Below are 288358 nucleotides of genomic sequence, written 5' to 3' on the forward strand. Positions count from 1 at the left end.
TTAAGTATTTTTGGGATATATGTCCTTCCCTCTTTTTATCTCTTTGGAATATAAACCTAGTAAAGGCATTTATGTTTTGTGGCATGTAAGTTTTATAGTCTTTTGGGGAAGGATCCAAATTGCTTTTCAAGAATGATTGAATCAGTGCACAATTACTCTAACAATACATTCATTTCTCAATTTTCCCACATCCCCTCCAAGTTTTGTCAATTTCCTTTTCTGTCATAACAAATGTAATAGGTATGGGATGGGAACTCAGAGCTATTTATATTTTCATTTCTCTAAGTAATGGAGATTTAGAACACTTTTTTGTCTGAATATAGAGAACTTTAATCACTTTGTCTGAGAACTGCCTCTTTATGTCCTTTAACCATTTATCAATTGTGGAATGACTTGTGTTCTTACACATTCAATTCATTTCTCTATTTATTTGAGAAATAAGTCTTTTATTAGAGAGACATGTACGGTTTTTTTTTTCAATATTACAATTACTTTGTATTACTCACTATCCTATTTAATCCTGTTTAGTTTCTGATCACCATCGTCCACAATTTTTCCTTTTTTCTATTGACCCTACTCCCTTTTCTTATCCTGTTCCCCTCCTGCTTTCCAGTAAGAGAAGACAGATTTCTATAGCTATTGATCATGTATGTTCTTCCCTCACTGAAACAATTCTGATGAAGGTAAGGTTCACATTTTCCCATCTCCACCTCCCTATTTTTCTCTCCACTGTAAAAGCTCTTTCATTTGTCCAATAATTTACTGCATTCCTTTTTCTCATACCTTAATTTTATTTTTTAATATCGTCTCATCATATTAAGCTCACACCCTTGACTTCTATCTATGAATATTCCTTCTAACTATCCTAAACATAAAATTTTTAGAAATTATAAGAATCTTCTTCCCATATAGACATGTACACAATTTAACCTTATTTAATATCTTTTGATTTATCTTTCCTTATTATCCTTTTAGCTTCTCTTGAGTATTGTATTTGAGAGTCATATTTTCCATTTAGCTCTGGCCTTTTCATCAGGAAGGTCTGAAAGTTGTCTGTTTGACTGAATATCCATATTTCTGCTGAAAGAATATGCTCAGTTTTGCTGGGTAATTAATTCTTGGTTGAAGTCCTTGTTCCTTTGCCCAGTAGAATATCATATCCCAGGCACTCTGTTCCTTTAATGTGGAAGCTGTTAAATCTTTCGTTACCCTGACCATGTCTCTTCTTTTTGACTGCTTACAAAATTTTTCCTTGATCTGGGAGTTATAGGATTTTGCTATAATATTCCTGGGAGTTATTTTTTGGGATCTATTTTAGGGCATGATAAGAGGATTCTTTTCATCTATAATTTACCCTCTGGTTCTAGAATATCAGGGAAGTTTTCCTTGATAATTTATGTCTTTGGATCTATTTGGTTTCTTTTCTCCAAGGTCGTATGATGTAAGGCGAGGAGGGTTTAATTCTCTCCCAGCCTATTCTCTGGTCTTCAAGCAACCACAAGCACTCTTTTCAGCCTTGAAACTGTGACCAAGTTACCTTAAGCCCTGGGGACTCAATAATTATTGTGTGCTACTGCTCCTCCTCATCCTGAGAAAAAGAACCAGGACTGCTTTCTGGGTCTATGTATGGGCAATGCAACAGGATTTTTGCACCCCAAGTCAGCAATAGGACCCCTATAACCTCCTTATGAGCAATTGTTGCCAATCCCCTCCTTAATAGTCTCTGGTTGACACCTCTGGAAAAATTTGCTGCTGATTCAGCTGAGCCCAAGACATGTTGCCTAGGTGGGGCCTGCTGTGGCACACTGTGTTCCACTTCCAGCCTGGGGCATTAGATCTTTTGTGACAGCCTTCTAAGTTGTTTTCAGCTGAAAAATTATTTTATCTTGTCTTTGTGGATTATAGTTCTCCAACATTCATGTGATCATATTATAACATGGCTTTTAAAGGGTAATTTGGTAGGCATCAAGTGGGTTTGTGTACCTTCTCCACCAAGTTGGCTCTGTCCTGCACAACCTCCAATGAATTCTTAACAAGATGAGCACACGAAAGCATCCCTTTTCCAAATTTCCGCAGTGCTCTGAGTCAAAAGGATTGACGACAGTTAACTTATTACTAAGCTTCGGTGACTACTGAAGACATATTTCGGCGCTTTGATTCAGTCCTGGCCCAGAGCAACCACAGGGTGGGATATATGAGCCATTCTATTAAAAACAGCTGGAAAGCAGAGAGGTTTCTCTTCATTCCTCTCTCACTGGCTGTGGCGTTGAGCAAGAAAGTATTTCACCAATTAGGTGACAAGTACCTCATCCCCAAATAGGAAAGTTAGTTTAAAAGAATTTGAAGAATTGTTGAAGAAAGTGAGACAAAATCTGTACAGGTAGATATCAATACAGAGATAGACCTTCAAGGTCAGAAGCAGATTCATGGAGTAGAAACCCCTGGTCAGATGGAAGAAAACCAGCTATGGCCTCAAGAAATGTTCCCTTTAACATTTAGTAGTTAAACTACTTGAGGAACAAATTAGGAGAGAATAGTAGTAAAATTTTGGACTTGTGAGTTCCCAAAATGTATGCCTGACAAATTTAATTTTAAGACACACACAATGACCATAGATGGGAGAATTTATCAAAGGCATATGGAAGGAATTATTATTTTAGTTATTATTATTTCGTTAAGCTCTTACCTTCTGTCATAGAATTAATGCTATTTTTTGATGCTAGGGCAGAAGAGCAGTAAGGTATAGACCAGTGATGGGCAAACTACAATCTATGGGCCAGATGCAGCCCCCTGAAATGTTCTATCTTGCTGCAGGACATTATTCCAATCTGACGACTACAATGAGCAGGATACAATACAATGAAACTTCGAAAGAGTTGCGTTAGAAACAGACTGACAGATAAGCATTTCCTTTCCTTTGGCCCCTCTTTAAAAAGTTTGCCCATCACTGGTCTAGACAATGAGTATTAAATGGCTTGCCCTGGGCCATACAGCCAGGAAGTGTCTGAATCCAGATTTGAACCCAGGACCTCCCACCTCCAAGCCCTGACTCTCTTTCCATTGAAGCACTTAGCTTCCCCTTAGCTACTGTCCCTACTAAAGTGTATCAGAAAACGATTGCTTTGAAATAATTATGTCTTCTTATGATAATTAAGAGGAAATGCACCATTGGAACAGTTATAAGGTATATTTTCAGAAGTGCAGACTTAGGTGCTAAAACCCAGAACTTGAGAGTAGTAATGACCTTTTTGGGGAGTATAGCAAGCAAAAAGGTGGTCTGGCCAGATATATCATCATTTAGATATAGAGAGAGACAGACAGACAGACACAGAGAGAGAGAGAGACAGAGAGACAGAAAGACAGAGACAGAGACAGAGATAGAGAGAGAGACAGAGATAGAGAGAGTCAGAGACAGAGATTTCCTTTAAGGAAGATCAGCTTGAATAGAACTGATTCTTCATTTGCCTGGCTAAGACCCTGTTGCGCACTAATGGATGCCAGACCATAAGATATGACATCATCCTGTAACACCCACCATTGAGGTGCTGTAGGATAGAGTATTTTACTTCACACAGGAGTCATTCAGAAGGAGTGTTACACGAAAATGGGGCAATAGCAGAAAAATAGCACAATGTATACAAAAATATGCAAAAAAACACATAGACAAAATCTGTTAAATACGTGAAAACATGACACTCATTTGTTCTATAATTCACACAACATATAGGTATAGAATTATCTTTTTTCATATAATTAAAGCATCTTTTTAAAACCCAAATCAGTTCTCTTTAAATATTTGAGCATATGCTTTTTGTAGTCATGTTTTAAAAGTAAACAGAAAGTATATATTATGTATTACACATGTATGCAGAACTCACAAATTCAAAAATGTCACACAATAATTTAAATATCTTCTGCATGAACATTTGACAGAAAGGAAGATGAATTTAAAGTAATTCTTCATAAGCAGCAACAGTTCATAGGATCACAGATTTATAGCTGAAAGTGACTCTGTTGGTTATTACTCTCATGCTAACTCATTATGGTAGATCTGATGTAAATGAATCCATGAGTTTAAATAGCTTGCCTAAGACTATCAAACTCTTACTTTCTGATTTGAAATACAATGTTATTTCAACTATTTTCATGTTTACTATGTGGATACTACTGTTAGTGCCTTGCATTGTTTTGATTAAAGTAAGATTCAACCTACCTGGATTTTAAATTATGTTTAGGTTTTATAAATATTTTCCAATGCTTTATATTTTTCACATGGTTCTATCATTTTTGTTAAACTAATGATAACTCCCAAAATGTCAGACATGCATTTATTCCAATTTAAATTTGAATATTTAAATAGTACAATTTAAATGGCATCTAAATTATTGACTCATACTCAAGTGTACTTTTTTCTTTAAGTTGTACAGATTATTGACAAACAACTGTGAATCAGATGCCTTTTTAATCATTTTTTCACTTAAAAAGCTTTTTAAGTATATAATTCAGTTCCCAGTTAATAAAAATTATGATTGAGCTTCCACGTTCTGATAAAAAACAATATATAACTTAATTGATTTTTTTACTGAAGTCTAATTATTGAGCTATTTAGACATTTTCAAAAATGAAGTAGTTAATGAAGATTAATCTATTCTATCATCTATCTACCTATCTAACCATCTATTATCTTTCTATAGGTCTATTTGTCTTGGTATAATTAATAGATATCTGGCTTCAAAGGCTGGAAGATCTCATTTCAATTCCTGTCCATGAAACATAAGGAGTATGTTACTGTGGGAGATCCATTCATCCTTAGTTCACTTAGGGACAAACCTTCTTTGGTAGAGTGTTTTCTCATGGAAAAGCCCCCTATACCAATGGGAACAAAGATCTAGTTTTTTTTTGTTTCTCCCAATAACCTGACATAATAGAGCAATAATAGATGGATAGATGGATGATGGATAGATAGATAAATAGATAGATATAGGGGGTAAGGAATGGAACTAGATCTAAATATATAGGTGAATCTGAGTGATTTTCTAAACTAAGCATCTAGAAAATTCCTTATCTGAATACCCCCATCATGGCAGAACATTATTTTTAGTTTTCAAGGCTAGCAGTGGAATCTAAACTGTTAGGTTCTATCAGTCTAGGAATTTGTAGACTAAGGACCAGTCAAGCAAACCTCAAGAGGTTAATGTCCAGGCTGGCTTTTTAGCTTCAGGATTTTTTTTTTTATTTAGAAGAGATTTAGTTTGTAACAATGAAATGGCAGTGCCACCAATGAATCTTTGAATGAGGATACCAATATTATTGACAAAGATTGATAATTGAAAAAGTCCATAAACATGCCTGAATAAATGTATACAACAGAAAGATTTTTTTAAATCAAACAACAATTAAATACTTTATACATGACAGCATATTAGAAAATAAAGGACATACAAAGATGAGATGACAAGGTCCTTGACCTCATAGAAATCATAATCCAGGAAGGTGATATGATTTAATTGTGAGTAAATGCATTACAGTAAGGATCTTGGTATTGCAGGGAAAAGGAAGAAGAAAGAATATTGAATGTTGACTCTAGTTATAGGAACTATCCGATAGGAAATGATAATGGACACTTTAAATATCAAGCAGCTTTGTTTTTTTTTTTGAGGGATGAGAAAAAGAATATCATCAGTCAATGAACAGGCACCCATAAAATACAAATTATGTGCACAAAACAGTTCAAGGCACTCAAAAGGAATACAACTTTATATGTCTTAAATGCTTATGCACCTTATAGAATAATGAGGATATAGAACAGTATCATGGATAACTATAATACAACACATCACATGAAAAAGTACATTAGAAATATACAAAACTATATTAGGTTAGAAAGTGATGGCAAGGAAGCTAGGGAGGAATTAGGCTAACGGAAGATATTTCATGATATTTGTCAGCACTTATCAATTAAATGGCTACATGACATGGTTAGAAGAGAGGACCAAAGATAACCTTATATTTTCAATAGGGGAGATTAGGTGCATTGTGATCATATAGAAAAAATGATTATCATAAGAAATTTAATACCTTATAACTCCTTCCTAGATTAATACAATGGCCTCCTAGTTGGTCTTTTTGCCTCAAATCTCTTCCCTCTCCCATGTATCATCCAAGCTCTGGAGGCATAATTAATAAAAACAAAGAAATATTTTCCCACAAGAAGCTTACAATCTAAATAGGGAGATAGAACAAAATAAGGAGTCAGGAAAACAGGGGTTGGAGAGAGAAATCTGGTGGTACCCAGTGGGGGGGGGGTTGTGATCCATGGAATTGAAACCAAGCACGAAGTAGAGTAAGCCGAGTATCTTGTTCCTGCCCTCTAGAACACAAGACATTGGGAGAAATTTGGCACTCCATAATCTAATCAAAAGGGAAAAAAGACTGATGAAAATGGTGTCGATTAAGATTCAAGTCATCAGCATGTTCGTTAGATTGGAACTGATGAGCTCATCCTTGGAAAAGACTCTTGATCCATTGAGTGGAAAGCAGAAAAATTAGTATATGAAAACTGGAGATTTAATTGTGTCACTTCCCTACTGAATTGCCTCTAGAATAAAACATGAAGTCATTTGATTGGCTTTTGAAGCCTTTCACAACCTGGACCAAATGAATATTTCCAGCTGTATTAGATTTTATCACCCTTCATAGTACAGCCAGACTTGTCTTCTCTGTTTTTCGTATTGACACTCCATCTCTCTGTGCCTTTGTACTAACTTTTCTCTCATGTCCACAATATGATTCCTTTACATCTCCAACTAGGACCACTTTTTTGAAGAAGCCTTTCCTGATCACCCCAAATTATGGTAATTACCTGTCTTGTATGTCTAATTATATGTCTAATTATAATATGTCATAATTATATAATATTCAGTTTATAACAAAGTTTTATATTTGTACTAAATTTATAATATTTTATAATAATATAGTTATTAAGATTATTATCTACATAATTAAATACAAAGTAATTAATGAAGCAGCACACATATACATACAATCTCTAAGGATAAATTGAATTTCATCACAGAATGTCTACTCTTTGTAGATAGGAAATATTTCTTGTTTTGTCATTCTATTCTTCGAGACCACCTTAGTAGGTTCTTAATAAATTTGCATTACTTCATGAGAAAGAGATGATAAACTAATTCTAAGAATGAGGTACACATTTTTTGTCATGACCAATTATGGAATTTGTCTTTGTTTGATTGTGCATATTTGTTACAAAGGTTTTGTTTGGTTTATACTTTTTGTTTCCACAAAAAAAGAGGGAAGGAGGAAGGAGAGAAATTAAACACTCATTAATTGAAAAACTAAAATGTAATTAAAAAGAAATTCAAGTAAAAAGGCATTTTTAAGCACCTATTATATACCAGATACTATACAAAATACTGGAGAAATAAAGGTAAAAAACACAATTTCTGTTCTCAAGTAGCCTTTTTGTCTAATCTGGAAGAATAAGCAAATAGCAATTTCAAAAAAAAAGATATAGATTGTACATAAAAATTAAAATGTAGTACAATATAGCTTAGTTTGTTGAGTAATTGATTATATTCAGAGGCTCAGCCAGTTTGAATTCTGCTATAACATGCTTCTTAAGGGCAGGGATAGTGTTAAATTATCTGGTGTTACTAGACCTGTTATAGAAGGGAGTTATATTCAGTTTGACAACAGAGATAGGGAAATAATCAACTGTGGGAAAGAAATGAGATAAATGAGGGACGGAAAAATCATTTAGGCAGGGAAGCAGATTCCTTATGAGATGTCAAATGGGAGCTATTACACAATGGAGGTAGTTCAAGAAATTAGATAAGGTAAGAGAGGGAAAAAGGAAAATGACTGCTATGCTCAGGTTCAACAACTGAACAGAATTAAAGAACCTGCCTTTCAGAACTTCAGTTTCTTTTTCTTTCTTAATCTGCTTTCACCACGCTAATCTGGATTGCTGCTAGGATCTATTTCCAGAAACATGTATACCCTTTTTGGTAAAGGAAAAATAAAGGATAGATCATAACAGATTCAAATGTCATTTCCAAAATATGGTACCAATATTAGTCTTAAATATTTAAATTTTCCTTTCCTACTGATTATTTCATTTTTATTGTTTATACAAAGGAATTTAGTTCCAGTAAGTGGTGTAGTTTACATGCAGAATATGACAGTGAAAAATGAAAAGGAGTATTAGAAGACAGGACCAAAGTTGCCACCAGGCAGCTAATCTATGGTCTTGATGAGACATGGGTTCTAAATCTTTTGTTACAGAGCCTTTTGGGAGGTTAGTGAGGTCTAGAGAGCCAATTTCAGAATCATTTAAATTAAATATGTAATTATCAAAGAAAATAATCATTATTAAATGTAATTAGTAATATGAAAACAATAAGAATTTCAAAGATCCTTAGCTAAGAACCTCTAATTTAGTGTATCCTTATATTTGTTTTATCTGTTTACATTTTTATATTCTATTATTGCAACATCCTTTGAGAGAAGACAGAAAGTAGTGTATGTTATATAGAAGCTCTTCATCAGCAACTTTTGTGCTTTTCTCTCATCAGACTATATTTGGAGCATTGCTTTCAGTTATAGATATTGCAATTTTAGGAGCACATTGATAAAAATAGAGCACAGGAGTGAGCTGATAAACAACTATTCTCTAAAACAGAAGGCACTGTTAAGTTTATTGTGCATTACTAATATCTTCTCCATCATTTTGTCTAGATCATTAACAAAAAATACAACAAATAAGATCTTTCAGTGTTTATTGATTTCCAAGATCCAAATGTTCATTGTTATGGGAGAATTTGGAAAGGTGTTTGGTTAAAGGGGATTTTGGAAGGGAGGTTGTCAGGGACTTGCTAGGTAAATAATATAAGTTGCAGGTAGGATGGAATAGTGAGATTCAGGATATAATATGAGGCTGAAATCAGGGAGTATAACACTGAAGGTAACAAAGATCTTCAGGGAAAGGAGGAATTAATTTGTACAGGCAAAGAGCAGCAGGGCTTATAGACTAGGACTTAGACTAAAGACAAACTGAGGGAAATAGACTGATTGAAATTAACTACAGGCTTTAGTTAATTTCACAGGAAGGGACTTGTTTTGCAGTTACACCTTCCTTCAAGATGGATACCCGGCTTCCCTTCAAGTCCAGAGTATGTTGGTTCTTTCCCTCTTCTTCCCTTTCTTACTAATTAACTGACAAAGTAACTAACAGGTCTGTTTTAAACACAAAAGGAGTTTATTGTCTTCTCAGGTTAAATTGTCAGGTATACAGGATTAAAGGAAGCCCTAACAGTTGTTTAAAGAAACCTCAGGTGGGGAAGGGAAGCAGAGGTGGGGTTTGAGCAAGGTCCTGCCCTGACTCAACTCTCAAGGTGATCTTGAAATCAAAAGGGAATATGATGATGGCTACCTAACCTCTATAGATAAAGCACTGCAAGAGTATAGCTGAACCCTCACAGATTCGAAACTACTCTCTGATTCACTCTCCTTATTCACTCCTCACAGACATTTAGGTAAGGGAAGGAAGGTAGGAAATGAGGTAGAGTATGGAAATACAAAAGGTTTATCTAAATTAACAAATCTCAAATAAATACTCAAAAGCTAGGCTAAATTTTCAATCTTTACAAAGAAGAAGAAGCAGCTCGGCTGGCCCTGGCTCTCTCACAAGGTCCCAGGTCCAGCTGAAACTTTCTTCCAAGATTCTAAACTCCTAACTGACATTAGAACTCAGCCAAAGTCTGTAAAAACTGCTATGACCCCTCTCTCTCTGTACTACATCATACTAGTTCTGGGAGAACTCACTGGAGATGACTCCAGGAGATTACTGATATATCTTGAAAAGTACAAACAGGTGACTAAGAGGATTTGAAATATATGAGTCTTTGTTAAAAGAACTAGAATTATTTAAGCATGTTAAGGAAATTTGCTAAAATAAGGGAGTGACAAAATAATTATCTTCAAATATGTCCATGATTATAATTTTAAAAAAATGGTTTTGACTTCTGCTTGGTCTTTCGGCAAATACACAGAAGTCACAGGAAAGCACACATTTGCTCAAGGTAAAGGACAAGTTCATAAAAAAAAAAGAAAAACAGAGCTGCTTTAAAATTAATGCTATTGCCCAGAAGGCAAGAACACATAGGTGGCCATTCCTGGAATCAGGAAGATTCATCTTCCTAAGCTCAAACCTGGCCTTAAATACTTCTAAGCTATGGGGTCCTGGGTAAGTCACTTAACACTGTTTTTCCCCATTTCTTATCTGTAAAATGAGCTGGAGAAGAAAATGGTAAACTACTCTACTACTTTTGCCAAGAAAATCCCAAATGGTTTCATGAAGAGTTAGACATGCCCAAAATGACTGAACAACACAACCACCTTAGAAGGCAGGGCTAAATACATTTTTCTATCAGATCTATGGAGAAGGGAAAACTTATGACCAAACAAGGTATAAAGAACATTACAAGATGTAAAATGAATAATTTTGATCATATTAAATTAAAAAGTTTCATTTTTTGTTTTTACAAACAAAACCAATGCAACCAAGATTAGAAGGGAAACAAGTTGGGAGAAGTTTTCTATAACACATTTCTCTGATAAAGGTCCCATTTCTCAAATATATAAAGAACAACATCATATTTATAAAATTACAAATCACTCCCCAATTGACAAATGCTCAAAGGATATAAATAAGCAGTTTTCCAATGAAAAAAAATCAAACTATCAATAATCATATAAAAAATGTTTTAAATCACTCGATTAAAGAAATGCAAATTAAAATAATTCTGATGTCCACCTCACACCTATCATGTTGGCTGATGGGACAGTAAAGGAAAGTGTTAAATGTTAGGATGATGTGTCAAATTTGGGAAACTAATGCATTGCTGGTAGTTGTGAACTGATCTAACCATTTCAGAAGGCAATTTGGAGTTATACCCAAAGGGCTATAGAAGAATACATACCTTTTGATCCAGTAATACCACTACTATATCTGTAACCCAAAGAGATTAAAAAAAATATGGAAAAGACCTACTTGTAAAAAATGTCTATGGTTTCTATTTTTGTGATGGCAAAGAACTGGAAACTAAAGAGATATCCATCAATTAAGGAATGGTTGAACAAGATGTGGTATATGATGGTTATGGAATACTTTTGTGCTATAAGGAATAATAAACAGAAAAATCTCAGAAAGAGCCAGAAAGACCTACATGAACTGATGCAAAATGAAATCAGCAGAACCAAGAAAATACTGCAAAAAGTAACAGCAATATTGTGGCATGATCAGTTTTGACAAATCTAGCTATTATAGGCAATATAATGATCCAGAACAATTCTAAGGAACTTTTGACAAAGAGTTCTATCTATCTCCAAAGGAAGAACTGTTGGAGTTGGAATGCAATAGAAAGCTTATGATTTTTCTTTGTCTGGGTTTATGTTTTGGAGTTTTGATTTTATAAGATTACTCACAAAAATGAACAATATGGAAATATATTTTGCATGATAATACATGTATGACCCAGATCAAATTGCCTGCCAGAACTGGGATGAGGAAAGGAAGGGAGCGAGGGAGATAAATTTGATCATATAACTTAGGAAAACTTATGTGGAAATTTGTTATTACATGTAATTGGTAAAATATTAAAAATATAAAAAGAAGTCTTTGCTTGTTCCCCTAACTGCTATATCTTTCTCCTTTACCATTATCTTTTACCTTTACAAGACTGTTAAAGCTAGAGTCTGTAATTGTGGTGAAGGGAACTGTTACAACTCTTTGTTCCAGTTGAACTCTGGAGTCCCCTCTGGGGAACCTGTAAATTTTTATTTCTTCCAAGGTGGTACAATTTAAGAAGAGGTATGTTTAATGCTCTCCCAGCCTGTGCCCACATCTGTCAATAATCATAACCACACTTTCCTGTCTTGGAACTATTACCAGTGTCCCCTGTTCCCCTATGGCCACAAACACTGCTGTGTGCTAGTGCTCCTCCTCACTTTGAGACCATGGCTTAGCAGTAATATCTGGATCTAAGTATGGGCACTGAAACATTTGCCCACTGCATTCAGAATCAGTAGAGGGGCCTCTGGAATCTTCTTCTGAACTGTTGTTTGATTCCCCTTACAGTCTATGCCTGAAAGCCCCAGAAGCTTTTCCTGTTCATTCAGCTTTACCCAAGGTGTGTTGACATGGCAGAGCCTACCTTGGTGCTTCAATTTGCACTCTGATGAAACAGATTTTTTCATACTGGCTTTCTAAGTTATTTTGGGCTAAAAAATTATTTCCACCCAACTTTTTGTGGATTATGCTGCTTCAGAAGTCATTTTAGGGCCTTGTATCATGTTGTTAGGGGGCCAATTTGGTAAATATCAGGTGGGTCTGTGTACCTTCTCTGCTATCTTGCCTCCACCACGACCCCTCCCAGTGAAAAGTGTTTTGTAGATGTGAGCAGATAGTTCCTGGGTTTGTTTTGATGAGTAGATTACCACAAGATAAATTTTATTTACATTTTCATGCTACCTGCTAATAAATTGGTCAGTAATATGCCTCCATTAATATCAAAGATCCCAAGCAAAAAGGTCTTTGCTCTTTTATAGGTTTTTGAGGAATATAAGAATAATACATGGTAGATGACATCATGGGATTGAGTGCAAAACAATTCATTATAAAGCTGAGGTACAGAAAAACACAATTGGTTGAAAGTTTGGTAATAGGAACTTACAAGGACACCATTTCTTCTCTCTTGAGAATAAAGAGTACTCATTGTTAGAGCTCAGGAGCAAGATAATAGCTGAGATTTTTGGAGAACAAACCAGACATCTTTTTTTAAATATTTTTTTATTTTTTAGAAAAGTTATCATGGTTACATGATTCATATTCCTACTTTCCCCTCCCTCACTCCTCCTCCCCCCCCCCATTAGCTGATGCACATTTCCACTGGTTTTAACATGTGTCATTGATCAAGACTTATTTCCAAATTGTTGATAGTTGCATTGGTGTGGTAGTTTCAAGTCTACATCCCCAATCATGTCCGCCTCAACCTATGTGTTCAAGCAGTTGATTTTCTCTGTAGTTCTTCCTATGAATGTGGGTAGCATTCTTTTCCATAAGTCCCTCAGAATTATTATGGTTCATTGCATTGCTGATAGTATAGAAGTCCATTACATTCTATTTTACCACAGTGTATTGGTCTCTGTGTACAATGTTCTTCTGGCTCTGCTACTTTCACTCTGCATCAATTCCTGGAGGTCTTTCCAGTTTTTTTCCAGTCTTTCCACCTGGAACTCCTCCAGTTTATTATTCCTTTGAGCACAATAGTATTCCATCACCAGCATATACCACAATTTGTTCAGCCATTCCCCAATAGAAGGACATACCCTCATTTTCCAGTATTTTGCCACCACAAAAAGCATGGCTATAAATATTTTTATACAAGTCTGTTTATCTATGATCTCTTTGGGGTACAATCCCAACAATGGTATGGCTGGATCAAAGGACAGGCATTCTTTTATAGCCCTTTGAGCATAGTTCCAAATTGCTATCCAGAATGGTTGGATCAGTTCACAACTCCACCAGCAATGCATTAATGTCCCAATTTTGCCACATCCCCTCCAACATTCATTACTCTCCCCTTCTATCATTTTAGCCAATCTGCTAGGTGTGAAGTGATATCTAAAAGTTGTTTTGATTTGTATTTCTCTATTTAGAACACTTTCTCATGTGCTTATTGATAATTTTGATTTCTTTATTTGAAAATTGCCTATTCATATCCCTTGTCCATTTATCAATTGGGGAATGGCTTGATTTTTTATACAATTGATTTAACTCCTCGTATAGTTGAGTAATTAGACCCCTGTCAGAGTTTTTTGTTATAAAGATTTTTCCCACTTTGTTGCTTCCCTTTTGATTTTGGTTGCATTCTTTTTGTTTGTACAAAAGCTTTTTATTTTAGTATAATCAAAATCATTTATTTTACTTTTTGTAATTTTTTCTAACTCTTGCTTGGTTTTAAAATCTTTCCTTTCCCAGAGATCTGACAAGTATACTATTCTGTGTTCACTTAATTAATTTATAGTTTCCCTCTTTATGTTCAGGTCATTCACCCATTCTGAACTTATCTTGGTGTAGGGTGTGAGATGTTGATGCAAACCTAATCTCTCCCATATTGTTTTCCAATTTTCCCAGCAGTGTTTTATTAAATAGTGGATTTTTGTCCCAAAAGTTGGGCTCTTTGGGTTTTAGTACACTGTCTTGCTGATGTCACTTACCCCCTAGTCTATTCCACTGATCCTCCCTTCTGTCTCTTAGCCAGTACCATATTGTTTTGATGACCACTGCTTTATAGTATACTTTAATATCTGGTACTGCTAGGCCCCCTTCCTTCACATTTTTTTTTCATTATTTCCCTTGATATTCTTGATCTTTTGTTATTCCAAATAAACTTTGTTATAGTTTTTTTTCTAATTCAGTAAAGAAGTTTTTTGGTATTTTGATAAGTATGACTAAATAGATAAATTAATTTGGGTAGAATGGTCATTTTTATTATGTTAGCTCATCCTACCCATGAGCAATCAATGTTTCTCCAGTTGTTTATATCTAGTTTTAATTGTTTGGAAAGTGTTTTGTTGTTGTGTTCGTATAATTTCTGTGTTTGTTTTGGTAGATAGATTCCTAAGTATTTTACATTGTCTAGGGTGATTTTAAATGGTGTTTCTCTTTCTACCTCTTGATGTTGTGATGTGTTGGAGATATATAGAAATGCTGATGATTTATGTGCATTTATTTTTTGTATCCTGCAAATTTGCTAAAGTTGTTGATTATTTCTACTAGCTTCTTAGTTGATTCTCTAGGATTTTTTAAGTAGACCATCATATCATCTTCAAAGAGTGATAGCTTAGTCTACTCCTTGCCCATTTTAATGCCTTCAATTTCTTTTTCTTCTCTAATTGCTACTGCTAGTTTTTATAGTACAATGTTAAATAATAGAGTTGATAATGGGCATCCTTGTTTCACACCTGATCTTACTGGGAAGGCTTCTAATTAATCCCCATTGCATATGATGCTTGTTGATGGGTTTAGGTATATACTGTTTATTATTTTTAGGAAAGGTCCTTCCATTCCTATACTTTCTAGTGTTTTCAATAGGAATTGGTGTTGTATTTTGTCAAAGGCTTTTTCAGCATCTATTGAGATAATCATGTGATTTTTGTTTGTTAGCTTGTTGATATGGTCAATTATGTGGATGTTTTTCCTAATGTTGAACCATCCTTGCATTCCTGGTATAAATCCCACCTGATCTGATCACGGTGGATAATCCTCTTGATCACATACTATAGTCTTTTTGATAGTATTCTATTTAAGATTTTTGCATCTATGTTCATTAGGGAGATTTGTAGTTTTCTTTCTCTGTTTTTGTTCTACCTGGTTTTGGAATCAGTATCATATTCGTGTCATAACAAACCAAACAACTTGACATGGTAAAGATATTAAGCACAAACTCACTTGCATTCAAATGCATTGTCCAAGGTCAATAAAAATTTCTTGAAGCAAGAATAGATTAGTGATTAGTAAGAGAGCTAGATATCCAAATTTAATTTATTACTGATGAGATGAATTCTGAATTAAGTTCATATAAAATGGACTATGACAAAAGCAGTTGTCTGGAAAAGAAAACGTTTGTAAATAGGATCAACAAGATAACTATGCAGGATCAGTTTTAATCTGCTTGCTATTTGTAAATATCACCTTTGTCCATTTTTCAATTTGTCCTCCAAATGCAATTTTCAAACCTCCATTCTATATATCTTTGATATACATTAGGGAATTTATATCTATCAATTCCAAATTTCAATTTAAAGTTATTCATATCATGTAATGAAGTATCAGTTAATGTGTTTTTCAGAGGATCCATATGTGGTTTCAAGTTTCCATATACCTCAAGGGATTAGTAGAATATTTGGTCTTACTCCCTCTTTAATGTGGAAACCATACTTAATTCTGTTTAGGAGAAAGGATAATAGATTTAAATTTAGGCAGAACCATAATGAGCTTAAATTGAGTTTCTGAAAAATACCACACTTTTAATCAATTGTTCTTGACATTTGTTGGTGGCATATTTTATTTTATTTCATTTATTTTTATTTTATTTTAATAACAATTTTACACATAAGTTTCCCAAAGTTATATGATTTTCACATTGCCACTATCCCTTCTTCCCTCCCCACTCCTGGAAATGACAAGCAATTCTATCTGCATTTTACATGTATTATCATGCAAAATATTTCCACATTATTCATTCTTGTAAGTGAATAATATTATAAAACCCAAACCCACAATCATATACCCAAATAAGTAAGTCATAAATCATATGTTTTCATCTGTATTTCTACTCCAACAGTTCTTTCTCTAGAGATGGATAGCATTCTTTTCCATAAGTCATTCAGCATTGTTCTGGATCATTGTATTGTTGCTAGCAGCGAAGTCTATCACATTTGATTTAATCATCCCACAATATTTCAATTACTGTGTACAATGACCTCCTGATTCTGCTTATTTCATTCTGCATCAGTTCATGTAGGTCTTTCCATCTCCTTCTGAAATTGTCCTGTTTGTCCTGCTCTATAGAACAATAGTATTCCATCACCATCATATACAATAATTTGTTCAGTCTTTCCCCAACTGAGGGTCAACCTTTTAATTTCCAATTCTTTGTGGAGCATATTTTAAATAGATTTTCTGTGATCATTAAATATTGTAGGCTTCTAACACTACTTGGATATTATTTGTAGTACTTAAATAGGCTATGAGTGAGAAACCAAGCCAAACTCTTCATAATCAATAAAGACAAAATATAATATTTCAGGCAGATGGTTCAGTATTTACTGAATCAATATAAATTTATCTTTATATTTCCTAAACTATTCCTAGTCTCCTCCCTCTTCCCTATGGAAAATATACTCATATATATTACCTATTTTGTGTGAATTTTTCTATGATTCTTTTTCACCTGATCAGACCAGGAGTAATAGAAAGCCAGAGACAATAATTTAACAAAATTTTATATCATACCCAAAATTCTAAAATAACTTTTTTTTACATGTGTTATCTACTTTGAACCTCACACATAGCTTGGTTGTTGCTATATGCATTGTTATGCTCAACTTTCAGATCAGTCCTGAGGGAATCTTCAGAAGCAAATAGAATTTAAATGACTCATCTAGATTTAGTTAGACAATTTGTGACAGAAGAAGGATTTGAACCTAGGTTTTCCTCATTCCAAAACAAACTCTCAAACCAGCACACCAAACTGACTCTTGCATGTACTATCATGTACATGTCATATCCACCCCTCAAACTCCTGAATGTAATAAAATCTTGAAAGCAAGAATTATGTCATTTTGCTTATTTCCCTATAGCATAGCATTTTGAATAATTAAGCCTTGCAAAAGGAAACAGTTATACTTACTTATTTTTTAGATTGTAATAGCACATTGATTTGGTTTTAGTCGCCATTTTGTAATGCTGATAGAAATGACTCTGTGTGTGTGTGTGTGTGTGTGTGTGTGTGTGTGCGTGTGTGTGTGTGTGTGTGTGTGTGTGTGTGCATGCTATGTTCTAGTGAGATGAGTCAAGAAAAATGCCATTCTGCTGTGAGGAGTATGTAGTATACTATCCTCACTGCAGAGAAGCAAAATTCAAACTAGTAAAGAAATAGAGCATTATTCAGTATAAACTATGGGAAAACAAAACTTCTTGCCCAGGCAAAAGGTCTACAGAGTCAAGGAGATGCCCAATCTCATTTTGAAGGTAAAAAATGATACTCCCTTAAGCAGAATGATTACACTTTGGACAAAAACACTCAGTAAGTCAAGTTAAATAAATATATTTTAGGAGCTTTAAAACATGATGTCCTTTTAAGACAAATAAAAAGGAAGTTACTTGACAAGACTATCACACTTTCTACTACTCATTATATGCTTGGTTGCAATAGCTGTTAAGGTCAAAAGACAAATAATAATTACAAAAGGGCTTATTAGCCACCCCTTGTACTTTACAGATGCCAAAAAAAGACTATAATCACAGATGTTAAATGCTTTCCAATTGGCTGACTAAGAGAAATTTTCCAAGGAGAATTATAGGTGAAATATGAGCATACATTTCAAAAACTGCAACCTGCAACCCTCAAAAAGAAAAAAAAAACTAGTACAATAACAAAGTTTTTCACCAGCTGAATTCTGTATAAAAGAACCTTATACTTTGGAGTTGGAAAGCTCTTTCCTTGTCATTGATAAAAAGGGACAAGTATTTTTCCACACCACTTTCTGTTCTCAGATAAATAGAGTTTAATTTAGCAATTGTTAGAAATGAGAGTTTTAAGGGAGCAAGGAGCAGAAATGATACACCTGCAGAGGAATATAGAGAAGAATAATATCCTGTAAAGCCCAATTCAAATACCACACTCTCAATGAAACTAATTATTCCAGAAAGTTTTGTCCTGTCCCCTTTAGCATTATGCAGTACTCATTTCATTCTGTAAATCTCTAGCATACTTACTATGTATTGGTTTTTATTATAATTTTCAATGACTTTTCCCTCTAACAGAAGTAGAATCTAGCCTTGTTCAGTGAGTGAATATTGTCTAAAGTTCATATTCTTCTCAGTCTCTAGGTAACATGGCACAGAGGACACAGTGCTTGACTTAAATCAGGAAGATGTTGGTTCAAATCCCATTTCAGACATTTACTGGTCAAATGACTACAGCCTTATATCCTCACCTTATAAATGATGTGGTTAGATACCTTCTAAGATAGTTTCCTTTTCTAAATCTGTAATCTTTCATTAAATCTATAAATTATGCTTTACATAATGTAGGCTCTGGATGAATGATAAATGAAATTGGCACTAATGTTGTTTCAGGTAATTCACTCTCAGTACCACTTCTTTATTATGCATCTACTATCGCCAAAGTTCTAGGAAGGAAGACAGAAAGTTGATCTTGAAATCTGAAAGAATTAAGTATCATCCGTAACACAAATTGCCTGTGTGACTCTTGGAAAACCATTTAACTTTTCGGTGGCTCATGCAGAAGAACAAAGGCTGGTCTGCATTGTTAGAAATAATTTCCATTCTAGGAATTTGTTAAATCAACAAAGGCATAGATCTGGTGAAAAAAGGGGGGAAATGTCAAGTGATTGAGATGAGAGGACAAAAATGAAACATTCCTTGCCTTTGAAGATATTAACTTCTAGTTTAGATGAATAATATTGATGTATTTAAGCAGTTTTCCCCTCTATTTGGCAGTATGCAAACATAGAACAAATAACCATAGTGCCTTAGGACAAAATCAAGTACTCAGGTATCACAATATAGTATGCAAACAATAAAGGAAACCTCATTCTTTTCCTCTTCTTACATTCAACCCTTTCTTCTCACAGTGCTGCCATCTTAGTTCAGGTCTCTTCCCTAGATACTTGCAGTGGCATTCTAATTGGACTGCCTGCTTCAGTTCTCTCCCTCTTCCAATCTACCTTCTACAGAACTGCCTTAATATTTTCCTTAAGAGCAAATCTTACTTTGCAACTCTGTTACTCAATGAACTCTAATGGCTCCTTAGTGTCTCTAAGGAAAAAAATTGGAGGAACAAAACTTTGTAGAATCACTTATTCTCCTCTCCTAGAATACTTTAAGGAAAGGGAGAATAAAGACAAGGGCAAAAGGAGATCCAAACCCCTCACTGTATTACCTAATCACCATACCCTATCAATTTCAGGTTGTAGTTGTACTGGACATAAAATCTTATTCAATACAATTTGGTATATGTCGTTGCTGATTTCTCAATAGAAACTCAATAGAAATAGAGACCTGAACTAAGATAGCAGCACTGTGAGAAGAAAGGGTTGAATGTAAGAAGAGGAAAAGAATGAGTTTCCTTTATTGTTTGCATACTATATTGTGATACCTGAGTACTTGATTTTGCCCTAAGGCACTATGGTTATTTGTTCTATGCTCTTTTAGCAGTTCTCTCTGAATTTCCAATGGGCTTTTCTCTGACAGAGATGACACTTGTCTACTTTTGGGGAGGTCTTATAAATATGTACAAAGCATGCAAATTTCTACTAGATCTCTATGTCTATGCAAACCCAATCCATTTTTGATGGCTGTCTTTCCCCAGGGCACAATCAACGATTGTGACCAAGGCTACTTGATTAATGTTAAATCTCTCAAATTTCAATAATGCTAAGATCAGCCAGAGTTTAACCTTTAGCTATGATATATATTTGTAAATAGCTACACATCACATTTTTCGTGCTAATATCACCTGATATGAATACTAGCAAACATGTTGTTAGCACAATGGGAAGACAATTTAGTTGTATGATAGAAGCAAGATGAGGTTTTATTCTGGATTTTTACCAACATCAAGGGACACATTTCTGCCCTATAGTAATTTATTATCCCATACGCTATCTTGTGAACTTCTAGTGGTTTGCAGCTCTATTGTCCAGAGCACTCAAGAGGGAAAACCATCTCAAGTTCTAGTGAATCTGTCCTCATAGTATTTGATATCATTATTTTTTTCTGACCACAAATGAGATTAAATGAGATATTTGCAAAATGTTTAGCACAGTGGTGGACACATAGATGGTACCTTATAAATGCTTGTTTTCCTCCTCTGTCTACTCAACTGAAATGATCAAAGTGTAGTTGGATGAAGTGATATCTGTACTTAATAACTACAATGATGGTTACTTCTAAGGGAACATTTCACATGAGTCTTTTAAATTGGTTGGGCTTCAAATGCCAAGTGAGCATCACCTGATATGGAAATATTGGGGATGATTATTGATGTTGTTGAGGAGGATGCTGTAGTAAAATACTTTGTTGATGTTCACAAAAGTATCTTTCAGCTCTCCCCTCAGAAGGAAAACCAGGAGTGACTTCCCTTCACCAGGCCAGTATGTAACTTACTTGGAGATTATCTACTTATAAAAAAATCCATTTTTTATATTTAACAGATATAAGTATAAGGATTAGTAACAAGGAAAGCCTTAACATTAATAGGGAACTATATTCACCCACTTTCTACGTTTGCCTCACAGCGAAGTCTTTTGTGTCTTCAAGCTACTCTGAAACTGTCTAGCACTTACTAAGAAACCCCAAAATGTTATCTGAATACAACTTAACTATAATCCTTATTAACATTAACTTAATTTTATTAAAGGTGTCTCCAAGAAAACATCAAGTCAGTCAGCCTAATATGGCAGAGGCTGGCTGACCAGAGGATCACTCTGGAATGGTCCAGAGTCCAGACAAACAGACCTTCGAGCTTTCTTCTCTCAAAACTATTCTCCACCAAAGCAGGTATTATAGATTCTTCTCCACGATGATTTCTCATGGTAAAAAGGATAGGAAAATCTCTTCTGATGTTTTAGAGTTCTCTCTCCCCTGCAGACAGCAAAGAGGAAGGTCTTCGTTGTCTTTCTTCACCAGAAGCCAGAGAGAAAGAGAATTCTCCCAGAAGTCCTAACCAACTGTCAGAACCTTTCCAGTTTCCTTCCTTCCAAGTTCTGCTCTCATGAACAGCACTCTGCCTTGGCTACAACCTCAGAGACCCCCTTTTTAAAGTTCTGATCTTATCAATACATAATCAATGTATTTCTAATTTCCTTACTACAATACCAGGTAGGACATTCTCCCTAGAGTTAAAGAAAGCAGAGACCGAATTTGATAGTGACAGAGAGGCAGAGAGAAAGAAAAAGATAAAATGTGATAGACAGAGACAAAGAAAAGGGACAGAGACAGAGAAATAGCATTTTAATTCTCTTTTGTTTACAAGAGAAAAACCACTGCTATATATTGCTCTTCTGCTCAAGAAATGACCCCAAAAAAGTTAAGAGGAATAGAACTCTCAGAAGACATGTGTCTAATTCTAGTCTAAGAAGGGCAAGTTTAATTATTTTATTCTTGCTTGAAATTATGCCTGCTATTCAATATTCTCCATCTTGTGGTAATTGTCATATATACTTCAATTCTGAGTTTCCTAAAATATCTAAAAACTAGTAGAGAGTTCCCTCCCTCTTTCCAATCACAAATCACCTTTTTATTTAGGGAGTGCTGACCCAATAATAACAACCAAATTGACCTACTTCTTCAGTCAAAACTCAATAGCACCCATTTTCCCGATACTCATTTTTCTGGCGGAACCAAAGAACTGGAGCCCAGTTATTCTAATTCCCATTCTAAACAAGGAGAAGGTAACTCAAAGGAAGTGCACAATTGTTATGTTGCCAATGATGGCAAAGTAGATAGGTCTTTTTTAGGTTTCCACAAAAAAACATTCTTCAGAATGGATAGTTACATAGGAGTGAAAGGTTCAGATCAATATACAATTTGCATTTAGTTATTGGAAGGAAAATCATGTATTATACATTTGAATTTTATTTTAGCACTTTGTTTTCCTCCTGTACCATGAATTTATTTTAAAAGTTACAATTGTACATTATATTTTGTCTTTTTATATTATTTTCCTACCAGACTCTATGAAATGATAAGCTGTCGAATACTGACTCATCAATATTTCAAATATGTCAAATATTGATATATTCATAGCTATATTTTGTCAAATTAAATAAATTATATTTATTTGTACATTTTTAAATATTTCATTAACCACTATGGTTAACCACATTAACCATAAATAACTCATTTTTCTCATCTCATGTTAGTAAACTTTCTATTATCTTGAACTCATCATTCTCCATTGGTCCACATTTGCAATAGTTTGCTAAATTTGTCATTTCTACATTCACAAAGTTCTCTTATTTAATCCCTTTTTTATACTCACACAGCTGCCACCCTGGCTCAAACCTTCATCACTTCTTCCCTAGATAATTGAAATGATATTTTAATTAATCCCAGTGCCTTAATTCTCTACTTCCTCTAATTTGTCCTCTATATAGCTGCCATCATGTGTTCCTTAAGATCAGATCTTACTATACAACTCTGATACTCGAGAAATATTAATGGCTCCCTATTACCTGTACAGAAAAAAAATATGTCTCTGTGACAAAAGTTAATTTTACAAATTAACACTTGTGTGCTCACAAGTAATTTAACTTTCTTGCTAAAAAAATTTTTTTTAACTTTAAAATGGAAATAATACCACCCAAGATCGAAGAAAAAAATCAAATTAGATCACACAGGTAAAGCATTTGACAGATCTTAAATCACTATATAAATATTAATGGTCATCATTATCCAACCACTTTTTAAGTGCCTCATATATACCAAAGAAAATCAATAACACTTCATAATTTTAAGAAATTAAAAATTTTAAGTGGAAACAATATGGAAATTATAGAGGAAGAAATACATGTATACACATGTGTATATATGCATATATACATGCATATCCTCCCATATGTGTATATAAATATATATGTACAAATATGTATACACCTCGAAACTTCTGGGTATTTTTGCTTGTTTTTCATTCATTAAAATATCAACTAAACTTTTGTTGACATTGCTACTTAGGGGTGAAAAATTTGGCAATAATATTCTTAGGAAGAAATAGCATAGCAAGAAAATTAAGCTGTCATCAGCCCACGATTTAAATGTTTACCAACTTTGTCAAATTTGTAGTTGTCCAAGATCCATGATTATCTACTTATTTGCAAAGTTGCTATATTACAGTGTAAAATATAACTTTTTAGATTAGTGACACATTTTAGTAATATGATACCTATTTTGACAGTTAAAAAATTAATCATTCTGTTAATTATAGCATAACAATCTTTTAAAGAACTTTAATCAATGTGGCTATTTGTTATTCCAACAAGTCTTAATAAGCTTAAGGTTTAATTTTATAGATTTAATCACTATTCAGGGTAATGCTTATCTTCTTATCCTGAAAGGATAGTTGGGCCTGTATATGGGGAGATCATCATTTCCTAAAGCAAGGTAGTTATTACTATTAAGGTAGTGGATGTAATGTAGGCTTGAAGTAAAAAAGACATGAATTCAAATTTACTCTTAGACTTTTAAAAATTATGTGATGCTTGGTAAGTCCCTTAACCTCTGCCTGCTATAGTTTTCTTGAGTGTGAAATGGAGATTAACAATAAATAATTATTAAGTACCTATTATATGTCAGGCTTGGTGCTAAGTTCTGGAGATATGAAAAGATGCAAAAGACAGTCTTTGAACTCAAGAATCTCAGAATGTAGGGAGAAAAACCCTATAAGTTCAGAAAGAAATTTTATATATAAAGAGTTTGTGTGTGAATATATGTACATATAAATATATATTTAAAATATATGCATATATAATTTATATATATAATATATGTGTAACATAGAACAAAAATAATTTTAAAAGAGAAGGTATCAGACTTAAAATGGATTGGGAAAATCTTTTTGTAGAAGACAGTATTTTAGTTGGAACTTAGAGAAACTCAGTAAAACCATTAGGCAGAGATGAGGAGGAAAAGAATTCCAGGTTTGGGAGACAAGTAGAGAAAATTCCCTGAGGCAAAAGATTTAGTGTTTTGTTTGTGGTACTGCAAGGAGGTCATTGTTACTGGATTTAATATTACATGGCACAGAGTGAGTAATGAAAAGAATGGAAAGGTAGTAGGGGAATAGATTATTAAAGACATTGAATATTAAACAGGATTTTGTATTGGATTCCAAAAACAATTGTGAGCCATTGGAGATTATTAAGAGGGATGACATAAATTGGAGAGACTTAAAGAATGTAGATCTACCTACATCTAAGGAGTATAAGGATCAAATGAGATGATATTTATAAAGCTTCTTGCATAGAATTCCAGACAGAGTGGAATTTACTTACTTCCTTTCCTCTCCCCTCCATTCCTTTCTTTCTTCTTTCTATCTTTCCCTCCCTCCATTCCTCCTTCATTTGGAAAAATATGAATTTGCAACCAGAGTTCTTTTTTATTGTATTTTTCCCAATTCAATACAGAAATGGTCTTCAGCATTCATTTTCTCACATTTCCTCATCTAAATTCTCTCCCTCCCTTTCTCCTCCTCCCCTCCCATAAGCACAAGTAATACGATATGTTATGCATTAGTATATAATACATATTTCCACATTTGACATCTTACGAAAGAAGACATATATCACATATTCAAAAAAACTCATGAAGGAAATAAAGTGAAAAATGGCATTTTTCAACATACATTCAGACATTCAAAACTGCATTCAGTTCTTTCTATGGCCTTCTAGACTTTTTCATCATAAGTCACTTGGGGTTGTCTTGGATCCTCGCATTGCTTATTATAGTTAAGCCTTTCCCATCTAATCATCATACAATATTGATATTTTTTACAATGTTCTTCTGGTGCTGCTCAGTTCACTTTGCATAATTTCATGTCTTTCTAGATTTTTCTTAAATCATCTTGTTCATTATTTCTTATGGTACAATAGCTTTCCATTAAAATCATACACCACGACTTATTCAGCCATTCCCCAATTGTTGGACATCTCCTCAGTTTCCAATTCTTTGCCACTACAGAAATAGCTACTATAAATATTTTGGTACCTATAAGCCCTTTTATTTTTAATTTGATTTCTTTGGGATGCAGACCTAGTAGAAGTATTGTAAGGTCAAAAAGAATGTGCATTTTTATGGCCCTTTGGGCATGAATCTGACAAAATTATTTTATGGAACCCTAAATTCATCTTTGTGTAAAAAATGGACCAGTTAGCCATGATGCCTCGGCAGACTCCAAACCCCTGGCTGCAACACCTCTAGCAAGGGGGAGAGGGGTAAGTGGATGGAATTCTTCTCGACCCCCTCTCTTGGCAGTTGAAGCCTCTGGTAACTGTTAATAACAGAATCCTTCCCTGTCCAGAAATGGTAGCTCTCTGACTTAGCTTTCACAGAGCTAAATTGGCTGGCAAAAAGGGAATAATTCCACAGAAAATGGTACCTTCTGTAGTTTGAGGCTTATTCCAAAAACTCAAGATGGTTAATGTGCTCAGGATGTCTTCAAGGAGCTTTCTTGATCACTAAATCTCAATTACTTTTAAGATCTTCCAAGATGGAGATTTGACTTAGGTAAAGTATGAAATTGGCTTATATAGCTGGAATCACACACTTCCCTCACACCCTATCAACAAGAGGAGGGATTTATTAATTCAGGGAAACTGGGAAGGAGGGGAAAAAGTCTAGGTTTGAGGGTGAGGTAAAATCTATCTAAGATCTTCAAGGTACTATCAGAGTAGCTAACCCACCAGAGGGGAAAGCCTCTGAATTAAACTATTTCTCCCTAAACTCCCTTACAATCCAAACTACCTCCTAAAATCAAATAATAACAAATCCAAGATGATTTTGATTGTAGATCTGTAGTGGTTTAGGGTTGGCTGGGACTCTGCATGCAAGGTTTTGTCACAGTGCTCACAGCCTTGGGAAAACACTCTAGATAGAACTGTATGGAGTATATAATAACCATGATTCACCCTGATCTCTGGGTTAGAGATGAGCTAAGCTACAAAGAAGAAGTAACCCTACCCCTTCCAGCCACCCAGCTCCCTCTGTCCCCCAAAGAGTGAACTTGCCACGCTGGATGTCTTACTTTTATACCCATATTCTTAATTGCCCCAACTGCACCCTCTCCTGAAGTTCTGGGGGTAGTGTGGAGTTCTGTGAGGCAATTTACCCCATTTAAGCTTATACATGTTACATTTGTCCCATGGAAACTTGCCTTCAGGAAACTCCATGACCATTGTCCCAGATTGAGCATTAAATAGTTCATCTAGCACCCTGGTTAGAAGTGGTAGATATACAATGACACATGTAAAACCCAGTGGAATTGCTCCTTTGCTATAGGAGAAGTGGTGGGAGGAGGGGAGGGAAGGAATGTGAATCATGGAAAAGTATTTTAAATTAATTAATTAATTAGAGTTTTCGAGCTAGAAAATAAATAAATAAAAACTAAAAAATTTGATAAATATATGTCTTATTTGGTCATAATTTCTTCCTTATCAACAAGTCTGACAATTAAATTATTCTGTACAACTCTACTTGATATAGGGTATCACCCCTTATTTCTAAATCATGTGTCTATGTTGATTTTATTTTGGTATATGGTATGAGATGTTGGATATGGATAACTATGGATAACTTCTGCCATACTATTTTCCAATTTTCCCAGAAGTTTTTGTCCTATAGTGAGTTATCCCAAAAGCTTGGACATTTGCGTTTATAAAAAAATGAAATAATAAAAGAGAATATAAAACATCACAAAACAACTGATTTGGAAAAATAGATCAAGGAGAAACAATATACGAATTGGTGTAATACCAGAACATTATGTTTTTAAAAGAGTTTAGACACAATACTTCAAGAAATCTTTATGGAAAAATGTCTGGTAATTCATAAAATATAGGATAAAATAGACATTTAAAGAATCCACTAATCACTACTGCAAAGAGATCCAAGACAAAAATGCACAGGAGCTACTATTGCTAATTTCTATCACTTCCAGGTTAAGGAAAAAATACTACAAACAAAAAGGAAAAAAAATAAAACATGTAGTAATATTTTGAAGAACAAAGATTCTGAGTTTACAACTAAAAATATCATAATTACAGAAGGAAAAGAAATGGATATTTAATAAACTAAAGGAGTTTCAACTATCCTTAGGGAGAACATATATTCCATTTGGGAAAAATAAGTTAAGTTACAGTCTCTGGTTTGACTGAAACCTCACAGGCCATCAAATAAAGTTATCTGAACAGGAATTCCCCTCCCATTATCCAATGTCTACTTGAAGACTTCCAGTGAAGGAAAGAAAGCCCTTTGTCTCTTGAGGCAAGCCGTTTTATTTTTGGACAGCTATAATTTTGGGGAAGATTTTTTTTCTTAGATCAAATTGTTTTCTATAAGACCTTTACTAATTTTTCTTTGTTTTTCCCTTTGAGACCTAGCAGAGCAAATCAAATCTCTTTGTCATGTAAAACCTTCATATCCTTGAAGAAAACTACAAGGATTCTTTCAACATCATTTCCTTTGTAAAACTTCTTGTCATAGTTGTTCTTTAGTGTCTTAAAACCTTAATTATAATAATAAACTACAAGGCATATATTCTTATTATGTGTCAGGCACTGTGCTAAACACTTTATAATTATTTTCTCATTTGATGCTTACTACAACCAACCCTAAGAGATAAGTGCTTTTATTATGCTCATTTTAAAGATGAAGAAAAGAGTGGTTAAGTGACTTACACAGAGTCACAAAGCTAGTAAATGTGTGAGGTTAGATTTTAACTCACTTCTTACTAGCTCTGAGACCAGTGCTATGTTCACTGCATGGCAATGATGCCATCCCTATTTTTTATCTGTTAGCATTGCTGTGCAATTGGACCAGAAGGATGATAATTCTAATTTGTATCTCCCATTTTGAGCAATTTCAAGCTTTGCATCTTTAAAAAATCAGCAAAAATGGAGTGATCCTTAAAAAATGATAAATGGCATATATATAAAGCTATCAGTAATCATTTCTTTACTTGGGATAAGCTAAAAGCATTCCCAATATGATCAGGGGCTAAGCAAGGATACTCATTATAACCACTACTATTCAATACTGTACTAGAATATTTATGCAATAAGTGAAGAAAAAGAAATTGAAGGAATCAAATGAATGAGGGAACAGAACTCTCACTCTTTGCAACTGATGTGATGATATACTTAGAGAATACAACATCATTTCCTTTGTAAATATTCTTTCAGGGGAACTAATTCTACAAAGATGAGTATTTCTTAGAATTCAGAATTTATCTATCATAGTTAAACTCAATGTAAGTTTCACAGTCTAAATAAAAATGACTGACATTTATATTCTATGTAGCACAATTTGTTCAACCATTCCTCAATTGATGGACATCCTATCAGTTTCCAGTTCTTTGCCACCACAAAAAGAGCTACAATAAACATATTGGTTCAAATGGGTCTTTCCCCTATCTTTTAATCTCTTACAATTACAGACCTAGTAATGGTATTGCTGTGCCAAAGGGTATGGATAGCTTCATGGAACTTTGGTCATGGTTTCAGATTCTCTCCAGAATGGTCGCGTCAGTTTGCAGCTCCAGCAGTGGTGTATTATTGTCCCAATTTTTCTATATTCCCTATAGCAGTTATTGTTTTCCTGTTTTGTCATGTTAGCCAGTCTGATGAGTATAAAGTGGTATCTCAGAATTGTTTTAATTTGCATTTCTCTAATCAATAGTGATTTGGAACCTTTTTTCATATAACTAAAGATACTTTAAATTTCTTCATCTGAGAATTTCCCATTCATAGCCTTTGACCACTTGTCAATTGGAAATGTTTTGTCTTCTTATAGATTTGACTCCATTCCCTATATATTGGAAAAATAAAGCCTTTGTCAGAGACTTGTTATAATATTCCCCCCAGCTTTTGTTTGACTTTTAATCTTGGTTGCTACATTGCTTACGTTGGTGCAGAAACTTTTTAATTTAATGTGATCAAAGTTATCCATTTTACATCTCATAATGTTCGCATAGTCTTGTTTTGTCCTAAATTCTTTCCTTACTCATAAATCTGACAGGTAAACTATTTTGTGGCCCTCTAATTCTATGTTTAATTTCTACATTAATGTTTTCCAGTTTTCCCAGTGGTTTTTGTCAAATAGTGAGTTTTTCTTCCAGAAGCATGGATCTTTGAGAGATTACTAGAGTCATTTATCCTTATATGTGAATACTTAGTCTATTCCTGTGGTCCTCCACTTAATTCCTCTTTATTCTAATACCTTTTCTCTGTTGATTATTTCAATTTATTTTGTGTATGTTTGCTTTGAATGTATTTATTTGCATGCTCTTTTCCCCATTAGATAATGACTCCTTGAAGACATGGATTGCTTTTGCATATCCCAGCATTTAGCACAATGCCTGGTACAGAATAGACACTTGCAAATGTTTATGGTTTTAATGATTAATTTCCTTGGGTATCAGTTTCTTTGACTATACAATGAGAAGTTTGGAATACATAGCATCTAAAGTCTTTTTCAACTTTAAATTTATGATCCTGTGCTCTAAGGCTTTCCTGATCTCTTCACAGGAGGTCCTGTCCTCCAAATCTACTACTTAGCTACTCTGTAGACATTCACTTTTATTCACTTTATATTTATGTTCCTTATCTTTATACTTGTCTTCTTAAAGGTTGGAACCTTCATGGGGGCTGGGATGTCCTATGTCAGAATGATCTGTAAAGAAGACCAGGTCAAAAATGTTCTGACATGCCCATGACCTATAAGTCATTATTATTCATGTCAAGAATAAGTCTTCACCCCTATTCTGTGGGTTCCTCTTTTTGCCTTTAGAAACCTGTTAGTGTCAATGGTCCTGGACTTAAATTTTGGGTTTTGAACTGGGAGGAAACCTACAGACTTCTGGTACTGATTTCTCTGTCACAATAAAGCCAGATCTTTACCCAGAAAGGTTTCACAACATCTTATATTTATGATGATACACAATAACATGGATATTCATTTTGAATGTCTATTTATGCTTTGCCCATTTTGGGATGCTCTGTAGTTGTCTGTTGCTGTGGTTTCTAGGATGAGATTTTGGCCAGATTATTTTCTGCAACAATAACAGGACTGTAACGTGTAACCCTGCTTATCTCTTTCCTGTTTACTGATTCCAGATCTGATATAGAAATAGACCAGACAGGTTCAGCCTAATTAAGAACTCAGACATAGTCTGCCAGTAAGGGAGATGGGAATGACAAGGTAATGAGGAGCTTTATATAGACCCTTAGGTTAAAGGTGAGCAGGCAAGACTTGAGCAACTTTATTAGGTAGACAAACACAAAAGTCTAGTCATACTCATAGAAAAGGCCAGTCTGAGGCAAAAGTTGTGAAGTAAATAAAATTTTCTCTTAGACTTCTGGCCTCTGATTGTCATTTTTTCTTCCTTTATTGACAGCCACTTCCTGTATACTAGGGTCCCCCAATTTTTTCCTTTTCTTCCATTTTACCAATAAAATGAAAATAGAAAATGACTAGTGTCATATTCAAACTCTGGGAGTAGTGAGTCTCACCTTGATTGACAGGTGATGACAGGTGAAGACATAAGGATGTTCCCAGAGGCCATGAGGACAGGAGGAAAGGCAGTTGTCCAGAGGGTATAAATACCCTGACAGCCATCTGACAGAGACCCTGGGCCTTGGACCCTTTGGTTTTGGACCCCTTGGCCTGGAACCCTTGGCCTGGAACCCTTGGCCTTGAACATTGATCTGATCTTGGAGCACTGACCTGTGGATCCAACCATGGGTCCTCTGATTCTCTCTGAATTCCCCCTAGATATTTAGACTTCTGAACCATCACTAGATATTTAGATATCCGGGCCTGGGTGGGAACCGGGAAGAGGGAAGGAGAAGAAGCAGAGGGAGGTAAGGGAGTATTTCCTGACGGCTGTAGGACTGACATAACAACTGGAGATAAGAAGCTGAGAGGGATCATCGATATCTGTATCAACCAAGCAGATTGCTTTCTCTGGTTTGGCCATGGCCAAGCTGAGCCAGAGGAGGTGAAGAACAAGAGCTCCAGCATTACTGAAACAGCCTACAGTCCTGAGGGATTAGTGTCATAGCCATTAGTGAGGGGGTCTCCTATCCCTAATCCTTTCCTGATTATTCCTTTCTCTTATTAACATCTATAGATAAAGTTTATTAAGTACCTTCTTGAGTAGTTATTACATCACAACTCTTGGGGAGGGAGCAATGCAGTCAGATGAAAACGTTATCCAAGGCTAATAGAGCCCAATATTAGTAATCGATCCAACTCCAGGTGGGACCTGAAAGGGTTACCCATTCACTGGCCTTTAGGGATCCTGCCTGGGCACTGTTATTGAGAAGGGAAGTTATTATCATATCCAGTTGAGTGACAGAACTCGGGTGTCCCTGCACCAGCTATCAAGAGAATCCAAAGCACAGCTTCCCTGATTAATATACCCTATAATAACTAGAATTGTAGTAAAGATACCTTCTTTATAACACTAGTTATATATTTTAATACCTACAGGTTAATTTTAACCAGTGTCATCTCTGCCAAGCCTATTTGAATTTTAAACTTGTTTACAGTGTGGAATTAAATTCAATGAACATCTCAGGTAATGCCTTTGAAGTCCAAGCTTATTGGGTTTGCCCAATACTTTGGGCTTGGAATTAAACCAAAATGAGATACCCATAGACTATGCAACCATTAACAAAACACTTTTCTTTATCCTTAGCATGGAAAAAATATTACATTTATTCACCTTAACACAGCTTTCCTACCTTTGTTTTGGCATGATAAATGCAAAGGCAATACCTGAAGAAGAAAATATTTGACCTCCTTTTGGGTCAGCCTTTATATTAGGTCCCCAGGAAGCTATGACAATTACCCAGAGCTTATGCCTTTGAGCTAATTAATCATCGGATGCAGTTTTAATATATTTTACTAAAAAATGATAGTGTAATAGGATGGTATATATTTATCCTACCTCAATAGACTAGTGTGCTACTGGGCAATACCAGTACAGAGGCAAAAATAAATATTATAATTCCTGTCTTCAAGAAGCTTACATTCCATTGGAAATATACCACATGTGCCCAGAGAAGTTAATACAAGGTAACTGGGAAACGGAGAGATAAATTGGAATAGTGGAATAAGAGACAGATTACTAGAGGAAATAACAACACAATTAAGATTGAGATTCTGAGAACCTGAGAAGACATCTGCAAGCCTGAGGGGAAGAAGGAAGTGAAATCAAGGAGAGGCTTATTGAGGAAAGGAGTTTCATCTCAACAATTAACTTTGAAACAGGGTATTACATTTGAAGATGATGAGGTAAGGTTTACTAGGGATAGGATGACTGAAATTTGAATTGAATGGAGTCAAATACTCAGACTCTAATGATGACTATGCATGGACATAATACTAGAGATTGGCATCAACTTCTGAAGCTTGTCATTTGGAAAGTCAACATGGTGCAGCAGATTGATTCTAGATTTATAGTCAAGAAAATAAGGGGAAATATCCAATATTTGAAATTAAATCAATGGATATCTCTTTTAAGCTCTCTCAATCTCAGTTGCCTTATCCTTAAAATGGTGGTTATTATGATATTCTCTCTGGGATATATCATAAAACTTATTTTCACGTTTGGGGTTTTGGTCCCTGGCAGGATGATAACAGCATCCAATTTTATATTATTTTCTAAGTGTTCATTGAATTTAATATCATTCATGAATTCCCTCCCCATTAAGTCAATCGAAGACAATTATCTCTTTTTTAACTTTTATTTTATTTTTCAATTACAGGTAAGAATTTTTTTTTCAAAAGAATGTGTTTTTTTAATTTCAGTTCCAAATTATCTCCTTCCTTTCCTTCCCCCTCATTGGGAAAGCAAGCAATTTAATATAGATTATACATGTGAAGTCTTATAAAATATATTTCCATATGAGTAATAGTAATGTTGCAAAAAAAGGAGAATCCAAAAAATAAAATTAAACAAGAAAAATGAAATAAAAATATATCCTTTGATCTGATTTCAGAATCTATCTGTTCTTTTTTATTGGAGGTAAATTGTGTTTTTCACTACAAGTCCTTCAGAATTGTCTTGGATCATTGCATTGCTCAGAATAGCTGAGTCATTCATATTTTATTATTGTACATTATTGCTGCTCATTTCACTTTCTATTATTGCATATAAATTTTTCTTAATAAAGTTATTTGCTAAAATGGTATAGTAATATTAGTTGCTACAAAACATTCTCCTCTCCTCATACCCTAGACAAGAAGTTTTCTATTAATTCAAATGTAATTGTGTGAAAAGTGGTCACAAAATTAAAATGCAATGGAAATGATGCATAGATGAAAAGAACTCAAGATTCAAAAATTCTAAATTGAAAAGATGGCCTTCCACTTCTTTGTAGAATTTAGAAATCTCTCCAAACCTGGGAGAAACATTTCTTTTGGCCACCTTGCTCAGTTGGCCTCCCAGGATCTGTTCTCTACAGTTTTATTTTGAATCAGGAATTATCTAAAATTCCATTATTTCATTAAACATCCATTTTTTTCCTCTGGAGTATTAGATGGAATTTTTCTGAGTATATGATTTTTTAAGCTGTAATTCTGGGTATGTGAATTTTAGTTGTAGGCCATATCCTTTGCTTTGAAAAACATTATATTCTGTGCCTTCCAAGTAGAAGCTGCTAGGTCTGGGTAATCTTTATTGTGTTTCTACAAAAAATTTTTTTCTGGCTGTATGTAGTATTTTCTCCTTCACTTGAGATTTCTGGAATTTGGCTGAAATAGTCCTAGAAGAATTTCTTTCAGAACATGAAGGTGGATTTTTTTCAATTTCTATTTGGTCTTCTTGTTCAAAAACATCAGGGTAGTTTTCTCTGATAATATTTTAATATGATGTCCAGGACATATTTTATCATACTTTCAGACAATCCAGTGATTCTGAGATTATCTGTCCTGTATCTGTTTTATAGGCTAGTTATTTCTGCAGTGAGAGATGTCAAATTTTCTTCAAATTTTTTATTCTTTTGAATTTGTTTTATTATTTCCCGCTTTCTCATGAAGTCTTTAGTTTCTATTTGTCCAATTCTAGTTTTGAGACACCCGTTTTCCAATGTGAGGCTTTTTACTTCTTTTCTTAGGGAGTTATTTTCCTATTTGAGGCATTTTATTTCATTTTTTAAGAAACTTTTCTTCAGTAAATTTGTATTCTAAGCTGTTGATTTTTTCTCTCAATTTCTTTTCTGATTTTTCTTCCAAGATTCTTATTATTTGTTTTTCTGTCTTTTGTTGGAGCTCTTTTAGGGGTTCATTTTGGGTTTGACATTTGGGCTTTCCTTTTTTCCTTTGAGGAATCGTACATTTTCATTTTTGGATTATTGTCCTCTTCTGACCTTATATTTTGGTTATCTCTCTTTTTGAGATGTTTTTCTAGCAACAGGCTTTTTCTCTGTCTTTTGCTCATTCGGGAATTATTTTTCCCTTGATTTTGCCTTTGTACTGAAGCTTAGCTCTATTCTTGGGGTGATCATGCTTGTACTGTGCCAGCTCAGCAGTCTTGGTTTCAGTTTTTGAGCACTCTGCAAATGTGGTCTACTTGGCCTGCTGTGTGGAGGTTTATAGCTGTTCAATTCAACTGGTTTGAGTTGGGTTCTGCCAATTGGACCTTGTTGTGCTGAGTTCTTTTCATCCTTCCCTGTCCGGGGTCATAGCCAGCCTTTGTTCCAGTTGGATTATGGAGTGCCACTTGCCTCCAATTGCTGCTTGTTCTGTATTGTCTTGGTTTCTTCTCTTACCCTGCTGAGGTTGGACGGAGTCAGCTGTTCTCTCTCTCCTGCTTCTTGTACTGTATTGCATCCAAGTTCCACTGAGGCTTTTTCAGCACTCTCTTCATACCCAGGGAGATGAGTCCTCCTTTCACTCTCTTGAGTTTTTTCTAGATTAGAGCACTGCTTCATCCTTTCTTCTATTAGTTCTATTGCCTTCTTTGCATTTTAGTAAGTCCAGTACTCACCTCTAGATTTGTGTGAAAACAAGTGAGAAAATTCATAAAAATACTTTGCAAATGCTAACATTTTATGCCAATGTCATAAATTATTTTTATTTGAAACATCAAGGAGTAATAGATGGAGGCAATTGGTACACTACTGATTGCCGTTTGGGTCCATATCCCATGAATTAATTTAATAAATAATTCAAACTAATATCTTATCCCATTATGTCAGGAAATAAGACATAAGCTATTTGTCTACGGAGCATTCACTGTGCTACTGATATGTTTAACCTTTTCCTACCTTAGCAGCTAGATGATTCAGAAACTTACTAAGAGTGTGATCCTGGGAAAGTCACTTAATTGTTTTTGTTTTTTTAAACCCTTACCTTCTGTCTTAGAATCAATACTGTATATTGGTTCTACGGCAGAAGAGTGGTAAGGGCTAGGCAATGGGGGTCAAGGAAAGTCACTTAATTCTATTGCCTCAGTTTCCTCATTTATAAAACGATATGGAGAAGGGACTGAATGGCAAGTCACTGAAGTATCTTTGCAAAGAAAAACCCAAAAGGGGTCGCAAAGTGTCAGATATAACTGAAAATTCATTAAACAACAAGTGCATGAGATCTCATACCCTGAGAAGAAGCAGGCGACTTGAGAATGAAATGTTTTGACACCTATTCCTGAGAGTTTTGGGGAGATATATTTAGGATAGGTGGAAAGTTCCTCTGAAATCATGCTCTATAGCTACCTGGAGGGCCAGCCCTAAGCTTTAGTGAAGCATGGCAAAGTAATCAATTTTGAAATCTTCTGGGATTCACAAAATGCCTTAACCATTTTTAGAAAATGGCTGGAAGAAAAACAAAGGTAGTTTGTTCAGAAAAATGTGATACTATTTTTTTTATATTTTCCTGTGTGGTTTCAGTGTTAAGTTGCTATGCCCCACTTTTTCCCCTTCATAAAAAATTCCTGGTGCCTATTTCCATTTCCATTTCTCTATTTTCAAACCAAAGGGAGGAGACTTCAAATTTAATATAAATTCTTCAGACAGTAAAAAATATGTGACAAAGCAAACTAGTTTCTTTCAAAATCAGAATTAAAAAAAATTATTCTGTGCTTGTCCTCTCTTTCAACCATCAATAAATATTATTTTATTCTCTCCCCTTAGCTTGTATTTCTATGTGATTCCCATTTCCCATCTTAGATTATTTCTCTCTTTTTTTAACACTACAGTGTGCAATATGTTTATACATAGAGTCATAGGGTTATAGCTAGAAGAGACCTTAGGGAGTAGATTATCTAGTCCAATCTCATTATTTTACAAATACGTTATTTGAGGACCAGAGAAAATGGAACAATTTGGCCAAAATCATTCAAATAATGACTTGAAGAGACTCTATTTTAACCTGTATCTTTTGGACACAGATCCACTGCTCTTTATCCTATAGTAACACTACTTTTCAATTGCTATTATTTTGCTGTGGATTTTTCCTTTCTTATTAATCCAATGTGTAGAGTACAAATAGAATAAACAAATGTACACTCTTCACATTTCTTATATGGCTTCTATTCATGGAGGGAGCATTTTTAATTTTATTTTTGTTGTTGTTATATATTGTAAATAGATCACAAGACTTTAAGTGAGAATGAGAGCAGAGTTAAAAAAAAGTGTGTTTTTCTTTTCCAATTATCAACTCTTTGATCTTAGAATGAAATTTATAGAGATACAGAGTGCAATCTATAAACATTCCTTCACTTTATTCTTTTGAATGTGGAAATGAAAATGATAATGAGATGATTGAAAAGAATAAAATTACCAAACAGCTAAGCTTACCTCAAACTTGAATGAGTAAAAAACAAAATCTACTGTCTTTTCTTTCCACCTTTCTATATTGTTCTGTTTAACATGAGCCTCAGACCCTCAAAATAAGCCTTAGAGCCAGGTTATATTCTTATTTCCAGTTACAAATGAGAAATCTGGGAGAGACAGGGGTTAAATGACTTGCCAAGGATCACAAAGGTAATAAGAGGATGAGGCTGTAGTTGAATTTGGGTCTTTTTGAATACAAGTCCACCTCTTAATTCTGAATTTTTGGTGAATGTGAGAACTCAAATTTCTTGGAAAAACCCAATAAAATAGACTCCCTGGATTTAAAAGAAAAAGAAAAGAAGAAAGGGGATAGGGAAGGGGAGAGGAGAAGGGAGGAAAAAATAAGAGGGGCAAGAAGGGGAAGCAAAAAGGTAGAGTCAGAAAGTCTTGGCTTCAAGTTCAGCCATAAATGTGGTTGTGTGAACCCCCAAAATTCATTTACCATTTTAATATCCTGGACACATCTGTAAGGCTCTACATTACAAAATAGTTTCTGAACTTCATCAGTTGAAGAAGTTACTGCATCGGGAGTTCTATACACTGATAAAATTGCAGCTTCAGACCAAATATGTGTACACTGCAATTTCTTTGCATGTTTGTGTATATATGTGCTTGCATATATCTGTGTATTTATATACAGGTATTTTGGAACTGGTGGTAAAACAAACACTAGAAATAAATAATGCATATAAATCTTAATGGCTGTCTTTCCTTGTTTTTGTATCTTATTTCATATTTTTCAAAATATTTTAAATTTATTTGATTAGTGAATCTATCCAGTCTATTTGATAGAATCTCTATACATTTCTTTGTCAAAGTGCTAATGCAATTGAGAAAACAAAAGGAAAATGTATAGGAGACCAAGAAATGCCAGGAAGACTTGAAATGGGATGTTAACACTCCATGTAGGGAGACTAAGCAGTTTCTAGGGAAATTTTATGGGGAAGGCAGAGCAGTCCCATAAAACTTTATAGAGGAACAAGCAAGGAAGGGAATAAAATCTTCCTTGAACACCACTATTGATGTCTCGCTCATACATAGTGACAATTTTTCCTCAGAGCTAGTTTTCCTTCTATGGTGTGCCAAAAAGAAAGGGAAGGTAAATCTATTAAAAACATATTCAAATTACAAATGTGTTTATTTTCTATTAAGTAATACAACATAGCATTATATATTCATATATAATTCACATGTAGGTATGCATATGTATTTTACATGTGAATTTATTTATACTACTACCCTGTAGGTTTATATATGTGCATATGCATTAAAGGAGAGAAAGTCCTAAGTTCCATAATAAAAGAATGAGTTTTTCTTAATATTTTTATGCTGAAGATATCAGTATATAGAATAAAAATATACTAACTGAAAAACCTTGAGGAGATATTTTTTCTGCTCTTTCCAGAATAGATTTCCTTCCTTCTTAGAGATATTCTGGCTCTGAGGACTATTGTGATTTATTCCCTGAAAACAAGCTACTCAATATATTTTTGGGCAGTGAGGCTGTTATGTGATCAGAAACTACCTTTCCTTCTGGTCTAGAAATATGATCTGAATGTACTTGTGTAGTTTAAAAAGTAAAAGTTTGTGTGGTTTGAACAATAAGAATGGTTCCAAAAGAGAGACAGCAGAGTATAGAATGGGGGAAAATATTACAAGTGGAGACAGGAAGTCTGTCTGAAATCAGTTTCCTAAACTTACTTGTTGTATGACCTTAGTTAAATTTTAACTTCTCTGAGAATCAGTATTCTTAACTCTAAAAAGGTCTAACAATATTCTAACACCTGCCTATGAGGATTGTGAAACTCAGAGAAGATGACAGATGTAAAGAACTCTGCAACACTTAAAGTTCCACTAATCAGCTATTAGGAATCCATCAGGTAATAAAAAGTTTCCTGTAGAATCTCATACTCCAAAACTAGCAACATTTCATCTGAATCTTTTTTCCCCTATCCTATGGCATAGTGCTAAGAGAACTGACAAAGCCAGAAAAGCATAGGTTCGAGTCATGTCTCTGACACTGGTTGGTTGAACCCGGACCAAAATCACTTAACCATTTAATTTTCTGCATATCTCTCTAAATTACAAATTTCAAAAGGAAGCAAAAACCTTCATTAATAATAGGAGTAGGGGGCAGCTGGGTAGCTCAGTGGAGTGAGAGTCAGGCCTAGAGACAGGAGGTCCTAGGTTCAAACCCGACCTCAGCCACTTCCCAGCTGTGTGACCCTGGGCAAGTCACTTGACCCCCATTGCCCACCCTTACCACTCTTCCACCTATGAGACAATACACCAAAGTACAAGGGTTTAAAAAAAATAATAGGAGTATCCTAAGCCAAGAGTTTCTCATACCAATGAAATCTCAAGAAAATTTCATGAAGCAAATAGAGTGAAGAATGATACCTTTTAATCTGTATTCAGAATCAATTGCTTCTATGAGAGTGGATGATCTTTTTTATCATGAGTCCCTTGGAGCTATCCTATTTGCATTGCTGATAATAGTTAATTACTTCATGTTGATCATATATTAATATTGTTACTATAGACAACTTTCTCCTGGTTCTACTCATTTCACTTTGCATACTTCATATAAGTCTTTCTAGGTTGCTATTTTTTCTTTATTTTTTGTGATAATCTTATTTGTCATGTCTTATGGCATAATTGTGTTCTGTTACTATCACATACTACAACTTACTCAGACATTCTCCATTTGATGGACATCTCTTGAGGTTTCTTTTCTTTGCTATCACCAATAGAGTTGTAATAAATATTTTAGCACAAATAGGCAAATTTCCCTTATCTTTGCTGTCTTCAGGATACAGACCTAGAAGAGGTGTTGCTAGGTCAAATAGTATGTATAGTTTGATGGCCCCTTGAGTTCCAGATTTCCTTCAAGAATGGTTGTATATCAGTTCATAGTTCCACTAATGGACTATGTGTATCAGTTTTTCCATATCCCTTTCAAAATTTGGCATTTTTCTTTTTTTGTCATATTAGCCAGTCTGATATGTGAGATATTTTCCTAAGAGTTGTTTTAACTTGCATTTTTCTAATTAATCTTGATTTTTATATATTAAAATTAATATGTAAAATATTAAATATTATATTTATAATTTTACTAATAACAAACTAACATAAAAAGCTGCGTAAAAGGTATTAACCAGCCTGCTCCCAAGAGCAAAAGAAAGAGAGAGGGAGGAGCTACAAAACTTAAAAAACAATAACATGACTACAAAATGTGGAGGTACAGAGAGAGATTAAAGGGAACTTGAGGAAATGCTAAGGGACTTATGGAGGTTGGAGTTCAGGGTTCAAAATCTTCATTTATATAGACTCCAATGTGATCCTATTGGGAAACCAGTCTCCCCAAAAGGATTATGAAAATATAATCAATGTAAAAATTGCGATAATTTGTAGATAAAAAGGAAAAAAGAACAAAATCAATGCTTGCTACATTGACAAAAAAACAATTTGGGAGCAGTTCCCTTTTGCAGAAGAGTATATATTCAAAACAAATGCTTTCAACCCATCCAAAAGTTCAATTCTAGATCTTCTTGATGTAGTGTTTGGTCTCTCCAGGCATCTTCATGGCACCTTTTCCAAAAAGGTCCGTCTTCTGGATTCTGGGAGGTAGCAAGTTTCTTAGCCTAAAATTTCCTAAATTCAAATCAAAGTTCACAACAATAACAAAGCCTCCCCTGAAGAAAATAATGGCAAACAGGGAATACAGAGGGATACATGGCTGAGTTATAAGGTATATGAATCAATTGTAAAAGAAATTAAAAACATCAAAAAATCCACATAAAAGAGGAAAAATAACTTGTGTATGAAATATAAAATGTCAAATTCTTATATCTAAAAATATAAGCAAAGGAAAAATAAAACCATAACAGGTCCTTGAATCAGGACCTAAAATAAAACCATAACAGGTCCTTGAATCAAGACCTAATTAAAGTGATTTAAGCAATTGTGCACTTACCCAATAAGTAGCCAAGACTACAGAAAGTTTGCCACACTATGAAAGACAGAAAAGGAACTAGATGATAGAAGCAAGGATAGCAGCCAAAGTGAGATGCTTGATGTGGGTCAGAGAAGTCTGGCTTCTGACATATATCAGAACAGCTACAACCACAAACCCTAGACAAGTTCAAATCCTCTTATCTTGGCTCAAAATTACATAAATCCCAATAGGATAGGTCTCTTTGACCTTGTGCTTGATTGGCAATATGCAGGTTAGCTTTGTGCTTGTTTGGCACTGAGCAATGACTCTTTTTGTATTCTATCTTCTGGATTAAGACAGAATTATTAAGCAAATTCCCATAATTTTTTAAAACTATCAGTGGCATTAATTCTATAGTATAAAAGATTTTGGGGTATGCATTTACATTAAAACAAATGTATTTTAATTTTAAATTTGTTAAATTTATTTAATTTTTTTTTTAATTTTTTTTGAAAGGAGCCTCGGGCAGAGGAACAAGTAAGGGGACCACCAGGAGGCTTGACCCTGAGAAAAACTAAGACCTCAGGAGCCTAAAGAGTCCAGATAGACCCTGAGTGTGAGGATTAACCTGAGAGGGCACAGGGCTAAAAATGGCAAACCAGAGACAAGAACCCCAAAAGAGAAAGATCATCAAGAAGAAATCTATAAAAAAAATTAAATTTATTTAAATTAAATAAATAAATATTACTGCAAATTCAAAAAAAGAAAAGGATTAATATTGATTATATGTATTTCAAAGTACTCAAATACTATATTGCAAATACAAGAAAAAATAATAAATGTTTTTAAAAACTATATATATGTGTGTGTATATATATATATATATATGTATATGTATATGTAGATACATATATATCTTAGAATCAGTGACACATTGTGTCAGCCAAGGAGAGATAGAATACAAAGTTTCCTTATCAAAAAAGGAGACCCAACTTCCTGGTTAAGATGGCAGCAGAGTAAAATGCAGCTGCTTAACCTCTCCTAAAAGAAACATACAGGACTACTCAAGAAGACATAAAAAGAAACCCAGAGGAACAAAGGGACCCCACAACAGGGCACAGCATTGGAGGTATGTGGAATCGGGGCATTTCCATGCTATAAAGGGATGAAACAGCTCTCACTAAAAGACGACCTGAGCAACCCCCTCCCCAACCCACACCACCTACAGTGCCAAAGCCAGCACACAAGAGTTAGAGCAAGTTTGGGGCACAGATCAATTCCTTGGCAGCTTCCTGGGGTCACCAGGGCCTGCTGCTGAGAGCAGCAAGACTTAAGACCCCAAGAGGCTACAGAATGCAGAATTTTGCAATTGGAAAGTGAGGCTCAGAAATCAAATGAACTGATTAGCAAATTAAACACCAGAAATGACAAGATTGAAAAGGAAAACCAGTCCCTAAAGGCTAGAATTGAGCAATAAGAAGCTAATGATCTCTCAAGACAGCAAGAACAAATAAAACAAAGTCAAAAGGCTGATAAAACAGAAGGAAACATGAAATACCTCAATGAGAAAGTGACAGACCAAGAAAACAGGTCTAGAAGAGACAATCTGAGAATCATTGGTCTTCCTGAAAAAGGAGAAATTAATAAAAATTTGGACTTCATACTAAAAGAAATTATTCAGCAAAATTGCCCTGAAGTTCTACAAGAGGGCAATATAGACATTGAAAGGATCCATAGATCACCCTCTACACTAGACCCAGAAAAGATAAACCCCAGGAATATAATAGCCAAATTCAAGAGCTTCTAAGTAAAAGAAAAAATTTTACAAGAGGCCAGAAAGAGACAATTCAGATATCAAGGAGCACCAATCAGGATCACACAGGATCTGGCAGCCTCAACACTAAAAGACCGCAAGGTTTGGAATATGATATTCAGAAAGGCAAGAGAACTGGGTCTACAACCAAGGATCACCTACCCATCAAAACAAACCATATACTTCCAAGGCAAAGTTTGGGCATTCAACAAGATAGAAGATTTCCAAGTATTTGCACAAAACAGACTAGGACAAAATGGAAAGTTCAATATCCAACCACAAAAATCAAGAGAAACATGAAGAGGTAAATAAGAAGCAGAAGGGAAAGAAAACTTGTATTTTTTAATTTTGCCTCTTTAAGGGCTTCAATATGATCTAATTATTGGCATTCCTATGTGGAGAAATATTATGTATAATTCTCTTTAAGGAACTCTATTCACTATTATAGTATTCACTATTATAGTAATTAGAAGAATTATTCATAGGGAGAGGTTGGAATACTAAATGGTCTAAGTTGATATGGGGGTGGGAAACAGGGAGGTGAATAGTAGAGGTCATCAAGAGAAACTAGAATGAATAATAAAAATAGGATATTCTATTACACACAAAGAGGGCATGGGAAAGGTAAAGGATGAATATTATTATAAGAATGAGAGGAAGAGAGTATTAAGAAGTAATAGTTAAACCTTACTCTCAGTATAATTAACCCTGAGAGGGAAGAGTAGCTTTATCCAATGGGATATAAAACTCTATCCAAACCTACAGAGGAAGTCAGAAGAGAAAAACCAAGGGGACCAAGGGAGTAGGGAGGTCATAAAAGGGAGGGGAGAAGAAGGAGGAGGGAATTCATTAGGCCTTAAAAATAAATAGAGGGGAATAATAAGGGAGGGGATAGAAAGGGTAATAAATCAAGGAAGGGGACAAGGGTTACTGGCATAAAGTAAACCACTAGTTTAAAAGGAAATAGTATAAGAAGAAGGAGTAGAACTAGGAGAGGATACCAAAATGTTGGCAAATACACAACTGATAATTATAACTCTGAATGTGAATGGGATGAACTCTCCCATAAAAAGGAAGCAAATAGCAGAGTGGATTAGAAACCAAAATCCTACCATATCTTGTCTACAAGAATCACATATGAAGTGGGTGGACATACACAGGTTTAAGGTAAAAGGTTTGAGGAAAATCCTTTGGGCCTCAAATGAGAAAAAGAAGGCAGGAGTGGCAATTATGATTTCTGACATATCCAAAGTAAAAATAGATATGATTTAAAAAGAGAGGGAAGGTTATGGCATCCTGATTAAATGCAGTATAGACAATGAGGAAATAACATTGCTCAATATGTATGCAACAAATGGCATAGCAACCAGATTCATAAAGGAGAAATTGGCAGATCTCAAGAAGGAAATAGATAGTAAAACCATACTAGTGGGAGATCTAAATATCCCTCTTTCAGATCTAGATGAATCAAACCAAAAAATAAATAAGAAAGAGGAAAGAGAGGTGAATGAAGTCCTAGAAAAATTAAATTTAATAGATATGAGGAGAAAATAAATAGGGACAAAAAGGAATACACCTTCTTTTCAGCTGCACATGGTACATTCACAAAGATTGACAATGTTATAGGGCATAGAAACATTGCAAACAAATGCAAAAGTGTAGAAATAATAAATGTAACCTTCTCAGATCATCATGCAATAAAAATAATAATTATTAAGGGCACCTGAACAGGCAAATCAAAAACTAATTAGTAATTAAATAATATGATTCCCCAAAACCAGTTAGTCAAAGAAGAAATCATAGAAACAATCAACAATTTCATTGAAGAGAATGACAATGATGAGACATCCTACCAAACTCTGTGGGATGCAGCCAAGGCAGTACAGAGGGGGAAATTTATATCCTTGAGAGCATATATTAACAAATTAGGGAGGGCAGAGATTAATGAATTGGGCATGCAACTTAAAAAATTAGAAAGTGAGCAAAATAAAAATCCCCAGATGAAAATTAAATTAGAAATATTAAAAATCAAGGGAGAAATTAATAAAATAGAAAGGAAAAAAAAGTATCGAATTAATAAATAAGACAAGAAGCTGGAATTTTGAAAAAACAGATAAACCAGACAATGTACTGGTCAATCTAATAAAAAAAGAAGAAAACCAAACCTCTAAAGAAGGGGAAATTAAGACAATAATTAAAAACTATTTTACCCAATTATATGGCAATAAATATAGCAATCTAGGAGATATGGATGAATATTTACAAAAATACAAATTGACTAGATTAAGATCAAAAGAAATAGAATACCTAAATAATCCCATATCAGAAAAAGAAATGGAACAAGCCATCAAAGTTTATTTGGAATAACAAAAGATCAAGAATATTAAGAGAAATAATGAAAAAAATGTGAAGGAAGGGGGCCTAGAAGTACCAGATATTAAACTGTACTATAAAGTAGTAGTCATCAAAACGGTATGGTACTGGCTAAGAGACAGAAGGGAGGATCAGTGGAATAGACTTGGGGTAAGTGACATCTGCAAGACAGTGTATGATAAACAGAAAGAGCCCAACTTTTGGTACGAAAATCCACTATTTGACAAAAACTGCTGGCAAATTTGGAAAACAATATGTGAGAGAATAGCTTTAGATCAACATCTCACACCCTACACCAAGTTAAATTCAGAATGGGTAAATAACTTGAATATAAAGAGGTAAACTATAAATAAGTTAAGTGAACATAGAGTAGTTTACTTGTCAGATCTCTGGGAAAGGAAAGATTTTAAAACCAAGCAAGAGTTAGAGAAAATTACAAAATGTAAAATATATGATTTTGATTACATCAAAGTAAAAAGCTTTTGCACAAACAAACAAAAACAATGTAGCCAAAATCCGAAGGGAAACAACAAATTGGGAAAAAAATCTTTATAACAACAAAAAAAAAAAAACTCTGACAGGGGTCTAATTACTCAAATATACAAGGAATTAAACCAATTGTATAAAAAATCAATCCATTCCCCAATTGATAAATGGGCAAGAGACATGAGGCAATTTTCAGATAAAGAAACCAAAAGTATCAATAAGCACATGAGAAAGTGTTCTAAATCTCTAATAATTAGAGAAATGCAAATCAAAACAACTCTGAGGTATCACCTCACACCTAGCAGATTGGCTAAAATGAAAGAAGGGGAGAGTAATGAATGCTGGAGGGGAGGTGGCAAAACTGGGATATTAATGCATTGTTGGTGGAGTTATGAACTGATTCAACCATTCTGGTTGGCAATTTGGAACTATGCTCAAAGGGTTATAAAAGAATGCCTCCCCTTTGATCCAACCATACCATTGTTGGGTTTGTACCCCAAAGAGATCACAGATAAACAGACTTGTAAGAAAATATTTATAGCCATGCTTTTTTTGGTGGCAAAAAAACTGGAAAATGAGGGTATGCCCTTCAATTGGGGAATGGCTGAACAAAATAAAGTATATGCTGGTGTTTGAATACTATTGTGCTCAAAGGAATAATAAACTGGAGGAATTCCCATGTGAACTGGAAAGACCTCTAGGAATTGATGCAGAGCGAAAGTAGCAGAGCCAGAAGAACTTTGTACACAGAGACCAATACACTGTGTTAAAATAGAATGTAATGGACATCTGTATTAGCAGTAATGTAATGACCCAGGACAATTCTGAGAGATTTATGGTAAAGAACGCTACCCACATTCAGAGGAAGTACTACAGGAGTGGAAACAGAAGAAAAACAACTGCTTGAACACATGGGTTGAGGCGGACATGATTGGGGGATGTAGACTCGAAACTACCACACTAATGCAACTATCAATAATTTGTAAAAGGTTTTGATCAATGACACATGTTAAAACCAGTGGAAATACACATCTTCCATGGGGTGAGGGGGAATTCGGGGGGGGGGTGAAGGGGAAAGTAAGATCATGAATTATGTATCCATGTTAACTTTTCAAAAAAATAAGTATTAATAAATGTTTTAAAAAAAGGAGACCCATTTCATTTTTAAACTTGGCCGTGATCTACTATGTGAGTGCAAATCATTTTCAGAAAAATAGCAGATTTATAAAAACAAAACAGTAGTAGAGTAGATAATTCACATTCAAATAAAGTACCAAATTCCCAAAATTCACAATAGCCTAGTTATTGACAATAGCAAACAAACCCATTATTATATAGGATTTAGATGAATATATATATATATATATATATATATATATATATATATATATATATATATACAGAGAGAGAGAGAGAGAGAGAGAGAGCCACTTGCTGTGTGATATTTAAAAAACCTATGAGCTTATGTATACTTGTCACAAATTCTATAGGTATATCAAATATTTCAACCTTCATGACTGCTGATGAAAACCTATTTGGGTCTAAAACATCACCAAGAAATCTAGATTTTTCTTGTGGAAATGTAGAATAAGCTTAAGAGTTAAAATAATTAAATCATCCAAAAGCCACTTCCTACCTGGAGTATGCTCCCTCTGGGGAGCTTTCTAGGGGTACCACGCACATTTCCAGCTCCACTGGCATGAGACAGTTATGTCTCATCCATTTTATTTTATAAATGTGGAGTTGGGGATATATAATAATTACTTCTGCTACTAAATGGACCTTTTAAAAACAATTAATATATTTAGCTCATTAAATTCTACAAAGGTTGTATAAGCAACATGTGATCTTGATAGCTGAGATGACAAATACTGGATACATAAGACTTGTGGGTATTTTTACAATGATATGTTGTTCAGTAAAATCATAGGAAACAGTACAGATAAAATTAAAAAAAATTTAAACTTTATAGAACAAGGTACAGGCAGTGCAATCAGAAACCTTTTTATCAATCCCTGTAGTCTTGTTTACTAGAGTGGAGACAAAACTCAAAAGGTCAACATCAATAACTTCCAGATCTCTTTCCCATCCCCCATATAAATCAACCATTCAGGTTTTGTTTGTCAGAGCTCTGAATTTTGTCATAGGGAGAATTCTGCACGGAGCATAGTGTGGATGACGCCCATATGGGATGAGGTGCAGAGACCAAGCAGGTCAAAATGCCAAAAGGGTGTGAGGAGATGAATTTCTCCCCTGAATCTTAATCTTTTGTTCTTCCAAATAGACTTTGTTATAGTTTTTTCTAATGTAATAAAAAAGGTAAGATTAGTCAAGCACTCAACTGCAAGGTATTCAATCAGCACAAAAACCCCCAAGACCAGAAGGAAGAAGTCTGTAATGCTCTCCCAGAATGGGAGCTGTTTGAGATAGGCAGAGAAGGCCATGCTTTGATGCTTTGCAATAGCATTTTGTCCTCAAAAAGACACAGAATGGAGGTTTTTTTACAGAGTAAACACAAAGAAACAAAATTCCTAGAGGGAGAACAATTGGGTAATTACATATGAAAGAACTGGCTACCCCTGGGCTTTCTGAGTCAAGAGAGAGAAGGGGCTTATTCCCAAAACTTTGTCTTCAAATCTATTTATTTTTGGTCTATTTGTCCTCAAAAGAAAAGGTAGAGGTGTCCCCTTCTTGTGAATTTTAAGAATTTTGTCCCTTCAGGTCACCAAAAATGTACAGATTAATACTAATATGCAAAATACTAAATATTATATTTATAAATTTTATTAATAATAAACTAACATTAAAAGGTAACTAAAAAGGTACTAACCAGCCCGCTCCCAAGAGCAAAAGAAAGAGGGAAGAGCTACAGAACTCAAAAAACAATAACATGACCACACAAATGTGGAGGCACAAGAAAAATTAAAGTGAATTTTGGGAAATATGAAGGGAGGGGCAGCTGGGTAGCTCAGTGGAGTGAGAGTCAGGCCTAGAGACAGGAGGTCCTAGGTTCAAACCCGGCCTCAGCCACTTCCGAGCTGTGTGACCCTGGGCAAGTCACTTGACCCCCATTGCCCACCCTTACCAATTTTCCACCTATGAGACAATACACCGAAGTACAAGGGTTTTAAAAAAAAAAGAAATATGAAGGGACTTAAGAAGGATGCAGTCCAAGGTTCAAAATCTCCATTTATATGATTTGGAACAATTTTTTATGACTAAAAATAATTTTAATTTCTTCTTCTGGGAATTTCCTGCTCATATCCTTTGACCATTTGTAATTTGTGAAATGCTTTACATTCTTATAAATTTGACTCAGTTCTCTATGTATCGCAGAAATCAGCCCTTTATCAGAAACTTGTTACAATTTTCCCCTAAAAAAATTCACTGCTCACAATATATTTCCACCAGAGATCACATTTCTCTCCATTGAACTTTGGGCCATCTATAATCTCAGTCAGCCATTTAAAAACATCCAATTCACTCTCCATACCTCAAACTTAAAATTTTAGCTTTTTTTTTGGTTCACTATTTCAATGTTAATTACCACAGCAAACTATTGACTCAACCCATTTATTGTCATATGGGTTCTCTCAAGTCTTTAGTGACTTTTAATAGGTGAATTTTCCCAACTTTTCTGATATAAGCTAGGCTTAGGCACATTTAACCATTACTTAGTAGCTTTTAGCCAGTGCCTCAATGTAAACAGTAATTGCAGTTAGTTTTCTCCCAAGATCTTAAAAAAAAGATTCAATCTTTTATCTACTTCCTATTTTTTTTAATTTTCTCTTCTCCAGGTGGTCAGATTATAACTGTTTGCAAGGTAAATCTTAACTACACCAGTGTTTTCTCTATGTGAAAACCTGTATTAGAAGCAAATAAATGGTATTTTTATTTAATTTGAATTGAAAATTTTATAACCTTACATAATTTATAGAAAGCATTTAGTCTAGCACCTATTCCAAAGTTAGAGATAAGAAACTAAATATAAAAAACTGAAAATCCTGCCCAATATTCTATAGCTAATTAATTGAAGATCTGAAACAAACAACAAAAACAACATGAATGTATGGGAAAATAATAAATATAATAACAGTAAATGCAAATTAATAAATATTAAGTAAATACTATAATATTTAATATGTAATTTGATATAGTCTCTGTCCAAAGACCAGTTCCAAAAGAATATAATGTGATAGAGTTACTCAGTACCACAAACAAAGGTCTTGCCACTTCCCAGACCACGTTTCAATGTATCTGCTTCAATGTATCTGCTTAGCTAAGGTTTTCTGCTTTTCTATTCTTTGCTTTCTGTCCTTGTGAGGCTTCTGTGACTAGAGGGAGGATCTAACCCAAAATGGCTGCCGTCTGACTGCTTTTCAGTATTTTGGTCAATAAAATGACTTTTTTTGATTAAATCAGGTTCTTTGTTTGGTTTTGGCTCGCCACAAATGGGCAAAGACTGCCCCAAGGGTATTGTGATTTGGGAACAATATTTTGCCACATATTGAAAAGTGATCTAGAAAGTATAAAATTCCAAGTCAGCAAATTGCTCCATTATGTAGATGACATCTTGATTGCAAGCCCAAGTGCAAAACTCTGTCAGAGACTCGGTGACTCTTTTACTAGAGCTGTGCAAGAGAGGACATAAATTATCTAAGTCCAAACTGCAATGGGTATTGCCTAGAGTAGAATATTTGGGATTTATATTAGAGGAGGGCACAAGAAAGATATCTCAGAAAAGGGTGGGGGATATCCAAAAACTGAGTCTGCCAACCACCAAGAAACAACTCAATGCATTTTAGGAGTAATGGGGTTCTGTAGGCAATGGGTTCCTGGATACAGCCAAATATCCAGATGTCTCAGTGATCCAATCAGGAACTCAGTTTCAGAACCCTTTCGAAGGAACTTTCGAAGGAACGTCAAAATGCAAAAGCCAAACTTAAAAGTGCCATTTTCACAACCCTGATCCTGGGAATCCCAGATTACAACAAAGAATTTCACCCATTTGTCCATGAGGACAAGGGGCACAGCATCAGGTGTGCTTGGACAATACCTGGGACAAAATTTAAGACCCGTGGTATATTACAGCTCACAGCTCATTGTGACAGAAAAGGGCATGTCTTATTGCCTTTGAGCTATTGGAGCTGTGGTATTAATGATCAAAAAAGGATCTAATTTGGTATTGGGAAGCAAGCTAAATGTGTACTCCCCACAAAGTATAGAGAGCATGATTAAGAAGAGTAATTTACATGCATTTACTCCACAAAGACTTTCTCAATATGAGATAATACTCCTGAATAATGAGAACATAAGATTAAAATGCTGCCAATCACTGAATCCAGCACTCTGCTCCCACAATTAGCAATGTCAGGAGAGTCTTGCATGATTGCAAAGAAACCCTTGAGATGGTACAAGAAAACAAGAACAGCTTTGAAAGACATGCCAATTAAAGACTCAGAACTCGAAATTTTTACCAATGGCTCTGCATACATGCACATAGGGAAATTCGTAGGAGCAGCAGTAGTAATAGAGACAGAAACAGAGAAAAAAGTGATACACTTCCCTACCTAATAAAGGCAAAGCTCAAGGGGCAGAAATAATCAGTTTGTTAAAGGCTCTGCAGATAGGTAAGGACAGAAGGGTCAACATTTACACAGATAGTGCTTATACCTTTAATGTTCTCCATGCCATGGGAGAAATGTTGAAGCATAGGGGTTTTATAACTGTGGCAGGAAAAGCCATTGCCTACAGAGACCTTATTCTGCAACTTCTTGAGGTTGTACTTCTGCCTAGAGAAGCGGCAGTAATCCAATGCAAAGGTCATACAAGAGGGCTGGACAAAACATCATTGGGCAATCATAGGGCAGACATCATCGTGAAATTCAGAGCTAGATTTGGTCCAATCCATATTTTAACCTTTACCCTGATGGAGGAAGACATTCTAAAACAAGTCTATGATCCCAGGGAGGTTCAGAAATGGGAAAGTGATTTTGGGGCCAAAATTAGTAGACGGGATCTGGATTGCCCATCCTGCCACAAGCCTTGTATTTCACAGTGTGCAATGCCATACAAGAGAAGAAGCATTATGGCATCCAGTCAGTTATCGATTCGATCAAAAAAATTTTAGGTGGCCCTGAATATAACCCCTATTGCTAAGAAAATCTATCAGAAATATAATATCTGCATGAAATTTAATCAAGCAAGCTTTAGGAGCAAGGGCTTGGGGTGGGGAGCTGTTAGCTCATATGCCGTTTGAGACTCTGCAGATAGATTATATTCATATGCCAGGTGATAGATGATTCAAATACTGCCTGATCATCTTGGACCATCTGACTATATGGCCAGAGGCATACCCTGCTAAAAAGAAGTAGTCTTTGTTATAAAGGCCCTAATGAAAGAAATCATCCTGAGATATTCTATACCATCTCATATATATTCAGACAAAGGTTCACACATTACCCACCAAATACTTCAGGAAATTTACAAGAATTTGGGGGAAAAGGGGACTTTCCATGCAATTTACCATCTAGCCTCTGGGGGGGGGCAAGTGGAGAGACTTAACAAAGATATCAAGACACCTATATGGAAGGTTTGCTAGAAACACATTTGAAATGGACAGATGCCTTACCCATGGTGTAGTATTATTTAAGAACAAAGCCCAGTACTGATTTTCATAAATCTCCTTTTGAATCCTTGTATGGTTACACTGTGTGGGCAGGAAGACCATGCAAACTGGCATATGTATCTATCTTAACAGCAGATTGTAAACTATATGAGTACATAGCTGTATTGCAAAGCAGACTGACAGAATTGCACAAGCTAGGAATTTTTCAACAAAGACAGCCTATAGATTTTGACATCCATGATGTCAAGCCTGGAGACAGGGTGTACTTGAAAAATTTTGATAGAAAGTCACCACTAGATGTAAAATGGACCAGTCCACATCAGGTCCTATTAACTTTCCCGACTATGATAGGTTCATGACAGGCACTCCTGGTATCACGCAAGCCACGTAAAGAAGGAAAAACACTTTGATGAACATCCAAATCAAGCAGAACATGATCAAAGAACTCAAAATCAAGAATTAAACATACATAAATATATATGTATAACATACACATACAAACAAATGATAAACACCCCAGACAAAACATCACAATCCATATTGTTCTGGTATCTGGACCAGAGACCATGGGTGGACTGTCTACAACATGTGATGGAGACACAGAGAAGGGGAAAAGAATTAAGAGAAGAACAGGAAACCAGAAAAATTACCAAGGAAAAGTTGCAAGAAAAGAGGACTTTGAAAGACAATGGGAAAGATCAGAATCTTTGCAAGGAGAAGGACAAGGAACAGGAATTGTATGACTAGTGCTGTGGTAACACAAAAACACATTAACATCACACTACAGGGAAAATTGCATTCACAGAGAACCTACAGGCAACTTGAAAAGCTAGACAAAGGGAAATGAAGAATAGGTAAGTATGTGCATCCACACTACATAAAAAGGATGTGAAACCCAACACAAACTGATAACTAGCCAGCATCATGTGTAAATAAGCAAGTGTCAAAAGACTAGATTCTAAATATGTATATAAATGTATAAAAATGTGCATAAATGTGAATAGTTAGCAACCTAGGAAGGTCTTAGCCAAGTATGAAGCTAAAAAGCTTGGTATCTGGTTAACACTGGAATGCAGCTTGCAAAAAGGATGTACATAGTTTAAAAATCTTGTGAATAACTGTATTATAGATGGAAACCTTAGAGTAGGCTTTAAATACTTCCAAACCATGTAACTAATAAACATACTAATAGCAGTAGAAGTAATTAGGAAAATAGACATTAGTGACAGAGATAGGGAAAATTCAAAATTCAAGGAAGAAAGAATCAGGGAGAGAATAAGATCATATGATTAAGAATAGTTTAAAAGGCAGTAGCAATACTAATGCACTAACCTTTGTCCTTGATGTAAAATAGTATCGTATTTAAGATATAAATAGGCAAAATTTTTATAGCCAAAAAAGCTTATAGAAATATTATAGCTTATAGCTTATAAGAATATTATAGCCAAAAAGCTAAACTTATCAATTAAGCAGGGGATTTTTTGGATAAAGTCATGCCCGACTCAAGCAGGGCAGTTATTTCTCTGACTCACAGTCCCAGGGACAACTCCTGGCTGGAAGCCCCAGGGCCCCTAGATGAAACAGCCTTGAAGATTCCTAGACAGAACAGCCTTGAAGATTAAGAATCATATCCTGTGGCACCTGGAAGCATCCCTACTCCCTCTGTCTAGCTATTAGCTAACCCTAAGACAAAGGCACCTATATCCCAGAAACATATATATATATATATTTCTTATTCTGAATGCCCCCTGGGGACTCTCTTTGCTGAGTTTCCCCAGTGCGTACTGGCAATAAAGCTTTCTCCTGCTTTGATTGCATTGTCTTGTGTGTTCCTCTGGAGGCCACCCATTTTGAACCCTAACATATGGGGGCTCGTTCTGGGATGGTGTGCGACCCCCTGGGGACCACTGAGACAGAGAAAGCTCTCTCCTAGGTTTCATGATGACTTCCAGAGGTGAGCAATGAATGGTGTATGAATGGTGTGTGACTGTGTATTTGATGGGGAAACTGAGGACTCCTGATGGGCATATGGCTAAGTGGACGATACCTGCTTCGGGGTTATAGAAGCCGTCCTATCTGCTAAGCCCCAGGGCCCCCCCCCCGTTCTGGGGGGAGGGGAACCACCCCACCCCCCCACCCCCCTGCAGCTTCATGTCCGAATTTCAATCTGTTTCTAATTGTTGAACCGGTCCACGCCGCGGTTCCTATTCTCCTCTAGGAGGTAGGCCAGCAAAACTGGGAAGTGCTTTGGATAGAGGGCGGGGGAAGTTGTTGGAAACTGAGGAGACAGGAAAAAAAAAATCCTGATCGTAACTTTAAAGGGTTGGAGTCCCTTTAAGCTCCTCTCCTGGTGTGAGGGATGGGGAAGGTCAGGGCACTCCCTCAGGGAAGAGAGGGAGGGAAGTTGCTTGGTGTAGGGGTAGAGCGCAGGAAGTCACTGTTCTCGGGATAAGGGAGCGCGCAAGGAAGTCGCTCAGTGTAAGTGAGAGCACGTCACTCCCTCAGCAAGAGAGGAAGGGAAGGTCAGGGTTTGATTCCCTGGGGGAACAGTTCCAGGAAGCCTGGGGTATTCTGGTGGAACTTTCCCAGAGAAGTCCCACAATGGACACTTCTGGGCAGCAGCAGGATGCTGGGTTTTTTTGTTTTTTTTGGAAGGACACCGGGGAGAGAGGGATGGAGCCCCGAGTAGGCTCCATCCCCAACTCAAATTTTGTTTGGATCCACAAAGAGAATTTTTTGTTTTTCATTCTGTTTGTCTGTCTTTTGTATTGTCCTTTTCCTGTGTTTTGTTGATTGGTCAAAGATGGGCCAGAGTCACTCAACCCCCCTGAACTTGGTCCTAAGTCATTATTCAGATTTCAAAACCCGTGTATGTGCATTAGGCTTTTCAGTAAAAAAGGGGAAGTTGCAGACCTTTTGTAATTCTGAATGGCCTGCCTTTGGGGTTGGATGGCCCCATGGTGGGACTTGGCAACAGTCTGTTATTTCTACCATCCGCAGTCAGGTTTCACTCCGGGGTCGTGAGGGACACCCAGACCAAATGCCGTACATTTTAACCTGGCAGGATTTAATCTTGAATCCTCCACCCTGGCTTCTTAAGGTTGTGGAAGGGTCTTATCCCAGCAAGGGAACGCTTACACCCTTCCAGGTTTTGGTTACCCAGCCCCAAAAACCCAGCTCCAGATCAGAGGTCCCCTAATTCATCAGTACTGGCTGGGTCTGTGTCTTTGTTAATTCAGAGGGAAAACTGCAACCATTCCCTTCCCCCATCTCGGAGACCTGGAGGCAGATTTTAACATCTGAATGGGAGGGGATCTGTAAGTTCAAAGCTCTTTCCTTAAGAAATGTAGCCAGCCTAAGAACAGCTCACTTTCAACCCCAACTAGAAACAGAGAGCAATTGATTTAGGTGCTGCAAGAAGCATTTGTTACATCACAGCCAAAAAAAAAAGAGACAGGTAAGATCAATTGGAGTGTAAAGCACAGGGAAAGTTAGGGGGCAAGGAAGTCAGCTCAGCCAAACAGTTGGCTGATCACTGTACCTGAGTACCCTCAGTGAAAGGGACAGTGTGCTTTCTCACTGCAAATATTTCTTTTTAAGCATGGATCCTAAAGAACTGATTTTTCCTCATTCTTCCTTTGGATGGGCCCCCAAGGGAGTGAAAAAGAGAAAAATTCAGAGCAAAAAAGGGGGAGATCTTACTCCACAATTGAAAGCAGTTTCACTTAAGATTTGATTTTAAGGATTGATGATTGCTAATGATGATGATATGGTACAATGTAATTTTACTTATTGTGGTAACTATCAATCAAATGTGAAATATTACCCAGATTTTATTGAAAAAAAAAAGAAAAAAACAAAAAAAACCTTATGGTTAGAAGTTTGTTAAGCCTTGGTTTCAGTGAATTGAGAATTGTCTAAATGTGGTTAATAGCCAATCTGACACAAAGAGGGAATGTTTATTCTATGAGGTCAGAAATTGTGCTGGCTACTTTGTAAATGTGAAAGTCACTCAGAAAAAGCTATAATGGTAAACTTATTCTAGAATTTAAATTTGGGATTTTTCAAAATGAGATGTCTTTTAATATATGTGCTGTCAGAACTAACAAGTAATCATATGACACACAAGAAGTTAGATTTAATAATACAGGTACTAAAAGGTGGAATTTCTAAACAGTGTTATATTTGATTAGGGTTGTATGAACTGTTTTTAAAATGTGTACAATGTATAAGAGGGAACTTGTGATTTAGAAATTAACATGTATTTGGACTGGAGTTGCTAGAAAGTAATGATGAATGAATACAGAATATGTATGCAATTTGGGCTATAAAGAGAAGTAAGTTTTCCACCTGAAGACGTTAAGGTTGTATGATATGCAATCTGTATGAAAGTAACAAGAGAAAATTTGACCAACCTAAGGAGCTAATAGGATTTAATGCAATTAAATATAGTACCTTTCCTCCTTTTGCAATGATGGTGATAAAGGAGGAGAAGCCTGAAGAAATAAGAGTAATTGGTAAAGAAATAATAGGTGTAAATCAGAATAATATTGATGAAATTTAATATGCTTTGAGGTACAGGAAGCTAAACTGGAGGTTCTATTCTGTTTTGAACAGAGGTCTGAAAGGAATAAGAGTAAATAGCTTTGAAATTCAGTTGTTACATACTGAAAGGTTACTAAAGGACTTAAAGTTGTTTGGTAGTTGTGGAGTTCAAACTGAACTTTGTTAAAAATAATTTATTATGAAGGTTTGGTACATGCTAAATTTTAAATTTTAAAGTGATCTCACTTGGTTAAGGGAAAAATACTTTTAATTGTTCCACTTTGATACTTGGGAACTGATATAGCAACACAGTACATAAGTGGGATTTTAAAGAATTTAAAGCTAAACATATTTTAATTATATACTTCAGAGGGTTTAAGGAGATGTTCAAGCAAGTAAAAAAAATTGATAGAGAAGTCCTGGATATCTTGTAAAACGAGTTATTTTTGTTTAGCAGTGTAATTGTTATAGAGATGCAAATGGTGAGTCCCTGAGTTGGGGAGGGGGTTGGACTCCAGGCTTAGAAGTGTGAAAGATTTATTGCTAAAATGGGATCCCTGGCAAGTGGGATAGCATGGGCGGAGTGGCCCTGGGGGGTTGTCCTCCACAGCAAGGCCTGGCAGCACGAGTGAAGCAACTATCAGGGGTTGACCCCAGGCCACCTTTTCAAAAATGTGGACATGACTCCTTGTACTTGGGTGTTTGGTGAGTTGGGGGGGTCTGTCTGGGATCCTTGGGGTTTAGGTTATCACACTGTGGCCAGAGGTGTATCTCTCTTGTTACAGGGGAAAGGGAGTTTCCCTGCCCACAGCCTGCCTGAGTTAAGGGGTGCAGGGTCCCTGCCATCTCTGCATAATGCCTATGTTAATCTCAAGAAGACTGTTTTCCTCCTTATTTATCTTTCCATCATAAGAGGTTAAACAAAATATAATAGGTTTGAGTGTTTACATTGATCAAAAATGTCTTTTTTGGGGGGGTTTAAAATGATCATAAATGATTTTCATATCAGTGTATGATAAGCAGCCTGCTTGTCAAAAGGCTTGCTTTAAGGTTGTAGTGCTTAAAAGGTTTTAATTGGGAATAGACCCTGTAATACTACATGCTTTATGATGTTCCTTTAAATGTGACGTTTATGTAAATTCTTGCTAAAACATGTGCTTTAAGTGTTGGTATGTTTATTTTTTATGATGACAACAGAGAGTTAGAAAAAGTGATGAGTTGTGTTGTGTTTGAAAAAAAAAAGAGAGAGAAAAGAAAGCCTTGACCTAACACCTTGAGTATGCAGATTTGAGATGGGTAAATGAAAGTTGTGGTAAGCAGAGGGTTTTTGAGGGAAAAGAAGGAGAAATGGAAAAGAACAGATAGGGAAGTGAAAAAGAATAGATAGATGTTCTACTCTTATAATTGGATCCTTGACCTAGGGATAATTTCTAAACTTAGTGTATTGGGAAAATCATGAATAATTCTGGAATTCTCTTGAAAGTTACACTGAAGAGATTCCTGTGTGGCTCCTCTTAGTTTTTTAGATGACCCAGGTACAGGAGAAGATAACAGCCCTGATTTATATTTACTATGGAACTACTCAATCCAGCACTCCTGTTCCTTAATTCAGGTTTTGTGACTGGAGTGTGATATGTTAGTTATTGCCAGAATATGTAAGAATAACTAAGTTATCAGCCTGGTAGGGATGTGAAAGGCTTGTTTGAGGGTATGGAAATTGTTTCCAGACTGCTGCTTAGCAGAATTTCTCTGAGCTGTAATGGGAAAGACTTGTCTTTTAAGGAAGGAGAAGGCTTCAGAGATCCAGTGGTGATATAGCACTAAAGACAGAGAATGTTCTGTGATGCTTAGGAGAGGTAATTCTAGGGCTCAACCTGGACTGGATCTCTTCTGACCATCTAGGCTACTACTCCTTGAGTGACACAAGGATGGCATGAGCCAGTGACAGCTTTGGCCTGTACATGGAGCCCCTCACTATGCGTCCTTTGAGACGTGAGGGAATGTTTTTCCTACCTGCCTTCCCTTTTCGGAGCAAGTTCCCATAATCAGCACTTAATGCAAGTTGTGAATTAATGTTTCCATCTCCCCAAACAACCTATTAGGTTAATAATTGAAAATTATCAAATTGTTAGGGAACACACTTTGAGAAGTAGGTGAAGTTTAGTGATAGATGACTTGTAGCTTGCAGCCTTAATTTACCACAACTGAAGTGGGATTTTGAGCTTGGAAATATAACCCAAAACTTTCTGGATTTCCTCTAGAATCTGGGATAAAGAAATTTATCTGTAAAGTATTGTTATTCAAGTAGTTGTAGATGCCATATTAATGTGGGCTTTATGAAAGGATATTTTTTAGCAGAAACATCACATGCCAACTCTGCAAACAACTTAGGGATCAAAAATTCCTAAATAGTTCAATTTCTGTCAGAGGAAGATTTCTGGGGATAAAATCTGTTGGCTAACTGTTAATGTTTAATATCAGTTTCTATTGTGCAAATTTTCTCTCTGTGTCTCTGGTGTTCTAGTTTTTTGCCCCAGTCCTAGGTTCTAAGATGCTCCCCCTTGTGACCTGTCTGTCAGTCTGGGGAAACAGTCTCTGGTCTCCAAGCCTTCAGGACCCTGGCAGTCGATACAGAGGCGCCTGAAGACCCTGTGCCCGCAGCTCCTCCTCCTGTCCTCCCCTCTCAGAGACTCTACGCCCCTTTTCAGCTTGAAGAAGCTACAGAAGATTGAAACCATTGGCCCTCTTCCCTTAGACTTTTGGAGGAGGGGATGGAGACAGCATGAGACCTTGTGGGACGTTGTACCCCAGAGACAGCATAAAACATTGTATCCCCTTGGTGAAAAAGTTTTTTCAGGCAAACTAGAGGCTGGAAAATCCCTTTTGTTTCCACTATGTACCCTTCCCCTTATTCTTAACCAGCAGCTTTTGTAAAGGAATGAATTAACACCGTTCAGTTTATGGCCCTGTGTCAGTATTACCAGATAACCCCCACCCTTAATACAATGTGTGTTGACACTAATCTTTAAGGGACCACCTGAGGATGATTCCTTATGATCAAAAGGAAAAGTAGGGAATGTTGGACTTATTCTTTGGCCCTGAGGAAGATTCCTCAGTAAGCAAAACGAAAAAGGGAGGAATGTTATAGCCAAAAAAGCTTATAGAAATATTATAGCTTATAGCTTATAAGAATATTATAGCCAAAAAGCTAAACTTATCAATTAAGCAGGGGATTTTTTGGATAAAGTCATGCCCGACTCAAGCAGGGCAGTTATCTCTCTGACTCACAGTCCCAGGGACAACTCTTGGCTGGAAGCCCCAGGGCCCCTAGATGAAACAGCCTTGAAGATTCCTAGACAGAACAGCCTTGAAGATTAAGAATCATATCCTGTGGCACCTGGAAGCCTCCCTACTCCCTCTGTCTAGCTATTAGCTAACCCTAAGACAAAGGCACCTATATCCCAGAAACATATATATATTCCTTATTCTGAATGCCCCCTGGGGACTCTCTTTGCTGAGTTTCCCCAGTGCGTACTGGCAATAAAGCTTTCTCCTGCTTTGATTGCATTGTCTTGTGTGTTCCTCTGGAGGCCACCCATTTTGAACCCTAACATAATATAGGTAAAATAATAATTAAACATAAAAGAAGAGCATTGATTTTATTATTGTTGCATTAAAAATAGAGCAAATAGCTAAATAGAAATAAATTAAGGAGATTGTTTAATAAGCTTACACATAAAACTAGCTGAAATTGTTAAGAACAGGAATTGATATGTTGCAAAACTTTGATATTGTATTCATTTGGAAAAGTTCATTGATTGTTGCAAGATTGTTTCACGTGTTAGAAATATGTATTGGAACCTTGTACTCCCTTTCCTTACCAAATTTCCTAGCCCACCTTAGCAAAGTATATAAAGGATAGCATTCATATATATAGGATAAGATAGATGTGGGATTTGGGGAGGGGGGAGGAGGGAGGAAGAATTAAGAATAGAAAGGGAATAGATAAGTAGAACAGATGGAACATATGTGGACCCTCTGGTTGATGGTCCACAAGATAAAAATGGAGGAATCTGTAAGTGTGGATTTGGGGTAAATCAAGGATAACTAAGCACTCATCTTGGAAATGGACTGAAAGCCAACCCCATGGAACTCTGAAAGAATTCCGTTTGGGAGGGGCCAGCAGCAAGAGGAGTTTAGAAGAGGCTTCTCAACTGTCACTTCTCTCCTGACTGAAGGAGGAGCTGGGGAGTTGGTTTTTTGGTTGGGAGGTTTGGCTTGTGGGGTGAATCCTGAGTGAATTGGGTTCCTTTGTACTTTTATGTGTGACTATTGGGGAGATCACAAATACCAACAAAGAAAACATTGAATAGCAACTCTCCCATTTGGCAGGAGACTCTGAACTCCTGGGGGAGTGGGCTTGAAGGAAGTGGGGTCCCTTCCCTGATCCTGCCTGAATCCATTGATCCTACTACTTCCCTTTTATATATTATATAGGAATATTGAATAGGGGGCTGTAGGGGGAAGAGAGAGTTAGCTTCTGTGACCAAGCCACTGAAGAAGTCCAGAACTGCTCTCTTGGGGAGAAGACATAGTTGATAGAGTAGTTCATCTTTTCCCTCCTTCCTTGATTCCCCTGTACCTTTTTTCCCTGTACCCTGAATTTAATTTATCCTTTACTAAACCCCTAATAGTTTGATACTTAGAGTCTGGAACAATTACATGGCTGGGGGGGGGGGGGACGGGGATGACTGATCTGGTGGCTGAGGGAAAGACCATGACCTGACTCCATCTTGAGGGGTAAAGCTACTTCTACTTAGGGGTTGGGAGAAGCTTGTCTCAACAGGGCTGGCTCTTGGGGTGGGATCCCATCCATTAAGATCACAAATGAACCCCAACACCTTCCTTCAACATCCCCAATATAGTTTTGCCAGTTTGGGAAGCTCATTGAGTTTATTCCCACATAGGTCTTCCCAGGGGTGGGGGCGAATGAATAGCTAATCTGGCCCATTGAAAGCTAGCAAGGGGGGAGTCTAGATTCACACACCCCTGCCATCAATACTCACACACATACAGTAACAAACAACAAAAACAACATGAATGTATGGGAAAATAATAAATATAATAACAATAAATGTAAATTAATCACTATTAAGTAAATACTTTTTGTCAGGAGCTTTAAAATCTTTATTTCATTTTATGCTTATAACAACCCCATGATGTGTGCGTTATTTTTACCTCATTTTACATTTGAGGAAACTGAGATTAACAAAGGTTAAACGACTAGCCCAGCATCATATACATAGTGTCAGGGGCCATATTTGAAATGACCTTCCTAAGTCTAGGCATAACACTTTATCTATGGAGCCACTTAGCTGTGCTAACATCATCATTGACAATAACAATAAGGACACAACTAATAATAATGACTTACATTTATTAAATACATTAACATACAGTATTTTTATCACAACTACCACGTTTGTTATGTAGTATATATGTCAGAAACTGCAACCTCATTAAACCAACAAAACCAACGATCGCCTAGTCTGGAAGATTGCTCTCCAACAGAGTCCACGACCCATGCTGGCAAAAGCCAACAAACTCCAGGCCTACGTCAAATCTTGAACATCAGATGGCCTGAAAAGATCTCCAATACCAGACTCTGGGAAAGAACAATTCAGTATCCCATCAGTCAGGACGCTATGAAAATAAAATATGGAACCCACCAGGGAGGAGAAAAGTCGGAAGGCCAAAACAGACCTGGCAAAGATATGCCCAGTTGGTGGAAGTTGCCCAGAACAGAGTCCGTTGGCGTGAGATGGTTGCGGCCCTATGCTCCTCTGGGAGTCAATAGGAATAATAATAATAATAATAATAATAATAATAATAATAATAATAATAATAATAATAATAATATATGTCACAATCCTGATTTTTCAGATAAGGAAACAAAAATGCAGCTATAATTGAGTATTTTTAACATAAATAACTGAAAAAACCTATCTGTGAAAGGCAGATGATATTTAGTACTAAATTCAATTACCGAGAGATCATGATACCTTATTCCCACTAACAATGAGCAGCCCCACTTTCTTTATATCCATTTTTATTAAGCTACTTGGGATATGAAGGCACATATTCCCATACAGTATTAATTCAAAATGTAAAATATTCTTGTATTTAAATAGGAAACTGCAGTGGTTGATAAAGTGTTATCTGGTGATGGCAGGTTGAAAGAGGGAGCCCACAAGGGCTGGGGTTGCAGGGGATAATCGAGAAGTATCTTTTTGGATTTATGTAAATGAACAATGAAATATTTTTCTCTAAAAATAAGATCCTTTTAAATTGGCTGTTAGATGAATCTTCAAAGAGTGACCATCACTGTAATAGGAGAGGCTTGGCAGGCCTATATTCAACTCTATTCCCTGCAGTGACAAACAACAGACCCTGCACTTAGTACCTGCTTGTGTTGTCTAGATGAAATTTTTCATGTCACATCCTATACAACCCTTGATTTTGTTTATAGTGTGGAATAACTCTACTGAGTTTCTTTAGAATTGCAGTTACCTGCTATTCCCTGCTATCACAAACCACCAAATTACTCCTTTTTCTTTCTTTCTTTCTTTTTCTGGGGGGGCAATCATCCACTTCCAACAGTTCTTTTAAGATCTTGCAATGGTTGGTTTAGATTTGGAGTAATTTTCTTAAACTCCTACATCAACTTTGTCCTCAGCAAGACTATTTCCTTCATTGTTGCAAGAAATGCCATTACAAAGGCCAGTTATAAATGCTATCTTTTTTTACCTTTTTTTTAAAATAACTATTTTGTAGCTTTGTTGGTCCTCCATCTTAATCAGTTACTTCAAACAAGTATCTGATGATATGCTTTCTTCCTCTTCTTCGGAGGAGGATTTTGCCTTCACTCTTATTTGTTCAAGAAAAATCTATTGTAAGCATTTCATTGTTTGGGGCTTTAAGTCAACTGGCTGATCAACTGCTTCAGTCTATATATAAACCTCGTGTCTCTGATATACTCTCTTTGTGCTTTGAAGAGGAAAATATTTTTAAAGGCTGAATGGTCCACCATTTTTTCTTAAGATATTTTACTTTTTATATGAACTCAAACTTCATATATAGATTTGGAGTTTGATAGAAACTTAGAGATCCTCAAGTCCAGCTTCCTTATAAAGCTGAGGAAACTGAGGCAAACAAAGGTTTAGAGAACTGCACAAATCTAGTGAATGTGAAACTTGGAGTTTGAATCCCAGTCTTCTCAAATCAAGCTTAGTGCTATTTCCTGAACAACATTAGGTACATTTTAATAGGAGAAATGAAATCAATGTTTTATATAATATAGTTACAGATTAGTCTTCATTTTACTGAGAAAATAAAGACTATTTCCTGTGATATACCTTTTTTCACCTCTTCTTGTAATTTCTGAAATCATTTCTAATTCTCTTTTCATTTATTCCAGCATCAGATGAAATGGTCCTCTCAGTAAGGCTATCCAGACTCTATGTTCCCTTAATTCCACTCCCTCCTGTCTCCTCCAGCAGATTACCCTCACACTCTTCTGCTTCTAATTTCTTATCTTTTCTATCCTTGCCACCTGGTGAACATAAATACTTCTCCTTCAAACTATGGGGAGAAAAGCAAAAACGCAGACCAACAAACAAAAACTCTCATTAGACCATACCATCTCTTCAAATTATCAATCTATATTTCTCCTTTATTCTCTACCAAATTCCTAGAATGTCAATGAATTTGTTAAACAATGAACAAGTATTCATTAAATGACATTTTGTCAAGTATTGAGGAAAGAAATGCAATATTGAAACCATTCTCTATGTCTAAGAACTTTTTATTGTTTTATTGTTTCTTATTCAGTATTTTTTCAGTGGTGACTAACTCTTCACAACTACATTTGGAATTTCTTGACAAAGATACTAAAATGGTTTGAATTTCCTTGTCCAGCTTATTTTATGGATAAGGAAACTGAGGCAAACAGAGTTAAGTGACTTGCCCAAGGTCACACAGCTGGTAAATATCTAAGGCCAAATTTTAATTCAGGACTTTGTGATCACAGGCCCTGGGCTACTTATTTTTACTTCTTTACCCCTCACTCAATTCTTGATTTTTTAATAATCTGACTCCCTTTCCCATAATAAAATCTAGAGCAGTGATGGTGAACTTATGGCATGTATGCCAAAAAGGGCACAAAGAGCCATCTCTTTAGGCACTCCTGTAGTCACCCACCAGATTTTGTTACTAGAAAGCCAGAGGGACATGGGACAGAGTAGTTCACCTCCCCCTCTCCCTGTGCCTGAGAACATCATTCCTCATTTCACCCACTCTTCTGCCCAGCAGCCCATTTGGGGTAAAGTGAGGCAGCAGGGAGAAGGGGTCACAGTAGGCACTTAGTCTGGGAGGGTGGAGTGGGAGTGGGATTCAGGCACTCAGTCTCTAAAAGAGTCACCATCATTGACCTAGAATATATACTCCAGACAAGTCTATTAAAGTTCTTTGTTTTTACAATGAAGGTCCTGCCCCTGAGAATATCTGACTAAATAAAAGCACATTTCATTGAGGGTAAGAAGATCAGGAACAATGACAATAAGAATAGTAACAGATAATCTATTATCATTATGGATTATAAGAAGAATATGGAGAAGGCAATGTAGACTTATTAGGTTTGTAGACCCATAAGATTATAAGGAGTAAGGTGAAAAAGGGGGAGAATAACAGGAAATCGTCTTTATTTTCTCTGTAAAGTACATAGAATACTCTGCAAGACAAAGTATACCTCTTAGATTTGCATCTTCTTCATTATGAGCTATATAATGGCAGTAATGGGCACCATTTGTAATTTATCCTGAATATCTCTTATAGTTCTACACACACACACACACACACACACACACACACATGTTTTTTGGTTAGGACAATTTTTATTTGGACTTGCACCTCTATCATCTAGGGGATTTCTTGTGTGGAACTCACTTTAGTGCTCAAGAAAGGAAACTTGTTGCAAATCATAATATTAGGTTTGCTTTTAGTATTAAATCGTTAACTGCCTTTTCCAAGGTCACATAATAAGTATATTTCAGAAACAGGAGTCAAATTCAGGTATTCCTGATTCCAATATCTGTACACAGTAAGTGTTTTGTAAACATAATTGAATTTAATATCACAATAGAATAAAGTATATGCATTCCCACTCCCTGACCCATATTCTTTCTTTTCTCTCTGTCTCACTTTCCTCTTCCCCAAGTAGCTAAATATGACTTACCCTTGGATTGCATAATAAAAAGGATAAGTAGTTTCTAAATTAAAAATATGAAAGGAGATTAAAAAACAGAAATGGAATTATCTAGGCTCAAATATAGAAGATCACTATAATGCAAATCTGTGAAATCAGAGATTAAAATACTCTGTAAATTCGTGCCCACAGAATATAAATATGAAGAATGCACCATATTTCTTCACAGAAAAAATAAGAAATTTATAACTGAAAGGATGGTAAAAGTCAACAAAGTTAACCTCTTTTTATGAGGAGATTAAGTGACTTGCCTAGTTTCATAGTTAGCTCTCTTTAATGTTTCCTAATTTCTCAATATTTAAGTATTGTTAAAGACAAGAGGGGAAGAAGTTGATAGAGTGTAAAGATTGAAAGAGAGAGGAAGAAAAAAGCCTGGAGGTACATAAGAGAATGGGGGATGATATTTATCTATCATTATCCCTATATACCTTTATTTCAATATTTTTAAAGAGGTGCTATTTCATTGGTATGTGTACTCCCTCTACCAGTATTGCCAATTGTAATGATATGCTCCTCAGACCTAGATTAGCTTAATCTTAAACCAGTGTGGACGTAGCACTCCACATACTTTAAATTTATTCAGAATGGCAAATAACAAGTGATTGAAATTGGTTGACATAGACATTAAGAACACAGGATCATTTTCATATCAAGGTGAAATATTCTAATAGGACTGACTGGTGGAAGGCTACTCCAATAGTCTAAAATTTTGGAAACAAGATAATCAACCAAATGATGAATCTTGACAGGCAATTTAAAAAAGAAAAGGAGTGGGATAAAATAGAGTGTGGAGTATAGAAAGTAATTTCATGGTAAAGGACGTTAGGCTATTTGGGTCAAGGTGATAAGGTGGGGAAAAATATTAAAATCATTTTTCCTGAGCTATTATTCCATTATAATCTACATAGAGCTTCAAATTACAAGAACGATATGGAAAAACTATAGTGGGTTGAGAGATGAATAATAAAAAATGATTAAAAATAAAAATGGGCCCTATTAAACATTTAATAATTCAATCAACATTACCATTTTACTATTCACTAGGCAGAAAGATTCCTTGAGAGCAATATCTTTTACTTTCTTTACATTCCCACAGTGCCTGCTACACTTATCACTTGCTGTTAACTGACATGATGCTAAGTTCTGGTGAAAATAATAGGGAACATTTATATGACACCTATTATGTTCCATATATATGGCACCTACTAAATGCTTTATAAGACTTTGTAATTTAAAAAAATGACATTTAAAACGAAAAGTTGAGTTCCAAATTTTCTCCCTGCTTCTTTACCTTCTCTTCTCTTGAGAAGGCAAATAAAGACATAGATTATACATATGAAGTCATGCAAAATATTTCCATATTAGCCATGTTGAAAAAGAAAACAGAAAACAAAACAAGGAAAGTAAAAGGGTTGTTTGTATGTTTGTTTTTAAGTATCCTTTGCTAGCCATTTGGGCATAATTCAAGGGCATAATTTAGCTTTTCATAATGGTTGGATCAATTCACAACTCCATGAACAGTGAGTGCATTAGTGTCCCAATTTTCCCACATCACCTTTAACACTTGTCCTTGTCCTTTTCCTTTTCTATCATATTAGTCAATCTAATAGGTATAAGGTGGGGTACCTCAGTTGTTTTAATTTTCATTTCTCTAATTATAGTGATTTAGGACATTTTTTCATATAACTAAATCTATCTTCAGCTTCTTCTTCTGAAAACTGTCTGCCCATATGCTTTGACCATGTATAAATTGAAGAATGATTCTTATTCATATAAATTTGACTCAGTGCTCCATATATTTGATAAATGAAGGCTTTACCAAAGAAATTTGACGCAAAACTGTGTGGGATGAGGGGGGACAGGGTGTACCCACCAGGTGGGGGGGAGGGTAATGACACTTGGTATTTGGAGGGGGGTGGGCAAGGCACTCCATCTAGGGGGCAGGGTGGGGGCAGGTCTGACATTATATCCTTTAAAGGTTCATCATCACTGGTATATATTAACAGTAATATTATGGAATGATCAACTGTGATAGACTTAGCTATTATTGGCAATACAATGATCCTGAACAATTCTGGGGGACTTCTGAAAAGAATGCTATCCATCTCCAGAGAAAGAATTGCTGGAGTTGGAATACAAACAAAAACACATGATTTGTCTGGGTTTATGTTCTGGGGTTTTGATTTAATTAGATTACTCACAAAATTGAACAATAAGGAAATGTTTCCATGATAATACATGTATCATCCAGGAAAAAATTAAAAAATAAAGATATGCTTTACTTTTATTGACATTCAGTTAATCCCCAGAAACATCTACTATGCAAGGTAATAATACATTTTTTCACAAACCTATCAATATATGATTTTAGTAAGCATATGGCATGTTATGGTTAAAAAAAACAGTTTGTATACATTATTCATTCCTTACAACAAGCTTGTGAGGCAGGAAGTACCTCCATTTTACAGGTGAGGAAACTGAGGCTGAGAGATGTGAAATAACTTGTCCAGGTTCACACAATAACTTAAGTAACAGAGCTTGAATCTCAGTTCAAGTCGTCTGACTCATAGTCTGTTATCTAAGGGATAAAAGAGATTAGGACCAAGGTGAATGATGTCAAACAGGTCATTGACAGAATCTCCATTTGCACCTTTGGGGAGAGGGTGTCTTGAGAAATAGGAACAGAGTCAAAGTTCAGATATGAGCTGATATTGGTGCTCCTGACTCACCACTGACTATATATATCCCTCTTCAAGAGTGGGCCCTGGAGAGAAATTCTGAGCATCTACAGGAGGGAATTTCTTTTGTAGCTAGAATAGCTCAATCTTACAGTGATACATGAGACACTTGGCTGTCTCTGAAGATCTGATTGGCCCAGAAACAGCAGAGCAAAGAAATAACAATAGCAGAAAAAGAAGCCAGGTGTTCTTGGCAAGGTACAAAGAGAGGAAGAACTCTTCTTCTCTAGCTGAGAGGCAGAAACAGATCAGTCAACTTGTACATCAAGAGGAGTGTGTTCTACTAGCTAATATGAAATACTGCTTGTCACTTGCAACAGGAGGGGTAGTCAATAAGAATATCTGCAATTAGCCAATGTCTGCTCAGGAGACAGGTGCTTTGTCTGTGGATATACATGACAGGGAGCATCTCATCGTTCTTAAAGGGGCAAAGTCACCAGAGTTTCTTTGGGATCCATGTTGGAGGCTCACCATACTTCATCACCAAACCTCGGAAAGTGTTGGTATCTTCAAGGAGTGCTCCTGACAGTTCAAAGCTGGTGGATTTTTTTATTTTTAATTTAGTGAATTATTTTCTTTTATGGCTATATTCTTATTACTACTGACACTCATATTTTTCTTCTGGAAATACTCCTGTCTTTTCAAATTAAAAAAATTCTCTTTCTGCCTCTTGTTCCTGAAGGTTCTTGGTACACAGGTTCTGCCCCTCAATGGGCCTTTCACTAACGGTCATCCTCTGGTCGGAATAGTGTCTTTCCTCTCTATATTCCTGTTCTGATCCCACCTAGTATTTTATCTCTTTTCTTCCTCTGCAGGGATGGTTTTCTCCTTCCTGCACTGAGACTGTTTCTCTAAACGGGTAGATCTACTTTCCCGTTTTATCGGTCATCTGCGGTCCCGGAAGCACAGAGCTCACGTGACCTTGGCTTCTGGAGGAGCCAAGCCAGTCTGGAGCTGAGGCTTTGAAGGGTCCTGTGCAAATGTAATGGCTGCTCAACTCTTGCTTCAGTAGTAAAACCTGCCCTGTTGTACTCCATCACTTCCCCAGCTTTACCTTATTCCTCTTGAAGTCATTACTCCCGCTGCTGCTGGCTTCCATCCCACCTGAGTTTTACCTCCATTTCCCTGTCCAGAATCTGGGAGCTCTCCTGGGAATGCAGGGAAGAGCACCACCCACTTCCACTTCCCTGGCAGCTCTTTGAATATATAATTTTTAATTATTTATTTATTACATTAATATTTCCAAGTATTTCCTTCTCTCCTTCCCCTCCCCATACTAGAGAAGACATCATTTGTTTAAAAGATATATGTTGACTTCCCGGTTAAGATGAAGGCAGAGTAAAAAGCAGCACTTAACCTCTCCTAACCAAAACATACAGGATTCCTCAAGGGGACATAAAAACAAATTCAGACGAACTGAGGGACCCCACAACAGGGCGCAGCGTGGAAGGTACGTGGAATCGGGGCATTTCCATGCTATAAAGGGGTGAAACAGCTCTCACTAAATTGCGGGCGGAGCAACCCCCAACACCCCGCCCCCACACACCACCTACAACCCCAAAGCCAGCTCAAAAGAAATAGAGCAAGTTTGGGGCACCCACTGAGTCATTGGCAGCTCCAGGACCTGTTCCTGTGAGCAGGAAGACTTAGGACCCCAAAAGGCTAAAAAACACATACAGACTTTTAGTGAGGACACGGAGCACTCCATCTCTGCCTCCCTTCCCCCACCTGAGGTTTCTGAGACAACTGTTAGGGCTTCCTCAATCCACTTTTCTGACAAATCATCCTATAAAGATAATAAATCCTTTTGTGTTTCAATAGACCTCTAATATAATTTGTCAGTTAATTATTAAGAGAGGGAAGAAGAGGGAAAGAACTAACATACTCTGGGCTTGAAGGAAAGCTGGGGTATCCATTTTGAAGGAAGGTGAAACTTCAAAACAAGTCCCTTCCTGTGAAATTAACTAAAGACTGTAGTTAATTTAAGTTCAGTCTATTTCCCTCAGTTTGTGTTTCAGTCTGAGTCCTGGTCTATAAGCCCTGCTGTCTTTGCCTGTTTAGATTAATTCTTCCTCTCCCTGAAGATCTTGTTCCTTTCAGTTTTATACTCCTGACTTCAGCCCTATTATATCCTGAATCTCCTTATTCCAGCCTACCTGTAACCTAGATTACCCACCTAGCAAGTTCCTGACAACCTCCTTTCAAAATTCTCTTGTATCACACACCTTTCCTCAAATTATCCCCATTACACAAGAAAGTTGGAAAAGATTTGGCTAGAGAAATGGGAAATAACTCAAAAGGAAATCAGGCAAGAAAATAACAGTTTAAAAGGCAGAATTTTGCAATTGGAAAGTGAGGCTCACAAAGCAAATGAACTGATGAGCAAATTGAACACCAGAAATGACCAGATTGAAAAAGAAAACAAGTCCCTAAAGGCTAGAATTGAGCAATTAGAAGGTAATGATCTCTCAAGACAGCAAGAACAAATAAAACAAAGTCAAAAGACTGAAAAAATAGAAGGAAACATGAAATATCTCAATGAGAAAGTGACAGACCAAGAAAACAGGTCTAGAAGAGACAATTTGAAAATCATTGGTCTCCCTGAAAAAGCAGAAATTAATAGAAATTTCACTCCATTCTTAAAGAAATTATTCAGCAAAATTGCCCTGAAGTCCTACAACAAGAGGGCAATATAGACATTGAAAGGATCCATAAATCACCCTCTACAGTAGACCCAGAAAAGACAACCCCCCAGGAATATAACAGCCAAATTCAAGAGCTTCCAAGTAAAAGAAAAATCTTTCAAGAAGCCAGAAAGAGACAATACAAATATCAAGGAGCAACAATCAGGATCACACAGGATCTGGCAGCCTCCACGCTAAAAGACCACAAGGCTTGGAATATGATATTCAGAAAGGCAAGAGAGCTGGACCTTCAACCAAGGATCAATTACCCATCAAAATTGACTATATACTTCCAGGGGAAAGTATGGGCATTCAAGAAAATTGAAGATTTCCAAGTATTTACACAGAAAAGACCAGGACTAAATGGAAAGTTTGATATCCAACCACAAAAATCAAAAGAAATATGAAAAGGTAAATAAGAAACAGAGGGGAAAGAAAGAAAACTCATAATTTTTAAATTTGCCTTTTTAAGGGCCTCAGTAAGATCTAATTATCTGTATTCCTATGTGGAGAAATGCAATGTATAATTCTCTGTAGTGAACTCTATTCACTATTATATTATTCACTATTATAGTAATCAGAAGAATAATTCATAGGGAGAGGGTGTACTACTAAATGGTCTAAGATGATTTGGGGGTGGGAAAGAGTGGGGTGAATAGCAGGGGACACCAAGAGAAACTTGAGAGAATAAGAAAAATAGGATATTCTATTACACACAAAGAGGGCATGGGAAGGGGAGGGGACAAATACTATTATAAGAAGGAGAGGAAGAGAGCATTAAGAGGTAATATTTAAACCTTACTCTCAGTGTCATCAACCCAGAGAGGGAAGAGTACCTATATTATCCATAGGTATATAAAACTCTATCTAACCCTACTGAGAAAGTCAGAAGGGATAAAGCAAGGGGAGCAGGGGAGTGGGGAGGTCAAAAAAGGGAGGGGAAAAGAAGGGGGAGAGAATTTATTAGGCCTTTAAAAATAAAAAGAGGGGAATAATAAGGGAGGGGGTAGAAAGGGAAGTTAATCAAGGGAGGCGATAAAGGATACTGGCTTAAAGCAAACCACTAGTTGAAAAGGAAATAGTTTAAGAAGAAGGGGTAGAAATAGGGGAGGATACGAAAATGTCAGCAATTGCACAACTGATAATTATAACTCTGAATGTGAATGGGATGAACTCGCTCCTAAAATGGAAGCAAATAGCAGAGTGGGTTAGAAACCAAAATCCTACCATATGTTGTCTACAAGAAACGCATATGAGGCGGGTGGACATACACAAGTTTAAGGTTAAAGGCTTCAGGAAAATCTTTTGGGCGTCAAATGAGAAAAAGAAGACAGGAGTAGCAATTGTGATTTCTGACAATGCCAAAGTCAAAATATATATGATTAAAAAAGACAGAGAAGGTCATTATATTCTGATTAAAGGCAGTATAAACAATGAGGAAATAACAGTGCTCAATATGTATGCACCAAGTGTCATAGCATCCAAATTCATAAAGGAGAAACTGGCAGAGTTCAAGAAGGAAATAGATAGTAAAACCATACTAGTGGGAGATCTAAATATTCCTCTTTCAGATTTAGATGAATCAAACCAAAAAATAAATAAGAAAGAGGTAAGAGAGGTGAATGAAGTCCTAGAAAAATTAGATTTAATTGATATGTGGAGAAAAATAAATAGGGACAAAAAGGAATATACCTTCTTTTGAGCTGCACATGATACATTCACAAAGACTGACCATATAATAGGGCATAGAAGCATTACAAACAAATGCAAAAGAGCAGATATAATAAATGTAACCTTCTCAGATCATAATGCAATAAAAATAATAATTAGTAAGGGCACCTAGACAGGCAAATCAAAAACTAATTGGAAATTAAATAATATGATTCTCCAAAACCAATTAGTCAAAGAAGAAATCATAGAAACAATCAACAATTTCATTGAAGAGAATGACAATGATGAGACATCCTACAAACTCTGTGGGATGCAACTAAGGCAGTACTCAGGGGGAAATTTATATCCTTGAGTGCATATATTAACAAATTAAGGAGGGCAGAGATTAATGAATTGGGCATGCAACTTAAAAATTAGAAAGTGAGCAAATTAAAAATCCCCAGATGAAAACTAAATTAGAAATACTAAAAATGAAGGGAGAAATTAATAAAATTGAAAGTAAAAGAACTATTGAATTAATAAATAAGACTAGAAGCTGGTATTTTGAATAAAACAGATAAAATAGACAAAGTACTGGTCAATCTAATAAAAAAAGGAAAGAAGAAAACCAAATTGACAGTCTTAAAGATCAAAAGGAAGACCTCACCTCTAATGAAGGGGAAATTAAGGCAATCATTAAAAACTATTTCACCCAATTATATGGCAATAAATATAACAATTTAGGAGATATGGATGAATATTTACAAAAATATAAATTGCCTAGATTAACAGCAGAAGAAATAGAATACCTAAATAATCCCATATCAGAAAAAGAAATTAAACCACCCATCAAAGAACTCCCTAAAAAAAATCTCCAGGGCCTGATGGATTCACAAGTGAATTCTATCAGACATTCAAAGTGCAACTAATCCCAATACTATACAAAATATTTGATATGATAAGCTAAGAAGGAGTCCTACCAAATTCCTTTCATGACACAAATATGGTACTGATTCCAAAGCCAGGGAGAACAAAAACAGAGAAAGAAAACTTTAGACCAATCTCCCTAATGAACATAGATGCGAAAATCTTAAATAGAATACTAGCAAAGAGACTCCAGAAAGTAATTAAGAAGATCATCCACCATGATCAGGTTGGATTTATACCAGGAATGCAAGGATGGTTCAACATTAGGAAAACCATCCATATAATTGACCATATCGAAAGCTAACAAACAAAAATCATATGATTTTCTCAATAGATGCTGAAAAAGCCTTTGACAAAATACAGCATCCTTTCCTATTGAAAACACTGAAAAGTATAGGAATAGAAGGACCTTTCCTAAAAATAATAAACAGTATATAACTAAAACCATCAACAAGCATCATATGCAATGGGGATAAATTAGAAGCCTTCCCAATAAGATCAAGAGTGAGACAAGGATGCCCATTATCACCTCTATTTTTTATCATTGTACTAGAAACACTAGCATTAGCAATTAGAGAAGAAAAAGAAATTGAAGGTATCAAAACAGGCAATGAGGAGACTAAGCTATCACTCTTTGCAGATGATATGATGGTATACTTAAAAAATCCTAGAGAATCAACTAAGAAGCTGTTAGAAATAATCAACAACTTTAGCAAAGTTGCAGGATACAAAATAAAGGCACATAAATCATCAGCATTTCTATATATTTCCAACACATTAGAGGAGCAAGAGGAAGAAAGAGAAGCACCATTTTAAATCACCCTAGACAATATAAAATACTTGGTAATCTATCTACCAAAACAAACACAGCAATTATATGAAAACAACTACAAAACACTTTCCAAACAAATAAAACTGGTTCTCAACAATTGGAAAGCCATTGATTGCTCATGGGTAGGACAAGCTAACATAATAAAAACGCCCATTCTACCCAAATTAATTTACCTATTTAGCACCATACCTATCAAATTACTAAAAAACTTCTTTACTGAGTTAGAAAAAACTATAACAAATTTAATTTGGAATAACAAAAGATCAAGAATATCAAGGAAAATAATGAAGAAAAATGTGAAGGAAGGGGGCCTAGCAGTACCAGATATTAAACTATTCTATAAAGCAGCAGTCATCAAAACAATATGGTACTGGCTAAGAGATAGAGAGGAGGATCAGTGGAATAGACTTGGGGTAAATGACATCAGCAAGACAGTGTATGATAAAACCAAAGCGCCCAACTTTTGGGACATGAATCCACTATTTGACAAAATCTGCTTGGAAATTTGGAAAACAATATGGGAGAGATTAGGTCTAGATCAACATCTAACACCCTACATCAAGATAAATTCAGAATGGGTGAGTGACTTCAAGAGGGAAACTAAAAATAAGTTAAGTGAACACACAATAGTATACTTGTCAGATCTCTGGGAAAGGAAAGATTTTAAAACCAAGCAAGAGTTAGAGAAAATTATAAAATGTAAATTAAATGGTTTTGATTATGTTAAACTAAAAAGCTTTTGGACAAACAAAAACAATGTAGTCAAAATCAGAAGGGAAGCAACAAATTGAAAAAAATCTTTATAACAAAAAACTCTGACAGAGGTCTAATTACTCAAATATACAAGGAGTTAAATCAATTGTATAAAAAATCAAGCCTTTCCCCAATTGATAAATGGGCAAGAGACATGAATAGGCAATTTTCAGGTAAAGAAATCAAAAGTATCAATAAACACATGAGAAAGTGTTCTAAATCTCTAATAATTAGAGAAATGCAAATCAAAACAACTCTGAGGTATTACCTCACACCTAGCAGATTGGCTAAAATGAAAGAAGGGGAGAGTAATGAATGCTGGAGGGGATGTGGCAAAATTGGGACATTAATGCATTGCTGGTGGAGTTGTGAACTGATCCAACCATTCTGGTTGGCAATTTGGAATCATGCTCAAAGGGCTATAAAAGAATGCCTGCCCTTTGATCCAGCCATACCATTGCAGGGTTTGTACCCCAAAGAGATCATAGATAAACAGACTTGTATGAAAATATTTATAGCTGTGCTTTTTGTGGTGGCAAAAAACTGGAAAAGGAGGGTATGTCCTTCAATTGGGGAATGGCTGAACAAATTGTGGTATATGCTGGTGATGGAATACTATAGCGCTCAAAGGAATAATAAACTGGAGGAGTTCCAGGTGAACTGGAAAGACCTCCAGGAATTGAGGCAGAGCAAAAGGAGCAGAGCCAGAGGAACATTGTGGTAAAATAGAATGTAATGGACTTCTGTACCAGCAGCAATGCAATGACACAGGACAGCTCTGAGGGATTTATGGTGAAGAACGCTACCCACATTCAGAGAAAGGATTGCAGGAGAGGAAACATATAAGAACAACAACTGCTTGAATGCATGGGCTGAGGCGGACATGATTGGGGATGTAGACTCGAAACTACCACACCAATGCAACTATCAACAATTTGGAAATAAGTCTTGATCAATGACACATGATAAAACCAGTGGAAATGTGTGTTGGGCATGGGTGGGGGTGGTGCAGGGATTGAAGGGGAAAGTAGAAGCATGAATTATGAAACCATGTTAAAAATGAATATTAATAAATGTTTAAAAATATATGTTTATATCTATATATTATTTATCAGTTATTTATTTATTAATCCATTCTTTCTAAGGAGATGGTCATACACAATTATTCTTCGGAAAATATTTCTGTTGCCATACAGAATCTTATTTTGGTTTTGTGCATTTCAGTCTTCATAATTAAATGCAGATTTTTCCATAAAAAAATAATAACATTTTTTATTTATCAAGAGAAATGAACAGGTTAAACTAACGTGGGTGGATAAAAATAAATATATAATATAATTTATTATTATTATTATTATTATTATTATTATTATTATTTCTATTGACTCCCAGAGGAGCATAGGGCTGCAACCATCTCACGCCAACGGACTCTGTTCTGGTCAACTTCCCCCAACTGGGCATCTCACGCCAAGGGACTCTTTTCTTGGCAACTTCCACCAACTGGGCATATCTTTGCCAGGTCTGTTTTGTCCTTCCGATTTTTCTCCTCCCTGGTGGGTTCCATATTTTTTTTTCATAGCGTCCTGACTGATGGGATACTGAATTGTTCTTTCCCAGAGTCTGGTATTGGAGATCTTTTCAGGCCATCTGATGTTCAAGATTTGAAGTAGGCCTGGAGTTTGTTGGCTTTTGCCAGCATGGGTCGTGGACTCAGTTGGAGAGCAATCTTCCAGACTAGGCGATCGTTGGTTCTGTTGGTTTAATGAGGTTGCAGTTTCTATAGCAAGTGAGATTTTTACAGGGTGAGGTTGCTAGCCTCGCGCCCAACACTCCTCCTTTTTCAGCCAGGCTTGGGACCGTCCTTGGAGGAGTTAATATAATTTATAATTAATTTAAATTCTTCTTTCCATAGAGCATAGCTTATTGCTAGAATGCATGACTACAGTAAACTCCTTATCACTCGTCATTTTTAACAGGTTTCCTGATTTGTGATCGAAAAGAGCCATTTAAGATTTAAAAAAAGAGAATTATTGATTTATTAATATCTACCAAATGCTGTACATCTGCCAGGAGAAGCATAAAGGTTTTAGAAGAGGATAAAATGCATAAATTTTAGCACTGTGTAAGACACTGAGTGATAATCATGCAAACATATTTCAACTTTCAAAGGATAACAATAAACTTTTTTCAAGAACTTATCATGTTTACATGTTTTAAGAGAATTGCTCCCAGACAGTAGGTCACTAAAATTATAGAACAACTGGTTATATACATATATGCATAATATATATATATATATATATATATATATATATATTGCATAGAGTATATCTGTCCAAAAAGTCACAGGGATAGTAAACTGGAAGATTCAGATCAAGGTCCACTGCCTCCAAAATCGAGCTTTTTTTATGATGATTTTCATCCAATTGGCATTTCTTATGTGAAGTATGAGGTTTGTTCCTTTTGAGTGTTTCTAAACTTCCTTAAGAGGCTTTGAATTTTCTTATGGCTTGATACAATCAACACAATACAATTTATGAAAGGTAATGTCTGAAGGACATCATGGTCCTTCAGGCCTCATTCCAAACTCCATCCTTTGCAGGATATGTTTTGTAGTTGACTAAATGAAGTCACTTTGTGTCTAACATAAAATTGCCATTTTATTTTAGATATCTTGTATGTATCTAATCATTTGCATGTTCTCTACTCCATTACTATATGAGGTCCTTTGTGTCAGACTACATTTTCCCTTTATTCCAAGCTTAATGCTTATTGTAGTCGATGGGTCATACTAAGAGATGAATAAGTAATTGTTGACTGACTAATTTAGTTGTCATCACTAGGAATCCATCTTTAATTTAGATTCTAGGACACTGCCATTAACTATCTTCTGTGACAAAACACTCTGAAATCCATTTGTGAGTTTTCTCACAAATTGCACTTGTTTTTGAGTTGGCACTAAGTTATGCAAAATATTCAATTCCTAGCTTAATAGAAAGCCCTGTCCCTCTCTCCCTTCCTTAATAAACAGAACATTTGACAATTTGAAAATCAACAAACTAATTTGACCTATAACCTAGGCTCTAATACTAGTAACAAGATGTAAAGATGAAAAATTATGAAAGATATAAAAATTACGAAAAGCCAATTTTTTATTCCCTAAAGAAAGTTACTTTTATATATATACTACATTGTCTAAACCATATGATGCACATCTTTGATCTCAAAAAGGCTCTAAATGTTCACAAATTTATTGAATTATTAAAATATGTACCATGAGGAGCTGAAAAGGAGGATAAATGTTGACTGAATTATTCATTCCCTGTGGCCACAGTGTATTCAGTTTTAGTTCTATGACTCAGGCACTTTGAAGCATCAGAAAAAAGGGCAGCTCAGAACTTCAAAGATTAATCTTCCTCTTGCTAGCTGGTGGCAGAGAAGAGAAGAGAAGGAAGAATGGTGGCCAATATAAGAGTCAGTTGATTTATGTTTTTTCTGTAATTTTTGCCCCAAGTATCCATATTAATATTCCTTTACTCTAATTTTAAGAAACCTAGAGTGCAGAGAATCAGGGAAAGTTCTTTAGTCTACTTCAAAATGCATAATATTATTTTACGTAATATATGCACTACTTGCTACCAACTCATGTGGAGACATGGTAAGCTTTCTTCAGAAAAACATATTATGTAATTGAGGTAGGAAAGAAGGTCCCTTTCCCATCTCAAAAGATGATCATATATTATGTTTCCATTGGGTTTAATGTTTGATGATAAAAAAAGTATTTTAATTGCCCTCTGAGAAAGAATTGAAGATGCACAAAAACATTAAATAAACAAAAGGTGTATCTCTTTTCTGGTGGCAAGGGTGGAAAGAATTGCTTTAAGTCTTTGGGTAAGGAAGAAGGCATTAAAGGCCTTTCACCAATGAGTAAAGTGCTGTCTGCTCTCTGTCACCAGCTGCCTTACATCCATACTTGAGCTGTTGTCTATATTCTTTATTTGAAGTGAAAGAGTTGTGGGGATATATGAATCAGATTACAAACTTGTGATTTTCAGAAAGTCAGAAGAACCACCAGAGGTCCAACAATGGAATCCGTACTGTAAGAAGGGGGAGATGAAGGAGTGATGAGGTATGGTATGGTAACCCCCATGGTTGATGAATAAGGGCCAATACTTCTCCACAACCATCCCTCCTTACTAGGGAGACAAAATGGGGGTTTCTAGAAATTTGGGGCTATGTAGTTAGAGGAAAGGGTTCTCTATAAAGGGAAACAAGTGGGACCCCAACAAGTTGTTCATGCCAGGCAGTACCAACAAAAGACTCTCTGATCCCCAGCTAGATCCGGTTTCAAAATGGAAGACTGCTTTCCTTCTTCCCACAACCCACATGTTTTATCTCCCTGCCAATTCAATTACAGGGATCTGACTGAATGGCAACTCAAGAGAGTTTATCCAGGAACAAAACAGTTGAGGAATGAATGCTGCAGGGAAAGGGGGTGAAGGTGGTTCCCTAAAATCCCCTTTTTGTCCATCACTGGACAGGGTAGTAGCAAAGATTCTTCTGCAAATCCCCCCAAAAATCCATTTCTCTGCCCAATCCCCAAGTACTATTCTTACACCTAGAAATATTGCTAACTAATGAGTGAATATAGCAAGACAATGTTCAAGGCAAGATTTATGAGGCCCCAGGGGCTGGCTCCCCATAGAAGTCCAGACTCTGCCTGGCCAAAGGTAAAGAAATTGTTGTTCAGTGTTCTCCACTGGGTTCAGGAACTGATAGCAGTCCCAGGAAAACTCTTCAGATTAGCTTGGAAGGGGCTGCAGCCCCAAAATCCACTCCTCCCTTCTTTGCTGTACTCCAAGCTTAAAGACAAATCCATTGATTCTTCCCAGAAGTCCTTGCACTCTGGCCAACTGCGATTCTCTCTAGATCACTTCTGTCAGTTCCAAAATGTAGACTTGCTTAAACTCTTACAATATCTTGTCTAGACATTGCTGGGATTGTATCCCAAAGAGATCATAGATAAATAGACTTGTACAAAAATATTTATAGCTGCGCTCTTTGTGGTGGCAAAAAATTGGAAAGCAAAGGTATGCCCTTCAATTGGGAAATGGCTGAAGAAAATGTGGGATATGTTGGTGATGGAATACTATTGTGCTCAAAGGAATAATAAACTGGAGGAATTCCGTGTGAACTGGAAAGACCTCCAGGAATTGATGCAGAGTGAAAGGAGCAGAGCCAGAAGAACACTGTACACAGAGACTGATACACTGTGGTAAAATCGAATGTAATGGACCTCTGTACTAGCAACAATGCAATGACCCAAGACAATTCTGAGGATTTATGAAAAAGAACGATACCCACATTCAGAGGAAGAATTACAGGAGTGAAAAAAAAGAAGAAAAACAACTGTTTGAAAACTTGGGTTGATGAGGACATGATTGGGGATGTAGACCGGAAAGACCACACCAATGTAACTATCAATAATGTGTAAATAAGTCTAAATAAGTCTTGACTGACCACATATGTTAAAACCAGTAGAAATGGGAGTTAGTGTAGTATACAGAATTGGGGTGATATAGTTTTTTCTAGCTTTGGTTGAGTTCCAAAAGCTGTTAGGGGTTTGGAATCTTGAGGAAGGGGCAGTTGGCTGGATCTTCTGTGGAGGGAGGTTGTAAATGAGCCGAGCTGCTTTGATTACCTAGCTTTAATATTGAAATTTAGCCTAGCTTTGATATATTTACTTAAGAAATTATTATTTTAGATAAACCCTTTATATCTTCCTTCCCATTACCATTCCTGCCTTCCCTCCCTTACCTTATATGTCTGTGGAGTTAATAAGGAGAGTAATTATAGAGGAGTTAAATCTGTGAAGAGTTACCTAATTGACAGCATTAGTTATAGTTAGTCAGTCATCATTTATTCCCTTTAGATAGAAACAGCACTTTGTAAAGCTGAGTTTAAAGGCAGGTCCTTACTCAGACTCCATCTTTACTTCCCTTCCCCAGCTGAGGTTCCTGAGACAACTGATAGGGCTTTCCTTTGATCCACCTTCCTAACAAACATCCTTCAAACAAAATAAACCCTTTTGTGTTTCAACAGCCCTATTAGTGTAATTTGTCTGTTAGTTATTAAGAGGGAAGAAGAGGGAAAGAGACAACATACTCTGGGCTTAGAGGGTAGCCGGGTATCCATCTTGAAGGAAGGTGTTACTTCAAAACAGGTCCCTTCCTGTGAAATTAACTAAAGCCTGTTTGTTAATTTCAGTGTAGTCTATTTCCCTCAGCTTGTGTTTGAGTCTAAGTCCAAGTCTGTAAGCCTGCTGTGTTTGTCTGTTTAGTTTAATTTCTCTTCTCCCTGAAGATCTGTTTTCCTTCTGTGTTATACTCCTGACTTCAGTCCTATTAAACCCTGAATCTCCTTTAATTCCAGCCTATCTGTAACCAAGATTACCCACTTAGCAAGTCTCCAACATCCTCCAATTTCCCTTATACCACACCTTTCCTCAAAATTTCCATAACATTAGCTCCCGGGGGGGGGGGGGGGGGGGAAGTTGATGGGGTGAAGGGTAAAGTAAAAACACGAATTATGTAACCATGGAAAATTTTTCTAAAAATAAAAAATTTAAAAAAAATCTTGTCTAGCTTCTTACAATAGCAAAGCTAAGTCAGCTGACCCTAAGAGAAACATTAGACAACCCCAAACTCTCAGGTTTAGCCCTCATTGAACTTAGGCCAAATGTGTCGAAATAACTAAAGTCTTATCTGATATCAATATGTGATCATTCATCTTTTGTGTAAACTATTTAGGAGACTCAAATGGATTCCAAAATTTTTCGAAACCATTAGTGAAAAAAAGGTAACTTTCTTTTTTCAGGTTGTAATTATATATTTTTCATTTTAAATATAATTTTCCAACATTTTCCATATGTCAGACCAAGTAATCAAGGAAAACTTTTTTTTTGTAAGCATCCTTTGATTTTTTTATTATTTTTTTCTTTTTTCTTTTTTTAGAAAATTTTTCCATGGCTACATAATTCATGTTCTTTCCCTCCCCTCCACCACCCCATCCCCGTAGCCAACAAACATTTCCCCTGGGTTTTACATGTGTCATTGATCAAGACCTATTTCCATATTATTGACAGTTGCACTGGGGTGATAGTTTAGAGTCTACATTCCAAATCATATCCGCATCAACTCATGTGTTCAAGCAGTTGTTTTTCTTCTGTGTTTCTACTCCAACAGTTCTTCCTCTGAATGTGAGTAGTGTTCTTTCTCATAAGTCCTGCAGAACTATCCTGGATAACTGCATTGCTGCTAGTACAGAAATCCATTACATTTGATTTTAGCACAGTGTATCAGCCTCTGTATACAATTTCTCCTGGTCTGCTCCTTTCACTTTGCATCAGTTCCTGGAGGTCATTCCAGTTCACGTGGAATTCCTCCAGTTCTTTATTCCTTTTAGCACAATAGTATTCCAGCACCAACAGATATCGCAATTTGTTCAGCCATCCCCTAATTGAAGAGCATATCCTTGGTTTCCAATTTTTTGCCATTATAACGAGCCCAGCTATAAATATTTTTGTACAAGTCTTTTTCCTTATGATCTCTTTGGGGTATAGAGATAGGTATGGCTGGGTCAAAGGGCAGACAGTCTTTTAGCACCCTTTCAGCATAGTTCCAAATTGCCATCCAGAATGGTTGGATCAATTTACAACTCCACTAGCAATGCATTAGTGTCCCAATTTTGCCACATTCTCTCCAACATTTATTACTTTCCCTTGCTGTCATGTTAGCTAATCTGTAAGGTGTGAGTTGCTACCTCAAATTTGTTTTGATTTGCATTTCTCTAATTATAAGAGATTTATAACTTTTGTTTATTAAAATGCTTATGTATTTATAGCTATTATTTTTCTGTATCCCAGGTGAGTTCTATAGCTAAAATGAGAATTTTAACTTTTGTCAGTGTAAGATGCTTATGTCTAGCTCATAAATGTGTTTTTGTTTGTTTTTCTTTTGTGTTAGACTGCTTGTACTACTGTGAAATCTCTATCTACTGCCAGTCCAAAAAAGAAGTTTGCCTCATTGCCTAAAAACACCAACACAATTCTTTTTTTTTTTTTTTTAGTCTCAAAATTGCAGATATTCTGATCTTTTAAAGCTCCCAAAGTACTAACCTATTTTAATCTAAGGTTAGGCAAGAATAAGAAAACAAAGAAAAAGGAAACCACAGACAATGTGTTTAAAGTCACATGGAGACCACAATAAGAAGATTAAGGACCTGGTGATAGACCACAGAGAGCACACAATAGACTTCTGCCTATTTTGCCAACATTGCCTCATCCAAAAGCTTATAGCAGCTCTTCCATTTCTTACCACCAGGTAAGAACAATGACATCCGTCTTATTCAAGCTGTTGTTGATGGGTGTTTTTTCTATTGTGAAAATGAAAGGTACAGTATTCTTATCTTTTCTATCCCTTTCTATCCAAGGACTGTTGAAATAACTTGGAAAACAGAGGTGGCCATATCAGACACTGAAGAAGCCCAAGCTCAGGCTTGCGTGCCAGGGACACCCAGAGTCACCCTTTGTAGAAGCTCCTAGAACCTCCTGATAAGAGTCTGTTCTATGAACTTGCCCAGAGCCTGCAGCACCCCAACCCCTGATGGCCTTTCCTATATTGTCCCCTTCCTGCCAACTTGTTCAAATGACCCTCTCACTGTTATTCAGATGGCCCAATCCGCAATATCTGCACCACAATCCCCACCTTCTGCCATTGCCCCTTTTGTGAAAATTCCATTTCCAAGGACATCCCTGTTACCCCAGAATCACATAAAAGGCTACTCTGACCTCCCCTTGGAGAGCCAGTCAAGCAGTAGACTTTCTGTTCCCCTTGCAAGCTCCTTTAATCAAGAAAGGATCAATGACTGACTCTTGTGCCCCGCCCGCCCCCCCTTTTCATCCTTATCACTATTTTACATATATATTCACTTCTGGATCAGCAGCCAATTATAAGGCTTTTAGTCACGGCGCAGTAAGCCAGTAGGACGCATAACATACCTGCATGTGCTCTGAAGTGGAGAGGATAAAGGCTTCTTCATCGCGTCATGTATTTCTGGAAAACAAACAAAAAAACCTATCACTGGCTGCCTTATATACATACTGGAATCCATACTTGAGCTGCCAAGTGGCTATATGAATACTTTACATCATTATTCCTAATATGGGTTTTGAAGCTTTGTGGCAGGGAGAACTGCATCTCCCAGAGTGCCTCAGGGGACTCTTGTCCTTACTTCCTGGCATGGGATTGGCCTTGAATGGACCAATGGGGAGAGACCATGCCCTATTTCCTGCCGTTGGATTGGTCTTTGAATTGAACCCATCCGGTGATAGAAAAGGGCCTTTCACACACACCCCCATCCCCCCACCAATTTACCGGCCGGGATTGGTCTATATAAGGACCAATCCCATGCTAGGAAGGAGCCATGGCGTTTCCATCCCCTCCTCTCCCCCTCTCCCATACTTATGGGTGTGGGATTGTTCTACATAAGGACCAATCCCTCACCAAGGGGGGAACTTTGAATCTGAATTCATTTCTACTTGGTTTTGACTTTACTGCACCATGCTATACTGACTCTAATTTTAAGAAACTATCTTTCTTTTAATAACTTTCCATTAAATTCATACATAATTGTGTTCAAGTTCATCATATGTTTTCTAATGGTCAATATAAATGTCTTGAATTGTATTATACTCAGAGTAGAACCTTTATATGCCTCAAGGCATGAACAAGTCCAAAGGCTATAAGGTCTTGCCATAAACCATTTTTGAATTTTAAAAAATGCTATATTTTGTTATCTGTGCACTGAAATAAACAAGACATTTTGAAATGCACCATTGTTAATCACTCATGTCTCCTATGCCTTTATTGCTTCTAAAAATTCTTAAAATCTCGGTAACATGAAATTATCCATACTTTTTAATATGTGTATTATTATCACCCTTAAGAAATATTTTTCTATATATTATTGTATTTTTATAAGAATTCCATTAACAAAGAATTTCTACAATTCTGAAGAAAGTGTCTATTGTGATGAATTATTTTCATTAACAATGAGTTAAACCTTGACTTCTCATATGAGAGTACTTTTTTTAAAATTTAATAATTTTTATTTTTTAGAAAAGTTAACATGGTTACATGACTCATACTCTTACTTTCCCCTTCATCCCTGATCTCCCCCCCCCCCATAGCCAATGCATATTTCCACTGGTTTTAACATGTGTCATTGATCAAGACCTATTTCCAAATTGTTGATAGTTGCATTGGTGTGGTAGTTTCAAGTCTACATCCCCAATCACATCTGCCTCAACCCATGTGTTTAAGCAGGTTTTTTTCTGTGTTTCCACTCCTGCAATTCTTCTTCTGAATGTGGGTAGTGTTCTTTTCCATAAATCCCTCAGAATTGTCCTGGGTTATTGCATTTCTGCTAGTACAGAAGTCCATTACATTCGATTTTACCACAATGTATTGGTCTCTGTGTACGATGTTCTTCTGGCTCTGCTCCTTTTGCTCTACATCAATTCCTGGAGGTCTTTCCAGTTCACATGGAATTCCTCCAGTTTATTATTGAGAGTGCTTTTAAAGAATATTTAGAGTTTATAGATACTTAGCATTATTTCATTATTAGCCTTTATATCTTAATCTCAGGAAATAAGACTTCAAAAGGAAATATTTATGAGAAAATATACACTTAAAATAATGTAAATGTACTTATTATACAGTACATAATGATGCAGAATGTAATATTGTGTGCAAGAAAATTATATTGACAATAAATGCTAATTTAAATGGATAACATTAGGCATAAAAACAGACACAAAGGATACATTTAGAAGGTTGGATCATCACTGTTCCACTTCTTACTCAATAATTTCGGCACAAAGAAACTTTAAAGATAATTTATATAGTTTAATCTCTTCTTTGTTGAAACAATGATAACTGAATATCAAAGAAGTGAATTGATTTGTCCAATATTTCAAAGCTAGTTCATGGAAAATTCAGTGGATATTTCTGGATGAGATTCCAAGTTTCATGACATTGAATCTAATAGTATTTTCACAACAGCAAGTTTCCATAAGCTATGGAGTCCATTCCAATCCAATCCAATCTAATCTAATGCAATTAAACCCAGTCTAAAATATATTTCCTAATGACCTACAACATTAAACATATTGTGCTAATCATACTTGTAAAAAATAAAAGCAAACCAAAACATTTGCTGTCTTTAGAGCACTTTCTGTTGGGAAGATGAATCAAGTAAATGGGTAAAAATGTACACTAGACATTGAAGAGAAAATAGAGAGACCTCAGAACTGGTAGAATGTTAAAAGTTTTCTCATGAAAAAGAGACATGAGCCAATCCTTGACAGAGACATATCCAGGGAATTTGTGAAGAAAGTAGGTGGTGAAATTTTGAAGACTGAGAAAAATGATTCACTTACTTGGTAGTAATCTTCTGCACCCCAAATCTTTCTTCTTAGTGTTCTCTGTTCTCACGCTCAAGTGAAACACCAGAATCAATATTCAGGTTTGTTTTTCATCTTGAGCCTGGCACACAAAGGTCCTGACTGTATAAGCTGTGGAACTCTGAAGATAATATGATTCTTTATAATTTCAAGTAATAGGGTCCTTTATAATTTATTCAGAAATGTGATATTAAAACTTAGAGAGTTTGAAAATCCAAAAAGAATATGCCATTTTCCTTATTTTACAATTTTAAAATATGTTAATTTTACCAAAATATTATGAAAGTTGAAACTTGTTTTGGATTATAGATTTCTTGGTCAGTCTAGTGAAATTAATGGAAACCTAAATATAATGTTTTTAAATACATTAAATGATATTCTTAAACGCAGGTAAATATGCAAACAATATGTCATGACATGAAAGGCACTTTAAATTCCAGTAAATGAGACAGATAGTGGTGTCTGAAAGAGAAGCTGCAGCAAAGGCAGGAGAGGAAAGTCAAACAAATCAGTTAAAGTAGCCATCAAAAGCACACAAATAAGATGGTTCTGTGCAGTCAGGGGAACTAGCACAAACTTACCTAAGTCAGACAACATTCTTTTAAAAAAATGTTTTATATTTTCTCTAATTACATGCATAACAGATTCCAAAATTTAAAAAAAATTGGATTCTCAAATTCTCTCCCTTCTTCCTCCTCCCCTCACTGGTATGGTATAATTTGACGTAGATTTTACATGTGGAATTATGCAAAACATTTTTACATATAATTCCTTTTATAGAGGGAAACTCAGACAATAAAATAAAGAAGGTGAAAAAAGTTTGCTATGGTATGGATACAAACTCCTCCAGTTCTTTCTCTGGAAGCAGATGAATTTTTTACAGTAAAATAGCATTCCATTATAATATAACATAATACACCGGCAGCGTCAGTGTGGTTGAATGGGCACAGCCAGAGATTGAGATGGTATTCACAGAGGCTGCCCTAGTGCCATCTGCTGACTTCTTTATTTATACATTTTCTTTCTTAAGGTTACATAAAGGGTTGGCATGTATATTCCATAATCAACATGAGTTTTTTCTTGGAGATAGTGAACAAGTCATGCACCAACCTTGTTACCAACAAACTTGTTACTAACAGCTTTGTTACTAACATATTTTCAAGGTGTGTTTACTTGTCTCCTTGGCTATGGAGTGGAGAAATCAGTCCAGTCAGTGGAATGGGACGTACTGGCCTTTGAGGGCAATTTCTCCATTTATCATCCATTGTTAACTACAGAATCAGGGATCAGGGTAGGGGGAAACTTGGCATGTTTTTGCAGGCACCTGTGTATCTAAGTTAGGGTTCTTAAATCTTTAACATTAACTCACTATTTCCTGATTTGTTATAGGGAGATTCTAGGGGAATTTCTGTATCAGTACATATAAAGATGGGGTTTTCCTATAGATTTGTGGGGGTCGGTAAGGGTTTTAATAATAGCCTATAGTGTTCATCTGAATTATCCTAGGGCTTAGTGGGGATATTGATCACTAATTAGGGTGTGTTAATAAGAAAAGAGTCACACAGGGAGGCCCAGGTGGGCCTGTTAATCTTTCCTTGCAGAATTGAGGGTAGACGGGTAACCTTGTAATCCTACATGAACTCAATGGCCTATGTCAGCTCTAGTCTCTTTATCCAGAACATTTGAAAGTCTTTTATTTCAATGAATACTCATTTTTTTGCTGAAGGATTGTACTTAGTTTTGCTATATAAGTGATTCTTGGTGGGAGTCCTAGTCCCTTTGCCCTCTGGAATATCATATTCTAGTTCTTCATATTCTCTTCCGTAGATATTGCTAAATCTTTGGTTAGTCTCACTGTGACTCCATGATATTTTATTTTTTGCAGGGGATAGGGATGTTGTAATATTTTCTCCTTGATCTGGTAGTTCTGGAATTGGGCCATAATATTCCTGGGACTTATCCTTTTGGGATCACTTTCAGGAGATGATTGGTAGATTCTTTCAATTTTTATTTTATCTTCTGTTTCTAGAATATCAAGGCAGTTTTCCTTGATAATGTCTTGAAAATCATGGTTTTCAGGTAGACCATTAAGTCTTAGATTATCTCTTCTGGATTTATTTTCCAGGTCAGTTGTTTTTCCAATGAGATATTTCACATTTTCTTGTATTTTGCATTCTTTTGACTTCGCTAGTTTCTTGATGTCTCATGGAGTCATTAGCTTCCAATTGTCTGATTCTGTTTATTAAGGTATTCTTTTCTTTTCTTTTTTTTTAAACCCTTGTACTTTGGTGTATTGTCTCATAGGTGGAAGATTGGTAAGGGTGGGCAATGGGGGGTCAAGTGACTTGCCCAGGATCACACAGCTAGGAAGTGGCTGAGGCCGGGTTTGAACCTAGGACCTCCTGTCTCTAGGCCTGACTCTCACTCCACTGAGCTACCCAGCTGCCCCCTAAGGTATTATTTTCTTGAATTAGCTTTTGTACTTCCTTTTCCATTTCTTTTCTTCATTCAATTTTTTAATCTTTTTCCATGTGGCCAATCCTGTATTTTAAGAAGTTATTCTCTTCAGTGCATTTTTACATATATATTTTCCAATTGGCCAATTCTACTTTTTATGGAGTTATTATTTGTGGATTTCTTTGCTTTTTTTTTTACCAGTTAGCCTATTCTGTTTTTTAAAGTAATTTATTCAGCATATTTGTGTGTCCTTCACCATGGTCTTGATTTTCCTCTATCACTCATTTCTTTCCCCAATTTTTTTCTACCCTCTCTTATTTGATTTTTTAAAATCCTTTTTGAGGTCTTCCATTAGTTATTTTGGGGCATGAGACCAATTCATATTTTTTTGAAGGCTCTGGCTATATAGCAGCTTTGACTTTGTTTTCTTCTGAGGATTTTTTTTGGTCTTCTGTGCCAGAAAAATAACTTTCTACATTGAGTTCCTGTTTTTGTTGTTTGCTCATATTCCAGACTTCTTATTTTTCTTTTAACTAAAATAAAACAAAAAAAGAAAAAAAGAAAAAACCCTGTGACAATGATGAAGGGAGCACTGTTCCAAGATTTGTGCAACTGTCTTCTGAGCTAGCTCTAGGGATCTATGTCTTCAGTCCTTTTAAGGTGATATGATGTAAGAAGAGGTGTGTTTAATAATTTCCCAGCATGTGTTAAGGTCTGTGTGTAACTAGAAACACCCTTTTCTACCTTGTAACTATGACCAGGGTCAACTGCTTCCTTGTAGAAGTGCTGATCACTGTAAAACTACAGCCCAGGAGTGTGACATGGATCTATGTATGCAACAAGAGTCATGCACCAAGAGCCAACAAAGTGACTCCTGTAATTTCCTTTGGAATGGTTGTGTGACTCCCTCCTACCCAGACCCCCACCACCACTGCCACTTTCCTATTTATGGCTTAGAGCTCTGGAAGATTTTGCTGCTGATTCAGGCACCCCCAAAGACCTGTTGGTAGGATGGGCTCTACCTTGGCATGGTACTTTGAGCTCCACTTCCACACTGGTACAATAAGTCATAGTAGCCTTCTAAATTGTTTTGGGCTGATACATTATTTCTCCCCACTTTTGTGGGCTATACTACTCCAGAATTCATTTTGAGGCATTATATCATAGTTTTTGGAGGGCAATTTGGTGGAGATTAGATGAGTTTGTTTACCTTCTTTCCTATTTTGGCTCTACCTCATAGATAGCATTGATAATAAGGGGAATTATCAACGCTGTACTTATTGTTCAGTCATTTCTGTTCTGTCCCATTGTTTGTGACCCTATATCAGTTTTTCCTGGAAAATATACTGTAGTGGTTTGACATTTATTTCTTGAGTTCATTTTGTAGATAAAAAAAATTGGAGGCAAACAGAGTAAAGTGAATTGCCCAAGGTCACAAAGCTGGTAAATGTCTGAGGTCACATTTGAGTTCAGGTCTTACTGACTGCAGGCCCAGTTCTGTATCACTTCACCACCTAGTTAACCCATGTAGCCAAGCCACTTGTAGCCAGATCCTAAAAATAGCCTACCACAATAGGAGCAAGGATAGAATCACTATGGATCTAGCATAGGAGACAGAAGAGGCACACAAGAGATGGAGGCAACCAGTGCCTAATCACCACTGTCAGGAGGACTCTATAAGATGCTTGGGATAAGAATGATCTGGATAAATTCTATGACAACTCCAACAAGGGATAAAATCACAATTGTGGGTCAATAAAGGGAAGAATCAGTGTTTCTGGGATTAAAAAAACCTGTAAGAATTTCCATAAAGAGACTAGGAAAAAATTTGGTTGGTGCCCACTACTAAACAACATATCTGGAATAGCAGTGGCAGTAGTTTTCAAATTAGATAGTGTGTTGGTTAAAATCACCTGGGGTTCTATTTGGAAGGATTGAGCCTCAATATATGTATCAATATACTGTTTGACAAACTTCCTGTGGACATTTTAGGGGACTTTGGAAAACTACATTTCCCATGATTCCTCATGGCAGCAAGAAGTATGATGATGTAAGAGAGGGGATAAGACTCCTGGAGTCAGGAAGGGGGCTCTTTTTAGCTACCTGGGCTGGAGAAGATACAAAAGGTAAAAGGACTGAGGCAGCAGTTTGAATACTTACAGGCGTGTGGTCTAATGATTTATCTCTATCAGAATGGCTTTTATTAAAATACTATTCTCCCTTTTAATATCTGCCTTCATCATTTTTAATAACAACAATAGACAGATCTTAATGAAGTCTCCCAAAACTGTCCAAGAGTGCTGTAGAGAACTGGCTTAACCACAAAATCACCAGATAACAATTGAGGTTAAAAATATTAATAACAAGGGAAACAGTAGAAGAAAAGAGTACAACATATGATGGCTTAAGAGAATTGTAAGAAGTAGAAGCAGAATAAGGATGAATGAAAAACCCCAGGACTACTGTTAAGTAGAACCATATAGAAAAAAATGGTTGTTCTCAACATTTTATAGGTGTGCCTAGAAGTGAAATAAGAATTTAAATAATATATATTGAAAGAATATGAGATGATTAAAATAGAAGAAGAATAAATAGATTAGAATGGAATTTGAAAAGCATTAGATGCTCTAAAAACATAATGGAGAAATGAGACTCAATTAATTTATGAGAACAAAAGACTGTTACAAGATTTTTTTAATTGGAGGGGAGTTAGAAGTATGTGTTCTTAGAACTGATAACTGACAGGAAAAATAAAATAAAGAGAAATAGTATAAGAATCATTGGGTTGTCTGAAAAAAACTGAGATAAATATGGAAAACAAATTTCAACATGTGACCAAAAAAAATCTAATGTAATTTAAACCAGAGGGAATACAAAAATAGAAAGAATTCAATGACCATATTCTGAAAGAAGTCCGATCTGGAAATAGCCAAGCACATTACAACTAAAACCCAAATATTAGATTCCTATATAACGAAAGGATTCAGAAGAGGTGAAGAATTAAAGAATTCTGTTCAGGATCATGGGAGACTTGAAAGCACTAAAAATATAGAGATAATCTCTAGAAATACAATATTCCAAAAAAGCAGAATTAAGTAAAAGGTAAACAAAAATTAATTAACAAAGAATTAATTTAATTAAATGATTGCTTGATTAATAGAAAGATACACACATACATACATAAAAATGCATATATACATAGATTTATAGATGGATGGATAGTTTAAGAATTAGAACAATTCAATGCAAAACTCATTGTAACTTATAAAGGAAAATAAATTAAATCTTAAAATTAACATAGACATTTAAAGACTTCTTAATTAAAAGAATTTATGTCAATAGAAGTTTTCACAAAAAACACTGAAGCAAAAAGAACCCCACAAAGTTATATAATTCTAGTAGATTGTCTCATAAACCTTAGTGCAATTTTAACCTTTAAAACATTTGAATTATAAAATGTTTACAATTTGAAAAGAATTAGAAGATCTAATTAGTATTATTTCTTCTAACCTTAATACTGTGAATGTTGAATAATTAATTTTTAATAAGACAAGCATTCTGTATGGCAAGATAGCTACATAACTGTTCCATCACCCTTTACTTCTAAATCATGTGTCCATTTTAACTTTACCTTGGTAAATGGTATGAAATATTACTTTGTGCCTAGTTTCTGCCATACTGTTTTCTAGTTTTCCCAAGGAGGAGGCATTTCCCAAAAGGAGGCATATCCCAAATGGGTTGGACTAGTATTCTGGATCACATATAAATCTCAGAAGTGGGTAGGTTAGTTTCCTAATTGGGATTACAGATTGGGTGAGTGTCTAAATCCACAATTAGATTTCCCAGAAAAGGATATATGTATGTAGCCCTTGTTGGAGATGAGGGTAGCCTCATCCCATTAGGAACTATGAACTTTTACATGTTTGACAAGATCAGAATGACCTATGACAGTGAAAAAGCACAGCCTGTTTGTGACTTCTATCCTCCCATATATTTAATGCTTTTTATTTATATATTATTATTTAAATATATATATATATATAATTGTATTTACATAAACATAAGTCATTCAGTGGATAAGGTGCAAGGTCTATACATAATTACATATGTATATAATTATGTACAAATAATTATTTTACAGTAATACATTTGTAATAATAAATGACTGGAAAAATGAGTGTCTTTCAATTATGTAATATGATATAAATGGAATGGAAAACAATTTTAATATATAATTCGCCTTTGAATTCATTGTAATTTAAAATATGTAGGTGCTATGATTTAATGCAGATAGTTTAAAATATAGACTATAAAGGTCAATATTTAAGGTATACGAGATGATAGATTAGAGACAGTTAACCAGTTGAACTTTCCCAATAGTTTCCCTCCAAACGACTTTAAAATAAATGCCTCAGATCAAATCATCTTGACAAAAAGTCAAGGGGAGACATTTTTTCCTACCTAAGAACATTTAAGAGATTGGCAGAAGATGTCTCTGGCTGCAACAACAGTTGTAGCAACAGGAACTTCTGGAACTCCCAGCCCAGAGACAAGTAAGAGGGATGGACAACTAGTCAGAAAAAGTTTACAGGGGACCCTTTGCTAGCACTGAGTGTAGCTCTATTTGACTGGAGACTTTATTACCTGTTCTAAGTCCCAAGGTGAATTTCTGGGTACAAAAGAAGAAATGGTTGTTTGTTACTAGGAAACAGTAGCTGGTTTTAGTTGGAAGGCAAAAAGAGTGTTAGTGCTTGTGATGGCAGGAGAACCGGATTCTTTGCTGGATAAAAATAAATGTTCAGACAAGGATTGTGGTGATCACACCTCTCACAGCATTATACTAGTTTGAAAGCACCCCAAACCACCAGACTCCTAGAACTAACTTTAAAAACAGCAACAGACACAGACACAGACACACACACACACACACACACACATACACACACACACATGCAAAAAACAAAACAAAACAAAACAAAACAAAATAAAAACAAAAACAAAACAAACAAACTCTGAAGCTGGGGAAAATACATTCTCATCTCCAGGTGAGCAGAGTCCAACTTTAACATGAAGTTCAAACTCAAAAAATAGGCTAGAAAAATGAGTAAAACTATAAAAAATTAATTTGATCATAAAGAAAAAAAACTACAGTGGCAGGGAAGACCAAAAATTAAACTCAGAAGATGATAAGAACATTTGGTTACAATAACCCAAACCAGAAAAGCCTCAGAAAGTGTTGTTTGGACCCAAACCCAAAAATAATTTCTAGAAAAGTTAAAGAGATGAGTGGTAGAGGAAATATTAGGGGGGAAATAAGACTGATGGAAGAAATTTGTGAAAAGAGAATTAACAGCCTAGTAAAAAAAGGCATAAAAATGCTGAAGGAAATGACATCTTAAAAATAGAATTGGACCAAATGTTAAAAGAGAAATAAGAATTCACTGGAGAGAACTATTTTTTAAAAAGCAGAATAGGTCAAGTGGAAAATCAGTTACAAAAATTAACTGAGAAAGATTCCTTAAAAGTTAGAATCAGCTAAGTAGAAGCTAAGGACACCTTAAGAAAACAACAACTATAAAACAAAGACAAAAGAAAAAAATAGAGGAAAGTGTGGAATATCTCATCAGAAAAACAAAACAAAACAATTGCCCCTTCACATAGATTGCTGTGGAAATAATTTGAAAATTATTGTATTATATGAAAGTTATGATAAAAAAGCCAGACCTCATATTTCAAGAAACTATCAAATTCTAAAACTAAAAATTCCATGATATCTTAGATTAAGACAGTAAAATAGAAATTGAAAGAATTCACCCATCCTAAAATGAAAACTTTCTGGTATATTATAGCCAAATTTCTTCCAATATTTGTCATTAAGATATTATTAAGTTGTCATAGTAGCAAGTCTGATTGATATGAGGTAGTACTTCAGAGTTATTTCAATTTACATTTCTCTAATAATAGTGATTTGAAGCTTTTTTTCATATTATTAATGATAGTTTGAATTTCTTCATCTAAGAACTACCCGTTCATTTCATTTGACTATTTCTCAATTGGAAATAACTTGTATTATAAATTTGTTTCAGTTTTCTATATATCTGAGAAATGAGACTTTTGTCAGAGACATTTGCTACATTCTCCCCCCACCCACTAAGTTTTTTATTTGTTTATTTGTTTTTGCTGTCTATCTTGTTTGGTTGTTGTTTGGTTGGCAGGTTGATTGCTTTTGGTCATAAATTTTAGAGCATTCAATTCTTGATCATTATCACTACTTGACTTTTTTCCCCAGGTCACTTATTTTTTTATAGTATTTTCTCTCTTTTTCTCAATAAATTAAAGATTTTTTTGTATGTTAATTGTGTTTTTCTTTATGGAGTTTGTACTTTCCTTTTGGCCATTGTGCTTTTCAGGAAGGTTAAACCTTGTATAATTTTTACCACCACATATTCTAAGCTATTAATTCTAGTTGCCTTATTTATTTCTATCATTTTATTTCCACGGCATTTTGAATTTCTTATTTTATTTTTTCCAGATATTTCTGTCAACCTTGTGGCCATGAAAAATCTTTTCATTGAGGCCCTACTTGAATATGTGGAATTATTCTCTTTGGATTCAATATTGAGATTAATATTCAGTTTATTGTACTTCATTATCTTGTTTGGCATTTTCTTCTCATATATCTAGATTTTGTTTTTCGATTGGTGCTTTGTGCTGAAATATGGCTCTGATCCTTCTATACTACTAGATATTGTGGGAAGCCATAATTGGGTATGTCTGTAATGACTTTGTCTTGGGAAAAAATGATTAGCTTTTGCTTCAGCCACTTGGTGACTTAACTCAGATTTTGCTCTTTACTCATTCTCTGACTCCTTCTTCTTGTACGTCTTGTACAGAGAGTTGTCTCTGTTTCTTTGAGGTGATCCTAACCTTCTTCACCCAGATATTGTTGATGATACTGTTAGCTACCCTTCAGGAAGATATCAGTGCTTTGTTTCCAAGGATCTATCTTTGCCTTTTCTTTTAATATGGCTCCGAGTCTGAGCTGATTTGCTGTTTTGTCTTAGGTCAGTGATTCCCAAAGTGGGTGCCACCGCCCCCTGGTGGTTGCTGCAGCGATCCAGGGAAGCGATGATGACCACAGGTGCATTTATCTTTCCTATTAATTTCTATTAAAATTTTAAAAAATTAATTTCCAGGGGGCTAAGTAATATTTTTTCTGGAAAGGGGGCGGTAGGCCAAAAAAGTCTGGGAACCACTGTCTTAGGTGAAGCTGACTAAACTTGGCCATCTGTGGACTACATACCCACTACTTGGGTAATGGTTGGCCCTTTCCTCTGGTGTGCTTTTGAAAAAGTCTTCTTAAAACTGAGTTTCCCAAATGCTGGTCTGGCCTTTTATCCTGTTTGGTCTGTACTTTGCCTTCTGCCTGTTTTGGTTTGTATTCAATCGGTTTCCACAGATTCTTGACAGTTCTTTTGTTCAGACTTAGATTAAAAGGAGAATTTATGACACTTTTTCTGGCTATCTTCATTCTGGTCATTTTAAAAACTTCATTTGGGTGTTTGTGGAAGAGCTGGAGCATTATAAGTCGTAATCTATTTTGATTTTCCCACAGTGTCCATGCTCATGAACTCTCAGAAGACTCCCTATCAAAACTTTCTCTAATGACTAATTTTTTACTAATGTACTTTGAAACTAACATTTAAATTTTTATATTTCTATATTAATGTTATGATACATATCATAATTAATGATGATGATGATTACAATGTTAGCTGACATTTATAACAAATATTGACATTTTACATATGTTTATAAATGTTTATATATGTTTGTAAATTATATATATTTATAAATAGCAAACTATTTATAACTTCATATTTGATTCTTAAAACAATGCTGTTGTTATTTTTTATCCATACTTTACATTTGCGAAAACTGAGACACAAAGAGATTCAGTTGGTTTTTCATCATTTTACAACCAGTAACAGAGTTTGGACTTGAATCTAAGAGGTTAGACAGAACTCCTTTGCCCCTTCACATCAAACACTTCTTTTGCATATGTGGCTGAGTGAGGTTTAGTCTCTCTGAGTTTCAATTTCTTTATCTATAAAACAGGTAATATTGACACTGCCTACTCCCATCATGTTATCATAAGGAAAAAATATGTATAATATAAAGGACTACATAAATATGATTTATTATTATAACTAATAGCTGTTCCATAATTCACTTAACTTATCAATGTTAAGCATGCCAGTTCTAATGTACAGTGTAAAATTTAAGGTTCCTCAAAATTACTATACTCAATAACTTAATCATTACTTGTTTATTTTCAATAAGTTCATTGCAAAAATGAAATCCCACACAGGCTGCTCCTGAAATAGTTGACAATTAACATAAAGATTTAAAAATTACTGTAAAAAAGATAAACAGTTAATCAGCCCCATGTTCCATAATAATATATGCATGCCCTAATGCATTGCTTTCAGCAAGACAACAGCTGTTCCTTTATGCACTTTTTTTATAATTTCAAGTAATTCTTTCATGATGAATTATGACAGATTCAGCCCAACTTAAAAATGCAACCACCAGAATTGAGGCCTGGGTGGAGAATTAAGTAAAATCTCTGTGAAATAAAATTTGATTTGGGATCTGAAAATTTTGAAGGAAATTCACAAAGGATAAAAATCATACTTCTCAAATCTCTTCAATGGCTAGAGGTTAGAAGTCATTTTTTTTATCCAGGACAGGAGCAAAGATTGATTTCCTAAGGGAATAAATCAAAGTTACTATCTTTGAGAGGATGTCAGCAGAATGGAGGAAAGCAGGAGAATAATTACTGTGGAGGCAGAATAGCTCCAGTATTATTACTAGAAGTTGACCTATGCCTTTGTGACTTCAGAGAAATGTAAATAAGCAACTCACTGAAAGGATTATGAAATGTTGCTAGTGCTTCAGGAACCGCCATCATAATTTTAGAGGGAAGAGAGGGGAATTGGATGGGGTATATCATGAAGCATTCTCAGAATAGCTGTTCCTGTTGCCAGGTAGCCATAAGGAAGTTTAGGGGATGAAGTATAGGTGGTTGTGGTGGAAACTTCACTTCCTCCCTCTTGTGACTTATCAAGGCATGACTTTTAATAGTCATAAGACATACTTTAATTGGTTCTGGAACCAGAGGAGTTCCTTAGTCAGAGAATATAGAAAAGGAAATAATCTATCTCTGTCAGTTTCATTTACTACTATAAATCATGTAGAATTTTTTGGAGCTGTTTTCTAAAAAGCAAAGATAAATAGAGGGAAAGGAGTCCCTGGAGGTATAACAACCAGTTTCTCCCCACAGACTCAACAATAACAGAACCACCACCACATTTTCATCACAATATTTCAGGAAGAATACCGAGAAACTGAAAATATTTCAAAGGAGTGCAAATTGGAATTATGATGGTCCTCAAATTCGTACTACATTAAGATTAAGATAAGAAACTACAAATGGTTAACTCAGAGAAGAAAATATTGGGAGGGATATGATAATTATCTTCATATACTGAAAAACTATTAGAGAGTTATTGAACTTTTTTGTGCTTAGCACAAGGAATAAAGGATAGGTAGTTACTAAGAGATAAACTTGACTTCTTTTAAAGAAATACTGCCTAAGAATCTTCTGGGTTCCTTAAAACTGCATCCTTGGACCATCAAAGGGTCTTTGAATAGATTTCAGGGAATCATTTAACTTACATATAAAAAAAAAAGCTGCATCTTTGTTTTCAATGAGTTTTACCAGAATATACAGCTAGACCATGAAAAAAATTAAGAACTTCTCATTTAGAGCTTTCAAAAAGAAGAATGGAGGACTTCCAGGGTGGAGCCAAGATGGAGGAGTAACTAGAGCTACAGCTTTGATTCACCATCAAAATCCTCTCCAACCAAGTCAGAGAGAGGAGGATAAGAGTGGTAATGTGAAATGCTTAAACTTTACTCTCATTGTAATTGTCTCAGAGAAGGGAAAATGAGTGTACCCAGTGAGGTATAGAATTCTGTCACCCTACAGAAAAATAGAAGGGGAACAAGACATGGGAAGGGTGGGATAATTGAAGAGAAGGGGAATGGGGGAGAGTGACAAAAAGCAAAATACTGGTGAGGAGGAACACAATGAGAAGGAATAGAGCAGGATCTAAAAGGGATAAACCATGAAGAGCAATATATAGTTAGGAACCTAATGCTGAATATGAATGAGATGAACTCACCCATTAAACTGAAGCAGATATCAGAGTAGATTAAAACCAGGAATGCAATGATGGTTCAATATTAGGAAAACCATTCACATAATTGACCATATCAATAATCAAACTCACAGAGATCCTATGAATATCTCAATAGATGCAGAAAAAGCCTTTGACAAAATATAACACTCATTTCTATTGAAAACACTAATAAGCATAGAAATAGATGGGCCTTTCCTAAAAACAATAAACTGTACATATTTGTCTTATTTGTTTTTTATTTTATTTTTTAATTTTTATTTTCAATATTTTCCCCTAGTTACATGTTTCATTTTCTTTCCGTCTCCCCCAAATTACCCCTAACCCCCCTTAGCCAACACACAATTCCACTGGGTTTTACATGTATTATTGATCAAGACCTAATTCCATATTATTAAAAGTTGGACTAGAGTTATCATTTAGTGTCTACATCCCCAATAATATCCCCATCACTCCAAGTGTTCAAACAGTTGTTTTTCTTCTGTGTTTCTCCTCCTACAGTTCTTCCTCTGAATGTGGATAGTTTTCTTTCTCATAAATCCCTCAGCCTTGCTCTAGATCCTCTAGATCCTTGCATTGCTGCTAGTAGAGAAGTCCATTATGTGCTGTTGCACCACAGTGTATCAGTCTCTGTGCACAACATTTTCTTGAATCAGCTCCTTTCACTCTGCAACAATTTCTGGAGGTCATTCCAATTCTTTATTCCTTTGAGCACAATAGTGTTCCATCACCACAATTTGTTCAGCCTTTCCCAAATCAACGGACATTCTCTCATTTTCCAATTCTTTGCCACCACAAAGAGTATGGCTATAAATATTTTCATACAAGTCTTTTTCTTTATGATCTCTTTGGGTATAATCCAAGCAGTGATATGGCTGGATCAAAAAGCAGATAATCTTTTAAAGCCCTTTGAGCATAGTTCCAAATTGCCATCCAGAATGGTTGGATCAGTTCACAACTCCACCAGCAATACAATAATGTCCCAATTTTGTCACATCCCCTCCAACATTCATTACTCTCCCCTGTTGTCATTGTAGCCAATCTGTTAGGTGTGAGGTGATACCTCAGAGTTGTTTTGATTTGCATTTCTCTAATTATTAGAGATGTAGAACACATTCTCATGTGTTTATTGATAGTTTTGATTTCTTTATCTGAAAATTTCCTATTCAAGTCCCTTGCCAATTTATCGATTGGGAGATGGCTTGATTTTATTTTGTACAATTGACTTAGCTCATTGTATATGTGGGTAATTAAGCCTTTTCTGAGTTCTTTGTTATAAACATTTTTTCCCAATTTGTTGTTTCCCTTCTAATTTTTGGTAGCATTGGTTTTATCTGTATAAAACCTTTTAAGTTTAATGTAATCAAAATTATTCATCTTACATTTTGTGATTTTTTCTAACTCTTGCTTGGTTTTAAAATATTTCCCTTTCCATAGATCTGACAAGTATACTATTCTGTGCTCACCCAATTTACCTATAGTTTCCTTCTTTATATTCAAGTCATTCACCCATTTTGAGTTTATCTTGGAATAGGGTGTGAAATGTTGATTTAGGCCCAATCTCTCCCATGTTGTTTTCCAATTTTCCCAGCAGTTTTTGTCAAATTGTGGGTTTTTGTCCCAAAAGCTGGGTTGCTTGGGTTTATTGAAAACTGTCTTGCTAAGGTCCCTTACTCCTAATCTATTCAACTGATCCTCCCTTCTGTAACTTCACCAGTACCATATTGTTTTGATGACTACTGCTTTATAGTATAGTTTAAGATTTGGTACTGCTAGGCCACCTTTCTTCATATTTTTTTTCACTATTTCCCTTGATATTCTTGGTCTTTTGTTCTTCCAAATGAAGTTTGTTATAGTTTTTTCTAATTCAATAGAAAAAGTTTTTGGTAGTTTGATAGGTATAGGACTAAATAGGTAAATTAATTTGGGTAGAATGGTCATTTTTATTATGTTAGCTCATCCTACGCATAAGCAATCAATGGTTTTCAAATCATTTAGATCTAGTTTTAATTGTTTCAAAAGTGTTTTGTAGTTGTGTTCATATAATGCCTGTGTTTCTCTTGGCAGATAGATTCCTAAGTATTATATATTGTCTAGGGTGATTTTAAATGGAATTTCTCTTTCTAACTTTTGCTACAGTAATGTGTTGGAAATATATGGACATGCTGATGATTTACGTGCATTTATTTTGTATACTGCCACTTTGCTAATGTTGTTGATCATTTCCACTAACTTTTTAGTTGATTCTCTAGGATTTTTTTATTTTTTTAAACCCTTGTAGTTCGGTGTATTGTCTCATAGGTGGAAGATTGGTAAGGGTGGGCAATGGGGGTCAAGTGACTTGCCCAGGGTCACACAGCTGGGAAGTGGCTGAGGCCAGGTTTGAACCTAGGACCTCCCGTCTCTAGGCCTGACTCTCACTCCACTGAGCTACCCAGCTGCCCCTCTAGGATTTTTTAAGTAGACCATCATATCATCTGTAAAGAGTGATGGCTTGGTCTCCTCATTGCCTATTTTAGTACCTTCAATATATTTTCTTCTCTAATTGCTACTGCTAGTGTTTCTAGTACAATGTTAAATAATACAGATGACAATGGACATCCTTGTTTCACTCCTGATCTTATTGGGAATGTTTCTAATCTATTCCTGTTATAGATGATGTTTGTTGATGGTTTTAGATATATACCATTTATTACTTTTAGGAAAGGCCCTTCTATTCCTAAACTTTCTAGTGTTTTCAGTAGGAATGGGTGCTGTATTTTGTCAAAGGCTTTTACAGCATCTATTGAGATAATCATGTGGTTTTTATTGGTTTCCTTGTTGATATGGTCAATTATGTAAATGGTTTTCCTAATGCTGAATCATCCTTGCCTTCCTAGTGTAAATCCCACATGATCATAATGAATAGCCCTCGTGATCACTTACTGGAGTCTTTTTGCTAGTATTTTGTTAAAGATTTTTGCATCTGTCTTCATTAAGGAAATTGGTCTGTAGTCTTCTTTCTCTGCTTTTGACCTACCTGGCTTTGGGATCAGTATCATATTTGTGTCATAGGAGTTTGGTAGAACTCCTTCTTTGTTTACTGTGCCAAATAGTTTGTATAGTATTGGAATTAATTGTTCTTTGAATGTTTGATAGAATTCACTTGTGAATCCATATGATCCTGGGGATTTTTTCTAAGGAAGTTCTTTGATGGCTTGTTCAATTTCTTTTTCTGATATTGGATTATTTAAGTATTCTATTTCTTCTGCTGTTAATCTAGGCAATTTATATGTTTGTAAATATTCATCCATATCACCTAAGTTGCTATATTTATTGCCATATAATTAGGCCAAATAGTTTTTAATGATTGCCTTGATTTCCACTTCTTTAGAGGTGAGGTCTCCCTTTTCATCTTTGATACTGATGATTTGGTTTTCTTCTTTTGTTGTTTTTTTTAATTAGATTGACCAGTACTTTGTCAATTTTGTTTGTTCTTTCAAAGTAACAGCTTCTAGTCTTATTAATTAATTCAATAGTTCTTTTACTTTCAATTTTATTGATTTCTCCTTTAATTTTTATAATTGGTAATTTTATCTTTAGCTGGGGATTTTTAATTTGTTCCCTTTCTAATTTTTTTTAATTTGCATGCCACGTTCATTAATCTTTTTCTCTAATTTACTAATACATGCACTCAAGGATGCAAATTTCCCCCTCTGCATACCACAGAGTTTGGTAGGATGTCTCATCATTGTCATTCTCTTCAGTGAAATTATTGATTGTTTCTATGATTCCTTCTTTAACTGGTTTTGGATTTGAAGAATCATATTATTTAATTTCCAATTCATTTTTGATTTGCCTGTCCAGGTGCCCTTACTAATTATTATTTTATTGCATTATGATCTGAAAAGTTTACATTTATTATTTCTGCTTTTTTGCATTTGTTCTCAATATTTCTTTGCCATATTACATGGCCAGTCTTCGTGAATGTACCATGTGCAATTGAAAAGAAGGTCTATTCCTTTTTGTTCCTATTTATTTTTCTCCACATATCTATTAAAAATATTTTTTACGACTTCATTCACCTCTCTTATCTCTTTCTTATTTATTTTTTGGTTTGATTTATCTAGATCTGAAAGAGGAATATTTAGATCTTCCACTAGTATAGTTTTACTCTCTATTTCCTCCTTGAGCTCTGCCAGTTTCTCCTTTAGAAATCTGGATGCTATACCATTTGGTGCATACATGTTGAGTACTGTTATTTCCTCATTATCTATTCTGCTTTTTTATCAGGATGTAATTCCCTATCTCTTTTAATGAGATCAGTTTTTACTTTGGCTTTGTTAGAAATCTTGATTGCCACTCCTGCCTTCTTTTTCTCAGTTGAAGCCCAAAAGATTTTACTACAGCCATTGACCTTAACCCTGTGTATGTCCACCTGCCTCATATGTGTTTTTTTAAACAATATATCATAGGATTTTGGTTTCTCATCCACCCTGCTACTTACTTCTGTTTTATGAGTAAGTTCATCCCATTCATATTCAGGGTTGTAATTTTCAGCTATGTATTCCCTAACATTTTGGTATCCTCTCCTATTTCTATCCCTTCTTCTTTTAAATCAGTGGTTTGTTTTAAATCAGTCCCCCTTATCCCCTCCCTTGGTTTACTACCCTTTCCATCCCTTCCCGTCCCTTCTTATTATTTTAAGGGCTACTGATTTCCCTCCCTCCTCTCTTCCTCTCTCCTTATGAATTCCCACCTCATTTCCCCACTTGGTTTATCCCTTCTGACTTTATCCATAGGGTTAGATAGAATGTGATATCCCAACGGATCTAGCTACTCTTCCTTCTTAGGATTAATTCCACTGAAAGTAAGGTTTAAGTATTTTGTATTAACACTCTCTTCCTCTCCTTATAATCGTATTCATTCCCTCCCCCTTCCCATGCCCTCTTTGTGTTGTATAGATTATCCTATTTTTCTTATTCCTTAAAGTTACTCTTGGTGCCAATTTCTATTCCCCACACACACTTCCCCCCCCCCACATTATCTTAGACTATTTAGTTCTCCAACCTCTCCTTATTACTAATTCTTCTAATTACCATAATAGTAGACACACATTTTTAGAATGACACATAGTATTTCTCCATATAGAAATATAAATAATTTGATCTTATTGAAGCCCTTGAAGAAGGAAATTTAAAGATAAGAGTTTTCTTTCTTTCCCCTCTCTTTCTTATTTACCTTTACATGTTTCTCTTGGTTTTTGTGGTTGGACATCAAACTTTCCATTTAGTCCTGGTCTTTTCTGTGCAAATACTTGAAAATCTTCTATCTTGTTGAATGCCCATACTTTCCCCTGGAATTATATAGTCAGTTTTGAAGGGTATGTAATCTTTGGTTGTAGACCCAGGTCTCTTGCCTTTCTGAATATCAATATTCCAAGCTTTGTGGTCTTGTAGTGTGGAGGCTACTAGATCCTGTGTGATCCTGATTGATGCTCCTTGATATCTGAATTATCTCTTTCTGGCTTCTTATAGTATTTTCTCCTGAACTTGGAAGCTTTTGAATTTGTCTATTACATTCCTGGGGAATGTCTTCTGAGGATTTAGTGTAGAGGGTGATCTATGGATCCTTTGAATGTCTATTTCGCCCTCTTAGTCAGGGCAGTTTTGTTGGATAATTTCTTGTAGTAGGATATCTAGATTTCTATCTGCCTCTGATTTTTCCAGAAGACCAATAATTCTCAATTTGTCTCTTCTAGACATATTTTCTTGATCTATTATCTTCTCATTGAGATATTTCATGTTTCCTTCTATTTTGTCAGTCTTTGCCTTTGCATTATTAATTCTTGCTTTCTTGTGAGATCATTGGCTTCTACTTGCCCAATTCTAGCATTTAAAGACTTGGTTTTGGGGTATAATCTTTTGGTTTTCCTTTTCAATCTGGTCTATCTGGCTCTTCAAGTTTTCCTTCTGGTCTTCAATTTGCTTATCATTTTGTTTGATTTCTGAGCCTCACTTTCCAATTGAGAAATTCTGCCTTTTAAACTGTTATTTTCTTTTTGAACTATTTCCGACTTTTCTTGCCATATCTCTTCCATCTTTCTCATAATCTCATATTTGAACTCTTCAAGCACTTGTTAACAATTTTCACTTTTTTGGGAAGGTTTGGATGTCTTTAACTGTTTGTTCTCCTCTGTTTTCTGGTTTGTTTTTTTTTCTGTGCAGAAGTTATCAAGTATTAAAGATTTTCTCTTTGCCTTATTATTGTTTATTTCTTGGGCCTTGCTTGGCATCATTATGCTTTCTCAGCCAGAAGTCTGAGTAAGGCAAGCTGATTCTCTTTGTATGGAGTTAGGGAGCAGTTTTTGCCTCAGGTTACTTTGTGAGTCTCCTGGTTTCCACTCTCTGCTAGGTTTTTGTTGTCTGTGGCGCCACTCAGCCTCACTTCTGTGCCCAAGGTCTGTCCTCCCCAGCCTCCTGGGTTCTTTTGTCTAGCTGTTTTCAGGGTTATGCCCCTGTGGTCCTAGCCATCTGCCAAGGGCCTGGGAATTTACCCACACTTGCTCCTCCACCTCAGGTTTTCCCCTGAGTCTTGCATGCCACTGCTGAGTCTCTCAGCCCCACTACTATGTCCAAGGTCTGCTCTCTCCAGCCTCCTGGGGTCTCAGGGTCAATTTCCTAGTGGTGCCAGTTAACTGCCAAGTTTTTGCCCCTGCTTGCTCTAACTCTGGTGCTCAGCCTCTGCCTCTGGAACTGTGGGTGGGGTGGGGGAGGTTTGATCAGCTCCCTTTTTGATAGGAGGTATTTCCACTCCCTTATAGCACGAAAGTGCCCAAATCCCATGTACCTTCAATATGGCTCCTTATTGTGGGCTTCCTTCTTTCATCTGGATTTGATTTTTTGTCCTTTGGAGGTACACTTTATCGGTCTATAAGGAGAGAAAGTCGCCCTGCTTCTACTCTGTAGCCATCTTAACCAGAAAGTCAACAGTACGTATTTAAAACCAGCAGCAAGTATCATCTGCAATGGGAACAAGTTAGAAGCCCTGCCAATAAGATTAGGAGAGAAGCAAGGATGCCTGTTATCACCTCTCTTATTTAATATTGTTCTAGAAATGCTAGCAATATCAATTAGAGAAGAAAAAGAAATATAAGGGATTAAAGTAGGCAATCAGTTAACTAAACTATCACTCTTTGCAGATGATATGTTCGTATACTTAATGATTCCCAGAAAATCAACTAAAAGGCAAGTGGAAATAATTAATAACTTTAGCAAAGCTGCAGAATACAAGATAAACTCATATAAATCATCATAATTTTTATATATTTCTGAAAATGATTATTTAAAACTCCATTTAAAATCATTTTGACAATATAAAATATTTAGGAATCTATCTGCCAAGACAAACACAGGAATAATATGAACACATCTATAAAATACTTTTCAAACAATTAAAACTGGATCTAAATAATTAGAAAAAAACATTCACTTCTGGGCAAGACAAGCTAATATAATAAAAATGACAATCCTACCCAAATTAATTTACTTATTCAGTGCCATACCTATCAAACTACCAGAAAACTTATTATGGAATTAGAAAAAATTATAACAAATTTCATTTGGAAGGACAAAAGATCAAGAATATCAAGGGGAATTATGAAAAAAAGTGAAGGATGGGAGCCTAGCAATAACAGATTTTCAACTGTATTATAAAGCAGTGGTCATCCAAAAAATATGGTACTGGCTAAGAGACAGAAGGGTGGAACAATGGAATAGACTAAGGGTAAATGACCTTAGTAAGCTAGTGTTTGATAAACCCAAAGACCCCTGATTTTGGGACAACAACTCAATATTTGACAAAAACTGCTGAGTAAATTGAGAAACAGTATGGGGAAATCAGGTTTAGATCAACATCTTATACCTTATAACAAGATAAATTCAAAATGGGTAAGTGACTTGAGTATAAAGAGTGAAATCGTGAATAAATTAGATAAGTATTGAATAGTACATCTGTCAGAACTGTGAAAAAGGAAGCAATTTAAGACCAAGCAAGAGATAAAGAATATTACAAAATGTAAAATGAATGACTTTGATTATATCAAATTAAAAAGGTTTTGCAGAAACAAAACCAATGCAACCAAAATTAGAAGAAAAGCAACAAACTAGGAGAATATTTTTATAACAAAATTGTCTGACAGAAGGTTAATCAAGGTTTAATCTCCCAAATATCTAAGGAAGTCATTTGTAGAAAAAAAATCAAGCCATTCCCCAATTGATAAATGGGCAAGGTACATGAATAGGCAGTTTTCAAATAAAGAAAGCAAACCTTTCAATATGCCCTTAAAAAGTGTTCCAAATCTCTCATTATGAGAGAAATGAAAATCAAAATAATTCTGAGGTACCACTTCACACCTAACAGATTGGCCAATATGACTGTAAAGGAAAACAATGTTGGAGGGAATGTAGCAAAATTGGGACACTAATAAACTGCTGGTGAAGTTGTGAATTGATCCAACCATTCTGGAAAGCAATTTGGAATTATGCCAGAAGGGCTTTAAAAGATTGCCTGCCCTTCGATTCAGCCATAACACTGCTGGATACCCTAAAGAGATAATAGGGAAAAATACTTGCAACTTTGATTTTTAGAAAAAAAGTTAAAACCATTTAGTAAACTAACTTTGTATATCAATTATAATAATAGATTAACTATAGAATTAGAAAGGATATAGTTTGATGCATTAGACTATTATACCAACTAACTATAATAAGACCTTCTGTTGGAGGAATAAAAACTTCAGTTCTGTGTATTTACCTAGAAAAGATGAAACTCATGCATTCAGAAATATACTGAGCTCATTTGGAAGAATCAGTAGACAGTTGATCTCATAAGATCATTTGAAAACAACCTTGGCATGTTCAGGTGTTGTTTGATCCTTTGAAGATTTATGTCAACTACAAAGTGCACAGAAATAGTATGATGGTTCTGGAGGATTAATTATATTTTCTTATCTTAACCTTGTATTGGAAATATCCCAAACCCTTTTTACCAAACACTATAGCATATTTCTTTTTTTTTATTTTAAAATTTTATTTAATTAATTAATTTAGAGCATTTTTCCATGGTTATAGGATTCATGTTCTATCCCTCCCTTCTTCCCTGTGTGGTCTTCCTGTTACCTTTGAGATTTTTCTAATATAAGCGCCTACCCTGGCCCTCCAGTTCCTGAAAGTAAGGTATATTGCATTTTACTCCTCTACCAGAGTTCTTTGGTACCCTTAAGATTGGCAGTTACATGGTCTTTCTGTCATTGGCTCAATCCCTCCAACAGGTGTTCCTACAACTTTAATGGGTCTTAGATCAATAAGCACTTAACTAGATTAGCTTTTACAAAGTGACATTTAAAGGTATGACAAAGAACAAATATACAACATTCACTGACTAAATACCTCAGGGGACATAAAATCCCTTAAACTCTCCTAGTTTCTGGGAAAAGAAGGGGATTAGATTCCTAGTTTAGTTCAATTTTTATATAGCCCATCTCACCAAGCTCCAGTATCTTGCCTTCTCAGGGCTTTCCTGATGGCAGGGCATTATCTATACTAAATAAAACTTCTAGGTTGACATAAATTAAGAATCCAGATCTGGAGATGTTAACACCTGGTCTTAGAATTGAAAAGGGCAAACAAAACAGATTCAGAGACAGATATACAGAAAGAGAGATATATAGTGAAAAAAGAAATATGGGAATATGGGAAAAACTGGGTGCCAGACAAACTGGGGATCCTCCAACACCTCACAAGGGGACAGACAACCAGTTAAACACAGAATAACCAAATAGGGATGTGAGGGTTGGGGAATGGCAGTTTGTCAGTTAAACTGACAACCTATCAGCCAGGGAATGCCAATCTTTATGACTTAGAACAGTGATTCCCAAAGTGGGAGCTACCACCCCCTGGTGGGTGCTGCAATGATCCAGGGGAGCAGTGATGGCCACAGGTGAATTTATCTTTCCTATTAATTGCTATTAAAATTAAAAAAAATAATTTCCAGGGGGCTAAGTAATATTTTTTTCTGGAAAGGGGGTGGTATGCCAAAATAGTTGGGGAACCACTGGCATAGAGGAATCAGGAAGTACAAATAAAATTGGTTAATTGATGGTAAAAAAAAGGGAAGAGAATGAGAAAGATTTATTAACACTAGAAATGGCCCAAATGCCTCTACGAAACTAAGGACAGCTCTAACTAAAAATTGGAGAGGGCTGGAGAAGTGGGATTCTTATTACACTTGTCCACAGTGCTCCAGGGTGTCACAGGAAACAGGATCAAGTTCTTATACAGCCAGCTAATCCACAAAAACTCTAGGGAGTAAAGGCAGATAAACCTGCTATCCACCAGCAGATGACCAGGACCTTTCCTCTACCTAGACCAAGATAATTGCTAGATGGCATCTTATTCTCAGTGAAATCCCATTCTTCTTGCTCCTTGGATACTTGGCAAAGCTGGACCACACAGCCACAACCTTCTTCCTTCAGCTTGGCCAAAACCACTCTCCTCTTTCAAAATTTGGCTTCATTCCATGATGGAATGTCCATGCAGTTCAAGATTTCTTCAAGCTATCCTCTATTCTGTCTTATCTTAAGTCTTATACCTATACTATAATTTCCCCATAACAATAGGGACACAGAAAGAAATGAACACAGAAATGCAGAAAAAATCTCGCAATTTTACCTATTCAGACTATTCTGTTATGCAGGCAATAGAAAAGGCTGCTTCCCCCAATATGGTAGAGTACAGAGAATGCTTTCTCCCAGAAACAGGTCCCCAGAACCTGCCATTTTCATGCCATGTGTGAGATGATTCAGGTATGCATAAAAGTCCTATTGCACTAATAATTAGAAGAGTTAAGGCACCAATACTTCTTTTCAGCTGATATATAGGCATTTCTCAAAATAGTCTTACATGGTAGGTAGTGGAAATAATCCTACTCATATATTACAGAGGAGGACCCTGTGGCTCACAAAATGTAAAAAAAAAACCCTTCCAGAATCACACAGCTAGTGTTTTATTTTGGATTCACTTGAAATGTTTTTTTTTTTGCCCAAAACCTCAATTTATTTTTCTGACATTTACATTTCCCCTAAGCAAGTATTTAATCTTTTTTATAAATATGGCCAGTCTTAATACCTACCAAATAATTTTGCAGGTTAATTTGGAGATAGAACTTGTCATATAGTGGAGTCAGAGCAAAATCAAATATGGACAATAGAAAAATAGGAAGATTATCAAATTGATGGAACTATGCTTGCATGGCGGGAAAATCACACATGGAATACCCAGCAGAAATCAGGCATATTCATACAAAATTAGAGATCCTTGATATGAAATCTACATAATTCTAAAGTATTCAGTGTTTCATCCTAACACCCCAATTTAAATTTAAAGTTGTTTCAGTAGATAGTTTACTAGTTCACATACTCAGCAATTTTGAAGAATAAGTACATATTCCAGATATCTGTAACTTGTGTCTTCAGTGTCTTAATTGAGACTGTTCACAGGAAGATCAAACATTGAAGCTCAAGATTAACTACCTTGACACCAAAATGAGAAGAAGAATTCATTGGAAAAGGCTCTGATGTTTAGAAAGATTGAAGGCAAAAGGAAAAGAGAACAAGAGAAAATGAAATAATTTCACAGTAGGTATAAGCATGAGCCTAGACAGACTTTGGGAGATTCTTGATGACAAAAGAGCTTTTCCTGCTATGATTCATAAGGTCACAGAGAGTCAGGTATGACTGTACAATTAAAAAATATGGTCAAATTTTTATATAGTCAAAAGATTTGAATTGAAAATTCTCAGATGAAGAAATTAAAACCATTTTCAATCATATGAAAAATATTCCAAATAATTATTAATGAAAGAAATTCAGATTAAAAGAACACTGAGGTGATACCTTGCACCTATCAGATTGGTTAAGATAACAAAATGAAGATGTTGACTGTTGAAGACAATGTGGATAAATTGAGACACTCGTATACACTGTTGATAAAGCTGTAAACTAATAAAATTTGGAACCATGCACAAAGGACCATCAAACTGTGCATACTCTTTGACCCTGAAGTATAACTACTAGATTTTTATTCTAAAAAGATAAAAGATAGGGGAAAAGGCCATATTTGTACAAAATATTTTATCAGCTCTTTTTGTAGTGACAAGCAGAAAATGAAGGGATGTCAATCAATAAGGAAATGGATAATAAGTTGCAGTATATTAGAGTATTAAATACTTTTGTGCAATAAAAGTGACTAAAAGGAGGATCACAAAAGAAACCTGGAAAGTTTTAAATGAAGTAATGCAAATTGAAGTGAACAGAATCAGGAGAATGTTGTAAACAGTCACAGTTATAATGTATGATGATTAGCTAAGAATTACTTTATTATCAGCAATGTAAAGAAAAACCCTAAAAGACTCATGACATGAAGGGCTATTCACTGCCATGGATGATGGAGTCTGTAGATTTAAGCATATCATTCGTCTCTTACTTCCTCCATGATTTTTTCTCTAATATAAATGTCATGTTTCTTCTTTCAAAACTTGATGAATGTGGATATGTGTATTGTATGATGACCATACATATGGTGACATACAATAGAGATCATTATCTGCTATCTCAGGAAGGATGAAGGGGTGAAGAGAGGAAGAAAACATGGATTGCAAAATGTCAGAAAATAAGTATTATAAATTATACTAAGACAGCAGCTAGGTAGCTCAATGGATTTAAAAACAGGTCCAGAGACAGGAGGTCCTGGGTTCAGATCTGACCTCAGATACATCCTAGCTATGTGACGCTGGTCAAGTCACTCAAGCACCATTGCCCACCTCTTACTATTCTTCTGCTTTAGAACCAAAATACAGTATTGATTATGAGATATAAAGTAAGTATTTTTTAAAAGAAGAAAATTTCATCAATATGGTATCTGGAAAAAAAATTAACAAATAAAAAAGGTGGTTTGTTTAGGGTTATAATCACTTATTAATAAAATGAGACAGAGAGAGAGAGAGAGAGAGAGAGAGGAGAGAGAGGAGAGAGAGAGAGAGAAGAAGAAGAAGAAGAAGAAGAAGAAGAAGAAGAAGAAGAAGAAGAAGAAGAAGAAGAAGAAGAAGAAGAAGAAGAAGAAGAAGAAGAAGAAGAAAAGAGGAGGAGGGAAGAGGAGGAGGAGGAGGAGGAGGAGGAGGAGGAGGAGGAGGAGGAGGAGGAGGGAGAGGGAGAGAATTTTTAAAGGTATCAGCCTGAACAAAACTGATTCTTCATTTGACTGGGAAATGCCCTGTCCCAGTGGAAGTCGAGACCTCTCTCCTTCCAGAGCTTGCCTCTTAAACTCCACTAGATTCTACCTCTGTGGTGACATAACACATTGATGCTCATGCTGACCATAGGGGACATCAGGACATTAGATGTAATGTTACTCTGTAACACTCACTGGTGGAGTGCAGCAGATTGGAGGTATTTTACTTCACACAACCCCCATTCCGATTCTTTTTTTGTGTGTCTGTTTTTTTTGTTTGTTTTTTTAAAACATTTATTAATATTTATTTTTTAGAAAAGTTAACATGGCTACATAATTCATGCCCTTCACCCCCCAAACTCCACCCCCTCCCCATGGCTGTGCGTTTTTTCACTGGTTTTAAAATGTGTCATTGATCAAGACCTATTTCCAAATTGTTGATAGTGGCATTGGTGTGGTAGTTTCGAGTCTACATCCCCAATCATGTCCGCCTCAACCCATGTGTTCAAGCAGTTGTTTTTCTACTGTTTCCACTCCTGTAGTTCTTCCTCTGAATGTGGGTAGCGTTCTTTACCATAAATCCCTCAGAATTGTCCTGGGTTGTTGCACTAGTCCATTACATTCGATTTTACCACAGTGTATCAGTCTCTGTGTACAATGTTCTTCTGGCTCTGCTCCTTTCGCTCTGCACCAATTTCTGGAGATATTTTCAGTAAACATGGAATTCCTCCAGTTTATTATTCCTTTGAGCACAATAATATTCCATCACAAGCATATACAACAATTTGTTCAGCCATTCCCCAATTAAAGGACATATCTTCGTTTTCCAGTTTTTTGCCACCACAAAAAGCACAGCTATAAATATTTTCATACAAGTCTGTTTATCTACGATCTCTTTGGGGTACAAACCTAACAATGGTATAGCTGGATCAAAGGGCAGGCATTCTTTTATAGCCCTTTGAGCATAGTTCCAGATTGCCATCCAGAATGGTTGGATCAGTTCACAAGTCCACCAGCAATGCATTAATGTCTAAGTTTTGCAACATTGCCTCCAGCATTCATTACTCTCCCCTTCTTTCATTTTAGCCAATCTGCTAGGTGTGAGGTGATACCTTAGAGTTGTTTTGATTTGAATTTCTCTAATTATTAGAGATTTAGAACACTTTCTCATGTGCTTATTGATACTATTAATTTCTTTATCTGAAAATTGCCTATTCATGTCACTTGCCCATTTTTCAATTGGAGAATGGCTTGATTTTTTATACAATTAGTTTAACTCCTTTTATATTTGAATAATTAGGCCCCTTTCAGAGTTATTTTTTATAAAGATTTTTTCCTAATTTGTTGTTTCCCTTCTGATTTTAGCTACATTGTTTTTGTTTGTACAAAAGCTTTTTAGTTTGATGTAATCAAAATCATTTATTTTACATTTTTTAGTTTTCTCTAACACTTGCTTCATTTTAAAATCTTTCCTATCCCAGAGATCTGACAAGTAAACTATTCTTTGTTCACTTAACTTATTTATAGTTTCCCTCTTTATATTGAAGTCATTCACCCATTCTGAATTTATCTTAGTGTAGGATGTGAGATGTTGATCTAAACCTAATCTCCCATATTGATTTCCAAATTTGCCAGCAGTTTTTGTCAAATAGTGGATTCATGTCCCAAAAGTTGGGCACTTTGGATTTATCATACACTGTCTTGCTGATGTCATTTACCCCAAGTCTATTCCACTGATCCTCCCTTCTGTCTCTTAGCCAGTACCATATTGTTTTGATGACTGCTGCTTTATAGAATAGTTTAATATCTCGTACTGCTAGGCCCCCTTCCTTCATATTTTCTTCATTATTTCCCTTGATATTCTTGATCTTTTGTTATCCCAGATGAACTTTGTTATAGTTTTTCCTAATTAAGTAAAAAAGTTTTTTGGTAGTTTGATAGGTATGGCACAAAATAGGTAAATTAATTTGGGTAGAATGGTCATTTTTGTCATGTTAGCTCGTCCTACCCTTGAGCAATCAATGTTTTTCCAATTGTTTAGATCTAGTTTTAATTGTTTGGAAAGTGTTTTGTAGTTGTTTTCATATAATTGCTGTATTTGTTTTGGTAGATAGATTCCTAAGTATTTAATATTGTCTAGGGTGATTTTAAATGGTGTGTCTCTTTCTACCTCTTGCTGTTGTGATGTGCTGGAAATATATAGAAATACTGATGATTTATGTGCCTTTATTTCGTATCCTGCAACTTGCTAAAGTTGTTGATTATTTCTACAATCTTCTTAGTTGATTCTCTCGGATTTTTAAGTATACCATCATATCATCTGCAAAGAGTAATAGCTTAGTCTCCTCATTGCCTGATTTGATATCTTCAATTTCTTTTTCTTCTCTAATTACTACTGCTAGTGTTTCTAGTACAATGATAAATAATAGAGGTGATAATGGGCATCCTTGTTTCACTCTTGACCTTATTGGGAAGGCTACTAATTTATCCCCACTGCATATGACGCTTATTGATGGTTTTAGTTATATACGGTTCATTATTTTTAGGAAAGGTTCTTCTATTCCTATACTTTCCAGGGTTTTCAATAGGAATAGGTGCTGTATTTTGTCAAAGGTTTTTTCAGCATTTATTGAGATAATCATGTGATTTTTGTTTGTTAGACTGTTGATGTGATCAATTATGTGGATGGTTTTCCTAATGTTGAACCATCCTTGCATTCCTGGTATAAATCCCACCTGATCATGGTGGATCATCCTTTTAATGAATTGCTGTAGTCTCTTTGCTAATATTCTATTAAAAATTTCTGCATCTATGTTCATGAGGGAGATTGGACTGTAGTTTTCTTGCTCTGTTTTTGATCTACCTGGCTTTGGAATCAGTACCATATTTGTGTCATAAAAGGAATTTGGCAGGACCCCTTCTTTGCTTGTTATATCAAATAATTTGTATAGTATTGGGATTAGTTGCTCTTTGAATGTCTGATAGCATTCACTTGTGAATCCATCAGGTCCTGGTGATTATTTCTTAGGCAATTCATTGATGGCTTGTTCAATTTCTATTTCTGATATGGGATTATTTAGGTATTCTATTTCTTTTGCTATTAATCTAGGCAGTTTATATTTTTGAAAAATTCATCCATATCTCCTAAATTGTTATATTTTGTTGCCATATAATTGGGCGAAATTGTTTTTAATAATCGCCTTAATTTCACCTTCATTAGAGGTGAGGTCTCCCTTTTCATCTTTGATACTGTCAATTTGGTTTTCTTCTTTCCTTTTTTTTTGATTAGATTGACGAGTATTTTGTCTATTTTATCTGTTTTTTCAAAGTACCAGCTTCTAGTCTTATTTATTAATTCAATAGTTCTTTTACTTTCAATTTTATTGATTTATCCCTTGATTGTTAGTATTTCTAATTTAGTTTTCATCTGGGGATTTTTAATTTGCTTGCTTTCTAGTTTTTTGAGTTGCATGCCCAATTCATTAATCTATGCCCTCCATAATTTGTTAATATATGCACTCAAGGATATAAATTTCCCCCTGAATACTGTCTTGGCGGCATCCCACAGAGTTTGGTAGGATGTCTCATCATTGTCATTCTCTTCAATGAAATTGTTGATTGTTTCTATGATTTAACTAATTGTTTTGGAGAATCATATTATTTAATTTCCAATTGGTTTTTGATTTGCCTGTCCAGGTGCCCTTACTAATTATTGTTTTTATTGCATTATGATCTGAGAAGGTTACATTTATTATATCTGCTCTTTTGCATTTGTTTGCAATGTTTCTATGCCCTATTACATGGTCAATCTTTGTGAATGTACCATGTATAGCTGAAAAGAAGGTGTATTCTTTTTGTCCCTATTTATTTTTCTCCACATATCAATTAAATGTAATTTTTCTAGGACTTCATTCACCTCTCTTACCTCTTTCTTATTTATTTTTTGGTTTGATTTATCTAGATCTGAAAGAGGAGTATTTAGATCTCCCACTATTATAGTTTTACTATCTATTTCCTTCTTGTGCTCTGCCAGTTTCTCCTTTATGAATTTGGATGCTATACCACTTGGTGCATACATATTGAGCACTGTTATTTCCTCATTGTTTATACTGCCTTTAATCAGTTTGTAATGACCTTCCCTGTCTTTTTTAATCATATCTATTTTTACTTTTTCTTTGTCAGAATTCATAATAGCCACTCCTGCCTTCTTTTTCTCATTTGATGCCCAAAAGATTTTGCTCAAGCCCTTAACCTTAAACTTGTGTATGTCTACCCCCCTCTTATGTGTTTCTTGTAGACAACATTTGTTTGGATTTTGCTTTCTAATCCACTCTGCTATTTGCTTCCATTTTATAAGTGAGTTCATCACATTCAATTCAGAGTTATAATTATCATTTGTGCATTCACTGATATTTTTGTATCCTCCCCTAGTCCCACCCCTTCTTCTTACACTATTTTCTTTTAAACCAGTGGTGTGCTTTGAGCCAGTATCCCTTATCCCCTCCTTTGATTAACTTCCCCTTCTACTCCCTCCCTTGTTATTCCCCTCTTTTTATTTTTAAAGGTCTAATGAATTCTCTCCCCCTTCTTCTCCCCTCCCTTTTTTGACCTCCCCACTCCCCTGCTCCCCTTGCTTTATCCCTTCTGACTTTCTCAGTAGGGTTAGATAGAGTTTTTTTTATCCCAATGGATAATGTAGCTATTCTTCCCTCTCCGGGTTGATTATCCTTGAGAGTAAGGTTTAAATATTACCTCTTAATGCTCTCTTCCTCTCCTTCTTATACTAGGATTTGCCCCCTCCCCTTCCCATGCCCTCTTTGTGTATGATAGAATATCCTATTTTTCTTATTCACTCATGTTTCTTTTGGTGTCCCCTACTATTCAACCCCTTCTTTCCCACCCCACATGTCATCTTAGACCATTTAGTATTCTACTCTCTCGCTATGAATTATTCTTCTGATTGCTATAATAGTGAATACTATAATAGTGAATAAAGTTCACTAAAGAGAATTATACATCGCATTTCTCCACATAGGAATACAGATAATTAGGTCTTATTGAAGCCCTTAAAGAAGAAAATTTTAAAAAATATGTGTTTTCTTTCTTTCCCCTCTGTTTCTTATTAATCTTTTCATGTTTCTCTTGATTTTTGTGGTTGGATATCAAACTTTCCATTTAGTCCTGGTCACTTCTTTGCCAATACTTGGAAATCTTCTATTTTGTTGAATGCCCATACTTTCTCCTCAAAGTATATAGTCAGTTTTGATGGGTAGTTGATCCGTGGTTGAAGGCCAAGCTCTCTTGCCTTTCTGAATATCATATTCCAAGCCTTGTGGTCTTTTAGTGTGGAGGCTGCCAGATCCTGTGTGATCCTGATTGGTGCTCCTTGATATTTGAATTATCTCTTTCTGGCTACTTGTAAGATTTTTTCTTTTACTTGTAAGCTCTTGAATTTGGCTATTATATTCCTGGGTGTTGTCCTTTCTGGGTCTAGTGTAGAGGGTGATCTATGGATCCTTTCAATGTCTATATTGCCCTCTTGTTATAGAACTTCAGGGCCATTTTGCTGAATAATTTCTTTTAGTATGGAGTCCAAGTTTCTATTAATTTCTGCTTTTTCTGGAAGATTCTCAAATTGTCTCTTCTAGACCTGTTTTCTTGGTCTGTCACTTTCTCATTGAGATATTTCATGTTTCCTTCAATTTTTTTTTAAACCCTTAACTTTGGTGTATTGTCTCGTAGGTGGAAGAGTGGTAAGGGTGGGCAATGGGGGTCAAGTGACTTGCCCAGGTTCACACAGCTGGGAAGTGGCTGAGGCCAGGTTTGAACCTAGGACCCCCTGTTTCTAGGCCTGACTCTCACTCCACTGAGCTACCCAGCTGCCCCTCCTTCTATTTTATCAGTCTTTTGGCTTTGTTTTATTTGTTCTTGCTGTCTTGAGAGATCATTGGCTTCTAATTGCTCAATTCTAGCCTTTAGGGACTGGTTTTCCTTTTCAATCTAGTCATTTCTAGTGTTCAATTTGCTTATCAGTTCATTTGATTTCTGAGCCTCACTTTCCAATTGTGAAATTCTGCCTTTTAAATTGTTATTTTCTTGCCAGATCTCTTCCATCTTTCTCATCATCTCAGATTTGAACTCTTCAATAGCTTGTGACCAGTTTTCATTGTTCTGGGAAGGTTTGGATATGATTGCTTGTTTGTTCTCCTTGGTTGTCTGGATTTTCTCTGTGTAAAAGTTGTCCAGTGTTACAGAGTTCTTCTTGATAATCTTTCTCTTCTCGGCTTCTCGATTTTGGCTTGCCACTGTTGTTAGCCCAGCGCCTTCTCAGCTTTGTCCTCATACTCAGGGTCCGTCTGGGCTTTCTAGGCTCCCAAGGTCTCAGGTCTCATTGTTCATGTGGTCGAGTGTCTTGGTCGTCCCCTGTCTGCCCCTCTGCCCCAGGCTCTTTCAGCATTCTCAGGGGCTGCTTCCACAGCTGTGTTCCCATCTGCACAGGGTCCCCACTCGAGGTCCAAGCCTGTGCTCGAGATCCTTGTCCTTGCCTGGGGCAATGCCTTCCCCTGCACAGGCACTCAGGAAAGTCCGTGCGCATTCTTTAGCCTCTTGGTGTCCTGAGTCTTGCTGCTCTCAGAAACAAGCCCTGGAGCTGCCAGTGACTTAATGGGTGCCCCAAATCTGCTTTAACTCATGTGGGCTTGCCTTGGCCCTGTGCGTGGTGTGGGGGGTGTGGGAGGGGTTTCTTCCTCTCACTTTCCTTTTTTTTTTAAACCCTTGTTATTCCGTGTATTGTCTCATAGGTGGAAGAGTGGTAAGGGTGGGCAATGGGGGTCAAGTGACTTGCCCAGGGTCACACAGCTGGGAAGTGGCTGAGGCCAGGTTTAAACCTAGGACCTCCTGTCTCTAGGCCTGACTCTTACTCCACTGAGCTACCCAGCTGCCCCTCTTCCTCTCACTTTTTAGTGAGAGCTGTTTCACCCCTTTATAGCATGGAAATGCCCCGATTCCTCTTACCTTCAATGCTGAGCCCTGTTGTGGGGACCCTTTGTTTGTCTGGATTCATTTTTATGTCCCCTTGAGGAGTCCTGTATGCTTTGGTTAGGAGAGATTGAGAAGCTGCTCCTTACTCTGCCCCACGCCATCTTAACCAGAAGTCTTCTCTTTGTCATAATCTTAAATTTGAACTCTTCCAGAGCTTGTTATCAGTTTTAATTTTTTTTGGGAAGGTTTGGATATGATTACTTTTTTTTTTCTTTTCTGCTCTTTGCTCTGTTGTCTGGATTTTTTTGGTATAAAAGTTGTTGAGTGTTAAAGATTTCTTCTTTATCTTCTTCTTCTGGGGTCCTTGTGTCTGGCTTGCCATTGTTAGCCCAGCACCCTCTCAGCTTTATCCTCACATTCAGGGTCTGTCTATGCTCTTTAGGCTCCTGAGGTCTCAGGTCTAGTTGTTCTCAGGGTCAAGCCTCCTGGTTGCTCCCTTTCTTGTTCCTCTGCCCAAAGCTCCTTTAACAGTCTCAGGGTGCTGCTTCCATATTCATGCATCCCTCTGTACTGGGTCCCCACCCAGGGTCCGTGACTGTGCATCCATGCCTGCACCTCCATCAGAGCCTGCACTCAAGGTCTGTATTCAAAGTTCTCTCATTGCTTAGCATCTTGGGGTAGTAAGTCTTGCTCCTCTCAGGAGCAGGCCCTGGTTATCCCAGGTAGCTGCCAAGGACTTTATGGATGCCCCAAACTTGCTCTAACTCTTGTGTGCTGGCTTTGGCCTTGTAGGTGGTGGTGGGGCAGGGAGGCGGTTGCTCAGCTAGCATTCTAGTGAGAGATATTTCACCCCCTTATAGCATGGAAATGTCCCAATCCCATGTACCTTCAATGCTGCACCCTGTTGTGGGGCCCCTTCGTTCATCAGGATTTGTTTTTATGTCCTTTTGAGGAGTCCTATATGTGTGTGTTAGGAGAGGTTTTGCAGCTGCTTTTTACTCTGCTGCCATCTTAACCCTCCTTGCATCATTTTCCTTTCTCTTCACTACTTTTCCTTTGCCTCTCCTAATTGCTTTTTGAAGTCTTTTTTTAGCTCTTTCAAAATTTGAGTCAAATCCATCTTTTTCTTTTGGACATTGAATGTGTTTCCTTTTATTTAATTTTCCCCTTCAGTGTCTTTACCTTGCTCTTTGTCTCCATAAAAATTCTTTACAAGAGGTGCTTTTTTTGTTGTTTGCTCATTTTCCCTATCCAATTATAGATAGGCTCTGTTTTTTTGGAAGTTATGGTACCCTCTTAAGCTTCGGTCCTTTCTTGACATTATTCTCAGCTGATTTTCTGGAACTGAGGGCTGAGAGCTTTGGTAGCCCCCTACCCTTACTGATTCAATTAACCTTTGAGATACTGATGGTTTAAGGACTTGCCTCAGGCTTGGTATTAGCTTTAGTTCTCACTCTGACCTTGATCAAGTCAGGGTCTGATCAAATTCTAACCCCAAATTTAGGCTCAAATTTTTGGTCTCCTGGGAATTTGATCCAATCAAGCACATTCTTGATTGTCCTATCTTTGTGTCCTGCCCTAAGTTTTAGACAAAAAGATCAGTTCTTAGTACTATCAGACACCCCAACTATGTACTATGTCCTTTTCCCAAGCCCAGACTGGAAATTCTGGCTTTGCTCTCAATCCACATGGATCAGTCCACTTCATTGTAGACTTCTGTGGTCTAGGACTCTGGACTTATCCACGGGTTTGAAATTTCAGGGGGTGTGAATTGCCTTGTACCATTATTTGCCTAGCTAGGATCTCAAGATCTGAATGTTGGTTTGGACTTAGGTTTCAAACTTAGGTGAGCAGAAGTGGGGTGGGGATGGGTGGGGGTGGCTTGCTCTTCCATTCTTGCTATAACCTTTTACTGGCTCTGCTTTCCTCTCACCACAGTTCCCCAGATGATGTCTACCTGCCTTTCTCTTTTCTTAAAGGTTGTTTCACTCTGTCTCCTTGTTGGTTCTTTCACTCCTGTATTCATTTTGTGGCAATATTTCAATCTTGGTCAGAGAGGATTTTCATGTTGACATGGAGCTTCTATATTTTACTTCTCCATCTAGGCTCCTGCATTTGCTTTTTAGTGTTTTGTCTCCTGTCAATACTCTATTGTTTAATATAGAGCAATTATATTGCAGAGAAGATATATCATTGGGTCTACCTTCCATCATGAAGAATATTGAAATCCAGCCTCAGACACAATATATGCTACCCTTAAAAATTAGTTAATTTCAATCTGCCTCAATTTCCTCATCTGTAAAATGGGAATGATAATAATACCTACCTCTCAAGATTGTTAAGGGGATGAACTGAAATTATATATAACATACTTTGTAAACATTTAATTTGTTTGAATAGATGCTTTTTAATTATCACAATAATCTTTGTTATCATCATAATTAGTTAATATTCTTAGAGAATTATGGAATCTCAGATCTGGGAAGTACTTAATAGTTCATTTAGTCTTTCTCAAATCTGGTTAAAAATCCTTCTACCTCATCAGTAAAAGGTTTTCTATTCAGTCTCTGCTAAAAAAACTGCAAATTATGGTAAATTCTGTAACTCTGTAGGTAGAAGCTCATGTCACTTTTTATATCTCTAGTCATAAGGAAGTGTTCCATTATGTGGAAAGGAAATCTTTCTCCTTGCAACTTTCAGCTACAGCTTCATTCTGGGTGTTCATTCTGGGGCCAAGCAGAACAAGTCTAAATCATTGTCAAAATGATAGGTTATCAAATTCTTGAAGACATTTGACTCATTCCCCTTAAGTCTCTTCTTCTCCAGACTCCACATCCCTACTTCCTTCAGCCAAATTTCATCTGGCAGATTCTCTTCTCTTTATATTATCTTGTTCCCTCTCTTCTGTTCATTCTTCATATTGATTGCAATATTCCTAAACTTACAATTTTATAGAACTCAGCATAGTTGCCCATTGAAAGAATTAAAAGAACCAGCAATAAATGTTATGATAGAGGGGAGATAGAGAGAGTCTTTGAGATAAGACTCTTCTAGCTCTCCCCTTCTTGCCATTTTACACTGGGAGACTTCAAGGGGGTGTCACCCCCAAACTGGGTGACCTGGATGGTCCTGCCAGGAGTTGGGGGCAAGGCTTCCCTTTAAGATGAGGTATAGGGGACCCCAGTCCGATTCTCAATGAGGGTGGGATTCATGCAACCCTCCCCCAAGGTCAGTCAACTTCATGGAGGATGGTCTGGCTTCAAGATGGAGGCAACTAGAACAAGTTGTGATTCCCCTCCCCCTTGTTTCTCAGGCACTCTGGAACGGTATCTGACTAATGAATATCTTTTATTAATATCAATATAGGGATTGGGGAAAGGGGTGAAGGGCAGAGGGATTTGGGGTGCCCTCTTCTCTATTTCTATAGGTCCGTCACTCAGGTGGGAACCTTTGGGGTTCCCACTGCTAAGCGTCTCTCACCCCTTCTCTTTCTCTTTCTATTTCTACTTCCTACTTCTATCCTTTTCTATAATTGCAAGTCAAACAGGAAAGGGTCTCTCAGCAAGGTTGGGTAATATGGGATGGAGCCTAAGAGATCACTCCCAAAATGGAGTCCAAACACTTAGATGACTCGTTTCTTGAAGTCTTGCTGGGTGAGATGAGATGGGATACCTTTGGCCAAGGAATCAGGGTTTCAGTGTTCAAAGAAAGATCCTTAGGAAGCCTTCAGGACTGGATCTGAGCCGAGATGTTCTCCTCCTCCCTCTCTCAGTCTTCTCTGGAAGCTCCTCCTTTTCCTTCCTCCTACGGAGAATTAGCCAGAATTCCCTCTGCTCTCAACTGTCACCAACTGCCTTCTTCTGGCTTTTTTTGTCCCATGCCCCATCCTTACACCATTCATATTCAGACTATAGTAAAGGCAACCATTCTATTTCTCTTTCTTAAGTACTCTGTCTCTTCAATGTACTCTTATACTCTGCTCTCAAATTCTAATCTTCTTCTACATCCAAGATGTGAAACTAGCTAACAACAAGTTTTAAATGCAATTTAAAGGAAAAGGTACAAGACATAAAGTGTTAGGGTTCCCATGACTTCTAATTCTTGCACAATGGCTTTTTGCAATTACTTCTTATTTAGCAGTTATGATCCAGAGGGTTGAAGTTTGTGAAAATTTGTGCTCCAGATAAATTGGGGGATTATATTTTCTAATACAAAATTGTTTCAAATTTAAGTATTTTTCAGAATCACTTTTTCTCCTTTTCAAAAAGTAATTAGTCTCCCTGACCTTCTTTTGACAGATTTTTTTCTCATTTTAGAGTCCCTAAAGTAACAGTACTAATTCACTCTTAATATCCCAAGATCCACACCTTGAAAGATCATAAAGCTCTTTTATGTGAATCCACATAAATCAAATAATAAAAGTAATAGAAAGTCATTTTGATTTCATTAATTAAAAGATATATTTAACCCTCAATTTTCATCTATTAAAGAAACCACTAAGTTAATATCATTTTTTATACTTCTGGATAAATAGTATGAAGTAGATAAACAGATACATAGTAGATAGATAACAATAACAAGAAAAATAATAGTACGCTGGAGCAGCAGGTCACTTGGTAGATGCCATACTGGACCTAGAATGAAGAATACCTTAGTTTATATCTATCTTCTGACATAGTAGCTGTATTAACCTCAGTAACTCACTTAACTCTGATTGGGAATCTAGGTGGTGTAGTGGATGAAGTATTGAGCCTGAAGTCAGGAAGACTTATCCTGATGAATTCAAATCAACTCTCAGATACCCACTAGCTATGTGACCTTGAGCAATTCACTGAACCCTTTTTGTTTCAATTCCTTATCTGTAAAATGAGCTTGAGAAGGAAATGTCAAACCATTGAAGTATTTTTCCTAAGAAAACTCCAAATGTAATAATAAAGCATTGGACACAACTAAAATGCCTAAACAACAATAAGAATAGCAAGTTTATTCCTGATTTGTTGTAAGGTTGTAAGGATAAGGTAACATTTGGATTTAAGTGAAATAGTATTGTGTAAACCTTTAGCCTCACTCTCTCTTTCAGTCATCTAAGTGCAGTGGACAAAAGTCAAGATGACTGTAGATTACCTGAGATGCAGTGATAAATAAATGTAATGTCTGATGTCTGACCAAGCTCTAAGCACTCCACAGAGTCTACTTCAGCTGCTTTCATGGTTGTTGGAATAAATTCCTCTCTTCCTTCTAGGAGGGAGTTTTTGTAGGCTTGGAGTAGACATCTGCTCTAAGAGTTTGAGTCCTATTGGTTACTTTCAAGCTGGTTTAGCTTGCCTGCTGAGACTATTTTACCAAAATGTTTCCATTGCACATACTATATAGCTTCTATAAATCACAAGTGAAAGTTGGGTGAAAGATAAATAACCAGAGGGGATGAGCAGCCCTGAAAAGTGCTTAGTAAGCCTTTGCACCAGAGGTGCTAGTTCTCCCTGAACACCCCTTATATCCCAATACATGAATTCTATACAATCCAAAGCAAATTACTTTGAAAACAGAATGAACAGAGGAATTGAAAAAAAAAAGTTTCCCAAAGAAATATGAATTTAAAAAATATCAAATGTAAAAATTTAGGAAGTAACAAAAATTTGCCTTGTATTTCTGAATACAAAAAATAAAGCATTGATTGAGAGAATTTGTGGTGCCACATAAACAACATCCTGTTCTTTAAAGCCCAAGACAAATTGTACAAAGACAAAAAAACATTCAATACATATCATTATACTAAATACAATTTCTAACATGTGAAATAAAAAGTTTACAAAATAAATTAAGCATAAGAAATCAAAATTATATAAATATGAGATATATATAATACATATATATAATTATATAGGAAATATAATGAGATATATATCATTTACATAATCCTATATACTTCTAGAGTTTTACTGAAGGTGGTTTCAATAAATGCATTTTTTCTACCTATGATATACTCTTTGGAATACCGTATAAAAAGTACAATAGCAAGATAGTATATTGTCTGTAGTTCCTTTTGTAGAAAAACATAAAAAGGAAATTTATAATAAAATTAATAATAACTATATAATAATGATGACTCTAAAGAAGAGGATACTATATCCCAATACTTTAATTCAATAACATGAAAGAATAATCACAGCATAGAGACTTATTTGCATAATTTTTCTTATATGTACTCCAATTAACTTAATGAGATGAGTTTGAGGACATGTTTACCCTAATCATGCGAAGACTTCACCTCTCCCTGCTCCCTCCATAGAATGAATAGATGAGAACAATATGTTACAATGACCATGAAAGCGATCCAAAGGTGTTTTGGGATGTTTAGAGTTTGGTCAGATATTGAAAAAAATCTAGGCTGTGAAAGAGAATTCTTGGTTCTCTGTGAGTTCACATCTTACTTGATGCTAGGTGAGAACAAGCCAGAAACTTAAGAGTTCACACACTCAGAAAGGTGTGATTCCAAAGGTGAGAAATCAGACAATTTGGAAACTGTGATTGGCCTCCATGAAAAGGGGCAGGGAAAGGAAACCACTAAAAAAGCCATGAAAATCCCTGAGGAGGGAGGCTGGTGAAGGAATCTGATGAAGGAGGCTAGTAGAGAGTGAACTCTAAGAAGAGAGTCACTCCAAGAAGGAGAGAGTGAACTCCAAGAAGGAAGTTGGCTTCAAGAAGAAGGTTGGCTCAAAGAAGAAAGTAGGTCTCAGGATTCACCTTCTGCTCCAGTCATTGTCTTGGGTGAGTAGATAGCTGGTTTTCCTTTTGTCCCAATATTACTCAGTTATTTGTTAGTTTCATAGACTCCCTGGCTAGGTGGATCTGTAGTGGCAGTTGGTATCAAATGCCAAATCGTGATTTTCCAATCCTTGTATTTTTGTTATATAGACACACACACACACACACACACACACACACACACACACACACACACACACACACACTATATATATATAGACTCCCCAACTTGTTAGGTTCCAGTCTATTGCCCTGTCCTGTCAGTCTTCCTTTTCCCCTTCTTCCGAACCCAGATAATAGAGCTTCCCCATAAAAAAAGGCAGAGGTACTTGGGTGGATCTGCTCCCATACCCTTCTCCACCATGCCTGATAACATTTTTTTCATATCCCCTATCCCTCTGTTGAGCTGCCCAATTAGAACTCTTCCTCCCTTCTCTGTCTTGGTTAAGGGAGGAGTGGGGCACAGCACTCAGTCTCTGGTGGGAGTTTGGCATAGCACTTGATCTAGGGGATGGTGTGGGGGCAGGGCCTGACATTCTGTTTATTAAAGGTTCTTCATCACTGTCTTAGAAGTATCACCTCATTCCAAAAACATTGGCTATAATGACAGAAAAGGGAGAAATGACAAATGTTAGAGGGAGGGAAAATTGTGATAATATACTTGTTGGTGGAATTGTGGAATGATTCAACTATTCTGGAGACTAATTAGGAAGTATTTCCAGAAGGCTATAAAATTGTATACCCTTTGATTTAGCAGTAGCAGTCTCTATCTTAAAGAGATAAAGAAATGTAAAAGGTCAATATGTACAAAAATATTTAAGCCAACTCTTTTTGTAGTGGCAAAGAATTAGAAATTGAGTTGCCTATCAAATAAGCAATGGCTGAACAAGTTGTTATATATAATTGTGATTGAATAATGCTGTGTTAGAAGAAATTATGAACAGTGAATATTTAGGAAAAAAAACAGAAAAACTCACATAAATGATACAAAGTGAAGTGAGATTTGAGAGAATATTATACAATTCATCAGAAATATTTTATGATGAGCAATTATAAGTAACTTCACTATTCTCAATAATACAATAATATAAGGCAATTCTGAATGACTCATGATGAAAAATTCTATCCACCTCCAGATTAAAAACTGATGTATTCTGAATGCAGTTCAAAGCATATATGTATGTGTGTGTGCGTATGTGTGTGTGTTTGTGTGTATGTGTGTATACACATACATAAATATACATATATACATATATAATGTGCATATATATATATAATTTCTTTCTTTTTTTGTGCATGATTTCTTTCTCAACGTGACCAATAAGGAATTATAGTTTGCATGACTGCATGTGTAGAATTCACTTCAAATTGATTGGCTTCTCAATAACAGAGGAGGTAAAGGTGTAAGGAAGAGAATTTATAACTCAAACTTAAGAAAAAGACATTAAAACTGATCACAAGTAATTGAAAATTTATTCCAAAAGGATATAGACATATTGGGAAAATGGAGGAATAAGAAGTAACCTAGTTTGCAGCTTATTCTGCCCTGATACTGCAAATAAGAAGGGGAAAAAATCCTCAATGCACCAAAGCCAAAAATGCCAAAAAGGAAATTTGAAAGAAACTACCCTAAGGTAATTCTTATAGAAATAATAGCTGGAAATTTGCTCCCTTGCAGTCCTACAAAGTGCTTCCACCCATGGGATGTTGTGAGGCTCAAATGAAATAATGGATGAAAAGTATTTTTGAAACTTTAAAGCACTATGTGACTCCCAGTTGTTTTTCTTGTTGTTAGACTAGTCATCAAGCCTGTAGTTCAATGATGCTTTTATTCCCTAATCATCTACTACACTACTGCTGAGATCAAGCAATATTTCTGGTAAATGTTTAACAAATGGGCTCAGTGGTACACACACTTTTAAGTTTAATCTGTATTACTAACACTTTTTATGTTTAGACAAACAAACAAACAAACAAACAAACCCTAAGCCAAGCCCCGATTTCCAGCAATTGTAAATTTCTTAATTATAAATGCTTAAACTGAAAATTTAATCATCTCCTGTAAGTAAAATGAAGCTCTTCCATCACACACTCCTATACAGGCTCTTACCTATTTCCTCCTCCATTAAAAGCTTTTTTATACAATGATTTCTGCTTCTTCACATCCTTTTCTATGATTGTATTTTTGTAGGCATTTACTTATAGAGTGAAAACCTTAGTATATGAGGCTGTAAGGATGGTTTGGGGTTGGATACTCACCTCAGGTAAGTTAAACCACATGAATTACACCAGCCTGGAGTTAACAGTTTAATGTTTAAAATGTTTAATTTTAAATTAAATTTAAATTTAAATGTTAAATGTTTAAAAACCATATCCCTCGGAAAGGGAAAAAAAGGACTCAATATATTTTTATTTATTCATTAATATGATTTATTTATTTATTTAGGATTTATTTCTATAGTTACATGATTTATGATTTTCCCTACCTTTCTTACCTCCCTACACCTGGAGCTGACAAGCAATTCCACTGGGTTATACATGTATCATTGATCAAAACCTATTTAAATATTAATCATATTTGCAATAGAGTGATCTTTTAATGCCAATACCCCAATCATATCCCCATCAAACCATGTGATATGTTTTCTTCTGCAATTTTACTCACACAGTTTTTTTCTCATAAGTTCCTTGGTGTTGTCCTGGATCACTGCACTGTTACTAGTAAAGAAGTCTATTCCATTCAATTGTGCCATAATGTATCAGTCCCTGTGTGCAATATTCTCCTGATTGTGCTCCTTTAGCTCTGCTTCAATTCTTGGAAGTTGCTCCACTTCACATGGAATTCCTTCAGTTCATTATTCATTTCAGAAAAATAGTATTCTATCACCATCAGATACCACAATTTGTTCAGCCATTCCCCAATCAATGGATACCCCCTCATTTTCTCATTTTTTCCACCACAAAAAGCATGATTATAAATATTTTTGTACAAGTCTTTTTCCTTATTATCTCTTCGGGGGTACAAATCCAGCAGTGGTATGGCTGGATCAAAGGGCAGACAATCTTTTAAAGTCCTTTGGGCATAAATCTAAATTGCCTTCCAGAATGGTTGGATATATTTTCTAAGTCACTTGTTTTTTCCCATTAGATATTTCATATTTTCTTCTATTTTTTTCATTCTTTTGATTTGATTTTATTGTTTCTTGATATCTTGTGAAGTCATTAGCTTTGATTTGACAATTCTGATTTTTAAAACTGAATTTCTTCCATGACCTTTTGATCTTCCTTTTCCATTTTGTCTTCCTAGTTTTCATGGCACTCTTTTCTTCGTTAGATTTTTTTAATTGCCTCTTTTTTTTTCAGTATCTCAATTCTGTTTACTTTTTAAAATTTGGTTTTATATTTTTATTTGTTTTGAAACCTTTTCTAATTACATTTTTATTGTCATGCAAAGCACACTTGTATATTGGTCATTGTTGTAAGAGCACACTCATCCTTAATCGAAATGCGATAATAAAACCATAAATACACTAGGGTGAAATATGACTCAAACAGTTCTTTCTCTGGAGGTGGAGAGCATCCTCTATCATAAGTCTTTCAGGATTGACTTAGATCTTTGCTGAAAGTAGTCAAGTATTCACAGATAAACATTGTCAGATATTACTATTATTATTTATAATGTCCTCCCAATTCTGCTTATTTCACTCTGCATTGGTTCCCATAGATCTTTCCAGCTTTATCTGAAATCATATTGTTTATCATTTCTTATAGTATTATAGTACTCCATTACTGACATGTACCACAGTTTGTTCAGCCATTCCCCAATTGATGGATATTCCCTCAATTTCCAATTCTTTGACACCACAAAAGCAGAAGCTATAAATATTTTTTACAAGTAGGATCTTTCTCCTTTTTTATTATCTCTTTGGGATACAGAACCAATGTTAGTATTACCAGATCAAAAGGTACGCAAAGTTTTAAAGCCCCTGTAGCTTCAAATTGCCCTCCAGAATGCTTAGATCAGTTCCAAATTAATTTTTTAAATAAACTCTCTTCTTCACTAGAGTTTTATGCCTCTTTTTTCCAATTGACCAATTTTGCTTATTAAGCTATTTTCTTTTGGAATTACATTCATTTCATTCTTTCTCCTATTTTTCTTCAACCTGTGGTATTTTTATTTTTGAATTACTTTTTTAATTCTTCTGGAACTTGAGATCAATTCCTATCTTTTTTTAAGTTTTGCCTGTGGTTGCTTGGATCTCACCATCCCATAGTAGTTCTGCACTTTGCTCTTTGCCATCATAGAAATTTTTGAGTTAAATGTTTCTTTGCTGTTTGATAATTTTCCCAGGCTTTTTTTTTTGCTTGTGAACTGGGAATTCTGAAAGCTGCTTGCTAATTCTGTCTGCTCTGCTGGCTTGTAGGAATTGGCACTGTGACCTATTTCACCTTGGGGCTAGGTCTTCAGCTCAGTAGTGTTGGCTTGAAAAGGTCCAGTGTTGTGGAATTCTGGGCCTCACTGTAGGCTGGTGCCATGACCTGAGATTTAAAGGGGTAGATCCAAGGTCCTCTTTTGTTGGTGTAGCCCTGGTCCCAGGATCCTGAAGTTAGTCTATGCCCTGTAGCTGAATCTTGTTCTATAGAGGATGAGGGTGATAGGCTAACATTCCACTGTGTGCAATCTTGCTTCCAGTTCACCCTTGTCCTGTGAAAAGCAACTCTCTCTGCCTATCTTTCAAGTTGTGTTCAGTGGGAGAGCCCCCTCACTCCATTTTGCTGTTCATTTTTTATCATGTTATTTGGAGGTGCTTTTTATATATTGGTTTGGAAGGATTATCAGAGAGGTTTCAATTTTTGCTGTGACTAAGTTGCCATTTGGTTATGCCCCTCCCCCTTTGTAATGCTCTAAAGGAGAAAAGAAGCAGCTATAAAAAGCAAAAAATTGGGCAAACACATCAGAAGAAACCTTTTTTTGAAAAGCTCTATCTTCAGTTTTGTAATATAGAAAATGGCAGGATGGAATTCCTGCAGGATACAGGGTCAAGTCTCACCCAGAATTCTAGCCCCCCCCCCCCGGAGAGCTTTGGGTGAAGGGGCAGTTGGTAGGGAGTTAAACAGTTGATTTCTGGGAGTTGAGAGGAGCAGGTTTCTCTGCTCGCTGTTCCTGGTTTGGGGTTTGCCTGGAAAGCCATAGTGGCAAAAGCCATTTTGGTTTCCCCAGCAAACCCCAAACCAGGAGAAACACCTACTACAATTCGAGATACAACAACAGCTATAATAGTAACAACAATGGGACAACAACAGATATAGTGACAAAGTAAAGGCCAGATGTTGTGACCATAACTGTGCCAAATTTAGTAATTCCCCTAGTTCATCAAAAATGGAGCTAGGAACCTGTCCCAAGGAGCTAGGCCTTGTACCTTATGAGCTGAGAAAGCAGCCTTAGTTGTTGCAAGGACAGATAAGGGCAGTGACAGTGATGTAGCAGAAGAATGTGGGAAAGACAAAACGGGTGAAGAAGAAATTATGAATTATGGGTTGGTGGATGTAACACAAAGTTACAAAGAAATGACTGAGGAGGAGTTGCAAATGGAGGAGGATATAATAGAAATAAAGGAGAGAATTTATGGGAAGGAAAACAGTGATGTAGGGAACACTGAAAGGGAACTAAGCACATCTGTACAAGTTCTTGATACAAGCTTGAAGAAAGTAACATTAGTTGATTCTCACTATGAGGGGAAAGAAACATCATTCTGTCGTAAGACTGTGGATCATTTACATCAATCTGTAGTACAGCAAGGCCAAACAACAAGAGCAATGATTTTAGACAGGTATTCTTAGAAACAGACAGTGTCAACAAGGGAGATGGGTTCCTGCAGACCATTGAGAAGGAAAGTGTTAAATTCTCAGACACAGGCACAACCTCTTCTCTATCACCAACTAGGGAAGCTGGAAGGGAAAGTGGAAAGACTACTTGCTACAATACTAAAGGAACTTTAAAGCTGGATCCTGGAGCTAGGGAATTTGTACCAAGCCTACTTCAGGGTCAGGTGCATACAGATGTAGCACACTTTCAAGCCTGTGATACTCAAGAGAGAGATGCCTTTGGAGCAGATTCTGAGTTAATGCATTTATAGGAATTCAATTCCATAAATGTCAGTAGCCAAGAGAGAAACAAAATGACACCAATAGGAACAGAGAAAGAATCTACAACACTGACTTTGTTTCCTATACAGAGTACATCTGTAGTTAAATTTCCTGTTACTGACATGGAGTCTAGGGAAGAAATACAAGAAGAAGGCATAGACTCACAGGATTGGGATATATTCATGAACTGAAAACACATTCCCAATTCTGAAGAATTTCCATTAATGCAGAGGAATACCTCTCCTGAATCTAGCTTTGTACAAGTCAAGCAAAGCGTGTTCAGTGAAGAGAAGGTCACTCTTCCTTACTCATGGTCTGGGAAAACTGAGATACACCTTGACACTGATAGGCCCATGAATGGTCCAGGGATGCCAATTAAGGCATTACACTCACAGAATCCTGAGCCAGCACAGACAGAAGTCCTAGAACAAGATCAATGGGATTTGGGGGGCATTGAGATAGAAACACCTTTGGTACCTGTTGATCAGACAGCTAAGGACAGGGAACCCTTGGTTATGGTGACAATAGGGGATCAAATCTATCCTGCTCTTATTGTCACTGGAGCAACCCCATCTGTGTTGAAATCTGCATCAGAAAATTGTGCACTAATGGGGTCTGTGAGAGTAAAAGGAGCCACTGGGAAAATGGAGCTGGTGGCCAAGCTAAGATGTAGGATGGTGAAATTAGGCCCAATGACTTTAGATCATTCCTTTTTGTTGATACCCAGATGCCCATCCAATCTGCTGGGTAGGGATGTCCTCTGTAAATTATGTGCCACTATCCAGTGTGATAAGTCAGGCCAAATATTCCTACACTAACCCAAACAGCCACTCAAGCACCATCCCTTGCTATTCCTAGGGCAAGTAGTGGGTGATGAGGAGGAACAACATATGGGGAGTATCTTTGAAATACCGAAAGATACCCCAGAGGCATGAATGGGCTAAGCATTCAACCAATGTGGGAATTTTTAAATCTGCCACCCCTGTTAAGATCGAGGTGAAAGAGGACACTCCATCTAGGATCCCTTAGTATAGGTTGAGCAAAGAGGCCACAGAGGGTATCAGACCCATTACCCATTATCCAAAGTCTCCTGGAACAAGGCATTTTGGTCTATACAATATCCGAGTACAACACACCTATTATGCCCATTAAAAAGCCAAAGAAAGATCCAAATGGCAAAACACAATGGTGTTTTGTGCAGGATCTTAGAGCAGTAAACAACTTTGTTAAGAAGGGACATGCAGTGGTACTTAGCCTAGCAAATATAATCGCCAAAATTCCAAGTAATGCAGTCTGGTTCTTGGTTGTCGACCTGTGCTGTGCATATTTTACCGTACCCCTGCATGAGTCCAGTCAAGATTTTTGCATTTTCCTGGGAGGAAAATGTTGGACCTGAATTCCATAAGGTTTTTCAGAAAGTGCAAATATCTTTTGCCATATCCTGTAGAAAGATCTTGAGTCTATCATACTCACTGAGAGTAAACTAGTGCATTATGTTGATGACCTTTTGCTAATGTCACAAAATGCTCGAGTGTGTCAAAGGGACATCAAATATCTGTTACAAGAGCTATGCAAAAGGGGACACAAGATTTCCAGAGCCAAGCTACAGTGAGTTTTGCCACAAGTCGAGTACCTCGGCTTCGTGTTGGAGTAGGGTATAAGATGGATTTCCCAAAAGAGAGTTGCACATATATAGAAGCTGTGCATGCCTAAGACCAAGAAGCAGCTCTGTGCATTAGGAATCATGGGATACTGTAGGCAGTGGATCCCTGGCTATAATCTGATCTCAAAACTTCTGACAGACTTGACTAGGAACACTGTCTCAGAACCTTTAAAACTGACACAGGAGCACAGGCATGCAATAGAAAAACTGAAAATAGCTGTGTTGTCAAGTCCTGCACTGACCATGCAAAACCATTTCACCTGTTTGTGCATGAGGACAAGGGAATAGCCAGTGCTGTATTAATGCAGACTCTTGGGGATCAGTTCAGACCAATAGCCTATTATACCTCCCAGCTGGATGTTGTGGCTAGGGGGATGCCACCATGTATGAGAGCAATTGCAGCTGCTGCCCTAATGGTTAAGAAATCTTCAGATCTGGTTTTGGGATGCAGGATCATGCTGTACTCACCTCATCAAATAGATACCATCTTAAAAAACAGCAACCTACAAGCGTTTATATCCCAACGCTTATCCCAATATTGACTTGTGTTGCTGGGCAATGAGAACCTAACTTTCCATAATTATAAGGAGATCAACCCAGCCACACTAAAGCCAGACTTACCATTAGAAGGGGAACCCATCCATAGCTGTGCAGATACCTTGGAAATAGTTCAGAAAACTAGAGATGACCTGACCAATATTCCTTTGGTCTCTTCAGACCTGACATTGTTTACCTATGGTTCTGCGTTTGTGGTAGATGGAGAACGATATACAGGTCAGCTGTAGTGACTCAAGGTGAGACTTTATGGTATGCAGCTCTACCAAAGTCCATGAGTGCTCAAGGTGCCGAAATCCTGAATCTCACCAGAGCTCTAGAAAATGGCCAGGGTAAAAGGTTAAACATTTTTACCGACAGTAAATACGCTTTTAATGTACTCCATTGTACAGGCCAAATCTGGAGATATCGGGAATATATAACTGCTGATGGGAAGGAAATAGCTCATGGGAGCCTTATAAACCAACTCCTGCAAGCTGTCCAGTTACCCAAAAAAGTGGCAGTGATGCATTGCCAATCCCATCAAAAGGGCGTGAATGGAGTCTCATTAGGAAACAGAAGGGCAGATATACCAAATATGGTGCCCGATTTGGTCCCATCCATGTGCTGAACTTCTCCTTGGTGGATGAAGCAGATCTAAAACAGGCATACTCCCTGAGGGAAGTGAAGCACTGGGTAGAAAATATAGGGGCCAAATTAGGGAGAGGTGTATGGTTTTCTAGTGAAGATAAATCCATTCTTCCAAGATCTTATATAATACCCTATGCAATGCATTGCATACCAAAGGCAATTATGGGACCCAATTCCTGGTGGATGGCATTTGAAGACACTGGACGGCTCCTGGCGTATCCACTTGTGCAATTAGAACATGCCAGAAATGCACGGTTTGCTTGCAGTACAACCAGGGCCTGGCCAGAATTAAGGGACTAGGAGGCAGACAATTGGCATATGCCCCATTTGAGTGCTTGCAGATCAATTATATATCAATGCCCAATTGTCAAGGATACAAGTATGCCCTAGTCATTGTTGACAGGTTGACTCGATAGCCAGAAGTGTTCTCTGCAAAGAAAAACAACACAGCCTTTGTGGTGAAGACACTTCTGAGAGAGATAGTTCCGAGATTTTCTGTACCAGCTACAATTGATTTGGACCATGGGTCACGCTTTTCCCAAAACATCTTGCATGAGATTTATAAGACCTTGGGGATGAAGAGAAGCTTACATTCAGTCTATCACCCCTCATCCTCAGGGCAAATTGAGGTCTGCAATAAGAGAATTAAAACTGATTGGAAAAGTGTGTTCTGAAAGCCATCTGAAATGGGTACAAGCACTCCCCATTGTTCTCTTTTATTTAAGAAGTCAACCCTGTAGTGACATACGATTGTCTCCGTATGAACTTCTGTATGGTCATGCTCCATGACATAGTTCATCCCAGAAGTCAGCTCTCTTGTCACACCTTGGAGCTGAATGTCAGCTATATAGATATATAAAAGCTTTAAAAAAAGACTGAATGAATTGCACAAACTTGGCTTGTTAACCCAGAGAGTTCCTTTGGACTTTAGCTTATATCAGCCTAAACCAGGAGATATGGTCTACATAAGGAACTTTGCAAGAAAATCTGTTCTAGACCCTAAATGGGTTGGGCCTTACCAGGTATTATTAACCAGTCCAGCATGTGTAAAAGTTGAGAAGAGAGACCCCTGGTTCCATATCACACATGTGAAGCCTATATAAGAGCATGCTGTACATGAAGAACACCATGAAGAACCAACTGACTTATAGCAACATGAAATGAATGCACGGCCAGATCCACAGCAAACAGAATGTACTGTTGAAGAAGAATGAACAGCTTGAAATTCTAAACAACAACAACAACAACAACAACAACAACAAAAACTGCAAATTTTTTTTTCAACACAAAAACAACACAATGGAAGTTAACACAATTACATCACAACAACTATTGTTCCTGATTAAGAAGGTGACAAGCCAAACACCCAGCAAGACGTTAGACAACAGACAAGTATGCATGCGGTACAGATGAAGAAACTCAGAAGAGAGAAGCTACAAGCTGCAAAAATTCACAGCAGAGACTGCACGAAGGAATGTACAATCACAAGAGTTTTGTAATCTTTATTAAGCACTGTGTAGGAAGAGGACTGGAAGGAAGAAATACATGAGGCAATAATATCATGTCATAAACACACATTGCACAAATGAGACATGACATGGTAGTTTGCATGCCACACCACATAGGCTACACAAGGAGAACTGTGGTTCTCCAGTGTGCCCAGAAGACCTGTGCAGTATGTGCATGCATCAGTACTCATTAGTTCATTGGACACAACACAACACAACACAAAACTGATTGTTCACCTTTTGATGTAAACCTCATGTAGATAAATGAGAGTCTCTTTTGTATATATGTATTATATGTACATATTACATGTGAATAGCTGTATATAATGGAAGGGTATCCTAGGATCTCTAGCATATCAAAAGATCCATTGTTTCTTTCTTGATTTGATAGACATCAAGGGAACTTCCACCTGTAAATAGGCATTGTGGATAGCCTGTATTATAATTACTAACACATAGTATAGAGTTACTAATAGCTTAGGGAAAGGTAGCTTTAGGGATCTTTGAAATATAGAGTTAGTCAGGGAGAGTCACTATAGTCTATGAGAATATGTAATGTATATAGCTTGGTACACTCTTAAAAGTAACAAGATAACATACTAACAATATAGAACTTAGAAGTATTAATACATTAACATGTCTTAAGTAAGGTACTAACATGAAAACTTAAAGTTAAATGTATAGACTGTTCTATAATACTTTGCTTACAGAGTTTTACCATGTTCCTTTTGTTGTAAGTTAGGAGCAAGTTAAGAAGCACTTTAGTTTTTTGCAATTTTGCTTTTTAATGTGTTTCAAAGATGTTTACATTGCATGTATTAGGGATAGTAATTGCAACTTATAATTGTTGCAGATTTGGTTTTCTGCTTGTGTTACCCTGTTACATTTGTTATTATGCTTGTACTTTATACCAAAAACCCATTTTTTCCCTAGTTAAACCTCTCCTTTTTTCCCTCCTTAGATAAGGGTAGATAGTAAAATAAGCCACAGCTGCTTAGTTATAGTATAGAGAGGGTAACTGTGCTGAAATATTTTAAGCCTGCAAAATTTCCAGTGGAAATTTCTACTAGAAAAGGGGGGAATACTGTAATATAGAAAATGGCAAGCAAAGTTGCAGGATACAAAACAAATGCACATAAATCATTAGCATTTCTATATATTTCCAACACATCACAACAGCAAGAGGTAGAAAGAGAAACACCATTTAAAATCACCCTAGACAATATAAAATACTTAGGAATCTATCTAACAGAACAAACACAGGAATTATACAACACTTTCCAAACAATTAAAACTAGATCTAAACAATTGGAAAAATATTGATTGCTCATGGGTTAGACAAGCTAACATAATAAAAATTACCATTCTACCTAAATTAATTTACCTATTTAGCACCATACCTATCAACCAAAAAACTTTTTTGCTGAATTAGGAAAAACTATAACAAAGTTCATCTGGAATAACAAAAGATCAAGAATATCAAGGGAAATAATGAAAAAAAAATGTGAAGGAAGGGGGCCTAGCAGTACCAGATATTAAAGTGTACTATAAAGCAGTGGTCATCAAAACGGTATGGTACTGGCTAAGAGACAGAAGAGAGGATCAGTGGAATAGACTTGGGGTAAGTGACATCAGCAAGACAGTGTATGATAAATCCAAAGAGCCCAACTTTTGGGACATGAATCCACTATTTGACAAATACTGTTGGGAAATTTGGAAAATAATATGGGAGAGATTAGGTTTAGATCAACATCTTACACCTTACACCACGATAAATTCAAAATGGGTGAATGACTTGAATATAAAGAGGGAAACTATAAATAAGTTAAGTGAACATAGAATAGTATTGATGGTGGAACAATGGAAAGGATTTTTTTTAATGAAAATCTGCTTTTGATTTAGCTACTATGGGGAAGGGGGGAAAATCTATAATTTGGTGGAAAGTCAGTTCATTAAGCCACTTTGAAAGACAATAAAAGCTATAGCTCTTTCTTCCTTATAGCCCAGAGTGAACACAGGCTCTAATCATGGGAGCAGAAAAGTAATGAGAAGAAGAGGCAGAGAGGGATCCAATAAGAAATATTGGTCATGAAGTTTATTTATTAAGGAGTCAGAGCATGTGACCTGTGAAAAGGAGTCATGATACAAATTCAGTTCCTTAGTAGTTTTTCAATTGGACCCTTTAATCTATGCACCAAAGGACATAGCATTTAAATTCTTTTTTTTTTTTTTTACCTCACAAAGTGGTTTTATTTTTTAACATTTAATAAAAATGTATTTTTTAGAAAAGTTAACATGGTTACATGATTCATGATCTTACTTTCCCCTTCACCCCCATAGCCAATGCGCATTTCCACTGGTTTTAATATGTGTCATTTATCAAGACCTATTTCCAAATTGTTGACAGTTGCATTGGTGTGGTTGTTTCAAGTCCACATCCCCAATCATGTCTGCCTCAACCCATGTGTTCAAGCAATTGTTTTTCTTCTGTGTTTCTACTCCTGCAGTTCTTCCTCTGAATGTGGGTAGTGTTCTTTACCATAAATCCCTCAGAATTGTCCTGGGTAATTGCATTGCTGCTAGTTCAGAAATCTATTACATTCTATTTTACCACATTGTATTGGTCTCTGTGTACAATATTCTTCTGACTCTGCTCCTTTCGCTCTGCATCAATTCCTGGAGGTCTTTCCAGTTCACATGGAATTCCTCCAGTTTATTATACTTTTGAGTGCAATAGTATTCCATCACCAGCATATACCACCATTTGTTCAACCATTCCCCAATTGAAAGACATACCCTCATTTTCCAGTTTTTTGCCACCACAAAAAGCGCGGCTATAAATATTTTCAAAGAAGTCTGTTTATGATCTCTTTGGGGTACAAACCCAACAATGGTATGGGCATTTAAATTCTTAAAAGAAGATCTAGGTAAATTAGAAAACAATATTGGACAATGAGGATAAAAACTTAAACCTTCCATAAGTGTTAGAAAAATATGATAAAACAAAGAAAAACAAGAAAAAGTAGAGGTGGACAAATTGTTTAGAATTAGTTTTAATTATCATATGACAACTTCTCTATGAGAATATTAAAGAATTAAAATATCCTGTATTTTCCAGGAGATGGCAGCTTAGACAGAGCAAATCTTAAAAACTCCGCACTCTTACACACCAAGATAGAAAACAACACGCTTTGAGAAGAAAGAGGACCGAATCTAATATGGGGACAGAGCATGGGGAACCCTACTGCAGCATAACTAAAGAGGTATACCAATAAAAAGGTTCAATTATTGAACTATCAGGTCTGAGGTCATAGAAGGGGAATCCCAGGACGCCTCCCCCACATGCTGTTCAGTGCCTCCAGAGGCCTGGGAAATCTCAGGGTGCATGTGTTCACTGGTCTGGAGAGAGGGCCTTGCTGGCACCAGACTCCATGAGTTAAACACAGGCACTGGAGAGGCGACTGGAGGAGAGAACCAAGGCCTTTGTATTTCATAAAGAAGCACGTGGGGCAAACGGGAGAAGACCAATACACTGGAAGGGTAAAGAGGTTGGAGAGAGGAAATATTAAATTCTTAAGAACATTGAAATTAACTTAAAGAGGGAAGAACAATCAGATCCATTGAGGCAGAGAATTGATTTGTGCCCTATAGAGAAGTAGAAGGGTAATAAATGGACTGGTGGGGAAGGAAGCAATAGTAGGTAGGGAGAGAGTAAGGGGGTAGATTAAAAAGATCCTAAAGAATAATAAGAGTGGAATAAGAAGGGCGGGGAGAGAAAGGGAAGTACAATAAGGGAGGTGATAAGTGGGACTGATTAAAAACAAAACACTAGTATAGAAGGAAATAGTGAAAGAAGAAAGGGCAAGACGAGAAGAGGGAATCAAAATGTTGGGGAATAAACAGCTGATTATTATAATTGTGAATGTGAATTGAATGAACTCACCCATAAAATGGGAGCAAATAGCAGAGTCAATTATAAACAAAAATTCTACCATATATAGTTTAAAAGAAACACATATGAGGCAGGTGGACACACATAGAAAAAAATAAATAGCTGGAGCAAAATCTATTGGGATTCGAATGATAAAAAGAAGGCAGGAGTTAAAATCATGATTTCTGACAACACCAAAGTAAAAACATATCAGGTTAAAAGATATAGGGAAGGTAATTACATCCTGATAAAAGGCAATATAGACAATGAAGAAATAGAAGTATTCAACATGTATGCAACAAATGGTATAGCATCCAAATTTCTAAAGGAGAAACTAGCAGAGCTCAAGCAGGCAATAGATAGTAAAACAATACTAATAGGAGACCTGAACCTTCCCCTATCATATTTAGATAAATCAAACCCAAAAAATAAATAAGAAAGAGGCAAGAGAGGAGAATGAAATTCTAGAAAAATTAGAGTAAATAGAAACATGGAGAAAAATAAATAGGGACAAAAAGGAATACACCTTCTTTTCAGCAGCATGTGGTATATTCAAAAAGATTGACCAGGTATTAGGGCACAGAAAGATGGAAAACAAATTAAAAGGAACAGAAATAATAAATGCAAACTTTTCATATAATAACGCAATAAAAATAATAATTAGTAAGGATACATGGAAAGGCAAATAAAAAACGAATTGAAAACTAAAAAATATGATTCTCCAAAATTAAAGGAGAAATCATAGAAACAATTAATAATTTCATAGAAGAGAAAGACAATGGTGAGACATCCTATCAAAATCTGTGGAATGCAGCCAAAGCAATACTCAGGGGGAAATTTATATCTTTGAATGCACATATTAACAAATTAGGGAGGGCAAACATTCATGAATTGGGCATGGAAATCAAAAAACTAGAAAGCAAGCAAATTAAAAATCCCCAGATGAAAACTAAATTAGAGATCATAAAAATCAAAGGAGAAATTAATAAAATCAAAAGTAAAAGAACTATTGAATTAATAAATAAGACCAAAAGCTGGTACTTTGAAAAAAAAACAAAATTGACAAAGTACTGGTCAATCTAATTTAAAAAAGGAAAGAAGAAAACTAAATCATCAGTATATAAGAATAATGGAGAGCTGGCCAACCAACTGTTATGATAGAGAGGGAGAGAGAGAGAAAGTCAATGTAGGGCTGAGACTCTCTTCTAGCTCTTCCCTCCTGCCAATTATACACTGGAAGACTTCGAGAGCTTGTCACCCCAAAACTGGGTGACCTGGATGGTCATGCCACCCCACAGGAGTTGGAGACGAGGCTTCCCTATAAGAGGAGGAATGGGGGACCCCAATCCGATTCTGAATGAGTATGGGGTTCATGCAAGCCTCCCAAGAGATCAGTCAATTTCACAGCAGGTGGTCTGGCTCCAAGATGGGGGCAGCCAGACTAAGCTGTGATTCCCCTCCCCCTCATCTCTCAGGCACTCTGGAATGCTATATGACTAATGAATAGCTTTTATTCTTCTCAATTCAGGGGTTAGGGAAAGGGGTGAAGGGTAGAGGGATTTGGGGTGCTCTCTTCTCTATTTCTATGGGGTCAGTCACTCAGGTGGGAACCTTTTGGGCTCCCACTCCTGAGCATCTCCCTCCCTTTTTCCTTCTGTTTCTGTTTCTATCCTTTTCTATAATTGTAAGTTAGATCAGAAAAGGTCTCTCAGCAAGGTTGGTAATGGGGGAAGGAGCCCAAGAGATCGCTCCCAAAATGGAGTCCCAAAACTTAGCTGATGATTGAAGTCTTGCTGGATGAGAAGTGATGGGATACCTTTGACCAGGGAATCAGGGTATCAATGTCCAAAGAAGGATCCTCAGGAAGCCCGCAGGACTGGATTTGAGCTGTGATGTCTACCTCCTCCCTCTCTCCAGTCCTCTGCCAGAAGTCCTCCTCCTCTTTCCTCCCAAGAATTACCCAGAATTCCCTCTGGTCTTAACTGTCACCAACTGTCACGAAAGGCCTTATTCTGCCTCTTTTCATCTCATTTCCCCATCCTTACAAGTATCAAAGATGAAAAGGCAGACCTCACCTCTAATGAGGAGGAAATCAAGGCAATCATTAAAAATTATTTTGCCCAATTATATGGCAATAAATATAGCAACTTAGTTGAGATAGATAAATATTTTCAAAATATAAATTGCCTAGATTAATAGCAGAAGAAATAGAATACTGTGTAAATGGAATTAGCTTGAGCCCACTCATAGTCAAAAATCTGCCCATCCTAGGCGTAGAAATGATGTAATCCTCACCTTCCCTAGTGGGCAGGGGAGACGGGTTACCCACACGTGACAATGAGTAACAAATCTAGAACAAGGGACTGCCCTTTGGGCAGTCCAAATCAATGCAGAGACTGACATTTGTCCATTTGAATTAGAGGTGGACCCACGGGAAGTGACGAAGGACACTATCTCTTTAAGTATGTTACTCACTTCCTGTGGAGGCAGTTCCAGTTTGAACTCGATGCTGAAGGATCTCCTGAGACCACAGAACGCTTACACTCTGTATTGTCACGTGGGTAAGTTAGGCTGACTTCCTTGGCCTACCTAGGCCACTTCCAAACTCTGCCTATCTGGTTGTTGGGCCTTGTGGCTTACAGCTTCATTTATTTAGCTTTTTAACCTTCTCTCTCTGTCTAGGCCTTTGGCCTGGACTAGCCTCTCCCTTTTCTCTTTATTCTTATACTTTTACCTTCCTGATTGTAAATAAATTTGCCTCAACCCGATGATCACTTGGGTCTGATTTAATTACGGAATCAACCTGAATTGTTGATTCCTGGCAGCCACACTTTAAAAATATATCTATAATACCTAATTTTTCCTCTTACAATACTTAAGTAATCCCATATCAGGAAAAGAAATTGAACAAACCATGAAAGAATTCCCTAAGAAAAAATTCCCAAGACCAGGTGGATTCACAAGTGAATTCTATCAAACATTCAAAGAAAAACTAATCCAAATACTATACAAATTATTTGATATAATAAGCAAAGAAGGAGTTCTACCAAATTCCTTTTAAGACACAAATATGGTCCTGATCTGAAAGCCAGGTAGATAAAAAACAGAGAAAGAAAACTAGAGACCAATCTCCTTAGTTAACATAGATGCAAAAATCTTAAAAAAAATACTAGCAAAATGACTGTAGCCAGTGATCTCGAGGGTTATTCATTATGATCATGTGGGATTTATACCAGGAATACAAGGATGCTTCAACATTAGGAAAGCCATTCACATAATTGACCATATCTACAAGCTAACAAACAAAAATCACATGATTATCTCAATAGATGCTGAAAAAGCCTTTGACAAAATACAACAACCATTCCTACTGAAAACACTAGAAAGTATAGGAATAGAAGGATCTTTCCTAAAATTAATACACAATTTATATCTAAAACTATCAACAAGTATCATCTGCAATGTGGACAAATTAGAAGTATTCCCAATAAGATCAGGAATGAAGAAAGGATGCCCATTGTCATCTCTATTATGTAACATTGTACAGGAAACACTAGCAATAGCAATTAGAAAAGAAAAAGAAATTGAAGGTATTAAAATAGGCAATGAGGAGACTAAGCTATCACTCTTTGCAGATGATATGATGGTCCACTTAAAAAAATGCTAGAGAATCAACTAAAAAGCTAGTAGAAATAATCCACAACTGTACCAAATTTGCAGGATACAAAATAAATGGACATAAATCATCAACATTTTGATATATTTCCAACACATCACAGCAGCAAGAGGTAGAAAGAAAAACACCATTTAAAATCATCCTAGACAATATAAAATACTTAGGAATCTATCTATTAAAGCAAACACAGATATTATACCAACACAACTACAAAACACTTTCCAAACAATTAAAACTAGATCTAAACAATTGGAAAAACTTTGAGTGCTCATGGGTAGGAAGAGCTAACATAATAAAAATGATCATTCTACCCAAATTAATTTACTTATTTAGTGCCATACCTACCAACTACCAAGAAACGTTTTTATGGAATTAGAAAAAACTATAACAAAGTTTATTTGGAAGAACAAAAGATCAAGGATGTCAAGGGAAATAATGAAAAAAAAATGTGAAGGGAGGTGGCCTAGCAGTACCAGATATTAAACTATACTATAAAGCAGCAGTCATCAAAACAATATCATACTGGCTCAGAGACAGAAGGGAGGATCAGTGGAATTGACTTGGGGTAAGTGACGTCAGCAAAACAGTGTATGATAAACCCAAAGAGCCCAACTTTGAGGACAAAAATCCACTATTTGACAAAAACTGCTGGGAAAATTGGAAAACAAATTAGGTTTAGATCAACATCTTACATGCTACATCAAATAAATTCAGAATGGGTTAATGACTTGAATATAAAGAAGGAGACTATAAGCAAATTAGGCAAACACAGAATAGTATACTTGTCAGATCTCTGGAAAGGAAAGATTTTAAAACCAAGCAAGACTTAGAAAAATTACAAAATGTAAAATAAATAATTTTGATTTCATTAAATTAAAAAGGTTTAGTACAAACAAAACCAATGCAACCAAAATTAGAAGGGAATCAAGAAATTGGGAAAAATCGTTATTACAGAAAACTCTGACAAAGGTCTAATTACTCAAATATACAAGGAGCTAAATCAATTGTACAAAAAAATCAAGCCATTCCCCAATCCATAAATGGGCAAGGGACATGAATAGGCAATTTTCAGATGAAGAAATCAAAAGTATCAATAAGCACATGAAAAAGTGTTCTAAATCTCTTATAATTAAAGAAATTCAAATCAAAACAACTCTGAGGCACTACTGCACATCTCGCAGATTGGCTAAAATGACAGCAGGGGAAAGTAATGAATTTTGGAGGGGGTGTGGCAAAATTGGGTCAATGATGCATTGCTGGAGGAGTTGTGAATTGATCCAACCATTCTAGATTGCAATTTGGAACTATGCCCAAAGGGCTTTAAAACACTGTCTACCCTTTGATCCAGCCATGCAAACTCCTGGGCTTATACCCCAAAGGGATCATAAATAAAAAGATATGTGAAAAATATTTATAGCTGTGCTCTTTGTAGTAGCAAAAAACTGGAAAATGAAAGAATGGCCTTCGATTGGGGAATGGCTGAACAAATTGTGGTATATGCTGCTGATGGAATACTACTGTGTTCAAGGAAATATCAAACTGGAGGAATTCCATGTGATCTGGAATGACCTCCAGGAATTGATGCAGAGTGAAAGGAGCAGAACCAGGTGAACATTATACACAGAGACTGATACACTGTGGTAAAATTGAATGTAATGGACTCTACTAGCAGCAATGCAATGAACCGGGACAATTCTGAGGGACTTATGATACAGTACACTATCCACATTCAGAGGAAAAACTGTGGCAGTAGAAACACAGAAGAAAAACAACTGCTTGAACACATGGGTTGATGCAGATATGATTTGGGTTGCAAACTCTAATAGACCATCCCAGTGCAACTCTCAATAATATGGAAATAAGTCTTGATCAATAGCACGTGTAAAGACCAGTGGAAATGCATGTTGGTTACAGGAGTTTGGGGTTGGGGGGTTGAGGAGAGAGTAAGAACATGAATCATGTAACCATGGAAAATTTTTCTAAAAATAAAAAATTAAAAAACAATTAAAATATTCTAAAATTCCTCAGTAGATTTCCAAAAGATGATTTTGTCCCAGAGATAAAAGGAAATATTTTAAAAAGCAGAATAGTCACATCTTTCTAGAAGTCCTAATATTATAAAAAATTCAATTACTAAGGGAAGATCAAAAGATATAGACCTAAAAGAAAATTTAATTATTATATACTTAATTATGAATTTTTCTGGAAATACACAGAAAAAATAATAGCAAAAAAATCAGCTAAAACAAGACTTCAAAGGAATTGTATATATCTGTAAAATTATATATATATATATGTACATACATATATATACATATGTAGTATAAAAAATATTTTCAAGGAACTGAACCTGTAATAGAATGGCAATAACTTTACAATAAGCCATCTCTCCTGTCTATCCTTTCTAAACAGTCTGTAATCTGATTATACAAACTCATCATTCAAGTGAAACTGCCTTCCAAAAATTAACTAATGATCTCTTAAAAACCAAATCTAATCTTCAACCATCTGTCTTAACATGCAATATTAGTGTTCATCTTCTTCATCCTATTATTTTCTCTTCTCAACATTTTTTTTCACTCTAGATCACTCAATTTTGCCCAGATTGGAAGTGCAATGAGGACTTGTGCACTTGATGCCTTTAATGATTAACATAGAATCTTTAACCTGCTCTTTCTAACTTGGGGTGGATAACCTTAGATACGCAAATTCCAGAGCTCTTTCAGTAGCTCATCATATTTGTGCCTTATTTTGTATTTCTGATTGGTTTTAGCCTTACTAGAGCTCAAAACTCTTATTCTCCAACAATCTACCATCATCAGGCTCCTTGAGGGAAGTAGGGATTATAAATGTATTTTATCATGCTTGGTTCTTTCTGTCTTTTCATTACACTACTCTCTCCTGTTCCTCCTCCTATCAATTTCATCATTCTTTAGTTTTTACTGATTTTCACTAAATATCATCCACTAAATGTGGAAATTCCCCAAGGCTTTGCTCTGGGTCTTCTCTTTCTGACCTATATTATTTCATCTTCAAAATCACCATGTCTCATGTCCTAAATTATTGCCGCTATCATCTCTAAAGAACTATTAGGTTTCATAGTAGATAGAATGTTGGCCCTATGTTCAGGAAGACTTGACTTGCTGAATTCAAATCTGATGTCATATATTTAATAACTGTGTGATCTTGAGCAAGTCATTTCACTCTATCTGTCCCAGTTTCCTGTTCTGTAAAATGATCTTGAGAAGAAAATGACAAACTCCTCCACTATATTTTTTTCCAAGAAAGACTCAAATTGGGACATAAAAAGTCAGATATTAATGAATAACAACATTAATGCTCTTCAAACAGTGTATATATATATACATATGTATATATATATATATATATGTGTGTGTGTGTGTGTGTGTGTGTGTGTGTGTACCTAGCAAAATTCTGGTAGTATTATAAATGCTAAATAAATACTTGTTGACTGAATGAATGGAAACTCTAACAAAACCTTTAAAAAAGATAAAAATATATTTTAAAAAGACTAAAATATTGCTAAACAAAAGTAGGACTATTTTTAAAGACTAGAAAAATCAATAAACCATGTAGGAGTCTGATAAAGGAAAAAGAGACGAGTACTAACCTATCAACTTTAAGAAAAAATCTTCACATATAATGTTTAATACATTAGAAATAACAGAAACTATGTGAAACAACTCATAAAACTACTGGAAAAGAGTTTAGCAAATAGAATATTTATACTAATATCTTCATAACATGCCTCAGTGTACCTCAAATACACACACACACAAACACACACATGCATACACTCATATATCCTGAATATAAAGTCGCCTCATGAGAAAACGATTTGAAGAGAATGGGAACAGGTTTCCTTCATAAGTTGAATTAAAGAGAGGATTATTAATAAAGTGATACAAAGAGTAGCTAGCATTTATAGAGTATTTTTAGATTTGCACGGCACTTTTCATAAATATTTCAAGTATCTTTCTGGTTCAACTGTCCCAGGGTCAGATTCCTATATATTTCTGAGGTGTTTGTTTTTTTTCCCCTAATGCAATTGGTATGAGTTACCACTGCTTATGTTATCCCAAATGGTAGGTAAGAATTATTAAAATCTTAATTTTATCAATATAATATCAAATAGTCTTTTTTTAAACAAAGGGACATTTATCTTTACTCTATTAAGAACAAGTCTATAACATCTTCCCACAAAACCTTGGGGGTATACTTTCCCATTTATTACCAAAGTACTTGATCCCAAGGACATAAATGCTATTGGACTGCCTATAAAACCTGCTGTGTACTCCAACTACATGACAAGTGGATTCCTACACCCATGAACAGTGAGAGGCTCAATGTTCTGACACTTTATAACTAACAAGGTCCAAGCTTCCAGAATCTCTTCACCTTAATCAAAATAATAAAGCTGATGCTGGCAAAGATCCAACACATTTATATAGGGTTACATGTTAGCCTTAAAGAATTCCCTTTAATAGGAGTGTCTTTCAATAGACATTGTCAAAAATAAGTCAAATAAATATTAGTCAAATCAAGAGAGAGAGAGATCAACCATGGATAATGTCCAACTAAAATATTTTAAATGTATCTTCTTGTTCCAGGTCTACAATTGCAGCCATTGAAAGAGACTTTTTTCATTTTTATGGTTAATAGTTGGACTTATTAAGGAATTTCTATGCATTCTCCAATTACTCCAAGGAACTTATATTACATGTCATCATAACTTACTTGGAAGTAGGCTACAAGGCTCTTTCATTTTGTATGAGAAGGGTTGCATCAGCAGTATTCTGAGCATACAATAATCTCCTTTACATATGCTATCTCATTTCATTCCCAAAAGAACTTTGTGAAATAGTTGCTATCATTATCTCTATTTCACTGATGAGGAAATACGCTAATTTGTCCAAAATCATACAGATAGTTAGTATCTGAGGAAGCATTTGATCTGATTTTTCTCTATATAAGTCTAGCCATATATCCACTGCATCATCTAGCTACTTAAAACCCTGGGTCAGACCTTTTCAGATAGAATGCATTTTTGCCAAGGGAAAGGTTCCTCTTTCTCCACTTCTCACAGGAGAGGTGCTTCCTACATGAAACCAAAAGAAGAATGAGTGCTGGATGAGGAGCCTCTTTCTTTTGTAAAGGAGTTCTATTCCATCAGATTTTCCAGATAAATAGACAGTGCTGAAATTTTATCAATAAAGCACTAACTCCTTCATTTCTGAGTCATACATATAGGCAATAGACTCCACTGATATGGATAAGGGGTTTCATCCTCTCAAAGTTCCCAAACACTAAGCTAGTAAATATTTTTGGACAGATTCAAGGAAATTAACTTTTTGTGTTTTCCATACCATGGCCTCATTAACAACATGCTAGAATTAGGATCAAAGGGCATGGGAGATGACTGCAAAAGATGTATTTTTGTTTTGCTATAAGGGGGCCCTTCTAGTCAACTATAGCTGCTCCAAGACATCATGGACAGTCTCAAGTAATAAGAAAATTATTGAAAGTATTCAAGCAAAGAGCTGGTGAACATCTACCCAAAATATAGTAAACAAATTTTATACATCAGTTGAGGAGTTGAATTTGATTTACCCTAAGATCACTTTCAATTGTAGTATTTAATTGAAAAAGTAAAATTTCAATCAACCTTTTGTTTCTTGTTTATATAATTCCATTCAATTGATTTAACTATTTGATTGTGTTTAATATTAGATTATGTTAGTTGATTACTGTTACCAACCAATTCAAATTGGTGCTTAAGAATGGTCATACAGAAAAAGAAGGTATATGTAGTTTTAACAGAAATAGATTTTGCTTATCATATTGATCTATACTGCCCTCTCTCTCATATTCACAATATTTTTCAAGAGTAAAATCTTTAATCAAAAGTTCAGATGTTCCTACTTATTCTGGAACAAGCCTATCAGTAAGATGCACTATTTTATTGGTATGGCAGAATGCTTAAGTTCATTAAACATGACTAAATGGGTGGCCTAGTGTTTTTCTCTAACACTTAAGCAGAATACCATGAAATTGCATCTTTGCTAGTTTGAAATGCAGAGTTCTTTTTAGAACTGATGTAAACAAAATGAAAAAAGACTTTAATTAACTTATTGCTGACAGCTTACTTATAATTCAAAGATCATCCTTATTCCAGTGAAAGAATTCTAAAACCAAATTGAACTTACTGTTTTATTTTACTTGAAAATCAGGTGCTTGATGAATATATATGAATGATAATGAGAAATACTAGTTAGGAGCAGCTGGGTAGCTCAGTTGATTGAGAGTCAGGCCTAGAGACAGGAGGTCCTAGGTTCAAATCCAGCCTCAAACACTTCCCAGTTGTGTGACCCTGGGCAAGTCACTTGACTCCCATTGCCCACCCTTACCACTTTTCCGCAAGGAGCCAAAACACAGAAGTTAAGGGTTTTAAAAAAAAGAAATACAATTTATCTAACATGACTGGAACCTAGAGACACTGTGATGTAATGGACTGAGTCCTGAGAAGGGAAAACTGGGGTTCCAATTTTATCTCAGATATATCCTAGTATTTATTCTCTAGAAAGTCACCTAATCTCTGGTCCTTAATTACATTATATCTAAAATAAGGAGATTGGAGTCAGTGACCCAATAATTTCCTTGTGTCTCAAATATATGAATGATTCCAGAATAGAAGGAACATTGATTTTAAAATCAGAAAATTATGGTTTCAATCCATATTCTGTTACTTACTACCTGTATGACCTTTGGCATTCACCAAACCATTAAGGACTTTGTTTTGCTCATCTAAAAGGGAAGGGGGCTATGTTAGCTGATCTTTATAATACTTTTCAGTTCTAAATCTATCATTCCCATGGTAGGCTGCTTTATCCCCTTGTAATCTAGCATAGAAGTTAGATGCCAAATGGTTGTACTCACATATATTCACTATGAACAAAAATTATGATATATTGAAAGATTGAAATAAATATCAATCAACAAGATTAATGCGTGTTCTTGTAGAAGTGCCAAGTTAAAGTTATGGAATTACATTTTTACTGTTCTTTGCTATCTTTAACATATGAAAATAAATATCCTTTTTGTAGACTTTTTAAAAATATGAAATCTATATTCCTTCAGTTCATTCTTATCTCCGTCTTTGGAGGATAGTATTGAACTAATTCATGCTACCACAAGAAAAAGTACTTTCTCCTTTAAATCAATTTGCCAACATTTCAGGATTACTGCCAGGAATTCATAGTACATGTGTTCACCCTTCTACAGCAACCAAATTTTCATTCTACTGCTATTGCCTTCCCTTTCACTTTTTTGTCCTTATGGAACTAACAATGTTTCAGTTGTTAGCAAAAGCAGTGGTGGCAGTACCACCACCACCACCACCACCACCACCACCACCACCACCACCACCACTACTACTACTACTGCTGCTGCTGCTGCTGCTGCTACTGCTACTTCTACTGTTACTGCTACTACTAGTACTACTACTGCTTCTACTATAAACTTTGGTTTGGACATGAACTTTGATGCACATGGAATTTTCCAGTGAGGAAATATCAACCAATAACTGGTCATTGGAAGCTGGCAACATATCTCCAATTTTGAGTCTAAGAGAGCTACCCAGAATACTGAGAGACAAAACGACTGCATAACCAGTGTATCTCAGAAGCAAAACTTGATTATAGGTCTCCCCATCTCCAAGACTAATCCTCCATCCACTATAGCATACTGCATAACAAAATCATCATTACCATCATCACCATCATCTTCTATCAACAGCAGCAGCAGCACCAACACTGAATACAAAGCACTTCCTACTCACTAGAAAATATATGGGTATATTCACAGAAAATATCAGATCACTTCCTAACTTTCCTAATTTTCAAGGAAACATCTTCCTATAAGTCATCTAAGGTAGCATTATATTAAGTCTCAGATGACCCATGTCACTGCTATTATAAAGAACTTCAACCTTGTTTCCATATACTTTTTTAAAAATCATGAAATAGGAGTTCTGAGCATTTATGTTAATGTGTAATGGAACTCTTTTTTTTTTAACACAGAGAAGCCTATAGATCCCTTGGAATTCATATTCCCATTTTTCTCAGACCTATATGTACCCTAACATTATAGATTGATTTTCTTGGTTCCTCAGTTTTCTGGCTGAATTTTTTCCCACAGAAAGATAATAGGACAGAATACGAGTCTGCTGTAATCCTATAAGCCAACTTGCACAGCCCATCCAGAATCTGGTAGATATTGGAGGTGAGGATGCAAAATAAGAGTTAGGGATTAGTGATTAGCCTTTCCTTGAAGTTTATGGTGATCCAATGACTCCTGGAACAGCTCTTTCAGTATTTTCATTTGCTATATAAGACACTATTCTTTAGCTAATCTTTTCTTTTGTTTTCATTATGAGTGAAGCTACTTAGTGGGGGAGGAAGGAATTTTGGTGAAATTATTATAGCATAAAAAGAAAATATGTTAATAAAACAAATGTTTCTTAAACAATTTATCTGTTTCTACCTGTTTCAGGACTTTTGCTTTTTCACTTATTTCTTCATATGCCCCCTACTTATGTGACTAAAGGACTTATTTTCCATTCATTTACCATTTCCAATCAATATTTGAAAATTTAAAATATAAACTTGAACATATTGTTGGAGAAAGTTTAATTACATTAGTCCAATAATAAGAAGACAAGAGTCACTGGGGAAAAAACCCTGTTGTGTGTTAATACACTGAAGGCAAAAGGAGAAGGAGACAGCAGAGGATGAGATGGATTGATAGTGTTAGGGAAGTATACATGCACTTGGACAGATTTCGAAAGGTAGTAGATGTTAGAAAGACTTGATCTGTTATGATCCACAGGATCATAAAGAGTCAAATAATACTAAATAACGAAGAATTAAAAAGCCTAGTGTTTACATATCACAGTAAAGTTTACAAAATTATTTACAAATATTTTCCCATGTGAATCTCACAACCAGTATGCGAGGTAGGGGTATTATGGGGAAAACCAGGAGTGTTACCTTAAATATAAAATGTGGGGTGGATAGGAGACAGGAAGGAACAATGGGTAAGACTGTACAAGCCAAGGAACCTGGTTTAACTATAATGGGAAAGACCATTGACAGAAATGGCAGTTAAGTTTGACTAACTATCACCCTGCCCCACCCAGCCTGGAATAGCTTCAGATTATTGCATACACACAATGAGGACTTTAAAGTACTAAAATCCACACAGGGAAACAGTTTAATTATAATATGAAGGGACTAGCAAGGGGGTTAAATGAAGCTATGACTAACTACCCAGGACTGGAGCCAAAAGGGGTAAGTTCCTTAGCCAACCTGGCTTCTGTCAGGTTTTGACAGCTTAGCTAAGGACCTGAGGAAGAGAGCTTGAATTTGGGGTCTCACAACTGTTCCAGAGATGTTTTCAGGATACCAGGAACCAACTCCTCCACAGCCTATGATCCAAAGTAACCAAGTAGGGAGTGATGTCTGCAAACTGTCCACCAGATCACAGGCCTACTTAGAGATGACTTGCAGGATTGAGGTCTTCTGCCTTTTCAACCTTCACCATTCTCCAAGATCCCAGGGAATCAGGGTACAACTCCACTTCCTCTGAGGTCTCCCAGGGTCAGTTACAGCTTGTCCCAACCACCATGGAGTCCATCTCAGAGAGAGAGCAAGCTGCACTTCCTGCTTCCCCATTCCATTTGGAATTCTCCAGCCCTTCCTGTTAGGTCTCCTAAATTATAACTAAGTAATCCTCCTCACAACAGGGGTTAGCATTTTCATTCCCATTTAATATATGAAGAAACTGAGGCTGGAAGCACTTAAGTTAACTGTTTAGGATCACATATGCATTAGGACAAAGAGATATCACATAAAAAAGAAAGAATATACGCATTTTTATAGAACATAAAATGTAAAAACTAATGATTACTTTAATGATCATAAAAATAGATGCAAATGGGGATTTAACAATAAAATCCTAAAAATGCAAGAATCAAAGAAACAATATATAAACTATTAATAATTATATGAAATAAAAATGATAATGATAGAACAACATACCAGAATTTCTGTGAGTTAGTTCAAGCACTCCTCAAGGGAAAAATGATGTCCTTACAAACCTGCATAATGACAAAAATGTTCAGTGAAATAAGTATTGTTGAGAGAGTTTTTATTAATTGCTCCTTTTTTTTATTTAAGAGGAAAAAGAGCAATATTTTTCAGTGAGAGACCCTTGCTGTGCAGTTTGTCATTAGAATCCCTTTGCTGTGCCACATGGCAGTTGGTGACAGAAGGGTGTAGCTGAGTGGAGTTAGTCAGTTGCAGAGAGTTGGAAAGGGGCTTTTGTCTTTGGGTCTTCTAGGGAGAGCAGTGTGTGACTTGCTCTTTTTAGATGGAGACAGAGAAATGAAACTTAAGGCCTTATCAGCCTGATCATTGATAACTTGAGTAGATAGTTAAATGGTGGTTATATTATCAGATAGAAAGAGTAGTGAGATTAGGTGAGGGCTTTAGCCTGACAGAAGATACTGCCCTCTGAGGCAGATAGATGTAAGATTTTCTAGAAACATTTAGTTAGGATTGGGATCTTGGGTATAGTTATAATCTATTATGAGATTATTTTCACTTTCCTCCTTCTTATTTCCTATCTGTATTTCCTAAGAATAAACTAAGTGTTTTGCATTTAATAAACTATGCACTGACTTTTGATCAAACTCCTACTCCCAAAAATATAACCCCTCACAGCATTCGCCTTTTATTTATAAAGCCAAGAGAGATAGGAGTTCTGGGGGTGGAGTCAAGATGGAAGAGTAAACCTCAGCATCTCTGTGCCACTATGAGAATCCTCCACAACCAAGATTAAAACATTGCCATAAAACAAATATAGGAGTGAAAGAACCAACAAGAAGACAGAGTGAAACAACTTTCAAGAAAAGAAAAATCCAAAAGGTAGGCAATGAACATCTAAGGCACTGGGGTGAGAAGAGATCAGACCCAGCAAGAAGTTGTAGCAAGGAGAGAAGAGCAAGTCAAGAGTGAACCCCATCCTCTGACCTCATATCTGCTGTCCAAGGTTCAGGAACCTATGCCTGAGCCAACATCTAGTTCCTGAGAACCTACCTGAGCAATAGAGGTAAAAGCCAACCAATACTGCTTGAAATTTCAAGCCTTTGGAGAAACCCAGCCCAGGGAATTCTAATCTGGGTTTTGGAAAAGGACTTAATTTACACTTTGGGGTGGATGATAGTACTAAATACTAAGTACTGATCTTTTTGCCTAAAGTTCAGTGCAGAACTTCCAAGACAGGATATAAGTGTGCCTGTTTGGATTAAGTACATAGTAAGACCAAAAACTTGAGACTAATCCTGAGGTTAGAATTTGATCAGCCTCTGACCTGATCAAGATAAAAGTGAGATCAAAAACTTACACCTAATAAAATGACCCCATCAAGCTAGTATCTGATAAACCCAAAGTCCATAACTTTTGGGACAAGAAGTCACTATTTGACAAAAACTGCTGGGAAAATTGGAAAATATTATAGGAAAATTTAGGTTTCAATCAACATCTTACACTCTATACCAGTGATTTCCAAAGTGGGTGCTACCACCCCCTGGTGGGTGCTGCAGAGATCTAGGGGAGCGGTGATGGCCACACATGCATTTATCTTTCCTATTAATTACTATTAAATTTAAAAAAAAATTAATTTCCAGGGGGCTAAGTAATATTTTTTTCTGGAAAGGAGGTGGTAGGCCAAAAAAGTTTGGGAACCACTGTCTATACCAAGATAAATTCAAAATGGGTAAATGACAAATATAAAGAGTGAAATCACAAATAAATTAGATGAATATAGAACAGTATACTGTCGGATATGCAGGAAAGGAAGGAATTTAAGACCAAGCAAGAGATATAATATTTCTTGATATAGGAATACAAATAATTTGATCTTATTGAATCCCTTGAAGAATATCATGTTCTAAGCCTTGTGGCTTGTAGTGTGGAGGCTGCCAGATCCTGTGTGATCCTGACTGATCTTCCTTGATATCTGAACTGTCTCTTTCTGGCTTCTTGTAATATTTTCTCCTTAACTTGGAAGTTTTTGAATTTGGCTATTACATTCCTAGGGAGTATCTTCTGTGGATTTAGTGTAGACGGTGTTCAATGGCCTCTGTCAATGTCTATTTTGCTCTCTTGTTCAAGGATATTGGGGCAGTTTTCTTGGATAATTTCTTGTAGTTATCAACTCTTTTTAGTGGGGCAAAGATTTAGAAAATGAGGAGGGATAATCATGAATTGGGGAATGATTGAGTAAGTTATAGTATATTATTGTAATGGGATACTATTTTATGCTGTAAAAAATCATAAACATGAGGAGCTCAGAAAAACCATGAAAACCTTAGCCAAATTGAAGGAGAATGAAGTAAGTTGAACAAGGAGAACATTGTACAGTGATCAGTATACTTTATAATGAACAACTGTGAATAACAGCATGCTCGGTAATATGACCCAAAACTATCCCAAAGTAATCATGATAAAAAAAATCTACTTCCAGAGAAAAAGACCTGAGTCAAAATCCATACTAAAGAAAACTGTTTTTCACTTTCTTTCCTTTTTTCTGAGTTCCCTTCCACAAAAAGATTAATATGAAAAAAATGTTTTCCATGTTTGCAAATATAAAACCCATATGAGATTAATTTCCATCTCAAGGGGTGTAGGAGGTTGGGGGAGGGAGAAAGAGAATTTGAGACACAATATTCTTTGAAAAATGTTAAAACCTGTTTTTACATGTAATTGGAGGGAAAATAAAATAAAAAAGAAATTATTAGATTGCACATTCAAACAATTATAATGAACTTTTTTGTTCTAAAGAAGTTTACATTCTAATGGTGGAAGGCAAAATATGGAATGAAAATGAAAATTAGGGGTAAGAGGTGAGCCAGTATCAAGGCAAGGACATTACTTAAAAATCTGGAAAATCTTGTACACAGAGACCAAATACATTGTAGTAAAACAGAATGTAATGGACTTCTGTACTACCAGCAATGCAATGACCCAGGACAGTTCTGAGGGATTTATGGAAAAGAACACTACCCACATGTAGAGGAAGAACTACAGGAGTGGAAACAGAAGAAAAACAACTGCTTGAACACATGGGTTGATGCGGACACGATTGGGGATGTAGACTCGAAACTACCACACCAATGCAGTTATCAACAATTTGGAAATAGGTCTTGATCAATGACACATGTTAAAACCAGTGGAAATATGCATCAGCCATGGCGGGGGGGGAAATCTCGGGGGGTGAAGGGGAAAGAGCATGAATTATGTAACCATGATAACTTTTCTAAAAAATAAATATTAATAAATGTTAAAAAAATCTGGAAAATCAGAAAAGGAATGAAAGATCCCTCCCTAAAATGGGAAAGTGGCGTGTATGGTGTGTAGATGGAATTAACCAATGGGACAATGGACCCAGAGTGTTAAGAAGATCCTAGGCACTAAGAGAAGTTCAGGGGTGAGAGGGTAACTGCATGAGGGCCAAGTGTAAAGTCAAGAGTCAGGAGCATATTAAGCTTGTAAGATCTACTAATTTGGCATTTAAGTTTATCTTTATATATGGAAGAATTCATGTTAGCTCTCATAGGCTAAGACTAGAATGGTGGCATAGGGTAGAAAATAATGATGAGGTTACCACTTGCATTTGCCTATGATGGTGAAAACACATATTCTTCTAAGTATAAAAAGTCGCATCTGATCAACAATGGGCAAATGTTTTATATTTCTTGTTGTTTGTTTTTTCTCTTGATGTTCCTCCCTATAACTAGGAGGTAAAACAATAAACATTGCCTGGGGATGATCATGGAAGATAATTTTATCCAAAGAAAAAATATTTTTAAATATATAGACCTGGAATACTATAATATATTTAAAATGGAAGGGAACATTAGACAAGTATTGAGATTTGGCTCTAGATTTAGCTCAGCCACCAATTGTGTGCAACACATTAGGAAGTCATAATTCTCTCTTCACAGTGCCTACAAGTGTAAAATTGAAGGAAAATAGTACCTAATGTGCCCCAGAGCTTAGAAATCTGAAGAGACATAGTGAGAAAGATATGTGAAATCTTTTATGACTTTGCACATGTAGGACAGAGGCAAAAGATAATGTATATAACCAAGAAATTCTCTTGGGAATAATTGTTATTGCTATTATCATTTTCTAAATTATCCATATTTTTTTAAGTCTTACAATTTAGCAGTGCTTCTATCACACCTGCTTAGGTCAAATAAGGACAGGCAGTGCAGTTAATTTGGTAACATCTCATCTCACTTTATAACTTTCTTGAATTACGTCGTTCTGCCTTTAGTGTTGCTAAAAGAGGTATTTTAGAGGAAGGCGGGAAGACATCACAATGCCATTTCATGCAATTTAGCTGTCATTGGGATATCAACTTGGAAAGCATTCTCATTTTCATTTTTCCCCTACAGGGATATATATAAAAAATTGTCCTCCTTTCTCTGCTACAAATTCCTACTGATAATTCAAGAAATTGCTTAGATATTTACTTTGTTCTTATTGATTCTGCTTTGTACTATTTTTAAATCATTTGATCTGTGGGAATGCCCTCTCCCTAGCTAGATTGTAAATAGTCCTAGAATAATAACTGTAGTCAAATCTTCATTCCCTTTTGTATTTGTTTTCCCATTAGGACTGTTTTGCTGTGGTCTATGCCATGAAGGTTTTTTAATACATATTCTCTGAGCACTGAATATTTGCTTCCATATTATAATGTCACATAGAAGCAGCTTAGTATGAAGCAGCTTGATAGAGTTTGGGTTTGGAGTTAGGAAGAGCTGTCTTCAAATCTTGCCCATGATATGTGCCATCTAACTTGAGTGCCTTAAAATCTCCCTAGTACATATCTCCAAAGTCAGTAAACAAAGATTGAAATTTTCTTTGATTGAGGGAGTTCCCACACTAGGAATTCCCACACTGACTAAAGTACATCTCTTCATATTTGAGTAGGGAAGAGGAAGGGAATAAATATTAATACAATATTAATTGTGTTAGACACAGAACTAAGTATTTTAATAACAATGCATTTGATCCTCATAATAACCTTGTAAAATAGATTCTACTATTATCCCATTAAATTGTTCAGGAAGCTGAGGCAAACTGAGATAAACGATTATCACACATTTATATTACTGTGGGAAACAACTTGAATTTACTACCAATTAGCTTATATTGCATAGATAATAACTTGCAATTATTTACTATAACATATTTCTCAGAAACAAGCCAGAAAGTCTGAATAACATCCCAAAGATGATGACTTGGGGGTGGTATAATTATTTTGATTTTAAGTATAGTGGTTCTTTACAATTTAAACAGATTAATTCCTTCTACATAAAATGAGGTAACTGCATTCATTCAATATTTAACAAGTATTGTCTACTATGTATATAATCCACTATCCCAATCAAAAAACAGAGATAGTCAATCAAGAAGTATTTACATACTTACTATGTACCAGGTGCTATAAAGCTGAAATCAAATACAAACAGATACAAAAGTCTTTACCTTCAAGGATGTTATTTTCCAGTTGGAGGAGAGATAACATATTTAAAGGATTTGTCAGAGTAGGAGAGGAAGAGATGAAGCTATCTAATAGAAGAGGAAATGAACACCTTTGACAATACAAAGTGAAAATATTTTTCTGTAAATGAAACTACCTCAACTGAACCATAAGGAAAAATAGTTAACTGAGAAATTTTTTTGCAGAAAATTTATCTTATAAAATACCTGGCAATTAAATATTATATAAATGTTTCTAAGATGTGTAAGGAAATACTTAAATATTCTAAATGCTATTCTTCAACTGGAAAATGATCAAATGATGTGAATAGGCTACTCTTAAAAGTTTTCCAATTACTATCAGTCATATTAAAATGCTCCAAATCACTAGTAACTAGAAGAGTGCAAATTTAAAAACTTCTGAGGTTCTACATCACACCCTTCAGATATAAAAGTTTGCAAAAAAAATGAAAATAGTAACTGTTGAAATAAGACAGATAAAAATATATAACAGATTATGTATCTTTTATCTGTCTTATTTCAGCAGTTTCTATATATAGATCATCTTATCTGAATAATTGTTCAGTTACTCAAAATGTGGATAATTTTTAGTACAAATGCAAAATAATAAATTATAAAGAACAATTTCTACCTATCCTTTATTATATAACTTATGAACTTATACCTACCCTTTACAGTCAAAAGATAAATGTTTCCCTGATAATCCTGGTCAAGAAGGGCTCCGATGGACTTGACCTCATGTAACATACTGTTTGACAACTATGTAAAGCACTTACCCTTACCAGATAATGGAGTTTATCATAATAACGTTTGCTTCTTATTTCTGTATTAGATGGTAGTAATAGTAACTCACATACACATGACAAATTAAGTTGCAAAGTGTTTTCTTGACAACAACATATTAAGCTGCTAATAAAATTATTATTTTCCCATTGAACAGATAAAAAAACTGAAGCCTAAAAAAATGAAATGGACATTCATATTGTTACCTCTCAGGAATTCTTGTCGCCACTCACTCAATTTAAAAATCTCTTAATTGGCCTCCCTATCTCATGTCTCCCTTCTTTCCAACCCATACTTCAAGGAGCTATACATGTGATATTCTTAAGAAATAGAATCTACCCTTTCTCTCCCCTCTTCAATAATCTCTAATGGCTCCAAAATGCTCTTAGTGTAAAATAAAATAAAAATAACTCTTTGGGACATTTTTTGAAAAATTTACAAATTTCTACAGGCTACATTTCCAAAGTTGTTATACATTATCTTCCTTCACAAATTCAACATTCCAGCTAAATTAGACTGTTGTTCTTCATATATAATCAACTTTTCATCTCTTTCACTTTACCTGAGTTATTGCCTAGGTATATGTGTTTTCCTCAATCATGCCATTCTGCTTTGAATACCTATCTCTGTTCAGAGATCCCTTCAAATGCAGCTTTGTCAGAAATCATGATTGCCACTCCTGCCTTCTTTTTCTCAGTTGAGGACCAAAAGGTTTTGCTCCAGCCCTGTGTATGTCCACCTGCCTCATATGTGTTTCTTGTAGACAACACATGAGAGGATTTTGTTTTCCAATCCACTCTTCTATTTAATTCTGTTTTATAAGCGAGTTCATCCCATTCATATTCAGAGTTATAATTATCAGATGTCTATTCCCCAACATTTTGGTATCCTCTCCTAGTTCTAACCCTTCTTATGCTATTTCCTTTTAAACCAATGTTTTTTTTTTTTAATCAGTCCCCCTTGACCCCTCCCTTGGTTTACTTCCCTTTCCATCCCTCCTTTTTTATTCCCCTCTTATTATCTTTTAGGCCTAATGAATTCCCTCCCCCTCTCTTCCCCTTCCTTTATGAACTCCCCACCCAACTCTTCCCCTTCGTTTATCCCTTCTCACTTTATCTGTGAGTTAGATAGAATTTGATATCCCAATGGATCTAGCTATTCTTCCTCTCAGGATTAATTCTGCTGGTAGAAAGGTTTAAGTATTTTCTATTAGTGCTCTCTTCCTCTCCTTCTCATAATAGTATTCATCCCCTCCCCTTCCCATGTCCTCTTTGTGTAGTATAGATTATCCTATTTTTCTTTTTCCTTCAATTTTCTCTTGGTCCAATCTTCTATCTGCATCCCCCCCCCCATGTTTTTTTCCCTGAAATCATCTTAGACTATTTAGTACTCCAACCTCTCCTTATAGCTAATTCTTCTAATTACTATAATAGTGAGTACATTTTTTTAGAATTACGCATAACATTTCTCCATATAGGAATACAAATAATTTGATCTTGTTGAAGACCTTGAAGAAGTAAATTTAAAGATGAGTTCTCTTTCTTTCCCCTCTCTTATTTACCTTTTCCTGTTTCTCTTAGTTTTTGTGTTGGATAGCAAACTTTCCGTGTAGTCCTGGTCTTTTCTGTATAAACACTTGGAAGTTTTCTATTTTGTTGAATGTCCATACTGTCCCATGAAAGTATATATTCAGTTTTGATGGGTAGGTGATCCTTGGTTGTAGACCCAATTCTCTTGCCTTTCTGAATATTATGTACCAAGCCTTGTGGTCTTGTAGTGTGGAAGCTTCCAGATACTGTGTAATCCTAATTGGCATTCCTTTATATCTGAATTGTCTCTTTCTGGCTCCTTATATTATATTCTCCTTAATTTGGAAGCTTTTGAATTTGGCTATTCCATTCCAAAGGATTGTCTTCTGAGAATTTAGTGTAGAGGGTGTTCTATGGGCTTATTCGATGTCTATTTTGCCCTCTTGTTCAAGGACATTGGGGCAGTTTCCTTGGGTAATTTCTTGTAGTGTGATATTTATATTTCTATTTGCCTCTGAATTTTCTGGAAGATTAATAATTCTCAAGTTGTCTCTTTTAGTCAATTTTCTTGATCTGTCATCTTCTCATTGAGATATATCATGTTTCCTTCTATTTTAACTTTGCTTTATTAACTCTTGCTGTCTTGTGAGATCTTTAGCTTCTACTTGCCCAGTTCTAGCCTTTAAAGACCGGTTTTCAGCTATAATCTTTTGTTTTTCCTTTTCTGTCTGGTCTATCAGCTCTTCTTGGCTTCTAGCTGGTCATTTCTGATCTTAAATTTGCTAATCATTCCATTTGATTTCTGAATCTCAATTTCAAAATCCTGTCTTTTAAACTGTTATTTTCTTTTTGAACTATTTCTCACTTTTCTTGCCAGATCTCTTCCATATTTCTCATGATCTCAGATTTGAACTCTTCAAGAGCTTGTTACCAATTTTCACTTTTTTGGGATGGTTTGGATGTCTTTAATTGTTTGTCCTCTTCTGCATTTTGGATTTTTTCTGTGCAAAAGTTATGAAGTGTTAGAACTTTTTTCTTGGTCTTTTCAGTGTTTATTTCTTGGACCTTGCTTGTCATCATTATGCTGTTTCTTCTTTCTTAGCCAGAAGTCTGAGTGAGGCAGGCAGACTCTCTTTGTATAGAACTAAGGAGCAGTTTTTGCCTGAGGCTACTTTGCAAGTCTCTTGGCTTCCACTCTCTGCAAGGCCTTTGGGGTCCATGGCCCCTCTCAGCTTCACTCATGTGCCCAAGGTCTGAGCTTCCCTGCCTCCTGGAGTCTCTAGTCTAGCTATTCTTAGAGTCAAACCCCCAGTGTCCTAGTCATCTGCCCAGAGCCCAGAAATTGATCCAAGATTGCTCCTCCACCAGATGTTCTTACTTGAGTCTCAGTGCACTGAGCTGCTTTCACTGTTCATTACCTCTCTCTGCTCCACTCCTGTGCTCAAGGGCTGCACACTCTAGCCTCTTAGAGTCTCAAGTCTTCCTGCTCTCAGGGGCAAGCTCCTGGTGGTCCCAGTTAGCTACAAAGAAACTAGATTTTGCCCCCCCTCTCTCTAACTTTGGTGCTCAGCCTCTTACTCTGGTATTGTGAGTGGGGTGGTGAAGTTTTGATCAGCTCACATTTTGTTGCAAGCTATTTCCTCCCCTTATAGCATGGAAATGCCGAAATCCCACGTACCCTTGGTAATGTGCCCTATTTGAGGTCCCTTGATTTTTTTTTGTCCTTTGGAGGTATGCTGTATGGGTCAGTTAGGAGAATAAAGAGCCCTGCTTCTACTCTGAAGCCATCTTAACCCGGAAGTCCAGTAAGTGGTTTTCAAAGTGAATAGGAACCTCTAGGAATCTTTATTAAAATGTTTCTTTTTGTTTTTCATATCATTGCTCAGACCATGCTGAATTAATATCAAAGAATGAGAGACAGAGCATCTGTCTTGTTCCTGGAACAACCAAAAGCTGCTGGATTGAAGAAGATATAAGTGGGGAATAAAGTATAAGAAGACTGGGAAAGGTAGAGTGGCAGTTAGCTCTTGAAGAGATTCAAATGTCAAGTAGAGATTGACGTTATAAAAGAAAGAAAGACACACACACACACACACATACTCTATATTATTCGGATCACTAACGGGAAACTTAGGAGAATATGGATAGGGGTTACATGGGATAGATAGTGAAGGGATGATAAGGAGGTCTATCAATGAAAGGATTACTACCATCAGTGCAATCAAAGATTATTTAAGTATTTTATTGATGCAAATTCTGGAATAACATATTTTGAGTACTCTAATGAAAAAGTAAAAAAAAAAGCTAAGTTTTATTTTACTCAAGGATCAAACAATAATAGCAATAAATTTACTGTTTACTAAAAACCTGTCAGCCACTCTGCTAGGTGTTAGTTACTAAAACAAATGTGAAGTAGTCCCTACCCTCACAAAGCTTACCCTCTCTTGAGGAAACAGCATATATATGCATATGCATACACACATAAATACATATATGCACACATACATGAAAATGGTTGCATATAATGTAGTTGTACCTTTTCAGCATTATGACCAGAAATTATATGGAGGACAGCTAGAAAAGAAGAAAAGTCTGGAGGCAGTGAGACCAATTATGATATTGCAATGCTGAGAGCCAGAGATGAGTCTTTCTGGACTAAAATGGTTGCCACAGTTTAATCAGATAAAAAGAGACAAATGAAAGAGTTGGAATTTCACCTTGTGAAACTATGAAATTCAAATTGTGAAATCTTTTAGAGAAAAAAGAAAAAAAACTTTTTTCTTGGAAAATACAAACTGATATTTTGTTTTTTTTCCCCTTCTATGTCCTATTCTTCTATTGAGGTAGCCACATATTCTTCTTGAGAATTCAGGCCTAATGATTCTCTTTTTATGTTCCAAACTTTTTTCGGGGGGGATGAATTTTCCCTCCAAGAGCCACAACTTAGTAGATTGCAGTTTCAAGATGAAGGCATTTGATTTATTGCAAATATTGCAATATAAAATGTAAAAATCCTTGTCCTTGAATGTTGAGATATGCATCTAAGAACTTCTCAAAAAGGAGATATTTCCCATCAGCTTTTTAAAGCAAATCTGAAGTTTCTAATACATTAAAGTTTTTTCAATGGTAGGAGTTATAGTAGTTTAAAATAAAGACAGGGAATTAGACTTTTACATATTTAAATGTAACCATATGTGTGTACACACATATGTATAAATGTATGTCTGTGTACATACATAAATGTATATCGATATGTGATCATTACTAAACTGATGTGCAAATATATAGTAAGTTATAAATTTTGTAAGCTACAACTTTTAAAATCTTTTGGCTTATTGATTTATTTACCTTTTCCAAGGAAAGAGGCAATGGGTGGTATCCAGGTAAAATATTTAGGTTTAGAACAGGATTATAAGACTGCTCTATTCTTTCTCCTCTTTACCTAGGCCACCCTGAATTCATGGAATACCAACCAGCAGAAGCACCTTTTCCCCTCTACTCCCACAATATTCAAAGTTCTGGCTACCCAGATTCCTTCTTATGCCTCCAGACTGTACATCCTCCTCAGTGTTTCTTTCTCCTGTTAACTTTCAAACAATAACTCTGTCTTTTCTTATTTGCTTTTTGACTCTGACTGCTCACATGCCCACTTCTAAAGCAGGAAAATGAGAAATCTTGTTCCACTTGGACCACCAGGACCATTTTTCCTTTCTAGTAGTGGGAGACCTACTCCCTCCTCCCTCCATACCCCCTACTCTCCGGAGATGTCATGGTTGTGATACTACTTAGAGGAATGTGCAGTAATCAATTTTAATACCATTAGTTAAAAGACCCAATGACTTACCATTTGTTCTGCCATTGTTTTTAAGATACTCTGAGCTTTACCATTTGATGAGTTACTGTGCCCTCCCATATTGCTGTACATATCAATCATACATGTGGATGTACTCTAAGGAACCCTGGGTTGCCATTTGCCCTTAGGACTTTCAAATCCTTCTGGTTGTCTGGTAGCTGAACATTTCTTTATACTTGCCTCTCTGAATTAGATCATATAGTCCTTGAGAACAGGATATATCATTTTTACATTTATATCCCTACCAATTAGTATGATGTTTGGCATATATTAAAAACTTCATGCTTTCTCCCATTCATCTTCATTCAAGTGTTCTATCTACCTATCTATCATCCATCCATTCATCTATCTATCCATCTGCCTGTCTATCTCTATAAGTACACACATATGTGTGAGCATATACACTTTTGCCAAATGTGTATGTGTGCATATATGTATGCATATGTATGATAAAATGTCATAGATGTGTTTATGTCAGGGAAATAAAAAAGAGGTGGGGGAGGGAGAAATGGAGGAAGAAGAGAGAGAGACTGAATGAAACAAAGAGAAAAGAAGGGAGAGTGGGAGGAAAATTGGGAGGAAGGAAGAGTGAGAAGAATGAAAGGTGAGAAATGAGAGAGAAAGCCAGAGACAGACAAAAAGACAGAGAAGACTTGGTTTCAAATTCCACCTCTTATAGTTGTTAGTGGTATAATACTGTTGTTTAAGCTTTGCTCAGAAAACTACATTTCTCTTCTTTCTCTATAACTATATATGTCAGTAGTAGTGCTAATGATACTAAATATTAGTAACATTTAAACAGTATTATGAGATTTACATAGTCCTTTACATACGTATCTGATCTGATCTTTATAACAAAGGTGAGAGGCATGTACTACTGCTATCCTCTTTTTATAGATGAGAAAACCAAAGCTGAGGGAGGTTGAATGATTTTCCCAGAGTCACACAGCTGTTATCTTGAGTTATTTTTGAACTCAAGATATCCCAACTCTAAAACGGGTTCTTATTTTTTAACAAATATAGAATGATTCTCACGCATGACATTTTGCCTTCATGCTACCAATCTATAAATGTTATGCCCTTAGATGAGGAATTCTCAAACATTAATTTCATTTGTTTTATAATATAGATCCAAAAATTGTATACATGATTAACTCAAAAAGAGAGTGTTTTATAAGTAAGTAACCAAAATTTGGATTTAAAGCTAGGCTAGATCTTAGAGGTATGGAGTGATCCTCTCATGGTCTTTCAAAATCTTCATAACCAATATCTACTGTTTTTAATTTTTCAGAAGTATGTGCCATTTGTCTTATTCTCTAAATTATTCCACCACTTTACCTCCATGGGATAACTTAGTGCTGTCTCTATTCCCTCAGTATAAACACATCAAGTTTTTGAAATTGCTCCCTAACCTGAAAAAAAAAAAGATATTGAGCCAGATTGCTTCATTTCAACATGAGGACCATAAAATTCTATTTATGTGATGAAGTGAGCATATGGATATAAACATAACGTGGAACAAGTGTGTTATTGCCTGATTACTTACTTCACCCACTGATATTTGTTGCATGTAAACAGGTTAGACTTCCTCAAATTTCTGTTAGCTCTGAAGCTGGGAAAAGATTCCTGAATCAGTCATTAACATTACAGTGGTACTTTTTATATAATAATTTCAAAAGGAATATGATGGCTTTTTAAAATTAGTATGCTCGATACCATTTTACACATAGTATTAAAACAATTCTGTTTTTATAGGCTGATTTTTTTCCCCTTAAGACATACTCGGAATTCTAGTGCTCAAGATACTTTAATGATGGCATTCTGAATACATAATTAGTGGTACTAAAAGTGACAAGGGCAAAATGTGTTGGGAATTTCCAATGTGGTTAGTGGCAGGGTTCATCATATACCAACTCCTTGCGCCTCTAGCAACAAGATAGGTAAGACAAAATGGGCAGCCCTCTGAAGCAGAGAGGATGTAATTGAAGGGGAAAGAAATTGCCAAAAAGACTGGGTAAATTCTTGTGATCACTAGAGGATCAAATCTATGGATTTCTATAAATTCCTTTTATTGCAAGGTTTTGAAGTTTGGAGATTTATAAATTTACTACTCTGTATTCAAATATGAAGTCTCTCATGGAAGTAAACCTCTGCTGGACATCAGCACCAACAATCTCATGTTCTTGAGACTCATCTGTGTTCAAATAGTCAGGCCTTTGTCTAATCCTATCAAATTTTTGATACCTTGATTGGATCATACAGGACTTTAAGGACACAATATTTTGGTTAATCTAGATAGTCTTAGAAAAGATGTCATTGAGCATTTAAAAGTAATAAATTAATCATTCCCCTATTCCCAATCAACTAAAAAAAAAGTAACAGAATATGAAGCAACTTAAACTATTTCAGACTGATCTTGTTATATTTATTGATTCCTTCCCTCTAACCTCCTTCCACTGAAAAATCATGCTTCTTTTCTATCTAGATTCATTAATAAGTATATACCAAGGTGAAACATGTCAAAAGAGAGGCTGCTAATTTCTGTATGTAACCAAGCACTTTGATATTGCTTAATATTTTCTCATATCTTCTTATTCTATATAGAATTAAAAATGAACCACCCAACTCTCATTTTTAAAACTATTTGAATGTGTAATGATTATACTAGGCAACCAAAATAAAACTTAGTTAAGTTATGAAAAGTTCTTTCTACATTCTACTCAATAATTTAAGGAAGAAAAGTAATTCTTTACATATTTCTCTCAACATTTCTCTCTATGCAACTTGACAAAACATAAAATTTATGCTGAGTAGAACTACAAGAATTTTCAGGCCTTGAAGCTACATGAGAAACTAAACATGCAAATCTCTTTCTTCCCTTAAGAGCCTATTTTAGATTTTAAGGCAGTAAAGGAAAATACAGCATCAGTATCTCTTTGTTATTGACTGGGACTGCTTAGGTGCAAAGAACTTTAGAAATCTGGAGACAAATGAATGATAGAAAAAATGTGTTGTTTTTTTCCATTAGGGATAAGTTATTATTTGTCCCTAATGGAAACAGAATCTCCAATAGCTTCTTACACTATTTATTCATTTATAGTTATAGATTGAAAATCTAACTAAATTCTATAAGAATTTATTACATGCTTATTAAAAAGCACATGCAGTGTTAGATTTAAAGGAAACAAAAACTAAATTTAAATTCCTTGAAACAATGAAGTTTACAGAATTTATTGGTTTACAGGAAGTTAGGAAAGATTCCAAACTCATGACACTTCAGAGTTATAAATGAGTTCAGAAATCCCATTTCCTTATAAAAGTAAGAATATCTTCTATCAATAACTCTGATCTTGGAAATTTAAACTTTTCTTGAAGAACTAAAAGGAAGGAAAAGCCATGAGGCATATTTTGAGGCATTCCATTTTACTTTGGATTAGCTTAATGTCATAGGAAGTGTTTTTTGTTTCTTTGTTTTTCCTTACATTAAACCTGAATATGTACCTGTTTCCCCTCTTTCTCCTTTTACGTTCTTCCCTTTGGGACCAAGCAGCACAAAACTTAATATTGTTTGTCTTCTTTGCTTAACAACTGTGAATCTAATAAAAGTTTGCTTCTGCTAACATGTAAGACACAACGATAGCAATAAAAAAGTTGTTAAAAATATAAATCCAAAAGTTGAAGGAGTCTTATGTCTTCTTTCTCTCTCTCTCTCCTCCCCCTACATTCACTCATTCATCTATCTAGTTATTCATTTATCTCTTTATTTTTTCTTCCACTCATTGATGGATTGGAATCAAGTTCATCCAGATTGTACTATTTAAGAAAAATGATGAGAATAATTTATTACTTTAAAATGTCATTAGTCAAAAACTTCCTGGTTAAGATGGCGGCAGAGTGAAATGCAGCTGCTTAACCTCTCGTAACCAAAACATACAGGACTCCTCAAGAAGACCTAAAAACAAACCCAGAGGAACAAAGGGACCCCACAACAGGGCACAGCATTAGAAGTATGTGGAATTGGGGCATTTCCATGCTATTAAGGGGTGAAACAGCTCTCACTAAAATGTGAGCTGAGCAACCCCCTCCTCCACACCACACCACCTACAGTGCCAAAGCCAGTGCACAAGAGTTAGAGCAAGTTTGGGGCATGAATTAAGTCCTTGGCAGTTACCTGGGGTCACCAGGGCCTGCTCCTGAGAGAAGCAAGACTTAAGACCCCAAGAGGCTAAAGAAAGCAAGCAGACTTTGAACGCAGACCCTGAGTGCAAGCACTAGTGCGGGTGAGGATGCAAGCCCAGATATGAATCCTGAGTGCAGGCGAGGACTCGGATCTTGAGCTCAGGCATGGACCTTGAGTGGGGACCCAGTGAAAAGGGGTTCACAATTGTGGAAGCAACGCCCTGAGACTATTAAAGGAGCCTTGGGGAGAGGAACAAGTAAGGGGACCACCAGGAGGCTTGACCCTGAGAACAACTGAGACCTCAGGAGCCTAAACAGCTCAAACAGACCTGAGTGTGAGGATAAACCTGAGAGAGGGCAGGGCTAACAATGGCAAGCCAGCGACAAGAACCCCAAAAGAGAAAGATCATCAAGAAGAAATCTGTAACACTCAACAACTTTTCCACAGATAAAATCCAGACAAAAGAGCAAACAGCAGAAGAGAACAAACAAGTAATCATATCCAAATCTTCCCAAAATAATGAAAACTGGCCAAGAGCTACTGAAGAGTTCAAATCTAAGATGATGAGAAAGATGTAAGAGATTTGGTGAGAGAAGTGGGAAATGGCTCAAAAGGAAATTAACAGGTTACAAGACAGAAACTCCCAATTGGAGAAAGATGCCCTCAAATCAAACAAAATGGTAAGCGAATTGGAAACCAAAATCTGGCAAGAAAATAACAGTTTAAAAGGCAGAATTTTGCAGTTGGAAAGTGAGGCTCAGAAATCAAATGATCTGATAAGCAAATTGAACACCAGAAATGACCAGATTGAAAAGGAAAACCAGTCCCTAAAGGCTAGAATTGAGCAATAAGAAGCTAATGATCACTCAAGACAGCAAGAACAAATAAGACAAAATCAAAAGACTGATAAAATAGAAGGAAACATGAAATATCTCAATGAGAAAGTGACAGACCAAGAAAACTGGTCTAGAAGAGACAATCTGAGAACCATTGGACTTCCTGAAAAAGCAGAAATTAATAGAAATTTGGACTCCATACTAAAGGAAAATATTCAGCAAAATTGCCCTGAAGTTCTACAACAAGAGGGTAATATAGACATTGAAATGATCCATAGATCACCGTCTACACTAGACCCAGAAAAGACAACCCCCAGGAATATAATAGCCAAATTCAAGAGCTTCCAAGTAAAAGAAAAAATTTTACAAGAAGTCATACAACAAAAGGGCAATATAGACATTGAAAGGATCCATAGATCACCCACTACCCTAGACCCAGAAAGGACAACACCCAGGAATTTAATAGGCAAATTCAAGAGCTTTCAAGTAAAAGAAAAAATTTTACAGGAAGCTAGAAAGAGACAATTCAGAAATCAAGGAGCACCAATCAGGATCACACAGGATCTGGCAGCCTCCATGCTAAAAGACCGCAAGGCTTGGAATATGATACTCAGAAAGGCAAGAGAACTGAGTCTACAACCAAGGATAACCTACCCATCAAAACTGATGACATATTTCCAGGGGAAAGTTTTGGCATTCAACAAGATAGAAGATTTCCAAGTATTTGCACAGAAAAGACAAGGACTAAATGGAAAATTCTTTATCCAACCACAAAAATCAAGAGAACCATGAAAACGTAAATAAGAAACAGAGTGGAAAGAAAGAAAACTCATATTTTTTTTTTTAAATTTTCTTCTTTAAGGGCTTCAATATGATCTAATTATTGGTATTCCTATGTGGAGAAATGTTATGTATAATTCTCTTTAAGGAACTCTATTCACTATTATAGTATTCACTATTATAGTAATTAGAAGAATTATTCATAGAGAGAGGTTGGAATACTAAATGGTCTAAGATGATATGGGGGTAGGAAAGAGGGAGGTGAGTAGTAGAGGACACCAAGAGAAACTTGAATGAATAAGAAAAATAGGATATTCTTTTACTAACAAAGAGGGCATGGGAAGGGGAAGGGATGAATACTATTATAAGAAGGAGAGGAATAGAGCATTAAGAGGTAATAGTTAAACCTTACCCTCAGTGTAATTAACCCTGAGAGGGAAGAGTAGCTTTATTCATTCAGATATAAAACTCTATCCAAACCTACTGAGAAAGTCAGAAGGGAAAAATGAAGGGGAGTAGGGCAGTGGGGAGGTCATAAAAGGGAGGGGAGAAGAAGGGGGAGGAATTCATTAGGCCTTAAAAATAAATAGAGGGGAATAATCAGGGAGGGGGTAGAAAGTGTAGTAAATCAATGGAGGGGACAAGGGTTACTGGCATAAAGCAAAACACTGGTTTAAAAGGAAATAGTATAAGAAGAAGGAGTAGAACTAGGAGAGGATACCAAAATGTTGGTGAATACACAACTAATTATTATAATGCTGAATGTGAATGGGATGAACATACCCCAAAAAAGGAAGCAAATAGCAGAGTGGATTAGAAAGCAAAATCCAAACAAATGTTGTCTACAAGAAACACATATGAAGTGGGTGGATATGCACAAGTTTAAGGTAAAGGGTTTTAGCAAAATCCTTTGGGCATCAAATGAGAAAAAGAAGGCAGAAATGACAATTATGATTTCTGACAAAGCCAAAGTAAAAATAAATATGTTTTAAAAAGACAGGGACGGTCATTACATCCTGATAAAAGGCAGTATAGACAATGAGGAAATAATATTGCTCAATATATATGCAACAAATGGCATAACAACCAGATTTGTAAAGGAGAAACTGGCAGACCTCAAGAAGGAAATAGATAGTAAAACCATACTAAATATTCCTCTTTCAGATCTAGATAAATAGAACCAAAAAATAAATAAGAAAGAGGTAAGAGAGGTGAATGAAGTACTAGAAAAACTAGATTTAATAGATATGTGGAGAAAAATAAATAGGGACAAAAGGAATACACCTTCTTTTCAGCTGCACATGGTACATTCACAAAGACTGACCATGTACTAGGGCATAGAAACATTGCAAACAAATGCAAAAGAGCAGAAATAATAAATGTAACCTTCTCAGATCATAAATGCAATAAAAATAATTATTATTAAGGGCACCTGGACAGGCCAATCAAAAACTAGGAAATTAAATAACAATGATGAGACATCCTACCAAACTCTGTGGGATGCAGCCAAGGCAGTACTCAGGGGGAAATTTATATCCTTGAGTGCATATATTAACAAATTAGGGAGGGAAGAGTTTAATAAATTGAGCATGCAACTTAAAAAAAACTAGAAAGCAAGCAAATGAAAAATCCCCAGATGAAAACTAAATTATAAATACGAAAAATCAAGGCAGAAATTAATAAAATAAAAAGTAAAAGAGCTATTTAATTAATAAACAAGACTAGAAGCTTGTATTTTGGAAAAAAAGATAAAATAGACAAAGTACTGTTCAATCTAATAAAAAAGGAAAGAAGAAAACCAAATTGACAGTATCAAAGATGAAAAGGGAGACCTCACCTTTAATGATAGGGAAATTAAGGCAATCAATAAAAACTATTTTGCTCAATTATAAGGCAATAAATATAGCAATCTACGTGATATGGATGAATATTTACAAAAATACAAATTGCCTAGATTAACAGCAGAAGAAATAGAATACCTAAATAATCCCATATCAGAAAAAGAAATTGAACAAGCCATCAAAGAACTCCCTAAGAAAAAATCGCCAGCGTATAATGGATTCACAAGTGAATTCTATCAGATATTCAAAGAGCAACTAATCCCAAAAATATACAAATTATTTGATATAATAAGTAAAGAAGGAGTCCTACCAAATTCCTTTCATGACAGAAATATGATACTGATTCCAAAGCCAGGTAGATCAAAAACAGAGAAAGAAAACTACAGACCAATCTCCCTAATTAACATAGATGCAAGAATCTTAAATAGCATATTAGCAAAGAGACTCCAGCAAGTGATCAAGAGGATCATACACCATGATCAGGTGGGATTCATACCAGGAATGCAAAGATGGTTCAAAATTAGGAAAACCATCCACATAATTGACCATATAAACAATCTAACAAAGAAAAATCTTATGATTATCTCAATAGATGCTGAAAAAGCCTTTAACAAAATACAGCACCCATTCCTATTGAAAACCCTGGAAAGTATAGGAATAGAAGGACCTTGCCTAAAAATAATAAATAGTATATTCATAAAACCATCAACAAGAGTCATATGCAATGGGGATAAATTAGAAGCCTTCCCAATAAGATCAGGAGTGAAATAAGGATGCCCATTATCACCTCTATTATTCAACATAGTACTAGAAACACTAGCAGTAGCAATTAGAGAAGAAAAATATATTGAAGGTATCAGAATAGGCAATGAGTAGAATAAGCTATCACTCTTTGAAGATGATATGATGGTCTACATAAAAAATCCTAGTGAATCAACTAAGAAGCTGGTAGAAATAATCAACAACTTTAGCAAAGTTGCAGGATACAAAATAAATGCACATAAATCATCAGCATTTCTTTATATTTCCAAAACATTAGAGCAGCAAGAGGTAGAGAAACATCATTTAAAATCACCCTAGACAATACAAAATACCTAGGAATGTATCTACCAAAATAAATACAGCAATTATATGAAAACAACTACAAAACACTTTCCAACAAATAAAACTGGATCTCAACAATTGGAAAGCCATTAATTTCTCATGGGTAGGATGTGCTAACATAATTAAAATGACCATTCTACCCAAATTATTTTATCTATTTACTGCCATACCTATCAAACTACCAAAGAACTATTTTACTGAATTAGGAAAGACTATAACAAATTTCATTTGGAATAACAAAATATCAAGAATATGAAGGGAAATAATGAAAAAAAAATGTGAAGGATGGGGGCCTAGCAGTACCAGATATTAAAGTGTACTATAAAGCAACAGTCATCAAATCAGTATGGTACTGGCTAAGAGACAGATTGGAGGATCAGTGGAATAGACTTGGAGTAAATGACATCAGCAAGACAGTGTATGATAAACCCAAAGAGCCCAACTTTTGGGATAAAAATCCACCATTTGACAAAATCTGCTGGGAAATTTGGAAAACAATATGGGAGAGAATAGGTTTAGATCAACATCTCACACCCTACACTTAGATAAATTCAGAATGGGTGAACGACTTGAATTTAAAGAGGGAAACTATAAATAAGCTAAGTGAATATAGAGTAGTTTACTTGTCAGATCTCTGGGAAAGGAAAGATTTTAAAACCAAGCAAGACTTAGAGAAAATTACAAAATGTAAAATAAATGATTTTGATTGTATCAAACTAAAAAGCTTTTGCACAAACAAAAACAATGCAGCCAAAATCAGAAGGGAAACAAAAAATTTGGAAAAAAATTTTATAACAAAAAACTCTGACAGGGGCCTAATTACTCAAATATACAAGGAGTTAAAACAAGTGTATAAAATATCAAGCCATTCCCCAATTGATAAATGGGCAAGGGACAGGAATAGGCAATTTTCAGATAAAGAAACCAAAAGTATCAATAAGCACATGAGAAAGTGTTCTGAATCTCTAATAATTAAAGAAATGCAAATCAAAACAACTCTGAGGTATCACCTCTTACATAGCAGATTGGCTAAAATAACAGAAGGAGAGAGTAATGAATGTTGGAGGGGATGTGGCCAAATTGGACCATTAATGCATTGCTGGTGGAGTTGTGAACTGATCCAACCATTCTGGATGGCAATTTGGAACTATGCTCAAAGGGCTATAAAAGAATGCCTGCCCTTTGATCCAGCCATACCATTTTTGGGTTTGTACCCCAAAGAGATCATAGATAAACAGACTTGTACGAAAATATTTATAGCTGTGCTTTTTGTGGTGGCAAAAAACTGGAAAATGATGGTATGCCCTTCAATTGGGGAATGGTTGAACAAATGGTGGTATATGCTGGTGATGGAATACTATTATGCTCAAAGGAATAATAAACTGGAGGAATTCCATGTGAACTGGAAAGACCTCCAGGAATTGATGCAGAGTGAAAGGAGCAGAGCCAGAAGAACTTTGTACATAGAGACCAATACACTGTGGTAAAATAGAATGTAATGGACTTCTGAACTAGCAGCAATGCAATGACCCAGGACAATTTTGAGAGATTTATGGAAAAGAATGCTACTCACATTCAGAGGAAGTACTACTGGAGTGGAAATAGAAGAAAAACAACTGCTTGAACACATGGGTTGAGGCGGACATGATTGGGGATGAAGACTTGAAACTACCACACCAATGCAACTATCAACAATTTGGAAATAGGTCTTGATCAATGACACATGTTAAAACCAGTGGAAATACACATCTGCCATAGGGTGGAGGGGGAATTTGTGGGGATGAAGGTTAATGTGAGAGCATGAATTATTTAACCATGTTAATTTTTCAAAAAAATAAAAATTAATAAATGTTTAAAAAAATAAAATAAAATGTCATTAGTCTTTGTCAAATGTTAAAGAATAGTAATAATAATGGAAGTTTTTGCACATTGATAAAATATATCCATAATCGTTTTCTGACATTTTGAAATTGATGTCCTCTCCCTTCTTCCCATTTCTCCCCAATCCCCAAGACAATATGTAAAATGATATATGTTGTACACTTATTATCATACATCAAATATTTCCATCTTCATCATGTTGTTAAAGAAGACATATCACTTATACTAAACAAAAACTTATGGAGAAAATGGACTACTGCTTGAAATTCTTTCTCTGTTTTTTCTGCACTGTTGAATTTTCCTCTTGAAATTACTCTTCAAAGTTTAGAAGTCAAACAACTTGGTCTCTATGCTAGTATCATGAAAGAAGGATATAGTACTTATTCTCACTTATATTTTCAGTATAGAGAATATGTAGCCAATGATTTAAATGTCAAAGTGCTTTTGAAATGTATCTATATGTTCTGTTAAATTTTGGAAAAAGAAAAGTAGTTGGATACTCTTACCCCTTTCCTTTCATCTAGTGGAGCTCTTCAAATACCACCAACCTATAGGAATTTTCTCTAAGAAAGTTATCCATTTTCCATAGACCTGCAGCTTAAAGAGGATCCATACAATGACTTTCCATCTGCAAATATTTATTCTACAATATTTCTTTGGAATCACAGAATAAATCAGTGGAAGGCATTAATGGAGAGCAAAAATCATACTGTTTCCAATCATCATGTATATAGACTTCCAAAACAGAAAAAGGTAAATAATGTGATCAAATTACCTTATATTATATATCCTATTGTTCTCTTTCAAATCATTATGACAAGACTGACATTATGAGATTACTGATTCTTAGTGTTAAATGCAATTATTTAAATGGAGGAGGGAGAAATGTGGATAAGGTAGTTTTAAAGAGGCAAATTTCATAAAAAGTTTCCATTTCCCTTTGAAACTTGTCATTTTTAGCTTTCTTGACTTAAAAAATAAAAACAAACTATTATATTTAGATATTTGAAAAGAAATAAATAAATTCATAATATTTCTCTGTTATAAAGAGAACTTATACTTCACAAAATATTTCTTCCAATGATCCTGTGAATTGCGTAGTTAGATTTTAGTAATATATTTTTTAAAAGATAAGTGAGTGGAGATTTAGAAATATTGAGAAGTTTCTTTGTTTCCTAATATGTTTTGTTTCCAGAGTCAAAATAAATCAGTAAATAGTGGAGATAGGACTTGCATTCAAGTCTTCTAACTACAAATCTACTATTCTTTCCACTAGATGACATTATATATCAAAATTATACCATTGCCTTTAGTGTCCAAGAATTTAACTTCCATTATTTAAGAAAGTCATTAATCAGATAAACATTGTCATGGCAATTTTTTTTTCCTCTTCACATTGATTATGATGGATAGGTTGGGGCAATATGGTATAATGGAGACACTAATGGCCACTGAGTAAGCTCATCAAAATTCAAATTTTAACTCTGATTCCAACTACCCATGGGACTTTGGGGAGATCACATCCTTGATTTCACTTTCTACATTTGCAAAATGAGATAAGAGGCCTAAATAGCCCTAATGGTCCATGCCATCTATGAATTGATTTTCAACAAGAAATATGTATTTATTTTTAAGAGTAACAAAATAATTAAGAATTCTTAATGGTTATAAATTGCTTGGCCTCCCTTATTCCTATTTCCAATGATTTTTTCAAGATATTCAAATCATCTGGGAAGAATGAAGGAGTTCAATTATGTTAGCCCCTTTGTGACATAATGGAACTGAGGCTTTCACAATGGAACTATTGGCGACAAAGCTGTTTTGGATAATGAATAATAAAGTTGATTTTAGAATCAGTGAAGCATATTTTTCTTTTGTTGTTTCTTTAAAAATAAAATCAATCCACATTGAAATTTGTCAGACAATCTTGTGTCAACCAGAGGTAAAGAGATAGCCAATCTCTTGTGCTATAGTTAGACTGAACTGAAGTGAAAATCAGTCACAAAAACAAACTATAACTGTATGGATGCTTACATGTAAATATCAATGTACATATACACACAAATGCTTATATGAACACTTACAATTTCATATTATAGATGCATGATAAATGTATATGTATGTGTATTGTTATAAAAATATGTAGATAGGGGGCAGCTGGGTAGCTCAGTGGAGTGAGAGTCAGGCCTAGAGACGGGAGGTCCTAGGTTCAAATCTGGCCTCAGACACTTCCCAGCTGTATGACCCTGGGCAAGTCACTTGACCCCCATTGCCCACTCTTACCAATCTTCCACCTATGAGACAATACACCAAAGTACAAGGGTTTAAAAAAATGTAGATAGAGAGATATATATGGATAGGAGAGGGTAAACTGGATACTAACACTGGTAATTGTGTGACAACAGTGATAGCCCAGATAGGTGGCTAGAGGATGATCAACTGAGGCTTGCCCTAGCTAGATGATATGATACCTCTCTCCTTTATAACAGTGCCCAGACAGGATCCTTCAGGTCAATGGATGATATCCCTTCAGGTCCCACCTGGGGTTGATTGATAGTGTATTATGTGCTCTATTAGCTTGATAATGGTTTATCTCTGACTGCATATCTCCCTTCCCAGAGAAGCTATGAAATAACCATTCCAGGAAAGTACTTAAAAAGGATTTAACTGTATTTAGCAAAGATGGGTATTGGGACTGCATAGATGAATTGGGAAACCATATCTACTTGGATGATGATAAACCCTCAGAGCTGTAGGCAGGTATTTGAGTCTGGTCGGTTAGCTTCTCTGGTCCAGCCTGGCCACAGCCAAACCAGAGTAGGCAAGCTGCTGCTTGATGTTTCAGCTTCTTCTTCTTTCTTCTAGATGTTATGCCTAACCAGTCTTCAGAATATCGACCCCTTTCCACCTACTTCTTCTTCTCCTGGCCATGTCCCGGATCCCTCCCGGGCCCCGGGAAACTAGATAGCTATAGATGGTTGATTTCCTAATATCTAGGGGCAGTAGAATCAGAAGAGTGATGGTCTGGGTACAGGTTGATAATGTTATCAGGAGTAAGACAGGAGGATCTTGCAAGGTTGAGCCCAGCAAGTCTCAATCCCAAAAGACCAGGACCAAAGATCTCAAGTCCAAGGGATGAAAAGGAACCTTCTGCCTGGGCTTCCAGGGTGTTTTATACCCCCCCCCCCGGGCCAACCGCTCTCTCCCCTATCCTCACGACCCTCTGGGAACATTCCGATATCCAACTGTCACCCACCTGTCAATAAACAATGTGGATTCCTGGCTCCCAGAGATTCAATATAAGAGCATGCATCTATTTTTACATACACACAACTATAATTTTACTCTCTACATAGTTTAGCGAGAGTTGCCATTCTGTTTCACATTTCTATTATTTATACACAAATTCTTCTTTTAGCCTCACTTTACACTTTTCACTGTTAATCCTTCATATAATTTCCAATTCCAATATACAATCCAATTGTATTTAGTTTGTTTTATCATGAAAAATGAAATGTCATCAAAACATGGAAATCATATTTGCTCTATTATGGACACACAAACACACATGTGTGTGTAATATTAAGGTAGGATCATGCAATATATCATGATTAGGAGAAGGAAATGAATGATAAGCTAAGGAAACATTTCACTAACATGACAGAGGCAGAATTGAGTAATGATTCATGACTGCAACTATCTAGATATCTACTAGAATTTTCTTTGCATTAAAAGCAGGACACATTATGTTTTATTTTACTTGTTTTGAAGAAAATTTGGTTTTCAAAAGGAGAAGTAATGAATGTCGTGGTTATTCTAGATGGAGAAAATGATTACCAAAACAGAAATGTCAGGAAGTTGTGTAGAAATGATGACCCTCTCTTTGATATTTTATAAGATATGAAAAATGTATTGGATATATAAGAAAAGTTTCATGATAGTAGGTTTAAAATGTTTACAGAGAGAGAGAGGATAAGACTCCTCTGCTTAACATCTTTTTTAAAAGCATGAGATACTCTGAAAAATGAAATTCTGAAAATAGAAATGTGAACATTTTCATTAGGGAGAGAGAGTCACTTCTCTAAAGAGGATGATGTGAATGCACAAGAAATTCATTGACCACTTTTCTTTAAGGTGTATACTGAAGTTATGAGTAAGGGCAGGTAGCTGAGACTAAGTGCAAATCTGTCATGTTCCTGTAAAAATAGCAAAAAGAATGCTGAAACTCAAAATGAGCTTATATTGGTAATGAATACTACAATCAAAATTATGCTTATTTTGAGTGTGGTTGCTGTGGTTTTCAGTATTTGGAGGACTATTCTTGTACAGAGAAAACCTGTATTTTCAAAAGTTACACCAAGTGACAGGCAAACTCTTACAAATTCTAATAAGCTGGAAGGGCTTTGAGTAAGGACTTAGAAATGAATGATTTCATCTAAGAATCAACTAAGCTCAGTTTTAAAAGTATAACTCCAAAAGGCTAGCAATAAAAGTATTTGTCATGTTTTTTGCCTACAACTCACAAAGATAATTTAATAATATGTATCAGACTGTAGTTTATATTGGTAGCAGGAGTATGCAAGCAGACACACTGTCAAAACCCTCAATCTTTGAGGTATTCCATTGAATAGACAGAAAATGAGTAAAGTATTTATATCAGTAGTTGGTGTTTATGGGTAGATGGAATGAATATAACTGGTACCAGCAAGAAGAAAGAACTATTTAACTTTTTTTTTTCCTTTCCCTAAGAGAATAATTTTCAGACCAAAGGAGCTTTATTCTTTTATTATTAACGGGGAATTGAGTATTAGTATAATTGAGAACATGCAAAGAAGATATCTAACGGTACAAACAAGTTCAAATAACCAAACCTGAACACACATAGAATACCATCATAAAGAAGGAACTTTTACAAGGAATTTCTAATCTAGAAGAGGATTGAGTGAAATAACTTTCACCAAATCACTTGGAAAAACAATGCTTATGGAGTCACAAAACCCATCTACAATATTTAGAAGTTTGACATGCCATATTTAAACATTATTGTTTGCTGCCTAAAAACATAAAAAAGAGAACTGGATGAAATCACCAAGGGAAAGATTTTTGCTTCAGTCTAATACCACTGCATCAATTTCATTTGCAGAAGAACTTTTTTATTTTATTTAATCAGTTATTTATTTTGCATTGAATAATGATCATTCTATAGCTTGCTATGAATTCTTTATACACACTTGTGAAAAAATAGCTATGTGTCAATATACTCATACATATATATTGTATATATTTGTATATTTATGTATGGACAAATGTATGTATGTGTGCACATGTGTTTTCAAATTTATTTTTACATGTCTGATTATAATTTTACTGTCTATACTTTTGGAATAAGAGTGGAAAGCTATTAAAAACAACTTTTTACCACTTTTCCTGGAAAGTTTGGTTTAATAAAGGAAAATCTAAATAATTAGAGAAAGAAGTATTAGCTATGACTATATCAAATAAATTTAAGATGCTATATCAACTTAAGTATCAAGGGGATAGTCTATAAAACTTGATTAAATTGTATGATACATATCGAAATATAAAAGTAAATAATGTCAATAGAAATGATTAAAAAGTAGGAATAGAGTTGTTATTGACAGATATCAAAATACATTATAAAGTATTGGTTATGAAAACTATCTGAAAAGACTTCTGTTTCATATGACTAGAAAGAGGGAGAATTTGTCCTTATTTAGACTTATTCAATTTTTTCCAACTTTCCTGCAATATGAACTAGAATACACATAGCTTAATCTATATAATAATAGTATTCTAATTTAAAAGCACTTATGAATTAATAATACCTTAAAACTTTCATTCTTAAACCACTTAATACCTTTCAGCAAACATTTTGAATTTTCTCCCACCAAATGAAAGAATATATATCAAAATTTGTATGTTTATAAGTTTAATATTCATGATGCCTGGAAATGATTAGATATACATTTCATAATAATACAAAAAATGACACAAGCATAAATAAAGAGGAGAAACTCTAGCAATATGACATATTTAGTAAAGATGTAATGTAAAGAAATATGAAATTGTAAAGAGAAAAATTGAGCAATTCATAAAAGCAAAAATGTCTTGGGTCAGTTAGATTTATAAGATAGTTCTATCAAGCACTTTAAGGGCAACAAATAATTCTTAAAAACAAAACAAAAAACAAACAGCTACTTCCACTCCTTTTAGCCTTGAAAGTGTTATAGCTATACATATAACCCAATGAGATAATTTTTAAAAATGAAAGAAAATTCTTATAAACAATAAAATATTTAGCAGCATTTATTGTAGTAGTAAAAATTGAAAACAAAGCATGTATATGGAATGAAAAAAATTGTGGTTTATAAATGTTATAGGACATTGCCATGTCACAAAAATGATGACTATGAATTATATATGGAGGTATGTGGTGATTTATGAATCAATGCAGAGAGAAGTAAGCAAGGGATGGAAAACAATTATAAATGATGAGTAATGACATGGATGGGTGGGGGATTTGTCCACAAGTAATACAAGAATAACTGGAAGGAATGATACAACAGTTTAATAAAGATGAGCAAAAGAGTCAAGAGAAACTTCTAAATGTAAATAAATTTGATCAAAAGGAATGAGCCCTAATTAAATCAAAGAAGTCCCTTTTAATCCTCTAATTTCTCATCTCACTTTCTATAGATGTGTTTTTTTCCAAACCATCTCTTCCCTCTTTGATCCTTTTACATATTCTCTCCTTTTTTCATTTAAGCCTTTCAACTCTACTTCTAAAATAAACTGCCTCCCTCTTCATTTGTTCTTGTTATCACAAATCCTCAACATCATCACTCATTCTTTTATTTTCCCTTAGTCCCTAGCAGTGAGGTTCCTTTTTTCTTGGAAAGTCTGAATCCTCTTCCAGGGCCCTTGATGCCAACTATTTTAATGTTATTCAGAAGATAGAAACCTAAATGTTCTTCTGCTGCCTCATGTTCAAGATCTCCTTCTATGTGAAAAAAAAAAAAAAGCTCACTTGAACCATAAATTGTGATAATGTTTCTCTCCTCTTCCTTTCTCAAATTAATTTCCTGAAAAAGGTGATTTATCCAACTTGATTCCAATTCTTCATTTTCTCTTTAACCTTTTACAACATGACTTTTGGCCTTATATACCATTCAAAATGTTCTTTATCAAATCACTTAAGACTCTTACTTACCAAACCGAATGGTCTTTTCCCACTCATCATTCTTTGGATCTGTCTCCTACGTTATTAAATACATTCTTATCTTGGATAATCTCTTCTGTATTTACATTTTGTGAAACTGTCATCTCTTGGTTGACCCACAACATATCTATCCAGTTCATCTTAGTATGTTTTACTTGCTGATTATCAACATCATGCTCCCTATCTCTGGGACCTCCTTAAAGTTTCATCCCAATTTCCCTTCCCTTCCATTTCCTTTCTTTCTCTTCCCTATCCTACCCTTCTTTTTCCCATTCCCTCTTCCCTATCTCTTTCTCTGTCAGTCTGTGCAGATATCTGTTTCTGTCTGTGTCTCTCTCTTTTTATAGTTTTAATTATCATCATATGTACATATGATTCCCAAATCTGTATATCCAGGCTCAGTTTCTCCCATAATCTTTATATCCCAAAATACCAGTGAATGTCATATACAACTAAAACTCAACATATCCATAACTAAACTGATTATTATTTTAAAAAAGATTTTTTCTTCTATCTTAGAATCATACTAAGTATTGGTCACATGGGAGAAGAGTGGCAAAGGCTAGGCAATTGGGGTTAAGTGACTTGCCGAGGGTCACACAGCTAGGAGGTATCTGAGGTCAGATTTGAACCCAAGATTTCTCATCTTTATGCCTGGCTTTCTACCCATTGAACCACAGAAATGCACCTGAACTGATTGTTTTTTGCACCGCACCTTGGCAAAAAAAACCTCAAAACTTTCCCACTAAAAATCCTATTTATATCCTATTTATATCTAAGGCTCCAATGTGACTTCATTTACCTAGAGTTATCACTTTTTCCTTATCTTCATCTTCCTCCAAATTCTATTATTCATGTGCCAAATATTGCCATTTCTAAATAAGCAAACCCTCCCATATGCAAATTTTTATCTTTATTCACCGAAGACCTACTTCTTTCAATTCCTCATCAGGTCTCTTAGAGATGATTGTAACCAGTTCATAATGGTCTCCCTAATTCAAGTAAATGGCAATTCCAGTACCTCCTACACCCAAATTCCAATAATTGTCTTAAGAACAGGTCTGATCACATCACTCTACTCCAGTGTATTTTTCTCTGATCTCAACAAAATACAATTATTCATATTTAGTTTCGAAATATCAGTACAACCTAAATGACAATCTATCTATCCAGCCTCATTTGCTATTGTTCCTTTGGCATATTCTGTAGCCCTAGAAAGTTATCCTCCCTTTTCTTAAAGCACAACACTCAATTATGCATTTCTATACCTTTATATTGACTATTCCCCTATCTTGGAATAGATACATCTTCACTTTTGTTTAAAATAACATCCTCTTTCCTTTTAAGACATAGTTTAAATACCAAAATCGACATGAATCCTTTCCTCAATCTTAAACTACTAATATTTTCTCTATCATATGAACTCATACTTGATTATTTTTTTATTTATTTCTATTTATTATTTTTATTTGTATAGTTATCTCCTCCATTGTAATGTAAACTTATTGTAAGTAGATGTTTAAACAATTTTTAGTCATTTCTTCAGCAGTAGGCATGGTTCTTAAAAAATTGTATGTTCCTAAAAAAAGTGTGTTGGTTGATTTGTGTAATGATTACAAGAGAGTTAACATATTTAAATTAAGTGTGTTTGGCAGCCCAGTGGAGAGAGTGGAGTAAAAAAGATTTGAGTTCAAATATAACTCCAGTTATTTACTAACTGACACTGGACAAGTAACCTAATTTCTATGTACCTAAGTTTTTCCTTTGTAAAATATACTAAAAAATAATTTCTTCCTTTAAGGATTGTGAGGATGAAATGAGAAAACATTATAATGTGCTTTACAAATATAAAAATGCAATAAATATATAGATCATAATCATTATCATAAGATGTAGAAATAGATAATAAAATTATAATAGTAGAGGATTTAAATTTCCTAAATAATAAAGAAATTCAAGAGTTAAATAAAATCTTATATATATGATAGATATCTGGAGAGAATTGTACAGGGATAGAAGGAATATTTTCCTCTCAGTGTCACATGGTACTTTTAGAAGAATTATCCATATATTAAGAAACAAAAAGTATGTATTTAAATTCAGAAAAGCAGAAATATTAAATGCCTTCTTTTAGAATAATAATGCAGTAAAATTAGATTTAATAAGGCACCATGGAAATACAGAATAAAAATTAGAGATTTAATTTTAAAGAATGAATGAGTTAAAAAACAAGTCAGAAAAGCAATGATTTTATTAAAGTAAATGATAATGATGAGACATACGAACTTATGGGATACATCAGATGTAGTAGTCAGAGAATATTTGCATTTTTGCATGTATATAACAATAAAATGGTAAGCAGAATAATGAATTGGGAATACAGCCTAAAAACTAGGAACAGAACAAATTAAAAATCCTTAATTGTTAATAATAAATTGAAACATCTAAAAATTAAAATGAAATTAACAAAACTAAATGTAAGAAATCCACTAAAATAGTAAATAAAACTGAGTTGGTTTTATGAAAAAACCAACAAAACAGAAAAAAAAACATTAATTTATATGATTTAAAAAGAGAGAAGAAAACCAAATTACTAACATAAAACATAAAAAGTGTGGTGGGTAACTAGGTGGCCTAGTTAATAGAGACTCAGGCCTATAGATGTGAGGTCTTGATTTTAAATCCTTCCTTAAATACTTTGAACATTCTATCTTTCTTTTTAAGAAATTTATCTTTGACTATGTATATATATATATATATATATACATTGCTTTGTTACATGTACTTATACATATATAATGTATTATTCTATTACATATATTATAAATTATGTATCATATATATGCATTCATATATTTATGTAGGAAGTAGGAATAGAGGGAGGGGAGAAAGAGAGAGGGACAGAGAGAAAGGAAGTGAAATTAATAATAATTGTTAATATAAATGAACTCACAATTAAACAGAAGCAGATAACTGGATATAATTACATAAAAAGTATCAAAAGCCATATTGTCTAAATGAAAAACACTTGAAACATTGATATACAGAGTAAAAACTGGTAGTAGAAGTCACTATTATGCTTCAGTGGAAGAAAAAAATAATAGGGATAGTAATCATAATCTCAGGAAAAGGAAAGACAAAGGTTTAATTAAAATTGATAAGTATGGAAAGTACATTTTGGTAAAAGGTAAATAAACAATGAAATAATAAAAAAAATTGAACCTTTAAGAACAAAATGGTATAATATCGAAATTCTTAAAGGAAAAGTTAAATAAATAAAAGAAGAAAATAGTAAAACTAGATTAATGGAGGTCCTCAACCTTCCTTCCACAGAACTAGATAAATTTAACTAATAATTATAAATAAACTAGAAAGAAGTTGAGCTGAATATATTTTGGAAAAGTTAGAAATGATAGAATTCAAGATGAAACAATTTAAATAGAAAGGAGTGTCCTTTTTTCCTGACTCACCTGTACATGGAAACTTCAAGAAAATTCATCATGCATTAGGGAATAAAAATCTTGCCACAAAGCACAGAAAAAAGGAACATTAAATGCATCCTTTTTAAACCATAATATAATAAATAGTTTAAAAATTAATTAGATACTAAGTAATCTTAAATAATGAATGTAATAAAGAATAGGTCATAGAACCAATAAGGATTATAAATAACTAGAAAGATAACCATGAAAAAACATATCAAAATGTATGGGATGCTGCTACACTTAGGGGAAACATTACAATTCTAAGTGCTTTCATCAATAAAAAAGGAGAAAGAGTAGGTCAGTGAACTAGATTTGCAACTAAAATAAAACAACTAGAAAAAAATGAAAAACCCATATTTAAACATGGAAATGAAAATCCTGTAAATCAAAGGAGAGATTAACACAATTCAATATAAGAAAACCATTAAGTTAATAAATAAAATCTGTAACTTTTTTTATGCTCTTACTGTACCCTTCACCCCCTAACCTCCCCTAATCCGCCCATAGCCAGTGTGCATTTCCACTGGTTTTAACATGTGTCATTAATCAAGACATTTCCAAATTGTTGATAGTTGCATTGGTGTGGCAATTTTGAGTCTACATCACCAATCATGTCCTCATCAAACCATGTGTTCAAGCAGTTGCTTTTCTTCTGTGTTTCTACTCCTGCAGTTCTTCCTTTGAATGTGGGTAGCATTCTTTTCCATAAATCCCTCATAATTGTCCTGGGTCATTGCATTGCTGCTAGTATAGAAGTCCATTACATTCTATTTTACCACAGTGTATTGGTCTCTGTGTACAATGTTCTTCTGGTTTAGCTCCTTTCACTCTATATCAGTTCCTGGAGGTGTTTCCAGTTCACATGGAATTCTTCCAGTTTATTATTCCTTTGAGCACAATAGTATTCCATCACCAGCATATACCACAATATGTTCAGCCATTCCCCAATTGAAGGGCATACCATCATTTTCCAGTTTTTTATCACCATGAAAAGCTCAGCTATAAATATTTTTATATAAGTCTGTTTATCTATGATCTCTTTGGGGTACAAACCCAACAATGGTATGACTGGACCAAAGGGCAGGCATTCTTTTATAGCCCTTTGAGCATAGCTCCAAATTGCCATCCAGAATGGTTGGATCAGTTCACAACTCCACCAGCAATGCATTAATGTCCCAATTTGGCCACATCCCCTCCAACATTCATTACTCTCTCCTTCTGTCATTTTAGCCAATCTGCTATGTGAGAGGTGATACCTCAGAGTTGTTTTGATTTGCATTTCTCTAATTATTAGAGATTCAGAACACTTTCTCATGTGCTTATTGATACTTTTGGTTTCTTTATCTGAAAATTGCCTATTCCTGTCCCTTGCCCATTTATCAATTGGGGAATGGCTTGATATTTTATGCTCTTGTTTTAACTCCTTGTATATTTGAGTAATTAGACCCCTGTCAGAGTTTTTTGTTATAAAATTTTTTCCAAATTTTTTGTTTCCCTTCTGATTTTGCCTGCATTGTTTTTGTTTGTGCAAAAGCTTTTTAGTTTGATATAATCAAAATCAATTATTTTACATTTTGTAATTTTCTCTAAGTCTTGCTTGGTTTAAAATATTTTCTTTCCCAGAGATCAGACAAATATACTATTCTGTATTCACTTAACTTATTTATAGTTTCCCTCTTTATATTCAAGTCATTCACCCATTCTGAATTTATCTTGGTGTAGAGTATGAGATGCTGATCGAAGCCTAATTTCTCCCATATTGGTTTCCAAATTTCCCAACAGTTTTTGTCAAATAATGGATTTTTGTCCCAAAAGTTGGGCTCTTTGGGATTATCATACACTGTCTTGCTGATGTCACTTACCCCAAGTCTATTCCAATGATCCTCCCTTCTGTCTCTTAGCCAATACCATATCATATTCCAAGTCTTGCAGTCCATTAGCGTGGAGGCTGCCAGATGCTGTGTGTATCTGATTGGTGCTCCTTGATACCTTAATTGTCTCTTTCTGGCTTCTTGTAAAATTTTTCTTTTACTTGAAAGCTCTTGAATTTGGCTATTATATTCCTGGGTGTTGTCCTTTCTGGGTCTAGTGTAGAGGGTGATCTATGGATCCTTTCCATGTCTATATTGCCCTCTTGTAGAACTTTAGGGCAGTTTTGATGAATAATTTGTTTTAGTATGGAGTCCAAATTTCTATTAATTTCTGCTTTTTCAGGGAGACCAATGATTCTAATATTGTCTCTTCTAGACCTGTTTTCTTGATCTGTCACTTTTTCATTGAGATATTTCATGTTTCCTTCTATTTCATCAGTCTTTTGACTTTGTTTTATTTGTTCTTACTGTCTTGAGAAATCATTAGCTTCTAATTGCTCAATTCCAAACTTTAGAGCCTGGTTTTCCCTTTCAATCTTGTCATTTCTGGTCTTCAATTTACTTGCCTCACTTTCCAATTGTGAAATTCTGCCTTTTAAACTGTTATTTTCTTGCCAGATTTTGGTTTCCAATTTGATTACCATTTCATTTGTTTTTTGGGCATCTTTCTCCAATTGGGAGTTTCTGTCTTCTAACCTGTTAATTTCCTTTTGAGCCATTTCCCACTTCTTTCACCAAATCTCTTCCATCTTTCTCATCATCTCAGATTTGAACTCTTCAAGAGCTTGTGTCCAGTTTTCATTATTTTGGGAAGGTTTAGATATGATTATTTGTTCGTTCACCTCTGCTGTTTGCTCTGTTGTCTGTATTTTCTCAGTGTAAAAGTTGTTGAGTGTTACAGATTTCTTCTTGCTGATCTTTCTCTTTTGGATTTCCTGTGGATGGCTTGCCATTGTAAGCCGCATGCCCTTTCAGGTTTATCCTCACACCCAGGGTCTGTTTGTGCTCTTTAAGCTCCTGAGTTCACAGGTCTAGTTGTTCTCAGGGTCAAGCTTCCTGGTAGTCTTTTTGCTTGTTCCTCTGACCACAGCTCTGAGTCCAACCTGTGCTCAGGTTCAGAGACCACACTTGAGTCCACCCCTGCTCTCAGAATCCCTGTCTGTGCCTGCGCTCAGGATCCCTGTCTGCACCTGCTCTCAGGGTCTTTGTTCAAAGTCCACATGTTCTGTAGCCTCTTGGGGTCTTAAGTCTTGCTGCTCTCAAGAGCCAGCCCTGGTGACCCCAGGTAGCTGCCAAGGTCTTTATGGGTACCCCAAGCTTGCTCTAGCTCTTGTGTGCTAGCTTTGGACCTGTAGGTGGTGTGGGGGAGAAGGGGTTGCTCAGCTCGAGTTTTAGTGAGAGCTGTTTCCCCCCTTCTAGCACACAAAAGCCTGATCCCACGTACGTGCAATGCTGAGCCCTGTAGTGGGGTCCCTTTGATTGTCTGGATTTGTTTTTATGTTTTCTTGAGGAGTCCTGTATGTTTGGGTTAGGAGAGGTTAAGCAAGCTGCTTCTACTCTGCAGCCATCTTAACCTAGAATCCCAAAATCTGGAACATTTTTAAAAAGATCAATTATTGCCCAATTTGATTAAAAATGAAGAATAAAAATAAATTTTGAATATTAAAAATGAAAAGGGTGAATTTATAACAAATATAGAAATTAAAGTAATTATTTCAAGTATTTTTCAAAGTCTAGCTGGAAGAGGTAGGAGAAATCCAAGTTAAAATATTTTAGATAATATAGAATAATTAGGAGTCGACTTGCTAAGATAAACAGAGCAAATATATAAACACACTTATTAAACACTTTTAATACAAATAAAGTGAGATGTAAACATTTGGAAACCTAGTAAAAACCTAGTAAAAAGGCAATTCTACAAAAATTCTACAAAAAATAATTTACTATTCAGTGTCATACCATTCAAATTAACCAAATTATTTTGCATAATTAGAAAAAAAATCATCTGTAAGAAGAAAAGGCCAATAAAATAGGAGCAATTAATTTTTAAAATTGAAAGTAGGTTACTTAACTGACAAATTTCAAACTGTTTTAGAAAGTAATAATCATCTTGACAAATGGGTGCTGACGTAGAAATAGTATAATGAATCATTGGCATAGATTATGTACATTATACGCACTACAAATGATCACAGTAATCTACTATTTGATAAACCCAAAATCCAAGCTTTGGAGACCAAAAATATTTACTTGACAAAGAAATTATGAAAATAAGAAAGCTGTTTGCAAAAAAATTAGATATAGACTAAAATCTCACACTATATTCCAAGATGAAGTCAAGATAGATATATGATTTAGACATGAATGGTAATATAAGCAAATTAAGGGAGTCTGGAACAATTTTCCATGTCAGGTTTATAGATTAGGAAAAATATGATACCACAATTGATAAAATGTATTATGAGATGTAAAATGAATAATTTTTATTACATATTATTAAAAAGTTTTTATATGAACAAAACCAATGTAGCCAAGATTAGAAAGAAAGCAAGAAACTCTGTGTGTGTGGGTGTATGTGTAATTGCAGCAAGAGTATCTGGTAAAGACCTCATTTGTAAATATATATATATATATACATACATACATACATTATATATATGTATGTATGTATATTTGTTTGCTTGTTTGTTTATTTATTTATTAGATGCATTTTTAGAAATACATATATTTATTTATTTAGAATTTAGAAATTTAGAAACATGCATGTATATGTATACATATATATATAGAGAGATGAATCAAATTTATAAGAATAAAAATCATCATTCCCCAGTCCATAAATGGTCAAAGAATATAAACACATAGTTTTCAGAAGAAGAAATAAAAATTGTCTATAATAATGTAAAATACTCTAAATAAATATTAGAGAAGTAAAAATAAATATTCTGTGGTATCACCTCCCTATCAGATTGATTAATATGACATAAAAAGATAATGTAAGTTTTGGAATGTTTTTTTGGGAAATTGAGACACTAATGCACTTATAGTGGAATTTTAAATTGATTGAAAAAGTTTGAAGTGGAATTTGAACTATGCTCAACCAGCTATAAAATTATTCATATCTTTTGCTCTAGCAGATCTGCTCAGTCTCTTTTCCAAAGAGATTGAAGAAAAAAGAAAAGGGCGTATATATACAAAAAAAATGTATAGGATCTCTTTTTGTGGGTGACAAAAAATTGGAAATTAGTGGGATTCCCATCATTTAGCAAATAGATGAACAAGTTATGACATATAATTGTGAAGGAATACTTTTGTGCTATTAGAAATGATAAACAGGAAGATTTCAGAAAAAAAAAACAACTTAGTAATTGATGTAAAATGAAATGAGAAGAACCAGGAGAACATTTTTCTGTAAAAATAATTGTATTATAAAAACAATATTGTTTGATCAATTGTAAATGACTTGGATGTTTTAAAAAATATTACCATCCAAGATGATTCTAAATCACTTATAATGAAGAATTCAATTCAGCTCCAGAGAAAGATGGAGTCTGAATACAGATTGAAGTATTTTTATTTACATTCTTTTTATTTTTCCTCCTATTTTAATCTGAATTTTCATTTGCAACATCACTAATATGGAAATACTACACAGATGTAATATATCATATTGCTTGCCTTCTCAAAAAGAACAAGGTATAGAGAGGGAGAATGTCATACTTAATTTTTTTAAAAAAGAATGTCATTTTAAAATTTTGCTCATAATTGCAAAAAAATGAACAAAATTAAATGTACAAAGCAATAGTGTTCTTTTAAATTAAAAACACATCAGTGAAGACTCACTAATTGCAGTGTAAATGTGTAGCTTTCTAATAGCAGTTACTCCAATACCCTGAAATTGAATCATATCTAAATGGCTGTCTCCTTTTTTTTTTTTTTTAAACCCTTACCTTCCGTCTTAGAGTCAATACTGTGTATTGGTTCCAAGGCAGAAGAGTGGTAAGGATAGGCAATGGGGGTCAAGTGACTTGCCCAGGGTCACACAGCTGGGAAGTGTCTGAGGCCAGATTTGAACCTAGGATCTCCCGTCTCTAGGCCTGGCTCTCAATCCACTGAGCTACCCAGCTGCCCCCTGGCTGTCTCCTTTGGGGAATAATTCTAACCTGCTATGAGGGTTCAGGAAGAATGAGCAATGTAAGCAGGGGAGAGCATGTAAGAGCCATATTGTATACTACATCAGTAAAATTTTTGCCCTGAGGAAGTTTTGAAAATGAATCAATAACTCTTTTCTATAGGTCTTATCCTTGAGGCAAAAATTATGCTCAGGCAAATTATTATACTGCTAAGCCTTTTGTTTCCCTAGACAGAAAAATCCCTCAATTATAATTCTACTATAATACACACAGATTTTTACTGTAAGGCATTAATAGTATTTATTCTCATTGACAATTTAAAATAAACAGTAAAGAATTGAACACAGAAAATTAAATAAACTTCTAGAGTAAGCAATTCTTATAGAATACATCAAGTTTAAATCCTAGTAACAGATCTGGAGGTAAAGAAAAATATAAAGAAATTAAAATAAAAAAGATTTAGTGTGTAGAGTGTTACACTTGGATTTAGGAAGAGCAGAATTCAAATTTTGCATTGGACATTTTCTAATCATATAATACTGGACAGATCAATGAATTTTTGTGAGCTTCATTTTCTTTATCTATAAAATGAGAGAGTTGGATTTATCAAATGCTATGGTTCCCTTTAGCTTAATATGTATCATCCATAAGTTCTAAATAGTTGTTTTATGCATCATTTTGTTTTAGTAATGACATGATATATATGGTCTATTCACACAACCTCAATCCTGAAACTAGGTACTAATAATTTTGTGCTAGCTTTTTTTTTTTTTTTTGCAACTTTCCTTATTGAGATCTCCAATGGTCTTTTATTCCTAAATTCTTGGATTCAGTAAGACAGAAGATTTTTGGTTCTCATTACCCACGTTAGCAAGGCCTAATATAAGAGCAATATATCTTGATGGTTGTAAATGAAAAATTGGGTGATCTCCATAGTATCAGTGGGCTTCTATTGCCAGGGCATTAGATTTAATTTTTATTTGTGATTATTTTTTTTAACCCTTGTACTTCGGTGTATTGTCTCATAGGTGGTAGATTGGTAAGGGTGGGCAATGGGGGTCAAGTGACTTGCCCAGGGTCACACAGCTGGGAAGTGGCTGAGGCCGGGTTTGAACCTAGGACCTCCTGTCTCTAGGCCTGACTCTCACTCCACTGAGCTACCCAGCTGCCCCCCCTGTAATTATTTTTTAATGTTTATATAATTCATTTTCTTCTCCTCCTCTCTTACTTCCCCCCTCCAAGAGCTGACAAACAATTCCACAGGGTAGTACAAATGTTATCACTTGATATCTATTTTCAAATTATTCATTTTTGCTATAAAGTAATCTTTTAAAGTCAAAACCCCAAATCATATACCCATATATGCAACTGATACATGATAAGTGATATGCTTTTCTTTTGTGTTTTGTGTTACTTTAGTTCTTTCTCTCACTACGGATAGCTTTTTTTTCTCAAGTCCTTCAGTAATGTCCTGGATCAATGCATTGCTACTAGTAGTAAAATCCATTACATTGGATAGTTCTACAATGTTTCACTTTCTGTGTTCAATGGTCCCTTGATTCTGCTCATCTCACTCTGCATCAGTTCCTAGAGGTTCTTCCAGTTCACATAGAAATCCTCCAAATCATCATTCCTTACAGCACAATAATATTCCATCACCATCATATACATAGTTTGTTTAGGCATCCCCCAATCAAAGGACATCCTCTCATCCTAATTTTTTGCCACCAAAAGGAGTGAATCTACGAATATTATATACAAATAGTTTTCATTATTAACTCTTTAGGGTACTAACCCAGTAGTGGTATTGATGGACCAAAAGGTGAACAGTCTTTTAAAGTGCATAATTTTGTGCATAATTCCAAATTGCCTTCCAGAACGGTTGGATTAATTCACAACTCCACCAGTAATGCATTAGTGTCCAAATTTTGCCTCATTCCTTCCAACATTTATTACGTTCATTTACTATTATACTGGACAATCTGATAGTTGTGAGGTATTACCTCAGAGTTGTTTTGATTCTCATTTCTATAATTAGGAGGGATTTAGAACACTTTTTTATGCAATTATTGATAATTTTGATTTCTTCATCTGAAAACTGCATGTTCATGTCCCTTGAGCATTTTTCAATTGGGGAATGGCTTAATTTTCTGTACAATTGGCTTAGTTCCTCATAAATTTCAGAAATTTAGACCTTTTTCAGAGGTATTTGTTACATTTTTCTCATTTTGTTGCTTTCTTTCTAATTTTTGTTGTATTTCTTTTGTTTGTACAAAAACATCTTAATTTGATATAATCAAAATAATTCATTTTCATTTTGCAATGTTCTCTATCTCTTGCTTGGTCTTAAATTCTTTCCTTTCCCATAGATCTGACAGATATACTATTCTATGTTCACCTAATTTGTTTACAATTTCTCTTTTTATATTTAAGTCATTTGCCTATTTTGAATTTGTATTGGTATACGGTGTTAGATGTTGATCTAAACCTAATTTCTCCCTTACTATTTTCCAATTCTCCTAGCATTTTTTGTCAAATAGGGTTCTTTTTCCAAAAGCTAGAATCCTTGTTTTTTTTTTTAACATTATCTTGCTACTGTCATTTACCCCAAGTCTATTCCATTGATCCACCCTTCTGTCTCTTAGTAGTACTGTATTGTTTTGATGATAACTGATTTAAAGTACAGTTTGAGATATGGTACTGCTAAGCCTCCATACTTCACATTTTTTTTTCATTATTTCCCTTGATATTCTTGATCTCCAGATGAACTTTGTAATATTTTTTTCAAATTCTTAAAAAAGTTTTTTGGTAGTTTGATAGTGTAGCACTGAATAAGTAAATTAATTGAGGTAGGATTGTGATTTTTATTATATTATCTCATCCTACCCATGAGCAATTAATATTTTTCCAATTTTTAGATCTAGCTTTATTTGTATGAAAAGTGTCTTGTGGTTATGTTCATATAATTACTGAATTCCTATTAAGTAGATTAGCTAGGCAAGTAAATTAACTAGGCAAAGTAAATTTTATATATATATATATATATATATATATATATATATATATATATAATATTTAAGGCCTTTTCAGAAGTGCTTCTCAAAAAAACAAGAGAGCAAAATTTTCTTCCTGGAATATCAAGGCTATCCAATTTTCTCATTGGAATAAAGTTTAAAAATCCAAAATCGGAATCATAAGGAGCTCCAAAACTTTGTCAGCACAATGAGAAGAAACTCAGCAGCTTTCAAAAACAATGCAGTATATGTATAAAAAACCCACTTAATTTGTTTCTATCTTAATTAAATGATGAAGCAATTTAACTATGATTAAATTAAGAAGCTGAGCTGGTTCATCTAAATAGGTAGAGCATTCTTTATTATGCTGACTAAATAATGGACTGCATGCATCTGGCTGCAAAATTTCAAGTCTATATAGGTTGCCTCATTTATTCAGAAAGTGACAATAAGGCAGGAAATCATTGCCAAAGTTTGTTTGCTGAGTTAAAACTGCATTTCAAAAAGTTTTCTCTAGCTAGACAAAAAAGACATTAATTAACACATAATTTGCATTCCAAATAAGTACTGATCAAATACTGATTCCACAAATAATACTACAAAGAAAACTCTTTAAGAGATAACAAACACCTAAATCCAAACCAAAAGCTCACTCTTTACCTATTATGCAAAACATGGCAATAATCTCTTAAAAGGTTTCTTTTCTACAGGCTTCTTTTGGCATCTCCATCTCCAGTTTGAACTGATCCTAACTACTCTCAGACTATTTTCCCCACTCAAGTGATGCTTTGTTCCCATCGTCCAACAACATAAAGATGCTTACCTAAAAAAATAAACTCCATTTTATAAGCATTTAAAGTCATTGATAATCTGATATCACCTTGCCTTTCTAGACTTTTCACTATGTTCCTTGACATATATTCTATGTTCAAATCAGGTCATATTATCCTTTTATCTGGAAGAACTCCTGCCTTTGTGCCTTTGATCAGCCCATTTCCTAAACCTATGATGTCTTCCTAGCATACTCTCTGCAAGAAAGAACTAGATATACTTCAGAGAGGTGACTTCAAATTTTCAGTGTGAAAAACATCTCAGAAATAGGCAAATATTGCATTAAAATCTTTATCTAGATTGTCTAGACTTAAGAAAGTGATGGAAAAAATGTTAAAATATTGATTATTCTTAGAAGTGTGTTATACGTAGATTTCCCCCTGAAGTGCCAATTATACATTTATCAGCACTTATCTGATTTAATTACATTAAATTTAATGTTTCAGACATGAAAGACATATCTTTCTTAAGCAAAATGCCCTTGATTATTTTTTGCTAGAAGTGATCTTTTCATTCTAAAACTTATCAAAGCAGTTTTTGCATCTTCCTATATATAAACATAATAGCTGTTTTTTCTTTTTTATTCACTCTTTAGATAATGCCCAATTTTCTCCTTTTTAAAAAAATGTCTTCATTTATAATTATACATCGTCAAATGTTAGAGCTGGAAGGTGTCTTGTAGATCATTTATTCCAGAGTCATTTTATAGATAGAGAAACAGTAACATCTAATGTCTATGCAGCTCTTTAGGTTCACAAATTTTTTTACAAACATCATCTCATTTCATCCTAATGACAACAAGGTGAGGTAAGTGCTCTTATACTCCTCATTTTACAGGTGAAATAAAAGGAGGTTGAAAGTAGTTTCAACTTGTCTATGTTAACATAGATAATTAATAATGAAATGGGATTCAAAATCATATCTCTCTGACTTTGAATCACATGCTCTTTCATCCAACTGCCCAAAAATACTTCTGAAAATGTAACTTTGAGAGATCTCAGCTTTGGGGATAAGAACTCATTATTTGACAAAAATTGCTGAGAAAATTGGGGAAAAAGTATGGTAAAAATTATGTTTAGACCAATATCTCATGCCCTCTATCAAGATAAGGTCAAAATGGGTATTAATTTTTAAAAATAAAATGGAAAAAATAAAGAAAACCTCACATCAAAGGGGGGGGGGAAGAAAGATCCAATGGAATAGAAATGCAGATAAAACATATGCTTCATCATTTATGTATTTATTTGACTATATGATTTGGGGTTTTGGTTTTATGAGATTATTCTCTTTCAAAAATGAATGATATGGAAATATCTTTTGGATGATAACACATGTATAACCCAGTTTGAATTGCTTGTCAGCTATAGGATAAGGGAGGGGAAAACGGAGGGTAACAATATGGATCATATAAGTTTGGAAAATGTGAAAATTTGTCATTAAAATAAAAAAATGGAAATGTGACTTTGAATTATGATATAGATATCTACTCTAGTTTCATGGAGATATGCTTTTCTCTGTACTTAATACTGAAATGAGTTTCAATCACACGTCTATCATGGATCCATAGGAAGGAGTTACATACTTTTTCTGGACCTTAGATTGCTCCGTTTTGGTGTCTGTGAAAGGATATAATTATGTAAAATTGTTTAAGATTTTTCATTTTTAACTTTAAATGATAAGATACATTCAAAAACATGGCAAGTCTTTTTAGGGAAAAAAGACAAATTTTTCATGTGGGGCTTTAATAGTTAAAATTTTGGTTGCTTTGCTCATACGTGCACAAATGCACACTTAATATGTGATCTGCCTATGCCCATTCCAGTGCATTAGTCTTTTAATTGTATTTTAAGAGTAGTTTTGCCAAATGTTGTTAATGATTTTATGAACTCTATAAAATTGTATACCATTTCCTTTTCTAGTTTCCCAAGTAGTACATACTGATACAATATTAACCTTAAAATCCATAATTAATTTTAAAACTTTTATTAATGCACTCTATTAAAACTCATTTCTTTTTAAGTATGCTTTTAGACCCAATGAGTTGTTAGGATCATTTTAATGAATTTTATTTATATGTATATTATATGAATGAATAGAATAGTATTATTTCCTTAGAAATAATGAAGAAGGTAATCAAAAAAGAACTAGGGAAAATGTGAAGAGATAAAATATGAAATGAGCAGAACCAGGAGAATATTGTACATAGTAAGAACAATAATGTATGATGATCAACTTTGAATGACAACTATTATCAGCAATGAAGAAATATAAAGTAATTCCAAAGAACTCATGATGAAAAAGGCTATCTATCACCCCAGAATGAACTGATGGAGTCTGAATGTATATTGAAGCATACCATTCTTTGCTTTATTTCCTCACTGAATTTTTATCTCATGTAAGTGATCTGTTTTGTTTCACATGATGGACATGAATATGTATTGTGTGATAATATATGTGAAACTCATACCATATTACCTGCCACCTTAGAGAGAATGAAGGGATAGGAAAGAGGAAGAGAACGAGGATCACAAAATGTCAGATAATATTATTAAAATTTTTTTCAACATGTAATCTGGAAAAAATTGAATATGCTTATAAATATTCTTTCTGCACTTTCTTGCAGATACTCATGATCACCTAAATAACATTGGTTGACTGAAATTCTCTTCATTAAACTCAACACAATCTTTTTTCTGTAGTGAACACAATTCTTTAATTCTTTTCATTCATTCCAAGTATCTCCATATTGGATTAATTTTTTTGTTTGTTTCTTTGGAGTTCTTTCCAACAGAGGCCTGAGTGGAGTATATCCTTTTTGTGACAATATTACTCCATATATTTCTCTGTACTGTTTAAATTAATTTTTCATATGTAACAACTTTTCTCTTAGGATTTTCTTCCACGTTGTATCAAATTCCTGTACATTATAATCAGTAACACCAGTAGAAGTTCATGAATTCATGGAAACTGGGAAGGGCACTAGTTCATCAGGAAGAAAAGCACCTCTTTTTTTACTTCTTTTCAGATTTTGGGAATGTCCTAATAGATAAAAGCATAAACATACTTGAATCAAATCCAAGCTTTTAAAATATTCAGGTATTCAAAGGACATTTTGATCTCAGACACAAAGCTTCAGCAAAAGGAGAATTTTCAAGCTACCTAGGCAAGTTTTCAAATCAGAATTTTTCCAGCAAAGTCTCTTATTACCCAATCAAATTCAACTTCAGAGAAAAAACATATTTGAAGTGACTGGAAATAATTATTTTTGCAATTAATCCCTGAATAAACAACCAATTTGTTGCAGAAAACAGAAAAGATATGTACCATAAACTCTCTTGATTACATTCAGTAATAGTTCTTATTTCCTTTTCTGTTGGAATGTAATCTATTTCTTTGTCTATTTACCAAGCAAAAAATAATCAAAAGATTAGAAAATGATGGTCAAACTGCTGCATTCTGCTTTGTCCCCAAATTCTTCCATGCATTTTTCTTTATGGAAGCCACAAGAGTGGTGGATTCCACCCCCAATTTTCTTTAACAAATTATTAAATATTATATAAAACATCTATGAATATTACTATAAAAATGAGAGTGAAGGGAGAAGAACAAAAATAGTGAAAGGATTTGATAGATAAAAAGAAATATAAAATAAATAGATAATATTTTGAAAAATATCAAGCATTTATTTTCTCTTCCTCCTCCTATTCTTTTTTTTTTTTTTTTTTTTAACCCTTAACTTCTGTGCATTGACCTATAGGTGGAAGAGTGGTAAGGGTAGGCAATGGGGGTCAAGTGACTTGCCCAAGGTCACACAGCTGGGAAGTGTCTGAGGCCGGACTTGAACCTAGGACCTCCCGTCTCTAGGCCTGGCTCTCAATCCACTGAGCTACCCAGCTGCCCCTTCCTCCTCCTATTCTGTATTGAGTGTGAGGGTGTGTGGGTTGAGGATAATAGTCTTTTAACAAATATGCATAATCAAGTACAGCAAACATCACAAATTTCTGTACTGGCCATATCCAAAAATAAGCATTTCATGCTGCATATTTTAAATCAATCATCTCTATGTCAGTCCTTTAGTACTATAATATTCCTAATTAATTATTGGTGATTTGAAATCTTAGGTGAAAATGTCATTGAGTAGACTTCTTATAGATATAATTAATAGGCACTTACTACATGAAAATTCACTACATTAAACACAGGGGATACAAATACAAATAAGAAAATGTTCTATGGCCTTAAGAATATTTCATTTTAGTGAAGAAAGACAATACATGAAGAAGTTTTGGAAAATAATATGGAAGGAGATAACAGTGCTAGGTGATAATGCGAGATGAAAAACATGGAGGTCTAGGTGAGCCCCAACCAGATGAGACAAATCCTTACCTGGAGGCCAAGTTTCTTGGGGGTGGAATACTTATTTTAAGAGCTCTAGAGATGTTTAGAGAGTGAGAAAAGATGTTGGACATGGCAAGGTGCTCTTGGCCACAACAAGGCTACTTAAGAGAGAAAAGGAAAGAAGAAAGATCCAAGACTCATTTAAAGGCAGAAAAGAATACATGCTATCTGTTCCAACTTTCTATTATTCAGGTGAAGAAGTTGAGGAAGTTAAAATAATTGCCCCAAATCAGAAAATTGAGATTGGAATAGGGTTCATTCTTCTGAGATGAGATTTTTTTCTCCTATTAAACCAAAACACCTTCAAATATTCAATTTTCTCACCTTCTGTCTTCATAACAATTCTAAGACAGAAACATGTCAAGGGCTAGTCAATTGGAATTAAGCAATTTGCCTAGGATCACACAGCTAAGAAATGTCTGAGGTCAGATTCGAACAAAGGTTTTTATAACTCCAGGCCTGTTTCTCTATCCGCTGTGCTACCTAGATGCCCCTCCAATTATATCTTTTTTTCAAACACTTTAAAAAGCACATATTTTGTAGAAAGTCAGGAAATTTAGATTAGACACAAATTCCTTTTGTGGAACTTATAGCCTGTTAGGATGACAAGATATATTCATAGATAATAATGATATTAATAAAATTATGATAATAGTAAATATATTACATAATAAGTGCTTTAGAAAAGTATTTTATGTGATTCAAGAGGAATAGATGATAGGAGAAGAGATAGGAATCAGGAAATGCTTCAGAGAAGGAGTGGCATTTGAATTTAGTTTTTGACGATCATTGAACTTTTATTCAGTCAATGAATGAGGAAAACATTCTAAGCATCAGGAATAAAGTGGATAAATATAGAAACATGGGAAACAAGAGGGAATATACTAGACACAAAAAATTTTCCAATTTAGTTGAAGGATAAAATATATGGAAAAGAGAAAAATGAAAAGTACTTAGTAAAAGAAAAAATGAAGTCATATTTGTCATACATTGTCTATTCTTAAATTATCCAGTAAGGGCATTAACCATATTGCTACAATCCCATTAGGTAAGATTTATCAGGGGGTGGGGAGTTTATGATCTCTTTGAGATCTGTCAAGTGCCAAATTATGTCAGAATTATTTTAAAAACAGTAAGTCAGGAATAAAAAATCTATGCAACAACTCAAAACCAAAAAAATAATGGTAAGTAAAAGGAAACATAATTATGAGTGCAATTTTTCCAAGATAAAAATCTGATGAATCTTAACATCCTGACTTTGATACCTTTTTGGATTCCCATATTCTAGTTTTTAACCAGCTCTTCTTTCAAGGTTAAGGTTTAACCTCAGTTCGTTAATGTTCCAACTTCTTCCATTTTCAAAACAGATCAAAAAGAAAATCAAAGAGAAATGAATAAATTAATTTTCAAATTGATGATTGGGATTGAGTTCCTGATCAAAGATTAGAAAGGATATAAGAAGATGTAATTGTCCAGTTTGACTAAAAATCATTTTCCCTCATAAAACTAATGTAGCAAAAAATGGAAGCCAAATAGTTAACTATAAAAAATATTTGAAATAAATTTCTCTTATAAGGGTCTAAGTCCAAAGATATATTAAAGATACAAACTTCCCAATAACAAGAGCCATTCCACAATTGATATTTGTGAAAATATTTCAGTAGATCATTTTTCTTTCTTTTTTTGAAATTATTTATTTATTTAGAATCTTTTTCCATGGTCTCATGATACATGATTATCCCCAGTCCTCTTCCCTCCTCCCTCCCAGAACTGACAAGTGAATCCACTGGGTTATATATGTATCATTGTTCAAAACCTATTTACATATTATTCATATTTGCAGTAGAGTGATGTTTTAACACCAAAACCATATGATCCATCACATGGTTCAATGTGGATCATATGTTTTTCTTCTGTATTTCTATTCACACAGTTCTTTTTCTGGATGTGGAAAGTGATCTTTCTCATGAGTTCTTTGGTGTTGTCCTGGATCATTGCATTGCTATTAGTAGAAAAGACTATTACATTTGATTGTGCCATAGTATATAAGTCTCTGTGTACAATTAATTCTCCTGGTTCTCCTCCACTCTCTGCATCAATTCCTGAAGGCCTTTCCAGTTCACACAGAAATCCTTCAGTTTATTATTTCTTTCAGCACAATAGTATTCATCACCATCACCATCACATATACCACAATTTGTTCATCCATTCCTCAACCAATGGACACCCCCCCCCATTTTCCATTTATTTCCACCATAAAAAGCACAGCTATAAATATTTTTGTATAAGTGTTTTTCTTTATTATCTCTTTGGGGTACAAACTCAGCAGTGGTATGGCTAGATCAAAGGGCAGGCATTCTTTTATAGCCCTTTGGACATAATTCCAAATTGTCCTCCAGAATGGTTGGATTGATTCACAACTTCACCAGCAGTGAATTAGTGTCCCAATTTTGCCACATCCCTTCCAACATTTAACACTTTCCTTTGCTGCCATATTGGTCAATATGCTAAGTGTAAGGTGGTACCTCAGAGTATTTTGTATTTGCATTTCTGTAATCAGGAGGGATTTAAAACACTTTTTCATGTGTTTATTGATAGTTTTAATTTTTTCATGTGAAAACAGCCTATTCATTTCCCTTGACCATTTGTTGATTGGAAAATGGCTTGATATTTTTGTAAATTTGACTTAGTTCCTTTATATATTTGGGAAATTAGACCTTTGTCAGTGAGTTTTGTTATGAAAATTATTTCCTAGTTTGTTCCTTATGTTCTAATTTTGGTTGCATTGCTTTTGTTTGTACAAAATTTTTTAATTAAAAAAATCCAAATTATTCATTTTACATTTTGTAATTTTTTTATATTTTGTTTGGTCTTAAATTCCTTCTTTTCCCACAGACCTGACAAGTATACTATCCTATGTTTATCTAATTTAAGATTTCATTCCCTATATTTAAATAATTTATCCATTTTGAATTTATCTTGTGTGTGAGATGTTCTAGACCTGATTTTTCTCATACTGTTTTCTAGTTTTCCCAGCAGTTTTTTTTTGTCAAATAGTGAGTTCTTGTCCCAAAAGTTAGGATCTTTGGGTTTATTGAATACTAACTTGATGAGGTCATTTAACTCCATTATATTGCATTGAACCACCCTTCTGTTTCTTAGCCAGTACCTTATTGTCTTGATGATCAATGCTTTATAGTACATTTTATGATCTGGTATTACTAGACCCCCATCTTTCACATTTTTTTCATTTTTTCCCTTAATATACTTGATCTTTTGTTTTTCAAGATGAACTTTGTTATATTTTTTTCTAATTTCATAAAAAAAAGTTTTTTCTGGTAATTTGACAGGTATGGCACTGAATAAGTAAATTAATTTGGGTAGGATTGTAATTAATTTTTTCCCATGAGCAATTAATTTTTTCCAATTATTTAGATCCAGTTTTAATTGTAAGGAAAGTGTTTTGTAGTTGTGTTCATATGATTCCTATGTTTGTCTTCATAGATAGATTTCTAAATATTTTATATTGTCTAGAATGATTTTAAATGGAGTTTCTTTTTCTAACTCCTCCTGCTGAGTTTGTACCCTTAAACTTTGCTAATTATTTCCACTAGCCTTTTAGTTGATTTTATAGGATTATTTAAGTATACCATTATATCATCTGCAAAGAGTGATAGTTCAGTTTCCTCATTGCCTACTTTAATCCCATCAATTTCTTTTTCTTTTCTAATTGCTACTGCTAGTGCTTCTAGTACAATGTTCATTCATTGAGGTAATAATGGGTATCCTTGTTTCAGTCCTGATCTTTCTTGGAAGGTTTTTAACTTGTGCCCATTGCAGATGATACTTGCTGATGATTTTAGATGAATATACTTTTTATTATTTTGAGGAAGGGCCCTTCTATTCCTATACTTTCTAGTGTCTTTAATAGGAATGGGTATTGTATTTTGTCAAAGGTTTTTTCTGTATCTATTGAGATAATCATGTGATCTCTGTTGGTTTGATAATTGATATGGTCAATTACATGAATAGTTTTCCTAATATTAAACCATCCTTACATTTCTGGCATAAATCTCCCCTGGTCATAATGAATAAACCTTGTGATAGCTTTCTAAAATCTTTTTGCTAGTATTTTATTTAACCTATATGCTATACCATTTGGTTCATAGATATTTAATAATGATATTACTTCATTGTTTTTAGTATCTTTTAGAAAATGTAATTTCCTTCCTTATCTCTTTTAATCAGATCAATTCTACTTTGGCTTTGTCTGGTATTGTGATTTTGATTTCTGTTTTTTTTTAAATTTAGATGATGCATAATAAATTCTACTCCAGCCTTTTACCTTGAATCTTTTGTGTTACTGCCACAAATGTGTTTCTTGAAAACAACATATTGTAAGAGTCTGGTTTTTATCCATTCTGCTATCTGCTTCAGTTTAATGAGTAAGTTCATCCTATTCATATGCAGCATTTTGATTACTATATGTGTATTGCCCTTCATCCTATTTTCCCCTTTACATCCTGCTCTATTCCTTTTCTCTCTGTTCATCCTCACCAGTACTTTGATTTTTTGTCACACCTCCTCATTTGCCCCATAAGTAATTAAATTAAGGTTTTGACTAAAATATGTGAGAATTCTAAATTAATATTTTTGTCACTGATTTAAAATATTATAGCTCAAGTCAAACTGATTTTTAAAAGCTTTTATTTACAAAAGGGTGGAAAGAGGGAAAGTAGAGAAATACAAAAAGATGGTAGAGAAGATGCCTACCCTATCACACTAAATATTGCTCTGCTGCTCAGCTCAGGCTGGCAGGGCTTTTTACCCCTCTACCAGAGGACCTGGAGTTCCACCCACACGGCCTCCTACAAGAAGGGAAGGCCTCTTTGAAACGAATCTCTCTGCCGACACCAGGAAAGGAAGGCCAGTTACTCACTCACCCAAGAGGCAGTTCACATCCCAAGTTACCTCCAAGAGGAAGGTCACCAGTTGAAGATGACTACCAAAGACAATGACCAGAAAACTATCTCCAGAAGACTACTTGCAGAAGACTATCTCTAGCTGAAGAAGTTCAGGGCTTTTATAATGACTTCTTGTCCCTTCCCCTCTTAACAGGGGCCAATCACAGCTACCAAATTGGCTAGCACTGCCCAGGGGAGCAATGTCTGTGGGATTCACACCTCTCATCCTCTGAAGGTATAAACTCTTATCAAAAGAATTCACAAATTCCTGACTGGTGGAGTTTCTGAGGGTGTGAACTCTTTAAGTAAGTGAGTTGTGAATTCTCTTATTTGTTGGCTAACAAAGTGTTAATTAGGAGTGTTTTCAGTTTTTGGTTGATTAAATTAAGTTACTGATGCTAGACAAAGAAAGTCTGATTCACACTTTAAACCCTTCCCTCCAATTACCTCCCTTGTCTCTCATCTTATGTCCCTTCTACTTCCCTGTAAGCTAAGACAGAATTCTATATCCCACTGAGTTTACTTGTTTTTTTCCCTCTCTGAGCCAGCTAAGATGAGAGTAAAGTTTAAGCATTTCTCATCACCATCCTTATCCTCCCCCTCTCTATAATGATTCATTTTGTGGCAATATTTCCATCTTGGTCAGAAAGGATTCTTATGGTGAAATGGATCTGCTGTAGTTTATTCTTCCATCTGGGCTTATCCTAGGTTGTTTTTCAAAAAAGAAATGGAAGCTGTCAATAATCATATGAAAAATCTGTAAATTTCATTAATGCAAATACATGCTACATCTTACAGATACAAAGAAAAAGAAGTTCCAGGCCTTAAATTAGTGAAATGCAAGTTAGGAGAAACTCGAGTTTCCGTTTCATACTTATCACTTTTACCAAGTAAACAAAAAATGACAAATAGTGGAAGAGGTGTGGGAAGAAACATAATTGTTTTTCTCTCTATTTATTGGTCAACTGTTCTAGAACCATTTTTGAAATTCACCTAAATTTTTACCTAATATTTATATGTGTGTCCTGCTATGGTTACTACTAGTGGACATATCTACCAAAAATCAGAGGAAAATATTCAATATGGTAAAAAATATCATAACAGTTCTTTCTGTGGGTGCAGAGAAATGGAACTTGAAAGGATGCTTTTGAAGAATGACTGAATACAGTATATAAACATAATTAGATACTATTTTAGTAGGAGAAAAAACAAAATTATTGCATGAGGCTACCCTTGTGAAGATTATAAAGAATAATACAGAGTGAAGTAAATAGAACTTGGAGAACAATTTATATAACAACAGGAACATAGTAAAGATTCCTGGGATGACCTCTGCCACAGTGGATTTTCCATATTGACAAAGTCCTTATCCATAAATTCTGGAAGCCATATAAACATTTATGCTACCTCTGACTTTGTAAATAACTTCTTCTCTCCCTCACAATTATGAATTTTACAAATAGCATAATTTGTTTTACCTTCCTTTCTTCCTTCCTTCCTCCTTTTTTTCTTTCACAATATAATGACCATGCATGGTTCCAAAGAAACAATGATGAAGAGAAGTTCTAGACTTATGATAACAACTGAGACATATTCTTTTTAGATATGGCAAATATGTCCCAACTACACAGATTGAATGCATTTTAATTGCCATCCTGAATTTGGGAAATATATAACAAGGGTCTTCTTCTGACTATCAATATAATTATTATATCAGTATAATAATGTATTAAAATTCTCCAGAATAAATATTTATTTTTAGTTGAAATGATTAAATACTCAGACCATAGGAACAATCAAGAAAAATATAAACCAAGAGAACAAAGTATACAATGACTACAATAATATAAAAATTGTTAAAATATTTAACAATTTATATTCTCAATATGTTAGCTAGAATTACACCAGTACTAACATTCTATTCACTGTGCTACATTCCCCACCCCAAGCAAGAATTCCTAAATATAGGTTTTAGACACAAGAACTCTGATCAATATAATAACCATACATGGTTCTTTCCAGAGGACCAAAGATGTAGCATGCTGCTCACTTCCTAAGGAGGTGACAGACTTAGAGTAACGACTGAGAACATCCTTTTTGGAAAGGATGTTCTGGACTACTGGCACCCTCAATAAAACTTGTATTCTTTGAGTTACATAAGACAAAAGGTCAATTAGTGAAAATAAGCATCTTTAAAATCTTCTGAATTATTCATGAGCATATTATTTAAAGTAAGAGAAATGGTATTTGTATGTGTGTATTTGTGTGTGAGAGTGTGTTTTTGAAGGCAGAAATTTAAGTCTTCCAGAGTCAAATGAAGAGCAAAGAAAAAAAAACCCAACCTTGTGAATATGTATCTGAAGTTTTGAAAATGAAATATTTTTTTCAGTACCATTAATGGGAAAATCTGTAATTTCTACTTCTAGAACTATTTGACAGAGGAATGGAGAGAAGTTTTGAGATATACTTTTTAAGACTGAAGTGATGGAGAGAAACTAACATCTCCATGACATATAATTTAAATGAAATATCAAAGGAATATTACTCCACAGTTACATCAAAACCCAAAATGATTTAATTCTATATTCTATAAATATTTCTCCTTTAAGGATCTGAATAGCATGCTTCACCTTTTCACTTTTATGCACCTTTTCAGGATACAGTGGTGGGAAAAGGAACAACTTCAGAGTTTTCCAGCATTCTAATAATATCTAAAGTGGCTAATATATATATATATATATATTCCCTTCTGTTTCAAAGATTAGCAGTCATGATGAATTTTATCTCCAGAAAGATTGAGGTTTTCAAAATGAACAATGATATTGATTGAAATTGAAAATCTGTGCTATTAAATGGTCATCTGGCATCACATAATATACTAAATTTTACTGTTTTTTTCTTATGCACTATTATTATAAATGACAGTTGTCTAATCAAATTCTATTTGAGTGCTAAATAGCATTCAAAATGTGCATACATACATGTTTGTACATCAGTGTGTATACATGTTTGTATATGTATGTGTACATATTTGCACCTACACAAACCGAATCTACACATATAGTATATATTATATATAATATGCATATGTGCTGTGTCCAGTGAGATTAAAATCAATATATTATGTACCTATAGCAACATGATTTCCTCAGAGGCCTTCAGTAGAGTTCTAGAGGGATCTATACTTGTTCTCATCTTTTTATTATTGACCTAGAGATATGTTTAAATGATGGCATGACTTTTAAATTTGTAGATGACATAAAGTTAGCACATAGAAGGAGATTCAGAATTTTTAAAAGATACCATGCATAAAATTTAAATTTATATTTTTTCTAATTCAATATAGTAATATTCAATATTCAACATTATTTTAATATAATTTGTTTTCTTGGTAATTATTTTTATTCATTTAACAAAATATTTTGAAAAGGGGTTCATTGTGATGGGGAGTATGACTAGCTTAAATTATTAACTAACTAAAGTATAGACCAGTTGGCCACAAATCTAAATCCTTTTAAGCTATGACTCTGTTGCTAAAGATTCAGGGAGAACTGTAAGAGTGTTTACCCATGTAGCTTGACTACAATGCTAATATTAATCCATGTAATGTATTAGATGCACGTCATTACCTAAGTTCATTGATGCGCTGCTAATTACTTCCTATTTGTATACCTTACACATTTGCCTCTTAGCTCTGTATAATTTTACTTGGTTTGTTTGTAAGTATGCTGTTTATGCATGGGCTATTATTTTATAGCTTTTATGATTTTACAATCACATTGCTTTGTTTTCCTTGTTATGTATATATGACTGTATGAATGTGTTTGTACTCATGTGACTTATACTTGTATTTACCATAAACAAGATACTCCTTCTCTTGGCTTTGAACATTTGCTCTGACTTTCATGACTGGAATGTTCTACCCCCTCATCTATGTGAAAAGGGATTTCCTGGCTCTCTTTATGTACTGTTATAAGGAATTTCTGGGACAAAATGGAAATCATCTGGATTGACAGGATCATTGGATGAAGACCTTGGAATGTACCCAGGTCGCGTGAGCCAAGGCCAAAAGACAGTTGGAACCAACCCTATAAATACTCATCATGCACAGCACAAATAAACTCATTCTGGAGCATTCTTGGGTGGAGGGAGGTTCAAGAGGGTGGGTACCTGTACCTGCAATCTAGCTTCCTTGTCTGAGAGACAAGAGAACTATCATACCTGCTGTCAGTACAGCTGAAAGAGAACAATATTATAACCATCTAAGAAGAACATCAATAGCCTTCCCTATCCTTTGGTTTGGCTCCAGCCAGGTCAAGCCAGGGTTAGTGAGAGGGTGAAGAAACTCCAGCTTAACACTGATCTACCAACATCTGCAATTTCTGATCACTTACATTATATTAGCTTAGATTTAGCATCCTTAAAACCTTTTACTTCATTCCTTGTTCCTGACCCCTTGTTAAGTGAGAAATAAACCTTATTAATAAGTTCAACCAAAGATTGGAGTACCTTTCCTAATTAGTAACCATCCAAGACTATTAGGAAGGGGAACCTTATTTCACACAGTCAGAATTTCAGCATTATCCATTTAGCATTAACACCAGCCCATACCAGCAATCAACCCAACCCAAAGTCAAGAGGCTAGAGGAGTTGTCAACACACTCCCAACTCCTTCTTGGTTACTTGATTTGGAAAACTATTAAAGGAGACAGCTTGGCAGACTCAGTCCAGCAGAGCCTGTCAGGCTGAGGGGAGCACAGCCCTTTATAATCCAGTGCTACAAAGCTGCTGCCAGTTTATGCTCTCCCCTGTGTATCTCTCCTGTATTTTTTAAGAGTACCAACTAAAATCAAATCTTCTCCAGTAAGTTTTTCTCAAACTTTCTTATTTCTTGTGACTTTCCTCTTTTAATTATTTCTTACTCATCCTATATATAATTTATTTATTATTTATACATATTTATACATAATATATATATTATTCATACATATTTGTTTACCTATCATCTCTTCCTTTATATTCTAGGTTTTTTGAAGGCAGGGAAACTTTTTTGTCTATTTTTATATCTCAATCACTTAGCACTGTGCCTGGAATATATGATTGCTGTTTCTATATGAATTGGAAAGACCTCCATGAACTGATGTGGAGTGAAAGGAGCAGAACCAGGAAAATATTGTACACAGAAAGTGAAACACTGTGGAAAAATCAAATGTAATCGACTTTGCTACTAATAGCAATGCAATGATCCTGGACAATCCCAAGGGACTTATAAGAAAAGATGCTATCCACATCAAGGGTAAGAACTGTGGAAGTAGAAATGCAGAAGAAAAGCATATGATTTATCACTTGTTTATATGGGTATATGATTTTGGATTTTAATTTTAAAAGTTTATTATATTATAAAAATGAATAATAGGGAAATAGGTATCAAGTGATAATATGTATAACCCTGTGCAGTTGCTTGTCAGCTCTAGGAGTGGGGAGAGAATAAAGGTGGAAGACAACATGAATCATGTAACCATGTGAAATTAATTAATTAATAGATAACTAGAAATAAAATAAAGTATCTATATGGAAAAATAAATGAATAAAGTACTAACGCCTGAAGAGACTTAATAATTTCTAAGGTCACAAAGCCAATATGTAGAAGGAATGGAATTCAGTATCAGTAGTACTGGTTCATACCAGTGTTCATTCCCTAAGCCATGAAATTAGATGAAGTTGATATAGAAATTAGAAGATATTTAGTTATCAAAAATCAGAGCAGCAGATCAAAAAAGAGCAAGTCAAGATTGCCTTTAGACAAAATTATGAGTAGTGAGCATAAAGACAGTAAAGACTAGGACAGAACAGTTAGAAATCCTAGATGAAGTAATGGACATAACAATACTCAAACACTAAGAGTACCAAGAAGATATCATGAAGGTAAGGCAAGGTTCCTCTGACTTTATCAAGGGCATCTAACATTCTCCTGTATGGTAGTTAATATTGTCAACTTTCTGTGGGGTGGCTGCAAGTGAAGGTCAGTAAATAACAGCACCAGCCTGGAAAGTGTATGAGTGGGTGGCTGCTGAAGTGATGTTTTGACAGTTTGCATCTACAATTAAAAAAGATTCTAATCATTAGTAGAAAAAAGTATTGACATTTACCCTTCTAGCACTGTCTTCTTAGCATAAAAATATGGAACAAAATAAAGCCAAACTAGATACCATTTGACTGCTTGAGATCATTAATTAACTGAAGTTCATTATTTAAGCAGTGATAAATAAGTTTTTTTCAGATAGATATTCATTTAGAATTATGGAGAATTTGGGAGCTTCACTATGAAGAAAGATCATGGAACTTGAATGGATTCAGTTATTCAAAGTTATTTTACTCTCTTGAAATGTGAACGCAGGTAAACAGCCCCAGAGTATTCCTATCCTTTTGCATTGTCATATTTTGAAATTATGTAATTTTATTGAGATTCTTTTTCATTGTCTTCATTTCAATTTATATCCCCCATTCTTTAACCTGATGGCTATTTTTTTTTAAAAAAGAGAATGGAGGGAAAAGGGCATCTCAGGAAAAGTAACCAACTCATCAATGAAATATAGCAAGACATGAAATGTTCCACATGCACAATTGTCCACCTCTCTAATGGAGCAAGAAAAATGAATTTGATGATCTTTACTCTAGGGGCAGTATAATTACACTACCCCCAGAGAGAGAATTGATAGTCAATTTCATGTTTTGTTTTTTCTTTCCATTTACTTGGCTGTAGTCATTATCATTTCATTTCCTAAATTTGCTTCACTCTGTGACAGTTCATATATTTTCCCAGGCATTTCTGAGTTCTTTATTTTCATCATTTCTTACAGTGTGATAAAATTTGTTCAGGCATTCCCAAATTGATAGATGATGCAATAGGTCTTTGAATATGACTTTCATGACTTGTTAATGTGTAGTGTGAATAATCCCTGAAAAACCTCCCTTTTAACAGTCTGATTTAACTTCTAGTCCAAGATTTCAGAGACTATGTAGAGCACTTGGGGAAAAAAGCAAACAAACAAGAACAACAACAACAAAAACATGATTACACAGGTGGCTGCCTAAAAACTTCATATATACTATGAATATGTTACCCATGAAAGCACAGAAAATTATAACTTCTCCATCTTAATGAAAAATTCAGATTCAAAGAAGTCAGGTTTAGAATTTACTGAGGAAGTAAATTAATGTTAATGATCAGTGAGGTCATATTCAATGAATCAGAAATGAGAGGCCATGGCATGTGGCTTCTTTTTCAAAATAGATTCCAAAGAAAATCCCTTGTCTTCTAAGCACAATATAAACTTATAAAAAGTGAATGTATCTCACAATCAACTTTCTGCATTTTCAGGAAATTTGTTGACATAAATTTATGTCCTTGGCTATTATACCCAAACATCTGTATAGCAATCTGCCTACCTATCAATTGTATAATATGAAGGGCTCTGGTGCAATTACAGACTTCCAAAAAGGAATTCAAAAAAAGATGATTCTAAGTGAAGATGCAGGAAAACAATATACACAATAACTCAGCAATATAAAGGGAAAGAACAATAGAAAGTAAATATTTTATAATTATATTAACCAAAGGTTACTCCTAGGAGAGGTAGAAAAAATGTATTTCTCTCTTTTCACTGAAGAGGCTGTGGATATAGAACAGAACATATAATGTTAGACAATGTTAATTTTCTAAAAATAATTGACTGTTCCCCTACTACCTCTTTTTTGACTCATTGTATAGAGAAGTTTGAAGGGTTATCTTTCCAAATGAATGTAATATTAGAACAGAAGCTGCAAATCTATGTATTCCTCCAATATGTGTCCTCTCCTGAGCACTTTTTCATATCTTTGAAAACAATTTGAATTTCACCAAAAATTTTTAAAAATCAAAAATCTGCTTATTAAAAAATAAATGAATCCTCATTGTACAAGACAGTGTGTTTCCCCCTACAGAACTATATTCAGTAAGATTACAGATGTAGTTCTGATAAAATTTTCTATTCTATCATTCTTCTTCCCAGGCCTCACAATAACAGTTCTTATCCCTTTCTTGATAACTGTAATAGGCTACACCAGACTGTATACTATTAGCAAACACAGAGAACAACAGCCTCTTCCCTGGGTAGGTAGGGCACAGTGGGAAATGGGGAGAGTAGCCAATAATCAGCAGGATTATTAGATCTACCAGCAGGTAGATTATTTTAGAAAATTTGCCCTGCTGGGATTTTCCTTTCTAAAGAACTTGTTTGTGCTTTATTGTTGTTTTTTGCTCTATATTTTGCCATGGTGAATTCCACATTAGCCCATGCTTTCATGACATCCTGACACCTAGGATGGAGGGAATTAATTACCCACCAGTAGGGGTGATAGTCAGTGAGCTTGCATTTGTCACTGGAGAAATAGGGAGTGACAGTTATAATTGAACAGCTGGCAGAAAACCAATGTTGGGACAGCATCTTTCCCTTTCTGTGTCTGCTTGCACATTTATTTCCAGTATCTGGGCAACTTGTCTCGAGAATGAATCACACTTAGACAAAAATATAGGCATTGAGTTAGAAATTGTCCCTATAAGTAGGCATTTAATATTAAAATATATTATATAATATTAAATATAAAATGAATATTTAACATCAAAATATTATTGTTCCAATCTAGAATTAACTTCGTTTTTTCCTCATCCATAGAAATACTAGATTGTTTCTTTCAGAAGCTTTAAGTAGAGCCCTTTATACAAAATAGACCAGAACTTACAAAGACTCAGACAATATTAGAAAGTTACAAACTAAAGCAAGAAAAAGGCTTTTGTTTATTTGTTTAAAGGATCCATTTGATGATAATAATAATATATATTTTTGATCACAGGATCCGTTTTTACAGAATCCATGTAAAGTCAAAAACACAAGTATTTGAAAGCTTTTAAATGAGACTATGGTTTTTTTATTAGATATTTTCTCTAGCTTTACAAACTACATAATTTCTGGACCTTATCATCCAGTAAAATCATTGTTTATATTCTGCCATAAATTCACCAGTACAGTCATGTATCACAAATCTTTTCCATTCTCTTTTGAGATCATAAGGATACCAGTGGGAAACTCAGGCTGATTGCATATCATACCTATTTCTCAATTCCTTTTTTCTCTACCATTTATTTTCTTTTTTTCCCTTTTTTTCTTTAGAATATTTTTCCATGGTTCTATGATTAATGAATTTCTCCCCTTCTCTGCCCTCCCCCTCCCACAGCTGACAAGCAATTCTCTTGGGTTTCAAAACCCAATTTCATTACTCAAAACCTATTTCCATGTTATTCATATTTAAAATAAAGTGATCTTTAAAACCTGATCATATCCCTATCGAACTATGTGATCGATCATATGTTGTTCTTCTGCATTTCTATTCCCACAGTTCTTTCTCTGGATGTGAATAGTGTTCTTTCTCATAAGCTCCTCTGGATTGTCCTTGGTTATTGCATTATTGCTAGTACAAAAGCCTATAACATTTGATGGTGCCATAATGTATCAGTCTTCATATACAATGTTCTCCTGGCTCTGTTTCTTTGGCTCTGCATCAATTCCTGGAGGCCTTTCCAGTTCACATGGAATTCCTCCAGTTAATTATTTCTTTAAGCACAATAAAATTACATTACTATTAGATACCACAATTTGTTCAGCCATTCTGTAATCAATGGACACTCCCTCATTTTCCAGTTTTTTGCCACCATAAAGAGTGTGGCTATAAATATTTTTACACAAGTCTTTTTCCTTTTTATCTCTTTGGGTATACATGCAATATTAAATAATTATTGTTCTAGACTTGTCATTTTGTGACTAAATATGAATGGGATAAGCGTAAGTACTTGAAAAGATGCAAAGATAAGATATATTTTAGAATGACACAGAAATACTCCAACCTATGTTCACTGGCATTTGCATAGCCTGAATTTCTAATTGAGGCAAAGAAGATTGATTTATCCCTCTAAAATAGCATTCTTCTGGTTTGGATTGAATATTGTTTTCCTTCTAGAATAATACTCCAATACCAATTATTCAATAATAATGTTCTTATCCTAACAGGGTCAGTGTGAAGATTGCCAGTAATATAAGTAATATATGTCTCTCCTGAGGAGCCAGGTTCAAATGTAATAGTTCTCTCTTTTCTTCTTCAAGAAGTTTGTAGGAATTCCGAGGACGTGACAATCCAAATGTATGAAAGAGTTCTAAAAATTCATTTGCCACAATAAGATAAAAAATAATTCATATGTGGATTGAAAGGTACCAGATTTGTATCTTTGTAAATCCTTACTTGAGTATTGACTATATCCTTTAGAGGTTCCACATTTGATTTCTGACTCTTTTCTTCCAACTCTTTGATTTTGTCTATTAGAAATCTGATTTCTCCAAACACCATGGCCTTCCATTACCTTTTAAAGCATGTATCTTCTTGAAAACATACTTTACTTCTACTTTTCAAAGTTCTTAATTTGCTATATGTTGCCTCACACTCATGAGCTTTTCTATTATCTTCTGCAAGATTAATTTGGGCCATTTACAATTTACAATTAAAATTTTCTGAAGGAAATCTAATCTCCTCTTTTTGTTCAATTGTGGGTCCAACTTGTCCAGATGTACTGTATCACAGAGTACTAGATTAGAAACATATATATATATACATATATATATATATATGCATATATATATATATGAAGAATGGATTGAAAATGGAATGAATTGAAACAAAAGTAACTAGTTAGCTGCATATTATAGTTTAGCACAAAAAAGATGAAAAGGTAGCTGTCTATTAAAGATTAAGAGGAGAGAAAAGTAGTAAGAGGTAATAAAGAGGTTGAACCAACAGGACCTGATGTGGTGTATAAATTAGGAAGACCCAGGAAGCAAAAATTACTCTGAAGTGATTCTTTAACCCACAAGAATGTGGAGGATACTGATGCTATCAACAAAATTAGAGTTGGAGATAACCTCTTAAGAGAAGTGGATATTCAGTTTGGGGTATCTTGCAGCTGAAACTAAAGAGCTGAAATTTTAGAGAGTTCTCTGCAGTGTGCATACATGTATAAACTATGACAGCAATATATATGTTTGGTTACTTCTATCATACTTTATTTTGTTTTGTTGTTTTAATAGGAGATATATGAATATATTTATTGTCGTTCTAAATAAATTACAGTATGAACAGGTACTGTACCAAGTTCTAGGTCTACAGAGATTAAGGGGGGAAAAATCTATGCCCTCAAGGAGTTTGCATTTTAGTGGATGAGAAAATATTGAGATCAGTCAGTGCATAAATGATAAATACAGAGTGGATTTACAAAGAAGGCATCTGTTGGAACAGTCCAACAGATGAGTTTATTTTTTATGATACTGGAACTCAAAATAGAAACTAAAACTAGACAGATCTTGGAATCATTTGTCTATCATCTATCAGCATTTCTTTTGTCACAAAGAACAGGAAGCAAGATAATTTTCCATAATTTAGTAATGATTGATCAAATAACAGTACAAAAATATAACATAAGATTTCTCATTAATATAATTATTTTGAGAATAGGTAGGAAGATACTGAATTCAATAGAGAAGCCTTTCAGTCCCTTTTAGTGTTTTTGATATAACATTCAAGTCTTATGTTTTGAGGACTCATGTATTCATTATCTACATTAGACCTCCACCATTATGTCTAGTTCTGAATATGCCTCAACAACTTTTGACTTCCTTGTAATTTGTTAATTGGAAAGTCACTTCACAGATAACTTTTATACAGTCATACCTGTTGCCTAAATGAGACTTAAGTTTGCTATTTTTACATTGCTTGCTTTTTTTCATTATTATAAGGGATACTATCATCATATATTATACTGTTACAACAATGTACAGCTGGTTCATTAAGGTTATATTGATTTCAGTTTACTAATACAAATTTTGTTCCATTGATTATTATGTTCTTCTTCATAACAGAATCACTACAAATTTCCTTATTAAAAAAATGAGAAAAAGTAAAATACAATATGCAGGTAATAAAAATGAAAAGGCACTGATACATAGGAAAACATAATACTGGGAGTCCCAAATTTGAACTTGGCAGATCTGTGGTTGAATGCTTCCTCAAACAGAACTACATATCAGTAAGCTATTATCATTATATAATTGTGTTCCAATCCTTGTAATGTCATTAATCATCTTTTGGCTTAACATCACAAAATCTCATTTTATCATCTATAAAATGGGGATACCATTTCTAATATCTATCTCACAAGTTAATTGTAAGGAAAGGGTTTTTTTTGGAAAATTTTAAAGTCACATGTAAATTTGTGTCATAATTATGGCATTGCTCTGTTATTATCCTAGCTTTGTTAATAATTACCTTTCTTTATTAACATTTTTTCCTATTTCACTATCTTTTTTACTCTATTGTTTCCACTTTCTTTTCATTTCATTCTTTTCCCACATGAAGAAAGAGCTGTTAAAATGATAATTCTAATGGTATTGTACTTCAATTGATAAAGGACCAACTTTGCCTGGGTTCAAGTCTTTCATCAGACACATAATAACTGTGCCATGATTAACAATTTATTTAACTCTTTTCACTGTTTTTAAGCCCCTAAGACTATAATTTTCACATGATTATCAATGGGAAGAGTTTTTATGCCAGGAGTTCTCTACATCATTAAGTGCCAGCTGGGTGCCACAGTAGTTAGAAAGACAGTCCTGGAGTTATGAGATATGAAGACCTGGATTCAAATGTGACAGCAGATACTTCCTAGCTTGTGTGACCATAAGCAAGTCACAGCACCATTTGCCTGGCCATTGCTTTTCTGTTTTATAGTTGACACTAAGACCAAATGTAATGTTTAAAAAAATAAAACATTCCTGACAAGTGGTCATCCAATCTCCACTGGAAGACCTATCGGATGAGAAGAAAATCATTATGTCTCAAGGCAGCTCTTACCACTTTTCGGCAGTTCTAATTGTAAATTGTTCCTTATGTCAAATTAAAATCTATCTCTAAAATGTCACTGAATTTCAGAATGAGAAAGAACTTAATATTTCATCTATTACAGTTATGCCATAACATAATACAACATAATACAACTGACATGACATAATGTTATAAAATATAATAATATTGTCGGTGAATTGGTTTTCAGCCTCTGCTTCAAATTATACAATGAGGAGGAGTCCAAGAAAAATCGTTTTGCCCACTCCACTTACTTTTGTCTTTGGAGGTCAAATAAGACAGATCTAGTCAATTTTCTTTGTGATGGCTCTTGAATATTTGAAGACAGCTATTAACCTGGTCACCCCACATTTTCTCTTCTTTATCCATCCACTGATCATGCAATCATGCAACTAAGTGATTTTCAGTCTCCTCTATGTATTGACTTATTTCATTTAGATACATGTAGGTTTCTAAATATCTTTTCTAAATTTTTGCAGTCCACAACAAGGGAGGGAAAATACTCTAGATTCTTTAATATAATCATATAAAGCATACTCAAAATTGTCACTTTTCATTCTGGTCATGTCAGATTCATTAATCTCTTATTTAATGAACTAGAGGAACTTATGGCTCAATAGAACTTTAAAAGGAAAGTATCACAAACTCAACTCTTATTTTTGTTTTATTTTTTCCGCTGGCTGCAAATTGTATTACATTATTTTTTTTTTTTTTTTTTTTTTAATTTTTTTTTTTAATTTTTTTTTTTAATATTTGTTTTAAACCCTTAACTTCTGTGTATTGGTTCCTTGGTAGAAGAGTGGTAAGGGTGGGCAAGGGGGGTCAAGTGACTTGCCCAGGGTCACACAGCTGGGAAGTGTCTGAGGTCAGATTTGAACCTAGGACCTCCCGTCTCTAGGCCTGGCTCTCAATCCACTGAGCTACCCAGCTGCCCCCTATTACATTATTTTTTCATGTCATCGGGGAGTTTTATTAGTATCTAATTCAATTGCCTTGTAAGCCAGGGTTTGTTTCTTTGTTTTTGAATTTAGGTGAACAAATATTCATTTTGTTTTAGACAAATCCTGGTTCAAGATACCATATCCTAAAAAGAAACAAACAAACAAAAAACATACCTGTCTGGGAGCTGTTAAAGTTTTTGCATTGAATAGGATAGCTAAAGGGAGAAAAAAAAAGACTGGTCCAGGTCTGGCCCATTTTTCCAAAAGATATGTAGAATTGCTTGGGCATTGTTCGGATTAAATGTGAAACACTTAATCACGAGCCTTGCTTTATATTCTAAGGAGGTTTAAAAATCAGGTGCCCAATAGGTAATAATAGCAGTTATAAGTTATTACTTCACTTTCTTTTAAATTTAATTTTAGCATTCTTTTTGTGTAGGAAATGTCTACCTTAGTACATACTATATATTGATCTTTACCTTCCCTTTGATGGAAAACAGAATTGTCCCTATACATAATTTTAAACAATTTGTCTCCAGTGGAATAAAATGAGGCTTTGATGAGACAAATGTGATAAAAGAGAAACTAAGCTTTCTCATTAGAAGGCACATTTTCCTAGGACTGAATATTGTCTGTGGCACATTTTTTAATCCTTAACAGAAGGGACCTTATTTTAAAAAGGGTGTGGCACAGAGTCCCAGTCAATTATAATATTACCTTTGGTTTTTTAGCTGCCATATCAAATTGTCAAGTAATAATGAGTTTGAAGGAGACTAAAATTCTAATATCCTCCTCCCCTAAGAACAGTTTTCTAGTAATAACTCATCCAAACTTCCTGAAATTGTTGATAATTTGAACCAAAGTGCAGCATGACATTTGACTATATTACATTTCATTCTATTAGGTTCAACTCATCATCCTAAACTATCGAGATCATTTTATTTTCAATCTTGATTCTATCATTAAATGCATCCTATTCCCTCCCCAATTTGAGTTCTTCAGATTTGGTATTCGACATCTATGCCTTCATTAAAGTCAATGATAAAAATAATGAATAAAATTAAGACAAGGAGAGATACCAGTGATATTTCATTAGAAACTTACTTCCAGGTTGGTAAATTTAATCACTATTATTAATTGATCAATATCCTTTAGATCTGGTCATTCTGGATTTATTTAATTGAAATATTGCCAATCCCACCATCTTCTCATTTTATCATAAGGGTATCATTCCAAGGTATAAAATTCCTCCATAAAAACCAGATGTGTTAATAATGTAAACATTTCCTGATCTACCAGTCTAATGAATTCGACAAAAATACAATAAGGTTAGCACAGGGCATAACCTATTCTTAATAAACCCATGTTTGATCTCAAATATGAATGTTTCCCTTTATAAATGCTTAGAAATCACATCCTCAAAAGAGGACATATACATTTTGAGATGTGAGAATGACTCTAATTTATTAATAGTTTGAAGAATTCATGATTATACATAAGATATTGATAAACAGATTTTTAGACACAGTGAATATAGGAAATTGCTTTGCTTAAGGAGAAATACTTGTTATAAATGGATTCTTTGTATTTCTCCTTTCCATCCAGTCATAAAATGGGATTAATTACAAGAAAGAATAAATAAATGATTGTTAATTTAAAAAAAAGTAAAACAAGAACTTAAAAATTATATCTTACCACATGACCATTAATTTACAAAGTCAAAATGGGAACCATCTCCAATTTTGTGTTTGTTCTTCCACTTCAGAATCACATCCATCATTTGCTCAGTGGCCTGGGATGTAGATTGTCTTGATCCTTTGAATCTTATCTTTCATTTCTATTTCCTAGACCTATTCTTTTGCAAGTGAAGGGAAAAAAAACAAACCAAGAAAGAACAAACAACCAAACCAGAAAACCAAAACAAAACAATAATAGTTTTAGAGGAAGAAGACATAGGTATAAAGTTCACCTCTGCCATTTATCTATATATGTGACTGTAAGCAAATATCTTGATCTGTGATACAGTTTCCTCATGGATAAAATGAAGGGATTGAAATAAATAGCCTTTGAGATCTCTTCTGATATCTCTTCTGATAATGCTATCCATCATAATCATAATACAAACAATTAATTTCATAAATCTTTAAGGTTCACAAACCATTTTACATATATGAAAGCATTTACTTTTCTCTGGTTCTTAATTCATCATTCTCTTCACTAGGTTATCTAATTCTTCCAATGATCAGGCAATAACAATTTTGAATGTGGTGTATGATGATAATAATTTATTAAATGCAATAAAAATCAAGCTACCCAAAAAGTATTTCATAAAATGAGAAAAAATAATAGAATCCATCTGGAAGAACAAAAGACCATGAATATGAAGAGAATTCATGAGAAAAAAACATGAAGGGAGTTGGCTAAGCTGTACTGGATCTCAACCTGTATTATAAAGCAGCAGCCCAGAGATTGGGCCTAGAGATAGAGCAGAGAGGGGCTGCACACAGTGGACACAGCAGAGAATGAAAAATATCCTCAGTCAAAAACCATTCTGTATGGGCAGCTGGGTAGCTCAGTAGATTGAGAGCCAGGAGAAGAGATGGGAGGTCCTAGGTTCAAATCTGGCCTTAGATACTTCCCAGCTGTGTGAACCTGGGCAAGTCAATTGACCCCATTGCCCACCCTTACCACTCTTCCACCAAGGAGCCAATACACAGAAGTTAAAGGTTTTAAAAAAACACTCTATAGTTTAATACACTAAGAGTCTTCCCTCCCTTACTCAGACTTCTGACTGGGAAAGGAAGAAAAAAAACAATAATGTAATGGCCACTAACATCCAAGAACTACAATTTACAAATATATTAAAAAAAACAACAACGAGAAAAACCATCAAACTCTGGATAATTTCTATGGAGGAAAATTCCAGATTACAGAAGAGATGATGGCAGAGGACTACAAATAAGCAAGCACATCCAAACCTTCCAAAAAAGAATGGAAATTGGTAAAAAGCTCTTGAGGAGTTCATATTTGAGATGATAAACCAAGTGAGAAAGAAGAAACTTGGAAAGAAAAGTGGGAAATAGTGTAAAAAGAAAATAATTTAAAAGACAGAATCTCCCACTTGGAAAAAGAATCCCAGAAATCATATGAAATGATAAGTAAACGGAAGACCAGAATTGACCTGCTGGAAACCATGAAAAGTAGGATAGATTTAAAAAAAAAAAAAAAAAAAAAGGAAAATCGAAAGATCATAACAGAAAACCAGTCTTTTAAAAACTCAAATTGGGCAAGTAGAAGCTAATGATCTAATAAGACAGCAAGAATTAATAAAGCAAAGTCAAATTTATGACAAATTAGAAGGAAATATGAAACACCTCTTTGAGACAATTTGAGAATCATAGGCTTACCTGAAAATAAGCAGAAACTTTAACATACTACAAGAAATTATCCAAGAAAACTACTATGATGTCCTTGAACAAGAGGGTAAAATAAACACTGAAAGAGAACATAGATCATCCTCTCCATTAAATCCTCAAAAGACAACCCACAGAATGTAATTGCCGAATTCAAGAGTTTCTAAGCTAAGGAGAAAATATTGCAAGAATTCAGAAAGAAACAATTCAGATATCAAGGAGCATCAATCAGGATTACGTAGGATCTAACAGTCTCCACTCTAAAGGACAGCAAGATTTGAATTATGATATTCAGAAAGGCAAGAAAATTGGGCCTACAACCAAGGATCACCTACCCATTCAAATTGACTATATACTTCCAGGCAAAAGTATGAGTATTTCACGAAATAAAAGATTTTCAAGTATTTTTAAAGAAAAGACCAACACTAAATGGAAAATTTCACATCCAAATAAAAAACTCAAGAGAATCATAAAAAGATAAATAAGACAAAGAGGAGATTTTTTAAGGGCTTCAGCAAGGTCAAATTGTTTATACTTCTATATGGAAAAATGATATTTGTCACTCTCCAAACCTGTATGAACTAAACTGGAGGAATTCCAAATGAACTGGAACTATCTCTAGGAATTGATGCAGAGTGAAAGGAGCAGATCCAGATGAACATTTTACACAGAGACTGATACACTGTGGTAAATTCAAATGTAATGGACTTCTTTACTAGCAGCAATGCAATGATCCAGGACAATTCTGAGGGATTTATGAAAAAGAACTCTATCCACATTCAGAGGAAGAACTACAGGAGTGGAAACACAGAAGAAAAACAACTGCTTGAACACATGTGTTGATGTGGACATAATTTGGGATGTAGACTCTAAATAACAACCCTAGTTCAGTGATGGGGAAACTATTCTCCATGGTCCAGATCCAGGCCATAGTTTTCTCATCACTGCCCTAGTACAATTATCAATAATATGGAAATAGGCCTTGATTGATGACACATGAAGAAACCAATGGAAATGAGCATCAGCTACAGTGGGGAGGGGTGTTTTGTAGGTGGAGGGGAGAGTGAGAACATGAATAATGTAACCATGGAAAATTTTTTCTAAAAAATAAAATTAAAAAAGAAAAAATAAATAAAAAACAGTATTAACTATCATAGTAGTTAGAAGGATTATTCATAGATAGTGGTTGGGGTTCTAAGTGATGGAAGATGATATGTTAAAAAAGATAGAGGTGTAAATAGAAGATGGCACCAAGAGAAACTTGAAGGAATAAAAAAAATAGGATAAATTATATTACAAAAAGAGGCATATGGGAGAGGGAAGGGGAAAATACTATCATAAGAAGGAGAGAAAGAGAGTGTTAATATGCAAAACTTAAACTATACTCTCAGTGAAATCAACTCTGAGAGTGAAGAATATCTCCATCAATTCATTAGGGTAATGAATTCTATCTTACCGGACAATGAAGTTGAAAGGGAAAGGGGAGGGGGAGTACCAAAAGGGAGGGAAAGAGAGGTGGGAGGAAATTCAACAGACCCTACAGAAAAATATAAAGGGAATAAGAAGGAAGGGGGTGGGAAGGGAAGTAAAATAAGGGTGGGTATTATGGGGACTGATTAAAAGCAAAACATTGGTGTAGAAGGATAATTGATAATTTGGTTTTCTTATTTCCTTTTTTAATTAGATTGAACAGTACTTTGTCTATTTTATTTGTTTTTTTTTCAAAGTGCCAGCTTCTAGTCTTATTTATTAATTCAATAATTCTTTTCATTTCAATTTTATTAATTTCTCCTTTAATTTTTATAATCTCTAATTTGGTTTTCAACTGGGGATTTTTAATTTGTTCCCTTTCTAGTTTTTTGAATTGCATGTCCAGCCCACTGATCTTTGCTCTCTCTAATTTGTTAATATATGTACTCAAGGATATGAATTTCCCACTGACTACTGCTTTAGTTGCATCCCACAGATTTTGGTAGGATGTCTCATCATTGTCACTCTCTTCAACGAAATTATTGTTTCTGGGGCAGCTGTGTAGCTCAGTGGAGTGAGAGTCAGGCCTAGAGACAGGAGGTCCTAGGTTCAAACCCAGCGTCAGCCACTTCCCAGCTGTGTGACCCTGGGCAAGTCACTTGACCCCCATTTCCCACCCTTACCACTCTTCCACCTATGAGACAATACACCAAAGTACAAGGGTTAAAAAAATATTGTTTCTATGATTTGTTCTTTAACTGATTTTGGAGAATCATATTATTTAATTTCCAATTAATTTTTGATTTGCCTGTCCATATGCCCTTACTATTATTATTTTTATTGCATTATGATCTAAAAAGATTACATTTATAATTTCTGCATGTTTGCAGTTGTTTTCAATGATTCTACGCCCTAGAACAATGATGGGCAAAATATTCCCTGCAGGCCAGATCCAGGCCATAGTTTGCTTATCACTGCCTTAAGGAATTCCCTAATCACTAAGGCCCCACATCCAGATGCAGTGATTAGGGAATTGCTTAAGACAGTGATAAGCAAACTATGGCCTGGATCTGGCCTACAGGGAATAATTTGCCCATCACTGCCCTAGTGCATGGTCAATCTTTGTGAATGTACCATGTGCAGCTAAAAAGAAGGTGTATTCCTCTTTGTCCCTATTTATTTTCCTACATATATCTATTAATTCTAATTTTTCTAGGATTTTATTCACCTCTCTTAATTCTTACCTATTTTTTGGTTTGATTTATCTAGATCTGATAGTGGGACATTCAAGTCACCCACTAGAATAGTTTTGCTGTCTATTTGCTCCTTTAGCTCTGCCAATTTCTCATTTAGAAACTTGGATGCTGTACCATTTGGTGCATACATGTTGAGTACTGTTATTTTCTCATTGTTTATACTGCCTCTTATCAGGATGTAGTTACCTTCTCTATCTTTTTTGATAAGATCTATTTTACTATGGCTTTATCAGATATCATAATGGCTACACCTCCCTTCTTTTTCTCATTTGCAGCCCAATAGATTTTGTTCCAGCCTTTGACTCTAAACCTATGTATGTCCACCTGCCTCATGTGTGTTTCTTTTAGACATCATATGGTAGGATTTTGTTTTCAAATCCACTCTGCTATTTGATTCTGTTTTATGGGCAAGTTTATTCCATTCACATTCAGAGTTATAATTTTCAGCTGTGTGTTCCTCAACATTTTAATACTGTCTCCTAGTTCTGCCCCTTCTTCTTATGTTATTCCCTTTTAAACCAGTGGTTTGTTTTAAATCAGTACCCCTTATTCCCTCCCTTAGTTTACTTCACTTCCTACCCAATCACTTTTTGTTCCTCTCTTTTTATTTTGTAAGGCCTAATGAATTCCTTCCCACCTTTTCTCCCCTACCTTTTTTTGATCTCCCTGCCCCCTGTTCCCCTTAGTTTATCGCTTCTGACTTTCTCCATGGGGTTAGATAGAATTCTATATCCCAATGGATATAGCTACCCTTCCCTCTCAGGATTAATTCCTCTGAGAGTAAGATTAAAATATTACCTATTGATGCTCTCTTCCTCTCCTTCTTATAATAGTATTCATCCATTCTCCTTCATATGCCCTCTTTGTGTGGTGTAGAATATCCTATTTTTCTTATTCATTTAAGTTTTTCTTGGTGCCATTTTCTATTCCCTGCCTCTTTTCCCCCCCATATCATCTTAGACCATTTCATACTCTAAACTCTCCCTATGAACAATTCTTCTAATTACTATAATAGTGAATACAGGTTTTGAAAATTACACATAATGTTTCTCAATATAGTAATATAAATAGTTTGTTCTTATTGAAGCCCTTAAAGAAGCAAATTTAAAAATAAGAGTTTTCTTTCTTTCTCCTCTCTTTGTTATTTACCTTTACATGTTTCTCTTGGTTTTTGTGGCTGGATATGAAACTTTCCATTTAGTCCTGGTCTTTTCTGTCCAATTACTTGGAAGTCTTCTATTTTGTTGAATGCCCAAACTTTGCCCTGGAAGTATATAGTCAGTTTTTTTTTTAAACCCTTGTACTTCGGTGTATTGTCTCATAGGTGGAAGAGTGGTAAGGGTGGGCAATGGGGGTCAAGTGACTTGCCCAGAGTCACACAGCTGGGAAGTGGCTGAGGCCGGGTTTAAACCTAGGACCTCCTGTCTCTAGGCCTGACTCTCACTCCACTGAGCTACCCAGCTGCCCCTATATATAGTCAGTTTTGAAGGATAGGTGATCCTTTTTTGTAGACCCAGTTCTCTTGCCTTTCTGAATATCATATTCTAAGCCTTGTGGTCTTTTAGTGTGGAGGCTACCAGATCCAGTGTGATTCTGATTGGTGCTCCTTGATATCTGAATTGATCTGAATTGTCTCTTTCTGGCTTCTTGTAATATTTTTTCTTTCACTTAGAAACTATTGAATTTGGCTATTATATTCTTGGGGGTTGTCTTTGGGGGATTTAGTGTAGAGGGTGATATATGGATTCTTTCAATGTCTATTTTGCCCTCTTGTTGAAGAACATGAAGACAGTTTTCTTGGATAATTTCTTTTATTATGTTGTCCAAATTTCTATTAATTTCTGATTTTCCAGGAAGATCAATTATTCTCAAATTGTCTCTTCTAGACCTGTTTTCTTGATCTATCATCCTCTCAATGAAATATTTCATGTCTCCTTCTATTTTGTCAGTCTTTTGACTTTGCTTTATTAGTTCTTGCTGTCTTGTGAGATCATTGGCTTCTACTTGCCCAATTCAGGTTTTTAGAGACTGGTTTTCTGCTATAATGTTTTAATTTTCCTTTTTGGTTTGCTCTATCCTGTTTTCCAGCTGTTTAACTTTGGTCTCCAATTTGCTCAAATATTCCTGCTAGTGGTATTAGGATGAGGATGATGGTGAAGTAGGAGATTGAGGCTACTTGGCCGATGATGATGAAGTGTTGTTCTACAGGTTGACCTCCGATTCCTGTCAGGATAAAGAGGTTAGCTGTAAGAATTCAGAACAGGGTTTGTGAAATTGGTCGGAAAGTGAGGCTTCGTTGTTTAGATGTGTGGAGAAGGGGGATTACTAATAGTACTAAAATAGATGCAAGTAGTGCTAATATTCCTCCTAGTTTGTTAGGGATAGATTGAAGGATAGCAGATATGTAGGAATGCTAGGTGAGGTTGGTTGAAGCCTACAGTAACTATTATTAGGCCTAATTGACTAGATGTTGAAAAGGCTACAATTTTTTTGATATCATTTTGTGTGATTGTGCAAATGGCTGTGAACAGGGTTGTTATGGCTCCTAAGCATAGGGCGGTTGTAAGGATTATTTGATTGTTTTCGATTATAGGATGGAATCGGATTAGGAGGAAGATTCCGGCTACTACAATAGTGCTGGAATGGAGTAAGGCTGATATGGGGGTTGGTCCTTCTATGGCGGAGGGGAGTCAAGGGTGAAGTCCAAATTGGGCGGACTTTCCGGTGGCAGCAATAATTAGGCCAAGGAGGGCAATGGTATCTATATTGGTTGAGAAGATGTGTTGAAGATCTCATGAGTTGTTATTTAGTATTAGTCAGGCTATGGATATTATGAATCCAATGTCTCCAATGCAGTTATATAGGATGGCTTGTAGGGCTGCGGTATTGGCATCTGTTCGTCCATACCACCATCTGATGAGTATAAAGGATATAATTCCTACGCCTTCTCATCCAATGAAAAGTTGGAACAGGTTGTTGGCTGAAACTAAGATAATTATTGTTATTAGGAAGATAGTCAGGTATTTAAAAAATCGGGAGATATTAGGATCGTCGTGTATATATCATAGGGAAAATTCAAGAATAGATCAGGTTACAAATAGGGCAATGGGGATAAAGATAATGGAAAAGAAGTCAAGTTTAAAACTTTTTGAGATGGAGAATGAGTGGATTGAAAATCAGTGTCCGTTAGTGATGATTGATTCTTGGCCATTGTAGATAAAAGTGAATAGGGGAGGAAGACTGACAAAAGGCTAATATAATTATGTTTTTGCAATAGGATGGGAAGTGGTTAGTTTTATTAGGAAATACAAGGCTGTGCAGGATTGGTAGTGTTAGTAATATAATTGATAATAGAGCTGTTGAATTGAGAATAGGGTTAATTACTTTTATTTGGAGTTGCACCAAAGTTTTTGGTTCCTAAGACCAATGGATAACTGCTATCCTTTAAAAGTGAGAAAACCATAATTTTAGTTACGGTCTCAGGAATTAGCAGTTCTTGATACTTTCTCGGCATATAAGAAGGTTTAAACTTCTATATTTAGATTCACAATCTAATGTTTTTGTTAAACTATATTTGCAGTTAAGTGATAGTATGATTAGTGGTAGGATGTGAAGAATTATTAGCATGTGTTCTAGTGTAAGGGATGGGTAAATGGGGGTAAGATGATGGGTGAATTTTCCCTGTTGGGAAGTAATAAGTATGTATAAGGAATATAGGGTGGTGATAACTGTGTTAATTCCTAGGAGGAGAATAGAAAGGTTGGATCATGAGAATGATGAGATAATGACTGTCAGCTCTTTTTATTTTGGGGCATCTTTCTCCAATTGAGAGTTTCTGTCTTCTAAACTCTTAAGTTCCTTTTGAGGTATTTCCCACTTATCTTGCCAAATCTCTTCCATCTTTCTCATGATCTCAGATTTGAATTCTTCAAGAGCTTGTGACCAATTTTAATTTTGGGGGGAAGGTTTGGATGTGATTACTTGTTTGTCTTCCTCTGCTGTCTGCTCTATTGTCCAGATTTTTTTCTGTGTAGAAGTTAATGTGTGTTAATGCTTTCTTCTTGTTCTTTCTCTTGGGTAGTTCTTGGGCACTGTTTGCCAAAATTATAATGCTGTTCTTTCTCAGTCAGAAGTCTGGGTGAGGCAGGCAGGGTATCTATCAAGCTGTGGAGCAGTTTTTGCCTGAGTCACAGTGCAGTAATGCCCCTCTCAGTCTTTATCCTCACACCCAAGGTCTGCACTCTTTAGGTTCCTGGGGTCTCAAGTCTAGTTCTCAGGGTCAAGCCTCCTGGTGATCCTCATGCTTTCTCCTCTACCTGAGGCTCCTTTAAGGGTCTCAGTACACTGCTTCCATAGTCAGGCACCTCCCTGTGCTAGGTCCCCATCCAAGGTCTGTGTTCAATGTCTGAGTTCAAAGTCCATGTTCTTTAGCCTCTTGGGGTCTTAAGTCTTGCTGATCTCAGGAGCCAGCGATTGATGGCACAGGTAGCTGCAAAGAACTTAATGAATGCCCCAAACTTGCTCTAACTCTTGTGCACTTGGTTTGCCACTGGAGGTAGTGTGCGTGGGGGGTCTGAGGGGGTGGTGTTGATCAGCTCACATTGTAGTGAGAGCTATTTCACCTCCTTATAGTGGTGGAATGCAAAAATCCCACATACCTTTGATGCTGTGCCCAATTGTGGGGTCCCTTTGTAATCTGGAATTGGTATTTGTGTCCTTTTGAGTGTCATGAGTAGGTGGGTTAGGAGAGATTAAGCACCCTGCTTCTACTTTGTAGCCATCTTAACCTGGAAGTCCTGTAGAAGGAGATAGTGAAAGAAGGAAGGGCAGGATTAGGAGAGGAATTCAAAATGATGTGGAATATACAGGTAGTAATCAAAACTTTGAATGTGAATGGGATGGACTCACCCATAAAAGAAAAGCAAATTACAGAGTGAATCAGACACCAAAATCCTATGATAGGTTGTCTACAAGAAACATACATGAAGTAGATAGACACACACAGGGTAAAGGTAAGAGGCTAGAGGAAAATCTATTGAGCATCAACTGAGAAAAAGAAAGCAGGAGTCACAATCATGATATCTAATGAAGGCAAAGTAAAAATAGATCTGATTAAAAGAGATAGGGAAGGTAATTACACCCTGATAAAAGGCAGTATAGACAATGAGGAAATATCAGTACTCAACGTGTATGCAACAAATGGTATAGCATCCAGATTTTTATATAGTAGAGAAACTACTAGAGCTTAAGGAGAAAATAGATAGTAAAACTATATTAGTGGGAGACCTGAACCTTCTTCTATTAGATCAAGATAAATCAAACCAAAAAATATTAGAAAGTGGTAAGAGATGTTAATGAAATCTTATAAAAATTAGTTAATAGATATATGGAAAAAATAGGGACAAAAAGGAATACACTTTCTTTTCATCAGTACATGGTACATTCACAAAGATTTACCATGTACTAGAGCATAGAAACATGGCATACAAATGCAAAAGAGCAGAAATAATAAATGCAGTCTTTTCAGATTATAATGCAATAAAAATAAGAATAATATTAATAAAGAATATATATTAATGTAATATATAGTTTAATATAAACAATATAATATACATTAAATAATAATATATAATAAAATAAAAATAAAAAAATTAGTACATGGAGAGGCAACTAAACGTTAATTGGAGATTAAATAATATGATTCTCCAAAATTGGTTGGTTAAAGTTCAAATTATAGAAACAATTTATGATTTCATTAAAGAGGATGACAATGAGAAGGTATCCTATCAAAATCTATGGGATGTAGCCAAAGAAGTACTCAGGGTGAAATTTGTATCCCTCAGTGTATATATTAATAAATCAGGGAGGGAAGAGGTCAATGAATTGGGCAAAAAACAAGAAAGAAACAAACTAAAAATCCCCAGATGAAAAAACTAAATTAGAAATCCTAAAAATTAAAGAAGAAATTAATAAAATTGAAAGTGAAAGAACTATTTAATTAATAAATAAGGCAAGAAGCTGGTACTTTGAAAATAAATAAATAAAATAGACAATAGACTGGTTAATATAATAAAAAAAAGAAAGAAGAAAAACAAATCAATATCAAAGAAGAAAAGGAAGACCTCACCTCTAATGAAAAGGAAATTAAGGTAATTATTAAAAACCATTTTGCCCAATTATATGGCAATAAATACAGCTATCTAGGAGATATGGGTGGATATCTTGAAAAATATAAATTGCCTAGATTAATAGAAGAAAAAATAGGAATACTTAAGTAATCTCATATCAGCAAAATAAATTGAACGAGCCATCAAAGAACTCCCTAAGAAAAAATTCCCAGGGCCAGATGGATTCAGAAGTGAAGTCTATCAAACATTTAAAGAATAACTAATCCCAATATTATACAAACTGTTGAAAAAATAAGCAAAGAAGTAATTCTATCAAGTTCCTTCCATGAAACAAATATGGTGCTGATTTCAAAGCCAAATATATCAAAAAAAGAGAAAGCTCATTTTTGTTCCTTCCTTCTCCTTTTCTTCCAGATTCCCTTAAAAAAACCAGGAAAGCTTTTCTTAAGAATAGATTGGTCCAGGGGATTAGTGCTCATGGCATTAGTATGGTATCCTGGTTGCCTAAAGCTTTTCAATGTGAAAAGGACCAATTTTTAAAAACACACTGTCATGCAGCTTGACTAATTTTTATCCAAAATGTGAGGAACCTATCCTTAAGATTTAATTGGTCTAAATCACTCAGGCTCACTAACCTAGGATATAAAATGGTTAAACAAAGAAAATACAGGACCTTCAATTCTGACAGACTTCCAACTGTCATGTAAGTTCATCCCTTCTATAAGGAGATTTGTGTCTATCTGAACTAAGTTTGCATCCTTGCTGACTGAGTATAATTTCCATGTATTTGTCAATTAAAATATTGGTGACATTAAAAATGTCTCATTCTTCTACTTCTGAAACTAAACAAACCTGAATCAAACCTGGCCCAATGTATGATACATTTCCTTACCAATAAGTATATACTTCTGTGTGTCTTTTGAAATGTAGATCTTAGGAATTCATGTCCTATATGCAAATCAGATTTTATTTCAACTACTAAACACACCTAAAGACCCCATTATCATTGGTACTGTGTTGAAAGATCTATTTCAGAGCTAAGAGTAGATAAATCCAGAGATGTTTCATAAAATGTGTCCAATATTCATAGAATAAGAACAAGATCTTTGCTGAGCCTCATGAGAAGGCTATGTTATTCTAGTATATAGTATATAGAGTAGGGATTGATAATTTTTACTCATTTAATTAACCCCTTAATGAATGGCCCCTTATAAATTTACTCGACATCTTGGTTATATATGAAAAATACTTACAGTTCTCTGGTCACATAGATAATTCATGTGGTTAACAGTGTATTGGCATTATTTATTTAAAGGAAAACTTTCCTAGGGTTCTGATGATATGGGCAGAAGTTTGAAATTTGCCACTTTTAAGCTATTTTATCTTTATATTTGGACTTCAGTTTCCCCATTTTTAAATTTAAGGATATGGGCAAAATAATTTATACAATCCTTTCTAGCTCAAACCTTTGATGATTCAATTAGTAGGTATCTTCTGTAAATTATAACTTAACTATAGGTGTTTTTTTTTATTCTCTGTCAAAATCACTGGATAGGTAGGGTCAAAATATTTTAATTTCAAATAAAAGATATAGTAAAGTACTCAATTATTGATTCTCCCAAGTCATTATGCTATTCCAGGTCATCAGGTAAAATTAAATATTGTTTTGTTAACAAAATAACTGTCAAGTTTAGTGATTCTTGCAACGGGCACTTATCTATTGAAGTTCAGTCTAAATGTTCAAAACCAGTCTTCTGCTTTGTTATTTTTAAAAAATACTACCTTTATCTTCGAATATTTGTCGCTTTCATCCATTTTGCCTTTATTGTGGTCTAACAATGATCCTTAGAAACAGTCAGAGTCTAATCCTATTATATTTTGATTGAATCTAATGATGAATTGGGGGCAAGAAGGGGGTATAGTGTAGAGAGTGCCAGATATGAAGTCAGGAAGATACATCTTCTTGAATTCAAATCTGGTCTCAGACACTTACTAGATGTGTGACCCTGGGCAAGTAATTAAACCTTGTTTGACAGAATTCCTTATCTATAAAATAAGCTGGAGAAGGAAATGACAAACCACTCTAGTATCTTTGCCAAAAGGGGTCACAAAGTCAGACACAATTGAAAAATGAGTGAACAATGTTGATTCACCCTTTTTGTTTTTTATATCAGTGAATTCATTAAAAAAACTTCAAACTTTCAGAAATATTTCATAGCTGCTTTTATCTGACTCAAAAGACACTGATATATGAATTTTTGGATGAAAGTAAATTTCCTTTCCTTTCTTGGACTTGATGACTTGGATTTTGAATATACAAATGGTTGATTTTAATGTCTTTTAACACCTAACACTTTTTAGTGGTTTAGAAATGTGGATAGCTCTGTATACTTCCAGTAAGCTATATTATTCTAAGTAACATCTTGCATAATTCTGTTCTTCATATTTTGCTTTATTCTTACTCACACTACATTCTTGAAAGATGCTGTGATATATATACTGGGTTGATTGAATCAGCAGGGGTAGGGGACTCTCAGATATCTCAGCCCTCAGAGCATCACATCATGCTCCAAGAACTGAAACTGGTAAAACCCCAGAAAATAAGTTGAGAATAACATCAAGGAAGAATTAAAGTTTAAGAGGGTACCCAAACTTCCTACAAAACATTAGATAGGAAAAATGAGTGAACAGCAACAAAAAGCATCTAAATCTAAAGAATTTTTATGGAGACAAAAAGCAAGATACAGACACAGAAGGGGACAATGAAAACAAAGAAAAAACACACAAAGTCCAAAAGAAAAACATGGATTGGACACAGACTGGAAGAGTTAAAAAAGACTTCAAAAGCCAATTAAGAGAGGCATAGGAAAAGTGGGAGAAAGAAATGAAAGTGATGTAAGAAGAAATAAAAATGATGAAAGAAAAAAGAAAGTGATGCAAGGAAAAAGGAAAATGATGCAAGAAGAAATGGGCCAACTGAAAGAGGAGAACCAAAAACTGACAGAGGAAAATCAGTTCCTAAAAATCAGAATTGACCATCTAGAAACTGATGATTCAATGAAAAATCAAGAAACAATAAAGCAGAATCAAAGGAATGAAAAAAACAGAGGAAAACATGAAATATCTTTGGGATGGATTAGACAAAAGAGTACCAGTAAAAATTGAACTGAATAACTCCTGTGTTTGACAAATGCCAAAATACATATCTCTTAAGATATAAATCTTCACTTGGCTAAATAAATAAAACTGCTGGGAAAATTGGCAAATGTGATAATATATGTGAAACCTGAATGAATTGCTTCTCAACCTAAGGAGAGAGGAGGGAAGAAAGGAGAGAGACAATATGCATCATAAACTTTGGAAAACTTATGTGGAAATTTGTTATTAAAATAAAATAAAGATTAAAGGGTTTTTTTAAAGAGAAAAAGAAAATTGGCAAACATAACTGGGACTTAGATCTTCACCTTGCACCATATTCCACAATAAATTCAATATAGAATTTTGAACTAAATTTTCAAGAATATATGCTAAAGAAAAAAATAGACAAGAAAACTATCTACTTTTCACAGTTATGTATAGAATATGCATTCTTAACCAAACAAGAGAAAGAAGCTAATAGGAAAGATTTGTCCTATTCACATGTCTTTCCATGGACATTTGAATCACCAATCACTTCATGATCAGTATTTCCAATTATGTAGTAACTGTGGGGAAATTTTGTTTCATTTAGCAAGGAATAATTTGAGATAATTGAAAATACTAAAATATTAGCCAAATGTGATATAGCCCATTATCTTAAATTTAGTTCTGGGGATGGGTCATTTGTAGTGCTTTTCCAAAACATATATAATGATTAATTAAATCAATGAGTTGTCCACATAATTGCTAGTCATTATCAAGGTAACATTCATTCTTTGTATATTTTTATTTGCTTGCTTTCCTTGTGTGGGTGACTAAGATAATCTTTCTTTCTTTTATTTCTTCTTTCTTTTTTTCTTTCTCTTTAATTCTTTCCATCTCTTTATTCCTTCTTTTTTCCTTCCTTCCTCTCTTTCTTTCTTCCTCTTTTTCTTTCTTTCTTTCTTTCTTTCTTTCTTTCTTTCTTTCTTTCTTCCTTCCTTGAGTAATGTATCAATAATTAGACACTCTACATATAATATTGGTAATAAGAAGATACTCAAAAAGGTTCTCTGGTTGATTTGGAAAATACTTGAGGGCATGGTTGAGAGTTTCACAAAATAAGAGAGTTCAGCTAGATAACAATTTGCACCACTGGAAAAAAGTACATATATTTGATCACACAGAGCATCAGTATATTGAAGTTTGAACAAATATATAATAGGAAACATTTATCTTACACTTTAAAAGTTTAAAAAGTACTATAAAATATTAACCTCATTTTATAAAACACAACAATCCTGGGTCATAGATACTAGTCTTATTCCCATTTTATAGATGAGGAAACTGAGATAAACAAAGGACTGAAACCTAGGAGAATATCACACAACTAATAAATGTTTGAACCATATTGAAACTCCAATTAATATGACTCCTATTTCTAGCTTTCATGTAGTCAGTTACCTAATAATGATCTAGCTAGTGTTATAATTATGGGAGGTCTAGCTAGCTGTCTATTTGTCTGTCTATTATCACAAAGAGTTTAAAATTTTAGAATGAGAAGGAAAATAGTTTTTTCTCCTTATTTGACAGGAGTAGAAACATATTCAGTAACCTGAAATAATTTCCCTGAGTTTGCATAGATATCAAATTGCTTCAGAACCAACACTAGAACACAGGAATGCTTATTCCAATATACTACAATACTTCCTTCACCAAGCATAGGAACTGAATGAATGATATAACATTTGAAAATCATATTTTCTTTCTATGAAAAATATTAATATATTAATATTTCATCTTGGAGAATGGAATTAATATCTTATATGTGTGAATTTAAAGATGATTAACTTTTCTCTTTCAACAACAAGATGCCCTTATCTATTCATCATGCTGTGCTTATTTATATATATCTATTTCTTCTAAAACCTAGGAAACTGAACATGATTTAACCTTAAAAAGAATGATATAAGGTTGACATAATGGATGTCAATTATGGTACTGTGTATGAAGACCATCTTTTTTATGTTTTGTTATTTTTGTCTCCTTAGTATCTGATTATATTTGCCACATTTCTTGTTACCATTGTTCTTGTCCCTGACATCCTTCCCCATTATTTTTTAGTTTTCTGCCTTTAAATGGCTGTGCATTAGAAAACCACTACACTGAGTGTTTAGTAAGAGTCACTAAGGTCTCTTAATTACCAAACCCTATAACCTTTTCTCAGCCCTCATCCTTCTTGACTACTCTGCTGCATTTGACACAATTGACCAAACTCTATTCCTGTTTACTCTCATCTCTTAGTGTGTCTGCGAATTTCTTGCCTCTTGATTCTCTTCCTACTTTTCTATCTGCTCCTTTTGAGCCTTTTTTTGCTGCTTTTTCAAATATGCAATTCTCACTAACTGCAGGTGCTATCTAGAACTCCATTTGAGCCATCTTTCTTTTATGCTCTATTTTTACCAGCATCCCTTCATTCAGACATTATCTTTTCTCAGACAAGTCCTAGATCTATAAATCTAGCCCAAATTGATCCCCTCCAGTTGCATATCTTTATCTATTTATTGGACATTTCATATGCAGTCATCAGAAAATTACCGTGTCAAAAGCAGAACTTATTGTATCTAACCAAAACCAATTCATCTCTTAAATCTACTGTCACTGTAAAGAAAACAATCATGCTTTCTGCCACTCAGGTTCTTATCATCAGTTTACTTCTTAATTTCTCACTCTAATTTATCTGATATATCCAAACAATTGGTAAATCTTATCATGTCTTTCTCTACATCTCTCCTCTCTAATCATACAGCCACCATCCTATTTCTGATGTTTCCTAATTTACATTTATAATTCAAGGCACTTTTCTCTCTAAGCCATCTTTTAAATTGTTGTCCAAGTAATTTTCCTGCTTTAGTGTAAAATTTCACCTCCTCTCTTTTGCATTTAAAGTTCTCTTCACAAGCCCACTCCTTTTGTTTAGAATTTATCTTTTACATTATTTTCTTCCTTATACACTAAACACATTGAATCAAATATATTATTATAGAGAAATTTGTGAGATTACATTGTTGGTTGAGGTATCAATCTGATAGATTCTGTTAGAAAGCACCTTGTACCAAGTGTACAGAAATTTAAGTTTTATTCCTAATTTATCTAACAACTAATTGGATAAAATTGGACGAGTCATAGTAACTTCATGACTCAATTTCCCCAAATGAAAAGGAGAGAGATGGATTAGATTACCTGTAAGATATAAGTATTTTTAATTTTAAAAAATTCCATTTTTACATATTTCATTTTTTCCCTCTCCTCTACCTTCTCCTTTCTCAGATCCAATAAGCACTTTGCTAGGTTTTACAATATTATCACTCATACCTATTTCCATATTATTCATTTTTGCAATAGAGCAATCTTTTAAATCTAGAACCCCAAATCATATATCCATATAAACAAATGATTAGTTATTTGTTTTCTTCTGTGTTTCTACTCCCACAGTTCTTTCAATGTGGATAGCATTCTTTCTCATATTAGTCCCTTGGAATTGTCTTGTATTAGTAAAGTCCATTACATTGTATTGTTCCACAATGTTTCAGTTTCTGTGTATAATGTTCTTTTGGTTCTGCTTATTTCACTCTGCATCAGTTCCTGCAGGTTCTTCCAGTTCACATAGAATCCTCCAGTTCATCATTCCTTATAGCACAATAGTATTCCATCACCATCATAAACCACAATTTATTCAGTCATTCCCCAATTGAGGGACACCCCCTCATTTTCCAATTTTTTGCTATCACAAAAAGCACAACTAAATGAATATTTTTGTGCAAACATTTTTTTCTTTATTATCTCTTTAGGGTACAACCTTAGTCTTGGAATTGCTGGATCAAAAGGTATGCATTCTTTTAAAAGCTCTTTAGGTATAGTTCCAAATTGTCTTCCAGGATGGTTGGATTAATTCCTAACTCCATCAGCAATGCATTAGTTTACCAATTTTGCCATAATCCTTCCAACATTTATTATTTTCCTTTACTTTTATATTGGCCAATCTACTATGTGTGAGGTGGTACCTCAGTGTTGTTTTGATTTGCATTTTTCTAAATCATGAGTGATTTAGAACATCTTTTTTTCAAATGCTTATGGATAGTTTTGATTTCTTTATCTGAAAACTGCCTATTCATGTTCCTTGGCCATTTGTCAATTAAGCAATGGCTTGATTTTTTGCATAATTGACTTAGTTCCTTATAAATTTGAGAAATTAAACCTTTGCCAGAGGTTTTTGTTATATATTTTCTCCAACTTGTTTAAGCTACAAGTTCTAAAAGTGGGTATCATGTATTTTTGGAACCTGATTTTTAAATGTTCTGATTCTAAAGCTGTGTTAAAACAGTTTTTGCTTTTCAAATTGCACTATTTTATGGATAACCTTTGCAGCCAACATGATTTCTCAATAATGTATAAGATCTTGAGTATGGAGATGTTTTATTTTTGTCTTTGTATTGTCAAAAATATGGATATATATAGGGCACCAGGATGTTACAATATAATCTAAATGGTTGTGGGTACACACACTGGGTTGTAGGAGAGACAGGACCAGGATGGAGAGATCAGAGTAAACAACTAAGCTGCTGATAACTGACAAGAATGTCACCAACTGTCACCAGCTCACCACTAGGCCAGAGTCTTAGAAACCAGCAGGCAAGGTAAAAGGTTTTAACAGGTTTAATTATGTTTAACTAAAATAAAGGTGGGATAGAGATTTCTATACTTAAAACGTAAAGGGCAAATCACAGGGTAAGGGGGAGGACTTAACTTCTCTGATACTAATTGACCTAGGCCAGGTTGGGCATAAAGGAGCTGTTCTGGAGTCTCTGGGGGGCTGCTTCAAATCTGGTTCCAGCCAGGCCTGACCAGCACAGCTAAATGGCCTATAAGTGGCTTTGAGGTTTTCTCATGGTAATCCACAGATGATCTCAGGATGCCAAAAGCCAAGGTGGTCCAAGGTATCCAAGTAGAGCGAGTGTGCTTCAGATGCTGTCCACCAGATACCAAACTGCTCCTTCCCTTGGTGCTGCTCTGTAGTTTTTGTCCCCTTGTTAGATGCCACCACCACACAGGATCCCACAGAATACAGGTTGCATGGTGTCCTTAACTCTGAGATCTCCCAGGGCTAACAACAGTTTGTGCCAACCACTAATGGAGTCTCTCTCAGGGCACAAGCACCTACTTCCTGCTCCTTCATTCCATCTTGGAATGCTCCAGGCCTTCCTTCTAGGTTCAGCCTTAATACTTAACTAGTTACTAATTAATCTTCCTCACAACAGTATTCATAAGGCCTAGCACAATGATTGAAAACCAGTGGGTTCATAATGGTAATTCAGTGTGAAATGATTGCTAAATAATTCTCATTTTACATATTATGTGAATAATGTTGAAAATTATTTGACTTTACAAATATTCTCTATCAATAACCTGACATCAGATGTTAAATTAAACATATATGTATATGATATATACATGATCTTCCATATTTTCTAGGAGATATCCCCTATTAGCACAGTTCCCACTTAAAAGGCCACAATGCAATAGTATGCATTTTAGACTGTTATTTACATATTTGCTTAGTTTTTGTTACTGTAATAAAGAAATCTCTGTCAGTCATCAATGAGTAGACATATTATTCTGGAAACCAAATCACTTAATTCTTGACATTTGCAATATAAATTTGTACGGAAGACAAAACTATAACTAAATACAAGGATGACAAATGTGCTCTCTTTAGTGAGACAAATAAGAGTTGGTTTTATGGTGTAACCAGTGCCGTCAAGTAATATTATTTCATGTTTCAACTAGTGAGGTCGTATTCTAGTGCTCATGATGAATAGCAAAAAGACCTTCCTTTTCAGAATATGAGGGAATAGAGAAAACATAACTAGAACTCAATAAAAGAATCATATTAAATCAATATACACTTTTATCATTTAATGACTCCAATGCAAATATCAGCATGGGAAAAAAAATAGAATACATGCACATACACACAAGCACACACAGAGAGCAAAAACAAAGAACAAAGAGATCTCATTTCCATTAGTAATGCCCTCTTTCAGAATATAGAGCACTGTATGTAGTTGGATACTTTTATAATCATAAATTTAAGGAGAAGTTATCAATATTATCCTCATAACTGTTAAATTGCCAGACAGAGCACCTTGCATTTATGTTCAGTAAATCTAGCCTTGGAGAGAGAAAGGGAAAGAGATAACATCCTGAATGGGCATCAAAAGCATCCAAATAAGAAAAATCAACTTAATTTTCAGAAGAAATAACTAGTTACTCATATAAGGGCATTTTGAGAATTATCTGTTTAAAGAGAGTTCCATGCAAACCATGCAAAGAAGTAAATAGTTTATTTCTTTGACAAAAAATCATATATTACAGCAAATAATTTGTCTCCTTGCTAAACACTGCTAGACACTAAACAAAAATAAAGGTCTTAATGGTTTAGAATTTAAATTAATTTGTAAATTCTAATGGAGGATCACAATTTTAAATAGTCCAAAATTTCTTATGCTGTCTTTCCTCAATATGTCTTCAAGGTGAGTTGTTTTTTGTAGTGAGGTGTTTTGTATTCTCTTCTATTTTTACATTTTTTAAAATTTAGTTGCATATCCTTTTGTTTTAAGAAGTTATCAGATTCCCCTTACCTGAATCTAATTTTCATTGATTTTTCAGATTAAATGTTGGTGCAATTTTAATCTTCATTTTCTGACATCTTGTAACCATTGTTGTCTCCCATATGTCCACCCCTTTCCCCCTCCTCAATAAGTCAGGAAATATGATATGGATTGTACATATATCATGAATAAAGTGCACATTTCCATGTTTTTCATGATGTGAAACAAATCATTTTGCATACACTGGAGAAAACATTCATAGAGGAAAAAGCATGAAGAAAGTATATTTTAATCTGCATTTTGACTTTGTTCCTTCTATGAAGTGGATGATTTTTCGCATCATTAATCTCTTGGAGATATTCTGGATCCTTGTCTTATTGATAATAATTAGATCATTCATAGTTGATCATCATATAATATTATTGTTACTGCGTAAAATCTTATCCTGGTTCTACTCACTTCACTTTGGATCACTTCATTTGTCTTTCCAGGTTTTGTGATCCCCTTCTTTGTTATTTTATATAATACAATATTATTCCATTATAAAAATATATCAAACTTGTTTAGATATTTCCCAATTGATGGTTATCACTTCAGTTTCCATTTTTTTGCCACTGTAAAAAGAGCTCCTATAAATATTTCTGTTACTATAAGTTCTTTCACCCTATCCTTAATGTCTTGGGATGCAGACCTAGTAGTAGTATTTCTGGTTCAAAATGTCTGTACAATTTGATGCTCTTTTGGGCATTATTCCATATTTCTCTTCAAAATGATTGTGTCAATTAATAGCATTACCAAGAGTGTATTGCCTCCAACATTTACCACTCTACTTTTGTGTTATATTAGTCATTCTGAAGGGTGTTAGGTGTGACTCCAGAGTTGCTTTAATTTTTGTTTTTCTAATTAATAGTCATTTGAAGCATTTTTTCTTATCTTTAAAGATAGTTTTAATTTCTCCATCTGAGAATTGCCTATTAATATCCTTTGATCATATGTCAATTAAGAAATGTTTTGTTTTCTTACAAATTTGACTTAGCTGTCTAGATATTTGAGAAATAGAGCCTTTATCAGGGAGACATATTTTCCCAAATTTTTCTTTGCTATTTAATGTTGGTTGTATTTTTTGTGAAGAAAAAATTTTAACTTAATGTAGTCAAAATTATCTATTTTACATCTCATAATATTCTCTGTGTCTTACTTTGATCTAAATTCTTCCCTTACGCATAGGCCTGATAAGTAAACTATTTTGTATTCCCTTATTTTGTTTATGGTATCACCCTTCCTTTCTAAACAATGTATCCATTTTGACTATGTTGTATATGCTGTGAGGTTTTGGTCTATGCATAATTTCTATCATAATGTTTTCAAGTTTTCCCAGTCATTGTTGTCAAATACTAGGTTCTTCCACAAACTTTGATCTTTAGGATATCAAACATTAGTTTACTATGGTTATTTATCATTGTATGTTGAGTCTCTAATATATTCTAATGGTCTTGCACTTTATTTCTTAGATAGTCCCAGCTATTTTTGATGGTTGCTGCTTATCTCTGATCTACTTTCTAAAGTAGAACTCTGATCTACTTTCTAAAGTAGCTGTTTGTAACTGGGTCCTTTTTCTTTTGCATTTTCATTTTTTTTATTTTAGCATGCTATTTTAAAATCATTACCTATTATTCTAGGTTTTGGCACTTCCCTCTCTCTATGTAGTACAGTGTCCCAGGTTTAGTTTGCTATTTTCTAAGCTCTCTGTGAGTTTTTTACCTCATGGTCTTTCTAATTTTTATATTACAAGTTTCCCAAGTAATATCATCAGTTTCAATACTCTTACCCTCTGAGGTTTCTCCAGAGACTGTAAATATAAACTTACCCCTCTACCCTGGAGGCCTGAGTCAGGAACTCCCTCTCCTAGGGTTATTAACTCCCTCAACCTCACTCACTGATATAAGTTTTTGCTCCTCCTCCTTTTCCAAATGTGAAGCCTTAAGTGGTGTCTAGTCAGTACAGGCAGGCCCTGATATCTCTCAGTCAATCACCCAATCCTCATGTAATCATTTGGTTAGTATGACATTTAAAAACCTTTCATCCATCAAGAGAACCCCTATGCATATACCAAAAAAATTCTTACCATATACTTTGAAAAAATGTAATGAAGATAATTTCATTTGACAATTTTATGGTAGATAAAATAAAAACACATATGCTAAGGGGGAAATATTTCCACTGTTATAGTAAAGGTAAAATCCATCCCTAATTTCCTTAATTTTCAGATGAAGAAATGATGCTAAGGGTTTCTAGATGCTCCTGTTTGCATATGAAATTGTATCATTTGCATCAAATTATGTATATTGCAGAATATTTTAATGTATATTGATTATTTATTAATAATAAAATTAATGTAAATTAATTTTAATGTATATTGATTAATATATATATAAATTGTATAATGTATATAATATATACATACGTACATATATATATACATATATATATATATATAAAACACAATAAACCCAAATGGATAAAGTAGATCTCCTTTACTGATTATAATATATAGTTGAAATTATGACTTGTAGAGGTAGTTCACTTTACAAATATTTTATACAGAAAGAAAAATTATGATTATTTGCACTTAAGGATGAAAAAATTATGTAAGTAGCTTATTTCCCAAATATTTTTCTAGACTTCTGATGACCTCAAATTAAGGTCAATCTTTATCCCATATCTTTTCCTATGCTACTATATTCCTGAGAGTTATGGAATATTTTACATTTTTGCTTACCCAAATAGCAAAGAAAATTCTAACAATGGAGCATGAATTCACTGTAATATTAGTTATAAAAAGAGAATTGCAAAGAATTATAGCCATGAAGAAAATAATTAAAGGTGTGTGACCAGACAAAGGGATAGGCTATTTACATGTTGGTTATCTGATCAATATGGTTGTTATCTATCCATATATATTGAATGTCAAGATCTCTAAGGGTAAGACACCAAAAATTTGACAACTCTTTTTACAAGAATGACAGGATAAAATGAATGAATAACATATGATTAGATAGTATGAATCAGTTGTAATCTGCAGTGCTCAAAGAATAACCTACATCAGTGAGATTTTCAGAGCCTTTAAAGTCTCAAACTGATTTAGACTATAAACCACCAAGATTTAAACATCAGAATGTCATGGATAGAGAACTAATCTTAGAATTAGGAAAATGTGGAATTAACTCATGCCTCAAATACTGATTGGATGTGTGACCCTAAGTTAGTCACCTTATCTCTTTTTTGTCTTGCTTCTTCACATACAAAAATAGTTAGATTGAATGACCAATAATATTCCCTTCATCTTTAAAAATAAGATCCTATGATCTGATAAAAGCAATTGGAATAACTTTCTGAAACTATACTATTTCAAAATAAAGAATATCCATAGGTGTCAGGGAAAAAAACCCAGTAAGACTCTGCAGGTGAAAGACTCAGAAAGGCATGCCAAGAGTTGTGGAATTCTGAGATTTGCAGTGCTACTAAGGATCCCAAGCCAATCTTTATGGTACGTCATTTAGACATGCGATGATGAGGAATATTTCAGATCTGAACTTTGATCTAAAGAGGAGTGAATGAAAGAAATAAATTATACTGTGAGGCAACTTAAACTCAATAATTAACACCTACATAATTTATGATAACTCATATCTAGTCTTGAAGGTAATCTTGCCATCTGATCTGCTTTGGTTCTGCTTCTTCCTACCTGAAACTGCATTCTTTGCACAAGATCTCTAAAAATCTTATAGGTAATTAACTTGTATTTGGTAGTCCTATTGTAAAATGAACTAGCTTTATTGATATAAAATCCAGATTTTTAGCTCACAGGTGCCAGATTTTTTAGCATCCAATTCAATTGTGTATCTGAATACCTTTCCCTCTCTCTGTGGTTGTACTGTTATTGTACCATTCTTCTTTCTTCCTTCTTTTAAAAACACTGTAATGTGATCAATGCTATCAATACTTTTGAAAAATGTCCATCAATCAACTCTCTATGGTTTTCTGTACCATCTTTGTGATTCCCTTTATCAAAACTCCCTTCCTGAACATATGCAGACCTATAATTGCTTTTTTCTCCATACTGTAATATAAAATGATACAAATTCAGTACTGCCTCATTTTAGTATTTATATTTTTAACTCAACACAACATTTAAAATAAAGTATTTAATAAATGCCTTTCCTCCTCCCTCCATCCCTCCCTTCCTTCCTTTTTCCCTTCCCACTTTCCCACCTTCTTTCCCACCTTCCTTCCCACCTTCCCACCTTCCCTCCTTCTTTCCCACCTTTCCACCTTCCCTCCTTCCTTCCTTCTTTATCACTTTCCCTCCTTCCCGCCTTCCTTCCTTCCCACCTTCTCTTACAAATTCCCAATCAAACAACTCTAAAATAAAGTATAAATTTTAATGCTAACATAGCAGAATCAAAAAATTAAGAGGTTGAAAGGACAGAGTTGTCTCAACAACAGAAATATTGATCATATATATAGGCAGAAGCCTTGGAAGTAATTGTATCAGTGATAGCAACTTCAAGAACTTTCAGACCATGGACAGTGCAGGAGTGGTCAATTAGTCAAAAGAAAATTATAGGGAACCATTTTCTGGCCCTGGATTCATAACCATGTTTTATTGCCCATTTAAAGTACTGGTTCATATTATTAGTGCCAAAATTATCGATATCACTTGCAGCTATACATGAATAGGGGCCCTAATCAAGGTTCCAAAACAGAGAGGAGAGCTTGTGGTCCCTCATAGGAGAATAGGAGCCTTGGTCTCATTTCCAAGACAGAGTAGGGAGCACTAACAATTGTAGCTACAAGAAAGCAGGTGACCTGGTCATAGTCCTAGGGCTTGGAGGAAAGCTAGCACTGGTGCCTAAAAGTGAATAAGACCATTCTTGCATAAAGTTCATAGCACAGATCAGGAGAGCAGTGAAATCTCTTTATACACATCTCTTTATCCAAATAAAAAAATTTTGCAAGTTTCTTTGAAAAAGGCCTTGTTTGTCAAATATATAAGGAACTGAGTCAAATTAATAAACAATGCCAATATTATGCAAATTATTTAGAAACATATGCAAAGAAGGAATTCTTTCAAATTTATTTTACAACACAAATATGGTGCTGGTGCTGTCTAAAATTAAGAAAACCTAAAATAGAGAAAGAAAGCTTTATATAAGTTCCCTTATGAAAATTGATGTAAAAATTTGGGAAAAGAATTTAGAACTTAAAATTTTTAAAAATTAAAATGTTTACATGTAATTGAGAAAACAAAATTTAAAATGTTCATATATATAATTATATTTTACATGTATTAATTAATATAGATTGTTCATATATGTGTGTATTTCTATGTATGACTTCCACATTGTGACTTTCTCCATTTGAGTTTCAATACACTCTAGGTCAACATATGGAATTTTTTAAAAATTTATACTATTTTTCATTTTTTTAATTCCAAATTTTGAAAACCAAATAGCAGAAGTATTTCCATGTAAGATTATGCCTAAAGGAAAACATAAATTTCTTGTGTAGTTAGTTTACTTTTACCAGCATGTTTTAGACTCATTACTTGGCCAGTTCAGTGATAGATTTAATCCATTCTAGAATAGACCATGAAAATAATTAAGTATTCTGATGTAGTAGTCTAGAGTAGTTGGAAGTAGTTGGAATTAAATGGTTTCCAAAGGATGCAAATTGATGATTTAGAGATGCAACTTGCAGAATTTCAAGATAGGATCTGGGCTCAGGTGTTTGTCAACTTGAGGTTAAAGCTTGAGAATCTGGTAAAGTGCCACTTGGAGAATCAAGAAGAGTGCCACTATGAACAGGAAATTTGGAGTGCTTGGAACAAATTAGCAGACACTTTTAGTACCCTGTAAAATATAGCAATGCTTTACTCACAATTTTTCCCTCTATGTACTTTTGGGAGACCTTGTTCTCAGCATTAAATAATATCAAAAACTAAAAAAAAAAAAAAAAAGAAACATATTGACAGATTAAGTTAGTAGCACTTGCTTGTTCTTGAAGTGCAGAAAGTACCAACCTTCAATTGAAGATTTAGTGGCTAAATGAATTTTCACTATTCAATGAAATTCAGCAACAAAAAAAGTTACTAATAGGCAGGTTAGTTAAAGAATTCCCCCTCCCCCTCACTTATCTTAGTTCATGGCACCACACACAAGTTAAATAATATCAAGACCAACAAAAGAAACCAATTGACAGATAAACAAAGAAGTCACTAAGCAGGTAAGTTAAATAATTAGTTTTTGGTTTATTAAATACAGTTATGTATTTCAATTATACATTTTCATTATTTAAACTATAAGTATCATGAAATTATGTTTTTTTTCTTGAAGTGGCACACCACCTGAGCTATGCTTGTTTTTTTAGTGAATTTTGACACACCAAGATCAAAAGGTTTCCCATCCCCTTACCTCTCTTCTGCCTTGGAACCAATACACAGTATTGCTTCTAAGAAGAAAAGTGATGGTTTTAATTAAAAAAAAAATTCAGACCCTCTTAAAGTAATATGTGACAGATCTAGACCCAGTAGATTGATTCATAGTGTCAGGCAAAGCAATTATATAAAGAATGGGTCTGAGTAGATTGTCTGCAAGAACCAGTGAAGTCATACTAGGGTATAAAGTCCTAGCACATAACACAAAACTTGAGATATAAATATACAGGCAAATCTGTGAAACACAATGAAGAAATATTATGGGTTAAGAGGACTACAAGATGTTAACCCAGAAAAAGTGGTATAAAGTACCACAAGTACAAACAAAGCCTTAGAGATTGAAATGTCTTAGTCATCAGTATAGTGTGGCTAGAAAAAAAAACAAAGGAGAAAGGAGGAAAATAATAAATTTTAAGCTCTTGAAAGAAAAGAAGTAAGCCAAATTGCTTTCTTAAAACAAATGAAAAAATTTCTAAGCAATGGACTCTGGAAATTGGAGCAAGCATAACTCAATAACCTTACAATATAAGAAGAAACACTAAAGCAATATCAAAAGTTTTAAAAAAGAATGCAAAGTTCCTACCTTCAATTAAAAAACAAAATGAACAAACAGAAAACTGACATGAAAAACACATTGAGGAGAAGAAATTTAGAATGTTTAGGATCCTTACAATCTATGAAAAAAACAAACAAAAAATGCTCCATGAACATCATCTTTTGTGAATTCATAAAATAATCATTCCAAGTTCTTTTTTGTATGGGGTCAAAGAGAAAATTAATGTAATTTATTTCTTAAAAGAAATCCTATATGGATGAAACCCAAGTATACTAAAAAAAAATTGGAAGATGATAATAGAATGAATTGCAAAGGAGATTCCAATAAGACACTATATACAGCTAATATACCTGAAATAGGAAGGTTCATACATTATTAAAATTAAAGGCTAAAGGAAAATTCATTATGTTTCAAAGGAAATTTTTTAAAAGTAGTATAGAAATTGTAATACAAGAATGAGACATGGCAATGGAAAAAATGACATGCAATAGATGATTAGGCATACTACATATTTAAAGGGATAAGGGACTTTTTAAAAAATCTATCATAAAGCATTCATTAAGCAGCTATTTGTCCTAGATAGTGAGGAAATAAAAACAAAAATAACTAATTCTTTCTATCAATGAACTTATATTTTAATAGGCCATATATAAATAAATATGAAAACTATACAAAGGAAAGTGAAGTGTCAGGAAACACCTCATATAGGTCAATCTGGAGTTTAACTTAAAAGTTTAGATTTCTAGGGAGGTGGAAGGAAGATGCAGGAAGAAAGTATGACCTTCACATGGAGAGGCAATATGATATATAATCTAGACATAAAAGTAGATATCATAAGTAAATTAGAAAAGTGAATATGTTAACCACGAAATGTATGAATAGAAAGATATATTCATCAACAAAAGATGAAGAGCATTGTGAAATATAAAATAATTTTGAATGAATTAAATTTAAAAATTTGTACAAATAAAACAAAAATTGCTAAGATTAGAAACAAAGCAGAACATTTGGAAAATATATATATAGAGAGACAACCCATCAGATACAGGTCTCATATCTAAAATATATATTCTGTCAAATTTATAAGAATAAGAACCATCCAACAATTGATGAATGAACAAAAGGTATAAACAGGTGACTTTCAGACAAAGAAATCAAAGCCATAAATATGTATGTGAAATGCTCTAAATCACTACTGATTAGAAAAATGAAAACCAAAACTATCCTGAAATATCATCTCACACCCGCCAGAATGGCAAAAAATGAAAAAAGGGCAAAATGACAAATGATAGAGGGGATGTGGAAAAATGGGGTTGGTGGAGCTGTGAAATGATCCAATCATTTAGAATAACAAGTTGGAACTACACATAGAGAGTTATGAAACTGTGTACACCCTTAGACCCAGAAATAAAATTGTTTTGTCTCTTTCCCAAGGAGATCAGGGAAAAAAGAAAAGAATTCCTATTTCCAAAAATTTTTGTAGAGCTCTCTTTGAGGTCGCAAAGAATTGGACACTGAAAGGATGCCCATCCATTGAGGAATTGCTAAACAAATTATGGTAAATGACTGTGATGGAATACTACTGCCCAATAAAAAAATGAACAGACTAATTGAAAAAAATTTGAAAGAACTATTTGGAATAATGAACAATGAAATGAGTAGAAGTAAGAAAACATTATGCACAACTATAAAATTAATTGTGGAAGGATAAATTGTGAATGTTATCTCGAAATTGTGAACTGAAAGCTGAAAACATGAAAAAAATTTTGAATGAATATGTCATCAGTTTTCTAGATGATCCCTTCTATTATGCAAGGAGGGTGGAGAGGGGTGGGACATTTGTGGATAAGATTTATTACGTAGATATGATGAAAATAAAGTTAAACATATAAGGGATTTCTGATTTAATTTATGTATAAACTTTTTTCTTTGTATATGGAAATGCTCATTTTGTTTTCTTTTATAAAATTTGTAATAGAAAATTAAATCAAGGGAAAACCATGAAATACAATTCATACAGAGGAATACAAATTGTTTTGTTCTATATTTAATTTAATGATGAACTTCGAGTCAGGAGTATCTGGGTCTGAATACAAACAGTCTCTTACTAGCTGGCATAGTAGATCCTGGTGTAGTGATGGTCTATAGGCCTCAGAGTGTTCAATTATAACATGAAGGTGTCAAATAATGATTATTAAGGGATTTTCTATCTCCAAGTCTTTGATCCCAGGAAAAATAGGTGGGCAACTTTGCACTAAACATGGAACATGAAGGAAATTATTATATGATTAGTCTAAGATAATATATATATATAAGAAGTAGGGAAATAATTTTATTTAATGAAAATTGTAATATATTTAAAGAAATATAGATTTCAAAAATACTAAATATTTCTTGGACCATGTTTGTCTTTTTAATTTTTTTATTTAGAATAATTTCCAAGGTTACATGATTCATGATTTTCCCCCTCCTCTTTCCTTCCCCCTCCCAGGGCTGATAAGCAATTCCACTAAGTTATACATGTATCATTGTTCAAAAACTATTTCCATGTTATTCATATTTGCAATAGAGGGATCTTTGAACATCAAAACCCTAATCATATCCCCATCAAACTACACGATCAATCAAATGTTTTTCTTCTCTGTTTCTACTCCCACAGTTCTTTCTCTGGATGTGAAGAGTGTTCTTTTTCATAAGTTCCTCTGGATTGTCCTGGATCAATGCATTGCTGTTAGAAGAAAAGTCTATTCCTTCCAATTTTGCCACAATGTATCAGTCTCTGTGTAAAATGTGCTCCTGGTTCTGCTCCTTTCACTCTGCATAAATTCCTGTAGGTCTTTCTAGTTCATACATAAATTGTCCTGTTCATCATTGTTTTCAGCACAATAGTATTCCATCACCATCATACACCACAATTTATTCAGCCATTCTCCAATCGAGGGCAGCCCCTCATTTTCCAATTTTTTGGCACCACAAAGAGCGTGGCTATAAATATTTTTGTACAAGTCTTTTTTTCTTATTATCTTTTTGGGGTAAAAACCCAACAGTGGTATGGTGGGGTCAAGGGGTAGGCTTCCTTTTAAAGCCCTTTGAACATAATTCCAAATTGCCCCCCAGAATGGCTGGCCCAATTCACAACTCCACCAGTAGTGTATTAGTGTCCCAATTTTGCCACATCCCCTCCAATATAACACTTTCCTTTCCTGCCATATTGGCCAGTTTGCTAGGTGTAAGGTGGTACCTCAGAGTGGTTTTAATTTGTATTTCTTTAATAAATAGGGATTTAGAACACTTTTTCATTGGCTTAATTATAGTTTTGATTACATTATGTGAAAACTGCCCTTGTCCCTTGACCATTTGTAAATTTGACTTAGTTCCTTATATGGAAATTAAACCTTTGTCAGAGTTTTGTTATAAATATTCTCCCAGTTTGTTGTTTTCCTCCTAATTTTGGTTGCATTAGCTTTGATTGTAGAAAATCTTTTTAATTTGATATAAGCAAAGTCATACATTTTACATTTTTCAGTGTTCTTTATCTCTTCGTTGATCCTAAATTCTTTCCATTCCCACAGATCTGATAGGTATACTATCCTATGTTCATTATTTCAAGATTTCATATTTTATTATTTCATAATAAATTCATAATTTCTTAATGATTTCATTCTTTATATTTAAGTCATTTACTCATTTTGAATTTATCTTGGGAGTAGGTTGTAAGATATTGATCCAAACCTGATTTTTCCAATACTGTTTTCTAATTTTCCCAGCAGTTTTTGTCAAATAGTGAGTTATTGTCCCAAAAGCTGATGTCTTTGGGTTTATTGAACACAAGTACGTCATTTCATCTTTTAGGAGTCTCAGATTATTCATCCTTCTGATGGAATTCATAGTAATACTTGAAATGCCTAATGGAAAATTTTATTATGAGGAAAGTTAAAAAAAACCTTTGGTTTTTGCTACCAATTAGAAATTACACAAAAGCCAAAGCAACTATTGAACTATCAGAGTTAAATCTGGATTAATATGGCTAATGTATGCTTTATTCAAGCAAAAGGAATCATCTGTCCCTATGGAAAATTCCCAAAGAAATAAATTTCTGAACTTTATTATAAGTAATTTTCAGCACCAATGAAGAAAGCAAGAACTCTTTGAAGGAACCTGATTCACCTTTAAAGGTCAGAAGAATATCTATCTCTCATCAGATTGACAAATTAGTAATCAGTCTTCTAAACAATTCTTAGAACCCAGAATGTCTGTTTCATATCGTATTCAATGAAACTATCTTTCATTCTTTATAAAACAAAAAGCAAATGCCTTCTTTTTATCATTCAGGCATTTAATTAGAACTTCAAAATAGATTAATTGTAATTGGAAAAGTAATAAAATATAGTTTGGCATTTTTTAAGGGAAACTAAATTAACATGGTTAATGAAATTACTTTACTTTTTTGCTTTGTCAGTAACTCAGACCCTTCTGGAGTTTTCCAATTGAAAAAACAAATACTCTACATAAGCAGACAATGCTTTATTTTATCCTGGGAATGCAAGTGCTACTAAGGCTGATTTCACTGAACTACAGTAACTGCACTTGAAAATGAACTTTTAACACCTTGTAAAATATGAGTTGTTTTCTTCTAAGTGGGAGATTTTAGCAATGTAATCTCAAATCCTCACTCCTCTTCCCTCTCCCCTTGCCAGTCTGGGTTTATAGTGCAGAAATAAGATTTAATAGAGCATTCCTATTTAAACCTCTAGGTAACTCTCAGGAATCAAATTGAAATTTTAAAACATAGTTTATTCAATAGTATAGTACTAGCTGGATATACTGAGACCACTATCCTTGCAACACTTGAGCTGAATAATTTTGGATTTTTTCTTTGTTTATTATCATTTATTTTTAACCTCTGACTTGACATGGCAATAGATCATGTATATAGCTAAAAAAAAAGTTAGTACGGCAATAAATCATCCCAAAGATATTAGAATCAGTCAAGCATTGTGGGTTTTTTTTTTCACATTTCACCATCATTACCTTGTCTTAGTTGCCAGGTCATTAGCATTCTAACATATTCACCCAGTTTAGGAGGTGGTAGAGGAAGGATTCTACCTAAATTTGTAAGAGAATTTTAAAATAAATTATCAGTTAACCCTAATTCTGCCAGTCAACCATATAGGTATGCAATGTGGTAAGTCATCCTAAATTCGTTGCTCTATCCTTTGTTGTATCACCACAGCATTCCTCACATCTGTTCTCTTCTCTCCAAGTACACAAACTACCACCCTAACTCAAATTGTCATCCACTCTCAACCTCAAAAACTAAGTTCAAAGTCCTCACCTTCATCTTTAATGCCTAATATGGCTACAGGAAACCTTTCCAGTTAATGACAAATTACTCTACTTCCAATGTGCTATCTCTGATAAGCATTGTCCTTCTTGCTACTTTTTGTGCCCAACTTTCTATCTCCTATCTCTGTGTTTTGTCCTATCCTTTCTGTCATGCCCACAATGCAATGGAATTTGATCTCTAACTTTTAGTTTCATAAATGGTTTCCTTCAAAACTAAGCTCAAATGCACCTACTTTTTAGTCCTTTCTGGAATCCAGTATTTTGTACCCACCGTTTTCCTCCAAATAATTTTGTTTTTACTTTATGTAACTATTATTTATTTTAAGTTTACTTATTGTTTCTTCCAAAAATAAGTATCCATGTCAAGGGGAAGGACTGTTTCAATTTATTTATTTTTTTGCTCTAGTGCTACAAATTTTAGTACATTTTGGGCTTATCTCCATCCCTGGAATAGATTCCTTCCTTATATCTCCCTCTCCTATTATATTACTCCTAGTTCCCTTCAACCCAGTTAAGATACCACTTGTTTTTTCTTGATTTTTAATTTTTTTAAATGTATTGATTAATTAATTTAGAAGATTTTTCCCTGGTTACATGATTTATGTTCTTTCCCTCTCCTCTTCTCCCTCCATCTCCCAGAGTCAATGAGCAATTCCACTGGGTTTTACATGTTCAAATCCTATTTCCAAATCATTAATATTTGCAAGGGAGTGATCATTCAAAGTCAGCATCCCCAAACATATACCCATAGAAACATATGATCAATTATGTGTTTTTCTTCTGCATTTCTTTATCTAGATGTGGATATTGTACTTTCTAATAAGACCCTCAGAATTGTCCTGGATCATTGCATTGTCACTAGTAAAGAGGTCCATTACATTAGATTGTACCACTATGTATTGGTCTGTGTGTATAATGCTCTCCTGATTCTGGTCCTTTCACTCTGCATCAGATACTGCTTCTTAAGCGATCCTTATTTGATTGGGATAATTGTTAATGCCATTTACTGTCTCACATTTTCTTAGTTTACTGTTCTGCTTAAATGATTCATCTAAAAATAGAATGTAAGCTCCTTGAGGGCAGAGAGTCTTTGCTATGTTTAATTGTCTCTCAGTACCTAAAATAATGTCCTATATATTTCATATCAATAAATACTTAATGAATTGATATTTGAATCACATTTATCCACTAGATCTAGCCATGATTTATTTGAAAAAGTACTCATTAGCATGAAGTCCTTTATACTTGTTGACTTGCTGAAACTGCACAAAATAATTATCTTCCCTGTGTTCTTAACGAGGTCTCACAGAAGGAAAGTAGCACAAGAGGTTCACACAATGCACTCAATACAAGAATTTACAGTGACAGATAGAGATCCCTTATCTGGAAATCCCCTCTATTAATATAATCAAAAGTCCATTTCTTATGTAGGTTGAATATACTTAAAGTTTGGAATCCTTTGGGTTCTCATAATTTGTTTTCTTAAAAATGATTCTAGGATTTAATTTTTTTAATTTATTTTTCCTAATAACATGAAATAACAACTAAACTTTTTTAATATTTAGTTTGATTTTTCTCCATCCTTCCATCACCTCATCCTTTCTTAAAAGGCAGGCATGCAATTTTATATATATTTTTCATGTGTAGTAAAGGAAAATATTAGTCACTTTCCAATTCTGCCATAAAAGAGAATTTAATAGATGTGGGATGGCACGTGGGTTTGGTTAATTTGCATTTCTCTAATCAATAATGATTGAGATAATTTTTCCATATCATTATAAAAAGCTTTGATTACTCAATCTGAACATTTTCATATCCCTTGATCATTTATCAATTGGGGAAAGACTTACATTCTTATAAATTTGATTCAATTCTCTCTATATTTGAGAAATGCACTTTTTATCAATCTGCTAAATTTTTCATGGTTATGCTTAATAACTATATTTCCTTCCATATAATTCTGCCTCCTTTTATCCTAATTTCTCTCCTTTCATCCTGTTGATCTTCAAAAGAGTTTCGTTTCTGACTATTACCTCCTTCAATATGTTCTTCCTTCTGTTAGGGCATACCTTTCTTTTACTACTCTACTCTTCTATTTCCCCACAGGGAAAAATATTTCTATATCCAGCAGAGCTAAGATGGTGGCATAGTAGCAGGAGCCTTCTGAATCTCCTTCCAACTGATCAATACAAAGCATCTCAAAAGGAGAGAAATCAAAATCAGACGAATAAAGGGGCTCTCTCCCAATGGATGAAGCCTTAAAGGTAGGCTGGGTCTGGGGAATCCCATGCTATAAAAAAGCAAAACTACACTTATTAAAACTCAAGCTGAGGTTTTTCTGGGTTAATATGGTGGCAAAGTAAAAAGCAGCTGCTTGACCTCTCCTAACCCATGCATATAGGACTCCTCAAGAAGACATAAAAACAAATCCAGACGAAAGAAGGGACCCCACAACAGGGGGCAGCATTGAAGGTATGTGGGATTGGGACATTTCCATGCTATAAAGGTGTGAAACAGCTCTCACTAAAACACGAGCAGAGCAACACCCTCCCACACGTCACACCACCTACAGTGCCAAAGCCAGCTCAAAAGAGTAAAAGCAAGTTTGGGGCACCCATTAAGTCATTGGCAGCTCAACAGGGCCTGTTCCTGAGAGCAGCAAGACTTAAAACCTCAAGAGGATAAAGAACGAGTGGACATTGAACCTTGAGTGCAGGCGAAGGCACAGAGGCAGGCTAAGGCTAAGACACGGGACGAAGGGGCAGATAATGAGTGCAGGAGTGGATCTTGAGTGGGCACCCAGTGCAAAGAGGTGCATGACTGTGGAAGCAGTGCCCTAAGACTGTTAAAGGAGCTTCAGGCAGAAGAACGAACAAGGGGACCACCAGGAGGCTTGACCTTGAGAATAACTAGACTTGAGACTTCAGGAATCTAAAGAGTGCAGACAGATCCTGGGCATGAGTATAAAGCTGAGAGGGCAGGCAGCTCACACAATGGCAAGCCAGAATCAGGAACCCCAGAAGAGAAAGATGAACACTTTAACACTAGACAACTTTTACACGGAAAAAATTGAGACAACAGAGCAAACAGCAGAGAAGAACAAACAAGTAACCAAATCCAAACCATCCCAAAACAATGAAAACGGGTCAAAAGGTCTTGAAGAGTTCTAACCTGAAATTATGAGAAAGATGGAAGAGATCTATCAAGAAAATAACAGTTTAAAAGGCAGAATTTCACAATTGGAAAGTAAGACAAGTAAATCAAAGACCAGAAATGACCAGATTGAAAATGAAAACCAAAAGATTGTAGCCAAAAACCAGTCTCTAAAGGCTAGAATTGGGCAATTAGAAAAAGATGCCCCCATATCAAAAGAATTGATAAGCAAATTGGAGACCAAAACCAAACAGCTGGAAAACAGGACAGACCAAATTAAAGAGGAAAAGCAAAAGCTTATAGCAGAAAACCAGTCTCTAAAGACAAGAATTGGGCGAGTAGAAGCCAATGATCTATCAAGACAGCAAGAACAAATAAAACAAAGTCAAAAGACTGAAGAAATAGAAGGAAACATGAAATAGCTCAATGAGAAATTGACAGATCAAGAAAACAGATCTAGAAGAGACAATCTGAGAATCATTGGTCTTCCTGAAAAAGCAGAAATTAATAGAAATTTGGACTCCATACTAAAATAAATTATTCAGCAAAATTGCCCTGAAATTCTACAATAAGAGGGCAATACAGACATTGAAAGGATCCATAGATCACTCTCTACACTAGACCCAGAAAAGACAACCCCCCAAGAATATAATAGCCGAATTCAAGAGCTTCCAAATGAAAGAAAAAATTTTACAAGAAGCCAGAAAGAGACAATTCAGATATCAAGGAGCACCAATCAGGATCACACAGAATCTGTCAGCCTCCACACTAAAAGACCTCAAGGCTTGGAATATGATATTCAGAAAGGCAAGAGAAATGGGTCTACAATCAAGGATCACGTACCCATCAAATCTGACTATATACTTCCAGGGGAAAGTTTTGGCTTTCAACATGTTATATTAAAGGAGGTCACTAACTCTATTTGTTTCTATTAAGTTGTAGTACAAAGAGATGATAAGATGGCACTTCCCCTTTATAACAGTTGCCCAGGCAGGATCCTTCAGTTCAAAGTGGTTTATCCCTTCAGGAACCACATGGGGTTAATTGATATTATTAAATTGGGCTCTTCAGCTGGGATAATGTTGATAATATGACTGGGTGTCTCCCTTCCCAAATAAGCTTTGAAAACCAATTCAGGAAGGTACTTTAAACTTTGTATATATTTGATAAGAAGGATAATGGTAAGGATTGAGGTATTAGGAGACCCTACTTAAATTGCTACTAGTGAATCTCTAACTGCAGGCAATGAAGAATCAAAATGATAGCTTCCCTCTGCTCCAGCCTGGGCAGGGCTAAACCAGAGTAGGTAAACTGCTGGTAAATCTTCAGCTTCTGCTTCTGTAAATCTTAAGCCTTAACAGTTGAGATATATCCACCCTTTCCACCCTCTTCTTCATCTCCTGCCCACTTCCCAGATCCCTCCCGGGCCCTGGGAAGCCTAGATAGCTAAGATGATGAAACTCCTGATATCTAGGGGCAGTAGACACAGAGATGGTGGTCAAATACAAGTTGATAATGGTAGAGAAAACAAAGGAGGAGCTTGCAAGGTAGTGTTTGCAACACTCTATCTCCAAGACCAGGATCCACACACTGATCTCTAGCCTCAGGACAGGAAAAAGACCCCAGAACCTCTCTCAGGGTTCTCAACTTCTCTCTCCTGCCTCCCACATGCCTCTCTGGGAACATTCTATCGAACTGACTTATCTGTCAGTCATTGAGTTAACTTCAAGCTCCCAGAGATTCAATATAACAAACAAGATAGAAGATTTCCAAGTATTTGCACAGAAAAAACCAGGACTAAATGGAAAGTTCGATATCCAACCACAAAAATAAAGAGAAACATGAAAAGGTAAATAAGAAACAGAAGGAAAAGTAAGAAAACTATTATTTTTTAAATTTGCCTCTTTAAGGGCTTCAATAAGATCTAATTATTTGTATTCCTATGTGGAGAAATGTTATGTATAATGCCTTGTAGTGAACTCTATTCATCATTATAGTATTCACTATTAAAGTAATTAGAAGAATTATTCATAGGGAGAGTTTGGATTACTAAATGGTCTAAGATGATATGGGTGTGAGAAAGAGGGGGGTGAATAGGAGAGGACATCAAGAGAATATTGAATGAATAATAAAAATAGGATATTCTATTATACGTAAAGAGGGTATGGAAAGGGGAAGGGATGAATACTATTATAAGAAGGAGAGGAAGAGAGCATTAAGAGGTAATATTTAAACCTTACACTCAGTGGAATTAACCCTGAGAGGGAACAGGAGCTATATCCATTGGGATATAAAACTCTGTCTAACCCTATTGAGAAAGTCAGAAGGGATAAACCAAGGGGAGCAGAGGAGTGGGGAGGTCAAAAAAGGGAGGGAAGAAGAAGAAGAAGAGAATTCATTAGGCCTTAAAAATGAAAAGAGGGGAATAATAAGGGAGGGGGTAGAAAGGGAAGTAAATCAAGGGAAAGGACAAGGGTTACTGGCTTAAAGCAAACCACTGTTTTAAAAGGAAAGAGTGTAAGAAGAAGGGGTAGAACTAGGAGAGGATAACAAAATGTCAGTGAATACACAACTGATAATTATAACTCTGAATGTGAATGGGATGAACTCAACCATAAAAAGGAAGCAAATAGCAAAGTGGATTAGAAACCAAAATCCTACCATTTGTTGTCTACAAAAAACACATATGAGGCGAGTGGACATAAACAACTTTAAGGTAAAGGGCTTGAGCAAAATCTTTTAGGCTTCAAATGAGAAAAAGGAGGCAGGAGTGGCGAATCATGATTTCTGACAAAGCCAAAGTAAAAATAAATATGATTAAAAAAGACAGGGAAGTTAATTACATCCTGATAAAAGGCAGTATAGACAATGAGGAAAAAACAGTGCTCAATATGTATGCAACAAATGGCATAGCAACCAGATTCATAAAAGAGAAACTGGCAGATCTCAAGAAGGAAATAGATAGTAAAACCATACTAGTGGGAGATCTAAACATTCCTCTTTCAGATCTAGATAAATCAAACCAAAAAATAAATAAGAAAGAGGTAAGAGTGGTGAATGAAGTCCAAGAAAAATTAGATTTAATAGATATGTGGAGAAAAATAAATAGGGAAAAAAGGAATACACTTTCTTTTCAGATGCACATGGTACATTCACAAAGATTGACCATGTAATAAGGCATAGAAATATTGCAAACAAATGCAAAAGAGCAGAAATAATAAATGTAACCTTCTCAAATCATAATGCGATAAAAATAATAATTAGTAAGGGCACCTGGACAGGCAAATCAAAATTTAATTGGAAATTAAATAATATGATTCTCCAAAAGCAGCTAGTAATAGAAAAAAATCATAGAAACAATCAACAATTTCAATGAAGAGAATGACAATGATGAGACATCATACCAAACTCTGTGGGATGCAGCCAAGGCAGTACTCAGGGGGAAATTTATATCCTTGAGTGCATATATTAACAAATTAGGGAGAGCCAGAGATTAATGAATTGGGCATGCAACTTAAAAAATTAGAAAATGAGCAAATTAAAAATCCCCAGATGGAAACTAAATTAGAAATGCTAAAAATCAAGGGAGAAATTAATAAAATCAAAAGTAAAAGAACTATTGAATTAATAAATAAGACTAGAAGCTGGTATTTTGAGAAAACAGATAAAATAGACAAAGTACTAGTCAATCTAATAAAAAAAGGAAAGAAAAACAAATTGAGAATATCAAAGATGTAAAGGGAGACCTCACCTCCAATAAAGGAGAAATTAAGGCAATCATTAAAAATTATTTTGCCCAATTATATGGCAATAAATATAGGAATCTAGGAGATATGGATGAATATTTACAAAAATATAAATTGCCTAGATTAACAGCAGAAGAAATGGTACACCTAAATAATCCCATATCAGAAAAAGAAATTGAACAAGCCATCAAAGAACTCCCTAAGAAAAAATGGCAAGGGCCTGATGGATTCACAAGTGAATTCTATCAGACATTCAAAGAGCAACTAGTCCCTACACTATACAAATTATTTGATATAATAAGCAAAGAAAGAGTAATACGAAATTTCTTTTATGACACAAATATGGTACTGATTCCAAAGCCAGGTATATCAAAAACAGAGAAAGAAAGCTACATACCAATCTCCCTAATGAACATAGATGCAAAAATCTTAAATAGAATATTAGTAAAAAGACACCAGCAAGTGATCAAGAGGATCTTCCACCATGATCAGGTTGGATTTATACCAGGAATGCAAGGATGGTTCAACATTAGGAAAACCATCCACATAATTGACGATATCAACAATATAACAAATAAAAATCACATGATTATCTCAATAGATGCTGAAAAAGCCTTTGACAAAATACAGCACCCATTCCTATTGAAAACACTGAAAAGTATAGGAATAAAAGGACCTTTCCTAAAAATAATAAACAGTATATACCTAAAACCATATATGCAATGGGGATAAATGAGAAGCCTTTCCAATAAGATCAGGAGTGAAACAAGGATGCCCAGTCTCTCCTCTATTGTTCAACATAGTACTAGAACCACTAGCAGTAACAGAGAAGAAAAAGAAATTGAAGGTATCAAAATAGGCAATGAGGAGACTAAGATATCACTCTTTGCAGATGATATGATGGTCTGCTTAAAAAATCCTAGAAAATCAACTAAGAACCTTGTAGAAATAATCAACAACTTTAGCAAAGTTGCAGGATAAAAAATAAATTCACATAAATCATCAGCATTTTCAACACATCAAACAATATTTAAAATTACCCAAGACAATATAAAATACATAGGAATATATCTACCAAAACAAACACAGGTATTATATGAAAACAACTACAAAAAACTTTCCAAACAAATAAAACAAGATCTCAACAATTGGAAAAACATTGATTTCTCATGGGTAGGACGAGCTAAAATAATAAAAATGACCATTCTACCCAAATTAATTTACCTATTTAGCAGAATACCTATCAAACTACCAAAAACTTTTTTACTGTATTAAGAAAAACTATAACAAAGTTCATTTGCAATAACAAAAGATCAAGCATATCAAGGGAAATAATGAAAAAATGTGATGAACGGGGACTAGCAGTACCATATATTAAACTATACTATAAAGCAGCAGTCATCAAAACGGTATGGTACTGGCTAAGAGACAGAGAGGAGGATCAGTGGTATAGACTTGGGGTAAGTGAAGTCAGCAAGACAGTGTATGATAAATCCAAAGAGCCCAACTTTTGGGACATGAATCCACTATTTGACAAAAACTGCTGGGAAATTTGGAAAACAATATGGGAGAGATTAGGTTTAGATCAACATCTCACACCCTACACCAAGATAAATTCAGAATGGGTGAATGACTTGAATGTAAGGAGGGAAATTATAAATAATTTAAGTGAACACAGAATAGTATACTTTTTATATCTCTGGGATAGGTAAGATTTTAAAATCAAGCAAGAGTTAGAGAAAATTACAAAATGTAAAATAAATGATTTTGATTATATAAAACTAAAAAGTTTTTGCACAAACCAAAACAATGTAGCCAAGATCTGAATGGAAACAACAAATTGGGAAAAAATCTTTGTAACAAAAAACTCTGACACTAAATTACTCAAATTTACAAGGAGTTAAATCAATTGTATATAAAATCAAGCCATTCCTCAATTGATCAATGGGCAAAAGACATGAATAGGCAATTTTCAGGTAAAGAAATTAAAAGTATCAATAAGCACATGAGAAAGTGTTCTGAATCTCTAATAATTAGATAAATGCAAATCAAAACAACTCAGGTATCACCTCACACCTAGCAGATTGGCTAAAATGAAAGAAGGGGAGAGTAATGAATGCTGGAGGGGATGTGGTCAAATTGGGACATTAATGCATTGCTGGTGGAGTTGTGAACTGATCCAACCATTCTGGATGGCAAAGTGGAGTGAAACTCTGCTCCAAGGGCTATAAAAGAATGCCTGCCCTTTGATCCAGCCATACCATTGTTGGGTTTGTATCCGAAAGAGATCATAAATAAACAGAGGTGTACGAAAATATTTATGGCTGTGCTTTTTGTGGTGGCAAAAAACTGGAAAATGAGGATACGTCCTTCAATTGGGGAATGGCTGAACAAAAGGTGTTATATGCTGGTGATGGAATACTGTTGTGCTCAAAGGAATAATAAACTGGAGGAATTCCATGTGAACTGGAAAGACCTCTAGGAATTGATGCAGAGCAAAAGGAGCAGAGCCAGAAAAACATTGTACACAGAGACCAATACACTGTGGTAAAATAGAATGTAATGGACTTCTTTACTAGCAGCAATGCAATGACTCAGGACAATTTTGAGAGATTTATGGAAAAGAATGCTACACACATTCAGAGGAAGAACTGCAGGGTTGGAAACACAGAAGAAAGCAACTGCTTGAACACATGTGTTGATGGGGACATGATTAGGATGTAGACTGGAACCTACCACACCAATGCAACTATCAACAATTTGGAAATAGTTCTTAATCAAGGACACAAAACCAGTGGAAATGCGCATCGGCTATGTGGGGTTGTCTGGAGGTTGGGGGGGGGTGCAGGGGAAAGTAAGAGCATAAATCATGTAACCATGTTAACTTTTCTAAAGAATAAGTATTAATAAATCTTAAAAAAACTCAAGCTGATCACCCTTCCCCCACATCACCTACCATGCTAGAGTCAGAGCCAGGGTTGGGGCAATCTATAAAATTTCAGAGGATGGGTGAGGACACCACAGACTTACCCCGGAGGGCTGTACCAAGCTTTGGCAACAAGAATTGAAATGTGAAGCTGAGGAGCACAGAGCTTAAGCAGAAGTGAGGCTGGCTACAGTCAAGGTAGAAGGGACTAGAAAGATAGCCTTGGGGAAAAACACCTTAAAGCAGGCTACACATATAACATCACAGATCTTTCTGTTTCTGACTAGGAATGGAAGATACGACCAAGGCAAAGCTCTGCAAGAGAGAAACTAAGAAAGCAATCAATATGCAGGTATCCCAATCCATATGTGGCAAAAGAAACAAGTAGCAGCAAAAAAATATCTTGACCTGGATAATTTCTGTACAGAAAAATAGCAAAATACAGAAGCAATAGCAGAAAGTGAAAAGCAAGCAAACACATCCATATTTTTAAAAAAATGTTATTTCATCACAAGCACTTGAGGAACTCAAAAAAATTCAAGAAACAAGTAAGAAAGATAGAAGAAAATTGGAAGAAAATTGGGAAGGAGAACAGAAAATAATTTAAAAAAAAAAGAAAATAACAATTTAAAAGACAAAATTGCCCCATGTACAAAATGAGGTACAGAAATGAAATGAACTAATAAGCAAATTATTTACTAGAATTGATCTGCTGAAAGCCAGGAAAAGCTGAATAGACCAAACAAAAAAAGGAAATAAAAAGATCCTAGCTAAAAATCAGGTCTTAAAGTCTAGAATTGGGGAGGTAGAAACTAATCATCTCACAAGACAGCAAGAATTAACAAAGCAAAATAAAAAGAATGAAAAAATAAAAGAAAACATTAAATTTCTCATAAAAAGACGAGTTACATGGAAAACAGAAACAAGAGAGAAAAATTGAGAATGATTGGTCTACTGAAATTCCTGGAATAAAATAAAAGCCTTGACATCACATTACAAAAAATTATCCAAGAAAAGTTCCCTGATATTTTTTAACAAGAGGGCAAAATAGACATTGAAAGAATCCATAGATCACCACCTACATTAAATTCCCAAAGGCAACCCCCAGGAATGTTACAGACAAATTCAAGAACTTTGAGGCAAAGGAGAAAATACTGCAAGAAATCAGGAAGAAGCAATTCAGATATGAAGGTGAACCAATCTGGATTATACAGGATCCACTCTTAAGGAACTTAAGGCTAGGAATATGATATTCAGGAAGGAAAGAGAACTGTATCTACAACCAAGAACTATCTACCCATCAAAAATGACTATATGCTTTCAGGGGAAGGTACAGGCATTTAACAAAATAGAAGAATTCCAAGAATTTCTAAAGAAAAGACCAGAACTAAATGGAAAATTTGATGTCCAAATACAAAATTCAATAGAACCATAAAACGGTAAATAAGAAAGAGGGAAAAGCAATTTTAAATTCTTCAGTGATGTCAAATTTATTGTATTTTTCATGGAAAATGATATCTGTAACTCTTAAATTGTTTTCATTGTCATAGTAGATAAAAGTATTATTCATAGGCAGAGGTTGTGGTATAAAGTTGCTTATGATATGTAAAAAATGTGGGGGGAACAAAAAAGGAGGAAGGTACTAAGAGAAAGGAAGAAGAAAAATAGGATAAAATATTCCATATAAAGAGGCACATAGGGTGGCAGGGAGAATATTGTTATAAGAAGGGGAGGAAGAGAGTGGTAATAAGTAAGACTTAAAACTTACTGCCAGTGGATTCATTTCTGAAAGGGAAGAGCTGACAGATTTTGGGGGTAGATAATTCTATTTTACCTTATAGAGAAGTTGAGAAAGAATAATGTAGTGAGGGTATGGGACAGGGACTATTAAAAGGGAGGGAAAGGTTAGTGGGTGGGAAGTGATTAATAGAGCTTTAAAAGAAATTAGAGGGGAATAAGGAAGGAGGGGTGGGAAGGAAAGTAAAAGAAGGGTGGGAAAAGGGGGGACTCATTAGAAGAAAAACACTGGTAGAGAAGAAAATATTGAAAGAAGAAAGGGTAGGACTAAAATAGAAAATCAAAATCATGTGGAATACACAGGTGGTAAACATTACTCTGAATGTGAATGGGATGAACTCACCCATAAAACTGAAGCAGATAGCAGAGTGCATTAAAAACTAAAATCCTACTATATGCTGTGTACAAGAAACACACATGAGGGTGGTAGACACACACTGGGTAAAGGAAAGGGGCTGTAGCAGATTTATTGGGCATCAACTCAGAAAAAGAACCTAGGAGTTACAATCATGATATCTGACGAAGGCAAAGTAAAGATAGAACTGATTAAAAGAGATAGGGCAGGTAATTACATCCAGATAAAAGGCAGTATAGACAATGACAAAATATCAGTACTCAACATGTATGCACCAAATGGTATAGCATCCAAATTTTTAAAGGAGAAACTATTGGAACTTAAGAAGGAAATAGATAATAAATCTATTTCTTTTTTAAAAACAGGAATGATTGGAAGTCCTCTATACATTAAATGTCCCTTGAAGGATTATGTTCAATTTTGGTGGTTAGGTTATTCTTGGTTGTAAACCTTTTCCCTTAACTTCAAAATAACATAATTCTCCTTGAGACTTATAGTTGAAATTTAATTCAGCTCTATTATTTTCATCATGAATGCTTAAAAGTCTGCTATTACATTGAATATTTGTTTTTCCTCTAATGAATTGTACTCAGTTTTCTGAGTAGGTAATTGTTGTATTACTAAATTCCTTTGCCTTCCAAAATATCACATTCCAAGCTCTCTGATACTTTAATGTAGAAACTACTAAATCTTGTGTTATACTGATTGTTGCTCCAAGATATTTGATTTGTTACTTCTTGACTCCTTACAATGTGGGTGTGAAATTTGGCTATAGTATTCCTGCAAGTTTTAATTTTGAAATCTTTTTCAGAAACTGATTAGTGGATTTTTTTCAATTTCTATTTTCCCCTCTGGCTCTAGAGTATCAATGCAGTTTTACTTAACAATTTTTTTGAAAGTTGGTGTCTAGTCTCTTTTATTTTATCATGGCTTTTCATTAGTCTAATAATTCTTAGATTCTTCCTCTCTCAATCTATTTTCCAGATCAGCTGTTTTTGCAATAACATATTTTATATCTTCCATTTTCTTTTGTATTTATTTTTTAATGTCTTTTGATTAGATTCCAATATGTCTTAAGACACTTACTGGATGTGCAACTCTGGACAAGGCACTTAACCCTGTTTGTCCCAGTTTCCTCACATATAAAATGAGTTTGATAAGGAAAAGGTAAGTCATTGTATTATCTTGGCCAAGAAAACCCCAAAAGTGTTCACAGAGGCAGACAAGACTGGGATGACTAACAACAAGAACATAAATGTTATGACCTCTTTCTGTTTTTCAGTTTCTCCTTGTAATTCAATATTTCCCCCTTATGTTCTTAGATAACATAGATTGGTATAGATACATAGCTAGGATTTGATATTTTACTTTAAAGCATAGAATAGTATAAACTTTTAAATATTTCATGTCTTTTTGTAGTTACCATTTCTGATTTCCTGATGGCTAACCTTGATGTTTGAGTTGACCTGAAACTTTAAGCATGCTCCTCTACTCTGTCTTTTTAAAGAAGTATATGGATTTTTAAATTCCAATTGTGTTACTTAGGAATAGTGTGATCTTGGGGTGTGTTTTCTAACCCTTGCTGTGATTTTCTTCTATTGTATTGGTGAAATCTTCCCACTCACTTCCACAGTTATGATTGTTAATTTTTATTTTATTTCTTCTTCCATTAAATCCTATTCGCATTTGTAAGAATTGTTTTATATAGAAGTGGTGAAACCAACATAATGTCATATTCTAGTAATCTTTAATAAAAATAATCTGCTTTTATTTCACTAGTCTTCCATTCTTCCCTTTGCTTAGATTGTTTTGCATTTTCAGGTAATTGCAAGATTCATATGATAGAATCTTCAAATTCTTTTTATGTGCGTGTATATTATTTTTTTCAAGATGCTAAATTATGTGATGACAAATGTCACCTTTTCTCTCTTTTGTTCTATATGTTCTTTTCCACTTTCTTTATAGTCTTCCTTAAAAAACAAAATGATCAGCAAGCTTATTCTTTGTTCTTATTCATTACAACAGTGATCCTTGATGACATCAGGAACTTGAATATATATATATATATATATGTATATATATATATATATATATATGTATATATATTTGGCTCTTCTTCTATTAAAAAGTTTATCATTATTTATTCCTGTCTTACTTCTTAAATATGTTTACCTTTCTAGATATGTCTTGATTCCTCCATAAAATAAAGTTTCTACTTAGTTGTTCTTTTCATAAGAAATGTTTGCAATTATTCTATTCTAATAAAAATTCATTTCCCTAAATAATATATTTCTTCATACCAGGCAAGTATTTATTAGCAATATTTTAGCATTTCACTTCTGGAATATCATATTTTGATATTTTCTATAATTTATTTGTTTTAAGTTATTTTATGTTTGTAAGCACACATGTGTGTGTTTGTATGTTCCTTGTCATAATTCTTTGGGAATTTTTTAAACATTTATTAATATTAATTCTTTGGGAATTTATAGTTACTTCAAGTATATTTTTATTCAAAATGAAAATTTACACTTGGTTATGGCTTTCTGAGAATTTCTATTTTGAGTTTCTTCCTGGAAGATAATAATGATAGATTATTTCAATTGTGATTTCTTAAAATAAAGTTAAGATTTGGGGGACAGGGGTTGGAAGGAGTAATTATTTGGGGGAAATTTAATGATTAAGATATTTCTCAATGACCTGTTTTATATGTCATTTAAAAATTTCACTAAATACCCCAAAATTTCTACTACTTTCCAATATTTGATTTTGTCTTATATTTCTTATTATCTAATGCATTCTTTGAGTTCTTTTTTGATATATTTTGTTTCTGTAATCTGTTCCTTAGGTATGATATTTACATCTTCTCTTCTGGGCTATTTCCACTTGTTTCCTCTTGATATCTTAGGGTGCTTTTTTAACTCGTTAATTTTTCCCCAGGTATCCCTGTAGTCCATGTGGTTCAATCATTTTCTTTGTTCTGAATCTTTGTAATTGTTTCAAAGTTATTTTGCCCTGCTTCTGTACTTGCCTCTGAACTATCTATTGGTTTATAATTTATCATAGTGGTGTTTGGTTTCATCTTTTATTTATTAATATCAGCAAATACATTACAAAATATTTTTTCTGTAGTTGTTGTAGGTGGTGGTGGTGGTGGGTGTGTGTGTGTGTGTGTATGTGTGTGTGTGTGTGTGTGTGTGTGTGTATGCATACTCTTATGGGGAAAACAGGGGGAGTTAACTTAAATATTTATCTGGGTACAGAAGGGTGGGTAGGAGACAGGTATGGACAATTGTCTGGGACCAAATAAGTTAGGGAAACTGGGTTTAGCTATTTGGAAATGACAGTTGACAGAAGTGACAGTTAAAACTTAACTGTCACACTACTCCACCTAGACAGGAAGTCAGTGAAACCAGCAAGTAAATGACAAGAGGGCTTATAAACAAGTTTATTTTAAGGAAACTATAGTCTAAAGAAGGCAGAAGGGGTTTCTATTCTACCAGTCTATAGGCAGGCCTCAGTGACAGGGAATGGACTTATATACACTAAGCTAAAACTATAGCAGGACAGGGCACAATGGAGATCAGGATGGAAAGTGGGATCCTCGCTGCTGAGTCCTGTCAAAATCCAGCAATGGTACAGCTTTCCCAGGTTTTTAGCCAGTACTCCTTCAGGTGGGTAGATCTGGGAGCTAACCCAGCCCAAGTTAACCAGCAGCTCAGGTTGGGTTTAATAGTCTCTACCAAAATCTCCCACAAGCAGATGACAGTCTTCCTTCTGGATCCCAGGAATTCAGGTTAAAACTCCACTTCCTCTGAGGTCTCCCTGGGGTCAGTTACAACTTGTCCCCAAACAACATGGAGAGAGAAAAGCCACACTTCCTGCTTCCCCATTCCATTTAGAATCCTTCATTCCTGCATGCTAAGTCTCCTAAATACTTATTTATTAATCTACCTTACAATACCTACCAGGAAAATTATATATCATTTTGAATGGGGTACTCCAAACATATTTAGTTACCTACTAGATGACTATCTAGTTGGTCTCTGGGTCTTTGGCTCTTTGCTCTTCTCACTGAGCTGAAGAAACCCCTTCTCTCTCTCACTGTTGTTATTAAATCCTTTAAAATATAATACTAAGAGTATTGTATATTCATTTTTAGTGTTACAATGCTGATGTAATCTACCTGGAAAAAAACTGCAAAAAAAAAATAGCAAAAGGGCTATATGCCAATGGTCTCCCACCTAGACCTTTTTTCTGAAATACACCCTGATTGAATCATTAACAGATAGAACAACTTGAACAGACTTTATTGACAATGGTGGTAGTCCCTGGGCCAACCAAACTTTTTTTACAGTATTGATAATGGCCTGAGTTTCAAAATGTCCTTTATTATGTATAGCCTGGCATATATGATTATAAAAAAAATTTGGTAAGATAGACTTTCCTGTGGATGTCACCCATAGGCAATTTTCCCTCCTAGCTCCAAACTCTTGCTTACATTTTTGAATCTCAGAGTCCAGATATACATTTTGGAGATCTATTGACTTGATGATTGAGAGATTCGTAATGTAAGCTGGAGCATTCTGTGCCAAAAATTTTGCTGTGATATCAGCATGGTAATTACCCTTTGACACTGGATCTCTACCAAAAGAAACAGCAGTTTTGGCTTTTCTATGGCTGCCATAAAAGTCTATTATAATCTCAGCATCAGCTATCTGCTTCCTTCCTTTTATGAACCCTCTCTGTTTCCAGTTCAAGCCTGTTGTATGGTCAGATTGCAGCCAGACAGTGATTAAACACAATTGGGAACAAACCCACACCCTACAAAGGAAAGGAATGAATGAATACACTAAATAAACCACACAGAGAATTTGGGGAATGGGTGATGACAGAGAAATACACTAGGCTGGGTAACTGACAGTTGGCAGTTTAACTGCCCACCAAACCAACCAGGGATAACAAAATAACTTATCGTGGGTTTATTAGTATAGAGGAGAACAACAGGAAGCATATGAGACAAGCTTAATGTTGTTAAGGTAGGGAAAGAGAGTGAACTTTTGTCTATTTGGGAAGAACCAACTGCCAATAGAATGTTAAATATTCAGCTGACTTCCCTGCTATACCAAGCACTGATAGGCAGGCAACCCTAGATGAAGCTGGAGAGGGATGGGAGATTGGGATTCTCACAACATTGGTCCAAGCTAATCTTTAGATGAATACAGGACACAGAAACCAAATCTTTACTCAGCCAATAAATCCAGTAAAGCACTAGGGAGTGCAAAGCTATATGCCAGTTGTCCACCAACTGCAGATTTGTAACTTTCGCTCAACCTAGGTTATCTTGCTCTATGGTCTCTCCTATCTTCTTTACAAATCCCCAAATCCACAGGTTATAGAGGCTCAGCTGACTGGGTAGCAGCTCCACACTACTCCTTCCAGAACAGCCAAGTTTACTCTCTCAATTTAAACCTCTCTCTGCATTCCATATTGGAATGTCCATAAACCCAGCCAAGGTTTATGCTTTGGGCTGTCTGCTTCCTATATTATCTTCATTGCCATCTTATAATCTAACTATAACACATTCCACCTCCCCACTGTCTTTTGGATTAATGCTTTGCCAGGATTTTACACTGCTGTTATTCTGCCAGGACTTATTTGCTTCACTACAGCTTCCTTTCATTTCTATTACATTGCTTTCACTTGCTATTATTATTGAATTAATGTTTCCTTTCTCATAATATACTTCTATTCCATTGCTGTCAGTTACTATATCATTGTTTATATAGTCTTTCCCATAATCTGTCTCTTTATTGTTGATGTCTATTATTGTACAGGCCCTCTTTTGCATATCCCCTTTCTGGCAATTGCCACCTGTCACCTGAGAGTACTTAGGTCTTTTACCATTCTTCACAAATTCCTACATAGTTTTCAGCTCAGGAGCTTGCTGGGACCCATGGCAACATCCATGATTGCAACAACTCTGGTCCTGTCTCTAGTAGGTATTATTATGGAACATGTTGTTATTGTATGGACTCTGCCTATATCCGTTGCTGTTATTATAATTGTTGAAGCTGTTTCCTTGGTTCATTCTGAATGTCTGGAATGAAAATTGTCCCCTGAACTGACATTCCCACATAAAATGTCCCACATGATTGCATAGATAACATCTAGGTGGCCTAGATTGTCTGGAAGTAAACTCAGGTTTGGGTATATATAATCTTAATGCTGCTATGGCTTTCACTTCTTTTATTTCACTGTCCTTCAATTTTTTATTTATTTCTCTAAGTTGTTTCCTAAGATCATCTGTCAGGTAACTTTTATCATCAGATTGTTTGTCTTTTTCTGCCTGATAAATGTAAGTAGCTGTTCTCTTTAGCTCCTCCAAGCACATATTATACCAAGTTGAACAGTTGTGTCTAAAAAAATTCCACACACCAGTGCAAGAATTTTTCACAAACTGATGGTGAATGTTTCAAGTTTTTCTCCATCAGAACATCCATTCCTAATACTTGTTCCTCTGCCTCAATAATCCTATTTAGAAAGCTTGCAAGCATTTCCCCAGATTCTTGTCTAATTCTTTCAAATTTTGACCAAGTATCTGGCCACTTGGAGTTTGCATTCATCACTTCCAAAACTGACTCCCTTGTTTTTACCAAAAATCTGTAAGATTCCACCAAATTCATTTCCAATTCCAATCCCTCCAATGGCTAGGATATTAAATAAGGAGTGTTATGTGTTTGTTCTATGAATTGTTATTTCTCCCTCTTCATAAGAAGTTCTTCTATAATTAATTAAAAATTTTGAAAATCAGGATCATATATTCCAATAACCCTCTTAAATTCTTTGATCTTCCTCTAACCTAGGTAACCACTGCATTCCATCCTCCCATTCTCTTTACAGTGAAGGTGGTTTTAAGGATCTAGTTTAGTCATATGAGTTCATACTGCCATTCCAGGAGAGAAGCCTTTTCCTATGCTCATAGCTATGGTGTCCTTTTGTACAATCTTGGAATGGATGAAGGAGTAGACCAATGATTCTCTTTGTATTTATTTTCTGTCTTTTTTAGATAATTGTTGGAGCATACATGACAGAAAGGGACTTCTTAATAATCTTTCATTAACCAGAAATACTCTAGTATACATCTTAAAATATAAGATTCAGAAAATCTTATTTAAATAATTTTTGCACTGAACAAACATTTTATTCCTGAAGGAAATTAATGTTAGGGTATTTTGAATAAAGTAAATAATTTTCTAAGGAAGAAATTAAGAGATTTAATGTTTTTTAAAGGGACAAGAAACAGTTAAGCTTATCACAAGAAACAAAGCTTTGTAGAAAAAAGCTCTCAGATGACTAAAGCTTATTAAATGAATTATCAAGAAAATTTAGGCCTTTGATAATTTTTTTTCTTTTTTTTTTCTTTGATAATTTAAATCATTTTTCTTTCCTATGTGATAATCTTTTTTGGCATAGTAATACTTTGAAAACTAAAATAATCAGAAAACTTTGCATATGTGTGTATATCCAACAAATATATGATTCTAATGTAATAAATAATAATATGTTCAAAGATGAGTGTTTTTAAATGTTTCAACTAAAAATTTTATTTTAAATGTTGCTAGTATTGCCTTTGGGCAAATCATAACATAAATTCTTCATCTATGAGCAAGGTGTTATTTATCTTCATAGTATGGACATTGAGGGGGAACATCATCTCATCTAGTTCTCTCATTGTGCAAATGAGAAAACAGATACCCAGAGAGTTAATTGAGTTTTTTGTGTCCCTAATGGTAGGTACTGACAGAACAAGGTCTTTAGACTCCAAATTCATAGTCTTTGCCCTAAACCCATCTTCCCACACTAAAATAGTTCTTGAAATCAGTGTTTATTTTTAAAGGCTCATCATTCTCCTAGGCTACGAAGATTAAAAACTCAGACTAAAAACATGAAGATAATCCATGATTCCTTCCTCATCTTACACTGATTAACATACTATAGTTGAGTAATACACTGGATAATGCTGAGTCTAAAGCCATGGTTCCCAAACTTTTTTGGCTTACCGCCCCCTTTCCAGAAAAAAAATGTTACTTATCCCAATGGAAATTAATTTTTTATAAATTTAGTAGCAATTAATAGGAAAGATAAATGCACCTGTGGCCTTCACCACACCCTGGATCACTGCAACACCCACCAGGGGGCAGTGGCACCCACTTTGGGAATCACTGGTCTAAGGTAAGGAAGATCTGAATTCAAATTCATATCCAAACATATACTACCTGTGTGACCCTGAGCAAATCACTTAGCCTCTATTTATCTCAGTTTCTTCCAATTTAAAATGGGAATAGGAATGGCACCTAAATATTAGGGTGATTGTGAAGAACAAATAAGATAATATTTTTAAAACATTTAGCACTAGGCATATAAGTGGTGCTATATAAATGTTTTTTTCTCTCTCCCTCTTCCCCAGTTATAAAATCTCTCATAACATTGTTTTATTATTTATGAACTTTGTTTTCTTTCCCCTAGATTACATGTATATATCAATTCAATTTCTTACTATTCATTTTTAGATATTTTGCAGTCTTCATGTTATCTTTCTCCCACCACCCTTGAAACCTACGGAAAAAGCAGGTGATATGATATAGATTGTACATATGTCATCACATAATATATTTCCATAATTTTCATATTGTGAAAGAAGACACATATTGCTTATATTAGACAAAAATTCATGGAGGAAATAATGTAAAGAATGGCATGTTTCAAATATGTATTTAGAGTCAACTCCTTCTATGGTGGTGGATAAATATTTTCTGTCATGAGTTTCTTAGAGTTGTCCTGGATCCTTGCCTTGTTGATAATATTTAAGTCATTCACAGTTTATCATTGTATACATTATTATTATTTCTGAAGACAATGTTCTTTTGGTCTTACTTTACTTTAAATCATTTCATATAAGTTTTTCCAGGGTATTTTGTAATCATTTTGTTTGTCATTTCTTGTAGCAAAATAGTATTCATTATAAGCATATACCTCAACTTGTTCAGCCATTCTCCAATTGATGAATATCTCTTCAGTTTTGAGCTCTTTACCATCACAAAAACAGCTGCTATAAATATTTTTGTAAGGTAAGCTATTTTCTCTTATCTTTAACCTCTTTGATATACAAATATAATAGTGGTATTGCTGAATCAAAGCAAATGTAAAGTTTTATTGCCCTTTAGGCATGGTTCCAGATTGTTCTCCAGAGGGATATATCATAGTTCTACCAGCAGTGTATTAGTGTCCCTGATTTTTCAAAATCCACTTCTGCATTCCTCCTTTTCCCTTTTTGTCATGTTATCCAGTCTGAAGAGTATGAGATAGTACCTCAGAGTTGTTTTAATTTTCAATTTTTTAGTCAATAGTGATTTGAAACTTTTTAAAAATATAATTGAAATAGTTTTAATTTCTTCATCAAAAAATTGCCTACTGATATCTTTTGACCAATTGTCAACTAGGAAATGTGTGTATTCTTTTAGATTTGGCAGAGTTCTCTATATATTTTTGAATGAAGCCATTATCAGAGACTTGCTTTAAAGATTTTTTCCAACTTTGCTGTTTTCTTTTAATCATGGTTGCTTTGATTATGTTTGTGCAGAAACCTTCTAATTTAAGGTAGTTGAACTTAAATACTTTACTTATAAAGTTCTATATGTCTTGTTTTGATCTATATCATTCCATTCTTCTGTATTAATTAGAATTTTGTGCCCTGGACTTCATCGCCAAGAAGTCCTTCAGTATTTCCAAGAATTTCTTTTACTCTCTCCACCACTCTGCATGGTCACATATTGTGGATAATCTCTGTAACTCCTCCCTCTCATTCTCTTCTCTCACAACCGGGCTGGGTTAGTCCCATTTTAATTAGCTTTTTGTACATTAGTTTTTATTATAAAATTTATAAACATAATACTTAGGTATTAAATATTAATTTAAAACATACATTATGGCTAACCACTTTGAGATAGAATTCTAAAAATTTTTTTTGAAATGTTTGAGAAAAAAATAGAACATAGAAAAAATTTTGTTAAGCCACATGCTCTTCCAGCCCACCTGCTTCTGCAGCTTGCTGTTCCTGCTTCCCTTCCAGCTGCTGCTCAAACAGTTGCTACCTCTGCTGTTACTGCTGCCCCATGCACCTGTTTTTCATGCCATCACTCCCTCCCCAGGCCACCCTACTACTGAGGTGTGCTGGGAAGTCTAAAAGCTGCTCTGGTGCCACCTCCCACTGATATTTCTGATTCAAATCTCTGCACAGAGGTTGACATATGAAAAAAATCTTTTTTTACCCTAATCCCTTCCCCACCACCACTTGGGTTTTCCAGCCTCTCCTGGCCATTTCAGCATGGGGACAACAGTGTGGAGCAGAAAAACTACATTTTTCAGTTCCTACACCCTTCTAGTTTCTAAGCTGAATTCTTAAGCTGTCTTTGGACTCCTACTAAAGGCTGCTACTGAAGGTTTTATACAAGGAGGGCAGAGAGAGAGAAAATCAGTAAATTTGAAGTCAGTTCTGGGAAATAAGCCTTCTTTTTTTCCTTCTCTCTCCTGACTCTCTCCTGACTCCTGCCAAGGTGTAACCAGTCCTTCATATGCAAAAATACTATTGCTCTCCCTTGAAGTTTTGCACTTAAGGAAGAGAGTGCCAGATAATAACATTTAAAATCCTTTAGCAACAAACAAACAAACAAACCTGAAAAAGGCCTCTTCACCTTTTAGTCAGAGTCTTCTATTTACTCTGTAAATAACTTCTAATCCATTTTTTAATAATGCTTTTGCTCTTGTGGGAAAGTTTGAATTGCTTGAACTAACTAGTGCATATTGACTCTGCTTGATTTTTTTTACTAGTAGTTTGCATTTTCATTGGCTGTTTCCCATTCTGTTTACTTCTCCTCAAGAATATGCAACAGGCTACACTGCTTAAACAAGAGGTCAACCTGAAATATTTTGACAAAGTTTTGAATGTCTTAAATACTCTTAACATGCAGAGTGGAGATTCTGCCCATTGGGTATATGAAAAACTTCAGAGCTGTGATAAAATAAATCTAAATTGATAATAAATATGGGGGAGGGTAAGGAACCTTACTGAGGTGAATTTTAAATCTTTTCAGACTCCATCATTTTATTGCTTGATAACAATCTTCAGATTGTTCCCCTCAAGATAGTAAAGAAGTCTATTGGGATTGGAGAAAAAGGATTTTTGACTGCACTGCCCATACCTTATCGTTTGCTTATATTATTGTACATTGCTAATTGCTTTGAGGTTTCATTTTTTAAAAGATTATCTGTTTTGGGACTTCCTGGTTAACATGGTAGCAGAGTAAAAAGCAGCTGCTTAACCTCTCCTAACTGAAAAATATAGGACTGCTCAAGAAGACATAAAAATAAACCCAGAGGAACGAAGGGACCCCACAACAAGGCGCAGCATTGGAGGTATGTGGAATCTGGGCATTTCCATGCTATAAAGGTGTGAAACAGCTCTCACTAAAAAGTGAGCAGAGAAACCCCCTCCCACACTCCACCTACAGTGCAAAAGCCAGCGGACAAGAGTTAGAGCAAGTTTGGGGCAAACATTAAGTCATTGGCAGCTACCTGGGGTAACCAGGGCCTGCCATTTGAGAGCAGCAAGACTTAAGACCCCAACAGGCTAAAGAACGCACAGACTTTGAACACAGACTCTAAGGACAGGCACGTGCACGGGGTCAGACCCAAGCTCAGACATGGATCCTGAGCTCAGGTGAGGACTTGGATTCTGAGAGCAGGCACGGACTTTGAGTGGGGACCCAGTGCAGAGGGGTGCACAATTGTGGAAGCAGCTCCCTGAGATTGTTAAAGGAGCCTCGGGCAGAGGAACAAGAAAGAGGACCACCAGGAGTCTTAACCCTGAGAACAACTAGACCTGAGACCTCAGGAGCCTAAAGAGAACAGACAAACACTGAATGTGAGAATAAACCTGAGAGAGCACAGGGCTTACAATAGCAAGCAAGACACAAGAACCCCAAAAGAGAAAGATCATCAAGAAGAAATCTGTAACACTCAACAACTTTTACACAAATAAAATTCAGACAACAGATCAAACAGCAGAGAACAAACAAGTAATCTTATCAAAACCTTCCCAAAATAATGAAAACTGGCCACAAGCTATTGAAGAGTTCAAATCTGAAATGATGAAAAAGATGGAAGAGATTTGGTGAAAGAAGTGGGAAATAGCTCAAAAGTAAATTAACAAGTTAGAAGACAGAAACTCCCAATTGGAGAAAGATGCCCCAAAACCAAATGAAATGATAAGCAAATTGGAAACCAAAATCTGGCAAGGAAATAACAGTTTAAAAGGCAGAATTTCACAATTGGAAAGTGCTAGTAAAAGTAAATTGAAGATCAAAAATGACCAGATTGAAAAGGAAAACCAAAAGATTATAGATGAAAACAAATCCCTAAAAGTTAGAATTGAGAAATTAGAAGCTAATGATCTCTCAAGACAGCAAGAACAAATTAAACAAAGTCAAAAGACTGATAAAATAGAAGGAAATGTGAAATATCTCAATGAGAAAGTGAAAGATCAAGAAAACAGGTCTAGAAGAGACAATCTGAGAATCATTGGTCTTCCTGAAAAAGCAGAAATTAATAGAAATTTGGACTCCATACTAAAAGAAATTATTCAGCAAAATTGCCCTGAAGTTCTACAAGAGGGCAATATAGACATTGAAAGGATCCATAGACCACCCTCTACATTAGACCCAGAAAAGACAACCCCCAGGAATACAATAGCAAAATTTAAGAGCTTCAGAGTAAAAGAAAAAAATTTACAAGAAGCCAAAAAGAGACAATTCAGATATTAAGGAGCAGCAATCAGGATCACACAGGATCTGGCAGCCTCCACACTAAAAGACCTCAGGGCTTGGAATATGATATTCAGAAACTTGAATGAATAAGCAAAATAGGATATCCTATTACACACAAAGAGGGCATGGGAAGGGGAAGGGATGAATACTATTATAAGAAGTAGAGGAAGAGAGAATTAAGAGGTAATATTTAAACCTTACTATCAGTGTTATTAACCCTGAGAAGGAAGAGTAGCTTTATCCATTGGGGCATAAAACTCTATCTAACCCTACTGAGAAAGTCAGAAAGGATAAACTAAGGAGAGCAGGAGAGTAGGGAGGGGAGAAGATGGGGGAGAGTATTCATTTGGCCTTAAAAATAAAAAGATGGGAATAATAAGGGAGGGGGTAGAAAGGGAAGTTAATCAAGGGAGGGAATAAGGGATACTGGCATAAAGCAAACCACTGTTTTAAAAGGAAATAGTGTAAGGAGAAGGGGTAGAATTGGGAGAGGATACCAAAATGTAGGCAAATACACCACTGATAATTATAACTCTGAATGTGAATGGGATGAACCCGCCAATAAAAAGGAAGCAGATAGAAAAGTGGATTAGAAACCAAAATCCTACCATATGTTGTCTACAAGAAACACATATGAGGCAGGTGGACATACACAGGTTTAAGGTAAAGGGCTTGAGCAAAATCCTTTGATTTTGAGAAAAAGAAGGCAGAAGTGGCAATTATGATTTCTGACAAAGCCAAAGTAAAAATAAATATGATTAAAAAAAGACAGAGAAGGTCATTATATGCAGATTCAAGGTAGTATAGAAATTGAGGAAATAACATTGCTCAATATTTATGCAACAAATGGCATAGCAACCAGATTCCCAAAGGAGAAACGAGCAGAGCTCAAGAAGGAAATGGATAGTAAAACCATACTAGTGGGAGATCTAAACATTCCTCTTTCAGATCTAGATAAATCAAACCAAAAAATAAATAAGAAAGAGGTAAGAGAGGTGAATGAAGTCCAAGAAAAATTAGATTTAATAGATATGTGGAGAAAAATAAATAGGGAAAAAAGGAATACACCTTCTTTTCAGCTGCACATGGTATATTCACAAACATTGATCATGTAATAGGGCATAGAAACATTGCAAACAAATGCAAAAGAGCAGAAATAATAAATGTAACTTTCTCAGATCATAACGCAATAAAAATATTAATTAATAAGTGCACCTGGACAGGCAAATCAAAAATTAATTGGAAATTAAATAATATGATTCTACAAAACCAGCTAGTCAAAGAAGAAATCATAGAAACAATCAACAATTTCATTGAAGAGAATGCCAAAGATGAGACATCCTACCAAACTCTATGGTATGTAGACAAGGCAATACTCAGAAGGAAATTTATATCCTTGAGTGCATATATTAACAAATTAGGGAGGTCAGAGATTAATGAATTGGACATGCAACTTAAAAAATTAGAAAGTGAGCAAATTTAAAATCCCCAGATAAAAACTAAATTAGAAATACTAAAAATCAAGGAAGAAATTAATAAAATCAAAAGTAAAAGAAGGATTGAATTAATAAATAGGACTAGAAGCTGGTATTTTGAAAAAACAGATAAAATAGACAAAGTACTGGTCAATCTAATAAAAAAAGGAAAGAAAAAACTAAATTGAGAATATCAAAGATGAAAAGGGAGACATCACCTCTAATGAAGAGGAAATTAAGGTAATCATTAAAAACTATTTTGCCCAATTATATAGCAATAAATGTAGGAATCTAGGAGATATGCATGAATATTTACAAAAATATAAATTACCTAGATTAACAGCAGAAGAAATAGAATACCTAAATAATCCCATATCAGAGAAAGAAATTGAACAAGCCATTAAAGAACTCCCTAAGAAAAAATGGCAAGGGCCTGATGGATTCACAAGTGAATTCTATCAGACATTCAAAGAGCAACTAATCCCAATACTATACAAATTATTTCATATAATAAGCAAAGAAGGAGTCCTACCAAATTCCTTTTATGACACAAATATGGTACTGATTCCAAAGACAGGTAGACCAAAAACAGGGAAAGAAAGCTACAGACCAATCTCCCTAATGAACATAGATGCAAAAATCTTAAATAGAATACTAGCAAAAAGGCACCAGGAAGTGATCAAGAGCATCGTCCACCATGATCAGGTGGGATTTATACCAGGAATGCAAGGATGGTTCAACATTAGGAAAACCATCCACATAATTGACCATATCAACAATATAACAAACAAAAATCACATGATTATTTCAATAGATGCTTCACAGCAGCAAGAGGTAGAAAGAGAAACACCATTTAAAATCAACCTACACAATATAAAATACATAGGAATCTACTTACCAAAACAAACATAGGAATTATATGAAAACAACTACAAAACACTTTCCAAACAATTAAAACTAGGTCTAAACAATAGGAAAATCATTGACTGCTCATGGGAAGGACAAGCTAACATAATAAATATAATCATTCTATTCAAATTAATTTACCTATTTAGCACCATACATATCAAACTACCAAAAAACTTTTTTACTGAAATAGGAAAAACTAAAACAAAGTACATCTGGAATAACAAAGGATCAAGAAAATCAAGGGAAATAATGAAAAAAAATGTGAAGGAAGGGGTCCTAGCAGTACCAGATAATAAAATGTACTATAAAGCAGCAGTCATCAAAATGGTATGGTACTGGCTAAAAGACAGAAGGGAGGATCAGTGGAATAGACTTGGGGTAAGTGACATCATCAAGACAGTGTACGATAAATCCAAAGAGCCCAACTTTTGGGGAAAAATCCACTATTTGACAAAAACTGTTGGGAAATGTGGAAAACAATATAGGAGAGATTAGGTTTAGATCAACATCTCACACCCTACACCAAAATAAATTGAGAATGGGTGAATGACTTGAATATAAAGAGGGAAGCTATAAATGAGTTAAGTGAACATAGAATAGTTTACTTGTAAGATCTCTGGGAAAGGAAAGATTTTAAAACCATGCAAGAGTTAGAGAAAATTTCAAAATGTAAAATAAATGATTTTGATTATATCAAACTAAAAAGGTTTTGTAGAAACAAAAACAATGTAGTCAAAATCAGAAGGGAAACAACAAATTGGGAAAAAAACTTTATAACAAAAAACTCTGACAGGGGCCTAATTACTCAAATATACAAGGAGTTAAACCAATTGTATAAAAAATCAAGCCATTTTCCAATTGATAAATGAGCAAGAGACATGAATAGACATGAATGCTGGAGGGGATGTGGCAAAACTCAGACATTAATGCATTGCTGGTGGAGTTGTGAACTGATCCAACCATTCTGCATGGCAATTTGGAACTGTACTCAAAGAGCTATAAAAGAATGCTTGCCCTTTGATCCAGCCATACCATTGTTGGGTTTGTACCCCAAAGAGATCATAGATAAACAGACTTATACAAATATATTTATAACCGCTCTCTTTGTGGTGGCAAGAAAATGGAAAATGAGCATATGTACTTCAATTGGGGAATGGCTGGACAAATTGTGGCATATGCTGGTGATGGAACACTATTGTGCTCAAAGGAGTAATAAACTGGGGGAATTCCATGTGAACTGGAACAATCTCCAGGAATTGATGCAGAGTGAAAGAAGCAGAGCCAGAAGAACATTGTTCACAGAGACGAATACACTGTGGTAAAATAGAATGTAATGGACTTCTGTACTAGCAACAATGCAATGACCCAGGACAATTCTAAGGGACTTATGGAAAAGAATGCTACCCACATTCAGAGGAGGAACAACAGGAGTGGAAACAGAAGAAAAACAACTGCTTGAACACATGGGTTGAGGTTGGACATAATTGGGGATGTAGACTGGAAACTACCACACCAATGCAACTATCAACAATTTAGAAATAGGTCTTGATCAATAACACATGTTAAAACCTGTGGAAATACACATCAGCCATGGGGGGGGTGTGGTGCTCAGTGGGTGAAGGGGAAAATTATAGCATGAATTATGTACCCATGTTAACTTTTCTAAAAAATAAATATTAATGAATGTTTAAAAAATGCTTATCCATATTATCTAATCAAGATCTTTCTGTTACATGATTTTTATCTGTACCTTTCCCCTATAACTGTACTGACGAATACATCATTGTAACAGGCCTTAAGTTCACCTGACCCATCAAAATCACATGTTGCTTATTCATCCTTTTCTTTTATTTTGCCTTTGTTAATTGTCACATACATGATGATGGATGGACTCCATCATACCTGGTTACAACTTGTTTACAACATTGGATAATATAATGACTTACAAATTTAAATTGTAATTTTAAGGGGGCTTTAGAAATGACCTTAGATATCTAGTGCCTTCTGAATGGATGATATTTTTCACACACACACATACACACACATATATATATATATGTAAATATACATACATACATATATATGTGTATATATATATATATATATATATTATAAAGAATGTTGTTTTAAAGGTAGAGAACCAAATAGAAGTTCCTACCAAAAACTTTTATATATAAAGCAGGAGGCCAAAAGAAGCTTCCGCATGCATGATATTTTAACTCTTCAGTTTAATTTACTTCCACCAGAACAATCTAGATTTCTTGGTGATGTTTTAGACCCTAAATAGGTTTCTATCAGCGGTACAGAAGTTTGTGTTTTTTCTAGACTTTTCTTCCAAATTTTGAATTAATGGCAATAATAGACTTTGTTAAAAATATCTTTGCCAAGGTTAAAAGATTCACTATACCTATTGTATTTGGGACAAGTATACATCAGTTGATAGGTTTTTTTTTTTAAATGTCACACAGCACCTCATATGAATCCTATGTAGTAATGGGTTTGTTTGCTATTGTCATTAACTGGGCTATTGTGAATTTTTGGAATTTTGGTACTTTCTTTGAATATGCATTATCTACTGTACTACTGTTCTTTATATAAATCTGTTACTTTGTGAAAATCATTTACACTCACACAGTGGTTCAATGCCAAGTTAAAAAGTAAATGGATCTCACTTTAGGTGAGAAATCTTTGTATTCTACTTCTTGGCTGACACAGTGTGTCACTGATTGTACCCTATATGTTTTTGATTTTTAGAACTTTTTATTACAGTTTTTTCCTTGTATTTGCAATATACTATTTGAGTATTATTTTTTCTCTCATTTTTTTTGTATTTGAAATACATGTTACCAGTATTAAAAAGCTTTTTTTTTTAATTTTGCAATAGGGTATGATTAATAATGTCCATTTGCTTAGCATATAACTGCATATCCAAAAAGTTTTAGACTATAGAATAATAGCATTGATTATTTTAAAATTATGGGACTTTGCTTAATGATTCTGTCTGATTCCAACAAAGGGAATAAAAAAGAGCCACTGCACAGTGCCAAAGCTAACCTTCATAGTGCCTAGAGAGCACAAAGGTCAAAGAGACCTTAGTGAGATTGATGTAATTTTGAGCCAAGGCAAGAAGATTTAGATTTGTTTGGGGTTCGAGGTTTTGGCTGTTTCACATGTCATAGCCAAGACTTCCCTGAGCCCCATTAAGCATTGCACTATGACTACCATTCTGGTGCCTATAACCTAGTCCCTTTTCTGTCTTTCATAGTGTGGCAAACTTTCTGTAGTCCTGGCTACTGATTGGGTAACTGCATAATTACATAAATCACTTTAATTGAGACCTGATTCAAGGACCTGTTATAGGTTTTATTTTTATTTTTCCTTTACTTGAATTTTTTTAGACATTAAACTTTGATATTTTATATTTCATCCACAAGTTATTTTTTCTCTTTTGTTTGGATTTTTTGATATTTTTTATTTCTTTTGCAAATTGATTCATATACCTCATAACTCAGTGATTCATCCCTACGTGATCCATGTGTTTGTAATTCTCCTCAGAGGAGAGGACTATGTTATTGTTGTGAAATTTAAATTGAATTTGAGCCTAATTTAGAATAAGAAACTTGCTACCTCCCAGAATCCAGGAGGTGCCATTAAAATGCCTGCAGTGACCACACACTGTACCAGAAGACCCAACATGAAACTTGGAATGTACTAAATTGAACTATGGATGGTTGAAAGCATTTGTTTTGAATGCATATTCTTATGCCAAAGGGAACTACCCCCAAATTGGCTTTTTGACAATGTAGTATTCATTGGTTTTGTTCTTTTTCTCTCTTATTTTCCTTTTATCCACAAATTATTGTAATTTATAAGTTTGTTATGTTTAAAATTATCTCTTTGGGGAGACTATTCTCCCAAAAGGATCATAGGGGGAATGAATTAATTAGAATTTTGTACCTTGGACTTCATCCCCCAGAAGTCCTTCAATATTTCTGAGAATTCCTTTTAATCTCTCCACCGTTTTGTGTGGTCATGTATTTTTTTCTTTAACCCTTAACTTCTGTGTATTGGCTCCTAGGTGGTAAGGGTAGGCAATGGGGGTCAAGTGACTTGCCCAGGGTCACACAGCTGGGAAGTGTCTGAGGCCGAATTTGAACCTAAGACTTCCTGTCTTTAGGCCTGACTCTCAATCCACTGAGCTACCCAGCTGCCCCCTGGTCATGTATTTTTGATAAGCTCTATAATTCTCCCTCTTGCTCTCTTCTCTTGACCAGGCTGGGTCAGCACCTTTTTAGTTAGCTGTTTTTATGTTTGTTATTATTAATAAAATTTATAAAATATAACACTTAGTTATTGGATATTATTTTTAAAATGTACACACCATAGGTCTGACAGATTTTTTTGTGTTCTCTTAATTTGTTTATGGTATCATACTTTATCTCTAAATTATATTTCCATTTTGACTTTACCTTGGCATGTGGCATCAAGTGTTGATCTATGTCTAATTTCTGCCATATAATTTTCCATTTTCCCAACAATATTTTTTGTCAAATAAAGATTTCTTCTACCATAAGCATGGATCTTTGCTTTTGTCAAATACTAAGTTACTATGATCATATACCATTGAGTGCCTAATCTATTCAATTGGACTTCCATTCTTAGCCTGTACCAGATTGTTTTGATGTGTGAATGGTTAAAAGCTTTGGTAGGAATTTGAACAAAAGTCAGTAGAGCAGTTTGAGAAACAAAAAACAATTAGTTGATTTTGAAGAAAGTTCAGATAGGAGATAGAAAGGAGGAAAGTGAGTCATTTTATAACTATTCCTAAAATCCGAATGCTAAC

Source organism: Gracilinanus agilis, chromosome 5, assembly GCF_016433145.1.
Source record: "Gracilinanus agilis isolate LMUSP501 chromosome 5, AgileGrace, whole genome shotgun sequence".
In the NCBI taxonomy this organism is placed as follows: domain Eukaryota; kingdom Metazoa; phylum Chordata; class Mammalia; order Didelphimorphia; family Didelphidae; genus Gracilinanus; species Gracilinanus agilis.